General features: G+C 43.9%; 6 protein-coding genes across 19 annotated transcripts; 4 read left to right on the top strand and 2 right to left on the bottom strand.

The window, feature by feature from the left end:
- Nucleotides 1-2,809: 2,809 nt before the first annotated feature.
- On the top strand, nucleotides 2,810-35,490 carry LOC143786538 (helicase POLQ-like). 5 transcript variants are annotated; one of them, XM_077275776.1, is made up of 11 exons: nucleotides 2,810-2,953; nucleotides 5,269-5,780; nucleotides 7,474-8,119; nucleotides 9,651-9,829; nucleotides 10,709-10,909; nucleotides 17,684-17,756; nucleotides 19,039-19,136; nucleotides 21,119-21,217; nucleotides 23,364-23,509; nucleotides 23,683-23,922; nucleotides 34,948-35,490. In XM_077275776.1, the coding sequence occupies exons 2-11, from the start codon at nucleotides 5,586-5,588 to the stop codon at nucleotides 34,952-34,954; spliced, it is 1,884 nt and encodes a 627-aa protein (XP_077131891.1). In that variant the 5' UTR covers nucleotides 2,810-2,953; nucleotides 5,269-5,585; the 3' UTR covers nucleotides 34,955-35,490. The 5 variants fall into 5 exon arrangements, with proteins under 5 accessions (XP_077131891.1, XP_077131895.1, XP_077131893.1 ...); XM_077275778.1 differs by lacking the exon at nucleotides 2,810-2,953 and adding an exon at nucleotides 3,112-3,234; XM_077275779.1 differs by lacking the exon at nucleotides 2,810-2,953 and adding an exon at nucleotides 3,281-3,494.
- On the bottom strand, nucleotides 19,736-59,612 carry LOC143786678 (small ribosomal subunit protein bS18m-like). Of its 2 annotated transcripts, none has more exons than XM_077275788.1 (6): nucleotides 59,255-59,508; nucleotides 55,062-55,099; nucleotides 53,780-53,863; nucleotides 39,354-39,411; nucleotides 36,052-36,111; nucleotides 19,736-20,880 (listed from the first exon to the last, which is right to left on the bottom strand). In XM_077275788.1, the coding sequence occupies exons 1-6, from the start codon at nucleotides 59,340-59,342 to the stop codon at nucleotides 20,870-20,872; spliced, it is 339 nt and encodes a 112-aa protein (XP_077131903.1). In that variant the 5' UTR covers nucleotides 59,343-59,508; the 3' UTR covers nucleotides 19,736-20,869. The 2 variants fall into 2 exon arrangements, with proteins under 2 accessions (XP_077131903.1, XP_077131902.1); XM_077275787.1 differs by lacking the exon at nucleotides 19,736-20,880 and adding an exon at nucleotides 35,880-35,978 and having other exon boundaries at nucleotides 59,255-59,612.
- A 51-nt stretch (nucleotides 59,613-59,663) lies between these two features.
- LOC143786626 (helicase POLQ-like) lies at nucleotides 59,664-94,004 on the top strand. The gene is made up of 11 exons (XM_077275783.1): nucleotides 59,664-59,783; nucleotides 62,099-62,610; nucleotides 64,304-64,949; nucleotides 67,344-67,522; nucleotides 68,402-68,602; nucleotides 75,409-75,481; nucleotides 76,764-76,861; nucleotides 78,853-78,951; nucleotides 81,023-81,168; nucleotides 81,342-81,581; nucleotides 92,617-94,004. Exons 3-11 carry the CDS (start codon nucleotides 64,460-64,462, stop codon nucleotides 92,621-92,623), a joined length of 1,533 nt encoding a protein of 510 aa, XP_077131898.1. The 5' UTR covers nucleotides 59,664-59,783; nucleotides 62,099-62,610; nucleotides 64,304-64,459; the 3' UTR covers nucleotides 92,624-94,004.
- On the bottom strand, nucleotides 77,467-117,293 carry LOC143786704 (small ribosomal subunit protein bS18m-like). 2 transcript variants are annotated; one of them, XM_077275791.1, is made up of 6 exons: nucleotides 116,905-117,293; nucleotides 112,711-112,748; nucleotides 111,421-111,504; nucleotides 96,997-97,054; nucleotides 93,721-93,780; nucleotides 77,467-78,614 (listed from the first exon to the last, which is right to left on the bottom strand). In XM_077275791.1, the coding sequence occupies exons 1-6, from the start codon at nucleotides 116,990-116,992 to the stop codon at nucleotides 78,604-78,606; spliced, it is 339 nt and encodes a 112-aa protein (XP_077131906.1). In that variant the 5' UTR covers nucleotides 116,993-117,293; the 3' UTR covers nucleotides 77,467-78,603. The 2 variants fall into 2 exon arrangements, with proteins under 2 accessions (XP_077131906.1, XP_077131905.1); XM_077275790.1 differs by lacking the exon at nucleotides 77,467-78,614 and adding an exon at nucleotides 93,549-93,647 and having other exon boundaries at nucleotides 116,905-117,262.
- Nucleotides 117,294-117,313: 20 nt separating this feature from the next.
- Nucleotides 117,314-159,315, top strand: LOC143786482 (helicase POLQ-like). Of its 5 annotated transcripts, none has more exons than XM_077275770.1 (19): nucleotides 117,314-117,433; nucleotides 119,750-120,261; nucleotides 121,961-122,606; nucleotides 124,138-124,316; nucleotides 125,196-125,396; nucleotides 126,888-126,960; nucleotides 128,238-128,335; nucleotides 130,917-131,015; nucleotides 133,092-133,237; nucleotides 133,411-133,650; nucleotides 138,175-138,316; nucleotides 140,169-140,273; nucleotides 143,549-143,762; nucleotides 143,833-143,990; nucleotides 144,359-144,457; nucleotides 155,089-155,262; nucleotides 155,854-155,967; nucleotides 157,989-158,123; nucleotides 158,718-159,315. In XM_077275770.1, the coding sequence occupies exons 2-19, from the start codon at nucleotides 120,067-120,069 to the stop codon at nucleotides 158,832-158,834; spliced, it is 3,135 nt and encodes a 1,044-aa protein (XP_077131885.1). In that variant the 5' UTR covers nucleotides 117,314-117,433; nucleotides 119,750-120,066; the 3' UTR covers nucleotides 158,835-159,315. The 5 variants fall into 5 exon arrangements, with proteins under 5 accessions (XP_077131885.1, XP_077131890.1, XP_077131888.1 ...); XM_077275773.1 differs by lacking the exon at nucleotides 117,314-117,433 and adding an exon at nucleotides 117,579-117,714; XM_077275774.1 differs by lacking the exon at nucleotides 117,314-117,433 and adding an exon at nucleotides 117,745-117,974.
- Nucleotides 159,316-177,189: 17,874 nt separating this feature from the next.
- Nucleotides 177,190-237,417, top strand: HPSE (heparanase). Of its 4 annotated transcripts, none has more exons than XM_077275767.1 (12): nucleotides 177,190-177,795; nucleotides 190,728-190,876; nucleotides 195,471-195,596; nucleotides 199,072-199,248; nucleotides 202,572-202,743; nucleotides 207,282-207,329; nucleotides 208,538-208,631; nucleotides 213,143-213,249; nucleotides 232,423-232,537; nucleotides 232,869-232,996; nucleotides 234,794-234,937; nucleotides 237,088-237,417. In XM_077275767.1, the coding sequence occupies exons 1-12, from the start codon at nucleotides 177,605-177,607 to the stop codon at nucleotides 237,245-237,247; spliced, it is 1,611 nt and encodes a 536-aa protein (XP_077131882.1). In that variant the 5' UTR covers nucleotides 177,190-177,604; the 3' UTR covers nucleotides 237,248-237,417. The 4 variants fall into 4 exon arrangements, with proteins under 4 accessions (XP_077131882.1, XP_077131881.1, XP_077131884.1 ...); XM_077275766.1 differs by having other exon boundaries at nucleotides 190,728-190,888; XM_077275768.1 differs by having other exon boundaries at nucleotides 177,457-177,795; nucleotides 190,728-190,888; nucleotides 237,093-237,278.
- The last annotated feature ends 8,776 nt before the right edge of the window (nucleotides 237,418-246,193 follow it).

Genomic DNA, 246,193 nt, shown 5'->3' with positions numbered 1-246,193 from the left:
CGGAGGAGGGAGAGCGGGGGGGAGACGGAGGAGGGAGAGCGGGGGGGAGACGGAGGAGGGAGAGCGGGGGGGAGACGGAGGAGGGAGAGCGGGGGGGAGACGGAGGAGGGAGAGCGGGGGGGAGACGGAGGAGGGAGAGCGGGGGGGAGACGGAGGAGGGAGAGCGGGGGGGAGACGGAGGAGGGAGAGCGGGGGGGAGACGGAGGAGGGAGAGCGGGGGGGAGACGGAGGAGGGAGAGCGGGGGGGAGACGGAGGAGGGAGAGCGGGGGGGAGACGGAGGAGGGAGAGCGGGGGGGAGACGGAGGAGGGAGAGCGGGGGGGAGACGGAGGAGGGAGAGCGGGGGGGAGACGGAGGAGGGAGAGCGGGGGAGACGGAGGAGGGAGAGCGGGGGGAGACGGAGGAGGGAGAGCGGGGGGGAGACGGAGGAGGAGCAAATCGAGAAAAAGGGATTTTTTTTTTTTTTTTTTTAAGTAATTATACTCATCTATCTGACATTATCAGATGCATACAGTGTCATCCCTTTGGGTCCTCACATGGATTGCGGGGGCACCGCCATTCCACTTGGTGAAAAGAAGTCCAGTGATGTAATGACATCTGCAGGGAGGTCACTGCTCGGGGGGGGGGGGGGGGGGGTGGGGGGTGGGCACAGGATGGGGAAAAGTCTGAATACCTAGAATAAAACAGAAAAAAAAATCATGCAGAAAACTGGATACAATTAGTGGCTGACACCAGTGGCCACCGGGCTAATACTGAGCAGCACAGCGTGCAAGGGGAGAATAAAGCCAGGGATCTGGAGACATTGTTGTAAAGCTGTTTCGCTCCCAGAGGTCATAGGTCAGTCATCAATCTGACAGCATGTGTCCCCAATAATATTAATAATATTAACAGGACCGACCCCTCACCATCAGGCAGAGATTCTCATGCCAAGTAATATAAATCCCTCAGATCTCCATCATCATTCATCCCCTCCCCTGTTCGCCCTCACACACGTAGCACTATACTTCCCTGCACCCCCCACCGCAAGTGACATCACACACACTGACCTGCACAGCACGTGACATCAGCCCCCCACACCACAGAGACCCATGCGAGTAACATCAGCCCCATTCTGCAGGTAGACCCCCCTGCACGCAGATCCCCCACGAAGGCAACATGACCACCTTCCCAACAGACTCCAGCACACAGCCTCTCTTCCCCAGAGACCTGCAGCCCCCCCTTCACAACAGACACCCAGCCCCGCTAGCAAGAAACATGACCCCCTTCCCACTGAGACCCCCAGCATGCAGTCACCCTTCCCCAGGCAGGCCCCTCCAGCACGCAGTCCCATGCAAACATCTCCCCAGGCAGCCCCATGCAAGCATCACCACCCCATTCTCCCCAGGCAGCCCCATGCAAGCAACACCACCCCATTCTCCCCAGGCAGCCCCATGCAAGCATCACCACCCCATTCTCCCCAGCAGCCCCATGTAAGCACCACCACCACCCCATTCAAGCAGCACCACCCCATTCTCCCCAGGCAGCCCCATGCAAGCAACATCCCCCCATTCTCCCCAGGCAGCCCCATGCAAGCATCACCACCCCATTCTCCCCAGGCAGCCCCATGCAAGCATCACCACCCCATTCTCCCCAGGCAGCCCCATGCAAGCAACACCACCCCATTCTCCCCAGGCAGCCCCATGCAAGCAACACCACCCCATTCTCCCCAGGCAGCCCCATGCAAGCAACATCCCCCCATTCTCCCCAGGCAGCCCCATGCAAGCAACACCACCCCATTCTCCCCAGGCAGCCCCATGCAAGCAACACCACCCCATTCTCCCCAGCAGCCCTATGCAAGCAACACCACCCCATACTCCCCCAGGCAGCCCCATGCAAGCATCACCCCATTCTCCCCCAGGCAGCCCCATACAAGCATCACCCCATTCTCCCCCAGGCAGCCCCATGCAAGCAACATCCCCCCCATTCTCCCCAGGCAGCCCCATGCAAGCACCACCCCATTCTCCCCCAGGCAGCCCCATGCAAGCAACATCCCCCATTCTCCCCAGGCAGACCCATGCAAGCAACATCCCCCCATTCTCCCCAGGCAGCCCCATGCAAGCATCACCACCCCATTCTCCCCAGCAGCCCCATGCAAGCAACACCACCCCATTCTTCCCAGGCAGACTCATGCAAGCAACATCACCACATTCTCTCCAGGCAGCCCCATGCAAGCATCACCCCATTCTCCCCCAGGCAGCCCCATGCAAGCATCACCACCCCATTCTCCCCAGCAGCCCCATGCAAGCAACACCACTCCATTCTCCCCAGCAGCCCCATGCAAGCATCACCACCCCATTCACTCCAGGCAGACCCATGCAAGCAACATCCCCCCATTCTCCCCAGCAGCCCCATGCAAGCATCACCACCACCCCATTCTCCCCAGCAGCCCTATGCAAGCAACACCACCCCATACTCCCCCAGGCAGACCCATGCAAGCATCACCCCATTCTCCCCAGCAACCCCATGCAAGCAACACCACCCCATTCTCTACAGGCAGCCCCATGCAAGCATCACCACCCCATTCTCTCCAGGCAGACTCCCACTTACCTGATCTATGACTTTGGAGAATGACCCCCATAATACCCCAAATCTTGCACAAAAATCCTCGAAATCCAGCCATGACATCCACAGCCTCCTCCTGTCTGCTCTGCTCTATGGAGGAAGAGGCAAATCCTGCACAAAACACTCCAAAACCAAATCCTGCGCGAAATCCCGCCATGATATCCACAGCTTCCTCGTGTGTGCCCTGTCTGTTCTATGGAGGAAGAGGCACCGCCCCTTCCGGTCACATGGGCAGAGGTCCTTTAGCCGACTTGGATTTAGCCTCTACCATTCAAATAATGTCTGGTGAGACTTGGGCGGACACACTTCGGAGAGACACGTTAGTGACCGAGACTTAACCGCAGGGATCTAAGGTGAGAGGTGATGGCTGCCGCAGACAATTACAGTCCAGAAAAATGGACGCTTTTGTTCCCTGTTATCAGCCAGTGAACAGCGTCCCTGTAGCGTCCTTTCTATAGGTGGGCTGTCATAGCTGGAGCTGTTGGCCGAGCTGTCCAACACTTGTGACCTGCCGGCTCCTACGGCGTCTTCTGTAGGACACTTTCTCATGGAAAGCCTCTGAGAGTCAGAACGAAGCCCAAAGTGACTTCCGGCAGGTCCCAGCGGAGGATACCTGATGTAGGGAAGTTCCCAGGTGACATGGAAAGAGCGAAACCCTCTGTATACGCACACTATTCATTGGTAATGGGGCGACAAAAACGCCAGAGGGGACGGCTGGAGATGCAGCATTCTACAGCCAGCCAATCACAGCGCTTGGTCATGAATATATGCAAATGAGCTCATGGGAAAAACAACCGACTTCTCAACGAATTTCTCCTAAATATTCAGCAGGGGCGGTCATTTTCTCAGCAGGGGCGATCATTTTCTCAGCAGGGGCGGTCATTTTCTCAGCAGGTCACTGTTGATTTTTTTTTTTTTTTTAAAGTCTCCATAAGGTAAAAGTCTGTGCCATAACTGGCATATAAATAGAGAGGAGGCATGTGTATATATTGCCGGGCGCATGGGCCTGCGCCTGTAATCCTAGCCACCAAGGGAGGCTGAGTGTTGGATCGCTTGAGTCTAGGGGTTCTGGACTGCCTTGTGCTCATCCGTTCGGGGCCGCTGCACTAGTTCGGTATTTGTGACCCTGGGGGAATCAGAACTAACCAGAGTCCTAAAGTGGGAGGAGGCCGGCCCGGGACGGCCCAAGAGACCCCATGCCGATCGACGTGTGCAGCCGCGCCTGTGATAGCACCTACGGTGTAGAGCTCTACAACGCAGGGCAGCACTGGACAACACAGCGTGACATCCACTTTTCTTTATAGGCTGAACTGGATGGACAAATGTCTTTTTTCGGCCTTACTAACTATGTAACTGTGTGCGGTGGGACCAGGGATCATGGAGTGTCATGGCATCTATGAAGCTGCACCTTGTTAGGTGGAGATGGAGGTGTCATGTCATATATGAACTACACGATGAGAATCTGGAATTGCTTGCCTGAGGAGGTGGTGATGGCGAACTCAGTTGAGGGGTTCAAGAGAGGCCTGGATGTCTTCCTGGAGCAGAACAATATTGTATCATACAGTTATTAGGTTCTGTAGAAGGACGTAGATCTGGGGATTTATTATGATGGAATATAGGCTGAACTGGATGGACAAATGTCTTTTTTCGGCCTTACTAACTATGTAACTGTGTTTTCTGTAGTGTTGGCTATGAATGACTCCTTAATAAGGTTGCCGGCTTATGGCTGTCATGATTATGTGACCTTATAATGAAGGATGTGGCAATTACCGCTGGATCCAGCATGGTATAGATAGGATTTAACTTCTTTTTTTTTTTTTCCTTTTTTAATAAGGTTACAATAATGATATAGTGCTGTACCTCCTTTATACATTTCCGTTGCCAGTTCATACCTGGCAGAACAAGGTGCTTCAGCCAGATCCGTCTCTTGGAGTGAAGCTGGTTGCAGTTGAAACTGGTGATATTAGGGTATGTGTCCACGTTCAGGATTTGGTCAGGATTTTATGCAGGTAAAATCCTGACCAAATCTGCACCTGAGGTCATTGGCAGGTCACCTGCGGTGTTCTTGCGTGTTTTGCTCATTGTAAGGACATGCTGCGTTCTTAAAAGACGCGCCGCATGTCCATTTTCGCGGGTCTGCCGCATGCATCTTTTAATGCATAGTGGAGACGGGATTTCATGAAATCCCCTCCACTATGCTGTAACATCTGGACGCTGCGTGTTTGACCCTGCGGCTCAACACAGCGTCAAACACGCAGCGTTTCCTGAACGTGGAAACATACCCTTAGGGCTGTTGTGCAGGGACAAACTGTTAAGGGGTACAGCAGAGCTACAGTTCCTTAATTCTCTACCTCATTAGGGGTCTCAGAGGTCAGATCCTCAATGATCATAAAGTGATGGCGTGTCCTTGTGCTATGACATCACTTTATAAGCTAGAGATATCCTTTATTGTGCCCGTATGTTGATAATGTAAACTATAAGTAAGAATTAGGTAGTGAATAGCCGTTATTGTAGACTTTGGAATCCAAGTAGACCCTGCTGGAAGGCAACGGAAAATGTAATAGATGCCTCAAAAGAAAGCTGAGTAACAACCCTGGTTCCCTGAGTTTGTCTAACACTCCAATAGGTTTTTGTTCAGCTAATCACTGTCTTATTTTTCATTCTTTAGACATCTGCATTACCAAATCTGGGATAAACGAGCAAGTCTGCAGAATATTTCAAAACACAATAAAGTGTTCTATTCCCCTAGATTTATCTTCAGCCAAAAACCAAGAAACAGTGACTATAAACGTTTGATTTCTGTCAAATAACAATTCGTGTTTCTTTGGATTCCATCATTGGAGAATTTAAGAAAATAGAATAAACACATGACATTTAAATAACTGCAGGAAATTTCAAGATTGGATCTCATGTCTTTACTTGGGGACTTCAGTGAGTATTTGGGCAGACCTAATATCCAGCTCCTAGCATGGGCTACTTCACATTATGAGGATGGAAACTGGTGTCCTCAATGTCCAGAGACGACCACCGGTAAGGAAAAGAAATCTTTCTACGGGACACAGTGTTTACACACCGGTTAAGAAGAAGGCAAGCGGAAGTGAGGGAAAGAACATAACATCCGAATCCCATAACATGACAGATTGTTCTGCAGAGGTGAATACAATGTGTTCAGGCCAACAGGTAAGATATGGATGCGGGACAGAACAATAATTCCATTTATTCATTGTCAATAAGAACCTATCCACTGAGAAATAGTAAATTCTTGACTAGCTGCAAGTAGGTAGTAAAGAAACACATGTTTTCTTCAAGATTCTTTGAACATTCCTGTAAGCAGAAGTTATGGAACATGACACACCTTAGCATTTCTGCTCACACTATTAAAGCATTAATGTACTTTACTTGTTGTATGCTAGGCTTTACCAATCCCAACTCCCATTTATTTAAATGTAACTTTGTGCGGGTTGTTGTCAGATTTCCAGCAGCAGTGTGGAAGGATTCATAGTGGTGTAGAGTCCTGGAAATGAGTGGCGTTCAGATCACTTACTTTCTAAAATGATCTTCCCATAGGTTATGGATGCTTAACAGAAGAACATCAGGACTTTACTATCTGCTGGAAATATAAAGGCATGTGCACAGAAGGTCTTTGAACGTCTTGAAGAAGCTCTAAAGAAATGTTAGAAAGCATTAATGTATGCCCAGCAAGCTGAGGAAGACTTTCTGTGCATATGGTCAAGCTTTTGAGCTACTTCTAACTGCTTCATGTTTCCAAAGATGAGAAATAGTTCAAAGAAGTGACCTGACCATTCTTCAGGCAGCTTTTGCTTAGAAGCCACTCGCTAATTCATCCATAGAAGTAAAATATAAAACTCAGCCGGCTATAAAATTACTGCAAAGACACAAAAAAATACGCTTGAGACATAACACGGCCAATGTTTTTCTGAAGCGTTTTCTGCTTCTAAAAGATGCAACCAACTACGGACTTACATTCAAGGTAGCTGATAGAAGAGAACCATATGTGGGTTAAACAATGCATAAAGCTTTATTGAGTGAGTTCATTTTAAAATGCAGAAAAAGGCCCAAAAGCAATTTACAACAAAGTGTCCAGCAGGGAGGGGGGGTCTGATCCTAACACACTATACTCCTAAAAGTAATTTGTATGTATATTAATAGATTTACATAAAAGGACAATATATATAGCAAAGGTAACTAGGGAAGAATATGTATCACCAACAATTATTTTATATCCTGTTGATACGAAGTGATACAACTACAATCAAATTATAAATAAGATACTCCTGTAACCTTAATGCAAGATCAAATCAAATAAAAAAAGTGGTCATACTAAGGCGTGCCAGTATTGATGGAGGATATTATAAATATATGTATTAATCACAGCCTTAGTATAAATTCAGTTGGTTCCTAATGATGTATCATAGGACCAATGTGGGTTTAATGTATCCCATATTGCTAAATATACATATCCTGCAGCATTAATAGGTAAGCTGTAAATACATATAAAGAAAGTATGGCACTATACCTTAGTAAGAACGTCCACACACAACAGAGTATACTGCTAGGATAAGTCAAGTCTTCTACCCCCAATGTCCCCAGAAGAAGCTCCGGGCAAAACGCGCGTCGGGGTGAAGGGGGAAAGACTTGACTTATCCTAGCACCATACTCTGTTGTGTCACTAGAAGATACAATCAACTTGGGCTTTTTGTGACTACTATGATCACATGATAGTCAGGGAACAGTCGTAACTATTCTGCACACTCTATACAACTTTGTGTTTTCAGAGACTCTACATCTGTCACCTTTAAGCTCTTTAACATGCTTTATATATGTGATTCTTAGCAGTCTTTCTTTTCTTTAGGACTGTGGCAGCGATGACGACCTGTTTGGAGAATATGACAGCTTTGCCGAGGACCCATCTTTGCTAGCACAAATGGATTGCTTAGAAGAAAAGTGTAAACAGGAGGCTGCAAGCACTTTACCTCTTACTCAGAGACCTGACCTATCTAACCAGTATATGACACCCCTCAACCCCTCTAAATCCACTGTTCAAGATAAAGAGTTACTAAATCATCTGAAGAGAAATGTATTGCTTACGGAGGGAAATCCAGACTCCTGGGACTTATCTGATGATCTTCCTTGTTCGCAGCTCCTCTGTTATGAAGATGCAAATCCAAAATCTGTCACTGAACAAAATCTTAATGAGCGCAGCTCTGACAAAGCAAATCCTGTGTACACATCCATTGCTTCTTATATAAATGCAAAAGATGGAAAAACGAAAAGTCTGCGGGACAGTCTGAAGAACACACTGGCTGGAAATGCTAAAGCACATACCCCTCATATCTCCAGGACCAGGCAAATAAAAGAAACCATCATTATGGAGGAACTTGATGTTGCCCAAAAGACACTGGAGATGTCGTCTGAAATCGACTTGGGACCGTTCTACGGTTTACCCAGCAAAGTCGCTGAACTTATTGAACACTATAGAGGCATTAAAAAACTTTATGGTAATTAAATACCTCGGTTTCGATGTCGCCACTAAACCAGAGCTGGAGCTAGATTTTCCTTCAACTAGGGCAAAAGTTAAATTGCCCTGTATCTAAATACCCAGATTAAGGCAAATTGGCTTGTTTGCACCCCCACCAGGTACCTGTGGCACATGCCCTGGTTGCCCACCCCTACCAACGCCCCTGTAAAAACGACTGAATTCTATGACAAGTAAAATGTATGTTAGGGACTCCTAGCTTTGCTACTTTGATAAAAATCCTGAGAAATGTTTCCTCTGCTGTAAGCCTATCACTCCACATCCTGCATCGGTTAAAGGGATGAGTTAATCATTCTACTATTGTTGCCTAGCCTAAGCATTTTATTGTGGCTGATATGGCGACCGTTTTGCAATGGTTGCACCGCTTTTATCTTATCAAGCATGTATGGGCCCCACCGTGCCCCCTGCTTATTGTGCTATCTCACAGAGTTACTGGATTTTTTGTACATAACAAATTTTATTAGATAATTAAAATACATGATTGCACAATACATTATTTAAAAAAATATATGAATGAAATTAAGCATATATCTGTGTGAGGGGAACGGAGTGTGCAGAATGAAAGATCATGAGTAGAGGATGTATTACAAATATGTACTTGAAAAATTCAAAAATGTTATGTACACCTTTTGGCTGGATCACGAATTTAATAACATGTAATTCAATAAAAAAAGGAAATACAGTTCATTATAAATAAAGTGTAATATATAGTTGATGGTAACAAATAGAACTATGAGAGAACATAAAACACAACTAGTGATGAGCGAGTATACTCGGTGATCTCCGAGTATTTGCTATTGCTCGGAGATACAGTTTTCGTCGCCTCAGCTGCATGATTTACGGCTGCTGGACAGGCTGAATACATGTGGGAATTCCCTAACAAACAGGCATTCCTCACATGTATTCAGCGTATCTGGAAGCCGTGAATCATGCAACTGAGGAGATGAAAACTATATCTCCGAGCAATAACAAATACTCGGAGACCACCCGAGCAACGAGTATACTCGCTCATCACTAAACACAACCAAAACCTAATATAGGGCCAAAAACCCTGGAAAAAGCACACCACAGTTCCCCTCACACCACTCTAACGTGTGGTTCGCTGTCGCTTCGTCAGGGAGTCTTTCTATTAGATTTTCGTTGTATTTTATGTACATACTTGTAAAGCATCCTCTATTAATTATCTTCCATTCTGCACACTCCATTTCCCTCACTCAGATATATGCTTAATTTTATTCATATATTTTTATATTCCGTTTCTAATCGTGTTGTGCAATCATGTATTATGTTTTTCTGTTATAAATTATCTAATACAGTTTGCTATATACATTTTCCTTGAATACAACTTCTTTTTGGGCATTATATATATGTGTTTAGTATTCAGGTTTTTTTAATATATTATCCCTTATTTTTGGTATTGCTTTTCTGTATAGGTTTTTTTTTTACTGGGTTTTCTACCTGCAGTAAAACATTTCTTTTATTTTTTTCTTCAGACTGGCAGCATACATGCCTAACTTTGGAATCCCTACGACAGCGGAAAAACTTGATTTACTCCTTACCAACAAGTGGCGGTAAAACTCTTGTTGCAGAAATTGTAATACTTCAAGAACTTCTGTGCAGAAAAAGGGACGTGCTGATGATCTTGCCTTACGTTGCTATTGTACAGGAGAAGGTCTGTTTTGTATAATTTTTAGCTGCTCTGTAAATCCCACAAGTCACATTTATATTAATCAGTGTAAGATTTCTGTATTACTGTATCAGTAAAGGAGTGCTAGACTGCCCCTTTTAGTTCTCCATTGAACTTGGTGTATTCTTCATCTGCTGCTGCAGCGTATTAATATAATGGCATTTAATTAGCTCTAGCAGCTTGTCATGTATCTTTGTAAGTGATACTCGTAAGGCCACATTCACACGTTCAGTATTTGTAAGCCAAAACCAGGAGTGGAACAATCAGAGGAAAAGAATAATAGAGACACGTCACCACTTCTGTATTTATCACCCACTCCTGGTTTTGGCTTACAAATACTGATGTAAAATACTGACCAAATACTGATAGTGTGACGGCAGCCTATATCTTAAAACTGTTGCTTTAGCCTGGACTATACTTCTACCCAAAGTGTGATACAACTTGTTGCTGTTCCCAGGATATGGGACGATGTATAATAACACAATTCTACGAAAAATCTGGTTTTCAATGTTTGGATAGAGTTTAAAGGGGTATTCCCAACTTGTGTATTTATGGAATATCCTCAGGATATGCTGCAGATGTAGATCCCACCAATGGGCCCTTCTTTCATCTTTAGAACAAGGCATCGTCAATGATTCGGTCAGTGGAGAGTCAATAGGAATTCACATACAAAGCAACATAGGAGTTCCCACAGCTTCATGGCGCATCAATGCTCCGTTAATAGGGTCAATATCAACATGTAGCATCCAATTATGGCATATCCTGTAGATACTGCATACAAATGAGATGGAAATACCCATTTAATCGTAAGTAGGCTGGTGCTTTACCGACATATACTGCATAGTATTGCATTTGCTTCCCAAGGTTCGTGGCTTGTCCAGTTTTGGAGTAGACCTGGAGTTTTTGATAGAGGAGTATGCTGGCAGCAAAGGAAGATTTCCGCCAATAAAAAGGAGAACCAAAAAGTCCTTGTACATTGCAACAATTGAAAAAGGTCACAGTCTTGTCAACTCGTTGATTGAAACTGAGCGAATCAGTGACTTGGGTCTGGTCGTCGTTGATGAGGTAAGTCCCCTTTTTGTACCGATGTAGTGGGCTACCCTAAGCATTGTGCCGAGGACGCACTCTGCAGCTGACATTCTGCATACACAGTATACTGACTCTTCCACTGCTTAATAGGGTCATCCTTTCAGTTTAAGGATTATTAGGAAAATAACAAATCTCCATAGCTAAACCAAAAACATCCAGTTTTTCTCTGTCGCCCATGACGGCACCACGGAGAGAGGGGATCCGCCCACCAAGGACAGGAAACCTACAGATAAAAAGGCGGTACCTCTCTCCTGCATCAGTTGGTTTCCTGTCCTTGATGGGAGACCTACAGACTTACCAGAAGGAAGATCGTCGTGGGATTCCGGGGCCAATCAGTCCGATTCAGGCAGCTGGGGTCCCTCTGCCTCGGCTGGTGTGGTCACCCGAAGCGCCACCGCTGGGGCTAGTGAGCCTTTAGGGTGTGCGGGGGAGGTGACATGGAGTTCGCGGTCACCTCCCTAGGTAAGATGCAGCAGCGGCAACATCCAGGGGGGTCCCTCTGTGGTTGCGGGAGGAGCGGCGCGGCTCTCCCTTTGGAAGCGTCAGCCTGCACACTGCATAGCCAACCGGCGTGCAGGGACCGCGCGTTGGGGCAGGCTGCAGGCTGCAAAGAGACCGGGAGCTCCGGTAGGCAGCGGGTCATGTGTGGCACCATCTTGAAGCAGGCCGCACCACAAACCGCAGCACTAGCCACAAAAAAAAAAAAAAAAAAAAAAAAAAAAGATGCCGCAGCAGCGATAAACATACAGGGGGGTCCCTCTGTGGTTACTGGGAGAGTGGCGCTCTCCCCCCTGAAGCGTAAGCCTGCAATCTGCAAAAGCCGGGGCCCCAGTGTGCAGGGGAGAAAAAAGAAAAAAAAAAGCTGCATGCTGCCTCTTCCAGAATCTTCTCCAGGGAAATACCGGAGCTGAGCCTACTTCAGTTGCCAGGCCTGGACCTCGTGGGAGAGAGAATAATTGCAGCACTCCTGATGGGACGCCGCTTCCCCTCATTTTGGGCTCTTGGCGTCACCAGCTCCCCCTGTTTTTTAGCAGGTATGGAGCCAGCACAGGTAAGTGCATGGTGGAATGTTCTGTTGATAGCTCATGCCTTTGTACAAAGCTGTGCTAGAGCTTCATACGTGAGGTATGTTTTCACATATACACAGCCAGACCTTGGACCTCTAGGCTATAATAAGGCCATATGTCCAGGCTACATCTCATGATTTGGCTTAAGTTAGTTGCATGTCTTGTCTGCGCAGAGCCTTATGATTAGACTTCAAAGTGACCTTTGGATGCATGGATTTCACTTTTTTTTGGATCTGATAAACAGGTGTCTCACTTTTCTTTGCAACTTAACTACTCTATGCCTTGGGAGCACATATAGTGTTAATGGAGCACTTTGCCTCCATGAAGACTGCCCTTCAGCTGCGACTCATTAGTTAGCTCCTTCGGGTGGGGTCAGTCTGACAAATGAGATATACTATTCAAAGTGGAGGCTTATCCGTATCTCTGAGAGATTGCTCTTTTGCTTGTAACTATGGGCCGGTTTTCAAGCATGACTGTAGCTCTATGCTTTATTATTGTGTGTGGCTGAACATCATATGGCACTTTTATGCATTATATTGAGTGCAACACGTTGCATCATGGTTCCTCTATGCATCGTATTGAGTGCCTCTGTGTGTCATATTGCATCTTAGAGCTTCTATGCATCTTACCGAGTGCCCCTGTGTGTCATGGTACCTCTTTGCATTATATTGCGTGTCTGTGTATCATATTGCTTCTAGGCATTATGTGGCATGTCTCTGTGTATCATATTGCATCATAGTGCTTTATGCATTATATTGCATGCCTCTATGTATCATGTTGCATCATAGTGCTTTATGCATTATATTGCATGCCTCTATGTATCATGTTGCATCATAGTACCTCTAGGCATCGTATTGAGTGCCTCTGCGCGTTGTATTGCATCATGGTGCCTCTATGCATCATACTGAGTGCCTCTGGGTGTCATATTGAATCGTAGTGCATCTATGCATCATACTGAGTGCCTCTGTGATTCATATTGCATCATAGTGCCTTTATGCATCATATTGAGTGCATCTGTGCTGCATGTTGCATCAGTGCCTCCATGCATCATATTGAGTGCCGCTGTGCAGCATGTTGCATTATAGTGCCTTTATGCATCATATTGAGTACCTCTGCTTCATATTGCATCTTAGTGCCTCTATGCATCATATTGAGTGCCTCTGTGTATCATATTGCATCATAGTGCCTCCGTGCTTCACGTTGTATTATAGTGTTTCATATTGCCTCTGTGCATCATAATAGATAATAATAATGATGCTCTTTGTTTTTGTATGGCACTGGCATGTTTCGCAGCGCCTTGCAGTTTGCAGACATTGTTGGCGCTGTCCCCGGTGGGGCTCACGATCTGGATTCCCTGTCGGGTGTGTCTTTGGAATGTGGGAGGAGGCCGGAGGGCCCGGAGGCCCACACAGACACGGAGAGAGCATGCAGGCTCTTTGCGGATGTTGTCCTTGGTGGGGTTTGAGCCCGGGACTCAGGCGCTGTAGGGCTGCTGTACTGACCACTGCGCTACCGTGCTGCCCAGTATAGTTCACAGTGCCTCGGTGCATCATGTTGCATCGTATTGCATCATGTCGCATCTTAGTGCTTCATATTGCCTTTATGCATTGTATAGCATCATATTGCATCGTGGTGCTTCATTGTGCTTTTTTGCTTCACATTGCATCAATACGTGTGCTTACGGGCATCTTTTTGCTTCAGTGCCCCTGTGCCTCAGGAGGTAACATTAGTATCATAGTACCTCTGTGCTTCCTAGTTCTTCGGGCTTGTTGTTTTCTTTTTTGGCTCTGGGTTAGACCTTCTGATTTAGGTTATGCAGCCACGCACAAGGTATATCGTGGGTCTACCATTTCACATTTTTGTCTTGGGCCCCAATTCTGATTTATAGAGTCCTAGTGGTTTTGTACTCAGTTCCAACTTCTGTTGATTCATTCTTTACAACAAGGCTTAGCTGAGCAAGCAGCTTTGCTTGAATTGGCTGAGTAAATTAGCAGTTCTTCCGTATGGAACAGTTTTTCTCAACCTATAAAGGGACATAGTACTGTCCTGGGAGCAGAAAATACCAAGAGGTGGAAGGAAAAAATCCTTACCAATTCCACATGTGACATTCAGGCTGGTTTCCTTGATTAACATCCAGTAGACAGATTCTCGTCTATTGTACTATGGTTACCAGGGACGGCATGTCTGCCTTTGGCACCTTGTGGCGAATCAGCACCTCTCTGGTGGGAAGAATCCTGTTTTTCTCTAGCCATAGAATATGGCTACTCCCTCCATGGCTGATAACACTGACAAGCTTGCCTTTTAGGATATGTATATGTGTGTAATGTCAGTAAAATAGGAGTGATGATCCACGTTTCCCTTTCAGCGTTTCTAATGAGAGGCCAACTCTGGTAATGTTAGGAAATATTACCTGCCGGATTGTGTATTCCTTGGTTGCAATAATATCCAACCGTTGTTTGGGGTTTAGACACCTAAGGATTCGGAATAGACGTGATCTCCTGGATGAGTAATGTGTGTACATCCTAATGCTCTGCCATTATCCATGTACTAACTGTTATTGGTTTGATCTTCCCGCAGTCCAGGACCGGAGGCTTGTGGCACGCGCGGGGTGAGAGCGCGCCCTTATGACGCAAGCAGACGCCGCGGTGCATGACTGGGTAATCCAGTCTGAACAGGCACATGTTGCTTCTCCAAGTCCCCTCCTCGTAGAAATATAGAGCAGGTGGTCGGGGGCCAGTACTCTGAGCCCTAATATGTGGCAATGGTCAAGAGGCTGGTCACCCAGACTTCTCTGGTGCATCTCCTCAGAATATTAGCCATAATATTGATTGTGAATGTTTCCAGGAGTGGAGAAGACCATATAGGAACCACCAAACTGCTGCTGGGGGGGGGGGGGAAACCTGGAAACCTGGAGGAACTTTCTTTCAGGTTCCAAGTTAGAAGAGGGAGTTTCCAATAACAGCTGTCTTAGAGTTTCTGCAAGGAATTGGAACAGGGGCTAGCCACAAATCCTTTAAAAGTTCAAGTCTTGGCTTTAAGGGCCCTGTAAAATTACGACCCGGCTGGGTATCGGGGATATCCAGGTTCATCAAAGCATTGGCCAGGTCTAGACCCATCCCCTCTCGGTTTACTCCTCCTGGGAATTTAAACTTGGATCTTATATCCCTATCCAAACCTCCTTTTGAACCCCGGTCAGAGGCTTCTCTGGGAATCTGTCCCTTAAAACATCACTTTATGATTCGGTGGGTTCCCAGGTTCATCAGGGCAGCAGGTAGTTCAAGGCCACTTCCAGTAAAAGTTCCCTTCAATGGGATTTATTTTTGGTCCTTAAAACCCTGTCTAAACCGCCCTTCAAACCCTTAGAGGATATCCCATTAAAACTCCTATCCCTCAAAACATCCCTGCTCATCGCCCTCTCATCTGCTCGTAGAATAAGCGACATACAGGCACTATCTGCTAACCCTCCTCATACACGGTTTTTAGGGGATAGTGTTACTCTCAAAATAGATCCAGCATACCTCCCGAAGGTGGCATCCCGGTTCCACAGAACTCAAGAGATATCTCTCCCCTCCTTTTGTCTTAACCCTAAAAATAGGGAGGAGGAATCATTGCATACACTAGATGTCAGGAGATGCTTCATGTAGTACTTAGAAGCCACCAGAGAGAGTAGGGAGGATGCCTCTCTTTTTGTGTGCTTTCAGGATCCCTGGAAGGGGAAAAAAGCCTCCAAAGCTACTCTGGCGAGATGGATCACAGATGCTATCAGCCTATCATACTCATCAAGTGGAATGTCTATTTCCGGGGAGGTCAAGGCTCACTCAACGAGAGCAGTGGCACCTTCTTGGGCGAGAAGGCCGGAGCTTCGATTGACCAGATATGTAGAGCTGCTACTTGGTCATCACCTTCCACATTCTATAGGCACTATAGATTGGACCTTATCTCCTCTTCGGACCTTACTTTCGGTAAAGGGCTCTGGAAGCGGTGGTCCCTCCCTGAATGTACAAATCTCTGCAATTCCCTCCGTGGTGCCGTCATGGGCGACAGAGAAAAATATAGTTCTTACCGATAACGGTATTTCTCTGAGCCCATGACGGCACCCGTACATTCCCTCCCTTCACTCATGGGTGTGCACGTTAATATAGTGCCATAGTTTATTTTATGATAGGTCACGCGGTATCTCAATTAAGTTAAGTAATATTGAAACTAATAAGCTGTTCCATAGTCTCCCATCGTTCTCTAGTAAACAACTGATGCAGGAGAGAGGTACCGCCTTTTTATCTGTAGGTTTCCTGTCCTTGGTGGGCGGATCCCCTCTCTCCGTGGTGCCGTCATGGGCTCAGAGAAATACCGTTATCGGTAAGAACTATATTTTTTGCCCAAAGAAGGATATGCATCCCAGTGTGTTCACCTATGGATGTGAGAGAGTGCTCCTCATTTGTTCGTTAGTTCGTTCATTTATTCATAATTTGCATAGAATGGACTTCGGCATGGATTAAAGTGAATCTGTCAGTATGTCCTTAGGCGTCTATATGGGCAGGTAGGTCTTAATAAGCTGAATAAAATGACACCTTGACATCTGCGACCTGATGGATATTCCAGAGAAATCCTTGTTTTTCTTATAATGTGTAAATGAGCTATTCAGAACTTTGAGCCGGACATACTGTAGATATCACCGAGAATCTGTCTCCAAAGTTCATGTTACATAAAAGATGTCGTTACCAGTGTGAAATATGTAATAACTGACACTCTGACCTCCTGACTTGCATGTCTTTTTCGCTAACTACATAGAGCTCAATAAGCTCTGTGCAGTGAACAGAATCAGCGACCCTGCCGATTCTTATGTAGGACCTGGTGACAACATATCGGCATAGTAGAGTGGACCTAGATCAGCTCTACCAGTTAGCACAGCAGAACTCCTAATAATTCCCCAGTTACAGGAGGGAAAAAAAAAATAAAAAAATCCACAGATCTTTTGATTGAGGGGCAAATTATGTAAAAAAAAATACTTCATAAGTATTTTTTATCTGCAAAAAAAATGAAATAAAAAAATCTGACAAAAAAAATTAAAATCTTTTATTATGATATAAAAGCACACTCCTGTTTAAAAAAAAAATTGTAAGAAAACCTACCAGGGAGATTTATTTCTAAACTTTTTTTCAGCTTTTTAGGCCTCTTTCAAATACGTTTTTCACAAATCTATTGTAGGTTGATGTGTCCATGCCCCTGTTTGTTGTCATGGACACAGTCCCCCCCCCAAAAAAAAAAACAACAAATCACGTAGATCTTTTCAACGTCTGAATGACGTCTTCGTATCACCCATAATCTGTAGTACGGTTAAATTGAAAAATAAAATTAAGTCTTGGGTGGGAAAATAAACAATCAAAATAATGTGGCTGCATAAGTATGTACAGTTTTAAACTAATATTTTGTTGTAGTACTGCCTGAATTCTGACAGTGTTCAGTCTTTTTGGGCCGGATTCTCTCAGTATGGCACATCCAGAATTGGCAATCTGTGGCCACTCTCTTCCTTGTAGTAGGCTCGGCTCCATACATCCGCATTGGACCTGTGCCATACATACAGGGTGGATGTCGGGAGGGAGTCCAGACTCTTCTAAGTCTAACTAACTCTGTTGTGAATATTTCTATATTATGTATGAAATGTCTTTTGTTTTTTTCCTCTTAGCTGCATATGCTCAGCGAAGGAAGTCGCGGTGCAATATTAGAAATGGCTCTTGCTAAGATTCTGTACACAAGTGGTAAGTTGTCCGAACCTCTCCACAGTGAGAAGTCCTTTGGGGTGGTGGCCTGTAGTGGTTAGTAACTACCAAAAGTGGTCCAAGGAAGAGCAGCTGGTGAATGAGGAGCAGGGTTCTGGCCAACAAATCCTCATTATTGTGCACATGGGGAGTGAACGCTAATTTGTGTGGTCGGATTCTACAGAAGAGTTACTGTATCATATGCATTCAATATTAACAAAAGGAATCCGCACTCACTTCTTAGAAAAGGTTAATGTCCTTTTATTCCATGTGGCAGGACAATCCTTTGACATGCAGAGGGAGCGGGGAAGTGAAGGGGGACAAGAACCATTTTGCGCCCATCCCAGCCCTTCTGCTGGTCCAAACCAAATCTATTTTTTTTTCACTTTTTGCAGTGACTGTATCATAAATTGCTCATAAATGAAAGTTTGTTGATAAAAAGGTGTCTGATTAGTCCCATACACAGAACGTTGATTAACGAACTTGAGCAGCGCTGGCTATTTTGAGAACTGGTAACGTTTCTCCTTGTGGAAAGTGACATGCCAAGATGAGGAGACTTTTAAGCCACAATGCTCCTCTGGGAAATATGCAAATTGTCACTTCAGAGAGGAAGAAGACTAGAACTCTAGTGCCACCTATAGGAAGTAGCAATCCTAATAGTCAATATCGACTCTCTAACGAGCCTTGTCACATGACTTGGAGCAGGGGTGGAATCGCCATTGATGCAACCTGTACAGCCACACAGGGGCCCAGATGGTAATAGGGGCATCTTCTAACTGCAAAGCAGCTCTGGTAACATACACGTCCCACTATGATGTAATCCTGGTCGCTGTATATCAATAGGTAGGCTTACCCTTTACACAATGCTTCTATGGTAGGAAACAGCGCCTGAAGACATAAATCCTAAACAATGAAGAATAATACTTCCTAATGGATGCTTGGCAATAACGCACTATAAATGTCATAATTCAGCTCTAGCTTTCCTGAAGAACATAACAACCATAGGTTAGCCATATGAAACTTTCCGTTAACTCCAGTGGATATGCTCTCATATGTTGTAATGTGAGAAGCTTACATGGATGTATCTTGTGAAAAGAACTTTGTAATAAGGTTTGACAACCTTTGGGAGAACTATCGGAAAGATTTTTATGCTCTGATTTCTTTTTTTTTCTGATTTTCCCTTTGTACAAAATTGTCTTTTTTATAATAGAAGAGAGCTTTTCCTAAATGAGACTACGAGCTAAAATGCTGATAATCTACTTGTTTGGCTGCTCTTTTACAGAAAGCACACAGATCATTGGAATGAGTGCAACATTAAACAATGTGGGTGAGCTGCAACAGTTCCTGAAGGCCGAATTTTATACTGACAACTTCAGACCTGTAAGCGGTTTCATTGATATGTAGTGTGTATATAAATATATAATCTCATGTACTTCTTCTTTTTTGGAATATTGCTTTTGATTATTTATTTAGTATATAATTTTCTTTTAAAAGGGTTTTACTTTTTTTTTTTTTTTTTTAAAGGGGGCCCAAAATGATTCCTGTGATGTAAAATATCAAGGAAAGACAGTATTTAAAGCCCCTCCCTGACGTATCGCCACCTGTCTTTATTTTACATGACAGCAATTATATGGGGATAATTTTCTAAAAGTGGGAAACTCCATAACATTTTTTCCCCATTTTGTAAGGGTAGGGGCTCTATATAAAGTAAAGAAATAAGTGTTCTGAAGGTCCACCACTCCTGCAATTGCCACTATATAATACTGCATTATCCACGCAGCAGCTGTCAAGCCTTATTTTCTTTCCTTGGTGTGTGGCCAATTCTTTTGGATGCAAATGAGAGAAAAGGCTACATGCACTCCTGGCTTTGTTTAAAAAAAAAAAAAAGAAAATCCGATAACTGGGCAAAAAGTATTAAATCTTCTTACTAACAACTAAACCATCCAATCAAAGAAGCTGGAGACCTCCATTAAAGTAATAGACAAATCTTTATTAAATACAATAACAATTAATTAAAACATAAAAGTTAGAAGGTAATACATGATTGGACAACACATGGTACACTTAGGTAAGAAACGGTATCAATAATAACACAAGAATTTTTATTGCATAATTATTCTCCAAAAACGCCATCTTCATTGTGTAAATACGAGCTTTATATGATGTATACCAACGTGGATTTATTAATAACATTCCAGAATAGAAAAGGAAGGAAAAGGCACGTTTATACATCTCTCTAATTGTACTCCGTAATGGACCTTTCCAGCCTAAGAATATATCACATCTGTCTGCTTTAGGCTATGTGCACACGTCAGGATTTTCTGCAGAATTTTTCTGAACAAAACCAGACTTTTTCTGCAGGAAATGCGCATGCGTTTTTTTCCGGAGCTTCCCATTGCATTAAATAGCGGCAAAAACGCGAAAAATCCGCAAAATTAATGAACATGCTGCGTTTTTTACCGCGATAAATTTTTTTTCGCGGGAAAAAACCCCATCATGTGCACAAAAATAGCAGAATGCATTAAAAATGATGGGATGCTTATGTATGCATTTTTTAAGCGTTTTTACCGCGGAAAACTGCCCAAAAAAACCCGCGAAAAATCCTGTGCACATAGCCTTACTTGTGCTGGTTATCAAAAGTAGGGGGAGACCCCACATCAGTTTTTTTCAATTATTTATTCGCATAATACAAGTACAGTAAAATACGCAGGCAAGGCACTAATTAGATCTATCTGTCTATCTTTGCACATCTAACACCTAAAAATCTTGCTATTTCTATTCTGGTGTCAAACGGACGGTGCACACGGGTCACACTTTGTAATCCGTGTGCTGGACGTATTGACAGACATGCTGCTGAAAAAAAAGGAACATGTCCACGGGTAGGCCTCGCTGACATCCCCGTAGATTTTAAAGGATCCATTGTCACCACACGTAGCGGACACAATGAATGAAAGAGGCCTTTAGCACAGCAATCTCTTAGGCCTTGTATTACACCACTTCATATGAGATCACATTTCATCTATCAGTCACCTCAACTCACAGATAGTCAGTGTCTTCAACAGCCAGGTGATTGACTGGATAGGACGCCATCTTATTTGGTCCTGGTGGGAACCCTAGAGCAGTGCTGCGGGAGAAATAGTGGCTTAAAATGGTGACATTTATTGCTTTATTTTATCTTTTCCTGTGACAAAGCCCTAAAAAAAACCCTTCAGTCAGATTATGGTATGAAAATGGTGGTAAGAAATCCGCTCAAAAACCAACAGATGTTGTCCATGGGCACAATCGACCCCATTACTGCAAGACAGTAGTCATAGCCGCCATGGATATAAAATGTTAGTAATTCACCCTTTACTTTTTACCAGGTTGAATTAAAAGAGTTTGTAAAATTAAGAGACAGTATATATGAAGTTGACAATAAATCAGAGAACAACTTTACATTATCACGGCTGCTGAACTACAAGGTAAATCACTTTTTTTTTTTATATAATTTATTTATCACCCACATTCATTAGAACTAATGATGTGCGAACGTGATCGGATTAGGTGCCACCCGAGTGTCTTTGTCGTGCTCAAAAAATATGTTTGTTTCCCGCGGCTGCATGTCTCTCGGCTGTTTGACATCCGCAGCACATATGCAGGGATTGCCTGTTTGTTAGGGAATCCCCGCATGTGTTATGGCTGTCAAACGGCCGCAGACATTCAGCCACGGGGACTCGAACATATTATCCGAGCACATCGAAGTCACTCGGTTAGCACCCAAGCATTCTTGGATAACATCTTATCCGAGCACGTTCGTTCATAATTAGAACAAATTGCCCATGGTGCCAAATGCAACCCATTAGTGTTCGGAAGAGAAGCTACAATGCTATCATGGATTCATCTAATGATGGGTTACGGAAGCACTTGACACTAAATTTTTCAGAGCTGCAAGACTTTGTTTCTCCGACTCTTCATTGGGAGACACAGGAAATCTTTATCCATGGTTTATATCTTAGATTAAAAAAAGTTGGCTCCTCCCCTACCAACACCCAGATGTTCAATCCACAATTCTGAAAGCTTCAAGACTTCCTGATTTTGTTGGTCAGACTAGGATCAAGGCCCAAAGGTCTTGGATGTCACATTTTGATATTTTCATTTGTAAGGTCTCTTTTTAATTTTAGCATTACGGTCTTAAGCCAGGGTAGGCCCCTAGGGGCCATGTCCCTGACTTAACTGTAATTTTGCAGAAGAACCTGACTTCTAAGCCTCAGGTCAGGAATTACGCCAGGGCAGGGCAAACTTGGGACCAACGTTTTGGCCACCTTGGATCAATGGAACCCCAATCTGTTCTTGACTGCCCTTTTAGTCCTTTCCTTTTGTACCGATTTAAAGACATCTCTACGCTCCAGCTTGCTAGCAAGGTGTTGTTTTTCTTTTGGCGATCTCATCCATCAGGCCACTCTGCCCTCGCCTTTCACTCTTTCTCGGGACAGGGTTGTTTTGTGTCTGGCACCATCCATTCTCCCAAATGTGTTGTCTACCTCCAATCTTAATGAAGAGATTGCTTTCCTTCTTTATGCCCTTTTGCCTTTTATCTCTTTGAGACATTATTACACATTCTGATGTGGATGTCTTTCCCAGCTCCATTCAGACTTTCAAATGCTTTGCTTGTCATCCAGGTAGGCCTTTGCAGAGGTCCGACAGCCTCCAGGGCTGCTATTGCCTTCTGGTTTCAATATACTATTGCAGAAGATATGGCTAAGCTAAGGCTCCACCGGTGTCGTAGAAGACTCCTGGGCCGTACGCCTCCTGGCATCTGTTCTCTTCCGTAGGACCACTACTTAGTCTTCAGGCCACATCTTTCCAGAGCTCTTACTTATTCTTTGACGGATGCAAGTCTTTGCAAAGGGTACTTGAAGAGTCATTCACTCTGTTGCTAATCTGAGGGATTGCTATTCCTCTTTCTACAAATTATTAGTTTTACCACTCAAGGGACTGCTTTGTGATGTGCCATGGTTTCCTGCGTCCTCCCAATGAAGCATCTGCAAAAAGAGGATTTTAGTTACTCACATATAATCTCTTGTCGTACCCTTCATTGAGGCACAAAACACCCTCCCTTGGTGATCTTTGTTTTGCTTCAGCTCCTTTTGCACTAGGTGAATAGCTGAGTGTAGTTGGGGAAGAGACTTTTTTTATATATATATATATATATATATATATATATATATATATATATATTAAAGTGTAGATTTAATGTCAGCCTCCAAATAGCAGTAGATTTCCCATTACGCTAATTACAACAGATATTTTACAGTGAGTACCAAAAATCCTCTTTATTCAGTATAGCATTTTCTGGGATTGGTTTACTTCATACTTGAGATTTATTTAGAGACTGATGTCAGATTGCAGTTTTAACTGTTTTATTACAATTACGGTACCTTTAAAACTGCATGAAGATGCCGCGGCTTTAAAAATTCAGTAACAGTTTGGGATGAGTGGGCGGCTGGGGGTTATTTTTTAGTTTTTTTGTAATTTGCACAATTGCAAAGGGGTAATTTTTTTTTGGGCAAGCAAATAAAAGATATAGTTCTTATTACTTTAATATTCTATATTATTTCTTTTCATTAGTATTCAAGTAACATGCTTAGAATAGATCCTGATCACATCATTGCCCTGGTGACTGAGGTCATTCCTAATCAGTCCTGTCTGGTCTTCTGTCCTACCAAAAGGAACTGTGAAAATGTTGCAGAAATGATTTGCAAATACCTCAACAAGTAAGATTTTCCTTCCTAAACATCTTTGATAACGTAAATCTGCCACTATAGAAGATTTAAATAGTTTATTCTTGTATGACCTCAATAACTACCGTACTTCTTGAAAGATTTGTTCATTGTAAACCTTTTTTTTTTCTGCATGATTATGAATTGAATTTGCCCATGTAATGAAGAGCATACTTGAGTCACAGAGAAGCCGAAAAGAAAGCACTGATTGACGACTTGAGGAATACCGGCAATGGCATCATGTGCTCAGTGTTGAAGCGTACCATTCCCTTCGGTATTGCTTACCATCACAGTGGGCTGACCAGTGATGAGAGGAAATTGGTGGAAGAAGCCTATTCTTCAGGAGTTCTGTGCCTCCTTACCTGCACTTCTACCTTAGCAGCTGGGGTGAATTTACCTGCCAGAAGGTCGGTGCTAGCCAATTTCACGATTTACTTCATTGAAAAATGTAAAGGAAACTTGTCAGCATGTGTTTACTTATTTGTCCCCAATAAAAATGAGACATTTTTGTAGAGATTCACTGTGTCAGTCATGAAAAATTTAGCGAAGAAGCTGTATGTAAATTGGACTGGAAGTGCACTGAGGGCGAGGCCATGCACTTAGAAGACACGCCCTCAGCGCAGTCCAGTGTGATTTGCATATGGCTTCTGTGATAGATTTGTCATGATTGGCACATCAGATCTCTATCATTTTTAGTGGGGATATGTGCCTGTACAGTCTTACTATACACTTCCATATGTAAGGAATTTCCTGACCGCTTCCCTTTAAAAGAGTAAAGTAGTGTGAGTGTATTAATATACTCCCCTACTGCTGCTCTCTCAAGATCAAGCATCGTTCTCTTTCACTTCTCGGAAATGTCATCCCTCTGCAGACTCTTCAGGTCCCACTGCACTTTGCATGACCCGGAAGTGGCTTTTGCTATATAAGTCTAGAGGGCGTCAGAGCGAGGCTTTTTAGGCCTGCATTGTAAAAGATGCATAGAGTGACCCGGCTTGTTGCATTTGTGGTGACATCACTGAGAAGAGGAGCAGAAGGGCGCTGGAGTCCGGAGAGAGCAGCGGTAGGTGTGCATATTAATACACTCACAATACACTACGTACACACATCCACCTATATTTTTTTATATTAAATGTGCTTCTTTAAAAGGGATGTACAGTGCCTTGAAAATGTATTCCTACCTCGTGTCCTTTTCCACACTACTCCTGTAAGCTTAAATGTATTTTCTTCCGATTTTATGTGATGTACCAACACAAAGTAGCAAGTATTTGTGAAGTGTAAAGGAAATGAAACATGCATTTCTAAATATTTGAAAAATTGAAATCTTAAAATTATGTGATTTGTATTCAGTTACACTTAGTCTATACTTTGTAGGACCACCAATCACTGCAATTACTGCTGCAAGTCTTTTGGGTATGTATCTACCAGTTTTGCACATCTAGAAACTAATTGCTGGAAAGTGAACCTATGCCCCAGACTCAAGATTTTTGCAGCATCTAACAGGTTTTCTTTTCGGATTTCCCTGTATTTAGCTCCATCCAACTTCCCATCAACTCTGACAAGCTTTCCTGTCCCTGCTGAAAAGCATCCACAGAACATGATGCTGCCAGCCTGCCACCACCATGTTTGACGGTGGGGATGGTGTTTTTAGGGTGATGATCAGTGTTAGTTTTCCACCACACATAGCATTTAGTCCAATATCTTCTACTGTGGTCTTGTCTGACCAAAGCACCGTCTCCCACATGCTAGCTGGGTCCTCTACATGGCTTTTCTCAAACGGCAAACGTGACTTCCTATGGCTTGCTTTAAAAAATAACTTTATTATTGCTACTCTTCCATAATGGCCTGATTTGTGGAGTATATGACTAATAGTTGTCCTCTGGACATATTGTCCTACCTGAGCCATGGATCTCTGTAGCTCCTTTAAAGTGACTTTGAGCCTGTTGGCTGTTAAATCTTATTAGTGCTTTCTATGCTTGGATACTTCTATGTTCCTTCCATTTTTGTATATTGAATTGAACAATGATCTGTGCGATGTTCAGAGTTTGGTCTATTTTTTTTTATAACCTAATCCTCTTCCCCACAACTTTATCCCTGACCTGTCTGGTGTGTTCCTGGTACTGTTTTCATGGTGCTGTTTGATTCAATATATTCTCAAATAAACCTCTGAAGGCTTCACAGAACAGCTGTTATTATACTGAGAATAAATTGCACACATGTGAATTCAATTTACTAATTATGTGACTTATCGAGGCAGTTTCATGTAGGAGTATCAGGGGGCTGTATACAAATGCAGGTCACAATTTTCAGATTTATATTTTTTGAATAATTACAAAACTGAGTATCATTTCCTTTACACCTCACAGAAATGTATTACTTTGTGTTGGTATCTCATACACAATCAAAATAAAATACATTTCAGTTTTGGGGTGTAATGTGAACAAAAAAAAAGTGGAAAAGTTCACGGGGTATGAATACTTTTTCAATGTACTGTAATGTAATACAATATAATTTTATTAGAGCAGATACTAAAAGAGCCTGTTTGTTTATAGAGCCAAAGATATACAAACACCATGTTCTAACTAGACATGAGCAAATATGTTCGGCTCCCTCCTTATTCAGCAAGCTGTAGCGCTTACCGAAGAAGTTGTAGCGGGAACCCAGATGCCTGGAGCGCTCCGATAATCAGGTGTCCGCTCCGTAGCTGCATGTGTCTCGGCTGTGTGACATATAATTTTAGATCAGGCGCACAACTCTAATAAATACAATTGAAGGGAGGTGCAAAAAGCTAGTAGTAAATAACGATGTATAAGAAAAAAAGGAAAGCACTACCGTAATGCCTGCACACTACATCACACAAATATAGTATAAGAAGAATAACAAGCTTTATTTGGCACACAATAACAAAAAAAACATAAAACATAACTAAAACCAAACGGGAACGCCACTCATGGACCCCCCACCATAGAACATATATACCGTATATAGGATGCCAGAAAATCAATCAAATAAATACAAAACGCATAAATGTATAATATTACAAAACACACACACACGTGTATATATATATATGTGTGTGTATAATCTCCATTGCACCCGAGACAATATAGAAATGTAGTAATACGGTGGACACCCCAAATTGACCCTGGAAAAACTCCGAGCAGGTTATAACAAGCGCCGGTAGGAAATTCCTACATGAGTGTGACCCGATAAACAAAAAATATATCCAAACCTGGCCAAAAATTCTGCAAATGCATATAGATGAAACAATAGCCAAAAGGCAATAACATATATGCTGATAAGGCTATAGAAACCAGCCAGAAATGAATAAATATAAGCCACAATAGTTATGTGGTCAGAGAGTTATAAATGAAGGCAAACACTCACCGTATTGAGAATAAAGCTTGCCAGAGACGAGTGGAGCGTCCAACCGAATGGGGGACAAGACAAGATGGAACAAGGAGTGGGGCGCCCCTAAAGAGACCCAACGCGTATCGCCGTAACCTGTACGGCTTCGTCAGGGGAAGTGGTTGTTAGAGCCACCAAAGTATCTATAAATACCTTAAAAGTGATTAGTACATCACACACCGATGTAGAACGCTGCAGCATGCTGAGGACGGCGCACGGAGGCCGGAAGTGAGCTCACGAACAGAGCGCATAGACCAAGGTAGTGATCGCACATGCGCGAAGTGCAACGCAAATGGCCCGCCTACCAGACACAGGAGACATGAATGTCGGTATACTAAATGTGGCACCTGCGCAGCTCCCGGGAGTCTGGGGAAAGGGACAAAAAGCCCGTTTGGAAAGACTAACAGAGCACAGATCGCACAGGCAAACATCCACATGGGCACAATCAGGAGAACAACGTCAGGACAGGGCAACACACGCAAAGCACATGAATAAAAGAACACGGATGCACACAAAGACAAAAAAGGGGAAATTAGATGATGTAAGTATATATATAATATTAAGAAGAAACACACATATGTTTTACTTATGTTTTATGTTTTTTTGTTTTTGTGTGCCAAATAAAGCTTGTTCTTCTTCTTATTCTATATTTGTGTGGTGTAGTGTGAAGGCATTACGGTAGTGCTTTCCTTATCAGCTGTGTGACAGTCACAACTCACAGGCTCTTCATGCATGTGTTGTGACACATGAATAAGACAACAGTCCGTTCCCTGCAATTTACCAGCATTTGCTAAATTCCTCCAGCTTCTGGATGCCACACACTAAATTGTTGCTGTAAAGTGGTTTCCCCAACAATAAAAGTATACTCTAATCAACACATCTTGGAATAATAATAATTACTCTGTCGCCTCATTGGGGGACACAGGACCATGGGTGTTATGCTGCTGTCCACTAGGAGGCGACACTATGCATAATCTGAAAAAGATTAACTGTGGCTCCTCCTGTGCAGTATACACCCCTGGACGGCATCAGCCTTCTCCAGTTTTTGCTTAGTGTTGCAAAGGAGGCACACCTAAAGATTTTTACTCCGTTTCCCGCTTTCCGACGGGATTACAGATGAAGAAAAGAGGGTCTTCTGTGAGACCCCCGGCATGGCTCCTTCCTCGGCCCCCTATTATGGGGTGCCCAGTTGAAGTTGAGATGGCTATTCCCCATGCTGCTCCTTCCCCAACCCCTCGGGTGTTGGTTCGAAGTCGAGACCCCCCTCCTTCCCCAATTCCTTTTGGTTTCTGGGTTGAGGTCGAGGCGAGGATAAAGGCCCCTGACGGTGTAACAACAGCACCCTCCCTATCCCCCTCTGGGGGTATTAGGTTGAGACACCTCAGGTAGGGCCTGTACAGGCAGCATCCTACAGCTCCCAGCAATGGGCCAGCATACTGCGCCTGCATCCAGGGACCCCAGCCCAGCTGCGGGCTCCTGTTGGGGCCGGGGGGAGTGCAGGCAGGCATGGCACATACAGACACAGGGCTCCCAGCGTCCCTGTCTCTGCGGCAGCACCAGCTCTCTACTGCCTCAGGGGGACCCCTCACCGGGCTCCCCCTTCCGCTTATAGCCCCACCGCCATCCTGCCTTCAAATCCGGAGGGGTCCGGTTCAGATCCGACCCCCTCCCGGACTTTCGCGCCGGCCTGGAGCCCTTCTGGGCCTCAGGCATCTAATTTAGGCCCCGGCTTCGGCCTAGCTGAAGCAGCAGCCTCCTCTCCGCCCCCCCAGATGACAAATATGACACTCTATAGTGTCATAAAGGGGGTGGATCGAGACAGAAAGGGCGGGTTTTTGATAGCCTTGCCGCCTTTTTCCAGCTCTCCGCCCCCTTCTCCTCCTCTCTCTGCAGCCATTTTCGGCTGCAGATTAACCCTGCATATCCCGGTCTGCAGGACCAGGACCAGGCAGCCAGTCTCCGGGGGGCACAGGACTGTGGATCTTCGGCGCTGGACCTCGGGGCACACTGGTGGGGTAAGATCACAGCTGGGTTATTTTTACTCAGCTGTGAATCCATATTACCTATAAGACTCCCCTGTAGGTTCTCTACCCCTGTAAGGTCCATCTGCTGGCAGCACCTCTGCACTTTGTGCACTATGCAGGGCTCAAGGTCCAAGAGAACCAGGCAGATCTGCTATTATGCATTCTGCACAGCCTGCGGGACCGCTCTCTCCAGTAGTAGCACGTACCCGCATTGCCAGAACTGTATATAACCTAATGTGTCACTCGGTGTCTAATGCCACGCCGGAATGGGCTACTCAGTTCTCGCAATCTATGACGCAGTCTATAGATAACCTAACTTCCACATTGCTTCAGGCTCTGCAGGGTCATGCCCCGGCTATGACCGTTACCCAACAACGGGAGAGCTTGACTCAGGAACCAGATGACCCTGGCACATCCACGTCTAGGTCAGGACGCAAGCGGATCCATAGATCAAGTCCATCTGCGTCATCCCATAGCACACCGTCATCCCATAGCACACGGTCATCTCCCTCTAGGGAGAGACACCGTAGCTCCAGGTCATCTAGACCGTCCCGTTCCAGGGACAGACGATGCAGATCTCCGCAATCACCAACCGGAGAAGGCCTTCTCCCCAGCCCACCCAGCAGGGGACGCCTCAGTGAGATCCCAATCCCTCCTAGCAATACAGCGCTAGTTGAGGACATAATATCTCAGTGATACACAGGATTCGGAAGGCATCTGTGACTCTGACTCGGACAGAGAAACGGAGGGGTCCCTGATCCCAATCCCTCCTAGCAATACAGCGCTAGTTGAGGACATAATATCGTCCATCCATCGGGTGCTGGACACTTCTGATCCGCCACCAGAGGTCCCAGAACATAAGATTTTCTTTGAAGGACCTCTGAAGCCGCCTAAGGTTCTCGAACCACCCAGAGTTTAAGGCGATCCTTAAAAAAACACAAAAAAAAAAAAAAACAGCTCTACAGCCTGAGAAAAAATTTGCTAATCGCAAATATCTGGGGGCGAGGTACCCCTTCCCACAGAAGGAGGAATGGACAGATCCACCTGAGGTGGATTAAGTGTCTCCAGGCTAGCAGCATAGACCCTCCTTTCACTGCCAGATAGCTCAACCCTCAGGGATGCAGCAGACCGGCAGGTAGAACGCATAGCTCGTTCAATTTTCGAGGCAGCAGGGGCATCCATGGCTCCCGCGTTCGCCTCAGCTTGGGCTGCCAAGGCCATCCTGACCTGGGCAAAGAATTTACAAGCCTTCCAAGCATCCACTCCTGAACTGTCGGACCAAGCGGTTCAAAATGCAGTTGTAGCAGATTATATGCTCCATGCAGCTCTGGTTTCAGCAAGGGGAGTCGCGGGGATAGCATCAAACGCCATCACGATTAGGCGTATCCTCTGGCTGCGGGAATGGCAAGCGGACGCAGCCTCAAAGGAGTCCCTCACGCACCTCCCCTACCTCAGTGGGAGTCTTTTCGGTGAACAGTTGTACACTATGATATCCAACGCCACAGGGGGTAAGAGTACTTCTCTTACCCAACTGAAACCTAAACGCACTTACAAGAAGCGTAATCAAACTCGATTCCGATCCTTTCGGAATTCCTCCGGCTGGTCCGTCTCACGTCCGGTACAAAATCGTATCCGTTCCCCACGCAGGGATAACTCACGATCGACGCAAAGGTCGGACAAGACCTGGCAGTCAAAAGCAGGCCAGTCTAAGCCGAGAGGAGGAAAATCCCAGACTTCTCCTCCTCATGACTCACGAACTCCGGATGACAAATATGACACTCTACAGTGTCATACAAGGGGCGGATCAAGACAGACCTTTCACTGCCAGATAGCTCAAGCCTACCACCAAGCGGTCTCCTCGCTTTGTTAATCAGGAGTCATAGTACCGGTACCCACGTCCGACCGCTTCCGAGGGTTCTACTCCAATCTGTTCGTAGTTCCCAAGAAAGGAGGCAGCGTACGGCCCATACTAGACCTAAAACAGCTCAACAAATATGTACGGGTCCGTCACTTCCGCATGGAGTCCCTTCGGTTCATCTTGCGTCCATGGAGAAGGGAGAATATCTCCCCTTCATAGACATACGTGCATATACCCATTGCACCTGCCCATCAGAGGTTTCTCAGGTTCGCAATAGGCCAGGACCACTACCAATTCGTGGCTCTCCCCTTTGGACTCGCCACGGCTCCCAGAGTCTTCATCAAGATCATGGCAGCAACCATGGACGTCCTGCATTCCAGAGGCATAGTAGTCGTTCCATACCTGGACGACCTACTCATCAAGGCTCCCACCTTTCAAGGAATGCGAGCTCAGCGTCTCAATCACAACCGATACTCTCAGTTGCATGGGCTGGTTAATCAACCTACAAAGTCATCACCAACCCCGAGTCAGTCCCTGACTTTCCTGGGAATGTTATTCAACACTTCCAGGGGTCTAGTGCTCCTTCCCAAGGACAAGGCACTGGCCCTCCGACTAGCAGATGAAGAAAAGAGGGTCTCTTGTGAGACTCCCGGCATGGCTCCTTCCTCGGCCCCCTATTATGGGGTGCCCAGTTGAAGTTGAGATGGCTATTCCCCATGCTGCTCCTTCCCCAGTCCCTCGGGTGCTGGTTCGAAGTCGAGATCCTCCTCCCCCCCCCCCCCTTTCCCAATTCCCTTTGGTTTCTGGGTTGAGGTCGAGGCGAGGATAAAGGCCCCTGAAGGTGACAACAGCACCCTCCCTATCCCCCTCTGGGGGTATTAGGTTGAGACACCTCAGGTAGGGCCTGTACAGGCAGCATCCTACAGCTCCCAGCAATGGGCCAGCACACTGCGCCTGCATCCAGGGACCCCAGCCCAGCTGCGGGCTCCTGTTGGGCAAGTGGTCTTCAGTGGAAGCGTCCATGCCCATCAACATCCTGGAAATTCGTGCCATCCTTCTGGCATTGAGGGCTTTCCATCACTTACTGGCCGCCTCTCACATCAGGATACAGTCGGACAATACCACGGCTGTGGCATATATGACTCATCAAGGGGGGACCCGCAGTACCCAAGCGATGCGGGAAGTGCCACATATCCTCCGCTGGGCGGAGGACACAGGGGCGGTCCACGTTCCGGGTGTGGACAACTGGGAAGCAGACTTCCTCAGCCGACAAGGAATAGACTCGGGAGAGTGGTCTCTCCATCCCGAAATTTTTCAACAGATCTGTCTCCGCTGGGGGACCCCGGATGTGGACCTAATGGCATCCCATTTCAATGCCAAGGTCTCCAACTTCATTGCCAGAACACACAATCTGCGGTCACTCGGAGCAGACGCTCTGGTTCAGGACTGGACCCAGTTCCAGCTTCTGTATATTTTTCCACCTCTCCCCCTGATATCCAGAGTGGTGAGGAAGATCAAACAAGAGGGAATTCCAACCATCCTCATTGCACCGGACTGGCCCAGACGAACATGGTACGCAGACATCGTACAACTCACAGCAGACGCTCCCTGGCGTCTCCCCGACCGCCACGATCTTCTATCACAAGGGCCGTTCTACCACCAGAACTCAGGGGCTCTCAATTTGACGGCGTGGCCCTTGAGACCTGGGTTCTAACCCAGGCAGGGCTCTCGGCAGATGTCATTGGAACCTTGATCAGAGCACGGAAACCAGCCTCTGCCAAGATTTATTACCGTACCTGGAAAGTTTTCTTTACCTGGTGCGAATCTCGTGGCCAGATCCCACGCCCTTATTCCCTACCCAAAGTTCTTGGTTTTCTCCAAGCGGGTCTGGAGGCCAGGCTGTCATTGGGCTCGCTTAAGAGCCAGGTGTCAGCCCTTTCAGTGCTTTTCCAAAAGCGCATTGCTATCAAGCTGCCGCGGAGAAACGCAGCGGTTTACAACCCGCAGCATGTCACTTCTTTGTGCAGAATCGCAGCGATTCTGCACACATAGAAATGCATTGATCCGCTTACTTCCCGCATGGGGCTGTGCCCACGATGCGGGAAGTAAGTGGATAATGTGCGGTTGCTACCCGGGGTGGAGGAGAGGAAACTCTCCTCCAGGCCCTAGTAACCATATTTGTGGTAAAAAAAAAAAAAAAAGAATTAAAATAAAAAATAATGCTATACTCACCTCTCAGCGCTACACGCGGCCGTCTGGTCTCAGGTTTGCTGTGCGAGCAGGACCTGCGGTGACGTCGCGGTCACATGACCGTGACGTCACGAAGGTCCTTCTCGCACAGCATCTTTGGAAACGGACCGCCGCCTGCAGCGCCGAGGAGATCGGGACGTCAGAGGGTGAGTATAAACCATTTTTTTTTTTTATTTTTAACATTACTATTGATGCTGCATATGCAGCATCAATAGTAAAACCAAAACCCGCAGCGGAAACCGCAAGACAAAACGTGATAAATCTGCAGGGATAACCGCAGCGGTTTTGCCCTGCAGATTTATCAAATCCGCTGCGGGAGAACCCGCAGGGACCCGAACCTACGTGTGCACATGGCCTTAAGGTGTTTAAAGTGGCCTATCACCAGGTTTGGCCGTTATGAGATTTGGCCATCACCTTTCAGGGCTGATATACAGCATTACATATAATGCTGTATATCTACCCGCAACCCGAACTGTAAGACAAGAAAAATAACATACTCATCTGCGGGGCGGTCCGGTCAGATGGGCATCGCTGGTCTTGGTCCGGTGCCTCCCATCTTCTTACGATCCCCGTCCTCCTGCTTGCTTTGTGTGGATGACGCGTCCCTTCGTCATCCACACAATCTGCCCGACACAGCACTCCTGCGCAGGTGTACTTCTCTGCCCTGTTGAGGGCAGAGCAAAGTACTGCAGTGTCCATGTGTCGGAGCTCTTTGACCTTTCCTGGCACTAGCGCACTGCAGTACTTTGCTCTGCCCTCAGCAGGGCACAGAAGTGCGCCTGCACAGGAGCGCGGTGCCGAGGAGACACGTCATCCACACGAAGCAAGCAGGAGGGCGGTATTGCAAGAAGATGGGAGGTGCCGGACCAAGACCAGTGACACCCATCTGACCGGACCGCCGCACAGGTGAGTATAGTAAGTTATTTTTCATCTCTTACAGGTCGGGTTGGGGACAGATATACAGCATTACAGAATACTGCATATAAGCCCTGAAAGGTGATGGCCGTATCTCTTATCGGTCAAACCTGGCGACAGGTTCTCGCTAAGTGTTGTTTATTACATCCACAATTATATAAAAAGCCTAATACCATTTCCTATGTAATCTTTGCAACGGATTTGTTAAGAACGGATGCCATGAAAACAATGTCTATGTACCGTGTATACTCGAGTATAAGCCGAAACCCCTAATTTTGCCACAAAAAACTGGGAAAACTTAATGACTCGAGTATAAGCCTATGGTGGGAAATGCAGCAGCTACCGGTAAATTTCAAAAATAAAAATAGATACCAATAAAAGTAAAATTAATTGAGATCAGTATGTTAAGTGTTTCTGAATATCCATATTGAATCAGGAGCCCCATATAATGCTCCATAAAGTTTATGATGGTCCCCATAAGATGCTTCATACAAAGATATGCCCCATATAATGCTGCATAAAGGTTGATTATGGCCCCATAAGATGCTCCATAGAAACATTTGCCTCATACAATGCTGCACAAAGGTTGATTATGGCCCCATGAGATGCTCCAAATAAATATTTGACCCATATGCTGCTGCGATAAAAATAAATAAATAAAGACATACTCACCTCTTATCCTGAACAGGCGGGGGCATCGACACTTGCGATATTCACCTCTCCCCACAGCATATGCAGCATCAGTAGTAAAACAAGTGCAGGAGTAAAACCGCAGCGGAAACCACAAGACAAACCGCGATAAATCTGCAGGGATAACCGCAGCGGTTTTGCCCTGCAGATTTATCAAATCTGCTGCGGGAGAACCCTTCCTACGTGTGCACATAGCCTTATAATCTTGTTCAGAAGGAAGGGAAAAAAAACCTGTTTTGTTTAGCATTTGTTCTTCCAATAGGTTTAATATTCCACCTTTTATATTGTAGGCAATAAAGAACTGGCAAGCCCCGAAGAAAATGTGTTCCTTTGTCAAGCTTTGCGCAACTTTTTCCCTAAATTTGCTGTTCTACAGTCCTCCTCCCTCACTGTGAATGGGGAGACCATACCACACATCTGTGCCACCAACCATAACTGCTCCGACCTGAAAAATCTTACCTTGTTAATTCAACCTGGACACCTCTCTAAAGTTTCTATGCAGAAAACTGGCAAACGAAAAAGACTACCTCAAAAAAGGAAAGCTTGTTTACTAAGAGCAATGACCAGAAGAACTACACAACAGAAGAACAGCACCGAAGACAGATTACTGTTCAATAGTGGCACAGAAACAGATGACTCTGAGCAGCTGACAATAGACTGGACGGGTACACCATCCCCCACATTTTAGTAGTTTGAAATAGGAATGGCAGGTCCCGAGATGTGTGCTCATCTCTTCTTACCGAAAACTTTGCTTTAGAAGAATATGATTTTTTAATTGCAGGAGTGAAAGAATGTGTTTTTATATCTCAAATATACTGGAGTGGTTAATATTTTCCATTTTGTACTTGTCTCCATCATGAGTTTGATGGATAACTTAAAACTAGTAATCAGCGCAAGTGCTCGTTGCTAGAGCTTGCCTAGGGTGATTGGGTATGCACCGAGTATGGCGGGTGCTCAAGTTTATGTTCGAGTCCCGTATGTTTTGGGGCTGTCTAGCAGCCGAAAAACATGGCCACAGGGACTTTAACATATCACTCGAGCACCCGTGATACTCTGTGCATACCCAAGCACCCTAGGAAAACTCTAGTAATGAGCACTTGCGCTGATAACTACTTAAAACCAATAAATTTCTTTTCTAACTTTGGTGTCTTTACTGATGAACTCCTTTGCTAATATTAGTAGTAAGTTGGGTTTAGGTTACCATGGTCAATAAAGTCAAATATTTCCATCACAATCTTTTATTAGCAAAACACTTATTAAACATCACAAATCTTTGGGTCTTTGAGGTAGGCAGGGTCTTTGTATGTGCCAGGCATAAACCCTAGAAGACAAATTTCATGCATTATTATGTACAAAATCATGAAGAGAAGAAAAAGGAGCAAACCACAACTTACCCATAATAATCGCCCTTTTAATGGCTTTTGCTACTGCCCTTTGTTTCAGACCACACAACCCTGTAAAAGAAGCAACAATGCAAATGTTTAAGTGGCACGCACCCCTGCATCCATTACCTCGGCCCGTGAAATGTTCCTGTGCCATTGGCTGCAACACAACCCCAAATAATGATTGATCTACCTCCATGCTTAATGGTTGGTGAGATGTTCTTTTACTGAAATTCTGTGCCCTTTTTTCCCCACATATATCTTTGATCAATCTGGCTAAAAAGTTCTATTTTAAACTCATCAGGACTTGTTTCCAAAATGCATCAGGCTTGTTTAGATGTTCTTTTGCATATTACTGATGCTAATAGTATGATGAGGACGCAAGAGAGGTTTTCTTCTGATTTCTCTTCCATGAAAGCCATATTTGTGCAGGTGTTTCTGAACAGTGGAACAAGGTACCACAAATCCAGAGTCTGCTATCTTTCTGAAAGTCTTTTGCAGTCAAGCAGGGGTTCTGATTTGCCTTTCTAGGAATCCTACAAGCAGCTCTCAGTGAAGTTTTGCTTGATCTTCCAGACCTTATCTTGACCTCCACTGTTCTTGTCAACTGGCATTTCTTAATTACATTTCAAACTGAGTAAAAGGCAGCTTGACACCGCTTTGCTATCTTCTTATAGCCTTCTCATGCGTTGTGGGCCTCCACCATTTTTAGAGTCCTAAGCAGCTGCTTAGAAGAACCCATGACTGCAGTTTTTGGCACACGGTTAGAGGAGGCCTTGTTTTTATAAAGCTGGGAAGTTTGCATCACCTGGCCTTTCCTAACGATGATAGTGAACAAGCCATAACCCTAACGGGCTAATTAAGGTCTGAAACCTTGGTTATCTGAGCACACAAATCTTCAAAAGGTGCCCAAACTTTTACATGCCACTGTATATATAATTTCTCGTACAGATGGTACACCCCAAAGCCACTCTCAACAAAAAAAAAAAAAAAAACTGCCAGGAATGTTTTGACGCAGCCTTACTATATATTGAGATTGTGGTATTTCTAAGGCTTGGGGCTTTACAGTGACTGAATCTTATAGATATAATGCCCACTAAATTACTCCAAAAGAGGAAATATTTGCAACTTTTTTCCCAGTAGAACATATTTGCAGTTACACTGCATCCACAACATAATATGCAATTTTTCAAAGAGGTTTCTCTTTACAGATGACCCTTTAAATCTGAAGTACACCAGAGCGTCTCCTCACAGAGTCGCCTCAAGTGTGAAAACTTCCCTTGATGACATTAATTTTCCTTAAAGGGGTTGTCACTGTTTGAGATGAAAGTCTGCAGTCACTATGTGATTACAGATTTCTGAATCCTTATTGCACGCTTTCAGGATTCTTCTGTGCAGGCAAGCATGAGCCAAGTAGATGCGCTTGTTCTTACTCAATTCACTTGTATTAAAATAAGGCCATGCACATCTAGTCGAAATGTGGCTGGATATATGCAGATTGCATGCTACATGACTGATTGCTCTTCCCGCCAGCACTAGAGAATACAGACCGCGTGCAATGGCGCTCTGTGAGTATTTAGAATTCTGCATTCCAAACCTGGACAAACCTTTCAGAGGTTTTTCCTTTGTTATGATAGTAATGATCAATCCCTGCCCTCAATATGGGTTTGGCACCCCTCACCAATCAGCTATTACCAGCTCTGGCTGTAAAAATGTGCCAGAGCAGAACACCACAGCTCTGACACTTTAATTTCCATTGATTAGATGTTCAACACCTACAGTAAGGGCAGCAGTATAGGAAACATTTAAGGCTACTTTCACACTGGCGTTAACTGCAAAACGTCGCAATGCGTCGTTTTGCCGAAAAAACGCATCCTGCAAAAGTGCTTGCAGGATGCGTTTTTTCTGCATTGACTAACATTAGCGATGCATTTGCGACGCATTTACACACGTCGCAACCGTCGTGCGACGGTTGCGCCGTGTTGTGGCGGACCATCGGGAGCAAAAAACGTTACATGTAACGTTTTTGCTCACGACGGTCTGCTTTTTCCGACCGCGCATGCACGGCCGGAACTCCGCCCCCACCCCCCCGCACCTCACAATGGGGCAGCGGATACGCTGGAAAAATGCATCCGCTGCCCCCGTTGTGCGGCGGAGACAATGCTAGCGTCGGGAACCTCGGCCCGACGCTAGTGTGAAAGTAGCCTAAAATGACATCCAGATATTGACCCCTTAATGACTGCCAATACGTTTTTTTACTGACCTGAGATAAGAGAATAGCCTCCCCATACAGGTGACAATCCAGCAACTGTTGGCTGTACACTATAGCTGACGACTTGCTGCATTAGCCGTGATCAGTGTTGGCACTGTCCATATATATTTAACCCCTTAGATGCTGCTGTCAATAGTGACAACATCATATAAATGTTTAACAGAGTGCGGGGGCTTCCTCTTTAACCTCATCGGCACTTGAGATTATGATTGTGTGGTCCTGATGGTTGTCATGGCAGTTCACAGCCAAATAACAGCCTTAGAGTCTGTCGGATAAAGCGACCTCCTGTTCAGATGTTAGCAACATTTAGGTGGTAAAAAACACACTCCATTCCTGTCATGTCACTTTGCATTAATTCCTGAAAATCACCTGAAGGGTTAATGAACTACCAGTTTTCAAAATCTCGAGGGGTGCGTTTTTTTTAAATGGTATCATTTTTGGGGGGGTTGACAATATATAGGACTGCTAAAGTCACTTCAAACCTGGATAAGTCCCTAAAAAATAATTTTGTAAATTTCCTTGAAAAATTACTGCTACATTTTTAAACCTCCTAAAATGCTAACAAAATAAAAGAACATTTTACAAATAGTGCTCATGTAAATCAGACATAAGGGAAATGTTATTAATATTTTTCTGTGGCATTACTATCTGGATTTTCAAAGTTTGAAAATTGAAAATTTATTTTACATTTGTCAGACTTGATATTTGTACGAATAAACACAAAACAGATCGACCTAAATTTACCATTATAAAATATAATGTGCCACGAAAAAAAACTCTCAAAAACACTGGGATTTGTGGAAGCGTTCCAGAGTTATTACCACATAAATTGACATTGGTCAGATTTCAAAAATTTGGCTCGGTCACTAAGGGGTAAAAATCATTTTGATGCCACTCAGCCTTATTAGAAATCTATCCCCAATGAATTCACAATTATGGAAACTGGGTATAATATTTAATACATTGCCCAAAATGTTTAATAAAATCACAGTTCATAACATTTCAGAGACAGTTGATATAAAAATGTCCTCCTGAAAGTTACCTGTTATATGCCTTCCATAAATGCGACCAGTGTGAGGTGAAACAAACTGAGACAGGAGCTATGGATGATACAAGAAGAAGAGTAATCCACAAGGTTATTTTTGCCCAATTTTTATTTTGGTGCACATTTTATAGCACCAAAAAAAAAAAAAAAAGCTAAATTAGTAAAATATACCGTATATACTTGAGTAAAAGCCGACCCCCCTAATTTTGCCACAAAAAACTGGGAAAACTTAATGACTCGAGTATAAGCCTAGGGTGGAAAATGCAGCAGCTACCGGTAAATTTCAAAAATAAAAATAGGTACCAATAAGAGTAAAATTAATTGAGACATCATCAGTAGGTTGTGTTTTTGAATATCCATATTGAATCAAGAGCCCCATATAATGCTCCATACAGTTTATGATGGGCCCCATAAGATGCTCCATATTAAAATATACCCCATATAATGCTGCACAAAGGTTAATAATGGCCCCATAAGATGCTCCATAGACACATTTTCCCCATACAGTACTGCAGAAAGGTTAATAAGGGCCCCATAAGATGCTCCATAGAGACATTTGCCCCATATAATGCTGCACAAACATTGATTATGGCCCCATAAGATGCTCCATAAAGATATTTGCCCCATGTATTGCTGCACAAACGTTTTATATGGCCTATAAGATGTTCCAGAGATATTTGCCCCATATGCTGTTGCTGCGATTAAAATAAATAAATAAATAAATAATAAAAAATGATGACATACCAACCTCTCGTCACTCAGGCCCCCGGCACTTGCAATACTCACCGATCCTCTTTCCAGCGCTGCTGTGTCTTCCGCGTCCTCTGCACTGACGCTCAGACAGAGGGCGTGCTCTAACCACGTCATCGCCCTCTGACCTGAGCGTCACTGCAGAGGACGTAGAAGACGGAGCGGCGCCCGGAACGAGGAAAGGTGAATATCGCGCAGTGCTCCCCTCCCCATTATACTAACCTGCTCCTGGCACGGTCCCTGCATATCCAGTCGCTGACAGCTTCTTCCAGCGTTGAGTATGGGAGTGGAGCTGGGTCCATATTCATTACTGTAATGAGCGGTACCATGTGACCGCTCAACGCTGGAAGAAGCTGTCAGCGCCCGGAGACCGGACATGCAGGGAATTCGCCAGGAGCAGGTGAGTATGTCACAGCCGCAGCTCCCCCGCTGACCCCCCTAGGACAATGACTTGAGTATAAGCAGTAAAAAATGGGCTGAAAAATCTCAGCTTATACTCGAGTATATACAGTAGGTAACATTCTACATAAGTAGTTAAATTAGTAACATATAGTTAACCCCAGAACGCATACCTGGGGCCTTGCAGGCCTGCCAGGTTACTTGTTTTCTATTTTCTGTAAAAGTACTTTAGTTAGAATTTTCAAAATCTAGGTAATCGTCAGGTATATAGTTGTTAGTAATTTCCAGTTATTCATATATTTTTATGTTACAGACATTTCGGTAAAACAACCTTTTTTTGGGACTACCCCATATTCACGCACCTGGGGCCTTTTAGGCCTGTACTAGGTTTACGTGTGATACACAGATTTGCTTATCAAGGCAAATTACGGAGGCAATGATCCGATGTGGAATACGCTTTCTGGAACATCCAGAGCAAAGAGAAAAAAAAGAAAGCGCTGCAATATTTGTCCAGCAAAGAAGGAAAGAAAATCGGAGCGTTTCTGTTCTACTTGCGGACAAAATGTATGCAAGGAACATTCAGCCGAAAAAATAATATGCGAGAATTGTCGGGGGAATATGTAAAGCTACAAATAAATATTCCTGCACCAAGTTTGCTACAACCAAAAAATGTTTTCATAAAAAAATTGCATATAGAATGCCTATATTTGGCGTGCCCGTTTACTTAGTTTTTTGTTGTTTTATGCACATAATTATGTTTTGAAATATACACATCTTAGGCTGTGTTCCCAGTAGCGCTGGGGTTCGCCAGAAGGGGATCCATAATGGATCTGACCTCCTGGTAACTCCAGGATTCCGCCAGCCTTAGCTGGGGTCACCAGGAGGTCAGATCCATTGCGGATCCCCTCCTGGCGGACCCCAGCGCTAGTTGGAATGCATCCTTACCTTGCAATTGTAAAATACATTTTGAAAAGTATTTTTATTTGAGTTATTCCATGATAATTGTAAACAGGCCTAAAAGGCCCCAGGTGCGTGAATGTGTAGATTTCTATGGGTATGCGTTCTAGGGTTAACATTCTAGATAAGTAGTTAAAATAATGATTCCTAATCTATTAAAGACCTACTTGAATAGAAAAAAAAAAAGACATGCCCCTTGTAACTGACAAAACACAATGGCTTGCAAAAGTATTCACCTAGTTTGTTTTTGTTTTTTTTACCTAATTTGTTACATTACAACCTGTGTTTAAATATTATTGTAATCTTATTTCTGTGTGATGCATCAGCATTAAATAGTCTAAGGCTACTTTCTGTCACGGCCACTCCTTCCGCTCATTATTATCCGCTGCGGCGCGCTCCTCCTGCAGGCGCACGTCCTCTCCTTCATTCTTCTCCGCTCCCTGGCTCTCGTCGGGTGCGCGTGCGCACCGCCCACTCCAGCACTTCCTCTTTCTGATTTGCAGGCGCTCTGTATCTCCTCTCTGTGATCCTGGAGGACTGTCAACCGGAAGTCCTCCAGCACTCCATGTATATAAGGCGTTTCCTTCCTCTGCTCCTTGCCTGTCTGTCATTTGTGCTTCTGTGACTCAGGTCCACCTTTGTCTTTGTACTGCCTGTTTTGAGTCTCCACTCTGTCCAGCCAGTTCAGCTTCTCTGTCTCTCCCAGGCTTCCTTGTCTCCTCGTCCAGTCCTCCCAGTGTCCTCTCCGTACTCTGTTAGTAATGACGGTTGCTAGTCTGACGTTGCAATGTGTCGCTAATGCAAGCCTATGGAGAAAAAACGCATCCTGCGGGCAACTTTGCAGGATGCGTTTTTTCTCCAAAACGACGCATTGCAACGGACGGCAAGCGACGCTAGTGTGAAAGTAACCTAAGTTGGCAAAGTGAGAAAAATATAGGCATAAATTACATTTCTCCATCGCTTCATTGGGGGACACAGGAAACCATGGGGTGTATGCTGCTTCCACTAGGAGGCTGACACGATGTACAAAAAAAGTTACCTCCTCCGCAGTGTACACCCCACCGACTGGCACTAGGTTAATCAGTTTTAGCTTAGTGACAGTAGGGGGTGGACATGGGTCTTTTACTAGAACCATATCTACCTCAGTTTTTGTCATTTTCCAGTAACGTCTCTTTTTCAGATGAATCTTCTTACTTCTGGAGGGATACAGTATGAACAGTCACACTGTACTCCCAAGTAGAGACAGTGAGGTACTCCCACGTAGAGATTATGAGTACAGCATGAACTGCCACCTCGTATCCTCAGACGTCTATCCCTCAGGACCCCAACACCGAACACATTAAGAGTGTTTAGGTGATCCGAACATCGGTCATGGCCCCGTCTCGTGCCCACTCGCCCACCAGAGCATGTCGGTTTCACATCCCAAGATGCTCGGACATCTATGAACGGTCTCATGGATGGAGAGGTACATATTTTTCTTCTCTCCATCAGGTCTGTCCAGAGGCGACGAGGAGAAAACTCAGGTAAAGAAGAGGATAATGAATGAAGGCAAAGATGAAGATTTGAATGGATAGGCTCAGTTGGCGCAGCACATCAAGTGTCCCCTGATTCCCCCAACAGTGGAGCACCCTATTTCACTTTATAGGGCTACAGGTCCATAGCTGGTCACTTAATTCCCCACTGAATTGATGGTGCAGGCTACCTTACCAGTATATTTTTGGTCCTCCGCGCTGCCTCCCGTGCCTTGGCCACTGTTCTTAATCTAGGCCCCAACTTCTCCTAGCGTTTGGCTCCGCCCCTTCACAGTATCTTTGGGCACCGCTTCTTCCTGGCTTTAGCAGTTAGCTCCACCCCCTCCTCCCAACTCCATTGAAAGGGTTTTCTGATGCCTCTTTGTTCCGGCGGTTAGCTCTGCCCCTCTTTCCGGCCTCAGTAAGCGGGATTTTCAGTCTACGCCCCCTCCTCTCTCTCTGCAGTGCGGCATCTGCACACAGTTTTTTGACACTGCCGGCCCTACTCTTCCTCTCTGCGTCACAATTTTCTGACATCTGGACCCGTAAGGTGGCTCATCTTTGCACGACCTGAATCTTTTCCTCCTGCAATCGTACTGCAGCCCTGCTTGTCTCCTGGACTACAGCCTGGTGGTAGTTTTTCAGGACCTGCATCTTACTGTGAGTATCTCTGCTCTGCAAACTGACACTCTCCTCAGCTCATATATTTCTGTCCCCTAACCATCTGGCATTAGTGGGTTTGCTTCCTATCATGCCTAATCCTAAAGGAGTCATATATTAGAAGAAAACAGCCGTACTCTAAATTTGAATTTTCAAATGTGTATCAAAAGCAAGCGTTTATTGAAGTCACCACAGTAAAACATAAGGGTGTTGAGATAACGTCTTCGACCCAATAGCGGGTCTTTTTCAAACCACACTTAAAGGAAAATAGTTTGAGAAAGAGAAAAAAACGCAGTGCGGAATACTCAGATGTGGGCTACTGGAGAGAGCAATTGGTTTTGAAGACAAGAATCGGGAAAGGCACGGGAAGGGATTACGGTCCCTATAGAGACTGCAGGTCCAGACTGCCGAGTTCCCTGTGGTGCTGTTTCAGGGAACTCTGCAGTCTGGACCATTGGCCACATTTTACATTTTCAAACTGGAAAAATGGCAACACCCCAGGTGTGGCTGTATAGTACCAGTTAGCCACATGGTGAGACTCGGAACGGAAGGAGGGCTGTGGAGTCGGTAAGCCAAACCTCCGACTCCACAGCCCTGCCTCACTACTGAGCATGCACATAAAGTGCAGCACAGATTAATCTCAACTAGAAGCCGAGATCCTTAGATCAGGAACAGAACAGACATTTATAGGACATTTCATAACTTTCCAAATTATTATGGAAACATTTACAGCACATCTTGCATTGCACTACTGTACCCAATGTGTTATATATTTTAGGAGTCCGACCATTTTATACTCTATTATAAAAAGGAGATTTTTGTGTACTCACCGTAAAATCTTTTTCTCCGAGTCATCATTGGGGGACACAGGACGAATGGGTGTTATGCTGCTGCCACCAGGAGGACACTAAGTTAAACACACACAAAAGATTAACTCCTCCCCTGCAGTATACACCCACAGGCTGGACAATCCAGAGCCAGTTCGGTAACAAAGCAGTAGGAGTAAACCAGTTAACAAACAGAAAACATGTCATAGTCAAAACACAGACTGAAAAGAACAACTGAGCCAACTAGGCTAACAGGGAGGGTGCTGTGTCCCCCAATGATGACTCGGAGAAAAAGATTTTACGGTGAGTACACAAAAATCTCCTTTTCTCCTACGTATCATTGGGGGACACAGGACGAATGGGACGTCCCAAAGCAGTCCCTGGGTGGGTCACCAGAAGTTATAAATGCTGTGCGAGCCTACAAACTACAGATGAGACACAGCCGCTTGTAGGATTCGCCTACCGACGGAAGCGTCTGCCGAAGCCTGAAAGTGCACATGGTAGTGTTTCGTGAACGTATGTAGACTGGACCATGTAGCAGCCTTGCAGACCTGTGCTGCCGATGCCTGGTGCCGGATGGCCCAGGATGCGCCGACTGACCGGGTAGAATGAGCCTTGATCCCCGGAGGTGCGGCGTGACCCTTGACACGGTAGGACTCTTGGATAGCGGAACGAATCCACTTGGCAATGGAGGCCTTGGAAGCGGGTAGTCCCTTCCGTGGCCCCTCCGGAAGAACGAACAAGGCGTCTGACTTACGGAGAGACGCAGTCCTGGAGACGTAACGTCTGAGACCCCTCACTAAGTCCAGAGTGTGGAGCGCCCTTTCCGTGCGGTGAGAAGGAGCAGGGCACAGTGAGGGAAGGACAATCTCCTCATTAAGATGGAAGGAGGAAACGACCTTCGGAAGAAAAGTCGGACATGTCCGCAGAACCACCTTGTCCTGGTGGAACACGAGGAAAGGAGGTCGGCACGACAGAGCTGCCAGCTCAGAGACACGTCTAATAGACGTGACAGCCACGAGGAAGGCAATCTTCCAAGACAAGAACAGCAAAGACACTTCATGCAAGGGCTCAAAGGGGGGCTCTTGAAGAGCACAGAGAACTAGGTTCAGGTCCCATGGTTCCAAGGGCATCTTGTAAGGCGGAACCATATGAGAAACACCCTGGATGAAGGTCCTGACCTGCAATCTGTTTGCAATCTTTCTCTGAAAAAGAACCGAGAGAGCAGAAATTTGGCCCTTAAGAGAGCTGAGAGCAAGACCCAAGTCTACGCCTGATTGGAGGAATTCCAAAATGTGAGGGATAGAAAAACGGAGGGGGAAACGTCCCCGCTTCCTGCACCAGGCGAAGTATGTCTTCCAGGCGCGGTGGTAGATGCGCATAGAAGAAGGCTTGCGTGCGCGGAGCATGGTAGATATCAGGGCAACCCCTTCTGCCTCAGTACCCAGGACTCAACGGCCACACCGTTAAACACAGGGCCTCAGAGTTCGGGTGGTAAATGGGCCCTTGAGACAGGAGGTCTGCGCGACTCGGCAGCCTCCAAGGTACGTCTGAGACCAGTTGAACCATCTCGGCATACCATGTCCTGCGCGGCCAGTCCGGAGCGATGAGAATTACTGGGATCCGTTCTGCCTTGATCTTCCTGATCACCTTTGTCAGAAGAGGAATTGGGGGAAAGATGTATGGGAGTCTGAAACCCTGCCATGAGAGGACGAGAGCGTCGGCTCCGAAGGCTGAGGGGTCGTGAGACCTGGCCATGAAGACGGGAACCTGGCAATTGAGGCGAGATGCCATTAGGTCCACGTCCGGGGTCCCCCATCGAGAGCATATCTGGCGAAAGATTGCGGGATGGAGAGACCACTCTCCGGGATCGAGGCTGTGGCGACTGAGAAAGTCCGCTTCCCAGTTTTCCACGCCTGGGATGAAAACTGCTGAGAGTATGGAATGATGTGTCTCGGCCCAGCGGAGAATTAGCGTCACCTCGACCATGGCCGCCTTGCTGCGAGTGCCCCCTTGGCGGTTGATGTAGGCTACCGCAGTGGCGTTGTCGGACTGGACTCTGACCGCACGGCCGGAGAGGAACGGCTGAAAATGATGGAGAGCCAGTCTGATTGCCCGAATCTCTAGGATATTGATGGGCAGCTGGGACTCCTGCGGAGACCAGTGACCCTGCGTCGAGTGGCGCTGGAACACTGCACCCCAGCCGAAGAGACTGGCGTCCGTTGTGACAACCAGCCAGTGCACCGGAAGGAAAGACTTCCCCCGAGTCAGGGAGGACCCCTTGGTCCACCACCTGAGGGACTGTCTGACTGGGCGAGAGAGAAGGAGACGGCGGTCGAGCGAGGCGGGATTCCTGTCCCATACTGCCAGAATGGCGTGTTGTAAGGGACGGAGGTGAAAAACCGCAAAGGGCACTGCCTCCATTGCCGCCACCATCCTGCCGAGTACCCTCATGGAGAAGCGTAGGGAGTGAGAGCGAGGTTGAGTAAGCTTCCGGACTTCTCTCTGTAGAGTAAATACCTTTTCCGGAGGCAAAAGTACTAGACCCTGAGAGGAGTCTAAGATCATTCCCAGGTAGGATATGGTTTGGGCCGGGACTGGGGAAGATTTTTTGAAATTGATTTTCCAGCCCAGGCGCAAAAAGGTATCTATAGTGACGTCTACCGCTTCTGAACAGGACCGGAAAGAGGGGCCTTTTATGAGAATGTCGTCCAAGTAGGGCAACACCACTATGCCTCGAGCATGTAGAATGGCCACGGCAGCTGCCATGACCTTGGTGAACACCCGAGGAGCGGTGGCCAGCCTGAAAGGTAGGGCGACAAACTGAAAATGGTGCCCCTGGACCGCGAAGCGGAGGAAGCGCTGATGAGACGGTAGAATGGGAATGTGCAGGTAAGCGTCTTGAACATCTAGAGATGCAAGAAACTCGCCCTCTTCCAGAGAGGCAATTACCGAGCGGAGGGACTCCATACGGAATTGACGTACACGGACGTACTTGTTGAGGAGCTTGAGGTCCAATATTGGACGTACTGAGCCATCCTTCTTTGGTACAATGAAAAGATTGGAATAGAAACCTTGGTACCTCTCGTTCTGAGGTACCGGGATGATGACCCCGTCTTCCCATAGCGATCTTATGGCCTGAAAATACTGACGGACCCTTGCTCTGGGAGGAGGGGACTGGAAGAAACGAGATGGGGGAAGAGAGACAAACTCGATCTTGTAACCGAAGGATACCAGTTCGCGGACCCATCGGTCGGGAACTACCGAGAGCCACGTGTCCCGAAAGAAGAGTAGGCGGCCGCCAACTCTGTCGGTGTCCTTTGGCGTCTGCCAAGAGTCATTGAGGTGGAGACCTGTTAGGTCTGGGCCCCCTGGATCCCTGTTGTCTGGGTCTGCCTCTCCAAGAGGGAGAAGGTTTGTAAGATGGCTGGGAGGTTCTGTCCTTACGCTGACCTCTCCCGGCGCCGGGTGGCGCGGAGGAAGGATTGGACCAATTGGAGCCGAAACGGAAATATCGACCTCGGCCCTGTTGGTTGCGAAAGGGGCGAAAGGTCCGTTGCTGGGGAAGGAATTTGCTCTTTCCCCCTGTGGAGTCTGCAATTATTTTATCTAGTTTGTCCCCAAAAAGGCGTTCGCCCTGGTATGGAAGGGACGTGAGAGATTTTTTGGATCCTGAGTCCGCTTTCCAGTCCCTGAGCCAAAGGGATCTGCGGATCGTGACAGCATTGGCCGCTGCCTGTGAGGCACAGTTGGCCGCGTCTAAGGATGCGGAAACTACAAAGTCCCCCGCTCTGGCAATCTGAGTGGCCAGGTGTGAAACCTCGGGGGGTAAGTCGGCGTGTAGTGCTGTAGAGGCTAAAGACTCGGCCCAATGGGTCATGGCTTTTGCAACCCATGTGGCGGCAAAAGAAGGGAAGAGAGAAGCCGAGGAAGCTTCAAAAGCCGAGCGAGCCATCTGATCAATTTGTCTATCAGTGGGATGCTTGATGGATGCGCCCTCGGAGGAGGATAGAACCGCCTTGGTGGCTAGCCGCGATACTGGCGGGTCCACGGAGGGTGACTGAGACCACTCCTTAGCAAGGTCCTGAGCAAACGGATACTTCGATAGCATAGCCTTCTGACCTGAGAAGCGTTTATCCGGACGGACTCTGTGGAGATCGACAATGTCCTTGAATTGAGGATGCGTAGGAAAAAATCTATGAGCCTTTGTGGTTCGCCCGAATGACACGGGATGAACCGCCTTGGACGGGGTTTCCTCCTCTAACTGAAGCGTCTGACTTACAGAGTCTATGAGAGAATCTAGGGTCTCTTGGTCGTGACGATACTCTGGGGAACAGGACACGCTGGATGCGTCGTCCAGAAAGGATTCCCTGCTATGAGTCGGGGATGAGTGGCGAGAGACTTTGCTCTCTGAGCCAGAGGGCTGATCACGGACCGGAGATATTACCCTGGACCTCTTTTTAGATGAGTGAGGGCTTCTGGAAGCGGTACGACCTCTAGGCCGAGAGGGGTTCTTAGGCCGCGTTACATCGTCCGTGGAAGTGCCCTGGGTAAGGGGCGGGTCACGGAGGGACTGTATCGTCCTTTCCAAGGATGCCACAGATCGAGCAAGAGAGGACGCCCATGCCCATGGGGGTACTAGGCTCACTACATTCCGGGTCAGAGGCCGGAGTATCCTGTGCCGCAGACATTTTGCAGGCGGAGCACAGCGGGGTAGTGTGACCTCGGGGCAGAGATACCTTGCAGGAGGTGCACACAGCAAAAATAACAGAGTGGGTCTTTCCAGTCCGTTTTTGCTTAGACTGTGACATCTTTGCCATGAAGTGAGCGTACTGGCAGGGGAAGAGAAATCCTACTGAGTGCGTCTCACCAAGTTCTGCGGTGCTTGGCAGGGAGATCCTGAAGTCTTGTGCGCTGTGGTGCTGCAGAGCCACCAGCGCACTTCCTGGTCCAAGATGGCCGCCGAGATGTGAGAAGGGCGCTTCTCGGGAACGAGAAGCGCCCAGAGAGAGAGAGAGAGAGAGAGGGGGGGGGGCGTGTCGTGGGCGGGCGGTGAATTCCCTGCTATGCGCGTCGGAACGCTGCCATTGCCACCGCCCTCCTGCTGTATGAGGGTGGAGTCCGGCCCAGGGCCGGTAAACTGTGCCCCCGCCCTAACAGAGCGCCGGATTGCCCGCCATACCTCCGTTACAAAGCTGCCCCGCGGCTGCAGCGCCGCATTAGAAAGGGGATAAGGGCTCCCTGAACGGGCGGTCCCCTGTCAGCTGGTCGGCCCCCGCACTTACCTTGTGCGATGGGGCCGATGCTCCATCCACCTTCACCTGAATAGGGAGAGGGTGGAGAGCTTCTGCCGCCGTGCAACATCCGCTATGTTCAGTGGTGATGCAGTGGGCGGCTGCACGGACGCCATGACATTCTGTCCGGCTGTGCCCTGGCTCCAGGAAACTTAGGTGGATGATTAGTCCCCGTGGTCGCCTGAAAGGGAGGGAGGGAGATCGGAACGCTAAGGAACCGTCGCCACACTGGAAAGTGAGCCAGGGCTGGCATCCATCGTCGCGGGAAAGGATACAGGAGGAACGCTCCATGTACTTGCCCGTTGTTGGTGCGGGAGAGATCAGAGCTGAAAATTTGCCTGTCGCTCCCTTCCGTTAAAAAACAAAAAATTGGTGGGGTCCTGAGGACCCAAGTGCCTCCTGAGACACTAAGTAAGAACTGGCTCTGGATTGTCCAGCCTGTGGGTGTATACTGCAGGGGAGGAGTTAATCTTTTGTGTGTGTTTAACTTAGTGTCCTCCTGGTGGCAGCAGCATAACACCCATTCGTCCTGTGTCCCCCAATGATACGTAGGAGAAAACTGAGACTCCACAGCCCTTAACGGAAAGAACGCTATTTGCCTCCTGAGGCGCAGATTTTCCTAGAATAGTTTGCAGACTCCATATACAGAGCCCCTAAGTGCTAGAAGAGCAGAATCCCCTCTCACGTGACCCCATTTTGGAAATTATACCCCTGCCAAACACGTGGACGCTAAATATGGTATAGCCACACTGGGTCTTTTAAAGGGGGCATTTGTATTTGGGAGCACAGTATCTGCTGCGAATTTGTTTTGGGGATCGAGGGCTTTTTCGCTTTTCCAGAGCCTTTGTGCTACTAGTAATGTGGAAGCCCCTATATTTCCATTAACAGATGATGTACCAGAGTGGGGACTTGCTTTTTTCTGGACTGAGTTGAAGCTTTTATTGGGAACATTTTACATAATGTTTGGGATCACATTTATCCTGCGCTAAACGCTGAGCACTTGTATCGGGGTTTACATCTAAATCTCCAAGGGACATGATTCAGATGAAACCCCCAAAGGATCCATTCACTATAAGGCAGCAGAGTTACTCTGGGCTCTGTCTGACTTCTGTTCAACGGTGTCCTTTTCAGAACTGCACAAAACTGTGGTCGACCGCGCTTTTATGCACGCCTAAAGAGACTGACACCACCGGAGTATAGGCCAGACAACGTCGACAGTGCCACCATCTACCTTATTATAGGGACTCTTCCGCCGGGAGCTTCATTTGAGTCATGTATTTCAGAGATTTACACAGAAACCCCGATGTAAGCACTCAGCGTAGAGCGCAGAATAAATGTGCGCCGAGCCTTACTGCGATCTTTGGGAGGCAGAGTGAGAGAATCAACAGCAGGTGGAGAATTGGCTTTAAATTATATTTCTACGCTTGTTCATCGTGCAAAATAAGTTATTAGACAACTTTATTTTTTGGGTCAGTGCGATTACAGCAATACCAGATTTATATATTTTTTTTTTTGCGCTTGGCTACTGTCACACACCAAAAGACCCCTTTTTTGGCAAAAACTAGTTTTTGCATTGCCATATTTCTGCCAACAGAGTCATGTGAGGGCTTGTCTTTTGCGTGATGCGTTGAGGTTTATATTGGTACTATTTTCAGGCACATACATTTTTTTAATCGCTTTCCAATCCGATTTTTGGGGAGGCACAATCAACAAACACCAGCAATTCAGGATTTTTTTATGCCATTTACTGTGTGGTAAACTTGATAAGGCAACTCAATTCTTCGAGTCAGTACGATTCCAGCGATGCCACAAATATATACTTCTACACACCCCAGTATCACGCAGGTATACTTCTATGCCCTGGCAAGGGCAGAGTAAAGTAAAGCAGTGCCCACGTTATAGGGCTCTTTGACCTTTTCCGGGGCATGCGCACTGCAGTACTTTGCTTTGCCATGACCACGGCAGAGAAGTAGGCCAGTGTTTCAGCATGATGACGGGAAAACTATGGATGACCGCACCAAAACAGTGACGCCCATTGACCGGACCGCACCGTAGGCGAGTATTATAAAAGGTATTTTTCTTGTCTTACAGGCTGGATAGGCGACTTATACACAGCATATTAGAATGCTGTATACCAGGAGTGAAATGCACTGGTCTTATCTCATATTACTCACCCTACCCGTGCACTCTGTTCTGCTAATGACCTGAGGTTAGCATCCTCAATATTTAGAACCTCCCACTCCCGTCTACAAGACTTTTTCACGTGCTGCGCCAATTTTTGGTAAGGCACTACCCAGGTGCATACAATTAATCCCAATCCTCACAGTTTTAAGTGTGCCCTAAAAACGCACTTGTTCAGACTGGCCTACCACCTCAACGCATTAACCTAATTATACTGGTGTTGCCCATTCAAAATTTTTACCATAACCAGGTTCCTTGCATCATGTTCTCACATGCTTTATGCATTTAATAGCACTCTGTGTCTGTACTGTTACACACTTAGGCTAATAACCGGTTCATGCAGCATTACATGAACACCCGATTCTTACACTTTGGCTGGTCCGAACAATGAAAGCAATTGTTACCATCCACCTTTTGTGTCTGTCCTTTTCCTCATAGATTGTAAGCTTGTGAGCAGGGCGCAGTGTAGTGAGAAAAAAATTCCAAACGCCAGAATGATGTTTTTTTGGTCACCGTGACACTGCATTAAAATGCAATAACGGGTGATCAAAAGTATTCTGCACCAAAATTACATAATTAAAAACGTCAGCTCAGCACGCAAAAAATAAGCCCTCACCTGACCCCAGATCACGAAAAGTGGTGACACTATGGGTATCGGAAAATTGCCCCATTTTAGCAAACTTTGTAATTTTTTATCACCACTTAGATAAAAATTAACCTAGACATGTTTGGTGTCTATGAACTCGTAATGACCTAGAGAATCATAATGGCTGGTCAGTTATAGCATTAAGTGAACCTAGCAAAAAAAAAACAAAAAACAAACAAGTGTGGGATTGCACTTTTTTGCAATTTCACCGCACTTTGAATTTTTTCCCGTTTTCAACTACACGACATGGTAAAACGAATGATGTTGTTCGAAAGTACAACTTGTCCTGCAAAAAATAAGCCCTCACATGGCCATATTGACGGAAAAATAATAAAAAAATATATGGCTCTGGGAAGGAGGGGAGCGAAAAATGAAAATGCAAAATCGAAAAAAGCTCTGGTCATTAAGGGGTTAAGGATAGTACCCCTAAAGATACCCATATAACTTTTCTGCCAGTTTTCATGTATTATGCCTTTCTGCTTCATTACTTATTACAAGATTCCAGCTCTGCTGTCACAGCCATCACTTCCTCTTCAGAATCCTCTGCTCCCTTCTGACTACATTTCCCCAATACCCCTTGTACTGGGCTGCAAGCCAGCAGTGAGCACACAGTCTATAAACCACCTAAGCTCATCCCCCAGCGCCACACACAGCCTCAGCACGAGCTCCTGTAATGAACACTGAAATAGAAATCATGTGCTAAGCACCAGATCCGCAGCCCTGGTACTAAAGATTATTCCCTTACTCCCTCTCATTGACTTATAGATGGATGAGGAGAAAAATATGAATAGATTCCTAGTATAAGGGGAATACAGCGGGGTTATATATACACATTACACAATGTGTATGCAGTGTGTGTACACACGCACACATACACCCCTTGTTGAATACATATATAAGAAAGATCCTGGTCTGCAGCTACATGCATAAGAGCGGCGTGAGCTCTGCGGAATGAGGCCCCACCCACGAGCATAATTAGCTCCACCCACCCATCAGATTCCAGAGCCAGGAACTCAGAAAGATTTTGAGATGACATTACAGGAAGTCAGCCAGAGATCAGGCACCAGAAGAGCAGCTCAGGTCACAGACGTATTTAACAAAGCAAGATATTTATTGAAATGCTTATCTATGGCAGTTAGTTCACATGAAAGGAACAAGTAAAGTAGAGGCCAACCTTTTTAAGCTTGTAGACACATACCTGGGTATTCTTGTAATCTACTGAGATGCCACACAAGATACACCTCTTTGGAGGCTCTTTAAAAGGATTTTCCATTTTCTGTGGCTGTAATGAATAAAAAGTGACAAACACCAGTTATTTTTTAAATCCAATATGCAAGAAATAACTACTGAAAATTGTGTAGTAAATTAAAGCCAAATATTGCATTTAGATTCCTCTATACAAGCAAAAACATGAAGTCACGCAGGAATCGATCAAACTACCGTAAGTTAAAGTTCTCCCCAAGTTTCCCCCTTGCACTGCCCCCATACAGCAGCTAGGTGCCTCCATCATCCAGCAGATATTTCAGTCACACCTATGGCAAAGACCTCATGCAGATGTCCATTGGAGTACGCCTTAATAAATTTGCCCCACTTTTCCCTTTTTGACAAATTTCTGGCATAAATGATAGGATACCTGTCAGACTGTTTGGCTTTGCCCCTCCACCAAAAAAACCCTGCCCAGTGTTCTTGCTGATTTTCAATAGATGTGAGATAAGTAAAAAAGAAAAATCAAAATAGAGAGCACAAATCCTACTACTAGTAGTAATACAGCAAGTGTGGCATTGTCATAGGAGGCCATCTTTGCCACAAACTAGCCACATTACTACCAATACAGAGGGATAGGGATACAGAAATAGGTAGGATTCCTTTATACTAGAGTTGTCTTTGGGATTAGAAAAGAACTAAAAAAAATATAATGCCACTAGGCGGTGTGTGTGTTGCCATATTGTCTGTGTCAGCCACAAGTCCAGGCTTGAGCCTCTCACCACTGTCTGGATGGTGTCCCCATAGAGAGTAAGGGAAGAAAACACTGCAAAGTCATCTTTGTTTTCTTTTTGTGGCAGCTCTCTTTACAGGAACCAGTCTTGTGCAATTTCCTATACAATAAAACAAATGGTACACGGACACAAGCCTGCCAGATGGGAGGTCTAAAGAACACACTTTTGGTCTCGATCTAGCGAATGGCGAGCCATGGGAACGGCCCTGATGTATACTGTAGGCTCAGTACACAGTCGCCTGAAATAACAGCATCATAAGTACTACAAGCAAAATGCCACGGGGTTGTAAAAATTGCTACAAAATATGTGAATTTCCTGCCTGCTGAGCACATCATTTCTGTCTCACAGGGCTAAGAAAGTAACCAACAATCATGCAGACGGGGGATGAGAGCAACAATTCGGTCTTAGGCTCCGCCATTAGAAAAAAAACAAAAAACACATTAATTAAACTACAATTCCACAGTACAAAAGTTTTATCTTTACCATATCTTCAAGTGCTGCTCGGTTACTGTCTGGGGTTACTAGGAAAAGAAATACATCAATCAATAAATGTCTGGTATTAGCAATGTTCTTAAGTCCAACTGACCGACTGCATCTATATCAGGATAGTTTTTTGTTTTTTGCATTCATTAATTTCATGGTCCATCATATCTTTTCATAGATTGGCGTTCCTGTCTTTGATACACAGTTCCAAAACCTCTCCTTCCCTTCAAATAGCCATTAAAAGTTAAATGATAAAATTATGGTTAATCGTGGCCGCCACTTGAGGAGGCGAATAGATCAAATAATCATAGAATGTTAGAGTTGGATGCAGGATTCACTAAGCCATCTCAGACAAATGTCTGTCCAGTCTTTGTGTGAAGACCTCCATTGAAGGAGAACTCATCACCTCTGGCGGCAGCCTGTTCCACTCATTGATCACCCTCACTGACAAAAAGCTTTTGCTAATATCCAATTTGTATCTTCTCCCTTTCAGTTTATTCCATTGCTTCTCGTGTTTCCATGTGCAAATGAGAATAAGGATGATCCCTCTACACTGTGACAGCCCTTCAGATAATATTTGTAGGCGGCTAATTAGTCTCCTCTTAGCTTTCTTTTTTGCAAGCTAAACATTTAACCGTTCCTCGTTGGATATACAAGTGCTTCTCACAAATTAGAATATCATCAAAAAGTTAATTTATCTCAGTTCTTCAATACAAAAAGTGAAACTCATATATTACATAGAGTCATTACACAGTGATCTATTTCAAGTGTTTATTTCTGTTAATTTTGATGATTACGGATTACAGCCAATGAAAACCCAAAAGTCATTATCTCAGTAAATTACAATACTTTATAACACTAGCTTGGAAAATGATTTTTAAAGCCGAAATGTTGGCCTACTGAAATGTACGTTCAGTAAATGCCCTCAATACTTGGTCGGGGCTCCTTTTGCATCAATTACTGTATCAATGTGGCGTGTGGCATGGAGGCAATCAGCCTATGACACTGCTGAGGTGTTATGGAAGCCCAGGTTGTTTTGATTGCAGCCTTCAGCTCATCTGCATTGTTGGGTCTGGTGTCTCATCTTCCTCTTGACAATACACCATAGATTCTCTATGGGGTAAAGGTCAGGCGAGTTTGCTGGCCAATCAAGCACAGTGATACAGTCGTATTTAAACCAGGTATTGGTACTTTTGGCAGTGTGGACAGGTGCCAAGTCCTGCTGGAGAATGAAATTTCTATCTCCTAAAAGCTTGTCGGCAGACGGAAGCATGAAGTGCGCTAAAATTTCCTGGTAGACGGCTGCGCTGACTTTGGTCTTGAGAAAACACAGTGGACCTACACCAGCAGATAACATGACTCCCCAAACCATCACTGATTGTGGAAACTTCACACTAGACCTCCAGCAGCTTGGATTGTGGCCTCTCCACTCTTCCTCCAGACTCTGGGACCTTGATTTCCAAATGAAATGCAAAAAAACCCACCACGGACCACTGAGTAACAGTCCACTTCTTTTTCTCATTAGCCCAGGTAAGACACTTCTGGCGTTGTCTATTGGTCATGAGTGGCTTGACACAAGGAATGCGACACTTGTAGCCCATGTCATGGATACATCTGTGTGTGGTGGCTCTTTAAGCAATGACTAGCAGCAGTCCACACTTTGTGAAACTCAACTGAAAAACAAATTTTTGAATGGCCTTTTTTTAATAATCCTTTCAAGGCTGCGGTTATCCCGGTTGCTTGCGCACCTTTTTCTACCACACTTTTTCCTTCCACTCAACTTTCCATTAATATGCTTGGATACAGCACTGTGTGAACAGCCAGCTTCTTTAGCAATGACCTTTTGTGGCTTACCCTCCTTGTGGAGTGTGTCAGTGACTGCCTTCTGGACACCTGTCAAGTCAGCAGCCTTCCCCATGATTGTGGAGACTACTGAAACAGACTAAGGAACCTTTTTTAATGGTTAGGAAGCCTTTGCAGATGTTTTTTGTTAGTTTTTCTTATTTACTGAGATGATTTTTGGATTTTCATTGGCTGTCAGCCATAATCATCAACATTAACAGAAATAAACACTTGAAATAGATCACTGTTTGTAATGACTCTATATAATATATGAGTTTCACTTTTTGTATTGAAGAACAGAAATAAATTAAGTTTTTGATGATATTCAAATTTTGTGAGAAGCACCTGTACTCTGCCGTCTGCTCACCATTCTGGTCGCTCTTCTCTGAACTTGCTCCAGTTTTTTAATGTCTTTTTTAAAATGTGGTGCCCAGAAAGGGATACAGTATTCCAGATATGGCCTGAACAAGGAGGAGTAGAGAGGGATAATTACATCATGTGATCTATACTGTAGGCTTATCTTAATACAAGGATGCACAACGCCAGTCCTCAAGGACCACCAACAGTGTATGTTTTCAGGATTTCCTTAAGTGTTGCACAGGTGATAATTTGCACTTTGTTTGTGCAATGCTAAGGAAATCCTGAAAACATGCACTGTTGGTGGTTCTAAAGGCCTATAGTTGGGCATCCCTATTGTAATACATCCTAGAACTGTGTTTGCCTTTTTTGCTGCTGCATCACAGCACAAGTCTTTTTCACACGTGCTGTTGCTTAGTTCTATTCCTCCTATTGTTTAGATTTAATTTTTGTTTTTCTAGCCCAGATGTAGAATCTTGCATTTCTCCCTGACAAATACCATTCTATTAGTTGCTGCCCATTGTTCAAGCTTATCTAGATCCTAGTCTTCTCTAGTGTTAGCTATCCATCCTACCTTCGCATCGTCTTTACATTTGATTAATTTACCTTCAGTTCCTTTACTTAGATCATTGTTCAAATAACAAATGTTATGGCCATGTTTGAACTGAAAATATTTGGGGAAAATATGCAACAATTTCCCATCAGAACTGACATAATGCAGATTTTATAAACCCTGCACCACAAATCAATTTCTCAGAAGAAAAGAACTGTGGTCTGTGGATGAGATTTGTTGACGCCTCATCCATTTCGCTGCTATAGTAATATACTGCTGTGGTTCCCCCCTTTCCTCCCCAGACGTAAAATTTGTGAACATGGATATGTGGACATACCCTAAGGCCTCATTCAGACATCGCTGTATTTTTAATAGTAAGTAAAAACACTTGGACCGTTGTTCATCAGTATTGGTCACTTTTTTGAGTTTCATCAGCGATTTCTATTTTGTATGAAAAAAATAAATACATTGCAAAGCTTCTCCCATAACCTGCAGTGCTAATGATGGATTATACACTCATACAATCCGTGTGCTGTCCACCATCTTTATGGACCCGTAGGGGTCATTTTGACGCATGATGTAAACCAGACAACTCTCAGTTATGTTTTGGAAAACACACAAAAAAACATGGAAACGTGAACAGACCTCTAGATTATAATGGACACATGTTGTCTGAAACATGTAAATAGAATACTGATGGGAAAACAGGAGTCTGAGTGAGGCCTAACAGTCACAGATCAGAAAATCACACATGTGCGATAGAGATCTTCTTGGAGGCCAAGTAATGGGCTACCCCAGACTATTATGGGAGGGAATATTAGTGCCAATCAATTGGGAGGACCCGGTCCAGTGGCCACATCAATGGTAGCCCCGAGAACCAGGGCTGTGGAGTCGGTAAGCCAAACCTCCACCTGCTCAATTACCCTGACTCCGACCCCACAGCACTGGTCACTACTGAGCATGTGCATAAAGTGCAGCACAGATTCATCTCAGCTAAAAGCCCTGAACCTTAGATCAGGAACAGGACAGACATTTCTAGGACATTTCATTCATAACGTTCCAAATTCTTATGAAAACACAGCACGTCCTGCATTAGATATTCGAGGAGTCAGTCCATTTTATACCGCCTCCTACCTCCCGGGAGCCATGGCCCTTTTTATGAGCAGAACTGGCGAGTTGTACGTTACGCCTCAACAATGATGTGACGGGCTGGCTACCCATCAAGGCGCTGTGAGCGCAGGGACGTGGCCCTCAGGTCTCCTCTACCGCAGCCACAGAATATGGCCGTGGCTGATGGACCAGACCCTGCCAGTCACTATTCCACGGGAGTCCATGACTGAAAATCCCCCCCATCATAGCCCTATGTAGACTGTCACTGCCATGTCCCCAGTGCATGCTGGGAGGTGTCCTGCCAGTGCCCCCCCGGTCTGCGGCTCCTTACCTGTGCTGTGCCCGGAGGAGGAGGTGCACAGTGCTGGCAGCCAATGTTGCCTCAGCGCAGCGCCCCGCCATGCCCTGACCACCAGCATCCTACCCCACACTGTATCCTGTGACCTGCAGAAGGAGAGGAAGCAGCTACGCTCCGTGTCCCGCCACCTCACCGGCCCGGCTCACAACACTGCCTCATGCATTACAGTTCCGGATTCTAGAAGTCACAGCCGCACGGGCCAAACATACTGCAGCCGGAGCTACTACGAATACCTGCACCCAGAGAGCGTGATTAACACGGGGAGGGCGAGTGAGCCGCTTATTACACCCGTACTGGGAGTTATGGTACAGTGTGGTGTGTGCCCTAATGAAACATGGCTGCCTGGCCTGCCTTACGTCATCAGTACGCTACGCGCCGCTGACATGGTCACTAGGAGCATGCGCCGTTCTGTAAAGATTCACATAATGTCTGGGGTGAGACTTGGGCGGACACACTTCGGAGAGACACGTTAGTGACCGAGACTTAACCGCAGGGATCTAAGGTGAGAGGTGATGGCTGCCGCAGACAATTACAGTCCAGAAAAATGGACGCTTTTGTTCCCTGTTATCAGCCAGTGAACAGCGTCCCTGTAGCGTCCTTTCTATAGGTGGGCTGTCATAGCTGGAGCTGTTGGCCGAGCTGTCCAACACTTGTGACCTGCCGGCTCCTACGGCGTCTTCTGTAGGACACTTTCTCATGGAAAGCCTCTGAGAGTCAGAACGAAGCCCAAAGTGACTTCCGGCAGGTCCCAGCGGAGGATACCTGATGTAGGGAAGTTCCCAGGTGACATGGAAAGAGCGAAACCCTCTGTATACGCACACTATTCATTGGTAATGGGGCGACAAAAACGCCAGAGGGGACGGCTGGAGATGCAGCATTCTACAGCCAGCCAATCACAGCGCTTGGTCATGAATATATGCAAATGAGCTCATGGGAAAAACAACCGACTTCTCAACGAATTTCTCCTAAATATTCAGCAGGGGCGGTCATTTTCTCAGCAGGGGCGATCATTTTCTCAGCAGGGGCGGTCATTTTCTCAGCAGGTCACTGTTGATTTTTTTTTTTTTTTTAAAGTCTCCATAAGGTAAAAGTCTGTGCCATAACTGGCATATAAATAGAGAGGAGGCATGTGTATATATTGCCGGGCGCATGGGCCTGCGCCTGTAATCCTAGCCACCAAGGGAGGCTGAGTGTTGGATCGCTTGAGTCTAGGGGTTCTGGACTGCCTTGTGCTCATCCGTTCGGGGCCGCTGCACTAGTTCGGTATTTGTGACCCTGGGGGAATCAGAACTAACCAGAGTCCTAAAGTGGGAGGAGGCCGGCCCGGGACGGCCCAAGAGACCCCATGCCGATCGACGTGTGCAGCCGCGCCTGTGATAGCACCTACGGTGTAGAGCTCTACAACGCAGGGCAGCACTGGACAACACAGCGTGACATCCACTTTTCTTTATAGGCTGAACTGGATGGACAAATGTCTTTTTTCGGCCTTACTAACTATGTAACTGTGTGCGGTGGGACCAGGGATCATGGAGTGTCATGGCATCTATGAAGCTGCACCTTGTTAGGTGGAGATGGAGGTGTCATGTCATATATGAACTACACGATGAGAATCTGGAATTGCTTGCCTGAGGAGGTGGTGATGGCGAACTCAGTTGAGGGGTTCAAGAGAGGCCTGGATGTCTTCCTGGAGCAGAACAATATTGTATCATACAGTTATTAGGTTCTGTAGAAGGACGTAGATCTGGGGATTTATTATGATGGAATATAGGCTGAACTGGATGGACAAATGTCTTTTTTCGGCCTTACTAACTATGTAACTGTGTTTTCTGTAGTGTTGGCTATGAATGACTCCTTAATAAGGTTGCCGGCTTATGGCTGTCATGATTATGTGACCTTATAATGAAGGATGTGGCAATTACCGCTGGATCCAGCATGGTATAGATAGGATTTAACTTCTTTTTTTTTTTTTCCTTTTTTAATAAGGTTACAATAATGATATAGTGCTGTACCTCCTTTATACATTTCCGTTGCCAGTTCATACCTGGCAGAACAAGGTGCTTCAGCCAGATCCGTCTCTTGGAGTGAAGCTGGTTGCAGTTGAAACTGGTGATATTAGGGTATGTGTCCACGTTCAGGATTTGGTCAGGATTTTATGCAGGTAAAATCCTGACCAAATCTGCACCTGAGGTCATTGGCAGGTCACCTGCGGTGTTCTTGCGTGTTTTGCTCATTGTAAGGACATGCTGCGTTCTTAAAAGACGCGCCGCATGTCCATTTTCGCGGGTCTGCCGCATGCATCTTTTAATGCATAGTGGAGACGGGATTTCATGAAATCCCCTCCACTATGCTGTAACATCTGGACGCTGCGTGTTTGACCCTGCGGCTCAACACAGCGTCAAACACGCAGCGTTTCCTGAACGTGGAAACATACCCTTAGGGCTGTTGTGCAGGGACAAACTGTTAAGGGGTACAGCAGAGCTACAGTTCCTTAATTCTCTACCTCATTAGGGGTCTCAGAGGTCAGATCCTCAATGATCATAAAGTGATGGCGTGTCCTTGTGCTATGACATCACTTTATAAGCTAGAGATATCCTTTATTGTGCCCGTATGTTGATAATCTAAAGTATAAGTAAGAATTAGGTAGTGAATAGCCGTTATTGTAGACTTTGGAATCCAAGTAGACCCTGCTGGAAGGCAACGGAAAATGTAATAGATGCCTCAAAAGAAAGCTGAGTAACAACCCTGGTTCCCTGAGTTTGTCTAACACTCCAATAGGTTTTTGTTCAGCTAATCACTGTCTTATTTTTCATTCTTTAGACATCTGCATTACCAAATCTGGGATAAACGAGCAAGTCTGCAGAATATTTCAAAACACAATAAAGTGTTCTATTCCCCTAGATTTATCTTCAGCCAAAAACCAAGAAACAGTGACTATAAACGTTTGATTTCTGTCAAATAACAATTCGTGATTCTTTGGATTCCATCATTGGAGAATTTAAGAAAATAGAATAAACACATGACATTTAAATAACTGCAGGAAATTTCAAGATTGGATCTCATGTCTTTACTTGGGGACTTCAGTGAGTATTTGGGCAGACCTAATATCCAGCTCCTAGCATGGGCTACTTCACATTATGAGGATGGAAACTGGTGTCCTCAATGTCCAGAGACGACCACCGGTAAGGAAAAGAAATCTTTCTACGGGACACAGTGTTTACACACCGGTTAAGAAGAAGGCAAGCGGAAGTGAGGGAAAGAACATAACATCCGAATCCCATAACATGACAGATTGTTCTGCAGAGGTGAATACAATGTGTTCAGGCCAACAGGTAAGATATGGATGCGGGACAGAACAATAATTCCATTTATTCATTGTCAATAAGAACCTATCCACTGAGAAATAGTAAATTCTTGACTAGCTGCAAGTAGGTAGTAAAGAAACACATGTTTTCTTCAAGATTCTTTGAACATTCCTGTAAGCAGAAGTTATGGAACATGACACACCTTAGCATTTCTGCTCACACTATTAAAGCATTAATGTACTTTACTTGTTGTATGCTAGGCTTTACCAATCCCAACTCCCATTTATTTAAATGTAACTTTGTGCGGATTGTTGTCAGATTTCCAGCAGCAGTGTGGAAGGATTCATAGTGGTGTAGAGTCCTGGAAATGAGTGGCGTTCAGATCACTTACTTTCTAAAATGATCTTCCCATAGGTTATGGATGCTTAACAGAAGAACATCAGGACTTTACTATCTGCTGGAAATATAAAGGCATGTGCACAGAAGGTCTTTGAACGTCTTGAAGAAGCTCTAAAGAAATGTTAGAAAGCATTAATGTATGCCCAGCAAGCTGAGGAAGACTTTCTGTGCATATGGTCAAGCTTTTGAGCTACTTCTAACTGCTTCATGTTTCCAAAGATGAGAAATAGTTAAAAGAAGTGACCTGACCATTCTTCAGGCAGCTTTTGCTTAGAAGCCACTCGCTAATTCATCCATAGAAGTAAAATATAAAACTCAGCCGGCTATAAAATTACTGCAAAGACACAAAAAAATACGCTTGAGACATAACACGGCCAATGTTTTTCTGAAGCGTTTTCTGCTTCTAAAAGATGCAACCAACTACGGACTTACATTCAAGGTAGCTGATAGAAGAGAACCATATGTGGGTTAAACAATGCATAAAGCTTTATTGAGTGAGTTCATTTTAAAATGCAGAAAAAGGCACAAAAGCAATTTACAACAAAGTGTCCAGCAGGGAGGGGGGGTCTGATCCTAACACACTATACTCCTAAAAGTAATTTGTATGTATATTTATAGATTTACATAAAAGGACAATATATATAGCAAAGGTAACTAGGGAAGAATATGTATCACCAACAATTATTTTATATCCTGTTGATACGAAGTGATACAACTACAATCAAATTATAAATAAGATACTCCTGTAACCTTAATGCAAGATCAAATCAAATAAAAAAAGTGGTCATACTAAGGCGTGCCAGTATTGATGGAGGATATTATAAATATATGTATTAATCACAGCCTTAGTATAAATTCAGTTGGTTCCTAATGATGTATCATAGGACCAATGTGGGTTTAATGTATCCCATATTGCTAAATATACATATCCTGCAGCATTAATAGGTAAGCTGTAAATACATATAAAGAAAGTATGGCACTATACCTTAGTAAGAACGTCCACACACAACAGAGTATACTGCTAGGATAAGTCAAGTCTTCTACCCCCAATGTCCCCAGAAGAAGCTCCGGGCAAAACGCGCGTCGGGGTGAAGGGGGAAAGACTTGACTTATCCTAGCACCATACTCTGTTGTGTCACTAGAAGATACAATCAACTTGGGCTTTTTGTGACTACTATGATCACATGATAGTCGGGGAAAAGTCGTAACTATTCTGCACAATCTATACAACTTTGTGTTTTCAGAGACTCTACATCTGTCACCTTTAAGCTCTTTAACATGCTTTATATATGTGATTCTTAGCAGTCTTTCTTTTCTTTAGGACTGTGGCAGCGATGACGACCTGTTTGGAGAATATGACAGCTTTGCCGAGGACCCATCTTTGCTAGCACAAATGGATTGCTTAGAAGAAAAGTGTAACCAGGAGGCTGCAAGCACTTTACCTCTTAGGTCAGGTCTCTGAGTATCTAACCAGTATATGACACCCCTCAACCCCTCTAAATCCACTGTTCAAGATAAAGAGTTACTAAATCATCTGAAGAGAAATGTATTGCTTACGGAGGGAAATCCAGACTCCTGGGACTTATCTGATGATCTTCCTTGTTCGCAGCTCCTCTGTTATGAAGATGCAAATCCAAAATCTGTCACTGAACAAAATCTTAATGAGCGCAGCTCTGACAAAGCAAATCCTGTGTACACATCCATTGCTTCTTATATAAATGCAAAAGATGGAAAAACGAAAAGTCTGCGGGACAGTCTGAAGAACACATTGGCTGGAAATGCTAAAGCACATACCCCTCATATCTCCAGGACCAGGCAAATAAAAGAAACCATCATTATGGAGGAACTTGATGTTGCCCAAAAGACACTGGAGATGTCGTCTGAAATCGACTTGGGACCGTTCTACGGTTTACCCAGCAAAGTCGCTGAACTTATTGAACACTATAGAGGCATTAAAAAACTTTATGGTAATTAAATACCTCGGTTTCGATGTCGCCACTAAACCAGAGCTGGAGCTAGATTTTCCTTCAACTAGGGCAAAAGTTAAATTGCCCTGTATCTAAATACCCAGATTAAGGCAAATTGGCTTGTTTGCACCCCCACCAGGTACCTGTGGCACATGCCCTGGTTGCCCACCCCTACCAACGCCCCTGTAAAAACGACTGAATTCTATGACAAGTAAAATGTATGTTAGGGACTCCTAGCTTTGCTACTTTGATAAAAATCCTGAGAAATGTTTCCTCTGCTGTAAGCCTATCACTCCACATCCTGCATCGGTTAAAGGGATGAGTTAATCATTCTACTATTGTTGCCTAGCCTAAGCATTTTATTGTGGCTGATATGGCGACCGTTTTGCAATGGTTGCACCGCTTTTATCTTATCAAGCATGTATGGGCCCCACCGTGCCCCCTGCTTATTGTGCTATCTCACAGAGTTACTGGATTTTTTGTACATAACAAATTTTATTAGATAATTAAAATACATGATTGCACAATACATTATTTAAAAAAATATATGAATGAAATTAAGCATATATCTGTGTGAGGGGAACGGAGTGTGCAGAATGAAAGATCATGAGTAGAGGATGTATTACAAATATGTACTTGAAAAATTCAAAAATGTTATGTACACCTTTTGGCTGGATCACGAATTTAATAACATGTAATTCAATAAAAAAAGGAAATACAGTTCATTATAAATAAAGTGTAATATATAGTTGATGGTAACAAATAGAACTATGAGAGAACATAAAACACAACTAGTGATGAGCGAGTATACTCGGTGATCTCCGAGTATTTGCTATTGCTCGGAGATACAGTTTTCGTCGCCTCAGCTGCATGATTTACGGCTGCTGGACAGGCTGAATACATGTGGGAATTCCCTAACAAACAGGCATTCCTCACATGTATTCAGCGTATCTGGAAGCCGTGAATCATGCAACTGAGGAGATGGAAACTATATCTCCGAGCTATAACAAATACTCGGAGGTCACCCGAGCAACGAGTATACTCGCTCATCACTAGTGTTGAGCATTCCGATACTGCAAGTATCGGGTATCGGCCGATACTTGCTGTATCGGAATTCCGATACCGAGATCCGATATTTTTGTGGTATCGGGTATCGGTATCGAAACAACATTAATGTAAAAATGTGTAAAAGAAAGAATTAAAATAAAAAATATCGCTATACTCACCTCTCCGACGCAGCCTGGACCTCAGCGAAGGAACCGGCAGCGTTGTTTGTTTAAAATTCGCGCTTTTACTTGGTTACGTGAAGTCCCGGCTTGTGATTGGTCAGGGCGGCCATGTTGCCGGGACGCGGACCAATCACAGCAAGCCGTGACGTCACAGGAGGCTGGACTTGCGCGCTTTTTAAAAAGCGCGCGTGTCCAGCCTCCAGTGACGTCCCGGCTTATGATTGGTCCGCGTCCCGGCAACATGGCGCCGTGACCAATCACAGCAAGCCGTGACGAAATTACGTCACGGCTTGCTGTGATTGGTCCGCGTCCCGGCAACATGGCCGCCCTGACCAATCACAAGCCGGGACTTCACGTAACCAAGTAAAAGCGCGAATTTTAAACAAACAACGCTGCCGGTTCCTTCGCTGAGGTCCCGGCTGCGTCGGAGAGGTGAGTATAGCGATATTTTTTATTTTAATTCTTTCTTTTACACATTTATATGGTTCCCAGGGCCTGAAGGAGAGTTTCCTCTCCTTCAGACCCTGGGAACCATCAGGGATACCGTCCGATACATGAGTCCCATTGACTTGTATTGGTATCGGGTATCGGTATCGGATTGGATCCGATACTTTGCCGGTATCGGCCGATACTTTCCGATACCGATACTTTCAAGTATCGGACGGTATCGCTCAACACTACTCATCACTAAACACAACCAAAACCTAATATAGGGCCAAAAACCCTGGAAAAAGCACACCACAGTTCCCCTCACACCACTCTAACGTGTGGTTCGCTGTCGCTTCTTCAGGGAGTCTTTCTATTAGATTTTCGTTGTATTTTATGTACATACTTGTAAAGCATCCTCTATTAATTATCTTCCATTCTGCACACTCCATTTCCCTCACTCAGATATATGCTTAATTTTATTCATATATTTTTATATTCCGTTTCTAATCGTGTTGTGCAATCATGTATTATGTTTTTCTGTTATAAATTATCTAATACAGTTTGCTATATACATTTTCCTTGAATACAACTTCTTTTTGGGCATTATATATATGTGTTTAGTATTCAGGTTTTTTTAATATATTATCCCTTATTTTTGGTATTGCTTTTCTGTATAGGTTTTTTTTTTACTGGGTTTTCTACCTGCAGTAAAACATTTCTTTTTTTTTTTCTTCAGACTGGCAGCATACATGCCTAACTTTGGAATCCCTACGACAGCGGAAAAACTTGATTTACTCCTTACCAACAAGTGGCGGTAAAACTCTTGTTGCAGAAATTGTAATACTTCAAGAACTTCTGTGCAGAAAAAGGGACGTGCTGATGATCTTGCCTTACGTTGCTATTGTACAGGAGAAGGTCTGTTTTGTATAATTTTTAGCTGCTCTGTAAATCCCACAAGTCACATTTATATTAATCAGTGTAAGATTTCTGTATTACTGTATCAGTAAAGGAGTGCTAGACTGCCCCTTTTAGTTCTCCATTGAACTTGGTGTATTCTTCATCTGCTGCTGCAGTGTATTAATATAATGGCATTTACTTAGCTCTAGCAGCTTGTCATGTATCTTTGTAAGTGATCCTCGTAAGGCCACATTCACACGTTCAGTATTTGTAAGCCAAAACCAGGAGTGGAACAATCAGAGGAAAAGAATAATAGAGACACGTCACCACTTCTGTATTTATCACCCACTCCTGGTTTTGGCTTACAAATACTGATGTAAAATACTGACCAAATACTGATAGTGTGACGGCAGCCTATATCTTAAAACTGTTGCTTTAGCCTGGACTATACTTCTACCCAAAGTGTGATACAACTTGTTGCTGTTCCCAGGATATGGGACGATGTATAATAACACAATTCTACGAAAAATCTGGTTTTCAATGTTTGGATAGAGTTTAAAGGGGTATTCCCAACTTGTGTATTTATGGAATATCCTCAGGATATGCTGCAGATGTAGATCCCACCAATGGGCCCTTCTTTCATCTTTAGAACAAGGCATCGTCAATGATTCGGTCAGTGGAGAGTCAATAGGAATTCACATACAAAGCAACATAGGAGTTCCCACAGCTTCATGGCGCATCAATGCTCTGTTAATAGGGTCAATATCAACATGTAGCATCCAATTATGGCATATCCTGTAGATACTGCATACAAATGAGATGGAAATACCCATTTAATCGTAAGTAGGCTGGTGCTTTACCGACATATACTGCATAGTATTGCATTTGCTTCCCAAGGTTCGTGGCTTGTCCAGTTTTGGAGTAGACCTGGAGTTTTTGATAGAGGAGTATGCTGGCAGCAAAGGAAGATTTCCGCCAATAAAAAGGAGAACCAAAAAGTCCTTGTACATTGCAACAATTGAAAAAGGTCACAGTCTTGTCAACTCGTTGATTGAAACTGAGCGAATCAGTGACTTGGGTCTGGTCGTCGTTGATGAGGTAAGTCCCCTTTTTGTACCGATGTAGTGGGCTACCCTAAGCATTGTGCCGAGGACGCACTCTGCAGCTGACATTCTGCATACACAGTATACTGACTCTTCCACTGCTTAATAGGGTCATCCTTTCAGTTTAAGGATTATTAGGAAAATAACAAATCTCCATAGCTAAACCAAAAACATCCAGTTTTTCTCTGTCGCCCATGACGGCACCACGGAGAGAGGGGATCCGCCCACCAAGGACAGGAAACCTACAGATAAAAAGGCGGTACCTCTCTCCTGCATCAGTTGGTTTCCTGTCCTTGATGGGAGACCTACAGACTTACCAGAAGGAAGATCGTCGTGGGATTCCGGGGCCAATCAGTCCGATTCAGGCAGCTGGGGTCCCTCTGCCTCGGCTGGTGTGGTCACCCGAAGCGCCACCGCTGGGGCTAGTGAGCCTTTAGGGTGTGCGGGGGAGGTGACATGGAGTTCGCGGTCACCTCCCTAGGTAAGATGCCGCAGCGGCAACATCCAGGGGGGTCCCTCTGTGGTTGCGGGAGGAGCGGCGCGGCTCTCCCTTTGGAAGCGTCAGCCTGCACACTGCATAGCCAACCGGCGTGCAGGGACCGCGCGTTGGGGCAGGCTGCAGGCTGCAAAGAGACCGGGAGCTCCGGTAGGCAGCGGGTCATGTGTGGCACCATCTTGAAGCAGGCCGCACCACAAACCGCAGCACTAGCCACAAAAAAAAAAAAAAAAAAAAAAGATGCCGCAGCAGCGATAAACATACAGGGGGGTCCCTCTGTGGTTACTGGGAGAGTGGCGCTCTCCCCCCTGAAGCGTAAGCCTGCAATCTGCAAAAGCCGGGGCCCCAGTGTGCAGGGGAGAAAAAAGAAAAAAAAAAGCTGCATGCTGCCTCTTCCAGAATCTTCTCCAGGGAAATACCGGAGCTGAGCCTACTTCAGTTGCCAGGCCTGGACCTCGTGGGAGAGAGAATAATTGCAGCACTCCTGATGGGACGCCGCTTCCCCTCATTTTGGGCTCTTGGCGTCACCAGCTCCCCCTGTTTTTTAGCAGGTATGGAGCCAGCACAGGTAAGTGCATGGTGGAATGTTCTGTTGATAGCTCATGCCTTTGTACAAAGCTGTGCTAGAGCTTCATACGTGAGGTATGTTTTCACATATACACAGCCAGACCTTGGACCTCTAGGCTATAATAAGGCCATATGTCCAGGCTACATCTCATGATTTGGCTTAAGTTAGTTGCATGTCTTGTCTGCGCAGAGCCTTATGATTAGACTTCAAAGTGACCTTTGGATGCATGGATTTCACTTTTTTTTGGATCTGATAAACAGGTGTCTCACTTTTCTTTGCAACTTAACTACTCTATGCCTTGGGAGCACATATAGTGTGCCTCCATGAAGACTGCCCTTCAGCTGCGACTCATTAGTTAGCTCCTTCGGGTGGGGTCAGTCTGACAAATGAGATATACTATTCAAAGTGGAGGCTTATCCGTATCTCTGAGAGATTGCTCTTTTGCTTGTAACTATGGGCCGGTTTTCAAGCATGACTGTAGCTCTATGCTTTATTATTGTGTGTGGCTGAACATCATATGGCACTTTTATGCATTATATTGAGTGCAACACGTTGCATCATGGTTCCTCTATGCATCGTATTGAGTGCCTCTGTGTGTCATATTGCATCTTAGAGCTTCTATGCATCTTACCGAGTGCCCCTGTGTGTCATGGTACCTCTTTGCATTATATTGTGTGTCTGTGTATCATATTGCTTCTAGGCATTATGTGGCATGTCTCTGTGTATCATATTGCATCATAGTGCTTTATGCATTATATTGCATGCCTCTATGTATCATGTTGCATCATAGTGCTTTATGCATTATATTGCATGCCTCTATGTATCATGTTGCATCATAGTACCTCTAGGCATCGTATTGAGTGCCTCTGCGCGTTGTATTGCATCATGGTGCCTCTATGCATCATACTGAGTGCCTCTGGGTGTCATATTGAATCGTAGTGCATCTATGCATCATACTGAGTGCCTCTGTGATTCATATTGCATTATTGTGCCTCTACGTATCATATTGAGAGCCTCTGTGCATCATGTTGCATCATAGTGCCTTTATGCATCATATTGAGTGCATCTGTGCTGCATGTTGCATCAGTGCCTCCATGCATCATATTGAGTGCCGCTGTGCAGCATGTTGCATTATAGTGCCTTTATGCATCATATTGAGTACCTCTGCTTCATATAGCATCTTAGTGCCTCTATGCATCATATTGAGTGCCTCTGTGTATCATATTGCATCATAGTGCCTCCGTGCTTCACGTTGTATTATAGTGTTTCATATTGCCTCTGTGCATCATAATAGATAATAATAATGATGCTCTTTGTTTTTGTATGGCACTGGCATGTTTCGCAGCGCCTTGCAGTTTGCAGACATTGTTGGCGCTGTCCCCGGTGGGGCTCACGATCTGGATTCCCTGTCGGGTGTGTCTTTGGAATGTGGGAGGAGGCCGGAGGGCCCGGAGGCCCACACAGACACGGAGAGAACATGCAGGCTCTTTGCGGATGTTGTCCTTGGTGGGGTTTGAGCCCGGGACTCAGGCGCTGTAGGGCTGCTGTACTGACCACTGCGCTACCGTGCTGCCCAGTATAGTTCACAGTGCCTCGGTGCATCATGTTGCATCGTATTGCATCATGTCGCATCTTAGTGCTTCATATTGCCTTTATGCATTGTATAGCATCATATTGCATCGTGGTGCTTCATTGTGCTTTTTTGCTTCACATTGCATCAATACGTGTGCTTACGGGCATCTTTTTGCTTCAGTGCCCCTGTGCCTCAGGAGGTAACATTAGTATCATAGTACCTCTGTGCTTCCTAGTTCTTCGGGCTTGTTGTTTTCTTTTTTGGCTCTGGGTTAGACCTTCTGATTTAGGTTATGCAGCCACGCACAAGGTATATCGTGGGTCTACCATTTCACATTTTTGTCTTGGGCCCCAATTCTGATTTATAGAGTCCTAGTGGTTTTGTACTCAGTTCCAACTTCTGTTGATTCATTCTTTACAACAAGGCTTAGCTGAGCAAGCAGCTTTGCTTGAATTGGCTGAGTAAATTAGCAGTTCTTCCGTATGGAACAGTTTTTCTCAACCTATAAAGGGACATACTACTGTCCTGGGAGCAGAAAATACCAAGAGGTGGAAGGAAAAAATCCTTACCAATTCCACATGTGACATTCAGGCTGGTTTCCTTGATTAACATCCAGTAGACAGATTCTCGTCTATTGTACTATGGTTACCAGGGACGGCATGTCTGCCTTTGGCACCTTGTGGCGAATCAGCACCTCTCTGGTGGGAAGAATCCTGTTTTTCTCTAGCCATAGAATATGGCTACTCCCTCCATGGCTGATAACACTGACAAGCTTGCCTTTTAGGATATGTATATGTGTGTAATGTCAGTAAAATAGGAGTGATGATCCACGTTTCCCTTTCAGCGTTTCTAATGAGAGGCCAACTCTGGTAATGTTAGGAAATATTACCTGCCGGATTGTGTATTCCTTGGTTGCAATAATATCCAACCGTTGTTTGGGGTTTAGACACCTAAGGATTCGGAATAGACGTGATCTCCTGGATGAGTAATGTGTGTACATCCTAATGCTCTGCCATTATCCATGTACTAACTGTTATTGGTTTGATCTTCCCGCAGTCCAGGACCGGAGGCTTGTGGCACGCGCGGGGTGAGAGCGCGCCCTTATGACGCAAGCAGACGCCGCGGTGCATGACTGGGTAATCCAGTCTGAACAGGCACATGTTGCTTCTCCAAGTCCCCTCCTCGTAGAAATATAGAGCAGGTGGTCGGGGGCCAGTACTCTGAGCCCTAATATGTGGCAATGGTCAAGAGGCTGGTCACCCAGACTTCTCTGGTGCATCTCCTCAGAATATTAGCCATAATATTGATTGTGAATGTTTCCAGGAGTGGAGAAGACCATATAGGAACCACCAAACTGCTGCTGGGGGGGGGGGGAAACCTGGAAACCTGGAGGAACTTTCTTTCAGGTTCCAAGTTAGAAGAGGGAGTTTCCAATAACAGCTGTCTTAGAGTTTCTGCAAGGAATTGGAACAGGGGCTAGCCACAAATCCTTTAAAAGTTCAAGTCTTGGCTTTAAGGGCCCTGTAAAATTACGACCCGGCTGGGTATCGGGGATATCCAGGTTCATCAAAGCATTGGCCAGGTCTAGACCCATCCCCTCTCGGTTTACTCCTCCTGGGAATTTAAACTTGGATCTTATATCCCTATCCAAACCTCCTTTTGAACCCCGGTCAGAGGCTTCTCTGGGAATCTGTCCCTTAAAACATCACTTTATGATTCGGTGGGTTCCCAGGTTCATCAGGGCAGCAGGTAGTTCAAGGCCACTTCCAGTAAAAGTTCCCTTCAATGGGATTTATTTTTGGTCCTTAAAACCCTGTCTAAACCGCCCTTCAAACCCTTAGAGGATATCCCATTAAAACTCCTATCCCTCAAAACATCCCTGCTCATCGCCCTCTCATCTGCTCGTAGAATAAGCGACATACAGGCACTATCTGCTAACCCTCCTCATACACGGTTTTTAGGGGATAGTGTTACTCTCAAAATAGATCCAGCATACCTCCCGAAGGTGGCATCCCGGTTCCACAGAACTCAAGAGATATCTCTCCCCTCCTTTTGTCTTAACCCTAAAAATAGGGAGGAGGAATCATTGCATACACTAGATGTCAGGAGATGCTTCATGTAGTACTTAGAAGCCACCAGAGAGAGTAGGGAGGATGCCTCTCTTTTTGTGTGCTTTCAGGATCCCTGGAAGGGGAAAAAAGCCTCCAAAGCTACTCTGGCGAGATGGATCACAGATGCTATCAGCCTATCATACTCATCAAGTGGAATGTCTATTTCCGGGGAGGTCAAGGCTCACTCAACGAGAGCAGTGGCACCTTCTTGGGCGAGAAGGCCGGAGCTTCGATTGACCAGATATGTAGAGCTGCTACTTGGTCATCACCTTCCACATTCTATAGGCACTATAGATTGGACCTTATCTCCTCTTCGGACCTTACTTTCGGTAAAGGGCTCTGGAAGCGGTGGTCCCTCCCTGAATGTACAAATCTCTGCAATTCCCTCCGTGGTGCCGTCATGGGCGACAGAGAAAAATATAGTTCTTACCGATAACGGTATTTCTCTGAGCCCATGACGGCACCCGTACATTCCCTCCCTTCACTCATGGGTGTGCACGTTAATATAGTGCCATAGTTTATTTTATGATAGGTCACGCGGTATCTCAATTAAGTTAAGTAATATTGAAACTAATAAGCTGTTCCATAGTCTCCCATCGTTCTCTAGTAAACAACTGATGCAGGAGAGAGGTACCGCCTTTTTATCTGTAGGTTTCCTGTCCTTGGTGGGCGGATCCCCTCTCTCCGTGGTGCCGTCATGGGCTCAGAGAAATACCGTTATCGGTAAGAACTATATTTTTTGCCCAAAGAAGGATATGCATCCCAGTGTGTTCACCTATGGATGTGAGAGAGTGCTCCTCATTTGTTCGTTAGTTCGTTCATTTATTCATAATTTGCATAGAATGGACTTCGGCATGGATTAAAGTGAATCTGTCAGTATGTCCTTAGGCGTCTATATGGGCAGGTAGGTCTTAATAAGCTGAATAAAATGACACCTTGACATCTGCGACCTGATGGATATTCCAGAGAAATCCTTGTTTTTCTTATAATGTGTAAATGAGCTATTCAGAACTTTGAGCCGGACATACTGTAGATATCACCGAGAATCTGTCTCCAAAGTTCATGTTACATAAAAGATGTCGTTACCAGTGTGAAATATGTAATAACTGACACTCTGACCTCCTGACTTGCATGTCTTTTTCGCTAACTACATAGAGCTCAATAAGCTCTGTGCAGTGAACAGAATCAGCGACCCTGCCGATTCTTATGTAGGACCTGGTGACAACATATCGGCATAGTAGAGTGGACCTAGATCAGCTCTACCAGTTAGCACAGCAGAACTCCTAATAATTCCCCAGTTACAGGAGGGAAAAAAAAAATAAAAAAATCCACAGATCTTTTGATTGAGGGGCAAATTATGTAAAAAAAAATACTTCCTAAGTATTTTTTATCTGCAAAAAAAATGAAATAAAAAAATCTGACAAAAAAAAATTAAAATCTTTTATTATGATATAAAAGCACACTCCTGTTTAAAAAAAAAAAAAAAAAAATGTAAGAAAACCTACCAGGGAGATTTATTTCTAAACTTTTTTTCAGCTTTTTAGGCCTCTTTCAAATACGTTTTTCACAAATCTATTGTAGGTTGATGTGTCCATGCCCCTGTTTGTTGTCATGGACACAGTCCCCCCCCCCAAAAAAAAAACAACAAATCACGTAGATCTTTTCAACGTCTGAATGACGTCTTCGTATCACCCATAATCTGTAGTACGGTTAAATTGAAAAATAAAATTAAGTCTTGGGTGGGAAAATAAACAATCAAAATAATGTGGCTGCATAAGTATGTACAGTTTTAAACTAATATTTTGTTGTAGTACTGCCTGAATTCTGACAGTGTTCAGTCTTTTTGGGCCGGATTCTCTCAGTATGGCACATCCAGAATTGGCAATCTGTGCCCACTCCTCCTTGTAGTAGGCTCGGCTCCATACATCCGCATTGGACCTGTGCCATACATATAGGGTGGATGTCGGGAGGGAGTCCAGACTCTTCTAAGTCTAACTCTGTTGTGAATATTTCTATATTATGTATGAAATGTCTTTTGTTTTTTTCCTCTTAGCTGCATATGCTCAGCGAAGGAAGTCGCGGTGCAATATTAGAAATGGCTCTTGCTAAGATTCTGTACACAAGTGGTAAGTTGTCCGAACCTCTCCACAGTGAGAAGTCCTTTGGGGTGGTGGCCTGTAGTGGTTAGTAACTACCAAAAGTGGTCCAAGGAAGAGCAGCTGGTGAATGAGGAGCAGGGTTCTGGCCAACAAATCCTCATTATTGTGCACATGGGGAGTGAACGCTAATTTGTGTGGTCGGATTCTACAGAAGAGTTACTGTATCATATGCATTCAATATTAACAAAAGGAATCCGCACTCACTTCTTAGAAAAGGTTAATGTCCTTTTATTCCATGTGGCAGGACAATCCTTTGACATGCAGAGGGAGCGGGGAAGTGAAGGGGGACAAGAACCATTTTGCGCCCATCCCAGCCCTTCTGCTGGTCCAAACCAAATCTATTTTTTTTTCACTTTTTGCAGTGACTGTATCATAAATTGCTCATAAATGAAAGTTTGTTGATAAAAAGGTGTCTGATTAGTCCCATACACAGAACGTTGATTAACGAACTTGAGCAGCGCTGGCTATTTTGAGAACTGGTAACGTTTCTCCTTGTGGAAAGTGACATGCCAAGATGAGGAGACTTTTAAGCCACAATGCTCCTCTGGGAAATATGCAAATTGTCACTTCAGAGAGGAAGAAGACTAGAACTCTAGTGCCACCTATAGGAAGTAGCAATCCTAATAGTCAATATCGACTCTCTAACGAGCCTTGTCACATGACTTGGAGCAGGGGTGGAATCGCCATTGATGCAACCTGTACAGCCACACAGGGGCCCAGATGGTAATAGGGGCATCTTCTAACTGCAAAGCAGCTCTGGTAACATACACGTCCCACTATGATGTAATCCTGGTCGCTGTATATCAATAGGTAGGCTTACCCTTTACACAATGCTTCTATGGTAGGAAACAGCGCCTGAAGACATAAATCCTAAACAATGAAGAATAATACTTCCTAATGGATGCTTGGCAATAACGCACTATAAATGTCATAATTCAGCTCTAGCTTTCCTGAAGAACATAACAACCATAGGTTAGCCATATGAAACTTTCCGTTAACTCCAGTGGATATGCTCTCATATGTTGTAATGTGAGAAGCTTACATGGATGTATCTTGTGAAAAGAACTTTGTAATAAGGTTTGACAACCTTTGGGAGAACTATCGGAAAGATTTTTATGCTCTGATTTCTTTTTTTTTCTGATTTTCCCTTTGTACAAAATTGTCTTTTTTATAATAGAAGAGAGCTTTTCCTAAATGAGACTACGAGCTAAAATGCTGATAATCTACTTGTTTGGCTTCTCTTTTACAGAAAGCACACAGATCATTGGAATGAGTGCAACATTAAACAATGTGGGTGAGCTGCAACAGTTCCTGAAGGCCGAATTTTATACTGACAACTTCAGACCTGTAAGCGGTTTCATTGATATGTAGTGTGTATATAAATATATAATCTCATGTACTTCTTCTTTTTTGGAATATTGCTTTTGATTATTTATTTAGTATATAATTTTCTTTTAAAAGGGTTTTACTTTTTTTTTTTTTTTTTTTTTTTAAAGGGGGCCCAAAATGATTCCTGTGATGTAAAATATCAAGGAAAGACAGTATTTAAAGCCCCTCCCTGACGTATCGCCACCTGTCTTTATTTTACATGACAGCAATTATATGGGGATAATTTTCTAAAAGTGGGAAACACCATAATATTTTTTCCCCATTTTGTAAGGGTAGGGGCTCTATATAAAGTAAAGAAATAAGTGTTCTGAAGGTCCACCACTCCTGCAATTGCCACTATATAATACTGCATTATCCACGCAGCAGCTGTCAAGCCTTATTTTCTTTCCTTGGCGTGTGGCCAATTCTTTTGGATGCAAATGAGAGAAAAGGCTACATCCACTCCTGGCTTTGTTTAAAAAAAAAAAAAAAAAAGAAAATCCGATAACTGGGCAAAAAGTATTAAATCTTCTTACTAACAACTAAACCATCCAATCAAAGAAGCTGGAGACCTCCATTAAAGTAATAGACAAATCTTTATTAAATACAATAACAATTAATTAAAACATAAAAGTTAGAAGGTAATACATGATTGGACAACACATGGTACACTTAGGTAAGAAACGGTATCAATAATAACACAAGAATTTTTATTGCATAATTATTCTCCAAAAACGCCATCTTCATTGTGTAAATACGAGCTTTATATGATGTATACCAACGTGGATTTATTAATAACATTCCAGAATAGAAAAGGAAGGAAAAGGCACGTTTATACATCTCTCTAATTGTACTCCATAATGGACCTTTCCAGCCTAAGAATATATCACATCTGTCTGCTTTAGGCTATGTGCACACGTCAGGATTTTCTGCAGAATTTTTCTGAACAAAACCAGACTTTTTCTGCAGGAAATGCGCATGCGTTTTTTTCCGGAGCTTCCCATTGCATTAAATAGCGGCAAAAACGCGAAAAATCCGCAAAATTAATGAACATGCTGCGTTTTTTACCGCGATAAATTTTTTTTCGCGGGAAAAAACCCCATCATGTGCACAAAAATAGCAGAATGCATTAAAAATGATGGGATGCTTATGTATGCATTTTTTAAGCGTTTTTACCGCGGAAAACTGCCCAAAAAAACCCGCGAAAAATCCTGTGCACATAGCCTTACTTGTGCTGGTTATCAAAAGTAGGGGGAGACCCCACATCAGTTTTTTTCAATTATTTATTCGCATAATACAAGTACAGTAAAATACGCAGGCAAGGCACTAATTAGATCTATCTGTCTATCTTTGCACATCTAACACCTAAAAATCTTGCTATTTCTATTCTGGTGTCAAACGGACGGTGCACACGGGTCACACTTTGTAATCCGTGTGCTGGACGTATTGACAGACATGCTGCTGAAAAAAAAGGAACATGTCCACGGGTAGGCCTCGCTGACATCCCCGTAGATTTTAAAGGATCCATTGTCACCACACGTAGCGGACACAATGAATGAAAGAGGCCTTTAGCACAGCAATCTCTTAGGCCTTGTATTACACCACTTCATATGAGATCACATTTCATCTATCAGTCACCTCAACTCACAGATAGTCAGTGTCTTCAACAGCCAGGTGATTGACTGGATAGGACGCCATCTTATTTGGTCCTGGTGGGAACCCTAGAGCAGTGCTGCGGGAGAAATAGTGGTTTAAAATGGTGACATTTATTGCTTTATTTTATCTTTTCCTGTGACAAAGCCCTAAAAAAAACCCTTCAGTCAGATTATGGTATGAAAATGGTGGTAAGAAATCCGCTCAAAAACCAACAGATGTTGTCCATGGGCACAATCGACCCCATTACTGCAAGACAGTAGTCATAGCCGCCATGGATATAAAATGGTAGTAATTCACCCTTTACTTTTTACCAGGTTGAATTAAAAGAGTTTGTAAAATTAAGAGACAGTATATATGAAGTTGACAATAAATCAGAGAACAACTTTACATTATCACGGCTGCTGAACTACAAGGTAAATCACTTTTTTTTTTTATATAATTTATTTATCACCCACATTCATTAGAACTAATGATGTGCGAACGTGATCGGATTAGGTGCCACCCGAGTGTCTTTGTCGTGCTCAAAAAATATGTTTGTTTCCCGCGGCTGCATGTCTCTCGGCTGTTTGACATCCGCAGCACATATGCAGGGATTGCCTGTTTGTTAGGGAATCCCCGCATGTGTTATGGCTGTCAAACGGCCGCAGACATTCAGCCACGGGGACTCGAACATCTTATCCGAGCACGTTCGTTCATAATTAGAACAAATTGCCCATGGTGCCAAATGCAACCCATTAGTGTTCGGAATAGAAGCTACAATGCTATCATGGATTCATCTAATGATGGGTTACGGAAGCACTTGACACTAAATTTTTCAGAGCTGCAAGACTTTGTTTCTCCGACTCTTCATTGGGAGACACAGGAAATCTTTATCCATGGTTTATATCTTAGATTAAAAAAAGTTGGCTCCTCCCCTACCAACACCCAGATGTTCAATCCACAATTCTGAAAGCTTCAAGACTTCCTGATTTTGTTGGTCAGACTAGGATCAAGGCCCAAAGGTCTTGGATGTCACATTTTGATATTTTCATTTGTAAGGTCTCTTTTTAATTTTAGCATTACGGTCTTAAGCCAGGGTAGGCCCCTAGGGGCCATGTCCCTGACTTAACTGTAATTTTGCAGAAGAACCTGACTTCTAAGCCTCAGGTCAGGAATTACGCCAGGGCAGGGCAAACTTGGGACCAACGTTTTGGCCACCTTGGATCAATGGAACCCCAATCTGTTCTTGACTGCCCTTTTAGTCCTTTCCTTTTGTACCGATTTAAAGACATCTCTACGCTCCAGCTTGCTAGCAAGGTGTTGTTTTTCTTTTGGCGATCTCATCCATCAGGCCACTCTGCCCTCGCCTTTCACTCTTTCTCGGGACAGGGTTGTTTTGTGTCTGGCACCATCCATTCTCCCAAATGTGTTGTCTACCTCCAATCTTAATGAAGAGATTGCTTTCCTTCTTTATGCCCTTTTGCCTTTTATCTCTGAGACATTATTACACATTCTGATGTGGATGTCTTTCCCAGCTCCATTCAGACTTTCAAATGCTTTGCTTGTCATCCAGGTAGGCCTTTGCAGAGGTCCGACAGCCTCCAGGGCTGCTATTGCCTTCTGGTTTCAATATACTATTGCAGAAGATATGGCTAAGCTAAGGCTCCACCGGTGTCGTAGAAGACTCCTGGGCCGTACGCCTCCTGGCATTTGTTCTCTTCCGTAGGACCACTACTTAGTCTTCAGGCCACATCTTTCCAGAGCTCTTACTCATTCTTTGACGGATGCAAGTCTTTGCAAAGGGTACTTGAAGAGTCATTCACTCTGTTGCTAACCTGAGGGATTGCTATTCCTCTTTCTACAAATTATTAGTTTTACCACTCAAGGGACTGCTTTGTGATGTGCCATGGTTTCCTGCGTCCTCCCAATGAAGCATCTGCAAAAAGAGGATTTTAGTTACTCACATATAATCTCTTGTCGTACCCTTCATTGAGGCACAAAACACCCTCCCTTGGTGATCTTTGTTTTGCTTCAGCTCCTTTTGCACTAGGTGAATAGCTGAGTGTAGTTGGGGAAGAGACTTTTTTTTATATATATATATATATATATATATATTAAAGTGTAGATTTAATGTCAGCCTCCAAATAGCAGTAGATTTCCCATTACGCTAATTACAACAGATATTTTACAGTGAGTACCAAAAATCCTCTTTATTCAGTATAGCATTTTCTGGGATTGGTTTACTTCATACTTGAGATTTATTTAGAGACTGATGTCAGATTGCAGTTTTAACTGTTTTATTACAATTACGGTACCTTTAAAACTGCATGAAGATGCCGCGGCTTTAAAAATTCAGTAACAGTTTGGGATGAGTGGGCGGCTGGGGGTTATTTTTTAGTTTTTTTGTAATTTGCACAATTGCAAAGGGGTAATTTTTTTTTGGGCAAGCAAATAAAAGATATAGTTCTTATTACTTTAATATTCTATATTATTTCTTTTCATTAGTATTCAAGTAACATGCTTAGAATAGATCCTGATCACATCATTGCCCTGGTGACTGAGGTCATTCCTAATCAGTCCTGTCTGGTCTTCTGTCCTACCAAAAGGAACTGTGAAAATGTTGCAGAAATGATTTGCAAATACCTCAACAAGTAAGATTTTCCTTCCTAAACATCTTTGATAACGTAAATCTGCCACTATAGAAGATTTAAATAGTTTATTCTTGTATGACCTCAATAACTACCGTACTTCTTGAAAGATTTGTTCATTGTAAACCTTTTTTTTTTCTGCATGATTATGAATTGAATTTGCCCATGTAATGAAGAGCATACTTGAGTCACAGAGAAGCCGAAAAGAAAGCACTGATTGACGACTTGAGGAATACCGGCAATGGCATCATGTGCTCAGTGTTGAAGCGTACCATTCCCTTCGGTATTGCTTACCATCACAGTGGGCTGACCAGTGATGAGAGGAAATTGGTGGAAGAAGCCTATTCTTCAGGAGTTCTGTGCCTCCTTACCTGCACTTCTACCTTAGCAGCTGGGGTGAATTTACCTGCCAGAAGGTCGGTGCTAGCCAATTTCACGATTTACTTCATTGAAAAATGTAAAGGAAACTTGTCAGCATGTGTTTACTTATTTGTCCCCAATAAAAATGAGACATTTTTGTAGAGATTCACTGTGTCAGTCATGAAAAATTTAGCGAAGAAGCTGTATGTAAATTGGACTGGAAGTGCACTGAGGGCGAGGCCATGCACTTAGAAGACACGCCCTCAGCGCAGTCCAGTGTGATTTGCATATGGCTTCTGTGATAGATTTGTCATGATTGGCACATCAGATCTCTATCATTTTTAGTGGGGATATGTGCCTGTACAGTCTTACTATACACTTCCATATGTAAGGAATTTCCTGACCGCTTCCCTTTAAAAGAGTAAAGTAGTGTGAGTGTATTAATATACTCCCCTACTGCTGCTCTCTCAAGATCAAGCATCGTTCTCTTTCACTTCTCGGAAATGTCATCCCTCTGCAGACTCTTCAGGTCCCACTGCACTTTGCATGACCCGGAAGTGGCTTTTGCTATATAAGTCTAGAGGGCGTCAGAGCGAGGCTTTTTAGGCCTGCATTGTAAAAGATGCATAGAGTGACCCGGCTTGTTGCATTTGTGGTGACATCACTGAGAAGAGGAGCAGAAGGGCGCTGGAGTCCGGAGAGAGCAGCGGTAGGTGTGCATATTAATACACTCACAATACACTACGTACACACATCCACCTATATTTTTTTATATTAAATGTGCTTCTTTAAAAGGGATGTACAGTGCCTTGAAAATGTATTCCTACCTCGTGTCCTTTTCCACACTACTCCTGTAAGCTTAAATGTATTTTCTTCCGATTTTATGTGATGTACCAACACAAAGTAGCAAGTATTTGTGAAGTGTAAAGGAAATGAAACATGCATTTCTAAATATTTGAAAAATTGAAATCTTAAAATTATGTGATTTGTATTCAGTTACACTTAGTCTATACTTTGTAGGACCACCAATCACTGCAATTACTGCTGCAAGTCTTTTGGGTATGTATCTACCAGTTTTGCACATCTAGAAACTAATTGCTGGAAAGTGAACCTATGCCCCAGACTCAAGATTTTTGCAGCATCTAACAGGTTTTCTTTTCGGATTTCCCTGTATTTAGCTCCATCCAACTTCCCATCAACTCTGACAAGCTTTCCTGTCCCTGCTGAAAAGCATCCACAGAACATGATGCTGCCAGCCTGCCACCACCATGTTTGACGGTGGGGATGGTGTTTTTAGGGTGATGATCAGTGTTAGTTTTCCACCACACATAGCATTTAGTCCAATATCTTCTACTGTGGTCTTGTCTGACCAAAGCACCGTCTCCCACATGCTAGCTGGGTCCTCTACATGGCTTTTCTCAAACGGCAAACGTGACTTCCTATGGCTTGCTTTAAAAAATAACTTTATTATTGCTACTCTTCCATAATGGCCTGATTTGTGGAGTATATGACTAATAGTTGTCCTCTGGACATATTGTCCTACCTGAGCCATGGATCTCTGTAGCTCCTTTAAAGTGACTTTGAGCCTGTTGGCTGTTAAATCTTATTAGTGCTTTCTATGCTTGGATACTTCTATGTTCCTTCCATTTTTGTATATTGAATTGAACAATGATCTGTGCGATGTTCAGAGTTTGGTCTATTTTTTTTTATAACCTAATCCTCTTCCCCACAACTTTATCCCTGACCTGTCTGGTGTGTTCCTGGTACTGTTTTCATGGTGCTGTTTGATTCAATATATTCTCAAATAAACCTCTGAAGGCTTCACAGAACAGCTGTTATTATACTGAGAATAAATTGCACACATGTGAATTCAATTTACTAATTATGTGACTTATCGAGGCAGTTTCATGTAGGAGTATCAGGGGGCTGTATACAAATGCAGGTCACAATTTTCAGATTTATATTTTTTGAATAATTACAAAACTGAGTATCATTTCCTTTACACCTCACAGAAATGTATTACTTTGTGTTGGTATCTCATACACAATCAAAATAAAATACATTTCAGTTTTGGGGTGTAATGTGAACAAAAAAAAAGTGGAAAAGTTCACGGGGTATGAATACTTTTTCAATGTACTGTAATGTAATACAATATAATTTTATTAGAGCAGATACTAAAAGAGCCTGTTTGTTTATAGAGCCAAAGATATACAAACACCATGTTCTAACTAGACATGAGCAAATATGTTCGGCTCCCTCCTTATTCAGCAAGCTGTAGCGCTTACCGAAGAAGTTGTAGCGGGAACCCAGATGCCTGGAGCGCTCCGATAATCAGGTGTCCGCTCCGTAGCTGCATGTGTCTCGGCTGTGTGACATATAATTTTAGATCAGGCGCACAACTCTAATAAATACAATTGAAGGGAGGTGCAAAAAGCTAGTAGTAAATAACGATGTATAAGAAAAAAAGGAAAGCACTACCGTAATGCCTGCACACTACATCACACAAATATAGTATAAGAAGAATAACAAGCTTTATTTGGCACACAATAACAAAAAAAACATAAAACATAACTAAAACCAAACGGGAACGCCACTCATGGACCCCCCACCATAGAACATATATACCGTATATAGGATGCCAGAAAATCAATCAAATAAATACAAAACGCATAAATGTATAATATTACAAAACACACACACACGTGTATATATATATATGTGTGTATAATCTCCATTGCACCCGAGACAATATAGAAATGTAGTAATACGGTGGACACCCCAAATTGACCCTGGAAAAACTCCGAGCAGGTTATAACAAGCGCCGGTAGGAAATTCCTACATGAGTGTGACCCGATAAACAAAAAATATATCCAAACCTGGCCAAAAATTCTGCAAATGCATATAGATGAAACAATAGCCAAAAGGCAATAACATATATGCTGATAAGGCTATAGAAACCAGCCAGAAATGAATAAATATAAGCCACAATAGTTATGTGGTCAGAGAGTTATAAATGAAGGCAAACACTCACCGTATTGAGAATAAAGCTTGCCAGAGACGAGTGGAGCGTCCAACCGAATGGGGGACAAGATAAGATGGAACAAGGAGTGGGGCGCCCCTAAAGAGACCCAACGCGTATCGCCGTAACCTGTACGGCTTCGTCAGGGGAAGTGGTTGTTAGAACCACCAAAGTATCTATAAATACCTTAAAAGTGATTAGTACATCACACACCGATGTAGAACGCTGCAGCATGCTGAGGACGGCGCACGGAGGCCGGAAGTGAGCTCACGAACAGAGCGCATAGACCAAGGTAGTGATCGCACATGCGCGAAGTGCAACGCAAATGGCCCGCCTACCAGACACAGGAGACATGAATGTCGGTATACTAAATGTGGCACCTGCGCAGCTCCCGGGAGTCTGGGGAAAGGGACAAAAAGCCCGTTTGGAAAGACTAACAGAGCACAGATCGCACAGGCAAACATCCACATGGGCACAATCAGGAGAACAACGTCAGGACAGGGCAACACACGCAAAGCACATGAATAAAAGAACACGGATGCACACAAAGACAAAAAAGGGGAAATTAGATGATGTAAGTATATATATAATATTAAGAAGAAACACACATATGTTTTACTTTTGTTTTATGTTTTTTTGTGTGCCAAATAAAGCTTGTTCTTCTTCTTATTCTATATTTGTGTGGTGTAGTGTGAAGGCATTACGGTAGTGCTTTCCTTATCAGCTGTGTGACAGTCACAACTCACAGGCTCTTCATGCATGTGTTGTGACACATGAATAAGACAACAGTCCGTTCCCTGCAATTTACCAGCATTTGCTAAATTCCTCCAGCTTCTGGATGCCACACACTAAATTGTTGCTGTAAAGTGGTTTCCCCAACAATAAAAGTATACTCTAATCAACACATCTTGGAATAATAATAATTACTCTGTCGCCTCATTGGGGGACACAGGACCATGGGTGTTATGCTGCTGTCCACTAGGAGGCGACACTATGCATAATCTGAAAAAGATTAACTGTGGCTCCTCCTGTGCAGTATACACCCCTGGACGGCATCAGCCTTCTCCAGTTTTTGCTTAGTGTTGCAAAGGAGGCACACCTAAAGATTTTTACTCCGTTTCCCGCTTTCCGACGGGATTACAGATGAAGAAAAGAGGGTCTTCTGTGAGACCCCCGGCATGGCTCCTTCCTCGGCCCCCTATTATGGGGTGCCCAGTTGAAGTTGAGATGGCTATTCCCCATGCTGCTCCTTCCCCAACCCCTCGGGTGTTGGTTCGAAGTCGAGACCCCCCTCCTTCCCCAATTCCTTTTGGTTTCTGGGTTGAGGTCGAGGCGAGGATAAAGGCCCCTGACGGTGTAACAACAGCACCCTCCCTATCCCCCTCTGGGGGTATTAGGTTGAGACACCTCAGGTAGGGCCTGTACAGGCAGCATCCTACAGCTCCCAGCAATGGGCCAGCATACTGCGCCTGCATCCAGGGACCCCAGCCCAGCTGCGGGCTCCTGTTGGGGCCGGGGGGAGTGCAGGCAGGCATGGCACATACAGACACAGGGCTCCCAGCGTCCCTGTCTCTGCGGCAGCACCAGCTCTCTACTGCCTCAGGGGGACCCCTCACCGGGCTCCCCCTTCCGCTTATAGCCCCACCGCCATCCTGCCTTCAAATCCGGAGGGGTCCGGTTCAGATCCGACCCCCTCCCGGACTTTCGCGCCGGCCTGGAGCCCTTCTGGGCCTCAGGCATCTAATTTAGGCCCCGGCTTCGGCCTAGCTGAAGCAGCAGCCTCCTCTCCGCCCCCCCGGCCCGCCCCCCAGATGACAAATATGACACTCTATAGTGTCATAAAGGGGGTGGATCGAGACAGAAAGGGCGGGTTTTTGATAGCCTTGCCGCCTTTTTCCAGCTCTCCGCCCCCTTCTCCTCCTCTCTCTGCAGCCATTTTCGGCTGCAGATTAACCCTGCATATCCCGGTCTGCAGGACCAGGACCAGGCAGCCAGTCTCCGGGGGGCACAGGACTGTGGATCTTCGGCGCTGGACCTCGGGGCACACTGGTGGGGTAAGATCACAGCTGGGTTATTTTTACTCAGCTGTGAATCCATATTACCTATAAGACTCCCCTGTAGGTTCTCTACCCCTGTAAGGTCCATCTGCTGGCAGCACCTCTGCACTTTGTGCACTATGCAGGGCTCAAGGTCCAAGAGAACCAGGCAGATCTGCTATTATGCATTCTGCACAGCCTGCGGGACCGCTCTCTCCAGTAGTAGCACGTACCCGCATTGCCAGAACTGTATATAACCTAATGTGTCACTCGGTGTCTAATGCCACGCCGGAATGGGCTACTCAGTTCTCGCAATCTATGACGCAGTCTATAGATAACCTAACTTCCACATTGCTTCAGGCTCTGCAGGGTCATGCCCCGGCTATGACCGTTACCCAACAACGGGAGAGCTTGACTCAGGAACCAGATGACCCTGGCACATCCACGTCTAGGTCAGGACGCAAGCGGATCCATAGATCAAGTCCATCTGCGTCATCCCATAGCACACCGTCATCCCATAGCACACGGTCATCTCCCTCTAGGGAGAGACACCGTAGCTCCAGGTCATCTAGACCGTCCCATTCCAGGGACAGACGATGCAGATCTCCGCAATCACCAACCGGAGAAGGCCTTCTCCCCAGCCCACCCAGCAGGGGACGCCTCAGTGAGATCCCAATCCCTCCTAGCAATACAGCGCTAGTTGAGGACATAATATCTCAGTGATACACAGGATTCGGAAGGCATCTGTGACTCTGACTCGGACAGAGAAACGGAGGGGTCCCTGATCCCAATCCCTCCTAGCAATACAGCGCTAGTTGAGGACATAATATCGTCCATCCATCGGGTGCTGGACACTTCTGATCCGCCACCAGAGGTCCCAGAACATAAGATTTTCTTTGAAGGACCTCTGAAGCCGCCTAAGGTTTTCTCGAACCACCCAGAGTTTAAGGCGATCCTTAAAAAAAAAAAAAAAAAAAAAACAGCTCTACAGCCTGAGAAAAAATTTGCTAATCGCAAATATCTGGGGGCGAGGTACCCCTTCCCACAGAAGGAGGAATGGACAGATCCACCTGAGGTGGATTAAGTGTCTCCAGGCTAGCAGCATAGACCCTCCTTTCACTGCCAGATAGCTCAACCCTCAGGGATGCAGCAGACCGGCAGGTAGAACGCATAGCTCGTTCAATTTTCGAGGCAGCAGGGGCATCCATGGCTCCCGCGTTCGCCTCAGCTTGGGCTGCCAAGGCCATCCTGACCTGGGCAAAGAATTTACAAGCCTTCCAAGCATCCACTCCTGAACTGTCGGACCAAGCGGTTCAAAATGCAGTTGTAGCAGATTATATGCTCCATGCAGCTCTGGTTTCAGCAAGGGGAGTCGCGGGGATAGCATCAAACGCCATCACGATTAGGCGTATCCTCTGGCTGCAGGAATGGCAAGCGGACGCAGCCTCAAAGGAGTCCCTCACGCACCTCCCCTACCTCAGTGGGAGTCTTTTCGGTGAACAGTTGGACACTATGATATCCAACGCCACAGGGGGTAAGAGTACTTCTCTTACCCAACTGAAACCTAAACGCACTTACAAGAAGCGTAATCAAACTCGATTCCGATCCTTTCGGAATTCCTCCGGCTGGTCCGTCTCACGTCCGGTACAAAATCGTATCCGTTCCCCACGCAGGGATAACTCACGATCGACGCAAAGGTCGGACAAGACCTGGCAGTCAAAAGCAGGCCAGTCTAAGCCGAGAGGAGGAAAATCCCAGACTTCTCCTCCTCATGACTCACGAACTCCGGATGACAAATATGACACTCTACAGTGTCATACAAGGGGCGGATCAAGACAGACCTTTCACTGCCAGATAGCTCAAGCCTACCACCAAGCGGTCTCCTCGCTTTGTTAATCAGGAGTCATAGTACCGGTACCCACGTCCGACCGCTTCCGAGGGTTCTACTCCAATCTGTTCGTAGTTCCCAAGAAAGGAGGCAGCGTACGGCCCATACTAGACCTAAAACAGCTCAACAAATATGTACGGGTCCGTCACTTCCGCATGGAGTCCCTTCGGTTCATCTTGCGTCCATGGAGAAGGGAGAATATCTCCCCTTCATAGACATACGTGCATATACCCATTGCACCTGCCCATCAGAGGTTTCTCAGGTTCGCAATAGGCCAGGACCACTACCAATTCGTGGCTCTCCCCTTTGGACTCGCCACGGCTCCCAGAGTCTTCATCAAGATCATGGCAGCAACCATGGACGTCCTGCATTCCAGAGGCATAGTAGTCGTTCCATACCTGGACGACCTACTCATCAAGGCTCCCACCTTTCAAGGAATGCGAGCTCAGCGTCTCAATCACAACCGATACTCTCAGTTGCATGGGCTGGTTAATCAACCTACAAAGTCATCACCAACCCCGAGTCAGTCCCTGACTTTCCTGGGAATGTTATTCAACACTTCCAGGGGTCTAGTGCTCCTTCCCAAGGACAAGGCACTGGCCCTCCGACTAGCAGATGAAGAAAAGAGGGTCTCTTGTGAGACTCCCGGCATGGCTCCTTCCTCGGCCCCCTATTATGGGGTGCCCAGTTGAAGTTGAGATGGCTATTCCCCATGCTGCTCCTTCCCCAGTCCCTCGGGTGCTGGTTCGAAGTCGAGATCCTCCTCCCCCCCCCCCCCCCCCCCTTCCCAATTCCCTTTGGTTTCTGGGTTGAGGTCGAGGCGAGGATAAAGGCCCCTGAAGGTGACAACAGCACCCTCCCTATCCCCCTCTGGGGGTATTAGGTTGAGACACCTCAGGTAGGGCCTGTACAGGCAGCATCCTACAGCTCCCAGCAATGGGCCAGCACACTGCGCCTGCATCCAGGGACCCCAGCCCAGCTGCGGGCTCCTGTTGGGCAAGTGGTCTTCAGTGGAAGCGTCCATGCCCATCAACATCCTGGAAATTCGTGCCATCCTTCTGGCATTGAGGGCTTTCCATCACTTACTGGCCGCCTCTCACATCAGGATACAGTCGGACAATACCACGGCTGTGGCATATATGACTCATCAAGGGGGGACCCGCAGTACCCAAGCGATGCGGGAAGTGCCACATATCCTCCGCTGGGCGGAGGACACAGGGGCGGTCCACGTTCCGGGTGTGGACAACTGGGAAGCAGACTTCCTCAGCCGACAAGGAATAGACTCGGGAGAGTGGTCTCTCCATCCCGAAATTTTTCAACAGATCTGTCTCCGCTGGGGGACCCCGGATGTGGACCTAATGGCATCCCATTTCAATGCCAAGGTCTCCAACTTCATTGCCAGAACACACAATCTGCGGTCACTCGGAGCAGACGCTCTGGTTCAGGACTGGACCCAGTTCCAGCTTCTGTATATTTTTCCACCTCTCCCCCTGATATCCAGAGTGGTGAGGAAGATCAAACAAGAGGGAATTCCAACCATCCTCATTGCACCGGACTGGCCCAGACGAACATGGTACGCAGACATCGTACAACTCACAGCAGACGCTCCCTGGCGTCTCCCCGACCGCCACGATCTTCTATCACAAGGGCCGTTCTACCACCAGAACTCAGGGGCTCTCAATTTGACGGCGTGGCCCTTGAGACCTGGGTTCTAACCCAGGCAGGGCTCTCGGCAGATGTCATTGGAACCTTGATCAGAGCACGGAAACCAGCCTCTGCCAAGATTTATTACCGTACCTGGAAAGTTTTCTTTACCTGGTGCGAATCTCGTGGCCAGATCCCACGCCCTTATTCCCTACCCAAAGTTCTTGGTTTTCTCCAAGCGGGTCTGGAGGCCAGGCTGTCATTGGGCTCGCTTAAGAGCCAGGTGTCAGCCCTTTCAGTGCTTTTCCAAAAGCGCATTGCTATCAAGCTGCCGCGGAGAAACGCAGCGGTTTACAACCCGCAGCATGTCACTTCTTTGTGCAGAATCGCAGCGATTCTGCACACATAGAAATGCATTGATCCGCTTACTTCCCGCATGGGGCTGTGCCCACGATGCGGGAAGTAAGTGGATAATGTGCGGTTGCTACCCGGGGTGGAGGAGAGGAAACTCTCCTCCAGGCCCTAGTAACCATATTTGTGGTAAAAAAAAAAAAAAAAGAATTAAAATAAAAAATAATGCTATACTCACCTCTCAGCGCTACACGCGGCCGTCTGGTCTCAGGTTTGCTGTGCGAGCAGGACCTGCGGTGACGTCGCGGTCACATGACCGTGACGTCACGAAGGTCCTTCTCGCACAGCATCTTTGGAAACGGACCGCCGCCTGCAGCGCCGAGGAGATCGGGACGTCAGAGGGTGAGTATAAACCATTTTTTTTTTTTTTTTTTTAACATTACTATTGATGCTGCATATGCAGCATCAATAGTAAAACCAAAACCCGCAGCGGAAACCGCAAGACAAAACGTGATAAATCTGCAGGGATAACCGCAGCGGTTTTGCCCTGCAGATTTATCAAATCCGCTGCGGGAGAACCCGCAGGGACCCGAACCTACGTGTGCACATGGCCTTAAGGTGTTTAAAGTGGCCTATCACCAGGTTTGGCCGTTATGAGATTTGGCCATCACCTTTCAGGGCTGATATACAGCATTACATATAATGCTGTATATCTACCCGCAACCCGAACTGTAAGACAAGAAAAATAACATACTCATCTGCGGGGCGGTCCGGTCAGATGGGCATCGCTGGTCTTGGTCCGGTGCCTCCCATCTTCTTACGATCCCCGTCCTCCTGCTTGCTTTGTGTGGATGACGCGTCCCTTCGTCATCCACACAATCTGCCCGACACAGCACTCCTGCGCAGGTGTACTTCTCTGCCCTGTTGAGGGCAGAGCAAAGTACTGCAGTGTCCATGTGTCGGAGCTCTTTGACCTTTCCTGGCACTAGCGCACTGCAGTACTTTGCTCTGCCCTCAGCAGGGCACAGAAGTGCGCCTGCACAGGAGCGCGGTGCCGAGGAGACACGTCATCCACACGAAGCAAGCAGGAGGGCGGTATTGCAAGAAGATGGGAGGTGCCGGACCAAGACCAGTGACACCCATCTGACCGGACCGCCGCACAGGTGAGTATAGTAAGTTATTTTTCATCTCTTACAGGTCGGGTTGGGGACAGATATACAGCATTACAGAATACTGCATATAAGCCCTGAAAGGTGATGGCCGTATCTCTTATCGGTCAAACCTGGCGACAGGTTCTCGCTAAGTGTTGTTTATTACATCCACAATTATATAAAAAGCCTAATACCATTTCCTATGTAATCTTTGCAACGGATTTGTTAAGAACGGATGCCATGAAAACAATGTCTATGTACCGTGTATACTCAGAGTATAAGCCGAAACCCCTAATTTTGCCACAAAAAACTGGGAAAACTTAATGACTCGAGTATAAGCCTATGGTGGGAAATGCAGCAGCTACCGGTAAATTTCAAAAATAAAAATAGATACCAATAAAAGTAAAATTAATTGAGATCAGTATGTTAAGTGTTTCTGAATATCCATATTGAATCAGGAGCCCCATATAATGCTCCATAAAGTTTATGATGGTCCCCATAAGATGCTTCATACAAAGATATGCCCCATATAATGCTGCATAAAGGTTGATTATGGCCCCATAAGATGCTCCATAGAAACATTTGCCTCATACAATGCTGCACAAAGGTTGATTATGGCCCCATGAGATGCTCCAAATAAATATTTGACCCATATGCTGCTGCGATAAAAATAAATAAATAAAGACATACTCACCTCTTATCCTGAACAGGCGGGGGCATCGACACTTGCGATATTCACCTCTCCCCACAGCATATGCAGCATCAGTAGTAAAACAAGTGCAGGAGTAAAACCGCAGCGGAAACCACAAGACAAACCGCGATAAATCTGCAGGGATAACCGCAGCGGTTTTGCCCTGCAGATTTATCAAATCTGCTGCGGGAGAACCCTTCCTACGTGTGCACATAGCCTTATAATCTTGTTCAGAAGGAAGGGAAAAAAAACCTGTTTTGTTTAGCATTTGTTCTTCCAATAGGTTTAATATTCCACCTTTTATATTGTAGGCAATAAAGAACTGGCAAGCCCCGAAGAAAATGTGTTCCTTTGTCAAGCTTTGCGCAACTTTTTCCCTAAATTTGCTGTTCTACAGTCCTCCTCCCTCACTGTGAATGGGGAGACCATACCACACATCTGTGCCACCAACCATAACTGCTCCGACCTGAAAAATCTTACCTTGTTAATTCAACCTGGACACCTCTCTAAAGTTTCTATGCAGAAAACTGGCAAACGAAAAAGACCACCTCAAAAAAGGAAAGCTTGTTTACTAAGAGCAATGACCAGAAGAACTACACAACAGAAGAACAGCACCGAAGACAGATTACTGTTCAATAGTGGCACAGAAACAGATGACTCTGAGCAGCTGACAATAGACTGGACGGGTACACCATCCCCCACATTTTAGTAGTTTGAAATAGGAATGGCAGGTCCCGAGATGTGTGCTCATCTCTTCTTACCGAAAACTTTGCTTTAGAAGAATATGATTTTTTAATTGCAGGAGTGAAAGAATGTGTTTTTATATCTCAAATATACTGGAGTGGTTAATATTTTCCATTTTGTACTTGTCTCCATCATGAGTTTGATGGATAACTTAAAACTAGTAATCAGCGCAAGTGCTCGTTGCTAGAGCTTGCCTAGGGTGATTGGGTATGCACCGAGTATGGCGGGTGCTCAAGTTTATGTTCGAGTCCCGTATGTTTTGGGGCTGTCTAGCAGCCGAAAAACATGGCCACAGGGACTTTAACATATCACTCGAGCACCCGTGATACTCTGTGCATACCCAAGCACCCTAGGAAAACTCTAGTAATGAGCACTTGCGCTGATAACTACTTAAAACCAATAAATTTATTTTCTAACTTTGGTGTCTTTACTGATGAACTCCTTTGCTAATATTAGTAGTAAGTTGGGTTTAGGTTACCATGGTCAATAAAGTCAAATATTTCCATCACAATCTTTTATTAGCAAAACACTTATTAAACATCACAAATCTTTGGGTCTTTGAGGTAGGCAGGGTCTTTGTATGTGCCAGGCATAAACCCTAGAAGACAAATTTCATGCATTATTATGTACAAAATCATGAAGAGAAGAAAAAGGAGCAAACCACAACTTACCCATAATAATCGCCCTTTTAATGGCTTTTGCTACTGCCCTTTGTTTCAGACCACACAACCCTGTAAAAGAAGCAACAATGCAAATGTTTAAGTGGCACGCACCCCTGCATCCATTACCTCGGCCCGTGAAATGTTCCTGTGCCATTGGCTGCAACACAACCCCAAATAATGATTGATCTACCTCCATGCTTAATGGTTGGTGAGATGTTCTTTTACTGAAATTCTGTGCCCTTTTTTCTCCACATATATCTTTGATCAATCTGGCTAAAAAGTTCTATTTTAAACTCATCAGGACTTGTTTCCAAAATGCATCAGGCTTGTTTAGATGTTCTTTTGCATATTACTGATGCTAATAGTATGATGAGGACGCAAGAGAGGTTTTCTTCTGATTTCTCTTCCATGAAAGCCATATTTGTGCAGGTGTTTCTGAACAGTGGAACAAGGTACCACAAATCCAGAGTCTGCTATCTTTCTGAAAGTCTTTTGCAGTCAAGCAGGGGTTCTGATTTGCCTTTCTAGGAATCCTACAAGCAGCTCTCAGTGAAGTTTTGCTTGATCTTCCAGACCTTATCTTGACCTCCACTGTTCTTGTCAACTGGCATTTCTTAATTACATTTCAAACTGAGTAAAAGGCAGCTTGACACCGCTTTGCTATCTTCTTATAGCCTTCTCATGCGTTGTGGGCCTCCACCATTTTTAGAGTCCTAAGCAGCTGCTTAGAAGAACCCATGACTGCAGTTTTTGGCACACGGTTAGAGGAGGCCTTGTTTTTATAAAGCTGGGAAGTTTGCATCACCTGGCCTTTCCTAACGATGATAGTGAACAAGCCATAACCCTAACGGGCTAATTAAGGTCTGAAACCTTGGTTATCTGAGCACACAAATCTTCAAAAGGTGCCCAAACTTTTACATGCCACTGTATATATAATTTCTCGTACAGATGGTACACCCCAAAGCCACTCTCAACAAAAAAAAAAAAAAAAACTGCCAGGAATGTTTTGACGCAGCCTTACTATATATTGAGATTGTGGTATTTCTAAGGCTTGGGGCTTTACAGTGACTGAATCTTATAGATATAATGCCCACTAAATTACTCCAAAAGAGGAAATATTTGCAACTTTTTTCCCAGTAGAACATATTTGCAGTTACACTGCATCCACAACATAATATGCAATTTTTCAAAGAGGTTTCTCTTTACAGATGACCCTTTAAATCTGAAGTACACCAGAGCGTCTCCTCACAGAGTCGCCTCAAGTGTGAAAACTTCCCTTGATGACATTAATTTTCCTTAAAGGGGTTGTCACTGTTTGAGATGAAAGTCTGCAGTCACTATGTGATTACAGATTTCTGAATCCTTATTGCACGCTTTCAGGATTCTTCTGTGCAGGCAAGCATGAGCCAAGTAGATGCGCTTGTTCTTACTCAATTCACTTGTATTAAAATAAGGCCATGCACATCTAGTCGAAATGTGGCTGGATATATGCAGATTGCTCTTCCCGCCAGCACTAGAGAATACAGACCGCGTGCAATGGCGCTCTGTGAGTATTTAGAATTCTGCATTCCAAACCTGGACAAACCTTTCAGAGGTTTTTCCTTTGTTATGATAGTAATGATCAATCCCTGCCCTCAATATGGGTTTGGCACCCCTCACCAATCAGCTATTACCAGCTCTGGCTGTAAAAATGTGCCAGAGCAGAACACCACAGCTCTGACACTTTAATTTCCATTGATTAGATGTTCAACACCTACAGTAAGGGCAGCAGTATAGGAAACATTTAAGGCTACTTTCACACTGGCGTTAACTGCAAAACGTCGCAATGCGTCGTTTTGCCGAAAAAACGCATCCTGCAAAAGTGCTTGCAGGATGCGTTTTTTCTGCATTGACTAACATTAACGACGCATTTACACACGTCGCAACCGTCGTGCGACGGTTGCGCCGTGTTGTGGCGGACCATCGGGAGCAAAAAAACGTTACATGTAACGTTTTTTGCTCACGACGGTCTGCTTTTTCCGACCGCGCATGCACGGCCGGAACTCCGCCCCCAACCCCCCGCACCTCACAATGGGGCAGCGGATACGCTGGAAAAATGCATCCGCTGCCCCCGTTGTGCGGCGGAGACAATGCTAGCGTCGGGAACCTCGGCCCGACGCTAGTGTGAAAGTAGCCTAAGATGACATCCAGATATTGACCCCTTAATGACTGCCAATACGTTTTTTTACTGACCTGAGATATAAGAGAATAGCCTCCCCATACAGGTGACAATCCAGCAACTGTTGGCTGTACACTATAGCTGACGACTTGCTGCATTAGCCGTGATCAGTGTTGGCACTGTCCATATATATTTAACCCCTTAGATGCTGCTGTCAATAGTGACAACATCATATAAATGTTTAACAGAGTGCGGGGGCTTCCTCTTTAACCTCATCGGCACTTGAGATTATGATTGTGTGGTCCTGATGGTTGTCATGGCAGTTCACAGCCAAATAACAGCCTTAGAGTCTGTCGGATAAAGCGACCTCCTGTTCAGATGTTAGCAACATTTAGGTGGTAAAAAACACACTCCATTCCTGTCATGTCACTTTGCATTAATTCCTGAAAATCACCTGAAGGGTTAATGAACTACCAGTTTTCAAAATCTCGAGGGGTGCGTTTTTTTTAAATGGTATCATTTTTGGGGGGGTTGACAATATATAGGACTGCTAAAGTCACTTCAAACCTGGATAAGTCCCTAAAAAATAATTTTGTAAATTTCCTTGAAAAATTACTGCTACATTTTTAAACCTCCTAAAATGCTAACAAAATAAAAGAACATTTTACAAATAGTGCTCATGTAAATCAGACATAAGGGAAATGTTATTAATATTTTTCTGTGGCATTACTATCTGGATTTTCAAAGTTTGAAAATTGAAAATTTATTTTACATTTGTCAGACTTGATATTTGTACGAATAAACACAAAACAGATCGACCTAAATTTACCATTATAAAATATAATGTGCCACGAAAAAAAACTCTCAAAAACACTGGGATTTGTGGAAGCGTTCCAGAGTTATTACCACATAAATTGACATTGGTCAGATTTCAAAAATTTGGCTCGGTCACTAAGGGGTAAAAATCATTTTGATGCCACTCAGCCTTATTAGAAATCTATCCCCAATGAATTCACAATTATGGAAACTGGGTATAATATTTAATACATTGCCCAAAATGTTTAATAAAATCACAGTTCATAACATTTCAGAGACAGTTGATATAAAAATGTCCTCCTGAAAGTTACCTGTTATATGCCTTCCATAAATGCGACCAGTGTGAGGTGAAACAAACTGAGACAGGAGCTATGGATGATACAAGAAGAAGAGTAATCCACAAGGTTATTTTTGCCCAATTTTTATTTTGGTGCACATTTTATAGCACCAAAAAAAAAAAAAAAGCTAAATTAGTAAAATATACCGTATATACTTGAGTATAAGCCGACCCCCCTAATTTTGCCACAAAAAACTGGGAAAACTTAATGACTCGAGTATAAGCCTAGGGTGGAAAATGCAGCAGCTACCGGTAAATTTCAAAAATAAAAATAGGTACCAATAAGAGTAAAATTAATTGAGACATCATCAGTAGGTTGTGTTTTTGAATATCCATATTGAATCAAGAGCCCCATATAATGCTCCATACAGTTTATGATGGGCCCCATAAGATGCTCCATATTAAAATATACCCCATATAATGCTGCACAAAGGTTAATAATGGCCCCATAAGATGCTCCATAGACACATTTTCCCCATACAGTACTGCAGAAAGGTTAATAAGGGCCCCATAAGATGCTCCATAGAGACATTTGCCCCATATAATGCTGCACAAACATTGATTATGGCCCCATAAGATGCTCCATAAAGATATTTGCCCCATATATTGCTGCACAAACGTTTTATATGGCCTATAAGATGTTCCAGAGATATTTGCCCCATATGCTGTTGCTGCGATTAAAATAAATAAATAAATAAATAATAAAAAATGATGACATACCAACCTCTCGTCACTCAGGCCCCCGGCACTTGCAATACTCACCGATCCTCTTTCCAGCGCTGCTGTGTCTTCCGCGTCCTCTGCACTGACGCTCAGACAGAGGGCGTGCTCTAACCACGTCATCGCCCTCTGACCTGAGCGTCACTGCAGAGGACGTAGAAGACGGAGCGGCGCCCGGAACGAGGAAAGGTGAATATCGCGCAGTGCTCCCCTCCCCATTATACTAACCTGCTCCTGGCACGGTCCCTGCATATCCAGTCGCTGACAGCTTCTTCCAGCGTTGAGTATGGGAGTGGAGCTGGGTCCATATTCATTACTGTAATGAGCGGTACCATGTGACCGCTCAACGCTGGAAGAAGCTGTCAGCGCCCGGAGACCGGACATGCAGGGAATTCGCCAGGAGCAGGTGAGTATGTCACAGCCGCAGCTCCCCCGCTGACCCCCCTAGGACAATGACTTGAGTATAAGCAGTAAAAAATGGGCTGAAAAATCTCAGCTTATACTCGAGTATATACAGTAGGTAACATTCTACATAAGTAGTTAAATTAGTAACATATAGTTAACCCCAGAACGCATACCTGGGGCCTTGCAGGCCTGCCAGGTTACTTGTTTTCTATTTTCTGTAAAAGTACTTTAGTTAGAATTTTCAAAATCTAGGTAATCGTCAGGTATATAGTTGTTAGTAATTTCCAGTTATTCATATATTTTTATGTTACAGACATTTCGGTAAAACAACCTTTTTTTGGGACTACCCCATATTCACGCACCTGGGGCCTTTTAGGCCTGTACTAGGTTTACGTGTGATACACAGATTTGCTTATCAAGGCAAATTACGGAGGCAATGATCCGATGTGGAATACGCTTTCTGGAACATCCAGAGCAAAGAGAAAAAAAAGAAAGCGCTGCAATATTTGTCCAGCAAAGAAGGAAAGAAAATCGGAGCGTTTCTGTTCTACTTGCGGACAAAATGTATGCAAGGAACATTCAGCCGAAAAAATAATATGCGAGAATTGTCGGGGGAATATGTAAAGCTACAAATAAATATTCCTGCACCAAGTTTGCTACAACCAAAAAATGTTTTCATAAAAAAATTGCATATAGAATGCCTATATTTGGCGTGCCCGTTTACTTAGTTTTTTGTTGTTTTATGCACATAATTATGTTTTGAAATATACACATCTTAGGCTGTGTTCCCAGTAGCGCTGGGGTTCGCCAGAAGGGGATCCATAATGGATCTGACCTCCTGGTAACTCCAGGATTCCGCCAGCCTTAGCTGGGGTCACCAGGAGGTCAGATCCATTGCGGATCCCCTCCTGGCGGACCCCAGCGCTAGTTGGAATGCATCCTTACCTTGCAATTGTAAAATAAATTTTGAAAAGTATTTTTATTTGAGTTATTCCATGATAATTGTAAACAGGCCTAAAAGGCCCCAGGTGCGTGAATGTGTAGATTTCTATGGGTATGCGTTCTAGGGTTAACATTCTAGATAAGTAGTTAAAATAATGATTCCTAATCTATTAAAGACCTACTTGAATAGAAAAAAAAAAAAGACATGCCCCTTGTAACTGACAAAACACAATGGCTTGCAAAAGTATTCACCTAGTTTGTTTTTGTTTTTTTTACCTAATTTGTTACATTACAACCTGTGTTTAAATATTATTGTAATCTTATTTGTGTGTGATTCATCAGCATTAAATAGTCTAAGGCTACTTTCTGTCACGGCCACTCCTTCCGCTCATTATTATCCGCTGCGGCGCGCTCCTCCTGCAGGCGCACGTCCTCTCCTTCATTCTTCTCCGCTCCCTGGCTCTCGTCGGGTGCGCGTGCGCACCGCCCACTCCAGCACTTCCTCTTTCTGATTTGCAGGCGCTCTGTATCTCCTCTCTGTGATCCTGGAGGACTGTCAACCGGAAGTCCTCCAGCACTCCATGTATATAAGGCGTTTCCTTCCTCTGCTCCTTGCCTGTCTGTCATTTGTGCTTCTGTGACTCAGGTCCACCTTTGTCTTTGTACTGCCTGTTTTGAGTCTCCACTCTGTCCAGCCAGTTCAGCTTCTCTGTCTCTCCCAGGCTTCCTTGTCTCCTCGTCCAGTCCTCCCAGTGTCCTCTCCGTACTCTGTTAGTAATGACGGTTGCTAGTCTGACGTTGCAATGTGTCGCTAATGCAAGCCTATGGAGAAAAAACGCATCCTGCGGGCAACTTTGCAGGATGCGTTTTTTCTCCAAAACGACGCATTGCAACGGACGGCAAGCGACGCTAGTGTGAAAGTAACCTAAGTTGGCAAAGTGAGAAAAATATAGGCATAAATTACATTTCTCCATCGCTTCATTGGGGGACACAGGAAACCATGGGGTGTATGCTGCTTCCACTAGGAGGCTGACACGATGTACAAAAAAAGTTACCTCCTCCGCAGTGTACACCCCACCGACTGGCACTAGGTTAATCAGTTTTAGCTTAGTGACAGTAGGGGGTGGACATGGGTCTTTTACTAGAACCATATCTACCTCAGTTTTTGTCATTTTCCAGTAACGTCTCTTTTTCAGATGAATCCTCTTACTTCTGGAGGGATACAGTATGAACAGTCACACTGTACTCCCAAGTAGAGACAGTGAGGTACTCCCACGTAGAGATTATGAGTACAGCATGAACTGCCACCTCGTATCCTCAGACGTCTATCCCTCAGGACCCCAACACCGAACACATTAAGAGTGTTTAGGTGATCCGAACATCGGTCATGGCCCCGTCTCGTGCCCACTCGCCCACCAGAGCATGTCGGTTTCACATCCCAAGATGCTCGGACATCTATGAAAGGTCTCATGGATGGAGAGGTACATATTTTTCTTCTCTCCATCAGGTCTGTCCAGAGGCGACGAGGAGAAAACTCAGGTAAAGAAGAGGATAATGAATGAAGGCAAAGATGAAGATTTGAATGGATAGGCTCAGTTGGCGCAGCACATCAAGTGTCCCCTGATTCCCCCAACAGTGGAGCACCCTATTTCACTTTATAGGGCTACAGGTCCATAGCTGGTCACTTAATTCCCCACTGAATTGATGGTGCAGGCTACCTTACCAGTATATTTTTGGTCCTCCGCGCTGCCTCCCGTGCCTTGGCCACTGTTCTTAATCTAGGCCCCAACTTCTCCTAGCGTTTGGCTCCGCCCCTTCACAGTATCTTTGGGCACCGCTTCTTCCTGGCTTTAGCAGTTAGCTCCACCCCCTCCTCCCAACTCCATTGAAAGGGTTTTCTGATGCCTCTTTGTTCCGGCGGTTAGCTCTGCCCCTCTTTCCGGCCTCAGTAAGCGGGATTTTCAGTCTACGCCCCCTCCTCTCTCTCTGCAGTGCGGCATCTGCACACAGTTTTTTGACACTGCCGGCCCTACTCTTCCTCTCTGCGTCACAATTTTCTGACATCTGGACCCGTAAGGTGGCTCATCTTTGCACGACCTGAATCTTTTCCTCCTGCAATCGTACTGCAGCCCTGCTTGTCTCCTGGACTACAGCCTGGTGGTAGTTTTTCAGGACCTGCATCTTACTGTGAGTATCTCTGCTCTGCAAACTGACACTCTCCTCAGCTCATATATTTCTGTCCCCTAACCATCTGGCATTAGTGGGTTTGCTTCCTATCATGCCTAATCCTAAAGGAGTCATATATTAGAAGAAAACAGCCGTACTCTAAATTTGAATTTTCAAATGTGTATCAAAAGCAAGCGTTTATTGAAGTCACCACAGTAAAACATAAGGGTGTTGAGATAACGTCTTCGACCCAATAGCGGGTCTTTTTCAAACCACACTTAAAGGAAAATAGTTTGAGAAAGAGAAAAAAACGCAGTGCGGAATACTCAGATGTGGGCTACTGGAGAGAGCAATTGGTTTTGAAGACAAGAATCGGGAAAGGCACGGGAAGGGATTACGGTCCCTATAGAGACTGCAGGTCCAGACTGCAGAGTTCCCTGTGGTGCTGTTTCAGGGAACTCTGCAGTCTGGACCATTGGCCACATTTTACATTTTCAAACTGGAAAAATGGCAACACCCCAGGTGTGGCTGTATAGTACCAGTTAGCCACATGGTGAGACTCGGAACGGAAGGAGGGCTGTGGAGTCGGTAAGCCAAACCTCCGACTCCACAGCCCTGCCTCACTACTGAGCATGCACATAAAGTGCAGCACAGATTAATCTCAACTAGAAGCCGAGATCCTTAGATCAGGAACAGAACAGACATTTATAGGACATTTCATAACTTTCCAAATTATTATGGAAACATTTACAGCACATCTTGCATTGCACTACTGTACCCAATGTGTTATATATTTTAGGAGTCCGACCATTTTATACTCTATTATAAAAAGGAGATTTTTGTGTACTCACCGTAAAATCTTTTTCTCCGAGTCATCATTGGGGGACACAGGACGAATGGGTGTTATGCTGCTGCCACCAGGAGGACACTAAGTTAAACACACACAAAAGATTAACTCCTCCCCTGCAGTATACACCCACAGGCTGGACAATCCAGAGCCAGTTCGGTAACAAAGCAGTAGGAGTAAACCAGTTAACAAACAGAAAACATGTCATAGTCAAAACACAGACTGAAAAGAACAACTGAGCCAACTAGGCTAACAGGGAGGGTGCTGTGTCCCCCAATGATGACTCGGAGAAAAAGATTTTACGGTGAGTACACAAAAATCTCCTTTTCTCCTACGTATCATTGGGGGACACAGGACGAATGGGACGTCCCAAAGCAGTCCCTGGGTGGGTCACCAGAAGTTATAAATGCTGTGCGAGCCTACAAACTACAGATGAGACACAGCCGCTTGTAGGATTCGCCTACCGACGGAAGCGTCTGCCGAAGCCTGAAAGTGCACATGGTAGTGTTTCGTGAACGTATGTAGACTGGACCATGTAGCAGCCTTGCAGACCTGTGCTGCCGATGCCTGGTGCCGGATGGCCCAGGATGCGCCGACTGACCGGGTAGAATGAGCCTTGATCCCCGGAGGTGCGGCGTGACCCTTGACACGGTAGGACTCTTGGATGGCGGAACGAATCCACTTGGCAATGGAGGCCTTGGAAGCGGGTAGTCCCTTCCGTGGCCCCTCCGGAAGAACGAACAAGGCGTCTGACTTACGGAGAGACGCAGTCCTGGAGACGTAACGTCTGAGACCCCTCACTAAGTCCAGAGTGTGGAGCGCCCTTTCCGTGCGGTGAGAAGGAGCAGGGCACAGTGAGGGAAGGACAATCTCCTCATTAAGATGGAAGGAGGAAACGACCTTCGGAAGAAAAGTCGGACATGTCCGCAGAACCACCTTGTCCTGGTGGAACACGAGGAAAGGAGGTCGGCACGACAGAGCTGCCAGCTCAGAGACACGTCTAATAGACGTGACAGCCACGAGGAAGGCAATCTTCCAAGACAAGAACAGCAAAGACACTTCATGCAAGGGCTCAAAGGGGGGCTCTTGAAGAGCACAGAGAACTAGGTTCAGGTCCCATGGTTCCAAGGGCATCTTGTAAGGCGGAACCATATGAGAAACACCCTGGATGAAGGTCCTGACCTGCAATCTGTTTGCAATCTTTCTCTGAAAAAGAACCGAGAGAGCAGAAATTTGGCCCTTAAGAGAGCTGAGAGCAAGACCCAAGTCTACGCCTGATTGGAGGAATTCCAAAATGTGAGGGATAGAAAAACGGAGGGGGAAATGTCCCCGCTTCCTGCACCAGGCGAAGTATGTCTTCCAGGCGCGGTGGTAGATGCGCATAGAAGAAGGCTTGCGTGCGCGGAGCATGGTAGATATCAGGGCAACCCCTTCTGCCTCAGTACCCAGGACTCAACGGCCACACCGTTAAACACAGGGCCTCAGAGTTCGGGTGGTAAATGGGCCCTTGAGACAGGAGGTCTGCGCGACTCGGCAGCCTCCAAGGTACGTCTGAGACCAGTTGAACCATCTCGGCATACCATGTCCTGCGCGGCCAGTCCGGAGCGATGAGAATTACTGGGATCCGTTCTGCCTTGATCTTCCTGATCACCTTTGTCAGAAGAGGAATTGGGGGAAAGATGTATGGGAGTCTGAAACCCTGCCATGAGAGGACGAGAGCGTCGGCTCCGAAGGCTGAGGGGTCGTGAGACCTGGCCATGAAGACGGGAACCTGGCAATTGAGGCGAGATGCCATTAGGTCCACGTCCGGGGTCCCCCATCGAGAGCATATCTGGCGAAAGATTGCGGGATGGAGAGACCACTCTCCGGGATCGAGGCTGTGGCGACTGAGAAAGTCCGCTTCCCAGTTTTCCACGCCTGGGATGAAAACTGCTGAGAGTATGGAATGATGTGTCTCGGCCCAGCGGAGAATTAGCGTCACCTCGACCATGGCCGCCTTGCTGCGAGTGCCCCCTTGGCGGTTGATGTAGGCTACCGCAGTGGCGTTGTCGGACTGGACTCTGACCGCACGGCCGGAGAGGAACGGCTGAAAATGATGGAGAGCCAGTCTGATTGCCCGAATCTCTAGGATATTGATGGGCAGCTGGGACTCCTGCGGAGACCAGTGACCCTGCGTCGAGTGGCGCTGGAACACTGCACCCCAGCCGAAGAGACTGGCGTCCGTTGTGACAACCAGCCAGTGCACCGGAAGGAAAGACTTCCCCCGAGTCAGGGAGGACCCCTTGGTCCACCACCTGAGGGACTGTCTGACTGGGCGAGAGAGAAGGAGACGGCGGTCGAGCGAGGCGGGATTCCTGTCCCATACTGCCAGAATGGCGTGTTGTAAGGGACGGAGGTGAAAAACCGCAAAGGGCACTGCCTCCATTGCCGCCACCATCCTGCCGAGTACCCTCATGGAGAAGCGTAGGGAGTGAGAGCGAGGTTGAGTAAGCTTCCGGACTTCTCTCTGTAGAGTGGATACCTTTTCCGGAGGCAAAAGTACTAGACCCTGAGAGGAGTCTAAGATCATTCCCAGGTAGGATATGGTTTGGGCCGGGACTGGGGAAGATTTTTTGAAATTGATTTTCCAGCCCAGGCGCAAAAAGGTATCTATAGTGACGTCTACCGCTTCTGAACAGGACCGGAAAGAGGGGCCTTTTATGAGAATGTCGTCCAAGTAGGGCAACACCACTATGCCTCGAGCATGTAGAATGGCCACGGCAGCTGCCATGACCTTGGTGAACACCCGAGGAGCGGTGGCCAGCCCGAAAGGTAGGGCGACAAACTGAAAATGGTGCCCCTGGACCGCGAAGCGGAGGAAGCGCTGATGAGACGGTAGAATGGGAATGTGCAGGTAAGCGTCTTGAACATCTAGAGATGCAAGAAACTCGCCCTCTTCCAGAGAGGCAATTACCGAGCGGAGGGACTCCATACGGAATTGACGTACACGGACGTACTTGTTGAGGAGCTTGAGGTCCAATATTGGACGTACTGAGCCATCCTTCTTTGGTACAATGAAAAGATTGGAATAGAAACCTTGGTACCTCTCGTTCTGAGGTACCGGGATGATGACCCCGTCTTCCCATAGCGATCTTATGGCCTGAAAATACTGACGGACCCTTGCTCTGGGAGGAGGGGACTGGAAGAAACGAGATGGGGGAAGAGAGACAAACTCGATCTTGTAACCGAAGGATACCAGTTCGCGGACCCATCGGTCGGGAACTACCGAGAGCCACGCGTCCCGAAAGAAGAGTAGGCGGCCGCCAACTCTGTCGGTGTCCTTTGGCGTCTGCCAAGAGTCATTGAGGTGGAGACCTGTTAGGTCTGGGCCCCCTGGATCCCTGTTGTCTGGGTCTGCCTCTCCAAGAGGGAGAAGGTTTGTAAGATGGCTGGGAGGTTCTGTCCTTACGCTGACCTCTCCCGGCGCCGGGTGGCGCGGAGGAAGGATTGGACCAATTGGAGCCGAAACGGAAATATCGACCTCGGCCCTGTTGGTTGCGAAAGGGGCGAAAGGTCCGTTGCTGGGGAAGGAATTTGCTCTTTCCCCCTGTGGAGTCTGCAATTATTTTATCTAGTTTGTCCCCAAAAAGGCGTTCGCCCTGGTATGGAAGGGACGTGAGAGATTTTTTGGATCCTGAGTCCGCTTTCCAGTCCCTGAGCCAAAGGGATCTGCGGATCGTGACAGCATTGGCCGCTGCCTGTGAGGCACAGTTGGCCGCGTCTAAGGATGCGGAAACTACAAAGTCCCCCGCTCTGGCAATCTGAGTGGCCAGGTGTGAAACCTCGGGGGGTAAGTCGGCGTGTAGTGCTGTAGAGGCTAAAGACTCGGCCCAATGGGTCATGGCTTTTGCAACCCATGTGGCGGCAAAAGAAGGGAAGAGAGAAGCCGAGGAAGCTTCAAAAGCCGAGCGAGCCATCTGATCAATTTGTCTATCAGTGGGATGCTTGATGGATGCGCCCTCGGAGGAGGATAGAACCGCCTTGGTGGCTAGCCGCGATACTGGCGGGTCCACGGAGGGTGACTGAGACCACTCCTTAGCAAGGTCCTGAGCAAACGGATACTTCGATAGCATAGCCTTCTGACCTGAGAAGCGTTTATCCGGACGGACTCTGTGGAGATCGACAATGTCCTTGAATTGAGGATGCGTAGGAAAAAATCTATGAGCCTTTGTGGTTCGCCCGAATGACACGGGATGAACCGCCTTGGACGGGGTTTCCTCCTCTAACTGAAGCGTCTGACTTACAGAGTCTATGAGAGAATCTAGGGTCTCTTGGTCGTGACGATACTCTGGGGAACAGGACACGCTGGATGCGTCGTCCAGAAAGGATTCCCTGCTATGAGTCGGGGATGAGTGGCGAGAGACTTTGCTCTCTGAGCCAGAGGGCTGATCACGGACCGGAGATATTACCCTGGACCTCTTTTTAGATGAGTGAGGGCTTCTGGAAGCGGTACGACCTCTAGGCCGAGAGGGGTTCTTAGGCCGCGTTACATCGTCCGTGGAAGTGCCCTGGGTAAGGGGCGGGTCACGGAGGGACTGTATCGTCCTTTCCAAGGATGCCACAGATCGAGCAAGAGAGGACGCCCATGCGGGGGTACTAGGCTCACTACATTCCGGGTCAGAGGCCGGAGTATCCTGTGCCGCAGACATTTCGCAGGCGGAGCACAGCGGGGTAGTGTGACCTCGGGGCAGAGATACCTTGCAGGAGGTGCACACAGCAAAAATAACAGAGTGGGTCTTTCCAGTCCGTTTTTGCTTAGACTGTGACATCTTTGCCATGAAGTGAGCGTACTGGCAGGGGAAGAGAAATCCTACTGAGTGCGTCTCACCAAGTTCTGCGGTGCTTGGCAGGGAGATCCTGAAGTCTTGTGCGCTGTGGTGCTGCAGAGCCACCAGCGCACTTCCTGGTCCAAGATGGCCGCCGAGATGTGAGAAGGGCGCTTCTCGGGAACGAGAAGCGCCCAGAGAGAGAGAGAGAGAGAGGGGGGGGGGCGTGTCGTGGGCGGGCGGTGAATTCCCTGCTATGCGCGTCGGAACGCTGCCATTGCCACCGCCCTCCTGCTGTATGAGGGTGGAGTCCGGCCCAGGGCCGGTAAACTGTGCCCCCGCCCTAACAGAGCGCCGGATTGCCCGCCATACCTCCGTTACAAAGCTGCCCCGCGGCTGCAGCGCCGCATTAGAAAGGGGATAAGGGCTCCCTGAACGGGCGGTCCCCTGTCAGCTGGTCGGCCCCCGCACTTACCTTGTGCGATGGGGCCGATGCTCCATCCACCTTCACCTGAATAGGGAGAGGGTGGAGAGCTTCTGCCGCCGTGCAACATCCGCTATGTTCAGTGGTGATGCAGTGGGCGGCTGCACGGACGCCATGACATTCTGTCCGGCTGTGCCCTGGCTCCAGGAAACTTAGGTGGATGATTAGTCCCCGTGGTCGCCTGAAAGGGAGGGAGGGAGATCGGAACGCTAAGGAACCGTCGCCACACTGGAAAGTGAGCCAGGGCTGGCATCCATCGTCGCGGGAAAGGATACAGGAGGAACGCTCCATGTACTTGCCCGTTGTTGGTGCGGGAGAGATCAGAGCTGAAAATTTGCCTGTCGCTCCCTTCCGTTAAAAAACAAAAAATTGGTGGGGTCCTGAGGACCCAAGTGCCTCCTGAGACACTAAGTAAGAACTGGCTCTGGATTGTCCAGCCTGTGGGTGTATACTGCAGGGGAGGAGTTAATCTTTTGTGTGTGTTTAACTTAGTGTCCTCCTGGTGGCAGCAGCATAACACCCATTCGTCCTGTGTCCCCCAATGATACGTAGGAGAAAACTGAGACTCCACAGCCCTTAACGGAAAGAACGCTATTTGCCTCCTGAGGCGCAGATTTTCCTAGAATAGTTTGCAGACTCCATATACAGAGCCCCTAAGTGCTAGAAGAGCAGAATCCCCTCTCACGTGACCCCATTTTGGAAATTATACCCCTGCCAAACACGTGGACGCTAAATATGGTATAGCCACACTGGGTCTTTTAAAGGGGGCATTTGTATTTGGGAGCACAGTATCTGCTGCGAATTTGTTTTGGGGATCGAGGGCTTTTTCGCTTTTCCAGAGCCTTTGTGCTACTAGTAATGTGGAAGCCCCTATATTTCCATTAACAGATGATGTACCAGAGTGGGGACTTGCTTTTTTCTGGACTGAGTTGAAGCTTTTATTGGGAACATTTTACATAATGTTTGGGATCACATTTATCCTGCGCTAAACGCTGAGCACTTGTATCGGGGTTTACATCTAAATCTCCAAGGGACATGATTCAGATGAAACCCCCAAAGGATCCATTCACTATAAGGCAGCAGAGTTACTCTGGGCTCTGTCTGACTTCTGTTCAACGGTGTCCTTTTCAGAACTGCACAAAACTGTGGTCGACCGCGCTTTTATGCACGCCTAAAGAGACTGACACCACCGGAGTATAGGCCAGACAACGTCGACAGTGCCACCATCTACCTTATTATAGGGACTCTTCCGCCGGGAGCTTCATTTGAGTCATGTATTTCAGAGATTTACACAGAAACCCCGATGTAAGCACTCAGCGTAGAGCGCAGAATAAATGTGCGCCGAGCCTTACTGCGATCTTTGGGAGGCAGAGTGAGAGAATCAACAGCAGGTGGAGAATTGGCTTTAAATTATATTTCTACGCTTGTTCATCGTGCAAAATAAGTTATTAGACAACTTTATTTTTTGGGTCAGTGCGATTACAGCAATACCAGATTTATATTTTTTTTTTTTTGCGCTTGGCTACTGTCACACACCAAAAGACCCCTTTTTTGGCAAAAACTAGTTTTTGCATTGCCATATTTCTGCCAACAGAGTCATGTGAGGGCTTGTCTTTTGCGTGATGCGTTGAGGTTTATATTGGTACTATTTTCAGGCACATACATTTTTTTAATCGCTTTCCAATCCGATTTTTGGGGAGGCACAATCAACAAACACCAGCAATTCAGGATTTTTTTATGCCATTTACTGTGTGGTAAACTTGATAAGGCAACTCAATTCTTCGAGTCAGTACGATTCCAGCGATGCCACAAATATATACTTCTACACACCCCAGTATCACGCAGGTATACTTCTATGCCCTGGCAAGGGCAGAGTAAAGTAAAGCAGTGCCCACGTTATAGGGCTCTTTGACCTTTTCCGGGGCATGCGCACTGCAGTACTTTGCTTTGCCATGACCACGGCAGAGAAGTAGGCCAGTGTTTCAGCATGATGACGGGAAAACTATGGATGACCGCACCAAAACAGTGACGCCCATTGACCGGACCGCACCGTAGGCGAGTATTATAAAAGGTATTTTTCTTGTCTTACAGGCTGGATAGGCGACTTATACACAGCATATTAGAATGCTGTATACCAGGAGTGAAATGCACTGGTCTTATCTCATATTACTCACCCTACCCGTGCACTCTGTTCTGCTAATGACCTGAGGTTAGCATCCTCAATATTTAGAACCTCCCACTCCCGTCTACAAGACTTTTTCACGTGCTGCGCCAATTTTTGGTAAGGCACTACCCAGGTGCATACAATTAATCCCAATCCTCACAGTTTTAAGTGTGCCCTAAAAACGCACTTGTTCAGACTGGCCTACCACCTCAACGCATTAACCTAATTATACTGGTGTTGCCCATTCAAAATTTTTACCATAACCAGGTTCCTTGCATCATGTTCTCACATGCTTTATGCATTTAATAGCACTCTGTGTCTGTACTGTTACACACTTAGGCTAATAACCGGTTCATGCAGCATTACATGAACACCCGATTCTTACACTTTGGCTGGTCCGAACAATGAAAGCAATTGTTACCATCCACCTTTTGTGTCTGTCCTTTTCCTCATAGATTGTAAGCTTGTGAGCAGGGCGCAGTGTAGTGAGAAAAAAATTCCAAACGCCAGAATGATGTTTTTTTGGTCACCGTGACACTGCATTAAAATGCAATAACGGGTGATCAAAAGTATTCTGCACCAAAATTACATAATTAAAAACGTCAGCTCAGCACGCAAAAAATAAGCCCTCACCTGACCCCAGATCACGAAAAGTGGTGACACTATGGGTATCGGAAAATTGCCCCATTTTAGCAAACTTTGTAATTTTTTATCACCACTTAGATAAAAATTAACCTAGACATGTTTGGTGTCTATGAACTCGTAATGACCTAGAGAATCATAATGGCTGGTCAGTTATAGCATTAAGTGAACCTAGCAAAAAAAAAACAAAAAACAAACAAGTGTGGGATTGCACTTTTTTGCAATTTCACCGCACTTTGAATTTTTTCCCGTTTTCAACTACACGACATGGTAAAACGAATGATGTTGTTCGAAAGTACAACTTGTCCTGCAAAAAATAAGCCCTCACATGGCCATATTGACGGAAAAATAATAAAAAAATATATGGCTCTGGGAAGGAGGGGAGCGAAAAATGAAAATGCAAAATCGAAAAAAGCTCTGGTCATTAAGGGGTTAAGGATAGTACCCCTAAAGATACCCATATAACTTTTCTGCCAGTTTTCATGTATTATGCCTTTCTGCTTCATTACTTATTACAAGATTCCAGCTCTGCTGTCACAGCCATCACTTCCTCTTCAGAATCCTCTGCTCCCTTCTGACTACATTTCCCCAATACCCCTTGTACTGGGCTGCAAGCCAGCAGTGAGCACACAGTCTATAAACCACCTAAGCTCATCCCCCAGCGCCACACACAGCCTCAGCACGATCTCCTATAATGAACACTGAAATAGAAATCATGTGCTAAGCACCAGATCCGCAGCCCTGGTACTAAAGATTATTCCCTTACTCCCTCTCATTGACTTATAGATGGATGAGGAGAAAAATATGAATAGATTCCTAGTATAAGGGGAATACAGCGGGGTTATATATACACATTACACAATGTGTATGCAGTGTGTGTACACACGCACACATACACCCCTTGTTGAATACATACATATATAAGAAAGATCCTGGTCTGCAGCTACATGCATAAGAGCGGCGTGAGCTCTGCGGAATGAGGCCCCACCCACGAGCATAATAAGCTCCACCCACCCATCAGATTCCAGAGCCAGGAACTCAGAAAGATTTTGAGATGACATTACAGGAAGTCAGCCAGAGATCAGGCACCAGAAGAGCAGCTCAGGTCACAGACGTATTTAACAAAGCAAGATATTTATTGAAATGCTTATCTATGGCAGTTAGTTCACATGAAAGGAACAAGTAAAGTAGAGGCCAACCTTTTTAAGCTTGTAGACACATACCTGGGTATTCTTGTAATCTACTGAGATGCCACACAAGATACACCTCTTTGGAGGCTCTTTAAAAGGATTTTCCATTTTCTGTGGCTGTAATGAATAAAAAGTGACAAACACCAGTTATTTTTTAAATCCAATATGCAAGAAATAACTACTGAAAATTGTGTAGTAAATTAAAGCCAAATATTGCATTTAGATTCCTCTATACAAGCAAAAACATGAAGTCACGCAGGAATCGATCAAACTACCGTAAGTTAAAGTTCTCCCCAAGTTTCCCCCTTGCACTGCCCCCATACAGCAGCTAGGTGCCTAGGTGCCTCCATCATCCAGCAGATATTTCAGTCACACCTATGGCAAAGACCTCATGCAGATGTCCATTGGAGTACGCCTTAATAAATTTGCCCCACTTTTCCCTTTTTGACAAATTTCTGGCATAAATGATAGGATACCTGTCAGACTGTTTGGCTTTGCCCCTCCACCAAAAAAACCCTGCCCAGTGTTCTTGCTGATTTTCAATAGATGTGAGATAAGTAAAAAAGAAAAATCAAAATAGAGAGCACAAATCCTACTACTAGTAGTAATACAGCAAGTGTGGCATTGTCATAGGAGGCCATTTTTGCCACAAACTAGCCACATTACTACCAATACAGAGGGATAGGGATACAGAAATAGGTAGGATTCCTTTATACTAGAGTTGTCTTTGGGATTAGAAAAGAACTAAAAAAAATATAATGCCACTAGGCGGTGTGTGTGTTGCCATATTGTCTGTGTCAGCCACAAGTCCAGGCTTGAGCCTCTCACCACTGTCTGGATGGTGTCCCCATAGAGAGTAAGGGAAGAAAACACTGCAAAGTCATCTTTGTTTTCTTTTTGTGGCAGCTCTCTTTACAGGAACCAGTCTTGTGCAATTTCCTATACAATAAAACAAATGGTACACGGACACAAGCCTGCCAGATGGGAGGTCTAAAGAACACACTTTTGGTCTCGATCTAGCGAATGGCGAGCCATGGGAACGGCCCTGATGTATACTGTAGGCTCAGTACACAGTCGCCTGAAATAACAGCATCATAAGTACTACAAGCAAAATGCCACGGGGTTGTAAAAATTGCTACAAAATATGTGAATTTCCTGCCTGATGAGCACATCATTTCTGTCTCACAGGGCTAAGAAAGTAACCAACAATCATGCAGACGGGGGATGAGAGCAACAATTCGGTCTTAGGCTCCGCCATTAGAAAAAAAACAAAAAACACATTAATTAAACTACAATTCCACAGTACAAAAGTTTTATCTTTACCATATCTTCAAGTGCTGCTCGGTTACTGTCTGGGGTTACTAGGAAAAGAAATACATCAATCAATAAATGTCTGGTATTAGCAATGTTCTTAAGTCCAACTGACCGACTGCATCTATATCAGGATAGTTTTTTGTTTTTTGCATTCATTAATTTCATGGTCCATCATATCTTTTCATAGATTGGCGTTCCTGTCTTTGATACACAGTTCCAAAACCTCTCCTTCCCTTCAAATAGCCATTAAAAGTTAAATGATAAAATTATGGTTAATCGTGGCCGCCACTTGAGGAGGCGAATAGATCAAATAATCATAGAATGTTAGAGTTGGATGCAGGATTCACTAAGCCATCTCAGACAAATGTCTGTCCAGTCTTTGTGTGAAGACCTCCATTGAAGGAGAACTCATCACCTCTGGCGGCAGCCTGTTCCACTCATTGATCACCCTCACTGACAAAAAGCTTTTGCTAATATCCAATTTGTATCTTCTCCCTTTCAGTTTATTCCATTGCTTCTCGTGTTTCCATGTGCAAATGAGAATAAGGATGATCCCTCTACACTGTGACAGCCCTTCAGATAATATTTGTAGGCGGCTAATTAGTCTCCTCTTAGCTTTCTTTTTTGCAAGCTAAACATTTAACCGTTCCTCGTTGGATATACAAGTGCTTCTCACAAAATTAGAATATCATCAAAAAGTTAATTTATCTCAGTTCTTCAATACAAAAAGTGAAACTCATATATTACATAGAGTCATTACACAGTGATCTATTTCAAGTGTTTATTTCTGTTAATTTTGATGATTACGGATTACAGCCAATGAAAACCCAAAAGTCATTATCTCAGTAAATTACAATACTTTATAACACTAGCTTGGAAAATGATTTTTAAAGCCGAAATGTTGGCCTACTGAAATGTACGTTCAGTAAATGCCCTCAATACTTGGTCGGGGCTCCTTTTGCATCAATTACTGTATCAATGTGGCGTGTGGCATGGAGGCGATCAGCCTATGACACTGCTGAGGTGTTATGGAAGCCCAGGTTGTTTTGATTGCAGCCTTCAGCTCATCTGCATTGTTGGGTCTGGTGTCTCATCTTCCTCTTGACAATACACCATAGATTCTCTATGGGGTAAAGGTCAGGCGAGTTTGCTGGCCAATCAAGCACAGTGATACAGTCGTATTTAAACCAGGTATTGGTACTTTTGGCAGTGTGGACAGGTGCCAAGTCCTGCTGGAGAATGAAATTTCTATCTCCTAAAAGCTTGTCGGCAGACGGAAGCATGAAGTGCGCTAAAATTTCCTGGTAGACGGCTGCGCTGACTTTGGTCTTGAGAAAACACAGTGGACCTACACCAGCAGATAACATGACTCCCCAAACCATCACTGATTGTGGAAACTTCACACTAGACCTCCAGCAGCTTGGATTGTGGCCTCTCCACTCTTCCTCCAGACTCTGGGACCTTGATTTCCAAATGAAATGCAAAAAAACCCACCACGGACCACTGAGTAACAGTCCAGTTCTTTTTCTCATTAGCCCAGGTAAGACACTTCTGGCATTGTCTATTGGTCAAGAGTGGCTTGACACAAGGAATGCGACACTTGTAGCCCATGTCATGGATACATCTGTGTGTGGTGGCTCTTTAAGCAATGACTAGCAGCAGTCCACACTTTGTGAAGCTCAACTGAAAAACAAATTTTTGAATGGCCTTTTTTTAATAATCCTTTCAAGGCTGCGGTTATCCCGGTTGCTTGCGCACCTTTTTCTACCACACTTTTTCCTTCCACTCAACTTTCCATTAATATGCTTGGATACAGCACTGTGTGAACAGCCAGCTTCTTTAGCAATGACCTTTTGTGGCTTACCCTCCTTGTGGAGTGTGTCAGTGACTGCCTTCTGGACACCTGTCAAGTCAGCAGCCTTCCCCATGATTGTGGAGACTACTGAAACAGACTAAGGAACCTTTTTTAATGGTTAGGAAGCCTTTGCAGATGTTTTTTGTTAGTTTTTCTTATTTACTGAGATGATTTTTGGATTTTCATTGGCTGTCAGCCATAATCATCAACATTAACAGAAATAAACACTTGAAATAGATCACTGTTTGTAATGACTCTATATAATATATGAGTTTCACTTTTTGTATTGAAGAACAGAAATAAATTAAGTTTTTGATGATATTCAAATTTTGTGAGAAGCACCTGTACTCTGCCGTCTGCTCACCATTCTGGTCGCTCTTCTCTGAACTTGCTCCAGTTTTTTAATGTCTTTTTTAAAATGTGGTGCCCAGAAAGGGATACAGTATTCCAGATATGGCCTGAACAAGGAGGAGTAGAGAGGGATAATTACATCATGTGATCTATACTGTAGGCTTATCTTAATACAAGGATGCACAACGCCAGTCCTCAAGGACCACCAACAGTGTATGTTTTCAGGATTTCCTTAAGTGTTGCACAGGTGATAATTTGCACTTTGTTTGTGCAATGCTAAGGAAATCCTGAAAACATGCACTGTTGGTGGTTCTAAAGGCCTATAGTTGGGCATCCCTATTGTAATACATCCTAGAACTGTGTTTGCCTTTTTTGCTGCTGCATCACAGCACAAGTCTTTTTCACACGTGCTGTTGCTTAGTTCTATTCCTCCTATTGTTTAGATTTAATTTTTGTTTTTCTAGCCCAGATGTAGAATCTTGCATTTCTCCCTGACAAATACCATTCTATTAGTTGCTGCCCATTGTTCAAGCTTATCTAGATCCTAGTCTTCTCTAGTGTTAGCTATCCATCCTACCTTCGCATCGTCTTTACATTTGATTAATTTACCTTCAGTTCCTTTACTTAGATCATTGTTCAAATAACAAATGTTATGGCCATGTTTGAACTGAAAATATTTGGGGAAAATATGCAACAATTTCCCATCAGAACTGACATAATGCAGATTTTATAAACCCTGCACCACAAATCAATTTCTCAGAAGAAAATAACTGTGGTCTGTGGATGAGATTTGTTGACGCCTCATCCATTTCGCTGCTATAGTAATATACTGCTGTGGTTCCCCCCTTTCCTCCCCAGACGTAAAATTTGTGAACATGGATATGTGGACATACCCTAAGGCCTCATTCAGACATCGCTGTATTTTTAATAGTAAGTAAAAACACTTGGACCGTTGTTCATCAGTATTGGTCACTTTTTTGAGTTTCATCAGCGATTTCTATTTTGTATGAAAAAAATAAATACATTGCAAAGCTTCTCCCATAACCTGCAGTGCTAATGATGGATTATACACTCATACAATCCGTGTGCTGTCCACCATCTTTATGGACCCGTAGGGGTCATTTTGACGCATGATGTAAACCAGACAACTCTCAGTTATGTTTTGGAAAACACACAAAAAAACATGGAAACGTGAACAGACCTCTAGATTATAATGGACACATGTTGTCTGAAACATGTAAATAGAATACTGATGGGAAAACAGGAGTCTGAGTGAGGCCTAACAGTCACAGATCAGAAAATCACACATGTGCGATAGAGATCTTCTTGGAGGCCAAGTAATGGGCTACCCCAGACTATTATGGGAGGGAATATTAGTGCCAATCAATTGGGAGGACCCGGTCCAGTGGCCACATCAATGGTAGCCCCGAGAACCAGGGCTGTGGAGTCGGTAAGCCAAACCTCCACCTGCTCAATTACCCTGACTCCGACCCCACAGCACTAGTCACTACTGAGCATGTGCATAAAGTGCAGCACAGATTCATCTCAGCTAAAAGCCCTGAACCTTAGATCAGGAACAGGACAGACATTTCTAGGACATTTCATTCATAACGTTCCAAATTCTTATGAAAACACAGCACGTCCTGCATTAGATATTCGAGGAGTCAGTCCATTTTATACCGCCTCCTACCTCCCGGGAGCCATGGCCCTTTTTATGAGCAGAACTGGCGAGTTGTACGTTACGCCTCAACAATGATGTGACGGGCTGGCTACCCATCAAGGCGCTGTGAGCGCAGGGACGTGGCCCTCAGGTCTCCTCTACCGCAGCCACAGAATATGGCCGTGGCTGATGGACCAGACCCTGCCAGTCACTATTCCACGGGAGTCCATGACTGAAAATCCCCCCCATCATAGCCCTATGTAGACTGTCACTGCCATGTCCCCAGTGCATGCTGGGAGGTGTCCTGCCAGTGCCCCCCCGGTCTGCGGCTCCTTACCTGTGCTGTGCCCGGAGGAGGAGGTGCACAGTGCTGGCAGCCAATGTTGCCTCAGCGCAGCGCCCCGCCATGCCCTGACCACCAGCATCCTACCCCACACTGTATCCTGTGACCTGCAGAAGGAGAGGAAGCAGCTACGCTCCGTGTCCCGCCACCTCACCGGCCCGGCTCACAACACTGCCTCATGCATTACAGTTCCGGATTCTAGAAGTCACAGCCGCACGGGCCAAACATACTGCAGCCGGAGCTACTACGAATACCTGCACCCAGAGAGCGTGATTAACACGGGGAGGGCGAGTGAGCCGCTTATTACACCCGTACTGGGAGTTATGGTACAGTGTGGTGTGTGCCCTAATGAAACATGGCTGCCTGGCCTGCCTTACGTCATCAGTACGCTACGCGCCGCTGACATGGTCACTAGGAGCATGCGCCGTTCTGTAAAGATTCACATAATGTCTGGGGTGAGACTTGGGCGGACACACTTCGGAGAGACACGTTAGTGACCGAGACTTAACCGCAGGGATCTAAGGTGAGAGGTGATGGCTGCCGCAGACAATTACAGTGCAGAAAAATGGACGCTTTTGTTCCCTGTTATCAGCCAGTGAACAGCGTCCCTGTAGCGTCCTTTCTATAGGTGGGCTGTCATAGCTGGAGCTGTTGGCCGAGCTGTCCAACACTTGTGACCTGCCGGCTCCTACGGCGTCTTCTGTAGGACACTTTCTCATGGAAAGCCTCTGAGAGTCAGAACGAAGCCCAAAGTGACTTCCGGCAGGTCCCAGCGGAGGATACCTGATGTAGGGAAGTTCCCAGGTGACATGGAAAGAGCGAAACCCTCTGTATACGCACACTATTCATTGGTAATGGGGCGACAAAAACGCCAGAGGGGACGGCTGGAGATGCAGCATTCTACAGCCAGCCAATCACAGCGCTTGGTCATGAATATATGCAAATGAGCTCATGGGAAAAACAACCGACTTCTCAACGAATTTCTCCTAAATATTCAGCAGGGGCGGTCATTTTCTCAGCAGGGGCGATCATTTTCTCAGCAGGGGCGGTCATTTTCTCAGCAGGTCACTGTTGATTTTTTTTTTTTTTTTTTTAAAGTCTCCATAAGGTAAAAGTCTGTGCCATAACTGGCATATAAATAGAGAGGAGGCATGTGTATATATTGCCGGGCGCATGGGCCTGCGCCTGTAATCCTAGCCACCAAGGGAGGCTGAGTGTTGGATCGCTTGAGTCTAGGGGTTCTGGACTGCCTTGTGCTTATCCGTTCGGGGCCGCTGCACTAGTTCGGTATTTGTGACCCTGGGGGAATCAGAACTAACCAGAGTCCTAAAGTGGGAGGAGGCCGGCCCGGGACGGCCCAAGAGACCCCATGCCGATCGACGTGTGCAGCCGCGCCTGTGATAGCACCTACGGTGTAGCTCTACAACGCAGGGCAGCACTGGACAACACAGCGTGACATCCACTTTTCTTTATAGGCTGAACTGGATGGACAAATGTCTTTTTTCGGCCTTACTAACTATGTAACTGTGTGCGGTGGGACCAGGGATCATGGAGTGTCATGGCATCTATGAAGCTGCACCTTGTTAGGTGGAGATGGAGGTGTCATGTCATATATGAACTACACGATGAGAATCTGGAATTGCTTGCCTGAGGAGGTGGTGATGGCGAACTCAGTTGAGGGGTTCAAGAGAGGCCTGGATGTCTTCCTGGAGCAGAACAATATTGTATGATACAATTATTAGGTTCTGTAGAAGGACGTAGATCTGGGGATTTATTATGATGGAATATAGGCTGAACTGGATGGACAAATGTCTTTTTTCGGCCTTACTAACTATGTAACTGTGTTTTCTGTAGTGTTGGCTATGAATGACTCCTTAATAAGGTTGCCGGCTTATGGCTGTCATGATTATGTGACCTTATAATGAAGGATGTGGCAATTACCGCTGGATCCAGCATGTTATAGATAGGATTTAACTTCTTTTTTTTTTTTTCCTTTTTTAATAAGGTTACAATAATGATATAGTGCTGTACCTCCTTTATACATTTCCGTTGCCAGTTCATACCTGGCAGAACAAGCTGCTTCAGCCAGATCCGTCTCTTGGAGTGAAGCTGGTTGCAGTTGAAACTGGTGATATTAGGGTATGTGTCCACGTTCAGGATTTGGTCAGGATTTTATGCAGGTAAAATCCTGACCAAATCTGCACCTGAGGTCATTGGCAGGTCACCTGCGGTGTTCTTGCGTGTTTTGCTCATTGTAAGGACATGCTGCGTTCTTAAAAGACGCGCCGCATGTCCATTTTCGCGGGTCTGCCGCATGCATCTTTTAATGCATAGTGGAGACGGGATTTCATGAAATCCCCTCCACTATGCTGTAACATCTGGACGCTGCGTGTTTGACCCTGCGGCTCAACACAGCGTCAAACACGCAGCGTTTCCTGAACGTGGACACATACCCTTAGGGCTGTTGTGCAGGGACAAACTGTTAAGGGGTACAGCAGAGCTACAGTTCCTTAATTCTCTACCTCATTAGGGGTCTCAGAGGTCAGATCCTCAATGATCATAAAGTGATGGCGTGTCCTTGTGCTATGACATCACTTTATAAGCTAGAGATATCCTTTATTGTGCCCGTATGTTGATAATGTAAACTATAAGTAAGAATTAGGTAGTGAATAGCCGTTATTGTAGACTTTGGAATCCAAGTAGACCCTGCTGGAAGGCAACGGAAAATGTAATAGATGCCTCAAAAGAAAGCTCAGTAACAACCCTGGTTCCCTGAGTTTGTCTAACACTCCAATAGGTTTTTGTTCAGCTAATCACTGTCTTATTTTTCATTCTTTAGACATCTGCATTACCAAATCTGGGATAAACGAGCAAGTCTGCAGAATATTTCAAAACACAATAAAGTGTTCTATTCCCCTAGATTTATCTTCAGCCAAAAACCAAGAAACAGTGAATATAAACGTTTGATTTCTGTCAAATAACAATTCGTGTTTCTTTGGATTCCATCATTGGAGAATTTAAGAAAATAGAATAAACACATGACATTTAAATAACTGCAGGAAATTTCAAGATTGGATCTCATGTCTTTACTTGGGGACTTCAGTGAGTATTTGGGCAGACCTAATATCCAGCTCCTAGCATGGGCTACTTCACATTATGAGGATGGAAACTGGTGTCCTCAATGTCCAGAGACGACCACCGGTAAGGAAAAGAAATCTTTCTACGGGACACAGTCTTTACACACCGGTTAAGAAGAAGGCAAGTGGAAGTGAGGGAAAGAACATAACATCCGAATCCCATAACATGACAGATTGTTCTGCAGAGGTGAATACAATGTGTTCAGGCCAACAGGTAAGATATGGATGCGGGACAGAACAATAATTCCATTTATTCATTGTCGGTAAGAACCTATCCACTGAGAAATAGTAAATTCTTGACTAGCTGCAAGTAGGTAGTAAAGAAACACATGTTTTCTTCAAGATTCTTTGAACATTCCTGTAAGCAGAAGTTATGGAACATGACACACCTTAACATTTCTGCTCACACTATTAAAGCATTAATGTACTTTACTTGTTGTATGCTAGGCTTTACCAATCCCAACTCCCATTTATTTAAATGGAACTTTGTGCAGATTGTTGTCAGATTTCCAGCAGCAGTGTGGAAGGATTCATAGTGGTGTAGAGTCCTGGAAATGAGTGGCGTTCAGATCACTTACTTTCTAAAATGATCTTCCCATAGGTTATGGATGCTTAACAGAAGAACATCAGGACTTTACTATCTGCTGGAAATATAAAGGCATGTGCACAGAAGGTCTTTGAACGTCTTGAAGAAGCTCTAAAGAAATGTTAGAAAGCATTAATGTATGCCCAGCAAGCTGAGGAAGACTTTCTGTGCATATGGTCAAGCTTTTGAGCTACTTCTAACTGCTTCATGTTTCCAAAGATGAGAAATAGTTAAAAGAAGTGACCTGACCATTCTTCAGGCAGCTTTTGCTTGGAAGCCACTCGCTAATTCATCCATAGACGTAAAATATAAAACTCAGGCGGCTATAAAATTACTGCAAAGACACAAAAAAATACGCTTGAGACATAACACGGCCAATGTTTTTCTGAAGCGTTTTCTGCTTCTAAAAGATGCAACCAACTACGGACTTACATTCAAGGTAGCTGATAGAAGAGAACCATATGTGGGTTAAACAATGCATAAAGCTTTATTGAGTGAGTTCATTTTAAAATGCAGAAAAAGGCACAAAAGCAGTTTACAACAGTGTCCAGCAGGGAGGGGGGGTCTGATCCTAACACACTATACTCCTAAAAGTAATTTGTATGTATATTTATAGATTTACATAAAAGGACAATATATATAGCAAAGGTAACTAGGGAAGAATATGTATCACCAACAATTATTTTATATCCTGTTGATACGAAGTGATACAACTACAATCAAATTATAAATAAGATACTCCTGTAACCTTAATGCTAGATCAAATCAAATAAAAAAAGTGGTCATACTAAGGCGTGCCAGTATTGATGGAGGATATTATAAATATATGTATTAATCACAGCCTTAGTATAAATTCAGTTGGTTCCTAATGATGTATCATAGGACCAATGTGGGTTTAATGTATCCCATATTGCTAAATATACATATCCTGCAGCATTAATAGGTAAGCTGTAAATACATATAAAGAAAGTATGGCACTATACCTTAGTAAGAACATCCACACACAACAGAGTATACTGCTAGGATAAGTCAAGTCTTCTACCCCCAATGTCCCCAGAAGAAGCTCCGGGCAAAACGCGCGTCGGGGTGAAGGGGGAAAGACTTGACTTATCCTAGCACCATACTCTGTTGTGTCACTAGAAGATACAATCAACTTGGGCTTATTGTGACTACTATTAAGAAGACATCACATGATAGTCAGGGAACAGTCGTAACTATTCTGCACAATCTATACAACTTTGTGTTTTCAGAGACTCTACATCTGTCACCTTTAAGCTCTTTAACATGCTTTATATATGTGATTCTTAGCAGTCTTTCTTTTCTTTAGGACTGTGGCAGCGATGACGACCTGTTTGGAGAATATGACAGCTTTGCCGAGGACCCATCTTTGCTAGCACAAATGGATTGCTTAGAAGAAAAGTGTAACCAGGAGGCTGCAAGCACTTTACCTCTTACTCAGAGACCTGACCCCTCTAACCAGTTTATGACACCCCTCAACCCCTCTAAATCCACTGTTCAAGATAAAGAGTTACTAAATCATCTGAAGAGAAATGTATTGCTTACGGAGGGAAATCAAGACTCCTGGGACTTATCTGATGATCTTCCTTGTTCGCAGCTCCTCTGTTATGAAGATGCAAATCCAAAATCTGTCACTGAACAAAATCTTAATGAGCGCAGCTCTGACAAAGCAAATCCTGTGTACACATCCATTGCTTCTTATATAAATGCAAAAGATGGAAAAACGAAAAGTCTGCGGGACAGTCTGAAGAACACACTGGCTGGAAATGCTAAAGCACATACCCCTCATATCTCCAGGACCAGGCAAATAAAAGAAACCATCATTATGGAGGAACTTGACGTTGCCCAAAAGACACTGGAGATGTCGTCTGAAATCGACTTGGGACCATTCTACGGTTTACCCAGCAAAGTCGCTGAACTTATTGAACACTATAGAGGCATTAAAAAACTTTATGGTAATTAAATACCTCGGTTTCGATGTCGCCACTAAACCAGAGCTGGAGCTAGATTTTCCTCCAACTAGGGCAAAAGTTAAATTGCCCTGTATCTAAATACCCAGATTAAGGCAAATTGGCTTGTTTGCACCCCCACCAGGTACCTGTGGCACATGCCCTGGTTGCCCACCCATACCAACGCCCCTGTAAAAACGACTGAATTCTATGACAAGTAAAATGTATGTTAGGGACTCCTAGCTTTGCTACTTTGATAGAAATCCTGAGAAATGTTTCCTCTGCTGTAAGCCTATCACTCCACATCCTGCATCGGTTAAAGGGATGAGTAAATCATTCTACTATTGTTGCCTAGCCTAAGCATTTTATTGTGGCTGATATGGCGACCGTTTTGCAATGGTTACACCGCTTTTATCTTATCAAGCATGTATGGGCCCCACCGTGCCCCCTGCTTATTGTGCTAGCTCACAGAGTTACTGGATTTTTTGTACATAACAAATTTTATTAGATAATTAAAATACATGATTGCACAATACATTATTTAAAAAAATATATGAATGAAATTAAGCATATATCTGTGTGAGGGGAACGGAGTGTGCAGAATGAAAGATCATGAGTAAAGGATGTATTACAAATATGTACTTGAAAAATTCAAAAATGTTATGTACACCTTTGGCTGGATCACGAATTTAATAACATGTAATTCAATAAAAAAAGGAAATACAGTTCATTATCAATAAAGTGTAATATATAGTTGATGGTAACAAATAGAACTATGAGAGAACATAAAACACAACTAGTGATGAGCGAGTATACTCGGTGATCTCCGAGTATTTGCTATTGCTCGGAGATACAGTTTTCGTCGCCTCAGCTGCATGATTTACAGCTGCTGGACAGGCTGAATACATGTGGGAATTCCCTAACAAACAGGCATTCCTCACATGTATTCAGCGTATCTGGAAGCCATGAATCATGCAGCTGAGGCGATGAAAACTATATCTCCGAGCAATAACAAATACTCGGAGACCACCCGAGCAACGAGTACACTCGCTCATCACTAAACACAACCAAAACCTAATATAGGGCCTAAAACCCTGGAAAAAGTACACCACAGTTCCCCTCACACCACTCTAACGTGTGGTTCGCTGTCGCTTCTTCAGGGAGTCTTTCTATTAGATTGTGGTTGTATTTTATGTACATACTTGTAATGCATCCTCTATTAATTATCTTCCATTCTGCACACTCCATTTCCCTCACACAGATATATGCTTAATTTTATTCATATATTTTTATATTCCGTTTTCTAATCGTGTTGTGCAATCATGTATTATGTTTTTCTGTTATAAATTATCTAATACAGTTTGCTATATACATTTTCCTTGAATACAACTTCTTTTTGGGCATTATATATATATATGTTTAGTATTCAGGTTTTTTAATATATTATCCCTTATTTTTGGTATTGCTTTTCTGTATAGGTTTTTTTTTTACTGGGTTTTCTACCTGCAGTAAAACATTTCTTTTTTTTTTTCTTCAGACTGGCAGCATACATGCCTAACTTTGGAATCCCTACGACAGCGGAAAAACTTGATTTACTCCTTACCAACAAGTGGCGGTAAAACTCTTGTTGCAGAAATTGTAATACTTCAAGAACTTCTGTGCAGAAAAAGGGACGTGCTGATGATCTTGCCTTACGTTGCTATTGTACAGGAGAAGGTCTGTTTTGTATAATTTTTAGCTGCTCTGTAAATCCCACAAGTCACATTTATATTAATCAGTGTAAGATTTCTGTATTACTGTATCAGTAAAGGAGTGCTAGACTGCCCCTTTTAGTTCTCCATTGAACTTGGTGTATTCTTCATCTGCTGCTGCAGTGTATTAATATAATGGCATTTACTTAGCTCTAGCAGCTTGTCATGTATCTTTGTAAGTGATCCTCGTAAGGCCACATTCACACGTTCAGTATTTGTAAGCCAAAACCAGGAGTGGAACAATCAGAGGAAAAGAATAATAGAGACACGTCACCACTTCTGTATTTATCACCCACTCCTGGTTTTGGCTTACAAATACTGAGGTAAAATACTGACCAAATACTGCTAGTGTGACGGCAGCCTATATCTTAAAACTGTTGCTTTAGCCTGGACTATACATCTACCCAAAGTGTGATACAACTTGTTGCTGTTCCCAGGATATGGGACGATGTATAATAACACAATTCTACGAAAAATCTGGTTTTCAATGTTTGGATAGAGTTTAAAGGGGTATTCCCAACTTGTGTATTTATGGAATATCCTCAGGATATGCTGCAGATGTAGATCCCACCAATGGGCCCTTCTTTCATCTTTAGAACAAGTCATCGTCAATGATGCGGTCAATGGAGAGTCAATAGGAATTCCCATACAAAGCAACATAGGAGTTCCCACAGCTTCATGGCGCATCAATGCTCCGTTAATAGGGTCAATATCAACATGTAGCATCCAATTATGGCATATCCTGTAGATACTGCATACAAATGAGATGGAAATACCCATTTAACCGTAAGTAGGCTGGTGCTTTACCGACAGATACTGCATAGTATTGCATTTGCTTCCCAAGGTTCGTGGCTTGTCCAGTTTTGGAGTAGACCTTGAGTTTTTGATAGAGGAGTATGCTGGCAGCAAAGGAAGATTTCCGCCAATAAAAAGGAGAACCAAAAAGTCCTTGTACATTGCAACAATTGAAAAAGGTCACAGTCTTGTCAATTCGTTGATTGAAACTGAGCGAATCAGTGACTTGGGTCTGGTCGTCGTTGATGAGGTAAGTCCCCTTTTTGTACCGATGTAGTGGGCTACCCTAAGCATTGTGCCGAGGACGCACTCTGCAGCTGACATTCTGCATACACAGTATACTGACTCTTCCACTGCTTAATAGGGTCATCCTTTCAGTTTAAGGATTATTAGGAAAATAACAAATCTCAATACCTAAACCAAAAACATCCAGTTTTTTGCCCAAAGAAGGATATGCATCCCAGTGTGTTCACCTATGGATGTGAGAGATTGCTCCTCATTTGTTCGTTAGTTCGTTCATTTATTCATAATTTGCATAGAATGGACTTCGGCATGGATTAAAGTGAATCTGTCAGTATGTCCTTAGGCGTCTATATGGGCAGGTAGGTCATAATAAGCTGAATAAAATGACACCTTGACATCTGCGACCTGATGGATATTCCAGAGAAATCCTTGTTTTTCTTATAATGTGTAAATGAGCTATTCAGAACTATGGGCCGGACATAGATCTCACCGACAATCTGTATCCAAAGCTCATGTTACATAAAAGATGTCGTTACCAGTGTGAAATATGTAATAACTGACACTCTGACCTCCTGACTTGCATGTCTTTTTCGCTAACTACATAGAGCTCAATAAGCTCTGTGCAGTGAACAGAATCAGCGACCCTGCCGATTCTTATGTAGGACCTGGTGACAACATATCGGCATAGTAGAGTGGACCTAGATCAGCTCTACCAGTTAGCACAGCAGAACTCCTAATAATTCCCCAGTTACAGGAGGGAAAAAAAAATACAAAATTCCACAGATCTTTTGATTGAGGGGCAAATTATGTAAAAAAAAATACTTCATAAGTATTTTTTATCTGCAAAAAAAATGAAATAAAAAAAATCTGACAAAAAAAAATAAAATCTTTTATTATGATATAAAAGCACACTCCTGTTTTAAAAAAAAAATTGTAAGAAAACCTACCAGGGAGATTTATTTCTAAACTTTTTTTCAGCTTTTTAGGCCTCTTTCAAATACGTTTTTCACAAATCTATTGTAGGTTGATGTGTCCATGCCCCTGTTTGTTGTCATGGACACAGTCCCCCCCCCAAAAAAAACAACAAATCACGTAGATCTTTTCAACGTCTGAATGACGTCTTCGTATCACCCATAATCTGTAGTACGGTTAAATTGAAAAATAAAATTAAGTCTTGGGTGGGAAAATAAACAATCAAAATAATGTGGCTGCATAAGTATGTACAGTTTTAAACTAATATTTTGTTGTAGCACTGCCTGAATTCTGACAGTGTTCAGTCTTTTTGGGCCGGATTCTCTCAGTATGGCACATCCAGAATTGGCAATCTGTGCCCACTCTCTTCCTTGTAGTAGGCTCGGCTCCATACATCCGCATTGGACCTGTGCCATACATATAGGGTGGATGTCGGGAGGGAGTCCAGACTCTTCTAAGTCTAACTAACTCTCTTGTGAGTATTTCTATATTATGTATGAAATGTCTTTTGTTTTTTTCCTCTTAGCTGCATATGCTCAGCGAAGGAAGTCGCGGTGCAATATTAGAAATGACTCTTGCTAAGATTCTGTACACAAGTGGTAAGTTGTCCGAACCTCTCCACAGTGAGAAGTCCTTTGGGGTGGTGGCCTGTAGTGGTTAGTAACTACCAAAAGTGGTCCAAGGAAGAGCAGCTGGTGAATGAGGAGCAGGGTTCTGGCCAACAAATCCTCATTATTGTGCACATGGGGAGTGAACGCTAATTTGTGTGGTCGGATTCTACAGAAGAGTTACTGTATCTTATGCATTCAATATTAACAAAAGGAATCGGCACTCACTTCTTAGAAAAGGTTAATGTCCTTTTATTCCATGTGGCAGGACAATCCTTTGACATGCAGAGGGAGCGGGGAAGTGAAGGGGGACAACAACCGTTTTTTGCGCCCATCCCAGCCCTTCTGCTGGTCCAAACCAAATTATTTTTTTTCTCACTTTTTGCAGTGACTGTATCATAAATTGCTCATAAATGAAAGTTTATGTTGATAAAAAGGTGTCTGATTAGTCCCATACACAGAACGTTGATTAACGAACTTGAGCAGCGCTGGCTATTTTGAGAACTGGTAACGTTTCTCCTTGTGGAAAGTGACATGCCAAGATGAGGAGACTTTTAAGCCACAATGCTCCTCTGGGAAATATGCAAATTGTCACTTCAGAGAGGAAGAAGACTAGAACTCTAGTGCCACCTATAGGAAGTAGCAATCCTAATAGTCAATATCGACTCTCTAACGAGCCTTGTCACATGACTTGGAGCAGGGGTGGAATCGCCATTGATGCAACCTGTACAGCCACACAGGGGCCCAGATGGTAATAGGGGCATCTACTAACTGCAAAGCAGCTCTTGTAACATACACGTCCCACTATGATGTAATCCTGGTCGCTGTATATCAATAGGTAGGCTTACCCTTTACACAATGCTTCTATGGTAGGAAACAGCGCCTGAAGACATAAATCCTAAACACTGAAGAATAATACTTCCTAATGGATGCTTGGCAATAACGCACTATAAATGTCATAATTCAGCTCTAGCTTTCCTGAAGAACATAGCAACCATAGGTTAGCCATATGAAACTTTCCGTTAACTCCAGTGGATATGCTCTCATATGTTGTAATGTGAGAAGCTTACATGGATGTATCTTGTGAAAAGAACTTTGTAATAAGGTTTGACAACCTTTGGGAGAGCTATCGGAAAGATTTTTATGCTCTGAATTTTTTTTTTTTCTGATTTTCCCTTTTGTCACTTTTATAATAGAAGAGAGCTTTTCCTAAATGAGACTACGAGCTAAAATGCTGATAATCTACTTGTTTGGCTGCTCTTTTACAGAAAGCACACAGATCATTGGAATGAGTGCAACATTAAACAATGTGGGTGAGCTGCAACAGTTCCTGAAGGCCGAATTTTATACTGACAACTTCAGACCTGTAAGCGGTTTCATTGATATGTAGTGTGTATATAAATATATAATCTCATGTACTTCTTCTTTTTTGGAATATTGCTTTTGATTATTTATTTAGTATATAATTTTCCTTTTAAAAGGGTTTTACTTTTTTTTTTTTTTTTTTTAAAGGGGGCCCAAAATGATTCCTGTGATGTAAAATATCAACGAAAGACAGTATTTAAAGCCCCTCCCTGACGTATCGCCACCTGTCTTTATTTTACATGACAGCAATTATATGGGGATAATTTTCTAAAAGTGGGAAACTCCATAACATTTTTTCCCCATTTTGTAAGGGTAGGGGCGCTATATAAAGTAAAGAAATAAGTGTTCTGAAGGTCCACCACTCCTGCAATTGCCACTATATAATACTGCATTATCCACGCAGCAGCTGTCAAGCCTTATTTTCTTTCCTTGGCGTGTGGCCAATTCTTTTGGATGCAAATGAGAGAAAAGGCTACATCCACTCCTGGCTTTGTTTAAAAAAAAAAAAGAAAATCCGATAACTGGGCAAAAAGTATTAGGGTACTGTCACACAGTGCAATTTTGATCGCTACGACGGTACGATTCGTGACGGTCTAGCGATATCGTTACGATATCGCAGTGTCTGACACGCAGCAGCGATCAGGGACCCTGCTGAGAATCGTACGTCGTAGCAGATCGTTTGAAACTTTCTTTCGTCGTTGGATCTCCCGCTGTCATCGCTGGATCGTTGTGTGTGACAGCGATCCAGTGATGCGCTCTGACTGTCTGCCGGCCGGAAAGTGAGAGCAGATCACAGCGGTGACGTCACTGCTGTGCTGTGCTCTCACTGTACGGCGGCACTGTCAGAGCAGGAAGCAGACGGCAAGGGACCTGACGGACATCAGATGGTGAGCATGTACGGTTTGTTTTTTTTTACTTTTACGCTGGTAACCACGGTAAACATCGGGTTACTAAGCGCGGCCCTGCGCTTAGTAACCCGATGTTTACCCTGGTTACCCGGGGACTTCGGCATCGCTCCAGCGCCGTGATTGCAACGTGTGACCGCAGTCTACGACGCTGGAGCGATAATCATACAACGCTGCGACGTCACGAATCGTGCCGTCGTAGCGATCAAAATTGCACTGTGTGACAGTACCCTTAAATCTTTTTACTAACAGCTAAACCATCCAATCAAAGAAGCTGGAGACCTCCATTAAAGTAATAGACAAATCTTTATTAAATACAATAACAATTAATTAAAACATAAAAGTTAGAAGGTAATACATGATTGGACAACACATGGTACACTTAGGTAAGAAACGGTATCAATAATAACACAAGAATTTTTATTGCATAATTATTCTCCAAAAACGCCATCTTCATTGTGTAAATACGAGCTTTATATGATGTATACCAACGTGGATTTATTAATAACATTCCAGAATAGAAAAGGAAGGAAAAGGCACGTTTATACATCTCTCTAATTGTACTCCATAATGGACCTTTCCAGCCTAAGAATATATCACATCTGTCTGCTTTAGGCTATGTGCACACGTCAGGATTTTCTGCAGAATTTTTCTGAACAAAACCAGACTTTTTCTGCAGGAAATGCGCATGCGTTTTTTTCCGGAGCTTCCCATTGCATTAAATAGCGGCAAAAACGCGAAAAATCCGCAAAATTAATGAACATGCTGCGTTTTTTACCGCGATAAATTTTTTTCCGCGGGAAAAAACCCCATCATGTGCACAAAAATAGCAGAATGCATTAAAAATGATGGGATGCTTATGTATGCATTTTTTAAGCGTTTTTACCGTGGAAAACGGCCAAAAAAAACCCGCGAAAAATCCTGTGCACATAGCCTTACTTGTGCTGGTTATCAAAAGTAGGGGGAGACCCCACATCAGTTTTTTCAATTATTTATTCGCATAATACAAGTACAGTAAAATACGCAGGCAATGCACTAATTAGATCTATCTGTCTATCTTTGCACATCTGACACCTAAAAATCTTGCTATTTCTATTCTGGTGTCAAACGGACGGTGCACACGGGTCACACTTTGTAATCCGTGTGCTGGACGTATTGAAAGACATGCTGCTGAAAAAAAAGGAACATGTCCACGGGTAGGCCTCGCTGACATCCCCGTAGATTTTAAAGGATCCATTGTCACCACACGTAGCGGACACAATGAATGAAAGAGGCCTTTAGCACAGCAATCTATTAGGCCTTGTATTACACCACTTCATATGAGATCACATTTCATCTATCAGTCACCTCAACTCACAGATAGTCAGTGTCTTCAACAGCCAGGTGATTGACTGGATAGGACGCCATCTTATTTGGTCCTGGTGGGAACCCTAGAGCAGTGCTGCGGGAGAAATAGTGGTTTAAAATGGTGCCATTTATTGCTTTATTTTATCTTTTCCTGTGACAAAGCCCTAAAAAACCCTTCAGTCAGATTATGGTATGAAAATGGTGGTAAGAAATCCGCTCAAAAACCAACAGATGTTGTCCATGGGCACAATCGACCCCATTACTGCAAGACAGTAGTCATAGCCGCCATGGATATAAAATGTTAGTAATTCACCCTTTACTTTTTACCAGGTTGAATTAAAAGAGTTTGTAAAATTAAGAGACAGTATATATGAAGTTGACAATAAATCAGAGAACAACTTTACATTATCACGGCTGCTGAACTACAAGGTAAATCACTTTTTTTTTTTATATAATTTATTTATCACCCACATTCATTAGAACTAATGATGTGCGAACGTGATCGGATTAGGTGCCACCCGAGTGTCTTTGTCGTGCTCAAAAAATATGTTTGATTCCCGCGGCTGCATGTCTCTCGGCTGTTTGACATCCGCAGCACATATGCAGGGATTGCCTGTTTGTTAGGGAATCCCCGCATGTGTTATGGCTGTCAAACGGCCGCAGACATTCAGCCACGGGGACTCGAACATATTATTCTTGGATAACATCTTATCCAAGCATGTTCGTTCATAATTAGAACAAATTGCCCATGGTGCCAAATGCAACCCATTAGTGTTCGGAAGAGAAGCTACAATGCTATCATGGATTCATCTAATGATGGGTTACGGAAGCACTTGACACTAAATTTTTCAGAGCTGCAAGACTTTGTTTCTCCGACTCTTCATTGGGAGACACAGGAAATCTTTATCCATGGTTTATATCTTAGATTAAAAAAAGTTGGCTCCTCCCCTACCAACACCCAGATGTTCAATCCACAATTCTGAAAGCTTCAAGACTTCCTGATTTTGTTGGTCAGACTAGGATCAAGGCCCAAAGGTCTTGGATGTCACATTTTGATATTTTCATTTGTAAGGTCTCTTTTTAATTTTAGCATTACGGTCTTAAGCCAGGGTAGGCCCCTAGGGGCCATGTCCCTGACTTAACTGTAATTTTGCAGAAGAACCTGACTTCTAAGCCTCAGGTCAGGAATTACGCCAGGGCAGGGCAAACTTGGGACCAACGTTTTGGCCACCTTGGATCAATGGAACCCCAATCTGTTCTTGACTGCCCTTTTAGTCCTTTCCTTTTGTACCGATTTAAAGACATCTCTACGCTCCAGCTTGCTAGCAAGGTGTTGTTTTTCTTTTGGCGATCTCATCCATCAGGCCACTCTGCCCTCGCCTTTCACTCTTTCTCGGGACAGGGTTGTTTTGTGTCTGGCACCATCCATTCTCCCTAATGTGTTGTCTACCTCCAATCTTAATGAAGAGATTGCTTTCCTTCTTTATGCCCTTTTGCCTTTTATCTCTTTGAGACATTATTACACTGATGTGGATGTCTTTCCCAGCTCCATTCAGACTTTCAAATGCTTTGCTTGTCATCCAGGTAGGCCTTTGCAGAGGTCCGACAGCCTCCAGGGCTGCTATTGCCTTCTGGTTTCAATATACTATTGCAGAAGATATGGCTAAGCTAAGGCTCCACCGGTGTCGTAGAAGACTCCTGGGCCATACGCCTCCTGGCATCTGTTCTCTTCCGTAGGACCGCTACTTAGTCTTCAGGCCACATCTTTCCAGAGCTCTTAGTTATTCTTTGACGGATGCAAGTCTTTGCAAAGGGTACTTGAAGAGTCATTCACTCTGTTGCTAACCTGAGGGATTGCTATTCCTCTTTCTACAAATTATTAGTTTTACCACTCAAGGGACTGCTTTGTGATGTGCCATGGTTTCCTGCGTCCTCCCAATGAAGCATCTGCAAAAAGAGGATTTTAGTTACTCACATATAATCTCTTGTCGTACCCTTCATTGAGGCACAAAACACCCTCCCTTGGTGATCTTTGTTTTGCTTCAGCTCCTTTTGCACTAGGTGAATAGCTGAGTGTAGATGGGGAAGAGACTTTTTTTTTTTTTTTTTTTTTATATTAAAGTGTAGATTTAATGTCAGCCTCCAAATAGCAGTAGATTTCCCATTACGCTAATTACAACAGATATTTTACAGTGAGTACCAAAAATCCTCTTTATTCAGTATAGCATTTTCTGGGATTGGTTTACTTCATACTTGAGATTTATTTAGAGACTGATGTCAGATTGCAGTTTTAACTGTTTTATTACAATTACGGTACCTTTAAAACTGCATGAAGATGCCGCGGCTTTAAAAATTCAGTAACAGTTTGGGATGAGTGGGCGGCTGGGGGTTATTTTTTAGTTTTTTTGTAATTTGCACAATTGCAAAGGGGTAATTTTTTTGGGTAAGCAAATAAAAGATATAGTTCTTATTACTTTAATATTCTATATTATTTCTTTTCATTAGTATTCAAGTAACATGCTTAGAATAGATCCTGATCACATCATTGCCCTGGTGACTGAGGTCATTCCTAATCAGTCCTGTCTGGTCTTCTGTCCTACCAAAAGGAACTGTGAAAATGTTGCAGAAATGATTTGCAAATACCTCAACAAGTAAGATTTTCCTTCCTAAACATCTTTGATAACGTAAATCTGCCACTATAGAAGATTTAAATAGTTTATTCTTGTATGACCTCAATAACTACCGTACTTCTTGAAAGATTTGTTCATTGTAAACCTTTTTTTTTTCTGCATGATTATGAATTGAATTTGCCCATGTAATGAAGAGCATACTTGAGTCACAGAGAAGCCGAAAAGAAAGCACTGATTGACGACTTGAGGAATACCGGCAATGGCATCATGTGCTCAGTGTTGAAGCGTACCATTCCCTTCGGTATTGCTTACCATCACAGTGGGCTGACCAGTGATGAGAGGAAATTGGTGGAAGAAGCCTATTCTTCAGGAGTTCTGTGCCTCCTTACCTGCACTTCTACCTTAGCAGCTGGGGTGAATTTACCTGCCAGAAGGTCGGTGCTAGCCAATTTCACGATTTACTTCATTGAAAAATGTAAAGGAAACTTGTCAGCATGTGTTTACTTATTTGTCCCCAATAAAAATGAGACATTTTTGTAGAGATTCACTGTGTCAGTCATGAAAAATTTAGCGAAGAAGCTGTATGTAAATTGGACTGGAAGTGCACTGAGGGCGAGGCCATGCACTTAGAAGACACGCCCTCAGCGCAGTCCAGTGTGATTTGCATATGGCTTCTGTGATAGATTTGTCATGATTGGCACATCAGATCTCTATCATTTTTAGTGGGGATATGTGCCTGTACAGTCTTACTATACACTTCCATATGTAAGGAATTTCCTGACCGCTTCCCTTTAAAAGAGTAAAGTAGTGTGAGTGTATTAATATACTCCCCTACTGCTGCTCTCTCAAGATCAAGCATCGTTCTCCTTCACTTCTCGGAAATGTCATCCCTCTGCAGACTCTTCAGGTCCCACTGCACTTTGCATGACCCGGAAGTGGCTTTTGCTATATAAGTCTAGAGGGCGTCAGAGCGAGGCTTTTTAGGCCTGCATTGTAAAAGATGCATAGAGTGACCCGGCTTGTTGCATTTGTGGTGACATCACTGAGAAGAGGAGCAGAAGGGCGCTGGAGTCCGGAGAGAGCAGCGGTAGGTGTGCATATTAATACACTCACAATACACTACGTACACACATCCACCTATATTTTTTATATTAAATGTGCTTCTTTAAAAGGGATGTACAGTGCCTTGAAAATGTATTCCTACCTCGTGTCCTTTTCCACACTACTCCTGTAAGCTTAAATGTATTTTCTTCCGATTTTATGTGATGTACCAACACAAAGTAGCAAGTATTTGTGAAGTGTAAAGGAAATGAAACATGCATTTCTAAATATTTGAAAAATTGAAATCTTAAAATTATGTGATTTGTATTCAGTTACACTTAGTCTATACTTTGTAGGACCACCAATCACTGCAATTACTGCGGCAAGTCTTTTGGGTATGTATCTACCAGCTTTGCACATCTAGAAACTAATTGCTGGAAAGTGAACCTATGCCCCAGACTCAAGATTTTTGCAGCATCTAACAGGTTTTCTTTTCGGATTTCCCTGTATTTAGCTCCATCCAACTTCCCATCAACTCTGACAAGCTTTCCTGTCCCTGCTGAAGAAAAGCATCCACAGAACATGATGCTGCCAGCCTGCCACCACCATGTTTGACGGTGGGGATGGTGTTTTTAGGGTGATGATCAGTGTTAGTTTTCCACCACACATAGCATTTAGTCCAATATCTTCTACTGTGGTCTTGTCTGACCAAAGCACCGTCTCCCACATGCTAGCTGGGTCCTCTACATGGCTTTTCTCAAACGGCAAACGTGACTTCCTATGGCTTGCTTTAAAAAATAACTTTATTATTGCTACTCTTCCATAATGGCCTGATTTGTGGAGTATATGACTAATAGTTGTCCTCTGGACATATTGTCCTACCTGAGCCATGGATCTCTGTAGCTCCTTTAAAGTGACTTTGAGCCTGTTGGCTGTTAAATCTTATTAGTGCTTTCTATGCTTGGATACTTCTATGTTCCTTCCATTTTTGTATATTGAATTGAACAATGATCTGTGCGATGTTCAGAGTTTGGTCTATTTTTTTTTATAACCTAATCCTCTTCCCCACAACTTTATCCCTGACCTGTCTGGTGTGTTCCTGGTACTGTTTTCATGGTGCTGTTTGATTCAATATATTCTCAAATAAACCTCTGAAGGCTTCACAGAACAGCTGTTATTATACTGAGAATAAATTGCACACATGTGAATTCAATTTACTAATTATGTGACTTATCGAGGCAGTTTCATGTAGGAGTATCAGGGGGCTGTATACAAATGCAGGTCACAATTTTCAGATTTATATTTTTTGAATAATTACAAAACTGAGTATCATTTCCTTTACACCTCACAGAAATGTATTACTTTGTGTTGGTATCTCATACACAATCAAAATAAAATACATTTCAGTTTTGGGGTGTAATGTGAACAAAAAAAAAGTGGAAAAGTTCACGGGGTATGAATACTTTTTCAATGTACTGTAATGTAATACAATATAATTTTATTAGAGCAGATACTAAAAGAGCCTGTTTGTTTATAGAGCCAAAGATATACAAACACCATGTTCTAACTAGACACGAGCAAATATGTTCAGCTCCCTCCTTATTCAGCAAGCTGTAGCGCTTACCGAAGAAGTTGTAGCGGGAACCCAGATGCCTGGAGTGCTCCGATAATCAGGTGTCCGCTCCGTAGCTGCATGTGTCTCGGCTGTGTGACATATAATTTTAGATCAGGCGCACAACTCTAATAAATACAGTTGAAGGGAGGTGCAAAAAGCTAGTAGTAAATAACGATGTATAAGAAGAAAAGGAAAGCACTACCGTGATGCCTGCACACTACACCACACAAATATAGTATAAGAAGAATAACAAGCTTTATTTGGCACACAATAACAAAAAAAACATAAAACATAACTAAAACCAAACGGGAACGCCACTCATGGACCCCCCACCATAGAACATATATACCGTATATAGGATGCCAGAAAATCAATCAAATAAATACAAAACGCATAAATGTATAATATTACAAAACACACACACACACACACACACACACACGTGTGTGTATGTATATATATGTGTATGTGTGTGTATGTGTGTATAATCTCCATTGCACCCGAGACAATATAGAAATGTAGTAATACGGTGGACACCCCAAATTGACCCTGGAAAAACTCCGAGCAGGTTATAACAAGCGCCGGTAGGAAATTCCTACATGAGTGTGACCTGATAAACAAAAAATATATCCAAACCTGGCCAAAAATGCTGCAAATGCATATAGATGAAACAATAGCCAAAAGGCAATAACATATATGCTGATAAGGCTATAGAAACCAGCCAGAAATGAATAAATATAAGCCACAATAGTTAGGTGGTCAGAGAGTTATAAATGAAGGCAAACACTCACCGTATTGAGAATAAAGCTTGCCAGAGACGAGTGGAGCGTCCAACCGAATGGGGGACAAGACAAGATGGAACAAGGAGTGGGGCGCCCCTAAAGAGACCCAACGCGTATCGCCGTAACCTGTACGGCTTCGTCAGGGGAAGTGGTTGTTAGAGCCACCAAAGTATCTATAAATACCTTAAAAGTGATTAGTACATCACACACCGATGTAGAACGCTGCAGCATGCTGAGGATGGCGCACGGAGGCCGGAAGTGAGCTCACGAACAGAGCGCATAGACCAAGGTAGTGATCGCACATGCGCGAAGTGCAACGCAAATGGCCCGCCTACCAGACACAGGAGACATGAATGTCGGTATACTAAATGTGGCACCTGCGCAGCTCCCGGGAGTCTGGGGAAAGGGACAAAAAGCCCGTTTGGAAAGACAAACAGAGCACAGATCGCACAGGCAAACATCCACATGGGCACAATCAGGAGAACAACGTCAGGACAGGGCAACACACGCAAAGCACATGAATAAAAGAACACGGATGCACACAAAGACAAAAAAGGGGAAATTAGATGATGTAAGTATATATATAATATTAAGAAGAAACACACATATGTTTTACTTATGTTTTATGTTTTTTTGTTTTTGTGTGCCAAATAAAGCTTGTTCTTCTTCTTATTCTATATTTGTGTGGTGTAGTGTGAAGGCATTACGGTAGTGCTTTCCTTATCAGCTGTGTGACAGTCACAACTCACAGGCTCTTCATGCATGTGTTGTGACACATGAATAAGACAACAGTCCGTTCCCTGCAATTTACCAGCATTTGCTAAATTCCTCCAGCTTCTGGATGCCACACACTAAATTGTTGCTGTAAAGTGGTTTCCCCAACAATAAAAGTATACTCTAATCAACACATCTTGGAATAATAATAATTTTCACAATTGGATGTGTTTTTAAATAAAATGTTCCTGTGCTGAGATAATCATATAAATGTGCCCCTGCTGTGTACTGTGTAATTTCTGTGTCTGACATACAGGGCCTAATCAGACCACATCTCCTGTGCAGGGGAGGAAGCAAAAGAGAATTTACAGACATGACAGGATTGGATCACAGCTGATTCTTTCTTTTGAGGTAAAATTGTTGAAAATCGGGCAGGGAAATGTTTTACCTCACATAAAGAATCAGCTGTGATCCCATGCTGTCCTGCCTGTATCCTCTTTTGCATCCTCCCCTGCCCAGGAGATGTGGTATGGTCAGACCATGTTCCAGTACGGTCAGACACAGCCATTACACAGTACGCAGCAGGGGCACATTTATAATGATTATCTCAGCACAGGGACATTTCGTTTAAACACCTCCAATTGTGGAACTTATTATTATTCCAAGATCTTTTGATTAAAATGAACTTTTGTTCGTGGGAAAACCCCTTTAACTTGGCAAAACGTAGATGGTAATAGACAGACTGTGAATGTTACACGATTCGTGCTCAAATGTGTTCAGTCTGTTATTTTTACTCTCTCCTTCAGGGTCATTTTGCGAGCACCTTACGTAGCTAAAGATTTTCTCAAGAGGGCCCAGTATAAACAGATGATTGGCAGGGCTGGTCGAGCCGGTATTGACAATGCAGGGGAAAGTATTCTCATCTTGCAGGAAAAAGAAAAGGAAATGGTAATACATTGTTTATTCCAAGTATAATGTATATTCGGACTAGGTTTGTTTTGTTTCAATTGAAACTAATACTCTAAAGTACAAGACCTCTAATAAATGTGGCACAACATTCTGAGATTCATGTAAGGCGATGATACACAACAGTGTCATATGTATAAGTAGAGAGGTCTCCCTCCTTCCTGACCTAGGGAGCCAGTAGGAACCAAAGCATAGTGGGAGTAGACCGCCAATGCAGAAAAGCCACTACTACTACTATAATGGCCAGTCACAAATGGTATCATTTAGGTTGTATACTTTGAACAGTACCTGAGCTATTAACCAATATGGTCTCCACAGCTTCAAAAGCACCAGCTACACCTGTAAATGGGGGCACAGACAAGGCCCTCTGGTCAGAATAGAAGGCTGTGCAAGGAGCCTTTAAGGCTATGCTCCCATGATGAGTATTTGTTGAGTTTTTGATGTTGCAGATATTCTGCTGCATTTCTGCACCTATTAGGTTACTTGCATTTTGTTTGTTTTTCAGTGTGTTTTTACATGTGTTTTTGATGCTGCAGTTTTTGTCTCTTTTTGGCATGTCATGTTTAAAATAAAGCTGCTTTGTTTTTGATACTGTTATTTGGCTTTGCCACAATGTTATTGCCCCATTGTCTGAATTGGTGAGTCCCAGCAGTCAGACCCCCAGCGATCAGGAAGTTAACCTTTGTCCTTAGGATAGAAGATAACTAGTGATGAGCGAATATACTCGTTACTCGAGATTTCTCGAGCACGCTCGGGGGTCCTCCGAGTATTTTTTAGTGCTTGGAGATTTAGTTTTTCTTGCCGCAGCTGAATGATTTACATCTGTTAGCCAGCATAAGTACATGTGGGGGTTGCCTGGTTGCGAGGGAATCCCCACATGTAATCAAGCTGGCTAACAGATGTAACTCATTCAGCTGAGGTGAGGGAAAACTAAATCTCCAAGCACTAAAAAATACTCGGAGGACCCCCGAGCGTGCTCGAGAAATCTTGAGTAACGAGTATATTCGCTCATCACTAGAGATAACGTCAAACTTGGAACAAACACTTTAAACTGAAAAAACCCTTTAGAAACAATGAGGTAGTCTTAAAGAAGCACTCCCATCAATGTTTTTATCTTCCTAAAATATTTCAGTCATCATATTATACAATTGCTCATTTTTGTCCTTCTACCAAAGTTAATTCTTCTCTTTTTCATTAGGTCTATGACCTCACCTGATTAAAAACAGACAAGCTAAATTCTTCTAAGCTGTATAAAATCTTTTTTCCCTGCATGAGTCTTCATTAGAACTACAATTCTACATCACTGCAAAGTCCCTGGCAGCCCAGCTTCAACGCTTCTTCAACTCCTTACCCAGCTGTTGTTTTCTTCTTTCCCTGACAAGAACTTTGTTTAGATGTAGAATCGTAGTTCTAGTAATGACTCATGCAGGGAAAAGAGACTTCCTTGTTTCCTTGGTCCAGCTAGTCTGTTTTTAATCTCGTGATGTCATAGACCTAATGGAAAAGAGAAGAATTAACTGAGTAGAAAGGCAAAATGAGCAACTGTAAGTACACACTGCTATATAATATGATGATTGCAATATATTAAGAGGATAAAACTTTGATGGCAGTGCTTCTTTAGTTCTTCAGCAGATCATTACCTAGATGCTTACTGTTTTGAGCTTGTAATGTTTAGGCTGTGTTCTGTTGCATCCTTACTTAAAATATTTAGTTTTTAAAGCTGATGGATCACAGAGTAATCGCCTATATAAATATTTGGTCAATAGCTCCATTATAGCAGCATAGCCTTACATGGTCCTTAACTGTATTTATATCTCTTACTTTTGCTTTTAAGGCTCGAGAACTGGTTAGTAAACCACCAGAGAACTGTTTCAGCAATCTCATGCACGACTGTGGAAAGGGTTTCCAAAGCTTGCTGCTTTCACTAATTGGCCTGAAGGTACACATTGAAAATGCTTATACTTTACACATAACCATAGACTCTGGCACATTGCTCTAAGTATTTAGGATAATGAGAGGAGATATCCAGACAACTCCGTGGATTAACACTTTCCACCCACTATGTTGCTGCCCAGTCATAACAAGGCAGCCTGTTGAAAGTGGCTGTCAGCATAGACATGTGCAGCATCAGAGCTACAAAGGGTGAAGATCAGCGAGTAGTGTTATGATCAGATAAAGACCCCAAATATCAGAAGAATTCCTGATAACTTTGCCCTATGCGATGATCAACAATCCAGGGATAATGGGGTGATGTAGGGCAGCCAGTCAATGACAGGAGCTCCGTTTCTGGTGTTCCTCTTAGGGAGTCTGCGAGTGGAGGTGTGTTCATAAAGTTCTGTCCTACCCCCATGGGCAGTGTATTTAGGCCAGAACTGTAGGTGTATATTTTACATAGGCTATGTTATCCTTGGGCAGTGTCATAGTGGGGGAAAAGTGTACAAAATAACCCACCACATTAAAGGGAATCTGTCACCCATTTTTTTGCAATATGATGTAAAAGTATCATTAAATTTAGTGCCACATAAGCATTATAGCAGTACTTTTGATACCCCCTGACTCCCCACCTTTGATGACTAAATATCGTTTTTATCTCTCCTGCAGTGTATGTAAATCTCCTCGGTCCGATGGGCGGGGCTTATTCTCCTCCCCCCCCCCTCCTCGGCTTGCTGGACGTAATGAGATCTGTGAATAGCACAGATCCCGTAGAGTTGCTGCGCGCGTGCTCATTGAAATGTCCTCTCGCGCGTGCGCAGTATGCTTTGCTCATCTGTGCGCAAAGCAAAAAATCAGTATTGCACATGCGCCGGCATTTTTCATTACGTTCTATGCCCCAGAAGTCCAGGAACACACAATTTGCATCTCACGACTTCCAGGGCATAGAACCTAATGAAAAATGCCGGCACATGCGCAATACTCATTTTATGCTTTGCCCACAGTTACTGCGCACACGAGAGGCCATTTAAATGCGCACCAACTCTACGAGAACACAGGAATGGCCAGAAAGAAATGCGTAGAGCAAGACAGGAGGGGGGGGAGAGAAGGACCGGACCGAGGAGATTTACATACACCGCAGGAGAGGGAAAAAAAACGGTATTTAGTCATCAAAGGTGGGGAGTCAAGGGATATCAAAAGTACTGCTATAATGCTTATGTAGCACTAAATTTAATGATATTTTTACATCATATCGCAAAAAATGGGTGACAGATTCCCTTTCAACGATAAGTGATGGAGTGGAGAAAATACAGTAATAATAACAATAATAATAAAAAAAGCTTATGAACCACATTTTGATAAAGGCTCGCTTTAAGAATGAAGTGATTTTTAATTTTATAATTTATTCCCTATTGACAAGGTTGCTAGCCACTGCTGCCATTCTTTCAGAGGAGACCAGTCACCTAAGCAATGAGCACAGGACTTGAAATTTCTTGTGTTTTACAGTTTTCTCAACATTTAGACAAGCCTGTAAAATACTGGGGGAATATAGTCTGGTCAGATGAGACCAAAATTAAACTCTTTGCATGCCATAACACGCACCATAAGGCACTACATATCACCCCAAAAACACCATGCCAACAGTGAAGTTTGGAGGTGGGAACATCATGGTGTGGGGCTGTTTTTCAACTTACAGCAATGGCAAAATTCATATAGTTGAAGAAAGGATGAACGCACAAATGTATTGAGATATTCTTGATAAAAAATCTTGGCTTACAGCCAATGAAAACCCAAAAGTCATTATCTCAGTAAATTAGAATTCTTTATAACACTAGCTTGAACAAAATGATTTTAAAATCCAAAATGTTGGCCTACAAAAATGTATGTTCAGTAAATGCACTTAGTACTTGGTTGGGGCTCCTTTTGTATCAGTGACTGCATCAATGCGGCGTGGCATGGAGGCGATCAGCCTGTGGAGCTGCTGAGGTGTTTTAGAAGCTCATGTTGCTTTGATAGAAGCCTTCAGCTCATCTGCATTGTTGGGTCTGGTGTCTCTCATCTTCTTCTTGACAATACCCCATAGATTCTCTATGAGGTTAAGACCAGGTGAGTTTGCTGTCCAATCAAGCAGAGTGATACTGTTGTTTTTAAACCAGGTATTGGTACATTGGGCAGTGTGGGCAGGTGCCAAGTCCTGCTGGAGAATTAAATTTCCATCTCCAATAAGCTTGTCGGCAGAGGGAAGCATTAAGTGCTCTAAAATTTCCTGGTAGACGGCTGCGCTGACTTTGGTCTTGATAAAACACAGTGGACCTATACCAGCTGATGACTTCACTGATTGTGGAAACTTCACACTAGACCTTAAGCAGCTTGAATTGTGTGCCTCTCCACTCTTCCTCTAGACTCTAGGACCTTGATTTCCAAGGTCTAGTGTGAAGTATCCGCAATCAATGATGGTTTGGGGAGCCATGTCATCTGCTGGTGTGGGTGTACTGTGTTTTATCAAGACCAAAGTCAGCACAGCCATCTACCAGGAAAATTTTGGAGCACTTCCCTCTGCTTTTAGGAGATGGAAATTTCATTCTCCAGCAGGACTTGGCACCTGTCCACACTGCCAAAAGTACCAATACCTGGTGTAAAAACAACAGTGCTTGATTGACCAGCAAACTCGCCTAATCTAAACCCCATAATCTATGGAGTATTGTCAAGAGGAAGATGGTAGACACCAGACCTAACAATGTAGACCAATTGAAGGCTGCTATAAAAGCAACCTGGGCTTCCATAACACCTCAGCAGTACCACAGGCTGACCGCCTCCATGCGACGCTGCATTGATGCAGTAATTCATGCAAAAGGAGCCCGAACCAAGTATTGAGTGCATTAACAGAAATAAACACTTGAAATGCATCACTCTGTTTGTAATGACAATATATAATATATGAGTTACTATTAAACTTCAGTAAGCATGTTCAATAACTTTTTTCCTCATTATCATTGTCATGTCTCATTATTACACATAATTTATAGACATCTAAGGCTGATTTCTTTACTTGTGTGGATTCGATGGTTGTCACCAACATCTGGTGAGAATTTCATGTCAGTAGCACATGTTTAATACTTAATAATTTCACCCGCTGTATGGATTTAAATGCAATATGTGAGACAGATTCTGACACAAATTTAATCAGTGCTTTCCTGTTAATTGGTCTAATGTCTATAGTTACCAATGTAGTATAGCATAACATGCCTGCAGTAATGTATATACTTTTTAATTTTTTTAAAGATTGCAAAAACGGCAGAAGAGATCTATCAATTTGCATGTTATACATTATTCAGTGTCCAACAACAACATCTGAGTAGTGAAAAGTCGTTATGGGATATAACAAAAGAGTATTTAGAGTATCTGATTAGCAAAGGTCTTGTGTGCCCCAAGCAGCACCCTGAAACAGAACAGCCTATATTTGAGGTATCAAGGCTTGGCCACGCAACTTATAAAGGTGGGTAGTTGTGTTGTGTGCCCACTATTTTATCATTGTGTTTGCTACTAACTTGTGTCATTTCCTATAGGATCAATTGATCTGTCCTACTGTGATGTGCTGTATAGTGATCTGAGGAAGGGACTGGAGGGACTGGTACTTCAGAGCCATCTTCATCTTCTGTACCTTGTGACCCCATATGACATGGTAGCTCAGTGCAGCCCGGACTGGATGGTTTACTTCCGACAGGTAAAATGATCAATCCTCTTCAAGTCTAGAGCCAACAAAGCACTGTAGAGGTGTAAATATGTTCTAAAAATTGTTCAAGGTAATGTCTAAGATAAGGAATCTAGTCTGTGACAAATGTTGGTAATGAGAAACCCTGTCCTGAGATGCAGAATATGTTGGTGCTCCCCAAGCAACAGGAAATAAAAATAGATCTTTTCTATATGATCACCCAACATCCTGAAAATGGTGTAAATAATTCTTTTCTGGGTTTGATGAGAAGTGTGGCTGAAAAGAAGGTACAAATACATTGGATTGCTAGACGTTATGTTTCCTTCATGACTGTTTCTTAAAATGTTTTCACCACAGAACTTTTTAAATATGTTTTTCAGTTTAATCTTCTTGACCCGGTTGATCAGAAAGTGGCGGGAAATGTAGGCGTGCCGGAAAGTTTTCTTGCCAGAAAAGTATCAGGTCATAGCGTGAAGAAGGTAAAGTACATAGTAATATTGTGTTTGTTATTCTGTATCTAGAAAGCCGGGTACTTTATTAGTGATACATGAGGGATGGAGATGACAGAAATGTCAGGATATTACAGCATAAGTATTATTTGGTACAAGGACATGACACAGCTCTGTGTTACAGTAGTGGTGTTGGCACAAGGCAGTTTTCTCTATCTCTTCATTGGGGGACACTGGAAACCATGGGTGTATGCTGCTGCCACTAGGAGGTTGAATCTAAGCAAAAACAAGTTAGCTCCTCCTCAGTAGTATGCGCCCACCAACTGGAGCCAAGCCATTCAGTTACGCTTAGTGTCAGTAGGAGGGGGACATGGGTCTTTCATAAAACCCAGATCTACCTCGTTTTTCAGTAGTGTTTTTCTCTTTTTTTTCAAAAATGTTTCCTCTATCTCTTGGAGTGACGGAGACAAAAAGTACGGTGTGGACTGACACCCCATAGCCTCATCTGTCCGGCAGTACCCTAGCCCTTAACACACAAGATGTGTTCAGGTGATCCGAAGAATGGTCCTGGCCCCCCCACTCCTTCCCGCTCGCCCACTAAAGCCACACAGTGTCAGGCGCTACAGACGCTCCGCAATCCGGTGAGGTTTTGACGTCTGATCTTGTGTCTGAGACATTTTCAGGGATGAAGTAGTACCCTTTTTTCTTGCATGTTCCCATGCCTCTGTTTCCCCCGGAAGGTGATGGGAAGGTCTACCCAACAGATCTGATGTGAAGTGATACTCGCAGGATTCACTATACAGGGGCTCTTTATTGGGTATTATTGTGCACATGTGTGGGGCTCTTTATTAGGTGTTATTGTGTTGGGTCATGGACAGTTCATTGAGGGCGTATTATTAGCCTTTTTTTTTCCCTAGCCGCGTTGTCCTCGCCGCCATGGTTCCCCCCGGCAGCCTCACTTTTAAATTTAATTAGCCCCCAGCTTAGCTTGGGGCCTTCTCTTGCAGCCGGGACACGCCCCTTCATCATAGCCAATCAGTCACGCCAGCTGTTCTGTGCTCTCTGCCAACGATCCTCATCCAATCAAAACATGCCTTGCTCCTTAGATACCCTGGAGAACAGCGCACCTTTCTTTCTGACGTGCGGGAGCTCGGCACACTTTTTTCTGTCCCCCTTTCGGCACCATCTTTCTTTCCAAGATGCCAACCGTGATATGGAGAAAGGTGATCTTAGTCCTGGCTGACTAAAAGCTCTGTACTGACCAGCAGTCTCCTACTGATTTCCGAACCCCAGCTGTCCTGTAGGTGGACCTCTTCTTCTCAAGAGATATTTCTCCCTAATCCATATTAGATGTGCCTTTCCCCTCTCCACTCCCCAGGAAGAAACTAAATTGCAGAAAAGAAAAAAAAAATTAAATAAATACAGTATTATGGTGGGACATACTTCATGGGGGCGGGCACAACATAGCCTGATGTCAGAGACTGCTATTCTGCTTAATGCTGTCAGGTTTCCAGACCTCAACCGCAGCACTAGAGTGTTTTACCTATGCCTCTTCATCTGGTTTTTCATCTACGGTGAGTCAGTCGAAGGGCATTGAGGACCATGGCAGCAGCAGTACTAGTGGTCTGTCCATTATCCAGCGAGTCAGATGCATCACCTACCAAAAACCTTATGATCGATTGCATCAGCAGTCCACGTTTGCTTCTGTCCACTATCCAGAGACTCAGACATTTCACATACCTCATTGTTGTCAACTGTAGCGGCACTAGTGTTCTGTCTGCTATCAGGCGAGTCGAACGCACCTTCCACCATATACCTCACTGTAGATTGGAGAAGCGGTCCATGTTCCCATTCAATATCCAGATGCACCATCCACCACATACTTCTTGATTGATTGTACCACGCTCTACCCACTTCTACCATGTACCACATGGCTGATCACAGCAGTAGCGTAAATGCGCGGTCCGTTATCGGGTAAGTCAGACACACATCGATCACGTAAGATCACTGACTTCAGTAGTGATCCAAGTGCTCAGTCTGCGATCCAGCAAGTCAGACCAACTTCCTGCCACACTCCTCATCCTGATTATGCTTGTGTCTTATGTATCTTACTCGCCTTCCTGTTATCGGACCTACTACCAACTATCCAATAGATCAGGAATTCTCTACACCATGAAACACACTATTATTTACAGTGCTGTCCTCGTGCACTACACACTTTCCAGTGAGTTAGACCCACCATATATGTTTTACTTGACTAATATCAGCAGTGTTTCTTTGTGCTCTGTCGCTGCCTAGTGATCAAGATCCCACAGTGGGTACGGAAAGTATTCATACCCCTTTAAATTTTTCACCCTGTTTCATTGCCGCCATTTGGTAAATTCAAAAAAGTTAATTTTTTTTTCTGATTAATGTACACTGTGCACCCCATCTTGACTGAAAAAAAACAAAAATGTAGTAATTTTTGCAAATTTAATAAAAAAGAAAAACTGAAATATCACATGGTCATAAGTATGCAGACCCTTTGCTCAGACACTCATATTTAAGTCACATGCTGTCCATTTCCTTGTGATCCTCCTTGAGATGGTTCTACTCCTTCATTGGAGTCCAGCTGTGTTTAATTAAACTGATAGGACTTGATTTGGAAAGGTACACACCTGTCTATAGTATATAAAAGACCTCACAGCTCACAGTGCATGTCAGACCAAATTAGAATCATGAGGTCAAAGGAACTGGCCAAGGAGCTCAGAGACAGAATTGCGGCAAGGCACAGATCTGACCAAGGTTACAGCAGAATTTCTGCAGTACTCAAGTTTCCGAAGAGCACAGTGGTCTCCATAATCCTTAAATAGAAGAAGTTTATGACTACCAGAAGTCTTCCTAGACCTGACCATCCAGCCAAACTGAGCAATCGTGGGAGAAGAGCCTTGATGAGAGAGGTAAAGAATAGTGATGATCGAGCATACTCGTTGCTTGGGTTTTCCCGAGCACGCTCGGATGGTCTCTGAGTATTTGTAAGTGCTCGGAGATTTAGTTTTTGTTGACGCAGTTGAATGATTTACAGCTGCTAGCCTGCCTGAGTACATGTGGGGGTTTCCTGGTTGCTAGGGAATCCCCACATGTTTTCAGCCTATCCAGCAGCTGTAAATCATTCAGCTGCGGCAACGAAAACTAAATCTCCGAGCACTACAAAATACTCAGAGACCACCCAAGCGTGCTTGGGAAAACCCGAGCAACGAGTATACGCGCTCATCACTAGTAAAGAAGAACCCCAAGATCACTGTGGCTGAGCTCCATAGATGCCGTAGGGAGATGGGAGAATGTTCCACAAAGTCAGCTATCACTGCGGCTCTCCACCAGTTGGGCCTTTATGGCAGAGTGGCCTGTCTCATCGGACTAGGAGAAATTGGGCTGATGAGACAAAGCTAGACCTTTTTGGTGATAATTCTAAGCTGTATTTGTGGAGATAACCAGGCACTGCTCATCACCTGTCCAATACAATCCCAACAGCAAAATGTGTGGTGGTGGCAGCATCATGCTATGAGGGTGTTTTTCAGCTGCAGTGACAGGACTACTGGTTGTGATTGAAGGAAACCTGAATGTGGCCAAGTACAGAGATATCCTGGATGAAAACCTCTTCCAGAGTGCTCTGGACCTCAGACTTGGCCGAAGGTTCACCTTCCAACAAGACAATGACCCTAAGCACACAGCTAAAATAACAAAGGAGTGGCTTCAGAACAACTCTGTAACCATTCTTGACTCGCCCAGCCAGAGCCCTGACCTAAACCCAATTGAGCAAAGAAGAATGGCAGCGGATCCCCAAATCCAGGTGTAAAAAACTTGTTGCATCATTCTCAAGAAGACTCATGGTTGTACTAGCTCAAAAGGGTGCTTCTACTCAATACTGAGCAAAGGGTCTGAATACTTATGACCATGTGATATTTCAGTTTTAATACATTTTCAAAAATTACTACATTTTTGTTTTGTTTTTTTTTTTTGTTTTTTTTCCCAGTCAAGATGGGGTGCAGTGTGTATGAATACTTTCTGTACCCACTGCCATGTTTCTCATGACTGATCGCAGTGTGTTCTAATAGGCTTTGAGCATTTTTCATCACCTCAGCTCCTTGGCTGTTTGCCCAGACCTACCCCTTCTGTCTTACAGGGATTGGATAACACCTTATCCTTCACAAACTATAGCCAAGAATACGAGAACCACTTCAGCCCTGGAATTTGATTTTGGTCGTCACATAAAGGCGCTTTCCCTTCTCCGACAAGAATCATATCGCATAACACCTTGCCCTTCGCAAACCATAGCCTTAATATGATAGCCGTTCAGTCCTGGATCCAATGTTTGAGCACCACGAAATCAAATTCCTTCCTCCTGCAAGATTTTTATCCGTCTTGGTATTTAGAGTTATAGTTTGGTTTCCTCTCCAGGTTATTACATTTTGACTCCCAGGTAGAGCATGGTCTCACCCAGACAGCTGATTTCAACTTGCGGAATCTCTGCAAATGTCTTATCCTGTGTTCACAGGTTCAGCGTTTGTGTCTAGCTGGTTGTGTCGGTGAGTCAGTCTTTGCCCTCTCAGTTGCCTACACAAGGCATCCTGTTGCCAGCACCAGGCGTCTTTCTTGGGTTCCCCCTCCCTCAGATGGTTGGACGTCGCTGAACAGATTGCTCTTTGCTCAGATTTCCCATTTGTTTCTGGGGAATCATCATAATAGTCTTCTAGTCTGGATCCGCACCACTATTCTGGATGCATATTCGCAAGAGACAGAACTCCATCTCTGTCTTCCTTCTCTCTTCATCTGGGCCTAGGGCTTTCTGCATCTGTCATCATCAGGCCTCTATTAATAGCTTTCTACCCTGTCTCTGTTATCTGTTTTTACCTTTACCAGGTTCTACAGAGTACTCACTTTCTTCCAGCACCTTGGCGTTTTCAGGTCTGGGCAGAAATATTTTGGATATTACAGTAGCCAGTCTCCAACCCGAGATTCTTGCCTCTGCTTGTACTCTTGACTGGCCCTTGTTTTTTCTTCCCACCCTTGTGGACTGCTTTTGGATGTCCCATTGTTTCCTGTGACCCCCAATGAAGCGAAAGAGAAAAGAAGATTTTGGGTTCTTACTGTAAAATCTTTTACTTGGCGCCTTCAGTGGGTGATACAGTACTGCCCTTTCTAGTTGTCTATGTTTTCTGTTTGGTTGCTCCTCCTACTACTTTTACACTAACTGATCGTCTTGGTTCCGGTCGGTGGGTGTATACTACTGAGTAGGAGCTAACTTTTTTTTTTTTTTTTATTGCCGGCTAATGAAGGCTGCTATAGAGATTTTACAGTAAGACCCCCAAAATCTTCTTTTACCCTTACACGACTTTCAAGTACCGTATATATTTGTATAGCAAAACATGTAAACTAAATTTCAGGTTCACTTAATCTGTTCAAGAGGTTGTCCAGGATTAGGAAAATAATTTCTTTTTAAAAAAAAACCAAAACAGCCATTCTTGCCCACAGGCTTTGTCTGGTATTACAATTCATCGGTGAATGTCCCCAGGCTGAAATCTTCAACACCAAATCTAGATTGTGGTGCTGTTTCTAAAAGTGAAAAAGGAGATCCTTGGCAACCTACTTAAAGCACCACTCCAGTATTATTTTTTAAATCAGCAATGGAGTAGTGCGTTTCCTGAACCTATTCTTATACTGTACAACGTTTGTATTATACTACTTCAGCTCTTTCCGCCGCCGCTCCGGTCCCGGGTCACCATGTGACCAAAACTTCAGACTGACCAGAAGTCATGTAACAGTTAGTGATGAGGGCAAGTACTCATTACTCAAGTTTTCCTAAAATACTCGCGTATGCATCGAATATTTCTGGTGCTTGAGTGACACGTTTGAGTCCCCGCTGCTGTTTGACAGCCACACAACATGAGGGGCTTGCCTGTTTTTGTCTGGGAATCCCCACATGTTTTGTGGATATCTAACAGTTGCGAAACATAGTTACTCAAACATGTCACTCGAGCACCCACGATACTCGGTGCAAACCCAAGGCATACTTTAGTAACGAGCACTTGCACTATTCTCTAGTAGCAGTCCCAACCTCTGTGTAAGTCTAGGAGAGCCTCTTTCTGGACTTGTTCTGGCTCTCATAGACTTACATTGTGTTGTGACTTCTGGATTGCCCAGCAAACAATGGAGTGATCCGGCAGGTAACAAACTGTTGGAGACCTACCTGACCAGCGCTAATAGAAGAAGACGGCAGCTGGTAAGTAGACCTGAGACAGGGAACTTACACTACTAACACCACTCCAACACCACAATAAAAAAATACATTGGGGTGGTGCATTAATGTTCTGTATTTATGTATAGAGTTAATTGAAAGCATGTGGTGTTGTCCATGAAACTTTGACGTCTGTGCCGGTGCCTCGCCTCTCTATTCCCGCTTCCATCTTTGGCCCACTGTTCAGTTTCCTTGTCATGTTGCTGGGACTCGTTGATTTGGCCTATCCGGAAGCTCTGAGGTTAAAACCTAACTAGCTGTTGTATGTATCTCAGCTCCTGTGTCTTAGTGGATATTCCATCCTGACTTCAGCTCTTTTACTGACAACTCTGCCTGACTATTTTGCAATCGTCCAACAATCCTGCTGGTTCTGACTCTACCTGATTTATTCTCTTGTCAGCTTGCAACTCCAAATAGCAGCCGTCTTCATAGCTGCAGCCTAGGGGACCTAGTGTATCCTTGTATAGGAGTTAAAGGGTTTTTTATTCCTACAAAAAATGTCACATAATATTATTATTAAATCTTTCTTAAAAATATGCCTTAAAAAGAATATGAAATAATATTTGGGAGATACACAACATAAAAACAGACATCTATAGGTTGGAACATAGGAACATGGGAATATAATCTAAAATGATCAAATGTCAATAAATTAAGCAAAAGTCATGCATAAGTTCATATAAGTGCATAAACGTCTGTGTGAGTATTGTACAGGGACCATAAGGAAGCACATAGGGGTGCGGGCATCCCTATGGTCTTTGGGTAACTGTACAATACTTTATCATATTTATGATCACGTCATTGCTATTCTAGTTTTTTGCTAAAAGGTATATTTGTACATTCGTATCTCAGATAGAGGTTTTGTGGTAACTCAGATACAGATTCATGCACTTATATGAACTTTTGGGTACCCATTGACTTTTGCATAATTTATTGACATTTGATCTTTTTTGGATTATATTCCCATATTCCAACCTATAGATGTCCATTTTTGTCTTGTATTTCCCTGATTTTATTTCAGATTATTTATATGACATGTTGTTTTGTTTTTTATTGTAATTTTTATTGAAATAACTTTTTCAATTTTTACAGAAAAAGAAAATGTTTTGCCGTTTTTTAAATTTTTCGCTATCATTTATAGGTTGTCAGCCAATATTATTCTATAATACTTACACTTTATATATTTCAAAATGTTGAACCGAAAGTTAAAGTGCTCCCAAACGAACACAAGAGGAAAAGGGGATATAATATAGAATGTTGTGACTTATGACTATCCATCTCATAGAGTTCATATATTTAACATGGCTCAAAAGGAATTCCAAGGAGACCAAATAAGGTTAAATCTCTCTACAGTATTTATGTGACATGTTCTAAGAAAGATTTAATAAAATATCATTTTTATCGATGAAAAGTGTGACTCATTATGTTTGTAGCAATTATTATGTTTTGATGCTCATACTTCATGACTTATATGGGTTTTTCAAATAGGTTATCTCAGTAGTTAAAGGGTGGAGGCCAGGGCAAACCCACAGGATCTGGTAAACTGAGTGCCTAGCGTGAAGCCTGTTTGTGGTAGCCATTTTTAGAGATGCCAGGTGACAACAAAACTAATGTAATGCTGAATTGTTGCCAAAAAATCAGAAATCCAGCTATACCTCTCCGATTTGTATTGAAGATTGTTCTCATTTGTATAATCCAGAATCAGAAATACATAAAGATTTGGCTATATTATTGGATTTATTATTGTTATATTTTATATGTATGTACATTGCTTTCTATTTGAAATCAGATTACTGAGTGGGAACAGGGACCGATTCATTAAAGGGATTGTCCACTACTAGGGCAACCTCTTCTCAGTCTGAATGTTTGCCCCCGTTAAAATAAAAACGCCCTTACTGGCACCATTCCAGCGTTGTCGGCACTCACTCAAGTTCCCAGGGCTTATGTCATGTGAGCGTTGCACCCAATCAGCACTGGCATCACTATCCCCTCCTTCAGACTTATAAGTAGCAAAGAGGACGTGAGCGGCCTGCCACAGCTCTCACTTCCTTTTAATCTAATATATAAAGCTGAATGTGTGTGTGTGTGTATGTATGTCCGGGATTGGCATCTGAACCGTCGCAGCTACAGCCACAAAATTTTGCACAGTCACACGTCTGGACCCCGAGAGCGTCATAGGCTATGTTGTGAGGTGAAATTTTAACCCCGCGCTTTCCAATTCACCAAACAATTTTGCCCCTATCTACATAATGGGGCAAAAATGAAAGGAAAAGTGTTGGAGGCAAATTAACAGCTGCCAGATGTGAACAAGGGGGACTTAAAGAATGAGAGCGATGGCGCCAAAGAGTATATACTGTACAGTTGCTAAGGTGGGGCCCCGACATGGGATAATCACCACACCACCACGGGGATATGAACACACACACAAAATGCGCCACACACTACCACGTGCTCGAACACATATACCACCGTCAGCGCACATTTCACCACACATACACCAACCTCGCCACATAAAAGTAGAAACACAAAAGTCGCCGCTCAAAACTCGCCACGCGCAAAACTCTCCACATGCAAAACTCGCCACACGTGCAAAACTCACCTCATGGAAAACTCGCCACATGCAAAATTTGCACATGTGGAAAAATTGCCACATGCACAAAAGTTGCAACACATGCAAAAGTTGCCTCACACAAAACTTGCACATACTCAAAAGGCACCACACATAAAACTCGCCACGCGCAAAACTCGCCATGCGCAAAACTTGCTGCACACAACTTGCTACACTAACCTGTCACATGCAACTCGACACACAAAAAGTTGCTACACGCATGTCGCCACACAAAACTCATCTCACAAAAGTCGCTACATGCATGTCGCCACACGCAACTCAACACACACAACTTGACACACGAAACTCGCCCTAAAACACACACAAGTCTGGTATTATCCTTCAAAAATAAAAATCTGATTAATAAGCAGACAAACTACAAGAGCAACAAATGTACCATATAGGAATCCGGCAGCTGTCAGTCACATGACCAGTCTATTATGTGTATGTGTGAGCTAATATATACTGCCAGGGGGTGGGCTTACTGTTGGCTGGGGATTTATCAGGCTGCCAATTTAGCTTACAAATACTGAGGTAAAAATACTGACCAAATAACGTGTGAACGAGGTCTAATACAGGAGGAGATGACATACAGGTATATACTATATACAGGAGGAGATGACACACAGATATATACTATATATAGGTGAGATGACACACAGGTATATACTATATACAGGAGGAGATTACATACAGGTATATACTATATATAGGAGGAGATGACATACAGGTATATACTATATACAGGGGACATGACACACAGCATGTATATACTATATACAGGGGAGATGACATACAGGTATATACTATATACAGGAGATGACATACAGGTGTATACTATATATAAGGGAGATGACAAACATGTATATACTGAGGTGAAATTGAGAGGTGTGAGGTGAAAATGAAAAGGTGTGAGTGCAAAATGAGAGGGGTGAGGGAAAATAGTGGAGTGATCGGAAAATGACAGATGTGAGGTCGAAATGACAAGTGTTAGGGGGGAATGAGAGGAGTGAGGGGGAAAATAGGAGGAGTGAGGGGGAAAATGAGAGGTGTGAGGGAGAAAATGAGAGATGTGAGGGGGAAAATGAGAGGCGTGATGGGAAAATAAGAGAAGTGAGGTGCTATAACTAACCACAGATATTTACTATGCCCAGGCAACGCCGGGCTCTTCAGCTAGTTACTTAGAAGTCTGAAGGCGGGGACAGGGACGCCAGCGCTGATTGGTCGCAGGACTCACGTGACCCCAGGGAACACGAGTGCCGCTGGAATGGGCCTGACACGGGAGGTCAGTATAGATGTTTTTATGTTAACAGGGTCAAACATTCAGAGTGAGAGGGGGTAGTCCTAGTAGTATACCACTTTAGGACTGGCACAGCGCACACTCATGATACGCCAGTCTTATTGGCATACAAGGCACCCAAATTCAATTAGTCGCTTGCCACTTAATGAGCTTAAGTCTTAGTGGCGTGTGCTTATCCACTGAAGTAGCATTTCTGGCGTACAAAATGCGCCACTTTTAATGAATTGGTCTGGAAGGTATGGTCCCGCTGTGCCCCGCCACGGCTCCACCCCAGCTCTGCCCATTTTGACAAATCTGATTCAAACTGATGTGAGAAAGTCAAATTCGCGTTGTGCAAAAATTGGCCCTACCGTCTATTCACAGAAACATGAAAGGTTTGGGATCACCTCTTTAACGGTTTCCCATTGTTTTTCTTAGATTCTGTGTTTGCATAATAACCATATTATTTCAAGTTCTCTGCCATTACTATTCTGTTTTAGTGCGCAGAAGAAAGAGCGGTGAAACGGCTTTATCTTTCCTTCATTCTACATTCCCTCATGAAGGAACTAGATATATGGACCGTGTCTACAAAATTCAACATGCCACGTGGGTTTATCCAGAATCTTCTGAACTCGTCTGCTTCTTTCTCTTCCTGTGTGCTGCATTTTTGTGAGGTAACTCCTCTAGAAAAACGTGTAAATGTAAATTATTCGTCCACCCTGGACTCTACCTTTTACTTGTATAACATCTTACTTGAATCCCAGTTTGTCATATCTGGTTTTGGACTACCCTTCTGATTGACACCTACAAGTCACTATTTAATTATAACAATCTAATGATATATTACTGCCTCAAACAAATGATGGAAAAAAAAAAAAATCTATTTATTGGTCTGGTATGTTATAATCTTGCTGTAGAGTTAAATAAAATGAAAGAATGCCAATAAGAGTTCTCTAAAAAAGAAATGGATGAAAACGAGTCTTCCTTTGTAGTTAGGGATCTTCATATTTAATGATTAAGTAGAGAAAACTTCTGGTGGTACTTATATGTATAAGCCCTGCTGGCACTGTTGTTGCAGAGCCAAAGAGTGAAGCATGGACACTGCCATCACTCCTAATTCTGTTGCATGCAATGTAATACTAAACCCTTTTTATTTTTTTCACCATGCTCTTACAGAGAAGTACGGTGGCGATCTATCAACAAGATGCTGTTTTTCTTAATGTTTTCATCTAGTTTAAACTTGTTTTTCTTATGTTTCAATAAAGGAGCTGGATGAATTCTGGGCTTACAAATCTCTTCTTCTGGATGTCACCAAGAAGCTTAGTTATTGTGTGAAATCAGAGCTAATACCTCTAATGGAAGTGGCTGGTGTCTTGGAGGTTAGTAAAGCTGGAATAGTCAATGGTCAGTCATAAGTGGAACCACCTGCCTACTAAATGTTTTTTTATTTCCTCCCCATCCAAGGCTTAGATTATATAAGGCCTCTATGAATGTCCTTTAACTTCCTACTTTCCTTCGTAAACTTAGAAATAAAAAAATGGAGCACTCCGTCTTCACAGCGTAAAATCCCTGCAGCTTTATGAGAGGAACATCAGTATAAAGGCAATCTTGGCTAGAACCCTAGAGGTTACTTCTTTCATACCCGTGTTCTAATGAAGCTCGCAAGGATTTTACGCCGTCTTGTCCTCTGTGTGATACCAGTAGATATTACGTGCCTTTTCCACCCATAGTTGAAGAAACAATCTGTACAAGTACTATCAGGCTGTGTGCACACATTGGATTTTTTCTGCGTTTTTTTCAGTGCAGATTTGTCGCAAAGTGAGCGAGAATCCTGAAGTCTGGTGCACACATTGCTTACTTGTGACTTGCAGATCTAAATCTGCAGCATGTCAATTCATTCAGCATATTGTTGCATATTTCACCCATACTAATGAGTGGGGGAAAATCTGCAAGAAAAACGCTGCAGAAACCACCCTTTTTTTTTAGCCGCTGCATTTTTCCTGCCAAGAGGTGCAGAAATTTCTGCACCAAATACTTAACATGTGCACAAAGCCTTACTGTAATCAAGTGCTTTTATTTCCTATCTTGCATTGACAATATTGAAGCAAAAAAAGCTCCATTGGAAATGATGGCGTCTATAGAACACATTGATCTACAGCTACGAGAATAGTGTTTACCATTCAATATCTTGGTTGTCTTGATTACTGTGATGAATGTGGGTGGGGGTAAGTTTGGGGATCCACTGAGGGTCCAATATACATTAGACTAATGTCAGCCACTTCCACTGTTATCGACAGGTTCGTGCGACCCTGTGTATAATGAGATGTTGGTTGGGCATGTCTGATTTCAGGCTTGGCTCTCCCGGACATAAACCTCCTACAGACATGTCTGCCAGCAGCTTTATCATAGTAAACACAGCAGCGCTCGGCCAAACAAAGTTCCTTTGCATTCTTTCATTAACATCACCTCAAGAGTTGATTATCTACCTGACAGCAGTTTTCAATATGTCAGGGGGGTGCGGTTTTTAAAGTGGTATAACTTTTGGGGGCTTTCCAATATATAGGACCACTAAAGTCACTTCAAACCTGAATAGGTCCTTCAAAAAAAATAAGTTTTGTAAATTTCCTTGAAAAAATGAAAAATTACTGCTACATTTTAAACCTTCTAAAATGCTAACAAAATAAAATAACATTTTACAAATGGTGCTGATGTAAAGCAGACATGTGGGAAATATTATTTATTAATGTTTTTCTATGGTATGACGATCTGGATTAAAGGGATAATCATTATAAGTTTGAGAATTGCACATTTGTTTACATTTGTCAAATTTCTGACTTCTTATAAATAAATACAAAATATATAGACATAAATTTACCATTAACATAAAGTATAACATGTCACGAAAAAACATTCTCAATATCATTGGGATCTGTTGAAGCGTTCCAGAGTTATTACCACATAAAGGGACACTGGTCAGATTTCACAAATTTGGCCCGTAATGTGGCTGCTCGTCTATAGCAGTCAGAGCAGTGGGGACTGAGTACTACCAACTGCATTCCTGGTAGGGACAGATCTAAGCATGGTGAAGAGGGAGCAAACTAATCGATCATCTGGGAGAGTTACAGAAGCATTTTATATGTATTTCTCAATGTATTGATTGTTGCACGAGACATAACATGGGTAATGCAGACAAGGGTAATAAAGAAGGAAGGTTTTGTTCAACTATCTTTGTTTTCTACATTTCCATTCCCTTTAATTCTTCTTTCCCTATTAAGTCTTCGCTATTATTGGTTCCCACTTTACGCACAAACATGTGTTTTAGTACATTTTTAATTCTAATATTTGAGAACCCAAAATGTGTAAAGAAGCCTAGTAATAATATCACTTGTATCTTCTGTAGGCCCGAGCCAAACAACTTTACAACGCTGGTTACACCACTCTTGCTCATTTGGCTAATGCTGATCCACAAATGATGGTGAAAACCATAGAACATTTGTCAAAACGCCAAGCAAACCAGATAATTAGCTCAGCTAAGGTGAGGAATCTGCAGTAATTTGTCATGTATGTGTTTTCAGTTCCCCAGTGTCCTCGTGGTAGCACACGCCATGCTTTTTAGCTATAGTTTTATAACGCTATGAGTCCCCATCAGAACAGCCTGGCTCTGCCAACTAGCATTCATACAGATATAAATAAAATTACCAATGCCATTTTGAAGGGAGTCTGTTAGCCCAAATTAAGCACATAGTGAATTTTTAGATACTTTATATCCAGTACAAGACTGTTAGTGTTTTAATTGCTGCCTCTGTTCTGCCGAAACTGAAGCCTAATCGTATGTGCTAATTAGTGTCCCTGGTGAACCCTTGGTGTGGCCAAGGGGCTTAGGGCACCATTCTGCCCTCCAGTTTTGCGTGACCTCACCTGCTGAATGACAGCACTGGTTTGCCTGAGCTTTCCCTGCAGACCTTTATCTCTCCAGGCAAGTTAAGGCTCAGTCACCAGTGAGGCACAGTCATGCAACACCTATGTGTGGAACGGTGCATTGAGTCTCTTGGCCAGAATCCCTTGAACTGTAAAGCAAGCTCACTGTGATGTATCCAATCTATAGAATACATATTTGGTTGTTTTCTAGATGTTACTAAATGAAAAGGCTGAAGCTCTACAAGAAGAGGTAGAAGAACTGCTTCGTCTTCCAACTGATCTCCCAGATTTAATCATGGAACCGGAAAACTCTAAAATAAATGAATGAAAACCCTAGGTGGATCTGCCAGGTGTCCTACTTTACCTGTATGCTACCTTCACTAGAGGCAGGAATGCTGAACTTGGTGATTGATTAAGCTATTTATTTATGAGTTGATAATTGCATGAAAAAACTATATCCATGCCCGGACTCATTAAAAAAAAACAAAAAAACAAGTCTGAGTCCTGTTTACACTCCTCCACAACGACACCGGGTGATTGGCATTTTCTTTCCCTTGTATGGGTGTTTATATAGGAGAACTGTCCGTGACTCTATGATTAGGGGAGACAGAACACTTTTTGGCAGCATAGTAATTCCGCTTTTTACATGAAAATACTGAATCTCATAAAATAAAAATGATTATTCTTGAGCTCAAGATTACTTCCTGTATCCTATGCTGCCCTCATGCAGAATAGCATTGTGGACCTGACTTATATCAAACTGTAGAAATAATTTAGGTAGATTGTAAATTAAATTTATTTTATTTTTTTAACAATTATTATTCGTTTCTTTTATTGTTTGTCTTATATTTAATTGTTGTGTGTGTTTTATATTCCCATAAAATAAAATATATATATATATATATATATATATATATATATATATATATATATATATATATATATATATATATATATATATATATATATATATATATATATATATATATATATATTATTATTTTTTTTGTTTTTTTTAATTTTTTTTACAGGTGGTTGGGGAGTGTTAGGCTATGTGCACACGTTGCGGATTAGGCTTAGGAACTTCTGGTGCAGATTCTGCCTCTCCTGGCAGTAAACGCAGCTGCGGATTTTGTGCTGATCTGCCACGTTTTTTGTGCGTTTTTGCTGCGGTTTTTGTGCATTGTTTTTGCGGATTTGCTGCGTTTTTTTACCCCTGCGGATTTCCATAATAAAATTGGGTACAAAAACGCTGCAGATTCGCAAAAAAGAAGTGACATACTACTTCTTTTAAACCGTAGCGAGGTTGGAATATTGTTGCAAAAGAGCAGAGCTCAGAGAGAAGCAAAAAACGTGTTTGAAAGAAGACGGAATTTTTCCTGTTCTGTTAGTTGCTTTTCTCACACTGGTATTTCCCCTTTTACAGTTGTGGCCAAAAGTATTGACACCCCTGTAATTCTGTCAGATAATACTCAGTTTCTTCCTGAAAATGATTGCAAACACAAATTCTTTGGTAATATTATCTTCATTTAATTTGTCTTAAAGGGAAGGTGCCACCAGTTTTCTTGTAGTTTGTTTTTTTGTGAAATTAAGCTTAAAATAGTAAATAAAATGTACTAATGCAATGTTTGCACTGTTTGCAAACATTTCTATATGAAAAATATTATATATTTTCTTACAAATATATATATTGACCACTAGGGGGAGCATTTTCCGTTTTAGACCTCAAGCAGCTATAGTGAGACTTACCAGCTTTACTGTTAGCTGGAAAATTGGGGCAGTAACTGCTGACATCAGCATTTCCCTCCCCTTTTGGGTGGTCTAATATCCCTGGGGCAGAATGAAGAGCAGCATCACAGGGCAGAGCCATTTTGTGTGTGACTGACCTGTGATCTGCTATCACCAGCAGTTACTGCATCAGAAGCCCAGTTAGTTTATGTGGTGTGTATGGAGCAGCATTGTCTGTGCAGAGCTGTCTGTGACTCATCCCTCAGTAAGATAAGAAGGAGCTCCAGGTCTGCAGTGAATGGCCGGGCATTGTGGAGGGAGGGGAGAGATACATTGTATGGCTGAGAGAGGTGTCAGGTGTCACCTCTCTCTGCAGGCTGGGAATGGAGCTCCTGTGATAGAGAGTAAGTGGAGCTGGGCAGAGAGCACTGGGCTATAGTAAAATGGAGGCTAGTCACACCTACAGCAGTGAGTTGTGCAGCCCACAGAGGCGTGCCCAGCTCACTGCTAACACCTCTCCAATGTTATAGATAGGGTCAGCGCCGGTCTATTATCTCCTATGTCCATGGGGTGCTGTAAAATGACACTGCTAGTGTCGTGAACTGCTGTGAAACCAAGATGTCAGCCCCCAGTTCCTTCTTTAAACACATATAACACACAAAATCAGTTTCACATGCATTTAAAACTTGGTTATAGCAGCATGTTATGCTACATTACAGTGATTTATTAATGATCTACAAATGCGTACCTTACCTTTAAATGAAAAAACACAAAAGAAAATGAAGCAAAACATTGAGCATTTCACACAAAACTCCAAAAATGGGCCAGACAAAAGTATTGGCACCCTCGGCCTAATACTTGGTTGCGCAACCTTTAGCCAAAATAACTGCGACCAACCGCTTCCAGTAACCATCAATGAGTTTCTTACAATGCTCTGCTGGAATTTTAGACCTTTTTTCTTTGGCAAACTGCTCCAGGTCCCTGATATTTGAAGGGTGCCTTTTCCAAACTGCCATTTTTAGATCTCTCCACAGGTGTTCTACGGGATTCAGGTCTGGACTCATTGCTGGCCACCTTAGAAGTCTCCAGTGCTTTCTCTCAAACCATTTTCTAGTGCTTTTTGAAGTGTGTTTTGGGTCATTGTCCTGCTGGAAGACCCATGACCTCTGAGGGAGACCCAGCTTTTTCACACTGGGCCCTACATTATGCTGCTAAATTTGTTGATAGTCTTCAGACTTCATAATGCCATGCACACGGTCAAGCAGTCCAGTGCCAGAGGCAGCAAAGCAACCCCAAAACATCAGGGAACCTCCGCCATGTTTGACTGTAGAGACCGTGTTCTTTTCTTTAAATGCCTCTTTTTTCCGCCTGTAAACTCTGTTGATGCCTTTGCCCAAAAAGCTCTACTTTTGTCTCATCTGACCAGAGAACATTCTTCCAGAACGTTTTAGGCTTTTTCAGGTAAGTTTTGGCAAACTCCAGCCTGGCTTTTTTATGTCTCGGGGTAAGAAGTGGGGTCTTCCTGGGTCTCCTACCATACAGTCCCTTTTCATTCAGACGCCGACGGATAGTACGGGTTGACACTGTTGTACCCTCGGACTGCAGGGCAGCTTGAACTTGTTTGGATGTTAGTCCCAGTGCCATGGGCTTTAAACTTCTTGATGACACTGCGCTCGGTAGACACAGGAACATTCAGGTCTTTGGAGATGGACTTGTAGCCTTGAGATTGCTCATGCTTCCTCACAATTTGGTTTCTCAAGTCCTCAGACAGTTCTTTGGTCTTCTTTCTTTTCTCCATGCTCAATGTGGTACACACAAGGACACAGGACAGAGGTTGAGTCAACTTTCATCCATGTCAACTGGCTGCAAGTGTGAATTATGTCAATTTGGCTTTAGGACAATTCTTTTTGTGTTTTTTCATTTAAGACAAATTCAATGAAGATAATAATAACAAAGAATTTGTGTTTGCAATCATTTTCAGGAAGAAACTGAGTATTATCTGACAGAATTGCAGGGGTGTCAATACTTTTGGCCACAACTGTATTTATAACAATATCTGGAGTTATGTTCCAGGCAACATTCTCACCATAGCCTGGAAGAAGTCATTTACTAATTCGAGAGAAATCAATGTTTTTCTGATAAGTCATCCAGATCACAAATATCAAGATAACATGTTATTCAGCTTCCTATGACTTACAAGGGCTTCTCACTAAATTAGAATATAATCAAAAAGTTAGTTTATTTCAGTTCTTAAAGGGCCACTGTCACCCCCCTCCAGCCGTTATAAACTAAAAGAGCCACCTTGTGCAGCAGTAATGCTGCATTCTAACAAGGTGGCTCTTTTAGTTTTAGGTTCAAGTATACCCCCAAAAAAGCGATTTGATACTTAGCCATAATTGGTGTCTCTAGCCACGTAGGCTGGTCCTCCCTCCCCAGCTCGAAACGCTCCTCTGCCGTCACTCACATCTTCTTGGTCTTTCTGCGCCGCCCCCTCAGCGCTGTTTACGTTTTCAAACCGGCGCCTGCGCTGTGTAGTACTGTTCTGCGCAGGCGCAGTAAGCTCTGGCCGTCTGCCGTCCAAGCCAGGCTTTCACACTGTGCCTGCGTGGGCAGTGCGGCCCCCACCTTTGGAATCCCCGCCCCGCACTGTGTTATACATTATGCACAGTGCGGGGCTGGTATTCTTGGGCATGCGCACAGCGTGTTGCATCCTGTCAGCCCGGTCCCCCGCCTTACTGCTTCTGGATACAATATACAGATCGTGCCTCCTCCTCTAGCAATCGCCGGGCAAGAAGCAACTTTGGAAACTTGCCTGCTAGCTGGGTAAAGATCACCCCCAATTTATTATCAGATCAAGACCCATAAATAACACACCTAGACACAACATACACCACCTAGCAGGCAAGTTTCCAAAGTTGCTTCTTGCCCGGCGATTGCTAGAGGAGGAGGAGGCACGATCTGTATATTGTATCCAGAAGCAGTAAGGCGGGGGACCGGGCTGACAGGATGCAACACGCTGGCCAGGAATACCAGCCCCGCACTGTGCATAATGCATAACACAGTGCGGGGCGGGGATTCCAAAGGTGGGGGCCGCACTGCCCACGCAGGCGCAGTGTGAAAGCCTGGCTTGGACGGCAGACGGCCAGAGCTTAATGCGCCTGCGCAGAACAGTACTACACAGCGCAGAACAGTACTACACAGCGCAGGCGCCGGTTTGAAAACGTAAACAGCGCTGAGGGGGCGGCGCAGAAAGACCAAGAAGATGTGAGTGACGGCAGAGGAGCGTTTCGAGCTGGGGAGGGAGGACCAGCCTACGTGGCTAGAGACACCAATTATGGCTAAGTATCAAATCACTTTTTTGGGGGTATACTTGAACCTAAAACTAAAAGAGCCACCTTGTTAGAATGCAGCATTACTGCTGCACAAGGTGGCTCTTTTAGTTTATAACGGCTGGAGGGGGGTGACAGTGGCCCTTTAAATATAAAAAGTGAAACTCATATTACTTAGTCATTACAAACAGAGTGATCTATTTCAAGTGTTTATTTCTGTTAGTGTTGATTATTATGGCTTACAGCTAATGAAAACCCAAAAATCATTATCTCAATAAATTAGAATAATTAATAAAAAAAAACACCTGCAAAGGATTCCTAAGCGATTAAAAAGGTCCCTTAGTCTGTTTCAGTAGGCTCCACAATCATGGGGAAGACTGCTGAATTGACCTGTGTCCAGAAGGTAGTCATTGACACACTCCACAAGGAGGGTAAGCCACAAAAGGTCATTGCTAAAGAAGCTGGTTGTTCACAAAGTGCTGTATCCAAGCATATTATTGGAAAGTTGAGTGGAAGGCAAAAGTGTGGTAGAAAAACGTGCACAAGCAACCAGGATAACCACAGCCTTGAAAGGATTGTTAACAAAAGGCTATTCAAAAATTTGGTGGAGATTCACAATGAGTGGACTGCTGCTGGAGTCATTGCTTCAAGAGTCACCACACACAGAGGTATCCAGGACATGGGCTACAGGTGTCGCATTCCTTGTGTCAAGCCACTAATGACCGAAAGACAACACCAGAAGCATCTTATCCCTGGGCCAAGGAGAAAAAGAACTGGACTGTTGATCAGTGGTCCAATGTGATGATTTCAGACGAAAGTCCATTTTGAAATTCATTTGAAAATCAAGGTTTGATGCATTTTCGCGGCGGCTTTTCCACTCGCAAATAGGCCAAACACACTATGGAATCCTTATGCAAGCTAATTCAATGACAATCCTGAAGTGTTGTGCACATGATCAGTAAATTTCCTTTGAGTATTTGCAGTGTGTTTCTTTTCTGCAGCATGTAAATTCTTTGTGCGTTTCTGCAGCGTTTTTCACTCATTGACTTAACCCCTTCACCCCAAAGCCTGTTTTCACCTAAGTGACACAGCCAATTTTTACAATTCTGACCACTATCACTTTATGAGGTCATAACTCTGAAACGCTTCAACGGATCCTGGTGATTCTGAGATTGTTTTCTCGTGACATATTGTACTTTATGATAGTGGTAAAACTTCTTCGATATGACTTGCATTTATTTGTGAAAAAAACAGAAATTTGTCAAATTATGAAAATTTAGCAATTTTCAAATTTTTCGTTTTTATGCCCTTAAATTAGAGAGTTATATCACATAATATAGTTAATAAACAACATTTCCCACATGTCTGCTTTACATCAGCACAATTTTGGAAACATAATTTTTTTTTGTTAGGGAGTTATAAGGGTTAAAAGTTGACCAGCGATTTCTCATTTTTGCAACAAAATTTGCAAAACCATTTTTTTTACGGACCACCTCACACTTGAAGTGACTTTGAGGGGTCTATATGACAGAAAATGCCCAAAAGTGACACCATTCTAAAAACTGCACCCCTCAAGGTACTCAAAACCACATTCAAAAAGTTTATTAACCCTTCAGGTGCATCACAGGAATTTTTGGAATGTTTAAAAAAAAATTGAACATTTAACTTTTTTTTCACAAAATTTTTACTTCAGATCCAATTTGTTTTATTTTACCAAGGGTAACAGGAGAAATTGGACCAAAAAAGTTGTTGTACAATTTGTCTGGAGTACGCCGATACCCCACATGTTGGGGTAAACCATTGATTGGGCACATGGCAGAGCTCGGAAGGGAAGGAGCGCCATTTGACTTTTCAATGCAAAATTGGCTGGAATTGAGATCGGAACCCATGTCGTGTTTGGAGAGCCCCTGACGTGCCTAAACAGTGGAAACCCCCACAAGTGACACCATTTTGGAAAGTAGACCCTCTAAGGAACTAATCTAGATGTGTGGTGAGCACTTTGAACCTCCAAGTGCTTCACAGAAGTTTATAATGTAGAGCCGTAAAAAAAAATTAATATTAATTTTCACAAAAAATGATCTTTTTGCCCAAAATTTTTTATTTTCCCAAGGGTAGCAGGATAAATTGGACCCCAAAAGTTGTTGTGCAATTTGTCCTGAGTACGCTGATACTTCATATATGGGGATAAACCACTGTTTGGGCGCATGGCAGAGCTCGGAAGGGAAGGAGCGCCATTTGACTTTTCAATGCAAAATTGGCTGGAATTGAGATCGGAACCCATGTCGTGTTTGGAGAGCCCCTGACGTGCCTAAACAGTGGAAACCCCCACAAGTGACACCATTTTGGAAAGAAGACCCCCTAAGGAACTTATCTAGATGTGTGGTGAGCACTTTTAACCCCCAGTTGTTTCACTAAAGTTTAGAATGTAGCGCTGTGAAAATTAAAAAATAATTTTTTCTTTCCACAAAATGATGTTTTAGCCCGCAATTTTTTTTACCCCAAGGGTAACAGGAGAAATTGGACCACAAAAGTTATTGCCCAATTTGTCCTGAGTATGCTGATACCCCATACATTGGGGGGAACCACTGTTTGGGCGCACAGCAGAGCTCGGAAGGGAAGGAGCGCCGTTTGAAATGCAGACTTAGATGGATTGGTCTGCAGGCGTCATGTTGCATTTGCAGAGCCCCTGATGTACCTAAACAGTAGAAACCCCCCACAAGTGACCCCATATTGGAAACTAGACCCCCCACGGAACTTATCTAGATGTGTTGTGAGAACTTTGAACCAACAAGTGTTTCTCTACAGTTTATCACGCAGAGCCGTGAAAATAAAAAATATTTTTTTTTCCACGAAAATTATATTTTAGCCCCCACGTTTTTATTTTCCCAAGGGTAACAGGAGAAATTGGACAACAAAAGTTGTTGTCCAATTTGTCCTGAGTACGCTGATACCCCATATATGGGGGGGAACCACTGTTTGTGCGCACGGCAGAGCTCGGAGGGGAAGGAGCGCCGTTTGAAATGCAGACTTAGATGGATTGGTCTGCAGGTGTCATGTTGCATTTGCAGAGCCCCTGATGTACCTAAACAGTAGAAACCCCCCACAAGTGACCCCATATTGGAAACTAGACCCCCCACGGAACTTATCTAGATGTGTTGTGAGAACTTTGAACCCCCAAGTGCTTCACTACAGTTTATAACGCAGAGCCGCGAAAATAAAAAATATATTTTTTTCCACGAAAATTATATTTTAGCCCCCATGTTTTTATTTTCCCAAGATAAGGCTGGTTTCACACTTGCATTTTTATCTGCATGCGTTTTTAAAAAAAACGCATGTGTGAAAAAACGCATGTAAACGCGGTAAAACGCATGCGTTTTTTAGACGTATGCGTTTTTATAGAAAAACACAAGAAAACAAGAAAAAAACAAAAACCCTAACCCTACCCCTAACTCTACCCCTAACCCTACCCCTAACCCAAACCTGAAATACATGGCACTGAAATACGTGGCACTGAAATACGTTTATATACGTATATAAGTGCCACGATATTTCAGTGGCCACGTATATAAGTGCCACGTATATAAGTGCCACGTATTTAAGTGCCACGTAAATGCCACGATATTTCAGTGCCACGTATTTCACTGAAATATCGTGGCACTTAAATACGTGGCACTGAAAGACGTGGCACTGAAATATCGTGGCACTGAAATATCGTGGCACTGAAATACGTGGCACTGAAATACGTGGCACTGAAATACGTGGCACTGAAATATCGTGGCACTGAAAGACGTGGCACTGAAATACGTGGCACTGAAATATCGTGGCACTGAAATACGTGGCACTGAAATACGTGGCACTATGACTGTCAGAAAATGTTCATTAAACGGTTAGGGGGTGAGTTTAGGGGTAGGGTTATGGTTAGGGTTTGGATCCCTTTATCACATTGATGGTGGTGGGTGACTTTTCAGTGTGTGTTCTGTTTTTTTTCTATAAAAACGCATGCGTTTTTAACACAAACAAACGCATTGAGATCGGACGCCATGTTGCGTTTGGAGAGCCCCTGATGTGCCTAAACAGTGAAAACTCCCCAATTCTAACTGAAACCCTAACCCCAACCCTAACCCCAGCCCTAACCCTAGCCCTAACCCCAACTCTAACCCTAGCCCTAACCCTAGTCCTAACCCTAGCGCTACTTTCACACTAGCGTTTTTTTGCATACGTCGCAATGCGTCGTTTTGGCGAAAAAACGCATCCTGCAAAGTCATCTGCAGGATGCGTTTTTTTCCCCTTAGACTAACATTAGCGACGTATTGACACACGTCGCAAGCGTCGTGCGACTGTTGCGTCGTGTTGTGGCGGACCGCCGGCAGCAAAAAACGTTACATGTAACTTTTTTTGTGCTGACGGTCCACCATTTCCGACCGCGCATGCGCGGCTGGAACTCCGCCCCCACCTCCCCGCACCTCACAATGGGGCAGCGGATGCGTGGAAAAACAGCATCCGCTGCCCCCGTTGAGCGGCGCTTGCACAGTATGCGTCGGTATGTCGGGCCGACGCAGCGCGACGGCCCCGTACCGACGCTAGTGTGAAAGTAGCCTAACGGGAAAATGGAAATAAATATATTTTTTTACATTTTATTATTTTTCCCTAACTAAGGGGGTGATGAAGGGGGATTTGATTTACTTTTATAGCATTTTTTGGGCGGATTTTTATGGTTGGCAGCCATCACACACTAAAAGACGCTTTTTATTGCAAAAAATAGTTTTTGCATCACCACATTTTGAGAGCTATAATTTTTCCATATTTTGGTCCACACAGTCATGTGAGATCTTGTTTTTTGCGGGACGAGTTGCCGTTTTTATTGGTACCATTTTCGGGTACATGACATTTTTTGATCGCTTTTTATTCCGATTTTTGGGAGGCGGAATGAACAAAAACCACCAATTCCTGAAATTCTTTTAGGGGGGGCGTTTATACCGTCCCGCGTTTGGTAAAAAGGATAAAGCAGTTTTATTCTTCGGGTCAGTACGATTACAGCGATACCTCATTTATGTAATTTTTTTATGTTTTGGCGCTTTTACACAATAAAAACTATTTTATATAAAAAAATAATTGTTTTTGCATCGCTTTATTCTGAGGACTATAACTTTTTTATTTTTCTGCTGATGATGCTGTATGGCGGCTTTTTTTTGCGGGACAAGATGACGTTTTCAGCGGTACCATGGTTATTTATATCCGTCTTTTTGATCGCGTGTTATTCCACTTTTTGTTTGGCGGTATGAGAATAAAGCGTTGTTTTTTGCCTCGTTTTTTTTTTTTTTTTACGGTGTTCACTGAAGGGGTTAACTAGTGATATAGTTTTATAGGTGGGGTCGTTACGGACGCGGCGATACTAAATATGTGTACTTTTATTGTGTGATTTTTTTTTTATTTAGATAAAGAAATGTATTTATGGGAATATTTTTTTTTTTTTCCTTTATTTAGGAATTTTTTTTTTTTTTTTACACATGTGGAAAAATTTTTTTTTAACTTTTTTACTTTGTCCCAGGGGGGGGACATCACAGATCGGTGATCTGACAGTGTGCACAGCACTCTGTCAGATCATCGATCTGACAGGCACATTGCAGAGGCTTGCCGGCGCCTGCTATGAGGAATTCTCAGCAGACGCCGGCAAGCAGGGTCATCTCATGACCCGGAAGGAGTCCTGCGGCCATCTTGGATCCGGGGACTCCTTCTAGGTCACCAGAGCAGCGCGATCTCATCGCGTTGCTCCGGTGGGAGAGCGCAGGGAGCCCCCGTCCCTGCGCGATCCCCCTCTATGCCGCTGTCACTATTGACATCGGCATCAGAGGGGTTAAATGCCCGCGATCGGCGACAGCGCCGATCGTGGGCATTGCTGCGGGGTGTCAGCTGTCATATACAGCTGACACCCGCACCCGATCACCGCGGCGCTCAGCGCGAGACCACGGTGATCGGGGCGCCGTACTAGTACTGCGGCTGGCACTAATGCAGTGTCGGCAGCGCCGTACTAGTACGGCGCATGGCACGAAGGGGTTAAACTGAGTCAGTCAAATCCGCAGCAAAAATGCAGGTATAAAAATGCGGATTTGCTGAGTTTTTGTTTGCGTTTTTCCCTGTTTCCTATTGTGTTGACCACTCTGTCATCTGTGTGACAACGTGAGAAACACCGGCATGGAGGTTCTTATCGGCTGTAATGCTACTGCCAGTAAGACTGTCGGTCAGAGAGCTGTGGGGTCATGCTGTCAGATGTCAGTGTGACCCCACAGAGATGCTGTGACCCACAGTGGTGACCTGCGGTAAAAAGCTTACTACAGACGTGGGCTGATGAGACTATTGCTCCCATCGGGCTACGTCTGCTGTAACTGAAAACAGTGACAGCTGGTGCTGCTGATGGGAAACGTAGACTCATCAGCCGGCGCCTGTGCTCACATTTAAAAAAAAAAAAAAAAAGTAAAAAATCCATTATACTCACCTAACACCAAATTCCGGATGCCCTCGTCTCCTAGAAAAAAATGTTAAATAATAAACCAACATATACTCACCAGTCCGCCGTAGTCCACGTTATCTCGAGTGTCCCATGGCGATCTCACATGTAGAACAGTGATGTGACTTCCCTACCCGGCCGCTGGCGATACACTGACAGGAGGTAATCGCTCTGGCAGTTTATTACTGAGCTGCCATGAGAGAGTTCACCGGAGTTGATCAGCTGATCAGCTCCAGTGCTCTCACCGGCACTGATGCGTGAGAGCTTTCTCACGGCAGCTCAGTGATACACTGACAGGAGGTAATCCCTCCTGCAGTGTATCGCGGGCTGTCATTGAGAGCAGTCACATCAGTGACTGCTTCCAAAGTGATCAGGATCATCATTGGACATTATGGATTATCTTCTCTGCAGACAGATGAGGAATATTGTGGTATATTATTTTATTTTTGTTGCAGGAGATGTTGGCGTCAGTGGATTAGGCATTCGGTGAGTATGGTTTAATTAAGATTCATTAAAGGAGTCTGTCATTATTTCAAATTAAGGACTTTAGTCTGGGTGTCTGTGTTTTTATACAATATCACTATGAGGTTACTAATTGATAGGTGTCTTATAGATGCCTGTCCATTACTAACCTGTTGGCTTGATGTGACCTGACTATACAAAGGTGACATAAACCCCACAAATATGAACCCCATTTGCCACCGCTACAGGGCAAGTGGGAAGAGCGAGGCTAAGCGACAGATTTGGCGCATCTGGGGCGGCTGAGAGCTGATGTTTTTAGTCTGGGAGGGGGTCAATATCCATGGCTCCTTCCTAGGCTATTTTAATATCAGCCCGCAGCTGTTTGCCTAGCCTTTGCTGGTTTGATTTTATAGGGGGACCCTATGTCAGGTTTTTTTCTGGGGTCCCCCTGTACACTAGCCAATAATGGCTAAGCAAACAGCTGGGAAGTGAAATTAATAGCCTGAGAACCTTTAGGGCTATTGTCTACTTCCCAGAATATTAACATACAGTTAGGTCCATATATATTTGGACAGAGACAACATTTTTCTAGTTTTGGTTATAGACAATACCACAATGAATTTTAAACAAAACAATTCAGATGCAGTTGAAGTTCAGACTTTCAGCTTTCATTTGAGGGTATCCACATTAAAATTGGATGAAGGGTTTAGGAGCTTCCGCTCCTTAATATGTGCCACCCTGTTTTTAAAAGGACCAAAAGTAATTGGACAGATTCAATAATTTTAAATAAAATGTTCATTTTTAGTACTTGGTTGAAAACCCTTGGCTGGCAATGACTGCCTGAAGTCTTGAACTCATGGACATCACCAGACGCTGTGTTTCCTCCTTTTTGATGCTCTGTCAGGCCTTCACTGCGGTGGTTTTCAGTTGCTGTTTGTTTGTGGGCCTTTCTGTCTGAAGTTTAGTCTTTAACAAGTGAAATGCATGCTCAATTGGGTTGAGATCAGGTGACTGACTTGGCCATTCAAGAATATTCCACTTCTTTGATTTAATTAACTCCTGGGTTGCTTTGGCTTCATGTTTTGGGTCATTGTCTATCTGTAGTATGAAACGACGACCAATCAGTTTGGCTGCATTTGGCTGGATCTGAGCACACAGTATGGCTCTGAATACCTCAGAATTCATTTGGCTGCTTCTGTCCTGTGTCACATCATCAATAAACACTAGTGACCCAGTGCCACTGGCAGCCATGCATGCCCAAGCCATCACACTGCCTCCGCCGTGTTTTACAGATGATGTGGTATGCTTTGGATCATGAGCTGTACCACGCCTTCGCCATACATTTCTCTTTCCATCATTCTGGTAGAGGTTGATCATGGTTTCATCTGTCCAAAGAATGTTCTTCCAGAACTGTGCTGGCTTTTTTAGATGTTTTTTAGCAAAGTCCAGTCTAGCCTTTTTATTCTTGATGCTTATGAGTGGCTTGCACCGTGCAGTGATCCCTCTGTATTTACTTTCATGCAGTCTTCTCTTTATGGTAGATTTGGATATTGATACGCCGACCTCCTGGAGAGTGTTGTTCACTTGGTTGGCTGTTGTGAAGGGGTTTCTCTTCACCATGGAGATTATTCTTCTATCCTCCACCACTGTTGTCTTCCGTGGACGCCCAGGTCTTTTTGCATTGATGAGTTCACCAGTGCTGTCTTTCTTTCTCAGGATGTACCAAACTGTAGATTTTGCCACTCCTAATATTGTAGCAATTTCTCGGCTTGTTTTTTTCTGTTTTCGCAGCTTAAGGATGGCTTGTTTCACTTGCATGGAGAGCTCCTTTGACCGCATGTTTACTTCACAGCAAAACCTTCCAAATGCAAGCACCACATCTCAAATCAACTCCAGGCCTTTTATCTGCTTAATTGAGAATGACATAACGAAGGGATTGCCCACACCTGTCCATGAAATAGCCTTGGAGTCAATTGTCCAATTACTTTTGGTCCCTTTAAAAACAGGGTCGCACATGTTAAGGAGCTGAAACTCCTAAACCCTTCATCCAATTTTATTGTGGATACCCTCAAATGAAAGCTGAAAGTCTGAACTTCAACTGCATCTGAATTGTTTTGTTTAAAATTCATTGTGGTAATGTCTATAACCAAAATTAGAAAAATGTTGTCTGTCCAAATATATATGGACCTAACTGTAAGCCCTCGGCCATCGGCTTTCCCTCTGCTGGTTATTAAAACTATGCTGGAGCCCACCCAAATCTTTTTTTTTCAATTTTTTTTTTAATCTTTAACCTCTTCATGAGCTTGGGATTTTCTGTTTTTCCGTGTTCGTTTTTCGCTCCCCTCCTTTCCAAAGCCATAACTTTTTTATTTTTCCGTCAATATGGCCATGTGAGGGCTTACTTTTTGCGGGACAAGTTGTACTTTTGAACGACATCATTGGTTTTACCATGTCGTGTACTAGAAAATGGGAAAAAAATTCCAAGTGCGGTGAAATTGCAAAAAAAGTACAATCCCATGCGTCTTTTTTGTTTGGCTTTTTTGCTAGGTTCACTAAATGATAAAACTGACCTGCCATTATGATTCTCCAGGTCAGTACGAGTTCATAGATAAAAAATAACCTAGGCTTGAGAGAGGCTCATTTGTAGCCGAAACGTCGCCCAGACATGTGGGTTGATTAAAATCCTGCACATTATCTCACTGAAACAATGGAGTGCTGCCTTTTCTTTTGAATTTTAAAAAATAACCTAGACATTTTTGGTGTCTAAGTGGTGAAAAGAAATTCCAAACTTTGCTAAAAAAAACCAATTGTGCCATTTTCCGATAACGGTAGCGTCTCCATTTTTCGTGATCTGGGGTCGGGGGAGGGCTTATTTTTTGCGCGCCAAGTTGACATTTTTAGTTCTACCATTGTGGTGCAGATACGTTCTTTTGATCGCCCATTATTGCATTTTAATGCAATTTCGCGGAGAGCAAAAAACGTAATTTTGGCTTTTAAAATTTTTTTATCGCTACGCCGTTTAGCGATCAGGTTATTCCTTTTTTTCATTGATAGATCGGGCGATTCTGAATGCGGCGATGCCAAATATGTGTATATTTTATTTTATTTTTGTTTTATTTTGAATGGAGCGAAAAGGGAGTGATTTACACTTTTATATTTTTATTTATTTCATATTTTTTTTAAACTTTTTTTTTTTTTTTTTACTTTTGCCATGCTTCAATAGCCTCCATGGGAGGCTAGAAGCTGGCATAGCCTGATCGGCTCTGCTACATCGCAGCGATCATCTGATCGCTCCTATGTAGCTAAACAGGCTTGCTATGAACGCTGATCACAGGGTGGCTCTCACAGCAAATCGGCATCAGCAACCATCGATGTCTCAAGGAGACCTCTGGTTACTATGCTGACGCATCACTGACCCCCGATCATGTGACTGGGGTCGGCGATGAGCGCATTTCCGTCCACGCGGCTGGAAGCGGTAGTTAAATGCCGCTGGTAGCGTTTTATTTGTCAAAGGCAAATAATGTTAGAAGGAGGAGGAGTTTGTGGGCGGAGAATGTGTGAGTGGAGGATATGTGCATGTCTTTCTGTGAGAAAAGATTCAGAAACATTCCCACACTAGAGTTCATATTAGCAAGGGGCGCAGCACCGCAAGTCTAGGTAGCTACGTTCCACTGCTTCCCATTAATTTCCCAGTTTTTACAGGCAGGGGCGGCTCCATTAGCAGGCTCCTGCTTGTAAAATTATTTAACCCCTTCTGATGGATTTACTTCGTGGGACTTGACTGTTACGCCGGAGAGGTATGGGATATTGTTGTTTTTTTATTTTAACTTTGTTTCAGGTGACAAGGGTCTTCAATTGGATTGAGCGTTTAATAAACTATTACAACACCATGTGTCTTTATTTCATTAAAATATTTTTTTTTCTAATGTGTGTGTGTGTTTTATTAACCATTTACTACTATTGGATTAATAATGGATAGGTGTCTTATTGATGCCTCTCCATTATTAACCTGGCTTAATGTCACCTTACAATAGCAAGGTGACATTAACCCTTTATTACCCCATATCCCACAGCTGCTCAGGAGTGGGAAGAGAGTGGCCATGTGCCAGAATAGGCGAATCTTATAGATGTGCCTCTTCTGGGGTGGCTGGAGGCAGATGTTTTTAGCCGGGGAGCCAATAACCATGGTCCCAATCTAGGCTATTAATATCTGCCCTCAGTCTCTGGCTTTACCACTCTGGTGGAGAAAATTGCGCGGGAGCCCACGACAGTGTTTTTCCGCGATTTAAAACCCTTTATTTTAACAGCTAGAGTCCCCAAATTTTGCACACATACACTTCTAACATTAGTAGTGAGGAATATGTAAAAAATAAGGGATATGAAATGGTTTACTGTATGTAAACCATGTCTCATATCCTGTCGGGTTTGGGAAGGAGATAGCAAAAGCCGGCAATTGAATTACCGGCTTTTCTGCAATCTAGCGCTGTATGAAATAAATATATGTACAAATGTTTCTTACTGATATATATATATATAACAGATTATTAAATACATTTCACATAATTTGCACACACATTATACTAATTGTATTGATCACACACATCTATATATCTAACTATTCTGCATGGATTTACTGTATATAAACCATGTATGTAAACCATGTCTCCTATCCTGTCGGCTCCTGCATTGATTTTTACAGAAGCCGACAAATGAATTAACAGCTAATCTATCTATTTGCAAGATATACATATACATACACACACACACACACACCTATCTAGTCTATTAAAATCTATTCTATACTGTACTCAGCAGATCATTTTCTGGCTTTTAATCTATCTAATATTTATATAAATGTATGGCTCCTTCCCAGGTTATTGTTATCAGCCTGCAGCTGTCTGCCTAGCCTTTGCTGGTTCGATTTTATCGGGGGACTCTGTCAATTTTTTTCTGGGGTTCCCCTATAAACTAGCTAGTAAAGGTTAGCAAACAGCTGTGAGCTGATATTAATAGCCTGGGAATCTTTGGCTATGGCTCCTTCCCAGAATATTAACATCTGCCCTCAGCTTTCCCTCTGCTGGTTATTAAAATTATGCTGGAGCCCACGCAATTTTTGTTCTTTGAAAAATAAACAGTTGCTTTTTTGTTACAGCATATGCAGGTTAATTATTATCCTGTTATCCTACATAGGCTGGGGTGTGTGTGTCTTTTATGTAAAATTAATGAGGGTATATGGCTGAAGAGGTTGAACAAGGAAATGACATCATAATTCTTTTTTTTTTTTTAAATATATCTTTATTTAGCTCTATGGATTTACAAGTCCGTGTGAAAATCCAAATAAAAAATGCATAAAATCTGCATAAAAAAACATGCAGAATTTCCACTGTGTTTTCTGCCAAGAGATACAGATACCGTGCAGAAATTTCCCCAAGCAAATCCGTAATGTGCGCACATAGCCTTAAGAGTTAGTAACGAGGGTGTCGGGCTGACACCTTTTTCATCAATGACAGCTGCTGACACCAAGCCCTAATCCCATTACCCTGATGCCACGGCATCAACATGAAAAAAGGTCGCGTTGATCTAAGAAATTACATCACAAAGCTTTTTTTTTAAATATATTTAGCTCCAAAAAACATTAATTGCTGTACAAAAACGTGCTGTTTTTGCCGCAGTGGATTTCCTGCCAAGAGATGCAGAAACCTTGTAGAAATTTCTGCAAGCAAATACTCAACGTGCGCACGTAGCCTTAGGGAACTCCAGCCCAGGATGCTCACTACATTTCATGTTCTATTCCGTCCTAAAGCAGCTGAGTAGCCGTAGCAGAACCGAAAACCCTCCCCACAGTCCCGACCCAGTGCACTTACAGCTTTTTGCACACAAAACCTCTAATGATGATATCTAAGGCTACTTTCACACTAGCGTCGTGCACTGCACCGTCGTTTTGTAGAAAAAACGCATCCTGCAAAATTGCTTGCAGGATGCTTTTTTCCTCCATAGGCTTGCATTAGTGATGGATTGGCACACGTCGCAACCGTCGTGCGACAGTTGCGTCGGACCGTCGGCATAAAAAAGTTACATGTAACGTTTTTTGGTGCGTCGTGTCCGCCATTTCCGACCGCGCATGCGCGGACGAAACTCCACCCCCGCCTCCCCGCACCTCACAATGGGGCAGCGGATGCGTTGTAAAACTGCATCCGCTGCCACCGTTGTGTTTTCTACTCACAGTTTGCGTCGGTACTTCGCCACGTCGCATTGCGACGTGCGTCGTACGACGCTAGTGTGAAAGTAGCCTAATGCACTAATGCAGATTTCTACACTGAAGGTATCTATTAATCAGTAGAACAGCGCCATTATGCCCATACCTTTAGTCTAACATGCCTGATCCTGCTGACAGGTTCTCTTTTAGCAATTATGCTTTTGGACTATTTAGGTAGCAGACCTCGCAGTAGTTTTCTATTAGAAGTTTGAAAATATCTGTACGCTTAAATGGACTATCTGAGATAAGGAAAAAAAAATCTATTTTTTTCCACGAACTGTTCTCCCCCCGTCCTAGAGATGTGAGGGATTTTACAGATTTTTTCAATGCTATGAATCCAGTCCTGCTATTCCCTTTCACCAATCGGACATAATAAAGGAACTTGCAGGCCACCATGTCCTCTGAAGATGTTGGCAGATACTGTATAACCGGTTCATAGCGGCTCCATGCAATGAATGCTGTCAGGGTGGGGCAGGCTGACTTTTGGTGAACCTCCTCCCTATACCTGCCTGCACAGAAAGCAGGTAGTAGCCTTCTCTCTGGATGTCTATGTGTTACCTACTAAGAATCTGTGACTTCTGCTTTCATGAACTTGTTTGTGCCCAGAAGGAGGAAGTTGGAAAAGTCCTATGATTTGACAGAGTGCAAATATTTGCAATCCAAGCAGAAAGCAAACTCATTGTGGTTGTATATACCCAGCATCCTCTGTGGGTTACATGTTCCAGAGAGGAAAACTGAGTTTCCTGCTTCCAGCCTGTCCAGCATTTCAGTGTAACATAATTCAAGTTATTTCCAGCGCTCCACATCGGTCCTGACTAATGAATAGTTCAGTCTGCATTGTCTTTTTTGCTGGTGCTATTTTGCTCGCCAGCAGCAATGCTCTGGAGGCACCTGGGGAACTACAGCTACAGCTGAACAGTAGCAGCAGACCCCCTCTAAATCCAAGATTCCTCTCTGTAACCGTAGATGCCAGCCTCGCTTCAGAACCCAAGTACATTGCTTTCCTTGGGTAAGTAGCACGTTGCATATACTGTACCACTAAATACTCTAACCTTGAATCATACCCATTATAAGATTTCTACGGGGTTGGTTTTATACAAAGTGTGTCCCTGGCAAATAATTGGAGCCCCAAATCCAGAAATACTGCACCTACAAAAATGATGGCATGCAGATCACTGTAGCACTGACCTCTGGCACTTTTAGTCCTCATCTAAATGTTATTGTTTCATGGCTAAAGCACATGCCAACTAGTGTATGGCATTGTGCATAGGTCCATATTTTTTCTGGACTGTGTGATCAAACTTGCCAACATAAGCCTGGGAGTCTGGGCAGAACTGATGGCACCCTAGTGCTGTCTGTTTTTAAGGCCATGTTCACACGCTCAGTATTTGGTCAGTATTTTACACTTGTGTCTATTACCCATTTCTTGAACCTCTTGTATAATTGCCCTATTTATTTATACCCTAAGTATTAGTGCCTGTGGAGATAACCCTAATTTTTTCTCGCACCCATAGGCTTGCGTTGGCGAGTGTCGGGTGATATACACGTACAATCGCATCATGCTGCGATTTTACACGCATGTCGAACACTCCTGAGAAAAAAAACGGCGATGTGAGCTGCCCCATAGATTAACACTGGGCCGAGTGCTATGTGATGTTTTCTCGCATAGCACTCGTCCGTATTCTACGCTAGTGTGACCCCGGCCTTAAGGTACGATTTATTATTTCTGATATACCATAAGGGTTTGGAATATAGCAAGCCCTATGCTTAATGTGTAATAGACATGAAAATTGATCCACATGGATTAATAACGAGACAGTGAGGCACATTCATGTCCTGTTACATAATTTAATTTAGTGTCTCCTTTTGTGGGACCAGAGTCCAACCACTAAAATTTTTGGGGACACTGTTGCGATTCTTTGATTTATTGATTTTCTCTGAGACCAAACTCTGATCGGGATCTTGGTGGTGCTTATAACATAACCAATCATGGATGAAGATCCAATCTACACCCCTAGTGGGTGTATGGCTATTAAATTGATAATTATTTAAGTATACTAATAAAAGCAAAATTTTAATTCACTTTTGCTTACCCTTTCCCCTATCTCCAGTGGTGTCCACCTATGTGAATTGTCTCATTATGAGATCTGACTCCTTGCTGTTTGATCCCAGTGCCCACAGACAGTAGTAGTGCGGACATTAGGCCCCACACACCTTCAGTTGTGCCCCTTAGAAAGTAACATTGATTCCTTCATGCCCTTTGGCCATAATAGTGCAGTTTTGACAGTAATAATGCATTCAGCACAAAGAACGTAATAATAACCTCCTTTGTGCTCTCCAGAAAGTAAAAATTTTACAATGTAAAAATTAGCGATGTTCAGCAGGTCGTACTGCTCGGGTGCTCGACTCGAGTAACTAGCACAATGGAAGTCAATGGGAAACTAGAGCATTTTTCTGGCGGACCCTCCCATAATATGAGGGGGAGGGTGTCAGGAAAATCGCAGAAATGGCATGGGGAACAGCATGTGGAAGACCCTTGGAAGCATCTCTGACTCCCAGGCCGCTGCGGAGAACAATGTTGTCGGAGTGTTACTCCACTTTTTCGGACTGACACTGACAATAAAACATAACAAACCGAAGATAAAATGGATTTTTAAGGAAAAAAGGTAAGGAAACTTTCTTCCCAGTATAATGACTTATAATCATACTGTATATATATATATATATCAAATATATAAAATTATTATTTATATAATATATACAGTATATATATTTTAAATTATTTTATATATTTACATACGGTATATAAAACTATCAAATATGAAATATAAAATTATCAAATATATATAAAATTTTATAAGTTACAACAATGAAAGACACAAACACATATTAAAAAGTGGGAAACCACAAAATGGCACCACAATTCCAAATTAGTGTGTAACAGAATTATGTATGAAGTAATCCATAGTATCAAACAATTCCACATGTATGTAACTTGTCCTTCATCTGCTGGTATCATAATTGTAAACCATGTCATCATATAAAAAACTACCATCAAATAGGACAAGATAATGAGCAGAAGGTGCAGTCAAAACCGAGGGGCACTCTCAGACACGTTACCTGGGATGGGTGGTTACATGTTCCCATTTATACTGAACCTGTGACTCTGTCCATGTAGAGAATATAGGCTGGCACATTAATTTCTAGTTTTGTGTATTTGTGCTGTGACTGTAGACACATTTGCTCAATATAATCGTACATAAAGTAAATAAAAAAAAAAAAAAAGAGAAATAAAGAAAACTTGAACGTGCTCGGATTATGTGCGGCTGCCAGATCTGTTTTAGGCAATCACCGCAGGTGATGCAGCTAAAATTCGCAAAACAGACAAAAAAGAAAGGGTATGTTTCCACGGTCAGGTTTGCTTCAGGCTTTGGTCAGGATTTTATGCAGGTAAAATCCTGACCAAAACTGCACCTGAGGTCAGTGGCAGGTCACCTGCGGTGTTCCTGCGTGTTTTGCTCATAGTAGCAACATGCTGCGTTTAGAAAAAATGCACCACGCATGCGTTTTCGCGGCAAAAACGCATGCGTTTTTTAACGCATAGTGGAGTCTGGAATTCATGAAATCCCCTCCACTATGCTGTAACATCTGGATGCTGCGGAAAAACGCAGCGTCAAAAACGCAGCGTTTCCTGAACGTGGAAACATACCCAAAAAGTAACAGGGATCACCAATCGAATAATATCAAAAAAGATACTTTATTGAAAAGACGACACAACAACACTGCAAAAATTAATTAAAAACATTTAAAATTTGCATAGTGCCCCTGTCAACCCCAAATAAACAATATACTCCTTGTTAAGTGAATGATACTGGTTCAAATTTATACATAAGCAGCAAAAATAAATAATGAAAAGACCTGCGATCCCAAAAATGCAGCTTAAGGCTATGTGCACACGTCAGGACTTCTTGCAGAAAATTCCTGAAGAAAACCGGACATTTTCTGCAAGAAATCAAAATTAATGAACATGCTGCGTTTTTTTACCGCAATGCGTTTTTTTCGCTGAAAAAAACGCATCATGTGCACAAAAATTGCATTGATGGGATGCATATGTATGCATTTTTTATGCGTTTTTATAGCGAAAGAATTCAACGTGTGCACACAACCTTAACGTTTAAACCAACGCTGCTCAAGGATAAAGAAGAATGGATAGATAAGAGAGATAAAGAGAGCCACAATTCACTATGAGGTGTCACACTAGCGAGTTTTACGGACGTATGAGAGGTGCTGAAAATACGGATTGCATACAGTACAATGATTCTCTATGGCCCAGCTCCTATCTGCCGTATTTTACTGATCCGTATTATACGGTCTTGTACGGCCGTAGAAAATCGCAGCATGCTGCGTTTGTCCCCGTATTGCGCAAAAAAATCGCCAATGAAAGTCTATGGGGGCGAGAAAAATACGGATTACACACGGACCAGCAGTGTTACTTGCGAGAAATACGCAGCTGTGTTCTATAGAAAAGCCGGTAATTCAATTGCCGGCTTTTCCTATCTCCTTCACAAACCCGACATGATATAAGACATGGTTTACATACAGTCAGGCTATGTACACACGTCAGGATTTCTAGCAGAAATTTTCCTGACAAAAACCGGACTTTTCTGCCAGAAATCCGAACTTTTCCCAGGCTCGAGTTCATATGAGGACATCCAGCAGAGGGCACATCACCACGACTCAAGGTAACTATAGGACATTCCCCTGCATTCCATTCATTCACAAAATTTTACAGACAGGAGCACAGCTGCATTAGCAGAGCTCCTGGGTGTAAAATGATTTAACCCCTTCAGATGGATTTACATCGTGGGACGTGACTGAACGACGGAAGATATGGGATATTGTTGATTTGTTATTTTTCCTTTTTTACAGAACGAGGGTCTTCAGGTGGATTAAGAGTATAATAAAATATTACAACACCCTGTGTCTTTATTTCATTAAAATACTTTTTAATAATGTGTGTGTGTTTTATTAACCATTTCGTACTATTGGATTAATAATGGATAGGTGTCATAATTGATGCCTCTCCATTATTAATCTGGCTTAATGTCACCTTACAATAGCAAGGTGACATTAACCCTTCATTACCCCATATCCCACAAATACAAGGGAGTGGGAAGAGAGAGGCTAAGTGCCAGAATAGGCGCATCTTCCAGATGTGCCTTTTCTGGGGTGGCTGGGGGCAGATGTTTTTAGCCAGGGGGGGGGGGGGGCAATAACCATGGACCCTCTCTAGGCTATTAATATCTGCCCTCAGTCACTGGTTTTACCACTCTGGCGGAGAAAATTGCGCGGGTGTAGGGACCGCAGGTAAAGAAGGATGCAGGGACAAATAGGAGCCAGAAAGCAAATAGCGTTTTTAACTTCCAACCAAAAAGATGACAAACGTTTTCCACGCAGGGAACTTATATACAAGAACACAATATCGCAGTAAATCCTAATTACTATATGGCCGCCCTGAACTATACCTGTAGAACGCGGCAGCGCCTCACTAGTGACTCCCTACTAAGATAAAGTCAACAACAATCACTTATCGGTGCTGGTTCAGCGATGTAGTCCTGACGGTGAGGCTCCGACAACGCCGTAGTCCTGATGGCGGAGGAAGGAGGTGTCTTCTGGCGACGGGCCCAGGCGTAGAGTCGAGTCCAGAATGTCTTTCGCAGTGCTGCGTTCCCTCCTGCAGGCGGACGTTGATCCGAGGTAACAGCCTCCCAGTCCAGAGAAGAGTCTTTTTGAGGAGGATTAGGAGAATAATTAGTATCAGTCACAGCTGGGACGAAACCATGCGAGTCTGTAGCACTCTCTGGCAAGGTGCTCTCAGGGAGCGCGGTAATACTGTCCCTGAGCTGGTCAGCACTACCCCCCTGCTTTGAGGGTCGCTGCCGACGGATGCGCCGCTTTCTGGGGGCTCTGTTAATTGTCCGCAGCGTCTGCTGCACGCTTTCCCCCTGCTTCCAGCAAGCCTCACTGTGGCCTGCCCACACACGACAACTGCGCTGCAGTTCCCTCTCCTCAGAGTTCTCCCGCGCTTCTCTGCCCCTGCTTTGGCGCGCTTTTCCTTTTATCCTCCTCTCTCCCTGCGTCACTCTGCCTCCTGTCACATGAGCCTTGCTTCCCATGCGCCCCTCAAATCCGTCCCCCGGAACCCCAACTCCCGGCAACAATGGTTCCACCCGCCTGCACAGCTCACCAGGTCCCTGTCCCCTACATTCCCCCACCCTGTATGCTCGCCAGTCCCTGGGCGAGGCCTTCGCACTGACAGGTCGCCCACTTGACGGGTTGTTCCACACTTGGATCTGTCTAGTGTGTAAGTCAGGACTGTAGCGAGTTGGGGGTCTACCGGCAGTAGAACGTTCAGAACGTCGTGGCTCGGGTCCTTGTATAGGGGGTGTTGGGGAAATGTCGTCAGCGGAAGAGTGGCCGGTCAGGGGTAGTGTAGTAGTCGAGATAGGGGGAGTATTTTGACGCCGTTCTTCTTCTTCATCATCTTCTTCATCCCACCAATGGTTGTTGGGGGATTCAGTCGTAGGTGGCTCTTCCCTGATTGCGGATTCCGGGGTGTCCGAGTCAACAGAGCGACACAACCGGAGCATGTTGCGATGAAGAATGCGAGTACCTGTACTTCCGAGGGCCTCAGACTGCACTTCATATACAGGTCCATGCGGGTCTATACGGCGAAGCACCCGATAGGGTGTTTTTTCCCAACGATGGTCTAACTTGTTTTGCGGTCTTTGCTCTCGAACGAGTACTCGATCACCTGGCCGTAACTCTGGGGGTTTTGCTGTAGGGGTGCTCCGATGCTCCACTTCCCGAATTCGAGTGTGTACCAGTCGGTGTAAGGTCTGCAGCCGATGCCGATGATCACGCACCCACGAAGCCATTCCTGTTCGGGGGCCTTCTTCCTCCAAAGACAGTTCCAGATCTGTCATGCCTTTTCCTGGGCGCCCAAAGACCACTTCATACGGGGTGCGTCCTGTGACTTGATGAACTCTATTGTTGTAGACCCACACTAGGTCAGACACGTACTCCGGCCAGCGGGCCTTCTGATCTTGTTCTAGCGCACGCAGCATTTGAAGCAAAGTCCGGTTAAACCGCTCACAAGCCCCATTTCCCTGGGGATGATACGGTGTGGTGCGTGACTTATCAATGCCGTAGAGGCGATGCAGCTCTTCCATGACTTTGCCCAAGAAACAAGCGCCTTGATCCGAATGTATTCGCCTCGGACAGCCGTAAACTTGAATAAAGTTCTTACAGATAGCGCTCGCTGCCGACTCAGCTGTCTGATCACGGGTAGGGATGACTACCGCGAATTTTGAAAAATGATCTACCATAACGAGGCAGTGTTCGTAGCCTTGATGCGGTGCTCCAATGGTAATGTAGTCTATCATTAATACTTCAAAAGGGGCAGACGTCGTGATGCTCTGCACAGGCGCCCTTTCCTCCGGTGACTTGGTTAGCTCACATTGTCGACATTGTCTACAGGCAGTTTGTACTTCCGCAAGCAGCCGAGGATGATAGAACCGAGTTTGCAGCCACTTAAACGTCCTCTTCACTCCGAAGTGTGCCCCGGACTCATGAGCTTCTTTAGCAACTGCGGCCACCACAGGCCCTGGTAAGACCATCTGCTCGGTCGGCTCGGAATCTGCCTGAGCCCTGGTTAAGTGGCATAAGAGCCCGTCCTGAAGAGTTAGGCACTCCCACTGCCGCAGAAGAAGGTTCAGGTCTGACAGGAGAGTTTGTCCAGGGGTTCTCACGGGCAATAGACCATTCGTTATCCACTGTCGCAATGGAGCTAGTTCCGGGTCTTCCTGTTGTAGCCGTATCCATTCGAACCAACAGTCCTGCAGCCGTTCCGTTCCCGGTCTGTTCCCGGCTCACAGCCGTCCGAGCAGCGCCCCCGATGGCGTAGGGGATTTCTTCTCCCTCCAGCTCCTCATCTCGGTTAGTTCTTGGGGGATTCTTCCGCAGACGAGATAATGCGTCAGCATGAACATTCTCCGCTCCTCGCTTGTAAAGGATACGGTATCTGTACTTGGCCATCCGGGCTACCCAGCGCTGTTCTAAGGCACCCAATTTCGCATTTTCCAGATGTGCCAATGGGTTGTTATCCGTGCGTATCAGCACCTCGGAACCGGCCAGGTACTCAGCGAACCGCTCCGTCATAGCCCACACCACGGCCAGCAGCTCCACCTTGAAAGAACTGTAATTGTCTGGGTTCAACTCAGAGTCATGAAGAGACCGACTCGCATAGGCGATCACTCTCTCCCGCCCATCCTGAACCTGACAACACAGCCCCCAATCCCTGAGAGCTGCCGTCGGTGTGTAGGATGAACGGTTGCGAAAAGTCCACATAAGCCAACACCGGCGGCTCCATGAGAGCTGTCTTCAAGTCCCGGAACGCTGCTTCTTGTGGCTCCTGCCATTGTATCTTCTTTCCCCGTTCCTTGGGGGAGCTTCCTTTCAGCAGGACTTGTAGATTGTGAGAACGGCGAGCAAAATTCTTCACGAAGCGCCGGTAGTACCCAGCGAGGCCCAAGAACGCCCGTACATCCTTGGCGGTCTCCGGTGTGGGCCACTCCTGGATTGCGGCAATCTTCTCCTGTGATGGCCGGACTCCTTCGGCGGACACCACATGCCCCAGGTACTCGATCTGTTCCCGGAACAAGTGACACTTCTGGGGCTTCACCTTAAGCCCGTATTTCAGCAACCGGTCTAGTACCTGCTCCAGTCGGCACAGATGTTCCTCGAATGTTGGAGCATAGATGATGATGTCATCCAGATAAATGAGAGTGGCCTCGAAGTTCAAATCCCCCAGACACCGCTCCATTAATCGTTGGAAGGTGCCTGGAGCGTTGGCCAGCCCAAACGGCATTCGATTGAACTCAAATAGTCCCATGGGAAGGATGAACGCTGTCTTAGGACGATCCGCTTCTGTCATCGGGACCTGCCAGTATCCGCTGGCTAGGTCTAAGGTGGAAAAATATTTGGCCCGACCCAGCACGGAGAGAGACTCCTCAATACGGGGAAGTGGATAAGAGTCTCGGACGGTGCATGCATTTAGCTTACGATAGTCCACACAGAACCGGAGCGTGCCGTCCTTTTTCCGCACCAGCACGATCGGGGCAGCCCACGGGCTCTGACTCTCGCGGATCACTCCTTTTTGCAGCATCTGGCCTAACAACGTCTTTACTTCCTGGTACATCTGCGGGGGAATCTGTCTGTACCGCTCCCTGATGGGCACTGTATCCCCGGTAGGAATTCCATGCTCGATGGCCGTGGTACAGCCAAAATCATCTTCATGTTGCGCAAACACTTCAGCATAGTGTCCAAGAAGCCGCTGCACTCGCGAGACTTGTGATGGATCCAGACCCGGTAATTCTGCTCGCATATGTTCCAGAATAGTTTGGCCTTTTCGGGACGCTATCAGCTCAGGATCCTGCGTAGACCGGACACTGACCATCCAGGGATCAGGGGAATCCACCTTTAACTGTAAAGTATCTGGAGGAGGCATCACTTCTAACGGTCGTAACACTTTGTCCATCTCACTTCGGACCCGTAGCACGACATCGTGTTCGTCCACATTCACACATCGCACTGGTACGGCCCCATTTTTAACAGTAGCCAGAGATCGGGCCACCAGCAGTCCTGTGGGCATAGGGGACGTAAAGGTGGGCTCAACCTGCACTTGTACTCCTTCCAGAGGGATGCAAGCTCGGATGGGCAGGGATATAACAGTCTGTCCTGGGGGAAACGTCACTTCTGCTGTCGGGGAGGTGATTACTTTCCCTAGTATGTCTCCCTCCTGAAAGGTCTCTTGCACACGGACTTCCCTCACTAACTGTCTGAACACGGAGCCTTGAGGTGTACTGGTCCCCCACTGATTGAGTGTCTCTTGTGTGGTCTCCCCTAACAGCAAACTGCCAAAGTCCTTCAATACATTCATCCCCAAAGTCACGATATGTTGTGGGCTGGGATCCCCCCGCGTCAACACAACCCCCCGGCGGCCCAGGTCTTTCCCACATAAAGATATTTGCATCCAGGTGATCCCTTCCACTGGGATGGGCAGCTGATTGGCGGCCTGCAACCGGATTACGGGGCCCCATTGGGGTCTGACTGACACAGGGAAGTGTTTTCTAAAATAGGCCTCGGGCATAGTCGTGACTTGAGATCCGGTGTCCACCAGACAACGTACAGCCCGCCCTTCAAACTCTGCCCAAACCAGAGGGCAGCTGGCAACCAAATTTTCGGGACTTTCACCACCCATCCGCGGGGATTCTGACTCCGAGCGTCGTCCCCTTAGCTCGGAGTCCTCTAGTTTAACGCCCGCCGTGACGAGGCCCTCCCTCTCCGGGGGCACTCCCGTGCGAAATGTCCGGCCTCTCCGCAACCATAGCAAACACCGGGGACCGGATAATATCCTGGTCGAGCGCCACGAGCTGGACTCCCAGACCCTTGACCCCGGGATGACTCCCTTGGACTCCGCGCATTTTTCTTTACTTCATTCAGCTCGTCTCTGATTTGTTTGAGCTCCTGCCGCATCTCCTGAACCCACAACGGCTCACTCCCTCCTGCGGCAGCGGTCTGTATAACCCGAGTCTCTCCAGTCGGGACCGTCACCCCCCTCTCTTGCTCCCGGGTGCGGGCCTCATTGCCTATGTCGGAGAAAGTCAGACGCGGGTCGACCCGCACTCGCTCACGTAGAGCCTGTTTGGTCAGCTCATCTCGCAGTCCCGTCACCAGCTGGTCGCGCAAGGTCACGTCAACATGTCCCATCCCCATACCATCTTTCCGCACGATTGCAATGTGTAGCTCTTGCAGAGCATTCATGTACTGAGTGACAGTCTCGCCCTCTTTTTGTCGCCGACTAAACAACCGGGCCCTCAGCTCTCCCACGTCGGTGGGATCCCCGTGCGTCCCCTCTAACACATTTAACACCCGGGCAAAAGTATTCCGCTCTGTGGGGGGTCTCAACATCACTGAATCCCGGGCCTCTCCGTCTAATGCCATAATGGCCACCTCTGCTTCCAGGGCCGGGGTCATAGGATGCATTCTCAACAGCCCCCGCATCCTTTCAGTCCAGCTCCACAACAACATGTTGCTCCCATTAAACTTGGGCAAATTGTTTAACATGGCCCCCAATGAGAGAGAAGCTCTAGGCCCAGCCCCATCCTCCGTATCTTCTGGCTCCTTCTTTGGATCCTGCATCCTGCCGACTACGCCAAATGTAGGGACCGCAGGTAAAGAAGGATGCAGGGACAAATAGGAGCCAGAAAGCAAATAGCGTTTTTAACTTTCTTTTTAACTTCCAACCAAAAAGATGACAAACGTTTTCCACGCAGGGAACTTATATACAAGAACACAATATCGCAGTAAATCCTAATTACTATATGGCCGCCCTGAACTATACCCGTAGAACGCGGCAGCGCCTCACTAGTGACTCCCTACTAAGATAAAGTCAACAACAATCACTTATCGGTGCTGGTTCAGCGATGTAGTCCTGACGGTGAGGCTCCGACAACGCCGTAGTCCTGATGGCGGAGGAAGGAGGTGTCTTCTGGCGACGGGCCCAGGCGTAGAGTCGAGTCCAGAATGTCTTTCGCAGTGCTGCGTTCCCTCCTGCAGGCGGACGTTGATCCGAGGTAACAGCCTCCCAGTCCAGAGAAGAGTCTTTTTGAGGAGGATTAGGAGAATAATTAGTATCAGTCACAGCTGGGACGAAACCATGCGAGTCTGTAGCACTCTCTGGCAAGGTGCTCTCAGGGAGCGCGGTAATACTGTCCCTGAGCTGGTCAGCACTACCCCCCTGCTTTGAGGGTCGCTGCCGACGGATGCACCGCTTTCTGGGGGCTCTGTTAATTGTCCGCAGCGTCTGCTGCACGCTTTCCCCCTGCTTCCAGCAAGCCTCACTGTGGCCTGCCCACACACGACAACTGCGCTGCAGTTCCCTCTCCTCAGAGTTCTCCCGCGCTTCTCTGCCCCTGCTTTGGCGCGCTTTTCCTTTTATCCTCCTCTCTCCCTGCGTCACTCTGCCTCCTGTCACATGAGCCTTGCTTCCCATGCGCCCCTCAAATCCGTCCCCCGGAACCCCAACTCCCGGCAACAATGGTTCCACCCGCCTGCACAGCTCACCAGGTCCCTGTCCCCTACACGGGAGCCCACGCCAATTTTTTCCGCGATTTAACCCTTTATTTTACCAGCTAGAGCGCCCAAATTTGGCACATACACACTACTAACATTAGTAGTGTGGGATATGCAAAAAAAAAAAAGGGATATGAGATGGTTTACTGTATGTAAACCATGTCACATATCATGTCGGGTTTGGGAAGGAGAAAGAAAAAGCCGGCAATTGAACTACCGGCTTTTGTGCTATCTCGCACTGAATTGAATATAAATACAGTGTATATATGTATATGTGTGTGTATATATATATATATATATATATATATATATATATATATATATATATATATATATATATATATATATATATATATATATATATATATAGTCATTGAGACACACATATATATTCGTTAAGTGTTTGGTGCAAAAATTTCCGCACCATTTCATTATCTGTTGGCAGGGAAAATGCAGTGGAAAAAATACATTTTTGCAAAGTTCTTTTCCCTGTTATTTTTGGTGCATTTTTTCCCCCTCATTAGTATGGGTGAAATCTGCAGCAAAAACGCTAAAGAACTTACTTGCTGCAGATTTAAATCTGCAAGTCACGAATAAGCAAGGTGTGCACGAGACTTCAGGATTCTTATTTAATTAGCTGGCTTCTGGAAACCTTTCAGGTATTGTGATAAGTGGGCACACGGCTGCCGCACGGCTGCCGCACGTGAGCACACGGACACTGATAACTCTGGTACCGATTTTTCCGGTACCGGAATTATCTGGACGTGTGAGACTGGCCTAATGAGAGACTCCATTCTTAAATAACCAAATTTATTTTAAATTTAAAATTCCCATATAGAACTAAAATAGTGAAAAGAATAATTTCAGTATTTTTAAAATCTGAAAACACGGAAAAATATAAATGAAAATTACCTCCCCATTCCTGTTTTTTAATGAAAAAATTTACATAATGTGTATCATTAGATCAGTAAAAGTCTAAGCTTTAAAAAAATCTAATATTTATCTTATATAATGAACAACATAAAAAATTAAAATGCTCTTTAGGGCTCACAAACGTATAAAAAATCAGTCCCATCCTCATCCAAGAGAGTGGTACGATATTTTTCTCCCTTGTCATTCGTGTGCTGTCCGTATGCAATCAGTTTTGTTTTTTTTTTACTTCGCCGCTAATAATCATTTACAGGACTAGTTACAGTTTTCTGTGCTACAGAATTGTTATGTAACCATATTTTTTCTCGCACTGTGCCGACTTTGGAGTGAAATCGCACCATGGTATGATTTTTTTTTTTTTTCCCATACTAAATACAGTTGAGAATAAATATGTAGATCTATAATTGAATAACATGAGTCCTAGTGCAATACTTTTTTTTTATATATATCGGCTTGCACTCAACCGAGATATACGCCAGTGTGAGTGAACCTGTATTTGGAGAGTGGAGCCAGCGGCAAACAAATTAATGAACTTTGACTCTCAAAGGAGAAATGAACTGAAATGAGAGGGCTGAAAGTGCAGCATAGAGACAGGTGAGAGGTAAGGACGGAGTAGTAACAGAAAGAGGCTGTCTGCGGGGAGGAAGAAAAACTGCAGGCTGCCTGCAGAAGGCCCCAGTACACCATTCCTGCCAATATCTGAATATCTAAGCTACTCCCAGATTCCATCTTAAATACTGTAACACCTGTCACTACTTTGTTATGCACTTATCAAGAAACCTTTCTGACTGTATAATTCTAAATTATGTCTTTTAGGTCCCAAAAACTTATCACTTTAACAAGAGGGCTTTCTCCTGCCTTTTTAAGATTTGGAGGAACAAAATCAGACTTCCTTTACTTTGATCCAACACAAAATGCTTCAATAGAAGAAAATATTACCTGGAACCTCCAAAATAGAAAGCGAGGTGACAATGAATGTATGTTTTTAAGCACCACTATGAAATATGGTATTTTTTTTATTTTAATTTTTCATTTAGTTTCCAAATTTTTTTAGAGGTTTGTTTTTATTTTTTGTTTTCATAGCTTTCTCTGTTACATTTTTTCCAATAGGGAAAAGATAAATGAGACTTAAAAAAAACAAACAAATAAAAACATCCCTTTTTTCCTATAACAATTGGTGCAACAAAGATATAGGCCCTACGAAACAAAAGCCAGATAATTATTATTATACATTTTTATAGCGCCATTTATTCCATGGTGCTTTACATGTGAAAGGGGCAAATATAGACAAGTACAATAAACATGAGCAAAACGAGGCACACACAAGTACCGAAGGAGAGAGGTTCCTGCACGCGAGGGCTCACAGTCTTCAGGGGATGGGTGGGGATACATTAGGAGAGGGTAGAGCTGGCCGTGCAGCGGGTCAGTAGACTGAGGATCACTGCAGGTTGTAGGCTTGTTGGAAGAGGTGGGTCTTCAGGTTCTTTTTGAAGGTTTCCCTGGTAGGTGAGAGTCTGATGAGTTGGGGTAGAGCGTTCCAGAGTATGGGGGAAGCATGGGAGAAGTCTTGTATGCGGTTGTGGGAAGAAGAGATAAGAGGGGAGAAGAGAAGGAGATCTTGGGAGGTTCGAAGGTTGCGTGTGGATAAGTACCAGGAGACGAGGTCACAGATGTATGGAGGAGACAGGTTGTAGATGGCTTTGTATGTCATAGTTAGGGTTTTGAACTGGAGCCTCTGGACAATAGGAAGCCAGTGAAGGGCTTGGCAGAGAGGAGAGGCTGGAGAATAGTGGGGAGGCAGGTGGATTAGTTGGGCAGCAGAGTGTAGGATGGATTGGAGTGGTGCCAGAGTGCTAGAGGGGAGGCCAGAGAGTAGGAGGTTGCAGTAGTCGAGGTGGGAGATAAGAGCGTGCGCTAGAATTTTTGTGGTTTCATGGTCAAGGAATGCACGGATCCGAGAAATACTTTTGAGTTTGACACTGCAGGAGGAGGCATGGGCTTGGATATGTGGTTTGAAAGAGAGGGCAGAGTTGAGGATCACCCCGAGGCAACGAGCGTGTGTGACTGGGGAAAGTGAGCAGCCATTGACATTGATGTATAGGTTTGGTGGAGAGGTAGTGAGATGGGGGAAAGATGATGAATTCTGTTTTGTCCATGTTCAGTTTTAGAAAGCGGGCAGAAAAGAAGGCTTGAATAGCAGACAGACCTTGTGGGATTTTGGTCAGTAAGGAGGTCAGGTCAGGTCCAGATAGGTAGATCTGAGTTTAATCGGCGTAGAGATGATACTGCAAACCGTGGGATTCTATGAGCTGGCCAAAGATGTAGATGGAGAAGAGTAGGTGTCCTAGAACTGAGCCTTGGGGAACACCGACAGACAGGGGGCGAGGTGAGGAGGTGGTGTGGGAGAGGGAGGCACAATGTTCTGTCTGTTAGATATGATGAGATCCAGGATAGGGCCAAGTCTGTGATGCCAAGAGATGAGAGAATCTGTAGCAGGAGGGAATGGTGGACAGATAATGCCCCCTCCTCTGAAAAATGCCAAACAGATACTTCCATAGTGTGTTCCAAACAGTATTATTGCATTATACAGTGAAAGTGTCCCACTTTTCAGCTCCCAAAACATTATTTTCAACTTTTTCAGCCCCAAATCAATCATATTAATCTTCATAGTATGTTTAGACAGTAAGTGTTCCCTTTGCGCCCCACAAGTGCTAAGCGCCAGGATGTGGTGCAGTTGGAAATTGGTACTGGGCTGCCCTGTGCTAGCAATGTCACTTTTGCCTCTCAGGAAATAAGATAAGGACAGAAAACTCTTTGACTGAGGGAGAATTGGTGACCTTGCAGGTGCTGGGATAGCTCATCTTTGGGTTGACTACCTACATGCAATCCTGTACTCACAGCTCTCTGTAAAGCACAAGCATCTGCCTGGGACTTGAATCAATCCTGTAATTAATCGTGCTTTTATCTAGCACCTGGCTATTGATGAATCTGAACAATTAAAGGGCTCCAATTAACTACACAGTATTGAGGTGGGCATATACTGTTTGTCATCACCTCTCCCCCTTACTCTGACCATCTATCCATAAACTGTATGATTTAATACTGCAAAACTTGAGCTCACTCATTTGGAGTACTTTTTCTCCATATTTTTTTTTAATAAACTAACTCGTTACAAAAGGTGTGGCTACGTCGTAATTGACGATTCTGTCTTGGTAACTTCTGAGTGTGTCATCATTCCTAAGTTCCTGTGATACACTATCTTGCTGGGGACTAGATTTTTACATTACTTCTCCTAAACACAACTCAAAATTCTAATGAAAGAATTTGCCCGACATACTCCACAAGAAGGATACACCAGCAGGCCCCTCCAGACCCTCCATCAGACTCCAGGAAACACAAACAGGCACCCCCAGAGGAACAGACGCAGGAGGTGGATGCGACTCTGAAACAGGTATCCGATAAACTCCTATCCACTATTGCATCTAGTATTGCCACCCTGACTGGGAAACTGGAACAAGTAAAAATTGATTTGGGCCTATTCCAACATGATATGCAGAAGCTGAGATCGAGGGTGCCTGAGGTGGAGGAATGGATATCGGCTCAAGGTTACCTCACAGCAGGGATGCCTAAAGCTATACGAAACCTCACTGGAAGGTCAGAGCTTTGGCTTGATTGCCATGTGTGGGGAAGAGGCAGCAGATTTTATATACCTGATGTGGTATTGCCCTTCTATTGCAGACTTTTGGAAAGAGGTCATAGCTATCCTCATTGAGATCATACAATCTCCTGTACCACTTTATCCTAAGATGTGTTTATAATGAATCCTTGATGAGGAGACCTGGCCTCCCTACCCTCACACTCTTCTCAAGGAAACATTGTTCATCATGAGATAAATGGATGGATAGAAGACCCCCACAGAATTTCAAACTGAGTCAATGTGCTAAATACTGCAGATCCCTATGAGATGGTGGTATATAAAAAGACACTGTCTTTAAAAATTTGATGAGGAAGCCTTGGTCTTACTTCCCTATGACTCACATTAGTCCCCAAGCGATAAGGAGTATTCTCTCATGATAAAATTTGTGATATTTGGTGCCTGACATGGGTATCTTATGCTTTTGATTAATACAGTATATTAGACCAATGGAATGTTAAGGGTAAGGTTAACTTTGCCAGACAAAATTAATGAGCAATGAAAAATGCCGCTTGCTCTTTTGTTCTATGATGTAACCTTATTATGTTGTATAATCTTAAATAAAACGAGTTTAAAAAACAAAATGCATGCCTGTAAAGTGTCAATTGTAATTAGTTACTAACTCTGAATACTACATTTTAAGTACTAATAATTGGTTGATAAAAATAGTGATGTAGTAGCATATTTTTTGCATTATTTTGAAACCTGCAGATGTATAACTTCTGGTATGTCCAGAGGTAGCAGCCCAGACCAAAGGCACCTGTGCCACAAGTATTCTAAATGATAGCTAGGGGCCCTGTTGAAGATTTTATGCTGGGGAACAGGAGCTTACACTTCTGGCTACCTGCATTTCATTGACCAATGCTGGCAGATTAAATATGTGTAGTTGATCTTACTATCAGGGGTGTAACTATAATAAGTACAGGGGTGGCAGTCGCAACCTCGGCCTTTGAGCCTAGTGGGGACCAAATATACCATAGACCCATATGTGAATACCAATACTCCTAAAGGCCAGGAGTTGTGGGGGTCCTGATGGAAATTTTGCAATGGGACCCATGAGCTTCAAGTCACACCACTGCTTTCTAGTTCAGCAAGCATTATTATGATGCTTCCTGGTCACTTTTTGTTTTAATATTAAGAAATTGATTACATTTTTAAGTATAGATTATTAAATTGTAAGGCTGTGTGCCCACAATGAGTTTTTAGTGAGCTTTTGACACTCTATATTTTTGTTGCGTCAAAAACTGCTGTGATCACTGAAAAAAAAGACCTCCCCAAAAACCGTAAAAAACAGTTGTGCTTTAATGGAGCTGAGCTAAACATGAACCAAACACCAAGGAAAATACAGAAAAGGCAAGCATTCATAAAGGCACTGACTTGGATATAATTTTTTATTCATAAGTGGACAACATATTAAAACGAATGTAGAAAGCTAGCTTTTGACTCATACTAGTTAATTTTTTTTAAATCACTTATCCATAGGTTTATCAGGTATGGCCTGCCTGCTGGTACCCGCACTGATAGGCAGAACGGGGAACTTCTATACCCGCTAGAATGAAGCTGCACTAAGCATGCTCATCCACTGCTCCTTTCATTCCCTATGGAGTTTCTGAGAGCTACACTCCAGCAGACCCATGGAAAATGAATGGAGCTGCTGTTGGGGCGTCCAACCATTTTGTATGGAGATAAAAGTTCCCCATTGGGGAAACAAATTCTCTGACTTATCGATCCATGCGAGTCCCAGCAGCGGGATACCCACTGATTTACAAACGATCACCTATCTAGTGCTGTGGATAGGTGATGGCTTGTTTTCACTGGACAGCATCTGTAATTGTACGTAATGAATACATTCTCTTTTCCAATAGATGTGTGTTCTGGAAGCAAAGTCTCCTCTTCAGTGCAGCTGAAGCTGTGGTCTCGGTGGCCTGCTCAGGAACAATCCATTCTTAAGGAGGCTTTTTCTGAGACCTACAAAAATGCCACAATCACAAGTAAGGTGCACGGTGCTGATTTTAATCTAAATTTAGTAGATAAGAATTGCAATGTATTTTTTGGGTAGAAAAATAATAAATTTTTTGTGATTACATAATATTTTATGACTCTATATGATGACATTATTGTTTAATATCACTACATTTTAATCTGTCCAAACTAGGTTTTGAAAAATATGAATTATCTTAAAATATTATATTAAAGATTAAGGCCATAAACTGACCACAAAATGCACTTCAGAAACAGAAGAACTTGGCCTGCAGGAAGATCAAACCTGCGATTTTGGTGTATTCCAAGAATTACTCCATTATCATTGATGAAAATTGAACTGGGCTCACTTAAACATAAAGGAGAAAATTAATTTTGCAAAATATGCCAAGCTCAAAAACCATATTGTCAAATGGTACTACGGTATTCTCCAATAAACCTGGAGTAAAAATCTAGAAAACAGAAAGCAAAACACACAAGAAACCTCACAAAATATGATAACCTTTTTTTTTTGTATTTTTTTAAATTGTTTTTCAAGGATTCATGAGCACTGGTATATTGCTTTCTGGTATATTGCTTTCTGTTTCTTTTAAAGCTTTTTAAAATTTCCATGGGATTAATACAGTAGAATTTTTTATTTTCAAGGTTACGGATCATCTCAGCTAGGTAGAGGGCATATACACTTAAATATGAAATGCATAAGAGACGGGAATAGCACGGAGAGTGATTCTATAGGGGATGTAATAAAAAAAGATGTTTTGCTGGCATGGAAATATGCCTAGTTAAAGGGAATCTGTCAGCAGGTTTTTGCTATCTCATCTGAGAGCATCCTGATGTAGGCAAAGAGACCCTGAATCCAATGATGTATCACTTAGATTACTGGGTGCAGCTGTTCTGACACAATCAGAGTTTTTAGATTTAGTAATGCAGCAGAGTTCAGAAAGCTGCTCCCGCCCACATCAGGCTCTGTATGTACATAGGTTATTGACAGTGAGCTGCTTATCACAGAATAGTGCGTGGTCGGATGTAGTGATTGGTCATTCGTGATCGATCCGAGACAAAGAGCCAGCAACCTGCTGTGAACGATTGGAGCCGGCACCCCAGTGAGAGCCACTAAATTATCTTAATGGCTCTCATTGGGTGTATACTTCCCAAGCAGATGTAACCCCGCCAACCTGAATCAAACCCCGCCCATTCATCAAGTTAATTGGCTGGCTGCCCAAGGGCATGGTTTCGACCACTGGTGGGCTGACGTCACCTTAAATATGCATTCACCTATAGTGAACACATATTTAATAGGGATCCATTTAGGATCCAAAAGAGCTGGCTCTTTTTGGTGAGTGGAGCCGTAACACCAAAAAGAGCCGGACTGCCCATCACTAGTCGGATGAGTGCCTGCGGGCTAACTAGTCACAGCAATGATAATGTCCTAGTGATACATCCTTCTTTGTAAGTAATCAATAGCACACACCCTGACATGTGACAAATCACTGAAATCTGTTATAACCCCAACCTCATGCTGTTTTCAGATTACTTAGCAAAAACTATATTTTTATCTCAAATTGAAAAAAAAGGGGTGACAGACTCCCTTTAACATGCACTAACATAGGGCTGTGTCATTCTAAGTGCCCATCAGCGCACCCATTGCAGGATCGCGGGTCTCCTATGGGTTGCTATGTGGCCGGGCTTCAAAGGAGACCGTGAATTTGCTGTATTGCAGCTTGAAATACTGTGAAAGTTAAAAAAAAAATGTTTCAAATAAATGAAGAAAATAGCAAAACATCAGTTGTAATAACCTCTTCACCCCATTAAAAATAAACATATTAAGAAAATAAAAGTTTGATCTATCAAAATATAAAAATAACTTAATCAGTAAACGCCGTAAATTAAAAAAAAAAATTGCCAAAATTACTTCTTTTTTGGATGCTTCAAATCCTCAAAAAATGCTGTTACAAATGATTAAAACATCACATATATCCCAAAATGGTATGAATAAAAACATTTTGTCGCCCTGCAAAAATTATACCCTCACACAATTCCATTGACTGAAAAATAAATACTTTACGGGTCTTGGAAAATAGCTACATGATCCCCAGCCTTTTTTTTTCTGTAATTTATTTATTTTTTTTTCATGATTGGTATTACCATAATTGTACTGACGAGGGAGAATCATATTGCAAGGTCATTTTTGCCACAAAATGTAGATCATAAAAACAATTCCCAAATAACAATGTCAGATTTCCAGTACACTATGTGGTAAAATAAATGGTGTCATTCAAAAGCACAAATCGTCCTACAAGAAAACAAGCCCTCATATGTCTGTAGACAAAAAAATAAAAAAGTTATGGCTCTGGGAAGAAGGAAGCAGAAAAAAATAAAAGGGGTTAACATGAGTGATGATCATCATATTGCTTACAATTTGCACTAGACAGTCCTGTAGGGTCAGGAAAGGGCCAACCCAAGCTGTTAATAAAAAGTTGGGAGCAAAAAAATGCTATGCTCTTTAATAAAAATTAGGTGTCTGGCCCAAATACTGCAAAACCATTATGTACCATTCTTCTGCCTTCATCAAACGTTACAATTGGTAATACACATTTAAGCAGGTCGTATTTGTAGAGCATCTGCTGATTTATGATCAGGCTGTCTGATAATAAAACCTGATTTATCACTAACTTTGAGTCTTATGGCTGCAAGCTTTACATCACTCCAGGTCACACGTGGCATTACGCATGGTAATCTTAGGCTTGAATTCAGGAGTTTGATCAAAGAAATCTATTTCATGAAGTTCCTGGCACACAGTTTTTTGTGCTAATTAGTGATGAGCGAACGTGCTCGGGTAACGTCTTTATCTGAGCATGCTCGGGTGTTATCCGGGTATCTTGGGTGAGCTTGTATATTATGTTCGGGTCCCTGCATCTACATGATTTACATATGTTCGGGAATCCCCACATGTGTTGAGGCTGCCTAACGAACAGGCAATCCCTCGTCTTGTCGGTGTAACAACTGCAAATCATGCAGACGCTGGGCAGGGACTTGAACATAATATTTGAGCACACCCCAGATACTCGGATAACCACCCGGGCATAAGATGTTATCCAAGCTTGTTTGCTCATCACCAGTGCTAATGTCACTTCCAAAGGCAGATGACAAATAGTGACTGATGTAACAGAATAACTGAATTTTGTGTTACACTTTTCAGCTCTCGGTAGCCTTGGTTGGTTGGCCTTCTAGACCTTTCCATGTCCCAATAATAGCAATGAGATTTGACCAGGAGAGATCTTCCAGAACATATTTCCACCATATTTAGTGGAATTAAGGTCTTCACTGTGTCCCATACCTCCTTATAGAAGTTGTATGGCTGTTTACTTGCTTTTATGCAATGGTTGTGGCTGAAACATCTCAAATTAATTATTAGGACTGATACCACATACCTTTTGGGCCAGATAAGGTGTGTTAATATTGAATGTTACCTTACTATCTTTCCAGAGCAGACGGTTGACCTGCTATACAGATTTGCTAATTGCTCAGGTCTTCATCTCATATTTGGGCTAAACGCTTTACTGAGGAAGAATAAAAATCATCACTGGAACAGCTCAAATGCCAAGTTATTAATTGACTACTGTGACTCCAAGAAATATGATCTGTCCTGGGAATTGGGCAATGGTAAGCTGCAATAATTATTTGAATAACAAGTCATAAAGAAAATCATGGAAGAGTGTTGAGGCCAAGTTCAAACTTACACCTAGCAAACGAGAGATCTAAACGACCACAGATCACCAACTTGTTTAATTTTATGTTTAAAAAAAGACCACACTCCCAATGTGCACAGAACCATCTGTGATAAATCTGTCAGTGCTTCTCAAAAAATTAGCATATAGTGTTAAATTTCATTATTTACCATAATGTAATGATTACAATTAAACTTTCATATATTATAGATTCATTATCCACCAACTGAAATTTGTCAGGTCTTTTATTGTTTTAATACTGATGATTTTGGCATACAACTCCTGATAACCCAAAAAACCTGTCTCAATAAATTAGCATATCAAGAAAAGGTTCTCTAAACGACCTATTACCCTAATCTTCTGAATCAACTAATTAACTCTAAACACATGCAAAAGATACCTGAGGCTTTTAAAAACTCCCTGCCTGGTTCATTACTCAAAACCCCCATCATGGGTAAGACTAGCGACCTGACAGATGTCAAGAAGGCCATCATTGACACCCTCAAGCAAGAGGGTAAGACCCAGAAAGAAATTTCTCAACAAATAGGCTGTTCCCAGAGTGCTGTATCAAGGCACCTCAATGGTAAGTCTGTTGGAAGGAAACAATGTGGCAGAAAACGCTGTACAACGAGAAGAGGTGACCGGACCCTGAGGAAGATTGTGGAGAAGGACCGATTCCAGACCTTGGGGAACCTGAGGAAGCAGTGGACTGAGTCTGGTGTGGAAACATCCAGAGCCACCGTGCACAGGCGTGTGCAGGAAATGGGCTACAGGTGCCGCATTCCCCAGCTAAAGCCACTTTTGAACCATAAACAGCGGCAGAAGCGCCTGACCTGGGCTACAGAGAAGCAGCACTGGACTGTTGCTAAGTGGTCCCAAGTACTTTTTTCTGATGAAAGCAAATTTTGCATGTCATTCGGAAATCAAGGTGCCAGAGTCTGGAGGAAGACTGGGGAGAAGGAAATGCCAAAATGCCTGAAGTCCAGTGTCAAGTACCCACAGTCAGTGATGGTGTGGGGTGCCATGTCAGCTGCTGGTGTTGGTCCACTGTGTTTCATCAAGGGCAGGGTCAATGCAGCTAGCTATCAGGAGATTTTGGAGCACTTCATGCTTCCATCGGCTGAAATGCTTTATGGAGATGAAGATTTCATTTTTCAGCACGACCTGGCACCTGCTCACAGTGCCAAAACCACTGGTAAATGGTTTACTGACCATGGTATTACTGTGCTCAATTGGCCTGCCAACTCTCCTGACCTGAACCCCATAGAGAATCTGTGGGATATTGTGAAGAGAAAGTTGAGAGACGCAAGACCCAACACTCTGGATGAGCTTAAGGCCGCTATTGAAGCATCCTGGGCCTCCATAACATCTCAGCAGTGTCACAGGCTGATTGCCTCCATGCCACGCCGCATTGAAGCAGTCATTTCTGCCAAAGGATTCCCGACCAAGTATTGAGTGCATAACTGAACATTATTATTTGATGGTTTTTTTGTTTGTTATTAAAAAACACTTTTATTTGATTGGACGGGTGAAATATGCTAATTTATTGAGACTGGTTTTTTGGGTTATCATCAGGAGTTGTATGCCAAAATCATCAGTATTAAAACAATAAAAGACCTGACAAATTTCAGTTGGTGGATAATGAATCTATAATATATGAAAGTTTAATTGTAATCATTACATTATGGTAAATAATGAAATTTAACACTATATGCTAATTTTTTGAGAAGGACCTGTATGTTCTCGGCAGCATAAGCCATGTTTACGTGGATGATGCGCTGCTGAGAACGATAATCTTTAGTGAAGCATAAAAGATCATTTCACACGCGTTTTGGTGATTTCATTGTATGATGAATGCATGATTATCGTGAACAATTGTTTCTGGGAATTCTCTTTCACAATAATTTTTCAGTTTAAGGGCACTCTCAGGCGTCTATCCAAATCAGTTCGAGGTTGAACCCCAATGCACGGACTGGCTGCCGGCTTCCTGATGTGAGCAAGACCATTTCATATATTTCTATGCAGTTGTCTTGCTCTGGTCAGGAAACCCATGACCAATCCGTGCATTGCGTCTGATATCAGACCGATTTATACGGACGTCTGAATGCACCCTAAGGCCAAATGCACACAATGAGTATTTGGTGAGTTTTTTACCCCAGTATTTGTAAGACAAAACCAGGAGAGGGTGATAAATACAGAAGGGGTGCAAATGTTTCTATTATACTTTTGCTCTGATCGTTCCACTCCTGGTTTTGGCTTACAGATACTGATGTAAAATACTGACCAAATACTCAATGTGTGCACATAGCCTAAGGCTAAGTTCACTTGTTGCATTTTTGCTGCATTTTTTTTCCACAGGCAAAACTTGCTCTCTTGGCAGTAAGGAAGCTGCTTACAAAAATTAGGTTGTGCTGCATTTTTGTTGTTTCTTATGCACTTTGATAAGGTTTAGTAGCCTAAAAACAAGCTGATTTCACTTCCTTAGGTTTTTGCACCAAAAACGGAGAAAAAACTGATACCTGAGTTTTTTTGCTGCGTTTTAGCACTTACCCATTATTTTCTATGGATGAAAAAAACACAGAAAGCAGTGACCTGCTGCAGTTTTCCAAATTGGTCAGGAAAATAAAACCAAGGTATGTACATAAGCTTTCTGAAATCTCATAAACTTTCCTGGTACTGTAAAATGCAGCTTAAAATTTGCATAAAAAAGCAGCAAAAATGCAAGGTGTGAACATATCCTAAGTGTGGGTTCTGATTTAAGTGAGAGAGAAGGCTTTCTCTAATTTCAAGCTTTTTATCTCAGGATTTTCTTTATTTTTTAAAATGCAACAGTCCTGACTTATTTCGGTTGATATCATTCTCTGCAAAATGTCCGAAGTAGCAGTGTTAATTCACATAAAAATTCAAGTTTCAATGGACTTTTCCTTTGTTCATAAACTAGCTTCATTGATCAGCTGATGAAGGGCGATGTAGAATCCCCACATTGTTTGTGGAACTGTGCCTCATAGACAGTGTACCTTTTGTGGTGGCTGTGCCTGATATTGCAGCTCTGTGATTAACCTGCCTAATGCAATAGTAACAGACACTCACTAATAAAGGTAGGGAGCATAGCCTGGTGAATCATGGGGATGCTGAGAATCAGACTCCAACTATTTGGATAGTGATGGTCTGTCTGTAGATGGGCCATCAGTAATCTAGTCCTGGAGAACTCCTTTACTCATACTGTATTGTTTGTTCTTTCCTTTAATCTATGATCAGAACCCAACAGCTTTAAAAAGAAGTCTGGTCTGTACATTGATGGCACTCAGCTTGGCAAGGATTTTATTACTTTACATGACCTACTTGGCAAGTACAGTAGGTACAGAACCTCAGGTCTCTTTGGCCCAGATATCGGGCAGCCAAAGAAATCATCACAGAAGATGCTAAAAAGGTAAAACTATAATTATAAGCATGTTTCTGCGTAGTGGTATGAAAGCTCCGGATCACAATATCTTCTAACAGATCACAGTTTTCAGGATGTTCTTAATATTGCGCTGCAACTATAACCGATGCATCAAGAATTGTTATGGCTGTTCTACATATGAAAAACACAAATCCACATGTATCACACAATTTTTTACATAACCAAAGTCCTAAAAATGGTCATTGTTGTAAACTTCGCAACATTTTAGATTCTTGCAGTATACTTGCACAATGCTGATAAAATTGTCACAGAGTACCAAGAGTAGACATTTTGAACAACTTGTAGACAGACCGATTAAGCTTTATGCCAGAAAAAGTTGTGGGTTTTTTGTTTGTTTTTTACCAAAAGGAGTAGGACGGATGATGGATGATGATATAACAAAAAACATATTATACAGCACTTTACAATTAAGCACGTATGGAGAATAAATACAAATTAGCACATCATTCAACAGTTTAAAGACGGACTGAGGGTCTTGCTCGCAAGCTTACAATCTATAAGGAAATAGGAGGGACACAATAGGTAGAAAGTGCTGGTCATGTATGGTTCAGCCATCATTGTAATTAAATAAGGCATTCCAAATAAGCTGCATGATCCAGTAATCAATTACCAGTGCTATTGGGTTTGTGGAAGATGTGGAGACTGATGAATAGGAGGGACCAGATTCTGCGGAAAATTTAGAGACACCAGTGAAGAGTTGGGTTAGTGAGTTGAGGTGATGGGCCTTTCTAAAGAGATGTTTTTAAAGCTCGCTTAAAAATGTGAGAGCTTGGTATTAGTCGTATCTTCTGGGGTATTCCAGAAAACTGGCACACCCTGAGAGAAGTCTTGAAGACTAAAGTGTGAGGTACAGATTATGGAGGATGTTAGTTCTGGACCAGTTGCAGAACGGAGAGCACGGGTGGGATGATAAGAGATGAGAGAGGAGACATAGGGTGATGCAGAATTGTGGAGAGCTTTGTGGATAAGAGAGATAAGTTTGTATTGTATGCTGTAGTGAATTAGCAATCTGTGCAATGACTGGTAAAAGGTGGACACATTGGTGTAGCAGCTGGACAGAAATACGACCCTGACTGTCGCATTCAGGAAGTATTTGAGGGGAGAAAGTTTTGGTTTGAGGGAGACCGATCGGTAGAGAGTTGTAGTAGTCCAGATGAGAATGAATAAGAGCAACAGTAACAGTGCAATATGGGGTAAAGATAGGTTAGTAGAGGAAGGACAGACCTTCTCTGGTATTTTGTATTAAGGTGTGGATGATGTCAGGGGAAGAGGTGTATAAATGAGTGCCAACATCATAGAGATGATACTTGAAACAGGAATCAGGATTTGCTGTTTTGTCCAATAGGGGTAGTGTATAGAGAAAAGATGAGGGGGTCTAGGAATGAGCCTTGAGGAACCCCGATAGTAAGGAGAAGATTAAACGAATAAGAGCTGTCAAAAGATACAGTAAAGATGTAGTAGGTAACAAAGGTAGGAGGAGGACCAAGAAAGAGCAGTTTGTTTGAAGTCCAAAGAGTGGAGCACAGTGTGGTGATCCACAATGTGAATTGCAGCAGAGAGATCCAGGTTTATCAGTGGCAGCATTCTGGGGCACATGTAACACATCTAATGTAACACTTTTATGGGGAGCGGTAGAAAAGAACAGCAATTTTCTTTTTTTGGGGGGTACATTTTAGGCTGTGTGCACACGTTGCAGATTTTTCGCGTTTTTTTCACTATAAAAACGCAAAAAAAATGCATGCATTATGCGTCCCATCATTTAGAATGCATTCCGCAATTTTTGTGCACATGGTGCGTTTTTTCCGCGAAAAAAAAACGCATCGCAGTAAAAAACGCATCATGTTCATTAATTTTGCGGATTTTTTGCAGATTTCCCACTATATTATTGCATTGGGAACCTCCGCAAAAATAATGCACCAAAAACGCGGTAAAAACGCATGCGGATTTCTTGCAGAAAATGTCCTGTTTTGCTCAGGAAATTTCTGCAAGAAATCCTTAACGTGTGCACATAGCCTAACACTATTCATGTGCTGTGCAAATAAAATATTAACTTTATTCTGTGGTCAGCTTGATTATGGTGATATTAAACATTTAACCCTTTCATGACATGTGCCATAATTGCATTTCGCAAGTTGGAAGCAGGTATAAGCTGTGGCATTGCTGTATATAGCACTAGCGGTCAGACGATGAAAGCTTCAACTCCCCCAAGAAAATTATTAAGCCCAGTAAAAAGTGGAAAAAAATGTTTTAGTAAATATAAAAAGCTTAACAATCGATATTAGATGCGTTCTAAGAACATGTTTAAACACATGGCCCCAATACACATTAGATAAACTTCATCTGTACTTTACGGGATCGGTGGACCCTTTGTGTTCCTGTGTATGATGATGTCAGGAGAGATAGTTGTCCACTGAATAATTGTTCTGCTGACAGCTATCTAATGTGTACGGCCAGCCATCTGCCTCCTCCCATAGAAAAGTGTCTTTATCATGCGAGTTATTTTTCTGTTGGAGGAGACTGACTCCACCAGCAGCCATTGTATGAACTGGAGAGCTGCCCAGTCATTGTGGAAAGCTACACTAAGGGTACCGTCACACAGTGAAATTTCCATCGCTACGACGGTACGATTCGTGACGTTCTAGCGATATCGTTACGATATCGCAGTGTCTGACACGCAGCAGCGATCAGGGACCCTGCTGAGAATCGTACGTCGTAGCAGATCGTTTGGAACTTTCTTTCGTCGCTTGATCACCCGCTGACATCGCTGGATCGTTGTGTGTGACACCGATCCAGCGATGCGTTCGCTGGTAACCAGGGTAAACATCGGGTTACTAAGCGCAGGGCCGCGCTTAGTAACCCGATGTTTACCCTGGTTACCAGCGTTAACGTAAAAAAAACAAACAGTACATACTTACATTCCGGTGTCTGTCCTCCGGCGTCTCAGCTTCTCTGCACTGTGTGAGCGCCTGCCGGCCGGAAAGCGAGCACAGCGGTGACGCGGTGACGTCACCGCTGTGCTTTCCGGCCGCTGTGCTTACACAGTGCAGAGAAGCAGAACGCCGGGGACAGACACCGGAATGTAAGTATGTACTGTTTGGTTTTTTTACGTTAACGCTGGTAACCAGGGTAAACATCGGGTTACTAAGCGCGGCCCTGCGCTTAGTAACCCGATGTTTACCCTGGTTACCCGGGGACTTCGGCATCGCTCCAGCGCCGTGATTGCAAAGTGTAACCGCAGTCTACGACGCTGGAGCGATATTCATACGACGCTGCGACGTCACGAATCGTGCCGTCGCAGCGATGGAAATTTCACTGTGTGACGGTACCCTAAGGCTATGTGCACACTTTGCGGCGTGCTCTGCAGATTCTCCCGCAGCGGAATTGATAAATCTGCAGGGCAAAACCGCTGCGGTTATCCCTGCAGATTTATCGTGGTTTGTTCCGCGGTTTCCGCTTTGGGATTACTCCTATACTATTGATGCTGCATATGCAGCAATATGCAGCATCAATAGTAATGTTAAAAATAATAAAAATTGGTTATACTCACCCTCTGATGTCCAGATCTCCTCAGCGCTGCACGCGGCGCTCCGGTTCCAAAGATGCTGTGCCGAGAAGGACCTTCGTGACGTCACGGTCATGTGACTGCGGCGTCATCACGGTCATGTGACCGCGACGTCACCGCAGGTCCTGCTCGCACAGCAACTGAGACCGGACGGCCGCGTGCAGCGCTGAGAGGTGAGTATAGCATCATTTTTTATTTTAATTCTTTTTTTTTTTTACACTATTTATGCTTCCCAGGGCCTGGAGGAGAGTCTCCTCACCTCCACCCCGGGTAGCAACTGCACATTATCCGCTTACTTCCCGCATCGTGGGCACAGCCCCATGCAGGAAGTTAGCGGATCAATGCATTCCTATGGGTGCAGAATCGCAGCGATTCTGCACAAAGAAGTGACATGCTGCGGGTTGTAAACCGCTGCGTTTCTGCACGGTTTTTCCCGCAGCATGTGCACTGCGGTTTGCGGTTTCCATAGGGTTTACATGTAACTGTAAACGCAATGGAAACTGCTGCAGACCCGCAGCATCAAAATAGCTGCGGATCCGCGGTAAAACCGCAAAGTGTGAACATGGCCTAACAATGGCAGGAGGACAACCAGTCATACCTATATAATAGTAACTACAACAAAATAATGTCCCCAACACATCTGTTATAATAAAGATAATGTGGCCAACACACCATGAACTGATTGTGCAGCCAGCGGCAGACCGTGCGACACAGCGGCTATAGGAGGCAAATGGTGCAAAAGTTTAATGAAACCCAATTACAAAATTTTTTTTTAGCCCCAACAAGTTAGAAAAAAATTGTCCCATAAGTTGGCCAACCCCTTTAAGCTTCAGCATACTCAGGTGGTTTACATCAAATGTAATAAAAATGTTAAATTGTTGATAATGTTTCTAATTTTAGATTTTTCTGAACAATATTATTTTCCTTAATATTTCATTTTTAGCTTCTTAAAGGTTGGAGGTAAAGTCATCAATTCTGTTACTTGGCACCAGTAAGTGGCTTCATATCTATCCAATTTAGTGATGTTAAGATTAGTAGTTTCATTTTATTTAAAATCAGTATGGTATTCATTTAGTTAAACTCCCCCCATATTGAATGGTGTCTCATATTTTTATGTTTTCTCTATTTTTTTTTTTTTTCTTTAGTCCTTTTATTTTTTTCTTTCCCTTATTTTTTCCCTCAGGTCACTCTTGTTCCTTCTTGTTCTCTCTCTTATTTTGTCTTTTTCACCTCTAACTTCTCTTTTGTTGACCTTTTCATTTCTTTTTAACTTAAAATGACTTGTATATTATAAAACACCAATACCTGATTATATTCGTTGCAACTTCTTTCACTTCTCTTTTTAGAGTAAAATGTTACACAATCCTTTCAATGAGCTATAAAATTTCCAACGTTAGATGTCAATTGAGAAAAGACAGATCTTGTACTACGTTAGAGTCCTGGAGTACCATAATTCAACGATTTAGTTACATTTTGAAAAGTCACAAATAATTTAGAAAAAAAATTATGGATATTGAAAATTGGAGCCATGATGATTTTGACTCCACCATTGCTGCGTGTTCTTTAGTACTGAAAAAGATACGTTTTGTCGAGCTTGACATGTGACACCAGGACTAAGGCTATGTGCACACATTGCGGAATGGGGTGCAGAATTTTCTGCACAAAATCCGCATCTCCTGGCAGAATCCGCCGGTGCGGATTTGCCGCGGAATTTTTGCCGATTTTCTGCGGTTTTTACCACTGCGGATTTCTATAATGGAGGGGTGCAGAAACGCTGCTGATCCGCACAAAAGAAGTGACATGCACTTCTTTTAAATACACAGCATTTCCACGCGGATTTTTCCTCACCATCGTTTTTGCCCTGAAAAATCCGCTGCGGATCCGCACTAAATCCGCATCGTGTGCACACAGCCTAAGAATGGATGCAGTGTTTGAAACGCGTGGGTTGAAAGTTATAACAAACTGTAAATGTATTTTAACTGCATGAGAAAAAAGTGATTTTTAAATAACGGATTGAGCTTGACAACACTTACCACTTTACAGTTATCTGAGACCCCCACTGTGCTGTGAGCAGTGGAGATGGTGCATGCTCTAATTCTTAGATTACAAAGAGTTGCTATTTTTTTTTGGCCTATGAATTGAGTTTTAGTTTTATAGCTAATGTATAATAAAAAAAAGTTTATCTTTTCTTTAAAACAGTTATTATGTTGATGGCCGGACTGCATCTATAGAAGACTTTGTCAGCAGTGACATTTTGGACACTTTAGCTTCAGAAATAAAGACTGTGTTAAGGGTATGGATTAGGTTTTTTTGTTGTGTTTTTTTTAGTTGCATAAGATCCCTAATGAAAGATTTTAATGTTGAAATTATTACTCTGCCATGGTGTGCTGCTGGAGAGATAAGCACAAATAGGGTCTTATCCAACGCAAATTGAATTGATATAATCAAATTCTACTCATCAGATGGAGCTTATGATAAAGCATATAAAGTTATCCGCTGCGGCAGACCCACGGGTCCATGCTGTAGATGAATGAAGGGGTTAATGTGGATATGGTCTGCGCTGCTGAATAATCGTATGTCCAAACGTATTTCGCATAAAGAATGGTATATATCACCCCCTCCTGGAAGAGGAAGTCCTCAGTAGGCGGCTCTGTGGTCACTTACCACATCTTTTTACAACTGCTGCTCTCTGCAGATGTCTAGAATCGAGCATGGTGGTAGAAGAGAGAAGGGAGCGCAGCGCCGTCACACAGCTGCTGTCACTCACCCTGCTTCTATCACCTCCCCCTGATAATGTCTCGTTTCAGCGACAGGCGCTACAGCGAAGCAGTGACATAAGCTGTGTGGTGGCACTGCTATTGCTTATCTCTGATTCCTTCCTACAATTGAACCCAGACATCTGCATTGGGCGGCAGTAATAGATAATGTGGACAGTGACCGCAGCGCTGCCCCCTCATGATGTCCTGTTCTGGGGGGATGATAGAAGGGAAAGTGTCTGCAGGGACTTCCTGCTGACGTAGTCCTGTTTTAGAGTTCCCAGTGAATGCTGGGACTCAAATGAAAAATCACAGGAAGTAAAGAAAAAAAAGGGGAGAACAATAGGGAATTTTCAAATAAAGCAAATTACAAATGTGGTTATGGCTTAAAGATAGATATTTGTAAAGTACATTTTATGTATTGAATAGCCACTTTAAGTGAAGGAAGGTTTTGACCTGTGCACATGGTGTCACTGAGATGCTGTCTCAGCCACCGAGTTTTCTCAGGGAAAGCCACTTCAGGAAAATGCTTTCAGTTGTTTTTCTGAGGAGGCAACCCATGAATTCTTGCTACTGGCATCGTTCTCTCCATGCTGTGAAGAAGAAGAACAAATTGCTTCCTCTAGGAAAAATGAGCATGTCCCTTCTTTTAACCACTTCAGGGTTTTACGAATCCTGAAGTGGTAAAAGAAATAGCGTAAGACGGACATAAAACAGAACAAGTGTACAGCAAAGTCATTTTGAGATTACTGTGTACTATGTTTATTTAATTAGGCTTTGACAAAAACCGAACTTGCGGATACAAATTTGTATATATCGATCCCTCTTAAACATCGTGCCCATGGCACAAGAGGGAAGGAAGGGAAGGGACACGCTCCCACAATCTTATAATCCTACAAAATTTCCCAGAGCATAAGGCCCCATATTGGACAGAACAGCGCAAAAGTCATATAAAAAATATACACATTTTATTGACACAATATAATACAAAAACTCATATTTTAAAAAACCAAAGAAATGTAATAAACAAAAATGTATGTGATGAGAATCAGTGAATGACAAGATGGACAGTCCCAGCAAACCGAAAAACACATGAAAATGTATATAGGTGCACCCTAATGTGGCACATACTGTGATGATTAGTTAAATTAAATTGGGAAATAACATGCATAATTTCTGGGAAATGTAAGGGGTAGGATAAAATAGCCCCACAAGGAACCTGATTCAGTCCAATTTAGGAATATGAATCAGCTATCATCAGCTGGAAACCCCCTCCCTTATTGCACATAGCCCAATATTAATCAAGTGAAGGAATAACTGTTCCAAAGTGCCGCAAATAGTGCTTACCCATGTGTGAATCAATGCTGGGTACGTCCACCGCGAGTCCCGATGCGCATTTCGCGTACTGAGCTTCCTTGGGGGGCTGTGTGGCAAGCTGTGTGTGTTGAATCTTTTATATCCCCTGTCTAATTGTGAATACCTGCCGTTCAGATCATGTGGCGCATGGGGGGCGGACCTCATCACCAATTCTGCGCTGTTTCCGGCCATCTCAGCGGCGCACAGATAGGGAATAAAGTTCCGGTGACGTCATAAGTCTGTGCGTCGCTGTTGCAGATGCCTTCTAGAGCGCAAACAGGAAGAGGGTCCACTGCGCATGCGCACCGATACGGCGGCCATAAACCGCATAACATAATATCCAGTACATTACGTCCGCAGAACATCATAAGCACCAACAGTCTGTTCCAATAGCAGATACTTCATAGAATATGGCTTTAATCACTTTTCAGACACTACACCTGCCAGTCTTCCTCTGACTAGTTCCCGGGGGTCCCCGTACGCCGTATCAATTTCTCTACTCACACTGCACAACATTAAGTTGCAGTTTCTAAACATGCCAGACCTCACTTCGTCCAGTTACCATGGGAGACCACACAGTTCATAGTAACTGACCCTCGTCAGTGCACACAGTCCACCATACTCTGGGTTACTTTCCAGGAGCTCCTGCTCCACACGCTGACTCCCTCACTCCCGGGGAAACTGCCTTACTGGGATCACCGTCCCGGACAATGCCTTGCTCACCAGGCCACTCGACAGTTCCAGACCCACAGAAGGACAGTAGCTTCCCCAACACAGTAGCCCTCACATGCTCTGCAGGACCATGGCCTCACCATGTGCTTTTCAGGAATCCGATCCTACTCCCAGGATCTTCCAACACCGAGGCCATCCAGGTCCATGACCTCTCTCTGTGCTATTCAGGATGTCCGTCCTACTCCCAAGACCGTCCAATAGACAGGCCTTCAGGTACGCGGCCTCTCGGTGTGCTATTCAGGAAGCCCAGTCCTTCTCCCAGGAGTGTCCAACACACAGGCCTTCAGGACCATTCAGATTCATACACTCTGAACACAGACCATGTGACCAGACCTCAGTCACATTATATCACTGTAGCCACTCCTATAGGTGGGAGGTGTGTGTGTGGTTAGTCAGACCCGCCCAGCTTTTCAACTAACCCTGTAAGCCTCCCTTTACAACTACACAAACACTTGTGGGACTACAGGTCCCAGAACAACAACATTACTGGCTTACAGTGCAGAGGATCTCCTCTGCGACACATACCGGCCATTCACAATGACATCGGTCACTTTCTCACTATTACAGTTACTCCTGCGACTGCCATGCACTCCCATGGCCTCAATACGCCGCCGTGCTGCAACAGAGGTCACTGCCTCACAACTGCTACAAGGTAGCTGAGATTTTGCAATAACAGGTCACTACTATTGGCCTTTGTGCGAAGAGGGTACATCTTTATTTTTCTCCATCTAAGTGTATTAAACCACTTACGGATTGCAGTCTTTCTGCACCCACGTGACCTGAAATTAGACTAGTTGGCTCACACAGGGGTTCATATGTAGAAGAGAAGTCATTTTCTCAATGCAAGTCCAAGGAACCTAATTTTGAGTGTCAGACTTAAATTGGGAAAGCAGCTAGTTTTCCACGCAGTGTGAGCCAGCAAATCTGAAGCTGAGTCACTTGGGCAAGAAGCGGACTGGAATGGTGCTGCAAAGCACGGAGGATCGTAATCAATAAGTGTTTTAATGTCCTTGCACTACATTACATACATAATTAGAAGGGACTAAGGAAAAAATTGCTGTGACTTTTTCTTTATTATAAAATCTGTATTTTCTTTCATTGCATGTTTAAGAAGGACAAAAAGGATTTAACATATTTTATTTTACTGCAAATAATGATGTTATGCTCCATTAGCAAATTGATCATTTGTAGACTAGTTTATATTAGTAAATCTACTTTATTTTGCCATAAAGTGTGATAAATGATCACTTTCGCATTGTGCCATCTATACAGGCAACATTTCTGCTGTTAGTGGTTGACTGCTGTGATCACGTGTGAAGCACGGCATATCATTGCTCTAGACTACTTAAAGAGCACTCCCATCTATATTTCTTGTATTAAATCATAGTATGAGTGTGAGTGTTAATATACTCACCTACAGCTGCTATCTCCGGGGTCCAAAGTAGTTCTTCTCCTGTTCTCATTGACGTCCCCGCAATTGCGATTAGCCAGGCCACTATACTCTAATTGTGAGCCGAAGTGTCTTTTACAATGTAAGCCTATCGGGCCTCATTCTGACGCACCATGGCATACATTGTAAAAGCCACTTTCTTGTCTCACAGAGTGCAGCGTGACCTGAGGTGTTTGCGGAGGGGTGATGTCACTGAGAAGAGGAGAAGAACGGCACTTGACACAAAAGAAAACAGCGGTAGGTGAGTATATTAATACACTCGCACTATATTACTTGCACATACACACAGTTAATAAAAAATAAATGGGAGGGCTTCTTTAATAAAGACCATCAAATGACCACTGGACTCTCAGTATGGGAATGACATGGGGTTTAAAGGGTAGTTACATAATAACATGATAGTGTACTGACATACAGTACATGTTCTATGGAATTTTTGGAAAACATTGGAAACCCCATAACGAATAATAACAATTCTCATTTTCTTTTTTTCACTCATTATTGTTTTAGATAGTAAATGAAACTGTTCCAGGAAAGTTAATTTGGTTGGGCGAAACCAGCTCGGCATATGGTGGAGGATCTCCAGGATTATCCAATACATATATTGATGGCTTCATGTAAGTTTATCAATGTTTGCTAGTTATAAAAACTCCCGATATAGTAATACAAAAGAAAAAGAGGCTAAGCCTCTGCCAGCTCACCGATACCACAGGTGCGCGGAACTCGTACTGACCCGACTTGCAGTGGATACAATATATGGAATGAAGTGGTAGTTCCAGCTCCTTAAAATTCAAAGTCTTTATTTTCCAAGTTAAAACTTCATAGTCATCAAAGAATCCTTGTACATCATGGATGCACAGGCAGCGAAAAAGAAAGGGAAAAACTCCCACTTGTACCATGATGTGGAGATTATATTGTTCAGGAGAATATATTCACAGTGGGTTTCATTTATCAATACTTTCTACCACATTAATAGCAATACTTTTCTGTCTTCCGAAAGTGTCAAAAATTTACACAATATCTGCAATTCTGGCTATTGACAGCTGTCAGCTAGTGTTGAGCATTCCGATACTGCAAATATCGGGTATCGGCTGATATTCGCTGTATTGGAATTCCGATACCGAGTTCCGATATTTTTGTGATATCGGAAATCGGAATCGGAAGTTCCTATAAGTACCCAGGCGTGTGCGGTGCGTATGGTTCCCAGGGTCTGGAGGAGAGGAGACTCTCCTTCAGGCCCTGGGATCCATATTTTTATGTAAAAAATAAAGAATAAAAATAAAAAATATGGATATACTCACCCCTCCGACAGACCCTGGACCTCGGCGGTGCAACCGGCAGCCTCCGTTCCTAAGAATGCAGTGAGTGTAGGACCTGCGATGACGTCGCGGCTTGTGATTGGTCGCGTGAGCGGTCACATGAGCGGTCATGCGACCAATCACAAGCCGCGACGTCATCGAAGGTCCTTCACACTGCATTCTTAGGAACGGAGGCAGACGCTTGCAGCGGTGACAGCCAGGGCTGGTCCGAGGATGAGTATATCCATATTTTTTATTTTTATTCTTTATTTTTTACATGAATATGGATTCCAGGGCCTGAAGGAGAGTTTCCTCTCCTTCAGACCCTGGGAACCATCCAGGATCACTTCCGATATTTGTGTCCCATTGACTTGTATTGGTATCGGTATCGGCGATATCCGATATTTTTTGGATATCGGCCGATCCAATCCGATACCGATACTTTCAAATATCGGAAGGTATCGCTCAACACTAGTAACTGTTTTGTCCTGTATTTATGTGGAACTGTCATGACCGACACTGGTAAATCCAGCAGACGACACAACATACACTAACAATGGGATGGAATGGGGAGAGGAAGTCCCTAACAGTAGGGAGCGAGGGATGGGGTACCTCCTGACTCCAATGTGTACCTGTCCCTAAACTCCCCTAACTCCCTATGTGGGTCCTTCCTCCCCCAGCCACCATCACGTGCCTGGTCCCTGATTGTCACCTCAATATACCCTGACTAGTGCACTGGCTGGCAAGGTCACTAGCCTCACCACTGCAGATGATAACAATACAGGGGAAGTGACAAACATGATACAGACAAAGTAAAGGGAAATAATACTCAAAGACTTGCTCTGCTGCCAAGCTCCAGACAGCAAAGGATAAGGCTCCAGAAATCTGAAAACCCTCCAGCAGCAGCAGCTATACCACTGACACCAGAAAGCTCCAAACTTCTAGGCTGTTCTGCAAAGAAATCTCTGTTACCGACAGTCAGCTGATGACTCTATTACCGGCAGTCAGCTGATGAGTCATGTGACTTTTTAAAAGCAGCTGCCAGCAAGGAAACTGACATTAAATCTTGCTGGCCCAAAATTAAAAAACTACATTTAAATTATAGCAGAACCAGAGCTGACACGAATTCAAAATGAATCATGACAGGAACATGTCTTAAAATTTTTACCTCTAGTGGTTAGCATAAAATGCGTTACAAAGAAGAACATGTGTATTGGTTTTTTTTTCCTTAAATTCAGCAGGTGAAACAAGGCCCTTCTTTGCAAATTCTATTGTAATCTAGCGTTTAAGCATATATTTATGTATTACAAAACTTGACAGGAAAGAAGCCTAAGGCCGGTGTCACACTTGCAACTGCAATGCGAGAAACTCGCCGGCATTCGGGACCAGAGTGTGTGGCTGCAGGTATTTCTATGCATATAAATAATTAGAACGGAGCCACATATGAGTCCTAAGGTGGACAGAAAAAACTCCAACACAATACATATATAATCGGATATAATTATCGGATTATATAGGTATTTCTATGCAGCTGAACGCTCTGGTCCAAACCGCCGGCGACAGTGCCGGGTATTGAGGAGAGAAACTCACGCGAGTTTCTCGCATTGCAGTTGCAAGTGTGACACCGGCCTAAGAAGTACACCTGTTAACAGCTTAAGATTTTGGTTTGGTAGTCACAATGTTTATACATTGATAAAGCAATAATCGGAGGATGGGGGTGCATGGAGGTGCTGCCATTTATTGTAAAACTGCAAGGACAAAAATAGCAAGTAACAGAAAAGGAGGGTTAGAAGCATGAACTATGGGTCTAATTCATTAAGGTATTGGCAGAATTCTGCTATAAAACACCTTAACATTACTTCAAGATTAATGTTTTCACACCAGTTCCCCTACCAGCTTTTACTAAATGGGTGGGATGGGGAGTGGTGAATCCTGGCTAATTCATGAAAATGTATGCCACTTTAGCCCCTGACTGGACTGGAGTATATCTCTGGTGAAGGTGCAGTTCATTAGCTGAATAGCGCAAGTCAGAGGCAGGAGTATGGAACTCATGGGGTGAGCATGCCCCATAATCAGCAGGTTATGGCTGTGCGTTACAGCCAGAACTTGCCTGTAACAGTCCACCCATGATTGTTAATCTGTTAAATGCCACTGTCCAATTTTATCACTAAACAGTAAAAGCACAAAAAGAGGACTTAGAAATCCTTAAAAAATTCAAAAAAAGGCAGCTATCACTATCAGGATGCAGTGGACCCATGTAGTTAAGGTGGCGGCAACACAGGTGTAAAAATACCAATGGAACAACCAATTACAGCCTACCAATCCATGGGGGGGAAGGTTGTGGTTGCTTGGTATATTAATGCCCAATAAAGGCTTGTATGGAGCACTGTTCACATACAGGTGATGCAAAGCATCCAGGTTAACAGCCTATTTACTGTATTAGTGACACCCATACTATTAGATCAGGTGGGCTGCCCAGCGCTATCCCAATGCATCCCATGTGAACAGACACCACAATTTACAAGACCAAATGGGCCCAGCTGCACCCTGAAAAATAAAGTGCAAAAATACATATAAACATATGTGAGGTATTAGTCGATATTTTGGCCAAGATATGCAAGCTCGTAACCCGCGTCAAGGGTCCTCACACTTGCGAGTCCTAAGACTAAACAGCAGGGGCACAAAAAGAGGACTTAGAAATCCTCCAAAAATTAAAAAAAAAAAAACAGTAGAAAAAAGGCAGCGACGTTTACCTGGCCAGGCTTCCAAACAAATTCACTATCAGGATGCAGTGGACCCATGTAGTTAAAGGGAAGGTGCCATCAAATTTTTTTTTTTTCCAGCGATTGAAAAAATGTAAAGAATTAATGTTTAAATTTTCTTAAAAATTATCATTTGTTTATAATTTAGTAAAATATGAAAAGTAATTGTAAAAGGTTTGGCATTTCCACTTCTAAACACTAGGGGGAGCAGCTAATGAAATTTGACAAAAACCTAGTGTACAACTAGCTCACATTACTGCACTGCAGTAATTATGGGCGTAGTCTGCTGACGTGTGTGATGTCTCCTCTCCTTCCCTTCTGGGTGTTTGCTAAGGGATAAGAGAGGATGATATTCAGGAACACAGTGAGAAGCCATTTTATTGGTGACTGCAGAGTTATACTGACAAGTAGACAGTCACCGAGGATGGCAGGCAGCAAGGATTCTGGGAGATATATGGTGGAGGGAGCAGGGTGACAGCAGCACAGAGTATTTCAGGAGAGCAGTGTGCTGGTGTATGGAAGCACCATGTTCAGTGTGCGGAGCAGCCAGTGATTTACATAGAGCGCTGTCTCTTAGGCCTCTTTCACACGTCCAGATAATTCCGGTACCGGAGAAATCGGTACCGGAGTTATCCGTGTCCGTGTGCTCACGTGGCACATCAGTGTGGCACACGTGCGGCATCCGTGTGCCGCCCGTGTGCCGCCTGAGGACCACACGGACCGTGCAGGAGAGACAGCGCTACACTAAGCGCTGTCCCCACTGTGTGGTACTGAAGGTGGCATTCATCTCTTCTCTCCCACAGGAGAGAAGAGATGAAAGATCAAGTTTTTGTTATTTTTTGTAAAAAATAAAGTTTGCATGTGACCAACACCTCCAACCCCCAGTGCGCCACCCGGCCCCTTGCAGAAGAAATACTCACCCAGCTCTCACGATGTCTCCACTCTCCGCTCAGCGCCGGCAGCCTGTCCTGTGTGAACGGTCACGTGGGACCTCTCATTACAGTGAGGAATATGCGCATATTCCTCACTGTAATGAGCGGTCCCACGTGACCGCTCACACAGGACAAGGGGCCAGCGCTGAGAGGAGAGTGGAGACATCGTGAGAGCTGGGTGAGTATTTCTTCTGCAAGGGGCCGGGTGGCGCACTGGGGGTGGGAGGCGGGGGTCACATGCAAACTTTATTTTTCACAAAAATTAACAAAAACTTGATCTTTCATCTCTTCTCTCCTGCGGGGGAGAAGAGATGAATGCCGCCTTCAGCACCACAGTGGGGGGGGGGGGACCGCGCTTACTGTAGCGCTGTCTCTCCTGCGGGCGGTAAGTGCACACGGAGGAGAGTGCACACTATTCTCCGTGTGCACGTGTGCAGGACGTATTGCTGTACGTGCTGCCGGAAAAAAACGGACATGTCTACGTGTTTTGCTCACGGACATACGGTCCGTGTGAAAACACGCACATGTGCAGAAACACATAGATTCTAATGTGTCTACTAAAAATGAGACCCCTCTCTTCAGCTGCCTCACCAGCCCTCCCCTGACTGCACCTAACTGGAGGTCATGCTGCCCCCTCTATTACCCCAGACCCGTGTGCAGGTGCTCAGCCAGAACCACCCTAGATTTGGTCCCCTTTCTGAAGATAATACTGCCATAGTGTTCTCACATAATACCGCCATATATATCACACATAATACTGTCCTATAGTTCTCACATAATACCATCATATAGATCGCAAATAACGACGCCATAGTGTTCTCACATAAAACCAATATATAAATCTCACATAATACCGCCATATAGAGCACACATACAGCCATATAGAGTACACATAATACCGCCATATAGATCACACATAATACCACCATATAGATCTCACATAATACCGCCAGTGTTCTCACATAATACCGCCATACAGAGCACACATACCACCATACAGAGCACACATAATACCGCCATATAGAGCACACATAATACCGCCTTATACTTCACACATAATACCGCCATATAGATCACACATAATGCCGCCATATACTTCTCACGTAACGACGCCATATAGATCTCACATAATACCGCCATATAGATCACACATAATCGGGGAGAGGAGTGCATAGGAGAGGATTAGATACACAGCTCAGGAGTCAGTATCACACAGGACAGTATTAGATACACAGCTCAGTCAGTATCATACAGGATAGGATTAGATACATGGCTCAGCCGTCAGTATCACAAAGGATAGCATTAGATACACAGCTCAGCAGTCAATATCACACAGGGGGGGATTAGATACACATCTCAGCACAGTATCACACAGGGTAGGATTAGATACATGGCTCAGCAGACAGCATCACACAGGAGAGGATTAGATACACGTCTCAGCACAGTATCACACAGGGTAGGATTAGATACATGGCTCAGCAGACAGTATCACACAGGATAGGATTAGATCCATGGCTCAGCAGACAGTATCACACAGGACAGGATTAGATCCATGGCTCAGCACACTGTATCACACAGGAGAAGAGTAGATACACAGCTCAGCAAAGTATCACACAGGAGAGGATTAGATACACAGCTCAGCAAAGTATCACACAGGAGAGGATTAGATACACAGTCAGCACAGTAACACACAGGATAGGATTAGATACACAGCTCAGTTAGTATCACACAGGATAGGATTAGATGCATGGCTCAGCAGACAGTATCACAGAGGAGAGGAGTAGATACACAGCACAGTAACACACATGGGAGGAGATAACTGCTCAGAGTCAGCATCACAAAGGAGAGGATTAGATTGCCTCTCCCCCTCCCCACTGATACTTACTTCACTGCTCCGCTGCTGAGTCCTTTCTCCCTCCCGTCCTTGGTCTCCTCCTTCTCCTCCTCCTATAACCGCAGGGCTCCTGCGATTATACTTGGAAACTGGAGCTCACAGATGCACTGTGAGCTCCAGGAAGATGGCGCTGATCTCCTGCCTCTGCCGTGATGTGGACGGCTCAGGGGGCATGGCCAGATCACAGCAGGGAGCAGCTTATAATGCTAGGTATGGGGTCGGGCGCCGACCGCAGACTACTATGCCCAGGGCTGCCGTATTTGCAGAGTGTAAGTGTCGTGCAACTACACTTACACTCCTACAAAGCAAAATGGCGGCGCCCAGTGGCTGAAAATTAATAATAAAAAAATGTTAAAGTTAAAAAATGTAAATTTGTATTAAAAATAATTGTTTATATAAACAATCATTTTTAATACAAAAATAAAATGCGGCACCTTTCCTTTAAGATGGCGGCAACACAGGTGCAAAAAATACCGATAAAAATAAGCCGATCGGTAAACCCAAAAAATTCAGGAATGTTAAATTTATGGGGGTTTTTTGTTGCTGCAATACCACAAAAAAAGCTATGAGTGATCAAAATGGCATATTTATTCCAAAATGGTATCAATAAAAACATCGTCCTGCCCCCCAAAAAGTAAGCTTTCAGAAAGCTCCATCAGTTAAAAAATAAAATGGCTACAGGTATCAAAAAATGGGGTCACAACCCTCCAAATTTTATTTTATATTTTTAAACTTCTGATTTTTCACCACTAAAATATATATTTTTTTAAGTGTACATGTTTGGCAACACCATAATTGTATAGCCAATTTTACAGCCAAAATGTACACCTTAAAACAATTCCCCAAAATTTTTTTTCACAATTTCTCCCCACTTTGAATTTTTGTTCTTGTTTTCCAGTACACACTGATAAAATGAATGGTGTCATTCAAAAGTACAACTTGGCCCACAAAAATCAAGCCCTCATATGGCTAAGTGAACATAAAATGTAAAAGTTATGGCTCAGGGAAGAAGGGAGGAAATTGCAAAAATGCAAAAGTGGAAATTGGCCACGTCGTGGAGAGGTTAAGACTAGAGATGAGCCACCTCCCTAGTGTTCGGGTTTGGTTCGGTTCGACGAACTGTTCGTCGAACGTTCGACGAACACCGTCGAACCCCATTGAAACCAATGGCAGGCAAACAAAAACACATACAAACACATGGAAAACACATAGAAAGCACCTTAAAAGGTGTCCAAAAGCTGACAAACTGCTCAGAAGACACAACAAACACATGGAAAAGTCACAACTACATATAGTCATGCGAAAAGAAAAGAGGTGGAGGATTAAAAGGAGGAGGAGACACAGATATAGGCATGTCATGCCCGTCTAAAATCAAGAAAGGCTGGAGTAAAAATCTAAACTCACTCTACCAACACCCAGATGTCTTGCCAAAAAAATAAAAAAATAAATATCTTTAGGTAGAATGGCGGCGGGTCCATTCAGAACACTTTCCGTAGAAGACGTAGTGGTACCCCCTTTGGGAGTTGTGCCAAAAAATGAACCCAATACATTCAGACTAATCCACCATTTGTCATATCCAAGGGGCAGGTCAGTAAACGACAACATCGACGCGGAACCAAGTACAGTACTATGTACTGTACCTCCTTTGACGAGGCAATCAGGCGGGTCAAGAAGTTGGGAAGGGGCACCCTAATGGCCAAAACAGACATTGAGTGGGCGTTCCGGTTACTACCTGTGCCTCTGAATAGTGTCTTCCCATTGGGCTGCTTCTGTGAAGGAGCATACTACATAGATCGCTGTTTGCCCATGGGGTGCTCCATATCCTGCTCACTATTTGAGGCGTTTAGTTGCTTCCTCGAATGTGTCATCATGGACGTTTGTAAGGCGGCACATATTATCCATTACCTCGACGACTTCTTATGCCTGGGCCCAAAAGATTCGCCACAGTGTGAAAACATGCAGTAGTCCACCTGTGAGAAGGAGAGAGCTGGAGGGAGAGTGGACACCCCAGAGCCCAGGGGTTAGATTGACAAAGAAAGAAGGCGGTGCAGCTTGCTTCATGGGTGGGGTACTCTGCTGAGTAGCAGAAATTGCTACTAGGCCCAAAAGGATTTCCTGGGCCAGATGCCCTTACAAAATAGTAGTTAGCTAAACAGGCGGTATAGCTTGCTTCATGGGTGGGGTACACTGCTGAGTAGCACCAAATTCTACAAGGCCCAAAAGGATTTCCTGGGTCAGATGCCGTTAAAAATAGTACTTAGGTAAACAGGCGGTGGGTGGCTGGGCTACTCTGCTGACTAGCAGACACTGAAACTTTGGAGCAGACCTCTGAATCCCAGGCCATAGTATGAGTAAACAACTCTGCAGACGACCCCACCCACCTGGAATTGACGATGGCAACATCATGTAAAACTCAGCAAGGGGACTAAATAAGAGTCTCCATTTTTTAAAAAAATTCGGCCACAGACACCACTTAAGTGGCATCAATTTTGCCAGAGTTTTTTAAAACGGTTGGTGAGGTGATTTTCAAAAACCATCAAGCTTTTAGTCTCCCCAAGATGACACAGGGGTAGAAAAGTCCTTGCGGATCCAGGATTTGTTCATCTTGATGAACGTTAGTCTGTCTACATTGTCACTGGACAGCCGCGTGCGCTTATCTGTCAGCACACCACCAGCAGCACTGAACACACGTTCAGAGAGAACGCTGGCTGCGGGGCACGACAAGATCTCCAAGGCGTGAGTGGTGAGCTCAGGCCATTTTTCAAGATTGGAAGCCCAATATGAGCAAGGGTCCAGTTCCACAGTCATGGCATCGATGTTAACTTGGAGATACTCTTGTACCATCCTCTCTAGGCATTGGCTGTGCGTCAGACTTCTTGTCTCCTGTGGCCTTGCAAAGGATGGTCTAAAAAAATCTTGAAACGATTGGAAAAAATTGCTGTTACCTGTTGTGAATTCTGCTCTTGGGCTCCCTCCGGTGGTTGCTAGTGGTAGTGCAGTGGTCTCTGGATTGTAATCTGGGCAGGTGTTTCTGCTTATTGCAGTTCTATTAGGTATTTAGGTTTGTAGGATCCATCAATCCCTGCCAGTTGTCCATTGTATCTTGGAGGGATTGCATCTCTGTCTGGCTCCACTTGCCCTGCTGTCATTTCAGCTAAGATAAGTGTCTGGTTTTGTTCTCTGTAGCACGCATGCAGTGTGCTTTTATGTGCAGTGCAATCTATTGTGTTTTTGTCCAGCTTGACTTTAGTTTGGATTTTTCTGTCATGCTGGATTCTTTAGAGATGCAGATATACATCCTATGTCTTTAGTAAGATGTAGTAGATAGTATATTCTGCTATGGATTTTTCTAGAGTTTTAATACTGACCGCTTAGTACTCTGTCCTATCCTTTTCTATTTTAGCTAGTAGTGCCTCTTTACTAAACTCTGTCTTTTCTGCCTGTGTACGTATTTCCTCTTAGACTCACAGTCAATATTTGTGGGGGGCTGTCTATCCTTTGGGGCGCTGCTCTGAGGCAAGATAGGATTTCCCATTTCCATCTTTAGGGGTATTTAGTCCTCCGGCTGTGTCGAGGTGTCTAGGCCATGTTAGGTACATCCCACGGCTACTTCTAGTTGCGGTGTCAGTATTAGGATTGCGGTCAGTACAGGTACCACTACTCCAGAGATAGTCACATGCGGCTCCAGGGTCACCAGATCATAACAGTTACCACCAGATACGATGTTACTGTTACGGTTAGAGTGATGACTCGATAGTCCCACGGTTGGCAAGTTAGAATTCAGAGATTGACTGTGCACCACTGGTGTTTTGTGGAAAAGCAGATGTTAGATTCAGTAACAGTCTCTGCTGATACTCCTGCATGCATGAATCCCTTTCTATGGCAGGAATTATTTCGCCAAATTTGCTTTTGTATCGGGGATCTAAGAGTGTGGCAACCCAGTAGTCGGCATTACTTCGGATTCTGACAATCCGAGGGTCATGTTGCAGGTAGTGCAGCAAGAAGGCACTCGTGTCTTGCGCATCCAGGAGGACCAAGTCCTTGTTGTCTTGGAGGTGGCGAGGTGAGAATCATGCTTCCTTCGTCTGCCCTCTCCCCCAACCTCGCACAACAGAAATTTGATCAAGGTCTCCCTCATCTGATGAGTCTTCCATGCCCAGCGCCAGTTCGTCCTCCACTTCTTCTTTGCCTCCTGCACCTTCCTCAACAGTTTGGCTGCTACCATGCGCCCTCGGTAATCCCTCTCCCCCAGTTTCCAATGCCAGCCGCCTTGGTGCTGCCAACCTTCTTGACCTTGGAGATATGATCCCTTCCGCAAACGACTCCTCCTGTTCCTCCTCCTCCTCTTGTTTCACCACCTGACTCCGAACACTGTGTAAGGTGTGCTCCAGCATGTAAATCACGGTAATTGGTCATGCTGATAATGGCATCGTCAGCACTAAACATCTTCGTTACTATTTCAAAACTATGCAGAAGGGTGCATAGGTCCCTGTTCTGAGACCACTTCTGCAGCGTGATTGGCCCCACCTCTTGAGATCGTTGGCCCAGGCTATACGTCATAAAGTATTGCACCAGGGCTCGTCGGACAGTGCAGACACTGCTCCTAGGCCCAAAACTATTAACTGGATTATATGCAGTAAAAATTGAAATACACAGGCTGTATAGTTTGTTTCACAGGCGGGCTACTCTGCTGACGTGCAGACACTGCTCCTAGGCCCTAAACTATTAACTGGATTAGATGCAGTGAAAATAGAGATACACAGGCGGTGTAGTTAGTTTCACAGGCGGGCTACTCTGCTGACGTGCAGACACTGCTCCTAGGCCCAAAACTATTAACTGGATTAGATGCAGTAAAAATTGAGATACACAGGCGGTGTAGCTAGCTTCACAGGCAGGCTACTCTGCTGTCGTGCAGACACTGCTACTAAGCCCCAAACCCCAAAACGATTTACTGGGTTAGATACAGTAAAAATTGAGATACACAGGCGGTGTAGCTAGCTTCACAGGCGGGCTACTCAGATGACTATCAGACAATGCTACTAGCCCAAAAGTATTGGCTGAGCTAGATTACACCAAATGCTGTGACTAACACTTGCACAGCACTGGCTCAGACCTGTCTGGCAAACAGTGCTATGAACTGCTGTAACCTACCCTGAAAAGGGCTGATATTACAACTAGTCCTGACTCCCTAAACCTATCTCTCTGACAATTTGCTCCAAAAAAACACTATTAGTCTGTTTATCACCCATAGCAGCAGCGGTGCCGTCTAACACTAAGCTGCAGTAGTGAGGAAATGGTGGCGACGGGGCAAATGGCTGGTTCTTATAGGGCAAGGACATGTGACATACACAGCCAATGACACATGCCCTTGCTTGTGTGCATCACATGCACATTGCTGTGTGTGTGCGTGCACTGCTGATAGGCTGAGAGACTGCACCACCCCTCAAATGCGGGAAAGAAAAAAAAAATGGAGATCAGCGTTATTTCAGCCCCCCCCCCTTCCCCGCCCACTATACACTGAAACAGTCCATTAACAATGATAAACAGTTTTAATGTGCAAATCAAGCTAGGCTTTTGGTGAACGAACAGTTATCGAACAGAAGCTCGAACAGCCGAATTTTAAGCAAATTGTTGTCAGTATTCCAGGTTTTCCAAGTTACCTTGTGAATGATTTTGCCCTTTGTTAAAATGGAGTTTGCTTTTTTTGTCTGCCCTACTTCCTGTTCATTTGTTTAAAACCCGGGTCAGGTGTCAGCCTCTTTGCTGGAGTATTCTGCTTCTTTCTCCTTCAGCTCAGCTGCTTGTTTGCTGTACTTCTACCCAGACATTCTCTGCCTATGTAAGTTACTCTCTCAGTCTGTTGGCTTTGGAACTTAACCCTTGGTTCACTCCTCCGGGTAAGAACTCTGTTTTGGAACTTTGCTGCTGGACTTAGTCTGTGTTTGCTACTTAATCCTTATTTACTCCCCCCGGTGGGAGCTTCTGGAAATTACACCAGTATAATACCTTAATGTGAACTTGTTCTGGACTTACCCGTGTTTATGCCACAGCTGAGATAAACTTGAGAACTTGTTCTGTACTTACCTGTGTTTGTCACAAACTGATATCAACTTGAGAACTTGTTTCTGGACTTACCCGTGTTTATGTCACAAACTGAGATCAACTTGAGAACTTGTTTCTGGACTTACCTGTGTATTCTACATACCTGGATTTGACTCTTTCTGCACCAATTGTGTTTTGGATCTGCACGTCACCCGTCACACTCACCTTGCCCAGGACTTGTCCTAAGAACTCTTCTGATTTGCTGTATATGGTTAAGGGACTTGTTTCATTGCGGGTTATCAGTATATTGTTTTGTGTGTTATTGCTGTGAGTAGTGTAGCAGAGGTATGATTCGTCAAACTCAATTTGACAGGTGGACACGCCCCTATTAAGATGTATCAAAGTGTGTAACCCCTCCCCTCCCCCTTGTCTTCTAACAGCAGCTGTGTGGCAGCTCCCCCTCCCTTTTTATATAGTTTAATATTATCACTGTATTTGATACGGTGAATATTATCCCCGTAATTGTTTTATATTAGAGTTTTATATTTATAGGGGATTTATAAATGCGCACATTATGTATGTGGGCATGTTACAACACGAATGTTATCCCCGTAACTGTTTTATATTAGAGTTTTATATTTATAGGGGATTTATAACGCGCACATTATGTATGCGGGCATGTTACACCATGAATGTTATCCCCGGGGCATGTTACAACATGCCCCCGGGGCATGTTACAACACGAATGTTATCCCCGTAATTGTTTTATATTAGAGTTTTATATTTATAGGTGATTTATAATGGCCGCATTATGTGTGCGACCATATTACAACAAGCGCAGGTATGAATCGTGGTGTTTTATACGTTTATAAAAAGCAAAAGACAGGGTATTGTAAAAGTAAAAGATATTTATTGTAAATAAACACATCACAGAGACATTTCAATGATTCTTGCAGGGTATAAAAGCAGTCGCATTCAATAGCACATTGGTTATACAGCAACAAATTTCTTACAAAAATAAATAGTATCGCATGAATATACATCATTACGTTTCTTACAAAAAATAAAAAGTATCGCTACTACATTCTTTACATCGTGAGCCACATGGTTTGTAGCATCGGTAGAGACCTTCTTTTAGGTAGCAGAGTTCCACGGGTGGTACCTAATGTCGGGGAATGTAAAGATTGGATTGTACGCGGCGTCGGGGCTAGTTTCTGCGGCGTAGATACAGCGTGTGGTTCGCTGCTGGAAATTTTTAGTTCGTCTAAAAGCTTCCTAGTAGTGGGATTACCAACAACTGTAGACGGTATATTTAGCTCGGCCATAGCCTGCATAAATGCTTCCCAACCCGGCGGTAAATTTCTACCGGACAGAGCGTGACTCTGCGTAGTACTACGTACCAAATCCAGCAAGTTAGACCCAGGCATTACAGATCCTTTGAAAATAAATTCAGCTTTATTATTCCAGTCTGTAACATTTTTATTCTGTAGTAACCTGTTTAGTAAAAATTCAGCATTCTTTTTATATCTCTGGTTTATGTGGCTGACAATTTCAGCGATCTCTCGATTTTTATCAGAGGCGGTATTTGACAATTGTTGCTGACCAGGATCAGGAGTGCTAACGAGATTTAAAGCCGTTACTTCTTTTGAGCTGTGGCGCGTATGCACCAAGTATCTTTGTAGCGTTGCGCTATACATTTTAATTTTCACATCATCGGGAATGTCACGACGCTGTAAAATGTCGCTAATTTCGCCATCAAGGCGTTGAATAACGCTGTCGCGTATGTTGGCTGTAGCGCCGGGTCTTAGTTTGTCTAGCTCCTGTTTGGGGACTAGATACATTTTCTCTGTATGCTCCATTATCTTCCCGCGAGCAGGCTTGTTATTATAGGGATTGCAAAAGCTAAAAGAGGGCCGATAAACCCGCCGGCCTGCTTTAGTAGCCGCTTCTTTTTCTTTATGGGCTGCGATCTGTCGCTCAGGGTTCTTATAGCTTTACGCCACTTCTTTAATATGCCTTTTTGACGCTCTTTCAGCGGAATCTTGCCCTTTAAGATGTTTAAAGCAATCTCGCCTATGGCTGTAATTAAATCATTGCTCGCATTGCGCAAAATAGACTTTCGGACCGCCGGGGTTGCCTTCACCAGAGTTTTTAAGAGAGCCCAGTTACGCCGGAGTCTCTCAGACATCTTTACAGCACAACGCACACAGCGTGGAATGTCTGATACCCGGGTAAAATTCACTTTTTAGAAGTGTTTTTCTTTTGAACATAAACAGCGGGCAACGCTGGTGGAAACAAGCCGGTCCTTAAGCGGTGTTCCTCAGGGGTATTATGCCCAGAGATCTAATCTATCATGTACCAGCATTGTTAGGGATCCTGATGAGCTTTTTAAGTATTTGTTCCTGCCTTACTATGACATCTCGATGTTACACTTCCTTGATGATGACACCGCAACCATTAACTGGAAATACGCAAAAGGTCACCACACCGTCAACAAAAACACAAACATTTTTATAGCGTGTTTTACAACAGCGTATGCCCGGCTAGAGCTCTATTCGCTGAATATTTTGTAAAACAACTGCTGTATAATATTGCGGCTAATTTTTCTCAGAAACCTGATAATATTGTTTGGTTTTATTCGTGTTGGCAAAAACTATATGATGAAATCTCGCTCTCTTTTCCCCACGCCAGATTTGTGGAGGGTCTGCCGAATACATTCGTAGATGATGAATTATTCCCGCCGGAGAAGGTGAATTTGGCTATTGTTGATGACCTCATGGAGACTGCTAGTGAAAATTGTGAGATAGAAAAAGCCTTTACCAAGTATGTGCACCACAGAAATCTCAGCATTTTCTACCTGGTTCAAAACATATTTTGCCAGGGAAAGAAAAGCCGTACGATAAATTTAAACACAAAATACATGGTGCTTTTTAATAACCCCCGAGATAAATTACAAATTTTAACTCTAGCTCGCCAGATGTATCCCGGAAAAACGCATTTTTTCCTAGAAGCTTTTGAGGATGCCACGCGGGAGCCTTATGGGTATTTGCTTGTAGATTTGAGAGCTAATACCCCTGAGGAACACCGCTTAAGGACCGGCTTGTTTCCACCAGCGTTGCCCGCTGTTTATGTTCAAAAGAAAAACACTTCTAAAAAGTGAATTTTACCCGGGTATCAGACATTCCACGCTGTGTGCGTTGTGCTGTAAAGATGTCTGAGAGACTCCGGCGTAACTGGGCTCTCTTAAAAACTCTGGTGAAGGCAACCCCGGCGGTCCGAAAGTCTATTTTGCGCAATGCGAGCAATGATTTAATTACAGCCATAGGCGAGATTGCTTTAAACATCTTAAAGGGCAAGATTCCGCTGAAAGAGCGTCAAAAAGGCATATTAAAGAAGTGGCGTAAAGCTATAAGAACCCTGAGCGACAGATCGCAGCCCATAAAGAAAAAGAAGCGGCTACTAAAGCAGGCCGGCGGGTTTATCGGCCCTCTTTTAGCTTTTGCAATCCCTATAATAACAAGCCTGCTCGCGGGAAGATAATGGAGCATACAGAGAAAATGTATCTAGTCCCCAAACAGGAGCTAGACAAACTAAGACCCGGCGCTACAGCCAACATACGCGACAGCGTTATTCAACGCCTTGATGGCGAAATTAGCGACATTTTACAGCGTCGTGACATTCCCGATGATGTGAAAATTAAAATGTATAGCGCAACGCTACAAAGATACTTGGTGCATACGCGCCACAGCTCAAAAGAAGTAACGGCTTTAAATCTCGTTAGCACTCCTGATCCTGGTCCGCAACAATTGTCAAATACCGCCTCTGATAAAAATCGAGAGATCGCTGAAATTGTCAGCCACATAAACCAGAGATATAAAAAGAATGCTGAATTTTTACTAAACAGGTTACTACAGAATAAAAATGTTACAGACTGGAATAATAAAGCTGAATTTATTTTCAAAGGATCTGTAATGCCTGGGTCTAACTTGCTGGATTTGGTACGTAGTACTACGCAGAGTCACGCTCTGTCCGGTAGAAATTTACCGCCGGGTTGGGAAGCATTTATGCAGGCTATGGCCGAGCTAAATATACCGTCTACAGTTGTTGGTAATCCCACTACTAGGAAGCTTTTAGACGAACTAAAAATTTCCAGCAGCGAACCACACGCTGTATCTACGCCGCAGAAACTAGCCCCGACGCCGCGTACAATCCAATCTTTACATTCCCCGACATTAGGTACCACCCGTGGAACTCTGCTACCTAAAAGAAGGTCTCTACCGATGCTACAAACCATGTGGCTCACGATGTAAAGAATGTAGTAGCGATACTTTTTATTTTTTGTAAGAAACGTAATGATGTATATTCATGCGATACTATTTATTTTTGTAAGAAATTTGTTGCTGTATAACCAATGTGCTATTGAATGCGACTGCTTTTATACCCTGCAAGAATCATTGAAATGTCTCTGTGATGTGTTTATTTACAATAAATATCTTTTACTTTTACAATACCCTGTCTTTTGCTTTTTATAAACGTATAAAACACCACGATTCATACCTGCGCTTGTTGTAATATGGTCGCACACATAATGCGGCCATTATAAATCACCTATAAATATAAAACTCTAATATAAAACAATTACGGGGATAACATTCGTGTTGTAACATGCCCCGGGGGCATGTTGTAACATGCCCCGGGGATAACATTCATGGTGTAACATGCCCGCATACATAATGTGCGCGTTATAAATCCCCTATAAATATAAAACTCTAATATAAAACAGTTACGGGGATAACATTCAATGTCTCTGTGATGTGTTTATTTACAATAAATATCTTTTACTTTTACAATACCCTGTCTTTTGCTTTTTATAAACGTATAAAACACCACGATTCATACCTGCGCTTGTTGTAATATGGTCGCACACATAATGCGGCCATTATAAATCACCTATAAATATAAAACTCTAATATAAAACAATTACGGGGATAACATTCGTGTTGTAACATGCCCCGGGGGCATGTTGTAACATGCCCCGGGGATAACATTCATGGTGTAACATGCCCGCATACATAATGTGCGCGTTATAAATCCCCTATAAATATAAAACTCTAATATAAAACAGTTACGGGGATAACATTCGTGTTGTAACATGCCCACATACATAATGTGCGCATTTATAAATCCCCTATAAATATAAAACTCTAATATAAAACAATTACGGGGATAATATTCACCGTATCAAATACAGTGATAATATTAAACTATATAAAAAGGGAGGGGGAGCTGCCACACAGCTGCTGTTAGAAGACAAGGGGGAGGGGAGGGGTTACACACTTTGATACATCTTGATAGGGGCGTGTCCACCTGTCAAATTGAGTTTGACGAATCATACCTCTGCTACACTACTGCTGTGTTACAAATACACTATTTGCACTAAAGAAACCCGTCTATGTCTGTTCATTGCCCCACGCTACCAGAATCCTAGAGTTCCTACAATAGTATTACAATTGTTCGGGTTCGTCGAACGACTCGAACACCGCCCAAAACAGCTCGAATTTGAAATTGGCGAACAGTTCGACTCGAACACCGCTCATCTCTAGTCAACACTGGCGTTTACAATGCCGGTCTTAATGAATTGACCCCTACATGGAGTATATTTATTTATGCTTAAATACATGCAAAATGGTATTTGACATTTCATAGATAATGTGATTCTTTCTCAGTAGTGCAAATTAAGTATGTGAATTATCTACTGTTAATGTCAGAATGACAGAGGCTTCATAGCTGGCTGACACCCCTTCAGAAAATACAGCGCTGGCACACCATTCATGATTTTATCATTTTATAAAGCCCAAATGTTCTTAAAACCAATGAACATCTGAGATCTCAATGTGATCTATGGAAAGGGGAAATTCAGTAAAAGACATTACAAGATATGTCGGTTACATGCAAATGTAATCCTTTTATACTTCCATATCCATTTAAAGAAACACTCCCATTAAGTTCTTTTATTCAATAAATGTCTGTATGTGTATTTAATGTGGTGTGAGTATAGTAATGTGCTAACCTGCTGCTGTCCCCAGATCCAGTGCCATTCTGCTCCTCTTCTCAGTGATGTCACCACAATTGCAACTATATGGCTCACACGATGTGTGAGCTGGAAGTCTTTTTAACATGTAAGTCTATGGGGCCTCGTTCTGACTCTCCAAAGCCTTTCATTGTGAAGGCCACTTCTGAAGAGTCGGTGGCATCACTGAAAAGAGGACCAGAATGGTGCTGGAACCCGGAGAGAGTAGTGGTAGGTGAGTATATCAATACTCACACCACATTACATGCACATACTGTACTGTATTATAGACACTTAATGAATTGAAAACGTAGTGGGACTGCTTCTTTAACTAAAATGTGACCAGTGGAATTGCAATGTAACTGTTCTTGTTACCAGGTTGCTTTTCGCTGCTAGATAATTAAACACTAGAAATTGGCTAGGACAGAATGTCCCTATATTGAGGGAATGACGGAATGTTGGGTGAATAACTCAGTAAGAAAGAAACTGGTTCAGGAGTAGAGCCACCTTGAAAAATTGGTTGAAATATTTAAAGTCTGGAATTGTAGGGATGAGTTTACCCAGTCTCCCTCATTACATACATAATAACCCTATTTATTTTTATCCACTGTTGGTGGGTTGGATTTGTGCTGGACATTTTTTCTAATATGTTTTTTCTAATATTTTCTGTATTATAAAATGATGTGTAATAAAGCATTATAAACAAATCAAAACCTTGTCTGGTATCTAACGCATCAGACAAGGTACCAGATGTCCATCTAGAATTATCGTCTTCTTTGTTACTTCAAACAGGTGGCTAGACAAGCTGGGGATGTCTGCTAAACTGGGAATTGACGTGGTGATGAGGCAGGCCTTGTTTGGTGCTGGCTCATACAATCTGGTGGATTCTGAATTTGAACCTTTACCTGTAAGTAAATATTTGGAAGTTTCTATCGATATGGTAGTTTGATGGGAACATGCTTAGAAGTTCTCTTGGTCGGTCCAGTGGTTGTCATACAGCATTCTGCATCAGTTTAGCACCGCAATGTGTTGTATACCAGAAGGTAGTACATGCTGTTACAATGCTGTACGCTATATCTGTATCTGTGTCAGATACCTGCATTACGTCTTTACCACTTGGTATGCTATATTTTCTGGCATACTGCTAAATTCATAACTTTACAAGGTGCCAGCTAAACTCTTCATCCAAGAATAGATCATCTTAGAATATTTTCAATCTTCTAAAATATTTCCTTTAGGACTACTGGTTATCACTGGTATTTAGGAACCTGGTTGGATCCATTGTTTTGAGTGCCGGCTTTAAGAAGTCCAAGAATTTAAATGTGGAAAACATTAGGGTTTATCTTCATTGCACGAATATTAATAAGTAAGTATAAAACTGTGTTTTCTAAATTATTTCAAAAGTGTTCTTCAATAATATATTTTTTTATTTTAACCAGCTAATTTGTCAGTTGTGATTGCATTGTACTAATATTTATCTATCTAGGAGCATTGCTGGGGCCCAAAAAGGATTGGCGGGCATGTTGAATCACTGTCTCTCATTTTAGCTTATCTATGGAAATATTGAGATGAGGCTGCACCCATCTAGTCGGAATGTGGCCGGGAGTATGCATATTGCAGGCACTTGACTATGGGCTATAGAGAAACCCCATAGCTTGCAGTTAACTCATTGTGAGGATTCACAAATCTGCAGCCACACAGAGTGGCTGCGGACTTGTTGCTTTAGATCGGACAACCTCTTTAACTTGTGCATTTCTTGTATTTTCCATAATGCTATGTTGCAGCATGAAACAGAGCCTGGCGGTATGATTGCAAGCAGATATTTTTGAATGAAATGCTCCGTTGTGTCAGAGAAAACATAGTTTGAAGAGCTAGGTGGGGACCATAGGAATAAATATGAATAGTCCGGCATTGCCAGTCACATCTACTGTATTCCTATAGTCCATGGAGAGTTTTTTCCCTGCACTCTGTCCATCAATTAGAATGGTGCAGGGAGAAGCTGGATGGTGGCAGCACTGGACAAATCAAATCTATTCCTATGGTCCTCAGTTGCTTCTTCAAACGCTTTTTTTTTTTTTAAACGTTGGGGCATTTTATTATTATTATTATTATTATTATTATTATTTATTTTTACAGCACCATTAATTCCATGGTGATGTACATTAGACGGGGTTACATCAAAATACAAATATCACTTACAGTAAACAAAACTAACAATGACAGACTGATACAGAGGGAAGAGGACCCTGCCCTTGCAGGCTTACATTCTACAGGACTATGGGAAAGGAGACAGTAGGTCGGGGGGTTGCAGTAGCTCCGATGACGTTGAGGTGGCCGTGCGGTCATTACAGGTTGTAAGCTTTTTTGAAGAGGTGGGTTTTCAGGTTCCGTTTGAAGGATCCAAATGTGGTGGATAACTGGACGTGTTGGGGCACAGAATTCCAGATGATGGGGGATATTCGGGAGAAGTCTTGGAGGTGATTAGGTGAGGAGTGAATAAGCGTGGAGGAGAGAAGAAGGTCTTGGGAGGACCGGACATTACGTGAGGGAAGATATTGAGAGATTAGTTTGGAAATATACGGAGGAGAAAGGTTATGGATGGCTTTGTAGGTCAGTGTTAGTAGTTTAAACTGGATACGCTGGAAAATTGGCAAGTGAAGGGATTTGCAAAGAGGGGAAGCAGGAGTGTACCTAGGAGAGAGATTAATTAGTCGGGCAACAGCGTTAAGGACAGACTGGAGGGTTGTGAGAATGTTAGAAGGTAGGCCACAGAGGAGGATGTTGCAATAGTCGAGGCGGGAGATGATTAGGGCATGCACAACCATTTTGGTAGAGTGAGGGTTGAGGAAAGGACGGATTGCGAAACCTACCTGATTGCAATTGTGCAACTAGGCTCTTATTCATGCTGACCTTTTAATTAATGTAAGTGCAGTGATGTACCAACGTGTAGGCATCCAGAGCATTTTACCTAGGTTCTAGCTACCAGGGGATGCTTAACAATCCCCTTTGCCTTGGCCAAGATGTTTTGATACAGTATGCAGACATTAAATTGTACCTTCTTCCTCTGGTGAAGAAAAGTCCAATTCCACTTTTGTACAAGTGTACTTATATTGATTGTTGTAATGCAATTCAAGCTACTTTTATCCTATGATCTCACTCTTAGCCCTAAATACAAAGTGGGAGATGTTACACTGTTTTCCATGAACTTGAACAACCATAGCAAGGAAATGCATTTGCCAAGTTTCTTGTCAGGAAAGATTGTGGATGAATATCTCCTTTTACCCGGAGAAAAAGGACTACTTTCTACGTAAGTTCCACTGCAGTGATATCTTGTCTAAGACACGCATGTGTAATATATAGTGATGAGCGAATATACTCGTTACTCGAGATTTCTCGAGCATGCTCGGGGGTCCTCCGAGTATTTTTTAGTGCTCGGACATTTAGTTTTTCTTGCCTCAGCTGAATGATTTACATCTGGTAGCCAGCATAAGTACATGTGGGGGTTCCCTAGCAACCAGGCAACCCCCACATGTACTTATGCTGGCTAACAGATATAAATCATTCAGCTGCGGCAAGAAAAACTAAATCTCTGAGCACTAAAAAATACTCGGAGGACCCCCGAGCATGCTCGAGAAATCTCGAGTAACGAGTATATTCGCTCATCACTAGTAATATATAAAAAAGCTAAATGATATTCACTTTTTACCATCCTTCCACTTCCACCAACTACATAATGTTATTTCACATTTATTCTTATGTCTAAAATTTACAGTGTAATATGCTCCTAAATATAAAAAGGTAACTTTTGTCCAAAAGGGAAACTGTTGTTGCTTAATGCAGCCCACGAAGTACCGTACTTACTAGTGTGTAATTCTGAGAAAAGAATTGCTCAGAACACATTTTTCTTAATTCAATCTAATAATCAATAGATAGTGCTACTATTTTTATTCTAGCAGCTGTGGGCCCACTTGTCCAACAGCCTCTGTACACATGAATACAATCTATGAAAGTATCAGCTGAGAAATCCATCTCCACTTGGGAAACTATTAATGAAACAAAATCATGTGGTGTGGTGTCAGTCTGTAATTATTTCTTATTGGCGTTGGTCAGGCTTACAATATTGATGCATGATAAAGGAGAAAAATTCCAGCAACCGCAAAATAAGTAAATTAAAACATCACATTTATTAAATATATGAAAGTCCAAAGGAGAGATTAAAAATACATATAAAAGATGAGGCACTGGGTCTATGCGTTTCGAGATGTCTGTCTTAGTCTTGGTCAAGGCTAAGAGATTGCCAGCTCTTAGGATTTTTATGTGCTATAATAAATGTGATATTTTAATTTACCTACTTTTGCTGTTGCTGATGTGTTTCTGTTTTTATCTACTTTTGCTGTTGCTTGCTTTTTGTTTTTCTTTCTCATGCTTCATACACTCAGGAACCGGCCTGAGGTTGCCGTGCACGGCACCCTAGTTTGAGATATTTTCCTACCTGGTGAGCTGATGTTTCTGTTTTTCTTACAATATTGATGGCCTATCTTTAGAATAGGTATTTAATGTCAAATCAGTAGTTATCCTTCACCCAGTTTCCCCAGCGATGGGCTATTTTCAGTTTTTGGCAGCAGCAGGATACAAATGGTGAATAGAGTCGAAGCTCCATTCACCATGTAGTTGCTGTTCTTGGGAACTGCATTCCTCTTAATAGCAACTGAGCTGCAGCACCTGAAAATGGCAACTGCACAGAGAATGGAGCTGTGTTTGGTGGCCTTTGTTAATATTTTACATCCTTCTGTCAACAAAGGTGAAAATTGCTGATCGGTGGGGGTGTCGGAATTCCACTGATCTGATGATTACCTACCCTAAAGGATATCAATACTGTAAGCCTTAAAAACCTCCACTGGGGAACACAATTTTTTAAGAGTTAGGTCAGACAACTGTTCTTAAATAATTTTTGGATGCTGAATCCAGAAATGATCTCAGTTTTTCTCTATCACGTCAAGTTTTTGAACTATAGGATTTTTGTCTTCTCAAAACTATGTAAACTACTGTACCTAAAAAGTGTTGTTTTTTTTTTAAATAGTACAAATATGAACAAAAAATGAAATATATAAGAAATAGGCATGACAAAGTTGTGACTACTCTTACAAGTTGCCACGTAGCTCTATATGAGTCGAATTGTAATCAGATAACAAGTCTTATTACAGATATCAGTGCAATTGTGCTTCTCTGGCAGGTAAGTTGTGTAGGAAAAACTTGACGTGCTAGAAAAAAACTGACTACATTTTTGGAATCAGCATGCCAATTTTAGTATAAATCAGCTCAAAAACCTAACTCAACAGAAATTTTTTTTCAAATTGTTCCCCTGTGTTATGTAAATAATATAGGATAATTCTATCTATCTTCAATTGATACCGTTTTAATTGTAGTTAATGAAGCTATTGTTTCTCCTCCATCTAGAACAGTATTGCTGAATGGTCAAGTTTTAAAGATGGTGGATGAAAAGACCTTGCCGGATCTGAATGGGAAGCAGTTGGATCCGGGCTCTCCTCTTATTCTACCTTCTTTGAGTTTTGGATTTTTTGTTGTAAAAAGTGCTATGGCCAGTGCTTGCCTGTGACTTACCGTATGAAGAAGATACGTAACTAGTTTCTCTATGAAGAATTAATCTATTAGATTAATAAATTGCTTTTTTTCCTCAGGTAAACATTTTTGCTGCTAGAATTGAAACATTATATTTGTTTCTGTGTGTTTGCGTAATCTGTATTAATACACTTACTGTAATAGTGACTTAGCCATTAACTTTTAGTCTCGCCTATAACCTACCTGCATAGCTCTAGGAGGTGCAGAGTTAGCATTGGCACCTGGGCCCTGGAGTAGTTTGAAGGGAGGGTGTGCAAAAGCCCCTCTGACACATAATAAAGCACCACTATTCTAAATAACACAAGGTAGTTAGGGGGGGCAGATGTAGAGTTGCATCTAGTCTTTCCTTATATTCATCAGGTTGTCATTTTTACACTTCACATATATAATCAGCTGAAAATTCCACCAGCGGCCTAAGAGTGCAATGCATACGGCGGAAAATAGCAGCTCCGTACATTTAGTGACTGCTGCCAAATACTGCTGTTTAACTTCTATTGACGTCAAAGGGAGAAAAACTACAGTACTCCGCTGCTGCCGAAGCAGATTTCAGCTTATTGGTGGGGGTGCAGGATGTGCGACTCACACCCATCTCATATTCATATCCTATCCTTTGGATAAGTCATCAATTGTTATGTACCGGATAGCCTCTTTCATAAAATGTATCTGTCGTCTTTTCAGTACTGTAGCTGGACCCTTTTAGTCTTTATTCCAGGTACATTAACTGCTTGATATTACGTTGATTGATTTAGTTACCAGTGATATAGCCGTTTCTTCAAAGCGTCACACAAGCTGTTTTTCAACACAACAACACCAGGCCGCATGTTGCTCGTGCTACTGTGAGCAGCCTGTGTGGCCTAAATCATGGATGCATAGTCTCCCATGGATCACATCTGTGACATAATTGATCTGCAATTGCAGAGGGAGATGCCAGCAGAGGATCCTGATGATTTGTTTGCCCATTTGCAGCATGCCAGAACATTCATCAGACAACCATTACTAAACACATTGAGAACATGCCAAGGTGTGTGAGTGAGCGAATTTGTCTACATACTGTAGCATTGATACTAGATACTGAATAAATCAAGATTCCACGACTTTTCCTTCTTAGTGTTTCAATTTCAGTGTTGAGGAGTGTGATATAGCTCTATGTTACAACAAAGGGGACATGGCAATCATTACTTAACAGTAAGGCTGTGTGCACAAGTAGCAGATTTTTCGCATTTTTTTTCGCTATAAAACCGCGAAAAAAACGCTCACATTAAGCATCCTATTTAATAGTATGCAATCCGCATTTTTTGTGCACATGCTGCATTTTTATCCTGAGCGGAATCACATTCCAGTAAAAAACGCAGCATGTTCATTAAATTTGCGGAATCGCGGGGATTCCGCTCACCTAGGAATGCATTGATCTGCTTACTTCCCGCATGGGGCTATGCCCACCATGCGGGAAGTAAGCAGATCATTTGCGGTTGGTACCCAGGGTGGAGGAGAGGAGACTTTCCTCCACGGACTGGGCACCATATAATTGTTAAAAAAAATAATTAAAATAAAACATCGTGATATACTCACCCTCTGATGTCCCCGGAGTCTTCCCACCTCTCAGCGGTGCACGTGGCCGCTTCCGTTCCTATAGATGGTGTGTGTGAAGGACCTGCGATGACGTTGCGGTCACATGACCTTCGATGACGTCGCAGTCACGTGATCGCGACGTCATCGAAGGTCCTGCACACACCATCTATAGGAACGGAAGCTGCTGAGGAGATCGGCTGTTTGCGGAAGGTGAGTATAACCATTTTTTAAAATTATTTTTAACATTCTATCTTTTACTATTGATGCGGCATAGGCTGCATCAATAGTAAAAAGTTGGTCACACTTGTCAAACACTATGTTTGACAAGTGTGACCAACATGTCAATCAGTTTTCCAAGTGATGCTACAGATCGCTTGGAAAACGCTAGCATTCTGCAAGCTAATTATGCTTGCAAAATGCTAGTTTTCTGCGGGAATATGCATGCCAATTGCGCATGCGATATACCCACGGCAGGAGTTGCAGAATTGCAGCGGAAATTTCCGCGGCAGTTCTGCAACGTGTGCACTTAGCCTTATAGTTCTGTATCTTTGTCAATGCCCGTGTCTGATAGTATTGCGCACTGCGGAACAAATTGCTCAACCCCCATCCAAAAAAAGTGGAATATGTGGTGTGTGAACAAATAATTAATGTATTATTTTGCCCTGCACCTTGTTTTCAAAATTGTCTACAAAAAAGGCAGTGGTATTGAGTTCATCACATTTCTTAGTAATATGTGCAATTTATTATACCTGTTTAGTTTCAAAGTTGTAGTGAATGTGATCAAATTGTGTGGATATTTTTGATAGCTCTGATGCAAACTTGAAAAATGATGCATTGTACATCAATTTTGATTGACCTTTTTTATGCATCATACTGAATGAAATATACTTTTGCATGTTAAGGCTATGTGTACATGTGGAGTAAGTGGATGCAGAAATTTAGGCACCGTTGCTGCATCACTTGGCCGGTAAAAAACGCAACTTTTTGATTGATTTCAGTGAAGTCAATGGTGAAAAACGCACAGAGAATTGACATGCTGCATATTATTTTCTGCACCAAATCTGACAGTCACAAATATGCAATGTGTGCATGACACTTCAGGTTTCCCATTCACTTTGCAGGCGTCAGGATTGCTTCAGGTTTTGCTGTATGGCAAAAACGCACCAAATCTGCAACATGTGCACAAGCACTTAGTGAAAATAGTTAAAAATGGACATGTAAAGTTCTAGTGATAGAAATGGCACATATGGTTATTACAGAGTTTATAATGGTGACTAGTGCTATTAAACTTTATACTTCAAAAAGTGTTTCGCTTTTTTTTTTATCTTTTACACTCTATTCCGGATTCTGGTTAAACATGTTTAGGCTATGTTCATATGTTGCATTTTTCCAGGCAAAATCTGCACTTTTGGCAGTCAAGAAGCTGCTTACAAAAAACAGGTTTTTCTGTGTTTTTCAGGATCTCAAAGTTCAGCTTTGCTTTCACCACAGAAGCATGAACACTGGTCACCAATGCAAGACATACAGTGAAGGAAATAATTACCGTATATACTCGAGTATAAGCCGACCCGAGCATAAGCCGACCCCCCTAATTTTGCCACAAAAAACTGGGAAAACTTATTGACTCGAGTATAAGCCTAGGGTGGAAAATGCAGCAGGTACCGGTGAATTTCAAAATTAAAAATAGATGCTCCATACCGTTCATTATGGCCCCATAGATGCTCCACATAAAGCTGTGCCACATATAATGCTCTGCACCGTTCATTATGGCCCCATAGATGCTCCACATAAAGCTGTGCCATATATACAATGCTCTGCACCGTTGCCCCATAGCTGTGCCATATATATAATGCTCTGCACCGTTGCCCCATAGCTGTGCCATATAGTGCTCTGCACCGTTGCCCCATAGCTGTGCCATATAGTGCTCTGCACCATTGCCCCATAGCTGTGCCATATAGTGCTCTGCACCGTCCATTATTGCCCCATAGCTGTGCCATATAGTGCTCTGCACCATTGCCCCATAGCTGTGACATATAGTGCTCTGCACCATTGCCCCATAGCTGTGCCATATAGTGCTCTGCACCGTTGCCCCATAGCTGTGCCATATAGTGCTCTGCACCGTTGCCCCATAGCTGTGCCATATAGTGCTCTGCACCATTGCCCCATAGCTGTGCCATATAGTGCTCTGCACCATCCATTATTGCCCCATAGCTGTGCCATATAGTGCTCTGCACCATTGCCCCATAGCTGTGCCATATAGTGCTCTGCACCATTGCCCCATAGCTGTGCCATATAGTGCTCTGCACCATTGCCCCATAGCTGTGCCATATAGTGCTCTGCACCGTTGCCCCATAGCTGTGCCATATATATAATGCTCTGCACCGTTGCCCCATAGCTGTGCCATATAGTGCTCTGCACCGTTGCCCCATAGCTGTGCCATATAGTGCTCTGCACCGTTGCCCCATAGCTGTGCCATATAGTGCTCTGCACCATTGCCCCATAGCTGTGCCATATAGTGCTCTGCACCGTCCATTATTGCCCCATAGCTGTGCCATATAGTGCTCTGCACCATTGCCCCATAGCTGTGACATATAGTGCTCTGCACCATTGCCCCATAGCTGTGCCATATAGTGTTCTGCACCGTTGCCCCATAGCTGTGCCATATAGTGCTCTGCACCGTTGCCCCATAGCTGTGCCATATAGTGCTCTGCACCATTGCCCCATAGCTGTGCCATATAGTGCTCTGCACCATCCATTATTGCCCCATAGCTGTGCCATATAGTGCTCTGCACCATTGCCCCATAGCTGTGCCATATAGTGCTCTGCACCATTGCCCCATAGCTGTGCCATATAGTGCTCTGCACCATTGCCCCATAGCTGTGCCATATAGTGCTCTGCACCGTTGCCCCATAGCTGTGCCATATATATAGTGCTCTGCACCATTGCCCCATAGCTGTGCCATATAGTGCTCTGCACCATTGCCCCATAGCTGTGCCATATAGTGCTCTGCACCATTGCCCCATAGCTGTGCCATATAGTGCTCTGCACCATTGCCCCATAGCTGTGCCATATAGTGCTCTGCACCGTTGCCCCATAGCTGTGCCATATAGTGCTCTGCACCGTTGCCCCATAGCTGTGCCATATAGTGCTCTGCACCATTGCCCCATAGTTGTGCCATATAGTGCTCTGCACCATTGCCCCATAGTTGTGCCATATAGTGCTCTGCACCATTGCCCCATAGCTGTGCCATATAGTGCTCTGCACCATTGCCCCATAGCTGTGCCATATAGTGCTCTGCACCGTTGCCCCATAGCTGTGCCATATAGTGCTCTGCACCGTTGCCCCATAGCTGTGCCATATAGTGCTCTGCACCATTGCCTCATAGCTGTGCCATATAGTGCTCTGCACCGTCCATTATTGCCCCATAGCTGTGCCATATAGTGCTCTGCACCATTGCCCCATAGCTGTGCCATATAGTGCTCTGCACCATTGCCCCATAGCTGTGCCATATAGTGCTCTGCACCATTGCCCCATAGCTGTGCCATATAGTGCTCTGCACCGTTGCCCCATAGCTGTGCCATATATATAGTGCTCTGCACCGTTGCCCCATAGCTGTGCCATATAGTGCTCTGCACCATTGCCCCATAGCTGTGCCATATAGTGCTCTGCACCATTGCCCCATAGCTGTGCCATATAGTGCTCTGCACCGTCCATTATTGCCCCATAGCTGTGCCATATAGTGCTCTGCACCGTTGCCCCATAGCTGTGCCACATAGTGCTCTGCACCGTTGCCCCATAGCTGTGCCATATAGTGCTCTGCACCGTTGCCCCATAGCTGTGCCATATAGTGCTCTGCACCGTTGCCCCATAGCTGTGCCATATATATAGTGCTCTGCACCGTTGCCCCATAGCTGTGCCATATAGTGCTCTGCACCATTGCCCCATAGCTGTGCCATATAGTGCTCTGCACCATTGCCCCATAGCTGTGCCATATAGTGCTCTGCACCGTCCATTATTGCCCCATAGCTGTGCCATATAGTGCTCTGCACCGTTGCCCCATAGCTGTGCCATATAGTGCTCTGCACCGTTGCCCCATAGCTGTGCCATATATATAGTGCTCTGCACTGTTGCCCCATAGCTGTGCCATATAGTGCTCTGCACCATTGCCCCATAGCTGTGCCATATAGTGCTCTGCACCATTGCCCCATAGCTGTGCCATATAGCGCTCTGCACCGTCCATTATTGCCCCATAGCTGTGCCATATAGTGCTCTGCACCGTTGCCCCATAGCTGTGCCATATAGTGCTCTGCACCGTTGCCCCATAGCTGTGCCATATAGTGCTCTGCACCGTTGCCCCATAGCTGTGCCATATAGTGCTCTGCACCGTCCATTATTGCCCCATAGCTGTTGCTGCTGCTGCAATAAAAAAAAAAAAAAAACATACTCACCTGTCTTGCTTGCAGCTCCTCGGCGCCATCTTCCCGGTGTCTCTCCGCACTGACTGATCGGGCAGAGGGTGGCGCGCACACTATATGCGTCATCGCGCCCTCTGCCTGAACAGTCAGAGCGGAGAGACGCCGGGAAGATGGCGCGACGCCCGGCGTGTGGAACGAGGACAGGTGAATATGTCATACTTACCTGCTCCCGGCGTCCCGCTCCTTCCCCCGGACAGCTGGTCTTCGGTGCCGCAGCCTCTTTCTCTATCAGCGGTCACCGGCACCGCTTCATTAGAGAAATGAATAGGCGGCTCCGCCCCTATGGGAGGTGGAGCCGCCTATTCATTTCTCTAATGAGCGGTCCCACGTGACTGCTCAGGGGAAGAGGCTGCGGCACCGAAGACAGTGTGACGGGCAGGGGGAGCGCCAGGATCGCCGGGACTAGGTAAGTATATGACAGTGCTCACCCGCCGACCCCACCACCAATCATGACTCGAGTATAAGCTGAGAGGGGCACTTTCAGCCCAAAAATTTGGGCTGAAAATCTCGGCTTATACTCGAGTATATACGGTATGTGATCCCTTGCTGATTTTGTAAGTTTGCTCACTGAAAAAGACATGAACAGTCAATGTTAAAATTAACCTACCATTACAATTATAGAGAGATAGTATCAAAAATAAAATCCAGAAAATCACATTGTTGAAATTATATAAATTTATTTGCATTTTGCAGTGAGAAATAAGTACTTGATCCCTCTTCCAGACAAGACTTACCGTATATACTCGAGTATAAACCCATCAGCCCATTTTTTAGGCTAAAAGTGCCCCTCTCAGCTTAAACTCGAGTCATTGTCCCAGGGAGTCGGCAGGGGAGTGGCGGCTGTCACATCATACTCGCTTGCTCCCGGCGCAGTCCCTGCTTCTCAGATTGTGTCTGACGCCGGCAGCTTGTTCCTGTGTTCAGCGGTCACACGGTATCGCTCATTAAAGTAATGAATATGGACGCAACTCCACTCTCATAGGGGTGGAGCGCATATTCATTACTTTAATGAGCGGTATTATGTGACCGCTGAACACAGGAACAAGCTGCCAGCGCCAGAGACCATCGCATCGGAGAAGCAGGGACCATGCCAGAAGGGTGTGAGTATGACGTGGGAGGGTGAGCCATGCGATATTCACCTGTCCCCGTTCCACCACCGGGCTCCGTGTTCCACATCCTCTGGCTGTGACGATCAGGTCAGAGGGCGCAATGACGTGTTTAGTGCGCGCCCTCTGCCGGAACAGTCACTGCAGAGACCCGGAAGACACAGCGGCGCACGTCGGTGGAATGGGGACAGGTGAATATCGCAAGTACTGGGGGCCTAAGCGACAAGAGGTGAGTATGTCATTTTTTTTTTTTTTATCGCAGCAGCAGCATATGAGGTATAAGGCTTCTTTCACACTTGCGTCGGTTCGGATCCGTCGTTAAGCGTCAGCGCAACGTACCAACGCACGTTGTGAAAATTTGGCACAACGTGAGCAGTGGATGCAGTTTTACGATGCATCCGCTGTCCATTGTAAAGTCCCGGGGAGGAGGGGGTGAAGTTCCGTCCGCGCATGCGCGGTAGGAAATGGCGGACCCGACGTACGAAAAAATGTTCCCTTGAACGTTTTTTCGTGCCGACTGTCCGCCAAAACACGACGCATCCAGTGCATGACGGACGCGACGTATGGCCATACGTCGCGATCCGTTGGCAATACAAGTCTATTGGCAAAAAACGCATCCTGCTGGCACATTTGCAGGATCCGTTTTTTCCCCAAAATGACGCATTGCGACAGATGTCACACGATGCAAGTGTGAAAGTAGCCTAATATGCTATGGAGCATCTTATGGGGCCATCAACCTTTGTGCAGCATTATATGAGGCATAATGTATGGAGCATCTTATGGGGCCATCAATATTTGTGCCTCATTACTGTATATGGGGCATAATATTCTATAGAGCATCTTATGGGGCCATCAACCTTTGTGCAGCATTATATGGGGCATAATATTCTATGGAGCATCTCATGGGGCCATCATTATCCTTTTCTGCAGCATTATATAGGGCATATTTTAATATGGAACATCTTATGGGGCCCATCATGAACTTTATGGAACATCTTATGGGGCCCATCATGAACTTTATGGAGCATTGTATGGGGCGTATTTTGTATGGAGCATCTTATGGGGCCCATCATGAACTGTATGGAGCATTATATGGGGCTCCTGATTCAATATGGATATTCAAAAACACTTAACCTACCGATGTCTCAATCAATTTTACTTTTATTGGTATCTATTTTTATTTTTGAAATTTACCAGTAACTGCTGCATTTCTCACCCTAGGCTTATACTCGAGTCAATACGTTTTCCCAGTTTTTTGTGGCAAAATTAGGGGTCTCCGCTTATACTCGGGTCGGCTTATACTCGATTATATACGGTAATACTTGGTGGCAAAACACTTGTCGGCAAGCACAATAGTCAGACTTTTTTGTAGTTGATGATGAGGTTTGTGCTGGTCAGGAGGAATTTTTGGTCTACTCCTCTTTGCAGATCATCTCTAAATCATTAAGATTTTGAGGCTGTTGATTGGCAACTCAGAGCTTCAATTCCCTCCATAAGTTTTCTATGGGCTTAAGGTCTGGTGACTGGCTAGGCCACTCCATGACTTTAATTTGCCTCTTTTTGAGCCACTTCTTTGTTGACTTGACTGTATGTTTTGGGTCATTGTCTTGCTGGAAGACCCACCCACGACCCATTTTTAATGTCCTGGTGGAGGGAAGGAGGTTGTCACTCAGGATTTTACGGTACATGGCTCCATCCATTTTCCCATTGATGTGGTGAAGTAGTCCTGTGCCCTTAGCAGAGAAACACCCCCAAAACATAATGTTTTCACCT

This window comes from Ranitomeya variabilis, chromosome 1 (assembly GCF_051348905.1).
Source record: "Ranitomeya variabilis isolate aRanVar5 chromosome 1, aRanVar5.hap1, whole genome shotgun sequence".
Classification (NCBI taxonomy): domain Eukaryota; kingdom Metazoa; phylum Chordata; class Amphibia; order Anura; family Dendrobatidae; genus Ranitomeya; species Ranitomeya variabilis.
The sequence above is the reverse complement of the archived record's forward strand: the minus strand, read 5'-3'. Positions and strand labels throughout refer to the sequence as shown.

Bases quoted from the DNA above. Each gene is read 5' to 3' on its own strand.
- LOC143786538 (XM_077275776.1), top strand. From the start codon at position 5,586: ATGAGGATGGAAACTGGTGTCCTCAATGTCCAGAGACGACCACCGGTA. The intron at 17,757-19,038 runs GTAAGTTGTCCG...GCTCTTTTACAG, and splicing joins TAAGATTCTGTACACAAGTG to AAAGCACACAGATCATTGGA. The intron at 19,137-21,118 runs GTAAGCGGTTTC...ACTTTTTACCAG, and splicing joins ATACTGACAACTTCAGACCT to GTTGAATTAAAAGAGTTTGT.
- LOC143786678 (XM_077275787.1), bottom strand. From the start codon at position 59,342: ATGCTGGTGGTCAGGGCATGGCGGGGCGCTGCGCTGAGGCAACATTGG. The intron at 55,100-59,254 runs GTAAGGAGCCGC...TTCTTTTCCTAG, and splicing joins CTCCTCCGGGCACAGCACAG to TAACCCCAGACAGTAACCGA. The intron at 39,412-53,779 runs GTATGTGTCTAC...TATCATCCATAG, and splicing joins TAGATTACAAGAATACCCAG to CTCCTGTCTCAGTTTGTTTC.
- LOC143786626 (XM_077275783.1), top strand. From the start codon at position 64,460: ATGACACCCCTCAACCCCTCTAAATCCACTGTTCAAGATAAAGAGTTA. The intron at 76,862-78,852 runs GTAAGCGGTTTC...ACTTTTTACCAG, and splicing joins ATACTGACAACTTCAGACCT to GTTGAATTAAAAGAGTTTGT. The intron at 78,952-81,022 runs GTAAATCACTTT...TCTTTTCATTAG, and splicing joins CACGGCTGCTGAACTACAAG to TATTCAAGTAACATGCTTAG.
- LOC143786704 (XM_077275790.1), bottom strand. From the start codon at position 116,992: ATGCTGGTGGTCAGGGCATGGCGGGGCGCTGCGCTGAGGCAACATTGG. The intron at 111,505-112,710 runs GTAAAGATAAAA...TATTCATTACAG, and splicing joins GAGCAGCACTTGAAGATATG to CCACAGAAAATGGAAAATCC. The intron at 93,781-96,996 runs GTAACTTTCAGG...CTTCTTTTACAG, and splicing joins TTATGGAAGGCATATAACAG to GGTTGTGTGGTCTGAAACAA.
- LOC143786482 (XM_077275770.1), top strand. From the start codon at position 120,067: ATGAGGATGGAAACTGGTGTCCTCAATGTCCAGAGACGACCACCGGTA. The intron at 120,262-121,960 runs GTAAGATATGGA...TCTTTTCTTTAG, and splicing joins CAATGTGTTCAGGCCAACAG to GACTGTGGCAGCGATGACGA. The intron at 133,238-133,410 runs GTAAGATTTTCC...CATGTAATGAAG, and splicing joins ATTTGCAAATACCTCAACAA to AGCATACTTGAGTCACAGAG.
- HPSE (XM_077275766.1), top strand. From the start codon at position 177,605: ATGAATAGTTCAGTCTGCATTGTCTTTTTTGCTGGTGCTATTTTGCTC. The intron at 177,796-190,727 runs GTAAGTAGCACG...TATGTCTTTTAG, and splicing joins AAGTACATTGCTTTCCTTGG to GTCCCAAAAACTTATCACTT. The intron at 208,632-213,142 runs GTATGGATTAGG...TTATTGTTTTAG, and splicing joins AAATAAAGACTGTGTTAAGG to ATAGTAAATGAAACTGTTCC.